The sequence below is a fragment of the Camelus bactrianus genome, chromosome 32 (assembly GCF_048773025.1).
Source record: "Camelus bactrianus isolate YW-2024 breed Bactrian camel chromosome 32, ASM4877302v1, whole genome shotgun sequence".
NCBI classification, from domain to species: Eukaryota; Metazoa; Chordata; class Mammalia; order Artiodactyla; family Camelidae; genus Camelus; species Camelus bactrianus.
In genome coordinates, this window is record NC_133570.1 from 22,165,871 (window position 1) to 22,416,275 (window position 250,405).

Here is a 250,405-nt window from a genome sequence, read left to right on the forward strand (position 1 = left end):
TTCTAGAGGAAAAGAATCTCGAGGAGTTCTCTGCATTGGTTCTAGGTTTTCTGGAATTCTTCCGTAATTTGATTGGATTTAAAGGCACAATGACGATTCCTAGTGGTAAAGAGGGGAGTGGTGGTCCATGGTATGATGTGGTAACAGATGTTCAAATATAGGCCAGCTACCAGCCTGCCCTTCCTGTGGATTTAGGGCTTAACTAACCAGCCCCAATCATCATGTGAGGCACTTCTCACTAATTCTCTTTTTTTTAATTTTTAAAAATTATTTTTATTTATTCATTTTATGGGAGGAGTGATAATTAGATTTATTCATTTATTTTAATGGAGGCTTTGGGGACTGAACCCAGGACCTCGTGCATGCTAAGCATGTGCTCTACCACTGAGCTGTACCCTCCCCCCTTCACTAATTCTCTTTATACCTCTCTCCCTCCCCCCATATACATATATACGCACATGCATACGTATACATACACGTGCATACATATGTATAGTATATACATGCATAAATTCCATATGTGTATGTCCTCTACTGATTGTGCTTTCTGGTCGGCCCTGCCTGCCTGTCTAATATAGCAGGTTACTCACCTCTCTGCACCTTGGTTTCCATATCTGTAAAATGCGACCATATCTCCTATCTCACTTTATGTCACAGAGCGGGGAGAGTGACAGACTAGCTGGGCCAGGAGCCCCTTGGCAGTTGTCAGTGAAGTGCCTGCCTGGGTTCTGTTCCTCGGACCACACAGCAAGAGTCCAACCGGTGAAGCCTCTACCCCCTGCAGGTGACCAGCATGTCCAAGGTCGGGGTGGGGGCCTCTGGTCCCACCTTTACTGTTCTGGGTCAGAGAAGGAAGCCTCTTCCCTCCCCTGACCCAGTAGCTGAATTGCATGAACGACCTCATGTCAGGGCCGGGGTGCTCCTGGACAGCCACCTGGGGTGAGGAAACCAGTTATGCCTGGCCATAACTCTGTGTTAACCCCTTTCACCTCTCTGAGCTGCAGGTTTTCACATCTCCTCATGGCCCCCTTTGTACTTTTTCATCAAATCCAGTCCCTCAGACACAGTGAGCTTTTCTTTCTACCCTCCGACTCCAGAACCTTTGTGCTTGTGGTTTCTAGAAGGAGCATGTGGATAACCTAACACAGAGGCCAGCTTGGGTGACAAGCTGGTACATTTATGAAATAGGTACTAATGTACCAGAAGAGTGAGGTTTGATTATCCACACCTCTTGCTGCCTGGAAAGAAAATCATCAGGCCTGTCTCAGAGTAGGTAGTCCCTGCACAGATGGAGTCATTTGAAGGTTTAACTCATGCCTGGAGGGTGTAGATGCTTAGCAAAAATTTGTTGGATGAACCCGGGGTGGAAGTTTCTATTTTGTGTGATCGTTGCTGGTTCCACAGGGGAGAAGTATCTATGTTGTGTATGGGGCCTGTGGCCCTTCAGTGAAGTCTTCTGACCCCTCTGAGCCTTCTCACATCTAAGGTGACAGGTGGCTGGATTCAGGGCTGTCCAGTTCTGCAGGTAGCACCACTGCTGGCTTATGGGTTTACTGCTAGCATCTGGGGGGTGTCGGGGGGGGGTTGCCAAGCCACAGTGTGCCCAATGGGAAAAAGGGCAAGGGCATTCTCCAGGATAGACCATATATTAGGCCAGAAAACCAGCCTTAATACATTTTAAAATGTTGAAATCATACAAATTATCTTTTCCAATTACAGTGGAATTAAACTAGAAATCAGTAACAGAAGGAAGACTCAAAAATAAGGTGAAGATAAATCACACATTCTTAAACAATCAACAGGTCCAAAAAATCACAAAGGAGATTAGAAAACATCTTGAGACAAAAACGAAACCAAAACTTATAGGATGCAGCAAAAGCAGTGCAAGAGGGAAATTTATAGCTGTAAACATTTACTTTAAAAAGGAAGATCTCAAATCAGCAACTGAATTTTACTAGAAGTAGAAAAGGAACTGGAAAATGAAGAGCAAACTAAATGCAAGGCTAACAGTGAGAGGGAAATAATAAAGATTAGAGCAGAGATAAAACAGAGACTAGAAAAACAGAGGGAAAAATAAACTGAAAGTTCGTTCTTCAAAAAGATCAGCAAAGTTGGCAAATCTTTAGCTAAGGTTGACTAAGAAGAAAGGAAGAGCCAAATTACTAAAATCAGAAATGAAAGTGGGGACATTACTACTGATGCTATAGAAATAAAGAGGATTATAAGATGGAAGTTGGAATGATTTGTTGGAGGAGTCATAAAAAGGATGTGACCACTTGACCTGTGAGCTGGACCCAGGCAATTGGAGGCTCTCACCCCCTCCCTGTCCTTGGACTATCCTCTGTGCCCACTTTTCCTACACTAAGAGCTACTTCACTGATGCAGCCTTGAAAGAGAAATGTGTTATTGAGACTATCTGGACTGTATCTGTGACTGAACCACATAAAGGTCTCTGTATAAACTCTTGAGATTCTGCTGGGCAGGTGCAGAGATCTACTTGTCTTGCAGCTTCATGTGTGAATTCCCCTGCCCATTAAAACTGCCACCTGCCAACCTGGTGTGTTCTGCCTGTTTCTCTGGTTCTCCTTCCCTCTGTGTGAAGTGGCTGGTTTTGAATTTCACCTGGGAAACTTCTGAGGTTGCGAACCAACATAATTATACACCAGCAAATTGGATAGCTTAGATGAAATGGGACAATTCCTAGAAATACAAAACCTACCAAGACTGAGTTACGACGAAATAGAAAATGTGAATAGTCCTGTAACTGGTAAGGAGATAGAATGAGTAATCAAGACCCTCCCAACAAAGAAAAGCCCTGGACCTAATGGCTTCACTGATGAATTCCACCAAACATTCAAGGGAGAATTAACACCATTTCTCCTCACATTCTTCCACAAAATTGAAGAGGAGGGAGCCCTTCTTAACTTATTCTATGAGGCTAACTTTACCCTGACACCCAAGCCAGACAAAGATACTATAAGAAAACAAAACTACAGACCAATATTCCTTTGAATATTGGTGTAGAAATCCTCAACAACATACTAGAAAACTGAATTCAGCAGTATAGCAAAAGGATTATACACCATGACCAAGTGGCATCTAGTCCCAGAATGCAAGGATGGTTCAAAGTACAAAAATCTGGGGGAGGGTATAGCTCAGTGGTAGAGTACATGCCTAGCATGCACAAGGTCCTAGGTTCAATCCCCACTATCTCCATTTAAATAAATAAAAACTTAATTACCTCCCCACAAAAGGAATTTTAGATATAAATAAATAAATAAATATTTATATATATATGTGTGTGTGTGTGTATATATATATATGGCTATTTGCTGCAGCATGGTTGGATCTTGAGATCATCATTCTAAGTGAAGTAAGCTAGAAAGAAAGAAAAATACCATATGATATCACTTATATGTGGAATGTAAAAGAAAGACACAAGTGAACTTATTTACAAAATAGAAACAGGCTCACAGACATAAAAAACAAACTTATGGTTACCAGCAGGGAAAGAGGGTGGGAAGGGATAAATTGTGAGTTCTAGATTTGCAGATACTAATTACTATAGGGGACTCCTACACACAAAGTGAGTTGCATTAAGCAGGGAAAGGTAAAAAGAGAGAGAATTTGAATATTTTATGCTGGACAATAAAGTCAGTCTTCCCCTTGCTCTAAAGGCAGACACTGTCTCTACCAAGGTCTCGAGAACACCTGCGCTTTGCTCCGGAGGGAGACCTATCTCTATCTTCCAAGGCCATTGGCTCTACAAACATCCTTGAAAAATTGTCCAGGACAAAGGCATTTGTGGTGTTAGCTGGCAAAGTCATGCAGAAATTTGAGAAACATGAAAGAATCATGACAATAACCTCCCAAAACATCCACCCCTCATTTCTACACCATCTTGACTTCTGGCAACTTCCCCAGGAGTATACCACTCCAACAGTTGCTCTGATTAACCTGATCGACAGAAGCAATTCAATTTGTCTCTCAGAGTTTAATTAATTTCATCCACAGCACTTCCAGGGACACAGTGAATCCTACCTGCAGTTTTAACCTCAATCCTGCCTCCCTGCCAGAGTCTGCAGTCCAACAGGTTGGACAAGTCCCATAAACCATCAAGGCCTCTCTTAGAAAAAGTCAAGCAGCTTTCTCAAATATTGACCCTTGCACTTAGCCCAGATCATTAATCCAGGAATGGCAGGATGTACTAGATACTGCTCAGTTGCCACTTTGGCCCACAAGGAGGGAGTCTGGGCCAATCTATCATTCATACCAATCCTGGCCAGTAAATCGACACTGACCTGAATGACTTTCCGGGCCGAAGTGGTCCCATCGGTCATTTCAACCAAAGTCAGGGACAAATGGTGCATCACCCTTTCTAATCAAATGGCTACCTCATGGGGTAACTGCCCACAGAGTGCACCTGAATCTCGGGTCACTGCTCGGTCTAGGAAGCTCCCCTGAGTAACTCAGGCTAGCCTCAGGTGTCTGTGGGCTACCTGATCTATTGGTGATGTTTGTTTAAACAATTACAGTTCTTTTACAACCACTGCAAAGATGCAAGACACTCTTTGGGGAGGTTGGCAAATTAATGCCTGGCTTTCACACAAACCCAATCATCAGGGCACATGTGGTAGTATTTACAATTGTTGGTCCCCGAAGAGGGACCTACATCAGTTGGAGCAGAGGTTGATAAAACCTCCAGTGTGGCCTCCTGGCCAGCCCATAGGCCTTCAGGTTCCCAGTTTAGTTTGAATCATTGAGTCTAATCCTCCTATTTGGAAGGACTTCCTGAGGGCAGTCATCCAACCTGTCCTGTTTGCCCATGCATCCAGCTAGGTGGCATTGTCACCGAGCAGAACCCTATCGGGCCTTCCTAGAACAGAACCCCCCTGACCATGTCCTCCGCCTGCTTCTTGTCTGTAGAAGAACTTTAGTCTCCCAGGCTTCCCCAAGTTCCAAAGAGTACATTTCATCAGAGAAGTGAGAAAGCAAGGGAAACAGTCAAGCAAGACAAAATAATCATAGTTCAGCCATTAAACAAAGTCAAGGACTGTTAGTTCCTCCCCAAGGGCTGTAGATGATATTCTGAGCCTTGTCCTCTGAGCTGTTTTGCAGATACTGAACCCTCACCAGGTGGAAGGAGTTAACCCTGTGCTACCCACAAGCACAGAGACCCCGGACCAGCTGGAAGCAGGTTGATGACGTCGACTCCCAATGACCCTACCACCAGCCAATCAGAAGAAAGTCGGTGAGCGTTCACACACCCCCACAGCCCCTCTCCCTCACCTTGTCTTTAAAAGCCTTTCCCTGAAAGCCTTTGGGGAGTTCAGGTCTTTCAAGCACCAGCCACCTGGACTCCTTGCTTGGCGTCCTGCAGTAAACACTGCACTTTCCTTCAGCACGACTCATGACAGTAGATTGGCTTTACTGTGCTCTGGCTAGTGGACCCAAGTTTGGTTCAGCAACAGCATTTGTCTTCCCTACAAGATGACCCGGTGAGGGCTGTGGGAATGGGGGTTGGGAAGACATCTGGTGGTACTGCAGAAATTTTTCCTGCAAGATGCGGGAGCCAAGGATATCTCTTGCATTTCCAACAGACTTCTGGTAATTAACAGGAACAGCGGTCGCACTAGTCAAAGCCACCCAGTCAGGGAGAAGGCAAATCCTGCGACCAGTTACATTTAAGGTGCTTGCAAAAGTTTGGGACAGCTGCACCAGGGCGTTTTTGTTTATAAGGAAGGCTCCAGAGGCAATTAAAAAGGCAAACATCATTCCTGAGTCATGCCCCTCTCCACCCATCTCCTGGGATCTAAGGTGTTTCCTACCTAGGGGCTGAAGTTGCTACTCCCCCTCCAAAATTGGTAAAGCTAAAATCTGGTACCTAAAATGTCCCTTTTTTCCTTTTTTTTAATGGAGGTGCTGGGGATTGAACCCAGGACCTCCTGCATGCTAAGCACACACTCTACCACTAAGCTATACCTCCCAAGTGTCCCTTTTTAATTTTTTCCCCCAGTTATCTTTTTCTCAGACCCAAACCTTTTGTTTGGAAGGGTCAGGTACAAGAGGTACCAGGGACACTTTTATAAAATGCATGGAGACCCAGTATGTTCCCCATTTTGTCCTACGGGGACCACCATAGAGGGTCTGTGAGAGCCATTGCTCACCCACATGGTTGTTTTCCTTGTGATCTAAGACCACGTCCATCCAACGAGGGAATCCAAGTGGCTACTGGAATCAAGATGGACTCCCTGGGCCCCTTCCGGCTGGGCTGTCGCCTAGATGTGCTGACCAGGCTGGCTCGGGGCTGGTCTTAGGGGAAGGAAAGAAGCAACGTGCCCGGGAATAGTCTGAATCCCCAAATTTTGAAGTAAGTTCTTATGACCTTCTCAGCACGTTCATCCAGATGTCCCCAGGAAGTGGCCTTTCTCGAGGCAGCTGCATTCAGTGATCAAACTGCTTTATAAAGGTGTGTGGACCAGGAGGCAGTGAGGGAGGTAGAGGCAGAAACCTTTTTGCGTGGATTTTTGAGGAGGCATCCCCGTCTTGAATGACTCCAGATGCCCGTGGGTGGCGGGGAGTGGGGAGGAGCCACGGGATCCCTTGACTGCCGGCCCATTGTTGAGTGGCTTTTGTGATACAGGGTACACCCTCATCAGACAGCAAATGGCTAAAAATACCACATGGGTTTGTTTCAAGGGCCACAACAGTGTGCCCAGAGTCGGCTGGTTGGACCCGAATGGCAACTCTGTGACCCTTAAATATGTCTACTGTGGTGAGGCACCACCAATAGCCCCTAGAGGGGGTCAGAGGTGTGCTGCTGGGGTCATGCACTGGGCAAGGTGACCTCTTTCCCCACGAGAGAAATGGGCCAGCCGGTGGTGGGGATCACACCTCTGGCCTGCGATGGCAGCCTCTGCCTCAGAAACCACTTTTCCCCCTGGGCCGGGTCCACGGTGGAGGTGTTCTCATGCTCAGCCCAGGGAAGGGCCCAGGTGGCAGTCTGGGAGGCGCCGGTGCTGCAGTCAGCAGCCTGATCCCAGATGGTCCCATCAGAGAACAGGCTCTCACCTTGGGTATCACCATGTGTGACCTTGACAGTTGGAGGTTTTCCAAGTGGCAGATCCGACAAATCAGCAACAGCCCGAGAGTCAGTAAAAATGTGTTGGGGTTTACCAAGTGGAGTGCTGGCCCAGTGCTATGCAAACGGCCTGGGGTCTACCTGCTGAGCAGAGGACTCACAACCATTTTCAGTTCTGGGCCGTGCTGCCCTGGCGCAGTGTACACCATCTGATTTCAGTCGACCCATCAGTGAACCAGACCTGGGCATTTGGGGAACTTGAGATCACCATTTAGCCAGCGGCTTGGCTTTGCTGGAAGGAGTGGAGGGGTGTAAGTTCCCCCCAGAGGATCAGCTGTCAGAGATAAAGCTGAGGTTTCCCTTGGGCCAGGACAAGTCCAGGACGTGTGTTCCTGGATACTGCAGCTGGGGCAGGTCAGATGGAGGCCAGGCAGCAAACGCCAGCCTTCCTGCCTGGAAGCAGGCCCCCGGGAGTTCAGAGTTCACTTCCTGCTGCTGTCAGCACTGGCTCAGCCCTGTAAGGTCACCAGGGTTGCCTCTGACCATGGCCTGGGCTGCGGGTTGGGAAAGCAACGATGGATGTTGGGAAAGCAACGATGGATTTCGGTCAAGCGCTGTTTACAGCTCATTGAGTGATGACCTCGGGCCACTTTCTGGGCTGCAGTATCCCCCGGACTGGAGCAGTGGTTACCCAAGAGTCAGTGTATCTCACAGAATACCAGTGTTACACAGAAACAAACTCTTGTTGCTAAATAGTTTGGGGAAACTCTCAATGAACAGGGTCCCCTTTGGCAGGGTTATTCAGAGCCTTTTCTGGGCATCCCAAATCTCCAGGCGGGGGCTGTAGCCTGTGGTGTTTGCCAGGCTGAACCAACCAGGGCACCCCGTCATACAGAGCTTCTCACCGCAGGCATTCTGAGGGGCATGCCTCAGGGCACGCTAGATAGGGTGGTTTCTGGGGTGCTGAGTTCTGTTCTGAGATCTAAAAAAAACAGAACCACACGACCTCCAGTGACCCCTGCCTCCTGGGGTTCATGCTGTCTCTTGCTCCCTCCCATTACCATCTGTCCTGAGTGAGGACACCTAGGCAGCCTGTGGCCAGCAGCCCTGAGTGAGCTTGGAAGCAGATGCTCCGGCCCCAGCCAAGCCTCGAGGTGACTGCAACCCCCGCCAACAGCTCCAAAGACCCTCATGTAAACCCATGGTGACCATGGGGCCTCCAGCAGTGCCAGGAGGATGCAGGTCTGAGAAGCAGAAAGCTGGACTCTAGTCCCAGCTGAACCCGCTGTGGCAGGTCAGGGACCTGGGTTCCTGTGAGCTCCTGCAGAGAACCCGGGAAGGAGACAACAATCACAAAGGTGGGCCAGGGCTGCCATCATTTTGCAGTGAGGATGTTTATTGAGAATGGCTCATTACAAACAAAATATATTTATGTATAAAATCTCTGCAATGCAAAAGATCCCTTTTATCCCCATGTGGCTGGAGTGAACAGCGTGGCCTGGGGCTGCACTCAGCCCCCTGAGTGCGGACAGGGGTCGAGGTGGCTGTAGGCAGGGTGCCTGCTGTCCAGGCTGTCTCCAGCCCCATTTTCATGATTTCTGCAGGAACATGACCCAACGAGGCTTGCATCCTGCCTCCGTGATGCTTCCCAGGCAGACAGCACCGTCGCAATGACAGGCAGCTCTCGTGAACTTCCGGGAGGGTGACCTCTAACCCGTGGCTTGCCCCGGGAAGCCCTCCTCCCAGCCCAGGGACTGAATGTCTCTAAAAGATGGGTGGAGGCTGCCCTCCATGTCAGGGCCCCCTCATGTGCAGCCAGCCCCAAAGCTTTGCTTCCTCTCATTGTTTCCCTTGACACATCCATTCTCAGCAGTTTTACCCCGACCCCTCTTAAGGACACCCAAGCCCCACAGCTTTCACACGTGGTACCCCTGGGCATGGGAACCAGAGCTCCCTGGGATCGTGGGCCACCCAGCATTAAGGCCATGGTGATAAGACCAGCCTGAAGGCATCGCTAGTCTCTGAAACCCAGGGTGGCTGCCCAGCCAACAGCCCCTCCCCAACAGCCAAGGCTGCCGGGTGTTGAGGAGCAATACAGCTGGGTGGTCTGACAGCCCTCAGCAACGGAGCCCACCCCTGCCCCTCAGAGCCGCCACAATCTGGGGGGAGGAGTACGCGGGGCAGATGCTGAGTGTGGTTTACAGTCTGGGGGAGGGGCAGCAGCTACCGCCGCCGCGTGCCTCGGGCACTGGAAGACCAAGACACGGAGGGGCCAGGGTGTTGTGGCTGTTGGGGCTCCCCGACCCCCCTAGCCTGAGGCAACCCTTGAGGGGTGGGGGGTCCCCAGCCCCTTTGGGAATAATCCATTTCCCTTGTTTTTTAGGTGCAGACCTGAGTTCAAGACCCAGCTCCACCATGGTCCTGGGCTGGGTTTCTGTCCATACGGAGAGGGGCCCCAGCACGCAGCCCGCCAGCCGTGAGTGCCCTTCTCTTAGAAGGAGAGCGTGGGCTGTGAAGAGAGGTGTCAGTGGTTCCAAAGTACCTGTGATCTCACTGTTACTGTCTTACTTGAGGATGAGTCTCACTCCCATAAAGTGAAAACTTAAATCTCAAAAAAACCACTCCCCCCAACCCCAAAAGAAGAAAGAAAAAGGACACAGCTCTGTCCATGCCACATGCTGTGCTGTGAGATCCCGGGTGGCCATCACCCTTCTCTGTCAAGACATGAGACCCAACACTGTGCAAAAGGCCCTGGTGTGAACACCAGGGTGGGTGGGAGGCCAAGGCTGCCCCCGGCCACTGCCTCAGGCCCAAAGCCCCTGAGCCCAACCCTTGCGGCTCCCCACTCTCAGAGGCAGACCCCACCACCAGGACCCAGGCTGCTGTCAGGAGGTCCCGGGGCCGGTGGATCGCTAGGCCCAGGCAGCCATTCCTGGCCCTCGGGCTCAGTTGTTCTTGAGCACTGCCTGCCAGCAGGAACCAGGGTCCCACCCACTTCCCAAGCCCCAACCCTCTCGAGCTGGAGTACCCGGAAGGCCACAGGACCCTCAGAGTCCTTTCTGCCTGAGGTCCAGCCCTCCCCAGGGGCCAGAGGCCTGGCAACCACCACAGGGCACGGGGTCTGCAGCACTTCTGTCCCAGAGGAGGCCCGGAGAGTCTGCAGCCCCTGGGGCTGAGCTCAGCTACAGTATCCAAACAAACACGCCGCCCTGACAACATCTGTCTCCAGGGCTCAACCACCAGGCCTATGGGGAGACGGGCTCAGACTCCTCCCCCTGCCCTGGGTCTGGTGGGCAGGCCACGTGGGCGCCCGCAAGGGTGGGCATCTCCTGGGCACAGCTGGAGTTGGGCTTGGGGTCCTGGGGGAGCTCCACGCAGATGCTCTGGGGTACCTCTACGCAGATGCTCTGGGGTCCCTCTAGCCACTACAGTTGTGTGAGGGAAGGGGCAGGATGAAATCAGCGCTGGTGGATTAAGCAGGCAGGCCTCAGCCTCCTGGAGCTCCTGGCAGAGGCGGCAGCTCCACACCAGAGCCCGGGAGCCCAGGCCAGGGCCAGGGCCTCCTGAGTGAGCCCGGCGGGGCGGGCACAGTGGGCTCCCGCCGTCAGCTGTCCAAGTAGACAAAGAGGATGTCCTCGTCCGTGCCGTAGCTGGTTCTGGCCTCCTCGAAGTTACTGAGGCTAGTGCTGCACATTCCTGCTGGGCCAGGAGGGGCGGAGCGGGCTCAGGGGAGCACCGGGTTCACTGGCACCCGGTGAGCCACCCCTCACCGTTCAGGAAGCCCTCCCTGCCTGTGGTGGACTTTGTGAGCCTGTCCTCTGACCCTTCCCGAGCTCAGCAGATGGAGAAAGTGAGGCCCAGAGAGGGGAAGAAACACATGAGGCTGCCCAGGGTAAGTCTGTGTGAGTCATGGGGGGTTCTTCCCTGTCCCCAGGGCTGTGGAGAGCCCTGGGTGGGTCTGGAGCAGGGATGGGGCTGGGAAGACTCTCCTTTGTCCTCAGAAGGCGGGCCTGGGGGAGACGGGTGGGGCCCTGGGCAGCGGCATGGGGCTGGCGCCTTGGTAGGGAGAGATGTCCTGGCCCGGCGATGGCGGGGGTGTGGAAGAGGCCAGCACTGCCCCAGGTTGGTGGCTGCTCTGCTGCACGGCGAGAGAGTGGCGTGGATTAGGGAGCCCAGGCAAAGCAGAGGCTTTGGGGAGAAGGTGGTGAGTGGCTCTGGGCCACACCAGGTTGAGTGGAAGGAGTTGTGGGGGCTGAGGGCCCGCCCCACCCATGTCCCTGCCCATGTCCCCGCCCACATCCCCGCCCACATCCCCACCCACGTCCCCACCCCACGTCCCCGGACTCACGGTCTGCGTAGGCTGGGTTGTTGTAGAAGATGCAGCCGGTGGCCCGGTTGTAGCCACGCAGCACGATGAAGTGGCCCTGGTAGTCGGGGGTGCGGCAGAAGCAGCGGTGGCCGCTGGGAGCGAAGCAGCAGTACTTGACGGGGCTGGAGCAGAGGTCACAGTGCAACACCCCCGAGTTCACCAGCACGATGGCCACGTGGCCCTGTGCCAGGTGCGCTTGGATGTCCTGCACGCTGACTGTGCTGTGGGCAGGAGGTAGGTCAGCCAGCGCCACTGGGCGGCCTCCCAGTCTCTCGAGTGGACCCCTGCTTGGCCCCCGCTCTGTCCCGTGTCACAAAGCCTGGGGACACAGCTCGTGTCCGCCCTGAGCTCAGTGCAGAGGGAACATCCTGCTGTGCCCCTGTGGCCCAGGCGCAGTCGGGGGCCAAGCATGAGACCAGGGTTTTGGGCTCTGGGTGTGCCCAGGACATCCTGGCCCCAGCAGACCCTTCACGGGGTGATGAGAGTTCAGCTCCAGAAGGGCCCCCCATCAGGGACCTCTTAAACAGACCCCACCTCTCGACACAGTTAGTGGATTCTTTCTACCTAGTGCCTCCCTCAGTCCTTTACCCTAAATCATCTGTGGTTCACGTTGGAAATTGTTGGTCTAATCGATTTCCCCAAATCTCAGCCAGGCATGGCTTCACCAGTTTTAAAACCAAATTCTTCTCTGAAGAGTTTGTTTTTCTTTTTTTCCTAAGGCCGCTCGTGGCAGAAGGGGCTGCCTAGGAACGGCTGGTCAGTGTTGCTTCCAGGGGACCCCCAGTGCAGCTGGCTGCTCCAGACTCTTAGGCACTGGCCCCTTCAATGCCCTCTGAGAAGACCAGACCAAACAAGAGCCAGAGGGGAGAAGGGCTAGGGGGGGTCACTACATGGGGGGCCCACCATTATCACTGGTGGGGATGCCTACCTACTCAGGGCCCTTCCTTCCTGACCATCTCCTCAGGAGTGGCACGTTAGCGCCATGTGGCCTGGCCCCATGCCAGCCACGCCAAGTCATGTGACCATCTAGTTTGCTGCCCTGGCCCAGGGAAAAATGCCAAGTTTTTCCATTTGGTCTTTGAAACAAAACAGCTGGCTGAGTTCCTCACAGTCTGTACCAGAGCAGGATTTCAGCTACAGGGAAAGGCAGGGGCTGGGCTGGAAGGAAAAATAGCAGGCTTCACGGGACAACTGGGGTCAAAGTCCCAAGTTCAGTTCACAGCATGGCCGTGGTGCTGGGCTGACCCTGGGGCCCACACTGCTTTGCTATCCTCAGTTCCTCACCTGCGGGATGGGGGCAGCCCCAGCTCTCTACCCCACTAAGCAAACACTGGCTGCCTTTCCCTCTAACACATGCTCAGATGGCTAGATGATGCATGGGGACGTCTTCCCTGTTTCCTGATGGGCTACTGTGTGCCTACATTGTGTTAATAATGGAAACAAACCTGGGAAGAATGGGAGACCTGAGAAGAGAGGTGGGGGGAGCCAGGCCGGGACCTGGGGAAGGAAGTCGCTTGCATCGGGGCAAGTCGCTCCCAGGGTCTGCCTGAGTCCTGCCCTCAGGTGTAGATGAGCAGGAGGACTATGTCAGGTCACAGCAGCCCGTGGGGTGGTCTGGCAGCCAGGCCTCCCTCGATGGTCCACACCCTGGGCTGTTTCTGCAGCCTCCATCGCCGAGCCAGCATGCGCCTCAAGCCATCACCCTTCATCAGGGTCCCTGTGCTCCATAATATGCCACCGCCCTGTGAGCCCCTGGGGGCTGGCTGGAGTCTGCCTTGCTCACTTGCCCCTCCACCCCTGCCAGGATCCACCCCAGGCGAGAGTCTGTGTACAGTCGGTCACGCAGCCTGCCTTGTCCCCATGCCAGCTGGACGGGAAGCTCCAGTTCTGCCTGACTCCCCAGCCTTCCCCATACATCACCCCCAACCTCCCCCCCCCCACCAGTCTGGTGAGCAGGCGTGCAAGGAAGGGCAGGGTGGGCGTGGACTCACCATTTCTCCACCAGCACCTTGCAGGCTTTGGCTTGTGCAAACAGCTGGTTCACCCGGGTCTCCTCGGTGTCAAAGTGCTTCCTGTAGAAGGACTGAAAGCAGAGGGGCAGTTAGAGAAGCCACCGGCCTGGCTGTCCTCACTCCTGTTGGATGGAGTAAAGAGCATGTCACGGAGTCAGAGATGGTGGGAGAGCAGAGGAGCCTGGCCCACAGGGAAGACGGCGCAGGCAGCAGGCCCGGGCAGAAAGCTGTGTCTGTCCTGGGCCAGCAGGGCAGCTGCTGGGGAGCAAGGGACCACACAGAGGGTGAGGAGGGTGCTCAGGAGGCGTGTGGGCATCCTGGGGAAGGTTAGCTACCCTGAGCTTGTGTCCCCTGGCGGGCATGAGCGCAGGAGTCTGGAGTAAATGAGCAAAGTGCCCCGGGATGTCCAGCGAGGCTCAGCCAGGCGAGGTCCACGGAATATACTGTTTGGTGCAGGGGCTTCCAGGGAGCCAGAGTCCTGGGGTGGGGGGAAGGCAGAAGAGACCCTGCTCTTGGGCCCTTTCCTTTGCCTCATGGCCACACTGATCAAGCAGGATCAGTGAGCCTTCTTTCCCGGCTTGGAAAGTTCAAAGGAGAGTTAGGGTGACCGGCACTGGCCACGGTGCAACAATCCTTTTGCCAATGAGGCTGGCAGCAAATCTGCTCTGCCAGGTTTTGGAGCCCAGGCCAAGATGTGCCTCTGCAGGAGGCAAGCAAGACCAGCTGGAGCTGTGCAGGGAGGGAAACGCACTGGTGTATCGGCAAGGCTGCCATGGCATTCTTTTTCAAAAGACAAAAAAGAGGAAAGGAAAGATGGCACATTGATTTTTTTCCAGAACACCAATACCCAGCTTGGAGCCGGCTGTCCCCATGAGGAGGAAAAAATGATGGCCAGAGGAGGGCAGGGTGTGCTGAGGCTTGGGCCCTGCTTGTGCTGGGAAGGACACAGGAAGGCTCCTCTGAGCATCATCAGCAGCTGTCGCAGGCAGGCGGGTGGTCTCTGGGCAAGGGGGAGGGGTTGCCAGGAGAGACCTCGCTTGCTGCTCAGGTCCTCTGGGCAGCTGGACCCAAGATACCTGGTCCGATTGCTCACAAGTCCTGCCTGGAGCCTGGCTGCTGCTGCTCCCTGGTCTCCACAAGCTGCGTGCACACCCCTGACCGCACCCTCTTCCAACGACTGCACCTAGTGAAGGCCAGTGGCCGGCGCTCACCTGGTTCTTGTAGCCCTTGTCGACGCCCAGGGTCTGGGTGCAGAAGCGGTGCCTCACGCCAAAGTGGCGCATCAGGTAGGCCAGGTCAATGGTCCAGATGCTCTTGGTTAGCCGCAGCTCCCGCAGGGCACTCTCAAACTCACTGTCGTCCAGCTGGCCCAGGTATCTGTGTGTGGATGGGCTGCAGAGGTCACTCACCTCAAGGGGAAGCTGGCCGGGGTCACCTCCCACCCGAGGGCTGCCACCGTCTGAGCTCCCAAGCCCCTGGACTTGGTCGTGAAATCCTACAGCCTGTCCTCACGCTGCCCAGGCACCACACTGGATCTGGAGTCCAGGGCCTGGACTCTGATCCTGACATCTCTTGCTGGCTGTGTGACTTTGGGCAAGTCACCATCCTCTCTGGCTTCACTAGCTTCATCTCGAGGATGAAGTGCTTGGACCTTAGCAGAGGCTTTCTAAGTTTTAAGCACAGAACTCTTCTGTTGAACCCTATTGTGCCTGGAATTCCAGGAGGTAAAATGGGTAAGGGAGAGGCTGCCCTGGGGTTCCATGCTGCTGTCTGAAAACTCTCCAACAAGGAGATGGAGATGGTATGGTTCCTCTGTGCCCTGATGGTGGTAGTCACACAGCCTCAGCTCAGCAGTCAGCTCCCTAGTGACCCAGTGGTCACATGATCCTGTGTCTCAGTCATGGGGTCACTCTGTGGGCCAGGCCTGGGCACCGGGGATTTCCTGGCCATCCCAGAGCCCCCGGCACTCTTGGCATGCAGATCTGGAAGGCCTGGTCCACCCTTTGCTCACTTTTGCAGATGGGATAGGGCCTGGATGGAAGCTGGGCCTCCCACAAGCCCCAACCGAGGACAGCCACAGGGACAGTGAATCCCACCAGGTCTCTCCCTGTGTGTCCCCCAGCCAGGGCAGGGGGTGGGACGGGGAGGGCCGAGGCCTGCCCACTCACCGCAGCACCATCCTGGAGCAGGCCAGGCCGCAGTCCCAGTGGTAGAGCTGCTGGATGATGGGCACAGGCAGCTGCACAAAGTCCCCTGCTGGGAAACACAGAGGTCACAGTGCCCCACCACTGCCACCCCTCCGAAGCCACCGTCCTCAACTCCTGCCCAGATGCTGCAGGGGCTGTTCAGGGGCTGGGCCAAACCTTACGGGCCACCACCCGTCCATTCTCCATACAATAGCAGTGATCCCCCTAAAATGCCAGTCAGAGCAGGTCAGTCTAGCACAAAATGCCCCAGTGAGCTGGTTCCCACACCTCTCAGGGCAGTGCCTTCATGGCTGCTGCCCAGTGCCCTCTGCTTCCTTGCCTCTCCTCCCCTCCCAGCCTGCCCTCCAGGCGGAACGTTCCCATCATGAGCCCACATGCCCCGGGGCCTTTTTACACCTGCTCCCTCTGCCAGGACTGTCCTGGCCCTCCAGGTAGCTGAGCGAACGCCTGCTTGTGGACGTGGCTTCTCCACCACACTGCCCTTCCATGCCCAGCCCCCGCTGCGTGCACTCCCAGCCCCACAGGCCTTTCTCTCTGAGCCTCTTCGTGGTGGGAGTTCCAAGGAGGCAGGGACAGGGCTGGACACAGCAGGTGCTCAGATGTTCAAGTCTGAGTTCACAAGGCCAAGGACTCCAAAGCCCCCAGGGCCACCACAGCGTGAAGACCACAGCTCCGAGGAGGGGACTGGCACGTCATCTGTACGTAAAATGCTACCCTGGGTGACCTCTCAGTCTCCTTGCCAAGCAGTGAGGCGCAGCAGAAAGGGCCCGACCCAGGCGTTCTAGCCCCGGGCCTGCCACTGGCTGGCTGCGGGCTGGGCAACTGACTTCCTCATGCTGGGCTGAGTCCGGCCGCCTCTAAATTGGGGACTTGGATCTGATTCAGGCGTTCAGTCAACAAGTATTGCCCAAGAGTCTAGTAAGTGCCTGACATGTGAACCAGAGAGATGGTGGTGAGTGACACAGACAGGTCCCTGCCTTGGTGGACAGCAGAGACAAGCAAGTGAAGAGAAAAACAGGGGGCCCAGCTAGGGGAAGTGATCAGGGTGTGCTCTAGAGAGGAGAGTCGGGGCACCAGGCAGAGGGCTGTGGCGGGGCAGGCTGGCGCACAGCCTACAGGACCCTCCTGCCCTGGATCCTGTGACTCAACAGCCAGAATGGAAGAACGGGAGGGACTTCCCTTCGGCTGTGACCGCTGTTCTCACTCACGACACCCTTTCAGCCCACGTTGGTTCCTCACCTCAGGGGTCCTGGGGACTCTCTTGAACCCACGACCAGCCTGCGCAGAGCTGCTCTGGCTCCTGTCGTGTGCAACAACCCAGAGGGCCATGCGGGAGCCCTGGAGCCCATCCTGGCCTTTTGACCTGCCGGCCTTGCCCGGGCAGTCTCTCGCCTGGTGTGGATCCCAAGCTCCCACTCTCCTGTGTCTAAGCCCTCCCCAGCTCTTAAGGCCTGGCTAAGATGCCAGCACTTCCAGGCCTTCCCTGATCCCAGGCCGGCTGGGCCCCAGATCACACTCTGGCTCACAGGCAGGACCCTCACCTTGAGCTTGTCTGTGCCCTGCTGGGCTGTTGTGTGTCCCCAGGAGGCAGGGACCTGACTGCTTCTTTGCTGCACTATACTGGCCTCTCCCGTCTACGCCTCACCCGCAGGGCTCGTGGATGGCAGGATGGCGTGGTGAGTGCAGGCCACCCACTGGCTGAGCCATCTGGCCTCTCGGTGCCCGCGTCAGCCTCTGTGAAACGAGCCCTCAGGTGTCAGCCTGCAGGATGCCATGGGCACTCGGGGTGAGAATGTGTGTGAAGCCCTTTGCAGGTACAAGCTGCGCCCTGCCCTCCATCAGCCGGGGCCCGGCGCACTGAAGCCAGTCGGGCCCAGGCTTTGCTCCCCACTTCCCCTGGCCCCAGGAGCCTCCAAAAGGAACCCAGTTTGGGGGAGGCTATAGCTCAAGTGGTAGAGCACATGCTTAGCATTAACGAAGTCCTGGGTTCAATCCCCACTACCTCCTCTAAAAATAAATAAATATATTAATTAATTAATTAACTAGTCTAACCCCCCCCAAAAATAAAAAATCTCTTAAAAAAAAAAAAAAGGAACGCAGGCCACCACTTAAGGCCCTCCAACATTCTCCCCATGCCGTGGATTCAGTCCTGAGGGCTGTCCTGCCTGACTTCTGCCTGTCCTCTGTCCCAGTTCTACCCCCAGCCCCTCTCCTGTTTCTGTACACCGTGGCCAGAGGGATCTCTCTTTTTTCTTTGACTGTTTAAATTTTCATTAACAACTTAGTTACCTTTATACCATAATTTACATGTTTTAAATTTTATTTTGGTCAGAGGTTTTTTTAACTTTTTTTTTAATTGAAATATAGTTGATTTACAATGTCTCCTACTGCTCTTAGAATAAAATTCTCACCCTTTACTAAGGCCTCCAGGGCCCATCCCACCCGCCTCACTTTGGTCTTCACCCCAGGATCTTTGCACGTGCAGCTCTGAAACTCTCTTTCCCCTCAGTACTCAAGGCTGTCTCTTTTTGTCATTCAGGTCCCAGGTCAAAGTCTCCTCCTCTGAGAGGCTTTTTCTGACTATGCCTTTGTGGGGAGGGGCCCTCCTTCACAGTACTTCCTTGTCTCCTCCAGAATACTCAGCAAAACTAATAAAAACATAAACATAAAATACAGCTATCCCGTCTCCCCACTAAACCGTAAGCTTCCTAAAGGCTGAGAATTTGCTAATTTTGTTCAGTGTTACTCCCCGTGCCTAGTGTCTGAGGCTTAGTAGTAACTTAGTAAACATTTGCTGGAAGAAATGAACTACCACTGTGTGCTAGCTCTGCGGACACTACAGGTGCCTGGGACCAGAGCTCTGCCTTCGAGGTATTCATATTCTAAAACAAGCCCCCATGGGGCTGAGGGGAGGGAGAACTCTATGCAGGCTGTTGGGTCCTCGGGGTGGGCGCCTCCCTCTTCCAGAAGCCCTCGCTGTAGCTATAAAGTGCCTTTTTGTTTTTCTTTACACAGGCTGTTTACTCCCCAGCCTTTGCTCCTGCACACCCTTCAGTCCGGAACGTTGTCTCCCATCTCTGAACATCCAGATGCTCTGGCTCCTTCCCTCCCTGAGGCCCTCAATATGGAGGGTTTGAGGTGGTGTCTGCCTCCCGCACCAGAAAGACCAGTAACTCCCCAGTGGCAGGCAGGCAAAGGGTTGCATTTGCCTCCTCCCAGCCCTCTGACCACAGGAGGTATGCAGACATGCCTAACGGTGAACGGAAGGAGTTTTTTTCCCCAAAAAGGACTTATACCTCAAGATTCCCAGTCCCACTTGTCACCGCAATGCACTCCTTTCCCCTAGGCTTCCAGACTGTAGCCCTCTGTTCACAGCTCCCTCCTTACTCTGTGGCCTGGGCTCTGGCACTGGCTAGCTGGGCCATCTCCGGCCAGACTTTGACTCTGTCCATGCCTCCCCTATGCTCCGCTGGAGATGTGGCACAGGACATGTTCTCTAGGGCCCCCGGGAATTCTGCTGCCCCTCTTCTTCTTGCCCTGATCTCTAGAACCCTTTGATCCTCCCCACACCCTACCCCCCAGGTGGCTAAACATCCCCACATGGCCATCCCATCCTGGCACAGGAAGGGCAGCCCACAGGGACCCAGAGGTATTCCTGTAGGGAGTGATAAGAGTAGGCGAGGCCTTCTGAGGCCAAACTTGCTGCCAGATATTGATGCCTGGAGCCAAGGGACTGTCCCACCTGAGAGTTAGGGACTGCCTGGCAGGCAATGGCCTGGCCTCAGTTGGCAGCTCACGGGCCCTGAATACTTAACCCCTCTCAGCCTCAGTCTGCTCAAAAGTGCAAATAACAATGGGTTATGAGGATTAATAAGGCTCTGCATGTAAACAGCTTAGCACAGTGCCTGCCCATAGAGACCTCCCTGTAAATGTGACTCACTACTCCACTGAGGTTCAGGAAAGGCAAGTGTCTGATCAAGATCACTGGGTCAGATACTTGGAGGAGTAAGGAGGCAAAACCCAGGGTAGCACCTACGACTTGCTGTAATCACAACCAGTGCCCCACTAATGCCTTAGGGCGGGGGTCCCACATGCTCTTGACCTCTCCCATGAGTTGGCACCTCACTTTAAGTTTACCAGCAAGCACTGTCTCTTTCTCTTCAACCCTGTGCTTGAAGCAGAGCAGGAATTATTGCTCCCCTCCCCCCACTTAGAAACGCAAACTTACACCCAGGGCACTGAATGTCAGTCTTGGTTTCTGCCCCAAAGGAACTCAGGCCACATGGGACTGAAGGAAGTAGAGTGAAGAACTGCAGCAAGAAAAAAAAAGCTGAGTCTGGGGGGCCCTTCCCCGACGCTCTGTGCTCACAGCCAGTTCCCTGCCCTTCTAGGCCTCAGTTCCCTGAAGTGACAGATCTCCCAAGGCGGGTCCAGCAGGACTTTCCGTTTCTAGGGAAGATGCCGCCCCTGCCTCACAACCAAGATCTTCCCATGACCGCTAACAGAGCTGACTAGGGTCCCAACTAACCGGGGCTTGGGGTGGGGGCCAAGGCGGAGTGCACACCTGGCCAGGTTTCGCTCAAAGCTTTACAGCCTGGGCCGTGGGGGCGGTCGGCCCACGGTCGCGCGACGGAACCCTGCCCCGCGCTAGGGTGAGGTTCCCCTTGTTCCCCGGAGTGAGGGCTGAGCCCTCAGGGAGGCACTGACCGGACTCCAGTGGTGGCCCCTCTGCCTCCGCCTCTGTCCTCATGACCCGGGCAGCGCGGGGCTCCCATGGCCCCGGCCCGGCGCCGGCTGCAGCTTCGACTTCGGCTGGGGCGGGAGCGGGGCCGGTGCTCGCCGGGTTCCTGCGCCGCCACTGTCACCGCCACCGCCACCGCCAGCGCCAGTACGGCGGGGAGAAGAGGAGGCGGCTGCTGGGCCACCCCAAGCCCCGCCCCGGCCTTTCCAGGCCTCGGCCCGCCCTGCCCCTCCCCCGACTCCTACGCCTCCAGGCCCGCAGGCTCTGGATCTCAGCGGGTCCCTGCCGCTCGGGGTCTGGGCTCCCGGGGACCCCGCCCCTGGCCTCCCCGGGCCTTGCGCGAACGCGCAGCCCTTCCCCGCCTCGCTCCCCGGAAGCCCCGCCCAGGCCCGGGCGTTCCGAGAACGCTGGCTCCCCAGAGGCTCTTCCCCGGGCAAGCTCCGCCTCTGCCCGACACCGCGCCTCCACCAGCATCGGGTCCGAGGCACAGCGCGGGGCTCCGCGAGGCCCAGTCCTACTCCGAATCCCGTGGGCCGGCCTCCGCTCTGCTCCGTCCCTGTTCCCCTATCCGTTCGGTGGGGTACCTCGCCTCGCTCAGGGCGCGCCTCACCTGGCGCTGCCGGGTTCCGAAGTTTAAATTGTGAGGGGAGGTCCTGGCCCTCGGTCCCACCACCTGCCGCCACCGAGCCCCGCCGGGCGGTCCAGCCCGTCTCTGGTGTCGGGTGCTTGGAAGCGCGAGCCCCACTTTGCCCTTGCCGGCCCGAGGGTCGGTGTTTCCGGCGGCACCTGGGTCCCGTCATCAGCTCTCTCTTCCGGGGCCGGAACTATTGTACCAGAGCCGAAGTTTCCCAGCCGGCGGGGTGAAGAGGAAGCGGAGGCGAGACTGCGCTCGCCACTGTGAAAAGGAAGGGGGGGCGGGCCCTGCGCAAGGCATTTTGGGAACGCGAGGTATTCTGGGAGCGCGGGCCCGCCATTCGCTCGCCTCACGCCTTCGTGGTCGCCAGTCTCCGCAGCATCAGAAAGGAAGAGACCGGAGCCGGTGAGGAGAGGCCGGGGGCGGGCGAGGGTAGGTCCAGGCACCCGCGAGGGGCCGGGGCTGGAGAAGGACGCGCTGCGTAGGAGCTCTGCGGAGTCGGGGATGGAGAAGGGCGGGAAGCCCGGCCACCCAAACAGCAGCGTCGCCTCACTGGCGCCTGGAAGCGAGTTCATTAGCTTTTCCTCAAAGTGCGTGCTCTTCACTGTCTACACCTCTCCAGGACGGTGCTTTTCGAAGCACCCAGGCAGTGGTCTTGAGATCATTTCTGACTGTCTCCTCCCCCGAAATCCTGCATAATCTTCTTCGAAATCCTTTGCATCTCGGCCTCCATCCCCTTTCCAGGCACGCTCCCCTCAGGCTTTCCACACTTACACAAGATTCTGTCAAGTTTCCCTGTTTCTAAGCTGTGTTAAGTCCATTTTGTAAGCGCTGCCGCCTTTGCATTAGATAGTTCCTGACCTGTAATCTGCCGTGATTCCCCCACTGTGTTCAGTATAAAATCCACCAGGCACCTCACCAAGGGAGCCTGTCTTTCCCAGCCTCTCCTGTTCCCTTTCCTGTCTTGACCACACCGGTGTTCCAACCTTCAGCTACTCATCTTGGAATTTAAAAGTTCACTGCTTTTTCTCTTTTAATTAGGTCAAGTCAGGCACTTGCCCCAATTGTTTTTCCTCCAAGATAACTATTTCCTGCTTATAGCACATTCTTTGTGAACGCTTTGATGTTTTCTCTTTAGCCTTAATGGTGAAGTAAGTGGAGGGTCAGAGATCACTTAATGGGTTGAATTAAATGCACAGTCTTTTCTAGATTGGCCTGGATCTTTTGGTCTATATCTGCACTGCCCGATACTGGCCACTTGTGGCCACTGGGCGCTTTAAATGTGGCTAGTGTGACTAAGGGACTGAATTTTTAACTTAATTTCATTTTAGTTGGGTTTAATTTCTGTAGCTAAATGTGGACACTGACTACCCTTTGGGACAGCTGAGGTCTGCATCATAGGTTCTTGCAGTGGTGTTACCTGCAACTTTGGGTTGACAGGTACACATGCATCCCAGCCCCTCTCTTCCTCAACACACCAATAACTGTCTGTTCCCAGTAGGGGAACACATAGTTATTTGATGAAGATAAAGGGACATGTGGTGGTGGGGAGATGGGAGGCACTTTCTTTTCATTCCCATTAGCTTTTCCTCTATCTAGTTCCCCATTCCTCCCCACCCACATCTTGCTTGTGTTTGCCAGGTAGGTTCCTCCAGCTGGGAGTCCTCCTTTTTTCCTGCTTAAAAAAAAATGCAGCTTTGTTAAGTTTCATGGAGTGTGAGGCCTTGAGGGAGACATGGTGTGTGCCACTTGCCTTCTCCAGCTCTGAAAGATGAACTCATTGTTGTCTCTCTCACCATAGGACTCTCTTCCCGCCAAGATGTCTATTGGTGTGCCGATTAAAGTCCTGCATGAAGCGGAGGGTCACATCGTGACTTGTGAGACAAACACCGGTGAGGTGTATCGAGGGAAGCTCATCGAAGCCGAGGACAACATGAACTGCCAGGTATCCTGCTTTGCACACGAAGCTGTGGGGGCAGCGTGAGCCTGTGTCTTGGAGGACAGACAGATGGTGATTGGAGGTGTTTTTGAAGTTCTGGTTCAGTAGTTACTTACTGGGTGCCTGATGTGTGCCACTGTTACGGGTCCCGGGTGTGTGGGCATAAATAAGAGCCGTTTGGGATATTTAGCTTTGTCCTTTCTTTTCCCAATCCTGTAATCATTTTCCCCCATATTTTGGGGACCTGTTTAAGAGAAGTCACAGGTGTGAGTTTAGAGGACAGTTTTAAGCTTCCTACAGGCCAGGTAGAGGGACACGATCAGTACTGAGGTGCATAGTTTCCTTTCAGTGAAACACCAGTGTGTGTTTGCCTGACCCTGGATATGAGAGATCTTCCTCCTGGGCCCAAAGGAAGGAGATACAGTGTTAGATAATCTCCTCAACAACACCCCCGTACAAAATACACCTTCTTTCTGGATTCTTTGGGTATTTTTAACATAGCCTGTTATCAGCCCTTTTCTGACATTTGAAAATGTGATGTATGCACTTGTTAAGTGCCTGTGGTGCTTCTTGGGTCAGGGAGTGTAGGCACTTCTGAGCGTCTGAAGTTTGGCTGGGAAGGCAGGGAGCTTTTCTCTCTTAGCTCCCCATAGCCCACGCCTGCAAGGCAGGCCTGATCTGGTGGCTGCAGGACGTGGCACCAGCATGCGTGCTGCTGAGGGCCCTGCATCAAGGGATGAACAGGCCTTTATTAAATGTACAGGGATTCGGGTTTACATTCCTGGGTACCAAGTGCCTGGCTTCATTTCACTGTCTACCCCAGCTTACCCACTCCTTGACCTTTGTGTCTACTTTTATCCTACCAGATAAGTTTGTGTGAGTCTCCTCTAACTCTTTGTGAAAGGAGGTAGAGTAAAAAGTAAATACTAAAAACCCAAAATATGTTCCCTGGGGAAAACGTTCATCCCAATTGTGAGCTTAGATATTTAGTAAAATATCAGAAACCATAAAAAGAGCTTTAAGGTGAGGAATAATGAGTAGAAATAAGCACATCATTTTGATTTTCTAGACTACACTATATTGATGTAGCCTTTTGGGAGAAACTTTGATGGCAGTGGATTGGATCCTGTGTTCAGTGCGCTGGGTCGTAGATTCTTAGTGAGGCTGGGGGTGGTCTCCTGGCCTAGCTGTGTCAGTATTCAGACTTTTAGGACAGCTCGTGATTTTTTTTATGATGAAAGTTTGTTTTATTTAATATATAAGTAGTTTTCACAGTAGTTAAGAATGTTAATTTCCCATTTAAAAATGGGTAGATAATTCACAAAAATACTGGACATTTGACGTCCAGAAATAATGACATTGTTAATAATCAGATGTGCAAATTAAAAACAGTAAGAATGTCTAAACTTGTAAATTAGCAGAATAAAATTAATAATGCTTCCAAGGAGTCCTTGCTACTCTGCCAGCAGAAGTGTAAATTGTTACCTCCTTTCTGGAAGCGTATTTAACATATGTCAGCATATTTGAGTTCATGATCCTTGCTGTGATCTGCTTTCAGAAATGTATCCACAGTTGTGGACAAAGGGTATCCATTGCAGTGCTGTTTTTAATAATGCAAACCCGAAAACAACCAACATTTCTAACGAGTTAAATGAATTATGATTAACCAAACTAGTGTACATTACAAAGAATATTATTCACCAAAGAAAATAGCATAGAAGAGTATTTAATGCTGCGGGGAAATGCTGTTGACCCGAATGGGGGAGGAATACAAAACTCTACGATATGTTCCCAGTTAAAAAAAAAAACAACCCAAGCTACAAATGATACATTAAGATGCTTTAAAAGTTTTTGAGGAAGACCAAAGTGAGTGGTTGTCTTTTGGTAGAAAATTGTATGTGATTACATTTTTAAAATATTTTTCTCATTTTTAAAAATGATAAGCATATGTTAAGTTTGTGATCATAAAGCACAGTAAATGTTGTCTTTTAAAAAGAGAGTAAGAGTCAAATCCAAAACTTCACTGTGCTTGAAGCAATGTAATTCCAGCTGTTTTGGTGGGGAAAAATGATAGTTGACAGTTAATAGATTACATAGAAGTGATGCTTTGGGGCCCTGGCACGATCACCTCACCACTGACAAGACCGTCTGAACTGTTCACTTGGCTGCGGCATAATGGTCTGTGGGAAATGGTCTTGTGTGGTGTCTTCATATAAAGGTGGTAACCCAAAAGAAGTTCTCACGTGACTCAGTAGAAAACCTCCCAGAATTAGTATCAGGAAAGTTTTTGAAGTTTCTGAATGCATCGTGGTTAGGAATTTCTTCAGATACCTAGCTTTCTAACTAGAAGGAAAACTAATTATTAAGTTATCTACTATATGTTCCTTCTGAGCAATTTGAGAGTGGCTTGCAGATATCATGCTCTTTTATTGCATGTACTTGTGTGTCTTTCCTCTCACTGTGTCCACAGCACAGTTACTAATTCAAGAACTCCAGCACCGAGCTGGTACTCTGACCTGCAGTGTGTCCACTGTCTACACGTGTGTGCCTTGTGTGTCCTTTATGGCCATGCTGTCCTTTCTGCCTCATTCAGTCCAGGGTCCCTTACTGTGCTTCACTGTCAGCCCACTTGATGCTTCTTTAGTCTAGGATGGTCCCTCCAAGTTTGCTTTTCACACCATTGACGATTTTGAAGACTAGAGACCAGTTATTTTGTTAGACTGTCCCTTGATTGGGGTTTCTATGATGTTTCCTCATAATTAGATTGGGGTTATGCCCTCTTTTGACTGTTACAGTATAAGTGATTTTGTCTCCTGGGGTGTCACTCAGGCCCGAAACACTTGTCTGCCCCCATTGGTGCTGTTAACCTTGATCTTTTGGTTAGGGTGCTTTGTGGTCTCTCCAGTGTGTGTTCCTTTCCTTTTGTAACTAATGAGAATTTTGCTGGGGCGGTTCTTTAAGTCAGTACTTGAGAGTGTTCTGTTCCTCTTCATTCTCCCGCCACCCCCCACCCCCGCCAAGCCCCATTTAGCATCCAGTGAGGATTCTTGCTTGAATCTTCTTACAGTTAAGTTTGCAAAAGGATAATTTGTTTTCCTCCATCATTCCCTCTGTATTTATTGGGTCTGCTGCATGGAAGTGCCTCCCCTTATCCCCCATTTATTCATTCATTCATCTGTTATCAACATGGGCTCACGTTATCAATATGTCTTGTTAAGTGGGTTATAGTCCACTGCTGGCCTTATTTATTGTGCTGTTCCAGTGATCCCAGATTTGGCCAGTAGGAACCCTCTCAAGCTGACTTCTCTGTCCTTTATGTCTTGGCTGTTTTGGGGAGCACATCCCTAACTTGTGGTACAAGATGTTTGTTACAGGCTCATCTTTAACCTAGCTCTGGAATCAGCCATTTCTTCAAGAGCTTTGCTTTCTTTCAGGTTGGGAGTAGAATGTAGAAACCAGGTTCTGGGTGCTGTTGAGATTTTAAAAGTCTTAGTTTAACTTGTCAAGCTAGGACCTGTCTCCAAAGGGCTGTGAGCTTAATAGTACCAGAAGATTCTGTTCATTGCATGCACATTCTGTGCCGGGCACTACGCTGAGGTTTTTACGTACAGTAGATCCTTCAGTCATTACAGGACCTCTCTGAGCTCAGACAAGGTTCCAGATGCCCAGGGTGACCAATCACATGTGGGAGGAGCTGATCTAAACCCAGTGTCTGACTCCAAGTCTGTGATAAGCCTGTTGGATCCTGTTGCTCATGCCATCTGTGTTTTGTTGTGGCTGCTGGGAAAGTTGAGTGAACTGGGTGTTCCTGCCTGACTTTAATTAAAACCTAGTTGCTGCCTTTGGCTTATGGTACAGACATAGCTGGGCTTGTTGACACACTGCGCAGCCGTAGCGGGGCCTGTGGGCCTTGCACACAGCATGGCCATTTCTCACTGGCGCCGTGGCGAGAGCCAGAGAGCAGTAGCGGGCTGGTTCTCAGGGTTGCAGTGGAAGTGATGATACTGGACTCTTGCTTCAACAAGGACATGTGCCGTGTGTGAAAGCACTTAGTGTAAGTCTTGTTGCTCTTATGTAACAGTCTCTGTCAAGGACCCTGGAAGCAGGTTGGGGAGAGTGTGGCAGGCAGGGGTGAGATGCTCCGGGAGGCAGTGGAGGAGAGGTGACTTGGCGGCAGCAGAGCGCCCAGAGTAGGCGGTGGTGGCGGCCTCAGAGTGTACTTGGCCTTTTCGCACGCTGGGTTCTCAGTCAGAGGCCAGGTGGCCAGTCAGCACTGGAAGGAAAAAGCAGCAAGCCAGTCAGAAATCTGGGAGGCAGCATACCTCCTGCAGTGTGGGCTTGACTGTTCTGAATACACTGTAATCCGTTCCCATCCAGAAGTCTGGGAAATAAGCTACTTTTTCTGTTAAATGTGGTCCCTGTTGAGATTGTTGGCAGGTCTGTGTCCCCTTCCCACACCGAGGCAGTGTGCTGGCTGGACTCACCTCTGGCACCCCAGTCCCATCCTACGGTTTGTCTATGCTGGTAGTCATCTGTCCAGAGTGCTCCCTGGACACTGTCCCTCCCACCTCTGTCCACAGACTTGAGGGGCCCCACGGTCTCTGAGATGGCGGTCCCGTCTCTTTCTGCAAGCTCTTGCCTCGCACCCCTCCAGTATTCCGGGCCCTCAGTGCAGGCACTGCCACCTCCACCTCTCAGTCCCTGTCCCAGGCCAGCGGGGCTCAGTCTCACCTACTGGAGTACGTCCTCTGGGAGGACGGGAACCTTCACGATGCCTTTGCAGTCTGCATGCAGGACACAGTTTGGACAAGCAGTTCTAAGCTGTCTCAGTTAGCATTATCACCGCCAAGAGCATTTTATGTGCTGGCAGGAAGGCTGAGTTAGGGCCCTGGAGCCAGGCCAGCAGAGTTCTAATCGGGAGTCCCTGCATTCTGGCTCTTTGACCTTGGACAAATGCCTTAGTTTTTTTAATCTTTAAAAATGAGAAATCTCATACCTACCCTGCAGGTTCTGTGAGGATCGATGATATGAAGTGCTGAGCACCGTCCCTGGCTCACATGGTAGACACTCTGGAATTAACCCAGCTTTGCCTGGCTCCTTGATTTTGTTATGTTAGTTCTGCCTTTCTGGCCTCCCCTCCCAGCAGCCAAGGCTTGTCTCCATGTGCCCCTGTTCCCTGCTGTCAGACCTTACTGATGAGCTGGTGATTTCCTTCCAGATGTCCAACATCACAGTCACCTACAGAGATGGCCGTGTGGCACAGCTGGAGCAGGTGTACATCCGCGGCAGCAAGATCCGCTTTTTGATTTTGCCTGACATGCTGAAAAACGCACCCATGTTGAAGAGCATGAAAAACAAAAACCAAGGCTCAGGGGCCGGTCGGGGAAAAGCTGCTATTCTGAAGGCCCAAGGTAGGTGCTCCTGGTGCACTGCTTGTGACATGCGGGTGTGTCTGGTACCTTTTAGAAAGGGGCCCTGTTATTGCTGGGGCCTGGGGGTGGACCTGACCTCTCCATACCACTGCCATCCCTTTTCCCTGCACTCTTGGGGGACCCTGGGTGGGGGCAGGTACCCTGCCTTCTGTGTGTTGCCTCACCTGGTCCAATTCAAGGGGCTTATGCAAAATCCAAAATGGCTCCTTAGAAAAAAGATGGGGATTTAAATGAAAGAGTGGTTGGTCTCCTCTGGGAGGCCCTTTGTTTTCAGAAATTCTGGGGAGTCTGCCTTGGTCTAGTTTGCTGAGTGGAGACACTGCAGTGTGGATTAGCTGACTCCTAAAGCGATGGGGTAAATAGTTCCTAGTGAGGCTGAGGGTGTGTACTGACACCCAGCATTAACGGGGGGAGACAGTCGGGGGGACCCATTTCCAGAAAAGAAAGAAGCAGGTTTGAGCCATCTTTACCCATTAAAGGGTGCTGAACTTGTATTTCCAAAGCTTCTTATATTTAAAAGTAAATCCTTCCTTTAGTACATTCCAAAAATGCACTAGTCTTTCCTGGTGACTTAGTGCGACCTTTTTTCTGGGTTAGCCCAATCAGAGTTTTATATCTGGGTCCTGAAAGTTCAGCCATGCTGATAAGTTACGAAATCAAGTGCAATCGTTAGAAACGGTCTTAAAGACCATCGTGATAAAGAGGTGGACAGTGCAGGAGGGTCACTGGAGGCTCCGTCAGTATCTTCAGCTGCGGTGCACGTTGTATGTGAGGCAGCTTTTGAGATTAAAGATTCAGTTGAGTAATCCTGTACAGTGCCCTTCAGAATAACTGATCAGAGAATCTCCTTGCCCTTCTCCAATGAGAGGTAGTACGGAGAGAGAACCAGAAGCTCTGGACCTTTTATCCTGGGGAAGGAGTGATTTTCAGAAGTGCTGGCTTTGTGTGGGCACTGGTATTCTGTCTGCTTCGTCCACGGGGGCTGCCCTTGTCAATGTGTGACTGTCCCATCTTCTCTCACCAAAGGAGAAGCCCAGAGGTGCTTGACTGAGTTGCCTGGCTCACTGACTTCTGCCTGAGCCATCTGTGCACCCCCCCACCCCCACCCCAGCCCTTGCTCGGGTCTATCAGCACGTGACCCAATTCTCCTGTGGTTTCCCTCCCTCTTCAGGCCGGTTCCAGGCTCTAAAAGGAGAGGGGGTGAGGCTCCAGTTAGTAGCTGTCACGATATTGCCACCTGTTCTTCAAAGCTACTGGTCCTGTCCCAAAACCCTCAGGTCACAGAACAGCAGTCTTGTGCCCTTTGTATGGGGAGTGGTTTAGTTTTGGGGTTTTGTGAGGGTTTTCTGGGTTTTTTCTTTGTGATTTTTTCCTCCTATTATGAAACATTTCACACATGTAGAATAGCTCAAAGAAACCTTTCACCCAGATTTAATAGATGTTAACATTTAACTGTATTTGTTTCAGAATTTTAAGTGTGAGTTAAATGCATCTGTCATGTTTTATTAGCTCGCCCTCAGCCAGCTCTGAGAATTCATCTTTTCTGCGGTTCCTACAGTGGCTCCCCAAACCACCTTAGCTTTTGGGGCCCTGCCTCCAAGTCTCCTGTAGAGAGCAGTGCTGGGCTGGAAGGCAGGAGTCTGGGGCCTCCCACTCTGAGGCCAGGCACCAGTCCCCGCCCATTTCCTGCTGTGAAATGTGATGAGGTGGGCATGGTGCTGGACCAGGTGGCCTTTCAGGCCCCTTCCTGGGCCGACGTCCAGGGCCCTGGCTGCTCTGTGGTATGAGTACTCACTGATCACACTGACCTGGCCTTGTCCTTTCTCTTTCCCATCTTTCAGTGGCCGCAAGAGGGAGAGGACGTGGAATGGGACGTGGAAACATCTTCCAGAAGCGAAGATGAATTTATCTGTTGGACAGAAATTTGCCCTTATTTTTTCTTTAAGGTTGTCTGGGTTTGGGGGGTGCGCACCTGTGTATATGTCCTAGGTTATCTTTTGACATCATTTTCTTTAGATCAGGAGATATGTTAAACTAAATAAATATGGTGATGGTGGTTGTTTTTTTTTCTTTTTGGGAACAAAAGGACTGTGTTCATTTTGGAGTTTTTGATTGTGTTTGCCTTGGCAGCAGGTTAAACTCTGATACCCAGGGCGATGTCCTGGGAACGTGCCAGTACTTTGAAGTAGCACAGGTTTTGATAAGAGCATTTGCTGCTGCTCCAGGCTTGTTGCTGGTTAAGCCCTCAGAACGACTCTGAGGACGCACAGATTGTCTCATTTGTCTTCAGACACGGGCCCTCACACAGCGCTTTGTTCAGGTAACCGTGGAGGAAATGCCATCAGCTCAACTTGAACAGCCCAACACAGATGATCCTGACACAAAAAATCCAGTGCTTTGCCCTCGTAGCCTGGAAACCCTCTTGGCTCAGCATTTGGCAAAAGTAATCTAATATAAAAAGGTGATTCAGAGAATCCTGGTGGCTCCTGTCCTGGCTTCATAAGCATTTTTGTGGTGATTTGGGGGGACAGTTCTTGTGTGTTGATCAGTGTCGACTGGCACAGCTGCAGGTTTTAACTAAACAAAGGCAACTAAAGACAGAGTGTGCACGGTGAAGAGCTGGCAGAAGCATGGAGATTGGAAATGCAGCCTGGAGAAGTCAGACGTGGGAGAGAGGCCTCGCAGGGGTTCCGTATAAGGCAAGCTACAGCAAAAACGACTGAGGAAAAGGGATCGCTTATCGGCCCTTAGAACATTGCTCACTGAACGTTGGTCAAGTAGTGGAGGGAGAGGAAGAACCCAGCACCAAACAGGTTTTCTGGCAAGTGTTGTCCTATAGTCGTGATGCTACCATGAGGGGACAGACCTTATATTCTTCCCGTAGTAAGAACTGGCAGAGAGCAGGCATCTGTGATCGGTCAGCTCACACGGGCTCGTCCCCTGGAGCAGCCCCTGTGTTGTGTCTCTTGGTCCCGCACCCCAGCTTCTCTGCCACCTTTGGATGAAGTCTGGCCAGTGGTCCCGCAGGCAGTGCTGCTGCAGCTGTGACGTGAACTTAACTGTGGAAGGAGTTAAGAATTAATTTGTTTTAGGCTTAACCAAGAGTTTATTTGTTTCTGATAAGAAAAGAAATGTGTACATTGAGTTACATATAGAGTAGATTTCGTTGAAGTCCTTCTAAGTGGAATTCTTCCAAGTAGAAGTTTCAGGTCTAGTGCCCTGCCTGGATGCCTCCCCTTCCCTGCTGGTGACCTTGATTTAGACATTGGTTTATTGGCTTTTTAATTGAGCCTTTTGGATTGTTAACATAGTGAGCAGTGGTTTCGGCATCAGCTGGGGGTCTGGTTAGAGATGAAATGCCACGGCCTCACCTCACCCTAGAGATGCTGGTTAGTTGGTCTGGAATTGAGACTCAGGAATCTGCATTTTAAACCATGCCCTTGCCGCCCCCGCTTGGTGTTTCTGATTCAGTATATCTGAGGCTACATTTTGACCGTGATTTAGAGTACGTTACTTTAGTGTGATTGCTACTTTAATTATTGTACTTTCACAGTAAACAGTACTTTAAATAATAACACATTACACTTAATAGTAATACGTTGCATCCTGAATCTGAAAAGCTGACTTTGGACATCGTTCTCCCTGGAAACCATGTGGGAGTACCAGCCGTATGCATTCTATACACAGTGAAAGCTAGCTTAACCGTCCCCAGATCCTGAAAAACAAAGGGTGTTCTCATGTTTTTGTTTCTAGTTAAATGTTCACTGTAAAAGTTTAGAAGTTTTATAAAATAATAAAATTAACCCAAAACAGAGATTTGTAAAGTTTCATATCCTGCATTTTAGAATAATGTTTGTCAGTTATTCGCATTGAAAGAGCAAATAATTCTGGTAGATTTATTGTGACCAACAGCAGCCCTCCTGCTCTGTCGGCCCTTGTCCCCATTCCCACCTCCCGGTAGCCCTCTCCAGCTCTTGGCTGGTGGTTTACATTTGCTTTCATGTCTCAATGTAAACTGCCTTGTGTGGCTCCTCCTTGAAATTTTGTTCAACTTCCTCCTCCTGCCCACCATGCAAGAACTCCCCATCACCACCTCCCTGATGTGATGCTGGTTAGATCATATTCAGTGTTTACATTATTAGGGCTGGGTATTTAATTCACAGCTGAACCAGGTAGTAAAGTAGACTACTTTCCTGCAGAACTTCCTCTTCCCTGGAATTTATAATCCTCACGTTTTGGGGGTGGGGTGGAGGGAGGTAATTAGGTTTATTTATTTATTTATTCTTAGAGGAGGTACTGGGGATTGAGCCCAGAACCTCATGCATGCAAAGCTCATGCTCTACCACTTGAGCTATACTCCATCCCATTCTTAATTGCTTAGTTTTCCATCTCCTTGTCATGAGTTCAACTCCAAAGTTCTCTGAAGCCATTAATACATCATCTGTTTTATCCATTCCTTCTTGATTGGCCCCAGTCTAGACTGGCTGTCCTTGGTGCCTAACGTGTTGCTGCTACCCTGGGCTTTCCTCTGTAGAATCTCCTGTTGTTTTGTATGTGTAACCTCTTCCTCTCATGGTTTATTACCTCATTCTGGTAGAGACCTGCTATAGAAGGGGTGCATGGCCAGTAATTTTTTGAGAGCATTGCATATTTGAAAATGGCTTGTTCTCGCAATACCCGACTGAGTATGAAATTCTGGATTGGAATTGGTTTTCCTTTAGAATTTTGAAGGCATTTTTCTTCTGGCATCTTGTGTTGCTGTGGAGGTCTGAAGCCACTTGAGTGCTGACCTGTGTGTGTGACCCCCTTTCCCATCTGTCACCAGTGTTCTGAGATTTCACACTGACGTGCCCTGGCTCAGGTCTGTTTTCATGCATCGTGCCAGGCTTTCGCTGAACCTTTTCAGAATGGACTCTAATCCTTCCTTTCTGGGAAACTTTTTTGAGTAACTTGTTAATGATTTCCTTCCTTTGGTTTTCTGATTTTTCTTTCTGGAATCCTGTTATTCAGATGTTGTATTTCCTGGACTTAACCTCTGTTTCTCTTTCTCTTTTCTCTCTGCCACCCCACACCCAATTTTCTTGTTTTTTGATCTCCGATGTGGCAGATTTCCCCAAGTTGATTATCTTAAGATTCCTTTTAATTTTTTTAATAGGACTTAATTCCATGGTTGCAATATCTTCCTCTAAGGACGTGAGTGTGCTGTGTTGAAGCTTTCATCTCCTGTGTGATGTTTTCTTACCGCTTTTTGTTTTTCTTTTAGTCTCATTTTTATACCTTTCTTTTTAGCTGCCTGGCATTCATCAGTAGTCTGCTTACATTGAAGACTGGGGTATTAAAAAGAATGTGTTTGTGAGGTGAGCTGATTTGGACTTTTTGGGTAAATCCCCAACATACTTTTAGGACTTTCCTCTTGGGCTGGTGAGATTCCTTGAAGAAACCTTCAGTCTCTTGTCAGGAGGGCTTACCTTGGCCTGCTGGCCTCCTGGGAGCTGAGTTGAGGGGAAGAGGGCTGGGGATTCTCAGCATTCATGTATGTCCAGATTCACTTCATCTTCTAGGCTTCTGGGAAGGCCTCCTAGTCCAGAAAGCTTGTCACCCCCTCTAGGGAGTAAGCTTCCAACTTTTTCCAAGGCTGGGGAGGAGCAGTCTCAAGATCATCGGGAGATCACTTTAAGCACATGCTATCATTTTTTTTAACGTATTTTCTTAGAAAATATATTTAAAATTGAAAACAACTTGGCAAGATAAAGAACAAAGGATGAAGTCATAGAAGGATAACTAGACCAAGATTTAAGAGGTGAATTTTGGCTCTGTTGCCACTACAAATTCTCTCCAGACCCCTGGTTTGTTATCTGTACAAGGGAGCGTTTAGACTCAATTGATTCATTGATACTGACTCACCTGCTGGGTATTCCATAACTTTAAAAAATAAAGGCAGAGCACACAGACATTCTTTCTGCTTCTGGCCAAGATGGGGGTAATTGCCTAGATTTATACCTTCATGCCTGCAAAAAGATAAAAACTCAAGAGACTGAAGAAGAGTAATCCCTAAGAGATGGGTAACAAATGGGGTGGTAACAAATACTGCATTGTGAGAGTTTCCAGGCTGTGGCACAAAGGGATCACGCCAGCCTTCCTGGGCTGAGGAGTCACTTAAGTGTTGAGAGGCTGAGGCAGCTCGAGCTCATAGGACAGAATAGCAGAGAGAAGAAAGCTGCACAGAGAACCCAGGTGGTCTGCAGAAGATCCCTCTTGAATATTCAGAATACCGATCAGTATAGGAGTGAGTAAACTGAGTCTGGGGAAGGAACCATCAGAAAAGTTGTAACAGTGCCTGGCATCACACAGGGCTGGGAAGGGTCCCAGCGGCCAGAGAGGAACTCAGGATAGTGAGTAGACTATTGTTCAAAATGTACCAGGGGTTTTATTTTGAATAAGTATAGAATTAGATAGTTTGAATAAATTCAGGGCTGTGAGCTACAGGGGTCGTCTCAGTACCTGGCACTGCGATGATGTATAGCAGGGGAGATAGTGGCTTGATGTGTGAGAGTTAAAGGTGGTTGGGGATAGACTCTGGATTGGTTAGTTTGTGTGTGAAAGGTATATTGTGCAAGCAAACTGTTTACTATCTCTAGGAATTAACTATAGGAGGGGCAGTCTCTGAAGGATTAACAAGGCCCCAAGGTGTCAAGGCATCATTAAAAAATTTAAACATTCAGTAAAAACATTTATAATACAAAAATATGTGTTTTAATACAAGTATCCAGGAAATTCTTGGCTCATAAATGAAGAATGACTAGCCCTAGGCTGAGTTCCTCTGGACCCAGCTGACAAATCATAAAAACAAGGCATGAAAGGATCAAACTGCTGCCAGGTCAATTAGATGTATCCTGGAACAAAGCTAGAGAAGATTTATAGAAACATAAAAATATCTAGCACCCTACAAAGTAGAATTCACAATGTCTGGCATACAGTCAAAGATTATGAGATATGCAAAGAGGCAGGAAAGCACAGCCCATATGAGAATAATTTAAAACAACCAAAACTGACACAAATGTTAGAAGTAGCAGAGGACATCACGGCAGTTATTTTAACTATTTCGTATATTCAGAAAGTTAAGTAGAGACATGAAATCTAAAAAGGAGGGTTGTAAAGGGAGGAGACATAAGAAAAAAGAGGAGAGAAGGAGAAACTTCCCACTGACCTATAGCTGGATGGGACTCACAACAGATAAGACATTGCAGAAGAAAAGATTAGTGAACTTTAAGGCATAGTTATAGAAACTATCCAAGATGAAACAGAAAAAAGGAATTTGAAAAAGAAAAGAGAGCTGTGGGACAACTCCAAGTGTCCTAGTATATGGGTAGTTGGAGTTACCAAAGGAGAGGTGATGAGGGAAACAAAAATTATTTGAAGAAATGGTCAAACTTAGAGGGGAGGATATAGCTCAAGTGATAAAGCGTGTGCTTAACATGCACAAAGTCCTGAGTTCAATCCCCAGTACCACCTCTAAAAATGAATAAACGTAATTACCTTCCTCCCATTCCCCTCCTCAAAAAAGAAAAATCTAGAAAATTTCCCAAACTTCATGAAAACTGTAAACCCACAGATCCAAGAAACTAAATGAACTCCAAGCATAAGAAATATGAAGAAAACGACACCAAGGCATATCATTACTCAAAACTGGTGGTTAAGAGAAAAATCCTAATAAGCAGCTAGAGAAAGAAAAGTTATAATCAGAAGAACAAAGATAAGGGTGGCATTTCTCATTGGGAACCATGCAAACACAAAGATAGTGAAGCAACATCTTCAAAGCACTGACAGAAAAAAACTCTAGGATTCAATACCTGGAGGGAACGTTTTTTTTTAATGAAGGCAAAGTACAAATGTTTTCAGAACACGGAGGCTGAGAAACTTCATCACCAGGAGACCTGCTATACAAAAAAATATTAAAGGACATCCTTCTAGCAAAAGGAAAATTAGACCAGCTGGAAATCTGAATCTACACAAAGGAGTGAAGATAGTATTATGGGGTTTATGACGTATGTAAAAGTAAAATGGGCATGACAATATTAGCATAAAGGTCAAGAGGGGAAAATGTATACCATTGTTAATTTCATTTACAGGAAGTGGTATATTACTGGAAGCCAGACTGTGATAATTTAAAAATACATAATAAATTCGAAAACAACGCTAAATACAAAGAAGCCAATGCTCAAGTATCCAACAACTGACGAATGGATAAACAAAAGTGGTATACCCGTACAATAGAATATTATTTAGCCATAAAAAGGAATGAATTACTGGCACATGCTACAACATGGGGAGACACAAAAGACTGCATGTTGTACACATAATGCAAGAATAGACAAGTTCATAGAGACAAAGGAGATTAGAGAGTGGCAGGGACTGGGAGAGGGCAGAATAGAGAGTGCCTGCTTAATGGGTATGGGGTTTTTTTGGGGGGAGGGTAACAAAAATGTTCTGTAATTAGTGATGATGGCTGCACAACATGGAGAATATACTAAAAACAACTAAATTGTACACTTTAAAGTGATTGACATGATGAATTTCTTATTATGTGGATTTTACCTCAATAAAAAGAGGAGAGTTAAGCCAACGCAGGTTTATAAATAAATAAAATTACTCCAAAAGAAGACAGAAAAAGAGAAACAATAGATGAGATAAATAGAAAATAAATAGCAAGATGATAGGCTTAAGCCTAACCATATCAATAATCACAGTAAATGTAAATGGTATAAACATTTCAATTAAAAAGCAGAGATTGTCATGAACATAAATACAAAACAGGAACAGACTCATAGACATAGAATACAAACTTGTGGTTGCCAAGGGGGCTGGGGGTGGGAAGGAACAGACTGCGATTTCAAAATTTGTAGATACTGACAGGCATATGCAGAATAGATAAACAAGATTATACTGTATAGCACAGGGAAATATACAAGATCTTGTGGTAGCTCACAGTGAAAAAAATATGACAATGAATATATGTATGTTCATGTATAACTGAAAAATTGTGCTCTACACTGGAATTTGACACAACATTGTAAAATGACTACAACTCAAAAAAATGTAAAAAAAAGAAAAAGCAGAGATTGTCAGACTGGATTCAGAAAAGCAAGACTACCTACAAGAAACACATTTAAAGACATAAATAGGTTAAAAGTATAAAAGGATGGAAAAAGATAATACCATTGCTAACACTAGCCAAAAGAAAGCTGGAGTATCTATATTAATATCAGACAAGTAGGTTTCAGGGATAATGAAAGTCATTTCATAATGATGATAGGGTCAGTTAATCAAGGAGCCTTAGCAATCTTAAACACTTATGCACCTAATAATAAGGCTTCAAAATACATGAAACAAAAAATGGATAGAACTGCAACAAGACATAGACAAAAGTACAGTCAGATTTCAGTTCCCCTCTCAATAATCGATAGAGCAAGTAGGCAGAAAACCATCAAGGATATAGAAAACTTGAACAACATGGTAAGTCAACTTGACTTTAACATAGGACACCCAACAATAGAAGAATATACATTCTTCTTAAGTACACATCGAACATTTATCAAGATCCAAAGGCTTCAAGCCATATTATGTTGTCCGACCACAGTTTAATTAAATTAGAAATCATTAGAAGAGAGATCCTTGGGAAATCTCTAAATACTTGGAAACAAAATAACACATTTCTAAGTAACGCATGAATCAACGAAGAACCCAAAAAAGAAGTTGGAAAGTAGTCTGAACTGACTTGAAAATGGAAAGACATCAGAATTTGTAGGATGCCACTACAGCAAAACTTAGGTAGTTTATAGCACTGCCAACTAAACAGTGTCACTAGCCATCTGGCTCTATTGAATCATTAGACACTGCAGTCGCTGACCTTCAACACACCCTGAAAGGAGTTCAGGGCAGAGATCAGGGATGAGGCACTCTGTGCTTTGGGAAAACTGGCAGAACAGACCTTCAGATAGTTAAATATTTTCAGGAGAAATATTTTATAAACCTGGATTCTCACACCATTCCATACTTACAAAAGCACTAACCATTAACTAAGATTTCTGTTCCTTGTGACCAGCAGCAAACTTCTACCAAGATGTGTGCTTGGTTGTCCACACCACCTTCAACAAAATCATGTATATACTGACTTCTCCCCCTAACTCTTTGGAACAGTTTCTCAGAGCTACCTGAGGGGCTCTTTCCTGGGCTATAGTCCTCAGTGAAGACACTGAGTAAACTTGACTCACAGCTTTCACATTGTGCGTTTTGGCTGTTTTTTTTTTTTTTTAAGTAAACAGCACTAAACACCTATATTGGAAAAAAGGATATGTCTCAGAACAATTATCTTAGCCAAACTAATCAGACAAGATTTCATTTAAGAATAGAAAAAGAAGAGCCAATGAAATCAAGTAAGTGGAAGAAAAGAAGGATCCAAGTAGGTATCAATGAAATAGAAAAGAAAACGATAGAGAATAATCAGTGAAATCAAAAGATGATTCTTTAAGAAGATCAATAAAATTGATAAACCTGTAGCCAGACCAGTCAGGCAATTAGGGAAAGAAAGAGGAAGACACAATTACCAACCTCTGAGATGGGAGAGGTGACTACTACAGATCCACAGATGTTAAAAGGGAATCTTATGAACAACTTGATGTCAACAAATTCAACGACTTAGATGAAACGGACAAATTCCTTGAAAGACCAAAACACCAGCGTTCACTCAAGAAGTACTAACCTGAAGAGCCCTACCTCTATTAAAGAAATTTAACAGAAAACTTCACTCAAAGAAATCTTCAGGCCCATGTGCCTTCACTGAGGAAGTCTACCAAATATTGAAGGAGGAAATAATATCAATTCTATGCAAACTCTTCCCAAAAAGTTGAAGAGAAGGGGATGCGTCTCAACTCATTCTATGAGACCAGCATTATCCCTCTAACAAAACCTGAAAAAGATATTACAAAAAAGAAAACCATACTGAGATATCACTACCCAAGAGAAAAGGAAATAGATGTTCATGCAGAAACTTGTACATGGATATTCATAGCAGCTTTCTTTGTAATAGCTAAACACTGGAAACAACCCAAATGTCCATCAACAGGTAAGTGAATTGTGGTATATCCATCCAGCAGAATGCTACTCAGCAATTAAAAAGGACTGTTGATACATACATCTTCGTGGGAGCCTGAAAATAATTATGCTAAGTGAGAAAAGTTATTAAAAAAAAGAGTGCACCCTGTATGATTCCATATACCTAAAACCAGAAAATGTGCACGAATCTAAAGGGACAGAAAGCAGGTCAATATTTGCTGGGGGAAGCATGGAGAGAGGTGGGAGGGAGGCATTACCAAGGGGCACGAGGAATCTGTTGGGCGTGACAAATGTGTTCACTGCTTTGATTAGGGTGGTGGTTTCAGGGATTTATCCACAAATCAGAATGTACGTACCATATTGCACACGTTAAACTTACAACACTTGTGATGTCCACTTAATTATACTTCAATTGTACTACAATGAAGAATTATTTTTTGTTGCTGTTTTGGGGGTGGTAATTAGGTTTATTTATTTATTATTTTTTAATTTTAATTTTTTTAAATGGAGGTGCTGGGGATTGAACCCGAGACCTCATGCATGCTAAGCATGCACTCTACCACTGAGCTGTACTCTCCCTCCAAGAATTATTTTTAACATAAGATATTATTTTAAAAAGTAAAATTGAAGTATATGGCTGGAAAAGGAAATTCCAGTTTCCACTGGTGATTGGCAACTCTCTAGAGGGAGAAGTCTCTTCCTTTCTCTCCAGGAGCTAGAGAAAAACCTCTGTGCTGCGTTAATATCGGCCACTGGGGTGATCAGTCAGTTGCCTGAGATTTTGGATTCTCAAGAGGAAGACTGTCAGAGCAGCTGATATTTGCTGTAGATTCGTATCTTAAAGCACTTTATCTGGGCTCACATGTCCTCCCTTCTGGGACAGAACCAAAGTCCCCAAGTTCCCAAGTCCTTGGAGAACAGGCATCATTTCTACGTCTTTCCGTGAGAACATCAATCTCAACTTCCTGACAAGGCCCGAGGACGCCAAGTCCCAGGGAGGTGAACGCACCCCCGAGCAGGGCTTAGTCCAGCAAGTACTTCCAGACTCACTCCTTGTCAGTCCCCTTCCGGAAGAGGGTACAGCCCGCATCTCCACTGCCCCCCACCCCAACCACTTCGCACATGAGGAAATGGGGGCCCAGGGAGGTCCTGAGCAGTCTTACTGGAGGTCTCTCCCTGATGCAGGACACCTGCCAGCAGATCCACCACAATGGTCTTCGGCCCCTAATGGCCTCTGGCAGGAATCTGGGTGACTCCTCGGCCCCAGGGTGGCTGTGATACAGGCAGCACCAGGCAGGGGTTAGTGTCACAGACTGAAGCCAGATGCCTGGCTCACTTCTTGGCTCCTCCAGTTCCTAGCTTGGTGACCTTGGACAGGTCACATTACCTCTCCCTGCCTCAGTTTGCTCACCTCCAAAACAGAGGCAGTAATAGCTCTGACGTCCTACAAATTCAAAGAGAATTAAAGGGGTGTAAAGCCATCAAAACAGTGCTTGGCCCAGAGAGAGGCTATGAATTGCTCCTTAAATAAATAAATGGCTTCAGGTTTGGGCTGCATAGTCCCGAGGTTTGGGCTCTTGCCATTTCCCACCCAGAGAGCCCTGGGTGGAGGCCCCAGTGAGGCTGCAGAGCATCTGCCCGGAAGTCCCATGCAGTCCCATCCAACTACTCCAGGAGGATTCAGGGAGGCTTGGTGTACCTAGTTCCCAAGAAGAGGGAACAGGCCCCAAGAGGACCACACCACCAGTGGGTCACAGAGTGGGACCAGGCCAAGTCTGTCTGCCTCCAAGCCTGGGCCTAGGAGAGGACCGGCCTGAGCGAGGTCCACCTGCAGCCTCCTCGGTCTGGAACTTGGGCTGGAGCTGGCCAGGTGGACACCATCTGCCCACCAGGCTGGGTGAGGCACAAGCCCCCACTTCCTGGCTGTAGAGTAGCCTCGCTGGTGGCCATAAGGGCCCCAAGAAGGGGCTATGGACATCTGCGTGGGAACAAGACCAGCTGGCATCTTTCAAGCTGTTTCTTGCTCCAGCTCGGTCAGTGCACTGCATGCGTCCGTCTGACAGGCAGGGAGATTGAGACCAGCTGCCACCGCCTGCATTCTCCCAGAGCTCGCCGGGCGATACCCAGCTCAGGTCCTCACACCATCCTGGTGGAAATCTCTCCGAGTGGTCACATTCAAGGTGTGTGGGCAGATTCGGGCCAGTGGTGGGCAGGGAGCGAGGGGGCAGGAGGGACACAGACAGCTTGGCGTTTCTCCAGCAAAGAGGCGCAGGATATGGGCTTATCAGCTTGCCCGACCCCAGGCCTGCTTCCTCATCCTGCCCTTCATGGCCTCTTCCACCCCGCACCCTGCTTTGCCTCCCCCCAGGAGCCTCAGCCCCCTGCCCCAGAGTGGGGGCTCAGAGGGACACTTCCATAGCTCCCAGCCACTGGGCAGACCCATGTCTAAAACACGGAGGCCAAGGAGGGGCCAGGACCCCAGGATGGAGCAGTTGAGGGCTGGAAGGCACAGCAGAGAGCGGCCCTGTTTAACAGAGGGGAAGAAGGAGAGACCTGAGGCCCAGAATCAGGAGGGTCTGGCTGGGTCAGGAGTGGAGCTGAGCTGAACCGGACGGTCTTCACACCCTTCCTACCACCTCCTGGTAAGTGTTCCACTAAAAGCAGTCAGATCAGCAGGGCCCAACCTCGGGGCGGTGATGGGGGCGGGGGTGGTGGGCAGACAGCATAGGAGGGGAGCTCTTTTCCTCCCCACCTCCTGCCAGGTCCTGGGACTGACCTCACCCTTCTTGGCCATCTCCCTTCTGGCCCAAGAGGCTTGTACATCCGGCCGCCTGGGGATGTGTGTAATCAATGCCAACTCACAGTCCCCTGTGGGCCAGAGCTGGTGGGCCTGGGGATGTGGGCCCAGGGGGACCCCGCCTTCTCCTTGCCCTCAGAGCTTTCCTCCGCAGCTGGGTCTCTCCTCATCTGGCAGGATCCTGCTGCCCGTGGACCTGCCCTCCCAGCTCTGTAGGGGAGCCTTGGGCCATGGCTTCCCCACTCCAGCCTCAGTTCCCCCTGGACATCTCCCCCTGCCCTGCCCAGCACCTAGTGGGGCTGAACCCCAGCTCCCCACCCAGGGCTGGGAGGTGACCACGGCATCTGGTCTGGAGCCTGCCCTTGTGGTGCTTGTGGAGGACAGGAGAAGGCCTCCTGCTGGGAGCCAGCAGTCTCCCAGGGCTGCCCCAGTACTGCCCCACCCCAAGGTCCCCTGATGCTGGCCACGCTCACCTCCACCCCCTGCCTGCTCTCTTGGGTTCCCCCACGGGGGAGGACTGTGCATTTGGACCCCCCAGAGCCTGGAGGGAACACATAGTTCTTTGTCTCTGGCCGATGTATCTCCTACCCCCGTGGAGCTGCACACTGGCCAAGTACAGGAGGCCTGGGGGTGGGCAGCACTGTGCCCTGTGGGACACAAGCCTCACTTCCTGCTGGCACAGCCTTGTCCTCAGCCCAACGGGCCCTGGTGGGGGGTCAGCAGCTGGGGCTCAGGCATGAGCTCTGCCTCTTTCTGGGCTCCCAAACTGCTGCCTCCTGCTCCCTCCTTAAGACACCCAAGTCCTGCCCAGACGTCAGGGCCCAGTCCCTGGAGGCCTCCTCTAACTCCCGGCCCACAGATGGACCCTCCCACCTCCTTTGGTGTCTGTGGGAATCCTGACCCGGCGGAGGTCAGCGTGAGCTTGGTCCCTCCCTTTCAGGCGGGCAGGGTCCCCGAGTCCCCAGCAACGGGGCTCACACTCAGTGGCTCTGAGGCCCACAGTGCAGAAAGGCCGAGGCAGAGGGGGCATCACCCTTTATTGTGGGGTCTGCACAGCAGGTACTGGGCCCCTCCTGCTGAGGGAAGGCTGAGGCTCCAGCCTGGACTGACCATCTGGCCTCCAACAAGCCCATCCTCCTCTGTGCCATGAATCCCAAGCTAAGCCTCTGCACTGGATCTGGGGGCCTCTATCACCCCCTCAAACGTGCTCGGGAGCATTGCCAGTCAGGAAGCAGGCACCAGGGTGGGTGGCAGTTCACCTGGTGCAGCAGGCCTGAGGCTTGGGCCCTGGTCCAACAGCTGCAGAGTCCCAGGTGGAGGCAACGGCGGTGGCCACGGCTGTGCCACCCTCAGGCTCCAGGTCTCCACCCTCGTAGATGGTGGGCAGCGAGGTGCGCTGGCTCAGCCGCCGGCGCAGGCCAACCAGCAGGGGCTGGGGCAGGGAGGCCACGTCCACGTTGTTGCCCAGGTCCACCCAGGCCAGCACCGGGAACTTGCTGGTGTCCTTGACAGCCTCGGTGAGCTCGCGGGCGGCGGCCCGGGTCAGCCGGTTACCGTTGAGCAGGAGCTGGGTGAGGCGGGGCAGCGTCCAGAGGCTGGGCATCAGCCGGCGCAGCAGCTCGTCACTCAGCCCTGTGAAGCTCAGGTCCAGCACCGCGAGCCCGGCGCCCCGGCTGCCCAGGTAGCGCGTGATGTGCTGCACGTCCTGCGCTGACAGCGTGATCCCTGACAGGTTCACGGTCTCCCCCGCCAGCAGAGTCCTCTGGAGGCTGCTCTTGAGGCTGGGGGGCAGTGGCAGGGGGGGAGGTACTGAGCAAGGGCCCAGGGCCTGCCTTGTGGGTCCCCACCAGCCATAGACAATGGCCTCTCAGGGCAGCCCTGGGTGGTGGCAAGGCCCACCAGGCCCTGCAGGCTGGCCAAGCTGGGGTCAAACCGCCACTTGCTAAATGACTGCCCACGACTAGTGCTCGGAATCGCTCTGAGCCTCAGAGTCCCCTTTGGCTAACGGGGGACCTGGCCATGAGGATTAAATGCCCATGTGTGAAGGTTCTGTGAGCTGGGACCCTAAAAACCTGCCGTGCACCTGCTCACCACACTGTCACATCTGCTGTCTCACTTATCTTCATGCCAGCCCGGCAGATGTGCAGAGGGGTGCTCCAAGAGGTGATGTGATGCTTCCATGGTCACACACCTCTAAGGGGGAGCCAGGTCTCCAAATCACGGGCACTCTGACCCCTGCCCACACTTTTTTTTTTCACTTGGCTCGTCTAAAGTCAACCCTTTGGAATAAAGATTGATGTTCCTGTGAGGGTGATGGGGTATCAAGCTGGTCCCTCCAGCCTTGGGGGCTAGAAAGGGAACAGGCCCAGTGAGAGGGGAGGTGTTGGGGCATGTGGGTGGGGACCTGCCCTGAGGGAGGATTCCCTGTGTTCTGAACTGGGAGGGAAGTTTAGAGGCGCTTTCCCTGGAACCCCTCTCTGGTTCTCTCTTGTCATGTGAGCAGGGCTCACTAGGCAGACAGGCCTGCCTAGGGACTGAAAGTGCTGAGAACACCTCCAGGGCCCCCACCTGCCAAGGCAGGGAACAACCCCATGGGCTCTGGGCTCAACAGGGGCCACCAGGTCCAAGGGGGCAAGCAGGGGAGAGAACCAGGGCTGAGGTTCTGGGCCTGGGCCCCAGTGGCTGAGTCTGGCCATGAGGCTGTGATGGAGTGACTGAGAGGGGGACCCCATGGCGGAGTAAGCCTTTGGGCTGGTTGTGGAAGCCTTAGCCTGGTAAAGAGTCCCCAGAGGGCTGCAGGAAACTCAGGGCAAGATACTCTGCCTCTCCCGGCCTCAGTTTCCTTCCCTGTAAAATGGGCATCACGACCCAGAATCTCCCTCCCTCATGGCCTGTTGTGGGGACTCAGCTGACTCCTGCTGAGGTCCTCTTGGTCCAGGGGGCCAGGCCCTGTGGCAGGCGGAGGGCTGAGGGATGGCCCGAAGGCAGCAGGCAGGTCACATGGAGAGTAAGTAACTGGGCTTGGGGAGCTTCTGCCACCACTGCCAGTGGCCAGGAGGTGCAGCTGTGCTGCAGACGAGGGTGAGGGGCCCATGGTGGGATTTCAGGCACCAGCTCTTGCTGAGAGGGGCCTGGAAAGGGACCCCCAGGGCCTGTGTGGTGGGGCTGTGGCTGGGCTCCCTTACCAGCTCTGGGTCTTCCTCCGGGGCAAGCTGGACCCTCGCTGCCGCTTGGAGTGAGGGGTGAGGTGGTAGATGAGCTGCCGACAGATCTTGTCCGAGGACTTCCAGAGCTCATAGTCCTGGGGGGAGGCAGCGTTGTCAGGGGGAGGCCGAGCCCCTCCCGCCCCCCGGGCCTTGGAGACCCAAGCCTGTGCATGCGCACAGTCATTCACTCACGGATCACTGAGCTGCCCACTGGCTCTCCCCCTCCACCCCCACCCCCTACTCCGCCGCGGCCTGGCTCTGAGCCAGGGGAGGCTGCCCACTGGGAGCTGGACAGGCAGGTCCGAGGCCCGCAGTGCCCGGCGGGAGGAAGCCCAGACAATGGGCCCTTGTTCCCTGTCCTCAGGCCCTGGGCCAAAGTCTCGGGCTATCAGCCGGCTCCCTGTCCATCCTCAGCGCCCCCCTGGTACTCGCCACAGGGGAAGGCAGGACCAGGCCCCTCCAGGGAGCCCTGCTCCACTGACGCCACCCCCAGGGAATAGGAACAAGCCAGGTCAGCATGCTCTTCTTCCTCTCACTCTCCAAGCGAGGCCGCGCCCCTGGGGCCTGGGTCTGGGCTGCCAGGGCGGGGAGGGTTAAGGTTGTGCAGCCCCACCACCTGGTTCCCTCTTGGTCCCCATGGGCCCTCGCAGAGGCCCAGCGCGGGCAGGATACGGGGTGCCCTGCTTTCCACAAAGCTGGCACTGAGCACGCTCCATAAGCTAGCACATTCTTCTACCCAGTCCCTCTGGTAACAGCGCGCACACACAGTGGCAGCAAGCCCTAGCGGTCACTGTGATGGCTCTAGGCTAGCCTCAGAGAACCCTCGGCAGCCCGCGCACGTGGACGTGGGAGTTCCGAGCTGGCGGGGCCCCTCGTGGGGCCCCAGAGACTTGCTGTGACGAAGGGCTGGGGGCTGGTGGCTGGCCACATGCTGTGTCAGGAGCACGGCACCTTCAGTGCTCCTTGGCAGGGCATCTGCAGGTGCTGACAAAGTTGGTGGGGGTGGGGGGAGTGATGTTCTGGGCAGATGTGGTGGCACAGGGGGGAGGCTGCAGGTGGCAGATGCCAACTCAATGTAGGAGGGACTTGCCTGTGGCATGAGCTGCTGTGGGAAGCAGTGGGTGCTTGTCCCCAAGGGGGACATGTGGACAGGGGTTCCAGGTAAGGGCGGCTCTCTTCTGGCTCTGGGAATCAGGGGCTGGGAGTTTGGTTTTATCAGCGGGTTTGTCAGAATGTCTAGATCCCAAAGGCTCCCCATACGATTTCCTGCCTGGGTGCCAGGGCCTGCACACAGTCCCGCTGCCACTCAGGAAACGGGTCTACCCAACACGACTTCCCAGGGCTGGGAAAGCACACTTCACATGTGTTCTGACTGCTGGCCAGTCTAATACACTGAAACTGGCATCAGGTCCCAGAGAGGGGCGGGGACCTGCCTAAGGCCAGGCAGCAGGCCAGGTGAGGACCCAGATCCTAGCTCTCAGCCCAGGGGTCTCCTGGCCCCTGTCAACCAAACAGCTCAACCTGGAGCCCAGGCCTCACCGACTTGGGGCACTGCAGGTCCCGGGCCAGGTTCACAAGCAGGTCGTGGGAAATGGGGTCCACCAGATTGAGGAAGGCCACGTTCCTGTAGAGGATGTCTGTGAGGAGGGTTCCCTCGAGGCCCAGGTCCTGCAGGAGTGAGAGTCGAGTGAGCCAGGGCTCAGGCCTCCCTTCCCCAGGGCCCACCCCAGCCAGCCGCAGCCTCTCACATCCAATCCCCTCTCTCCATTTCCCTCGCAACAGGCGGTGATGGGCCAGCTGTCCAAGGGCAGGTGGACCCTATAGATGAGCAGAGGGTCGATGCATCAGGGGCCTCAGGGAGGTGATAAGTAGGTCCAGGAACTCTTAGACTGGTTCCCTGGAGGTGAGACATTCTGCTGAGACACCTTGCCTCCTCTGGGACTGGGCTTGTCTGGGGGATTCTTTGGGGGCTCCTCTGATGAGGACCCCATTGCCCTCCAGCATCCCCTTTGGGCCCCTTGCCTCTCTGCACCTCTTCCCAAGCTCCCCTGAGCTATGACTACCATCTCTTTGCTGACAGGTCCAGACCCTTCCTATTAGGGTGGACCCCTCTCTCAGCTCAGATGTCCCAAAGGCAGCTCAGACTGGGCGTGTCTTGTCTCTTGTCCCCAGCTCAGTAAAGGGTATGACTATCCCCATCTTCCCAGGCACCTGAGCCTGAGCCCAGGAGTCACCCCACCCTCTTCCCTCACCCCATCCCTGCCCAGCTCTCACCACCCCAACTCACTGCTCAAGAAGGTTCAGCCTCAACCCCCAACAGCCTCTTCCCAGGGCTCCCGTTTTCCTGACACCCCTCTAGGCCACCTGGCCAGCACCAGCTCTATGAAACATACACCTGAGCTTGACCCTTAACCCCTTCGGTGGAGACCAAGTGCTCTCAAGGTTGTTTGATGGCAGAGACATGCGCAGCCTATGGTTTGAAAACTCACCACAGCCTGGCATTCATGACCCGCCTGCCTGCCAGCCTCTGTTCAGCTTCCAAGCCTCCCACCCCTCCGACAGACCCCACCGACCGACCCCTGGCCTGCCGCCTTCACTCCTTGGCCACCTCCTCCTGTTTCTCTCACAGGCTTGGTGTGGTGCCTTTTAGGGAATCCATTTAGAGGATATATGGACAAGCTGATGGGGCAGGCACAGCCAGGGGCCTCCAGAACCCACATGGGCCCTCCCCAAGCCAGACAGTGATGTGTTCTGTGCATAAGCCCAGGGCATGGGAAGACAGGCCGGGCCAGAAATTCGCCCAAGGGCCATAACTGCAAAGTCCCTGTAGCTTATGGGGCAGGACAGGCCCCTCAATGGTCCTCGAATCTCAACCTCTGGGACATGATGGGCCACCTAGCCAGTTTCCCAGCTAAAATGCCCAGCCAGTGCCTTGAGCTCCAGACACCATGCCAGAGACCATGTCTCTAGGTGGTCTCTGGCTGTTTCATGCTGCTCTGTTGTTTGCATTTTAAACACTGTTCAAGTTGCACCTGCTAGCTAGGGAGGATCCAGAAGAAGGGAGGGGGAGCCGTGAGCCTGGCCTGACCCAGACAGGGTCCCAGACCGTAGCCTGCCTTCTACTGGTCTGGATGGCTCCTCTTAAAGGGCCAGCCCCACCTTTCCAGCCAGCTGGGCACAGAGAAAGGAAACCTAGTGCAGCAGGAGGAGCAGAGCTGGGACACTGGCAGCTGGGCTCTGGCCTTGGCTGGCCCCCAGTTTGCTCTGTGGCCCTAGGCTCACTACTTTTCTCTGGGCCTCCGTTCCCCAACTGTAATCATCCACCTGCAAGCCAAAGACCACCAGCTGATTTCAGCTTACAGGGTGGGGCAGGTTGTGGTGGCAGCTGCCACAGGGTGTGGGGACGTGGGCAGAGGGGGACGTGGGCAGAGGGGGACGTGGTTCGCCCAGTGGTGATGCTGGGACCAAAACTCATGTCTCCTAGGGCAACTCCACTCAGGTAACTGGTGTATGTGGAACCAGAGCCCCGCCCGTCCAGATGTGCTGTTGTGATGTACAGATGCCAGGTGTGTGTATTCGCTGGGTGTGAGCTGCTGTTAGGAGGTCGGGCATAGTGTCCTGTGGCCCTTTCTGCGCCGCCATGGTACCATGGTAAGGTGGCGCCCACTGACCAGCTGGGCTGTTGCTTCCCAGGTCCTCTCTCAGGGGTCCAGTGCCGCACCTCCCTTCACCCTAGGGTGGGGCGCTGCCCTCTTCCCACTGCCCTTCAATACAAGATGACTCGCCCATCACTTGCCACTCCTTTCAGCCGTCCTCCTTTGGGGCACCCTCAAAACACACACACACCACTGGCTTCAAACCCCAGAGATGCGGACCGTCATGGGACCCCCTCCACACTCACAGTCCCCTCCCCACTAGAGCCGACTGCTCTCCCTCGCCCTCCAGCCCAGACGAGACCCCCACCCGCTGCAGCCGGTCGTAACCTCCCCTCGGAACCCGCCTGGCCCGCGCGCGTCCGGGGCCGGCCCTGCCTCCCGCGCCCGAGGCCAGCGCCGCATCGCCTCCCGGCCCCTCCCCCGGCCTCCGGCCCCGGCTCCTTCTCTCGCCTGGCGCAGGAGGCGCAGCAGCTGCCGGGCGCGCTCGGGCCGCCGCTCGCGGAGCGTGGACTGGATCTCGCGGAGCCAGCGCACCCGGCGCTCGTAGGGCGCGGGCCCGCACCCCGCCGCCTCCCCGGCCTCCGAGCCCGCGTCGGGCCCGGCCCGCCGGCCCAGCCGCGCCCCCATGGCCGCCGCGCGGCGCGCGCCGAGCGGGTGGGAGGCCGGGCCGCTTGCGCCCCGCCCCCGGCCCCGCCCCCGCCCCGATCCCGCCGGGGCTGCGCCGGGTGGGGAGCGCGGGATCCGAGTCTGCGCGCCGGGGCCGAGGACCGGGCGTTGGAACTGAGGAGGGCTCCTGCTGGGGGCCCCGGATCTCCCACACATTCAGTTCGGGGGGGTCTCGCTGGAGGAGGCCCTCGCCCGGGCTAGATCTGGCTCAGCGCTGTCGCCCGGAACCAGAGCCGCTGGGGAGAGGCGCTGAGCCGGGCCGGACGAGGTGGTGCCTGGCGCCTCTCAGCCCTCCGGCCCCAGTGCTGACTGTGGAACAGTTGCTCTGGCCGTGCATAGAGCACTGGACCTCGAGTCAGGGCGGGGGGCGGGGGAGGGGTCCGCTGCTGTTTGTCAGCTTTAGGCAGTGCCAGCACCTGCTTTCCAGACTCTCCCCCTGTAGGGAGCAATTGTGGTATCCGAGCTGTCCACCCTGCGTGGACACTCCTGCGCACTGACAAATATTTACCACCCCCTCCTGCTTGGCTCAGGGCAGACTTGGACAGGCGGGCTCCCTCTAACAGCCACCTGGGACACCTGTGGGATTGAGAAGGCTGGTTAACCATTCAAGCTGAGGCTGCCAGTAGGCGGGCTGCACCTGCCCCTGAACTTAGTCTTCCTGACAGGAGTGGGGAGGCAGAGTGAGAAATGGGGTCCCTAGCTGCTCCCGGTTACAGATTTGAGCTAGGAACCCACTAGCTGGAGGGGCCTTTGCTGGAGGCCTGCTGCACCTTAAAGCATACCTCTCCCCAGCTCTGGGCCCCTCACATTTCCGGGGTAAGGGGTATTTGGGGCACTAGACTCCAGACCCCGACTCCCACAGCAAGGAGAGTGTGTCTAGCCTGGGAGGACAGTGTAGCTGGGCCATGTGGTGAAGGGAGGCCATCTGAGGGCCCATGGTAAGTTAGGGCAGAGTTAGGCTCCTTCTTCTGGGTTAAGAATTGCTCCCAGGAGTGTGTCTGGAGACAGAATGCTGGGCTCTGTGATCCCCTGAGGCTGAGCCCCTGAGACAAGGCAGAAGGCAGGTTAGTGTCCTTGTCCCCTGACTCCCCACTGAACCCTAACCCCTGTTGTTGCTTGCTTGGGCACCCCATTGGGCTTGTTCCTGGGCCCATCCTATCCTGGGCCCCCCTCTTTCCTGCCATCTGCCAGCTGGACCCATTCCTCCCCCAGCCCCTGTGCCTGGGGCCACCTTGGCATCACAGGTTTCCTCCCTGGCAAACCTACATGCTTGCCTGGCCTGCCGCTGGAGCCAAGGCGCAGTCACTAAACTGACGTGGTGGTGAAGGGGCCAGAGACTTCAGCTGCAGCCCCCTTGCCCCAGGGCCTCTCAGACCCCTCTCCTTAGAGCTGACAGCCTGGTAAGACCCCTCCCAATCTCAGGGCTGGAGCCAGAGCCGGGATGTGTCCCAGGTCCTGACCATATTCTTCCAGAGGCTGAGCCAGGCCTGGACACTGTTCCCTCAGATGTGAGAAGGCCAAGGGGGTGGGGGCGCGGTGTCAAGGGGAGAGAGGGCCGAGCCTGGGTGTCATGAAGTGGGCAACCCAGGCAGTGGCAGAGGGGGATGCCCAGAGCTGCGAGTCCTACGGAAAGTGGAGGAACTGCTCCCCAGCCCGACCCCTCACCCCACCGCCCCACCCTCGGTGTCCTTGGCTGAGAGATTCCTGGAGAACATTTTCCAGGAAAGGAAGGGGGGTGGCATCTGGGTCCAAATCCCTGGATGGGCCTCCCTCAGCCTCCTGAGGGGGTGGGGGTGGCTAGCTTGACTCTTTCTGGCCTAACCTGATTGGGGCAGGAGGCCCCAGATACAGAGCTGTGCCCTTGGGAGTGGGAGCACTGTTCCCCCTCACTAGCTAGCCTCCCTGTGTGCTTAACTGAAGGCTGCTGGCCCCCTCCCTGGAGTTGCCCTGGGCAGCAGAGCTGTGCTAGTGGAGACCCCGTGGAGTTGGGGGGGGTTGCTGTGATGTTGCCCTCTCAGCCCTCAGGTCTGAAGTGGGGGTTTAGGAGCTGGCACCCTGTCTCTCGGGGGCAACCCTGCCACCCCTGGGCGGACAACCAGGGAGTCTCTGGGGAGCCAGAGTCAAGGGAGAGGGATACCGCCGGACCCCAGGCCCTGCTAGGGGCATCCTGGGCCCCAAGTGGGGCCCACCAGGAGACAAGTAGCACTGACAGCTGGTGGCCCAGCTGGGATGACAGGGAACCAAAGTCCAGATGACCCAGCAGGCAAGGTGGAAGGCTATGGCCAGGGCTGCACTGGACCTGTCCCACCTTTGGGTCTCTTGTCTACCCACTTAGCGGGCTAGTCCAAGCCCAGGAGGAGAAAGGCCAGCCCAGGACTGATGGTACCTCAGCAAGTAGCCAGGTGCCACTAAGGCTCTGCAAAGAAGGACACAGGATGGTTTCAGAACTCACCAGGAGGAAGGAATCAGACAGACATGCTATAGAGACAGTTTCCCCTGGAGCTGGCTCTAAGGGACAGGTTGTGAGCCTTCTGCTAGGCTGGGAAGCACCGTCGGGGTCACAGGTCCGGCTCAGGCTTCGGGTTCAAATCCCCCAGAACCTGCCCCCTTTTGGGTTTACAAACTTGGGCAAAGGAGGTAGCTGTATTAGCTTTCTCTGGTGGTCATAACAAATTACCACAAACTTGGTGGCTTAAAATGACAGAAATTCGTTCTCTCCAAGTTCTGGTGGCTGCATGTCTGACATCAAGGCGTTGGCAGGGCCGTGCTCACGGTAGTTTCTGCCAAACTGTTTCTTCATCTATAAAACGAGGAAAATAAAATGTCCATCTGGCAAAGATGCTGTGGGATTAGATGCATCAAGGGAGGCATCCAGCACACATCGGTGTTGGACGTGTGTGAGCTCTAATAAATCTTCCCTGGCTTCATACCAAATCCAGCTGACAGCCATCTAGCTTCCATTTAGTGATGATCACTGAGCCCTGAGGATACTTCAGAGATAAAGGCACAGGAGGTCAAAGTAACAGCAGAGGTAGGGAGCTGTGACGGGGGTTCTGGGGCACTGCAGGAAGACATCTGACCAGGAGGCATAGGAGGGCTTCCAAGAGGAGGCAGTGCGTTGAGGTTGGGATCTGATGGCAGAGTGCTAGCTTGAAGTCCCTGGGGCAGGGCAACGGGTGAACCGCGTGGAGGAAGAGGTGGGGCCCCAGCTGACAGGAATCTATCTGGAGGGTACACGCACCTTTGAAGGGTTTTTCAGTGGGGGAGGGACGTGCTCTAGCACTGGGGCTGCAGTAGGGAAATGGAGGGGCTGGGGACCCTGAGGAGTTGCCAGGTGAGGGGAGTGGCGGTGGGGGGCTGGGGGTCGGGGGCGCTGGGCAGGAGGGGTTGCAGAGGCGAAAGCCGCTGGACGGTGCGGGCTGTGGCTGACATGGCAGGTGGAGGTCTGGGGAGGGTAGCTGCCTCCCTCAAGCCCAGGCTTGTGAGTTGACCCGAGGCGTCTGAAACATCAGCCAACAGAATGTTTCAGCAGGACCCAGGGAGAGAGCAACAGTCCAGCGTGAAGAGCTGAAGGAGGAGGCCAAGGAGATGCTGAGAAAGAGGGAGGCGGCAGGGCCTCAAGAAGCCCAGGCTGGCCGAGCAGGGCATTCATGGAAAGTGTGGGGCAGTTTTGGCGTCCGTGAAACCACATGTCCATTAGTCCTGTGCAGGGTCGGGGGGTGGGGGCCGGGGGCTGTGGACAGGTGAGCTGGGGCATTGCAGCCCCCCTCCCCCCAAAGAGAGGGCCATTGAGGCAGTATATCGACATCCCTAGAGACGAAGCCTGGGGCGGTGGTGGGGGCTGGGGTGTGGGCAAGACTCAGCCTTCAGCCCCCACCTGCCCCTGCAGCTCCCAGACACGGCAGATAATTACTAGGTGATGTGATAAATGCTACCTGTGCAGGGAACCATGGGCAGGGAGGACAGGGCGGCCAGGAGTGGGGCACTTGTGACCGCTGAGCTGGTCACCCGAGAGGGACAGACTTGGCGCCAGGCACCCAACAGCTCTTTTAATTACCCTTACCCCTGCCTTCCTGGGGTGCTGGAGACGGGAGATCAGAGGCCAAACATCTGAGATTCTATGACCCTAAAGTTGATTAAGATGAACTTTTGTTCAGCCAGCTTTTCCAAATGTCTCCTTCATGCACGTACCAGGGGACATAAACTGCCTGGATGATCTTAGGTTTCCTGCCTCCCAGCAGAGCCCCAAGATCCTGCCTGGCGGTTGTAGAGGATGGGGGTCTGGACCCACCTGCCTGCCTCACTCACAGGGAGGCTCACCACTGCGTTTGGGGTGTTGCATGTTTACCAGCCATGGCCCAAGATCTGACAGCGGGGTGAGGCAGTGCTGGCAGGAAGTGGTTTGCAGGGTCTTCTGGGTTCCCTGGGTTGCTGTCCTGCCTCATAGCTTTGGGCATGTTCTTTTCCCTCTTAGGCTGTGGTTTCCTATGCGAGGAGCACCCTGCTTGCCCCACCAATGCCTTGTTTTTCCAGGCACAGAGATGGGGCAGACTGCAGCCTGTTAGAGCAGGAAGGGCCTTGGAGGCCACTGTGGACCCATTTCTCAGAGCAGGGGATGGGCCAGATGCCTGCCTCCCTGTCCACTAGACAAGGGCCTGAGCCTCTTGTCTGGCCAAGGCCCCCTGAGGCTTTAGGCTGCTGGTTCCAGCCCGGCACGGGTGATGAGATGAAAGGCATTGGGGTGGTGGCATGGGGCCCCCATGCTGCCTTGGCAGCTGCCCCTGGCTGGAGGCCAGCCTGGCCCAAGGAATCTCCTCCAGGAACAAGAACATAGAGAACCCAACTCAGCAGGCTGGCAACCAGCGTCCCCATCAACATTCCCTTCTTCCCATAGCCCCTGCCCTCTGCCCGGCTCCCGGAATGGCTGAGGAGCTGATGGTCACCCACCATCTTAATGAGTGAGCCAGGGTTAATGGGTTACCCAGCCCAGTGACACATTCACCAGGCTCTCAAAGTCCAGACACGTTGGCCTGGCCTTCAGGGTCTGAGCTCAACCACTTCCTTTTCCAGTTCTGATGCCTCAAGGCTCAGGAATGGTCAGGGAGGTCCAGGTCTCCCTTGTACCCTCACTGCTCTGGAGATGCCCTCAGGGCCTGGCTTGTGGGCTCAAACATTTCCCTCCGCCTGGCTGGCCTCCCCAGTCCAGCCAGCCTGGACTCCCACCCCCTGATCCCCATGGTGTCCGCCCCTCCCTCCTGGTCCTGGGCCCCTCCTCCTCCTGGGCTGGCTGGGAGCTCCTTGAGGGAAAAATCTGAGTGGGCCAGGAGCAGATGGGAGAGTGAATGAACGAATGATGGATGAGGACATGTAAGCCAGGGCCAGGCTAGTGGTGTGGTTCTGGCAGGCAGCAGGCACCATGAGGACCTCAGAGGCACCTGCAGGCCCGGGTCTGTGGGGGCACCCACCCCATCCCAATGGGCTGGGATAGGTGGGGACATGAGCAGACGGCCCCATCTTCTGCCCCAGCTGCCCCATGTCCTCTGTCAGCCTGCCTGCTCCTGATCCCAGAAAGTTAGGGGACAAGGAAAGACTCCCCCAGATCATGTGACTGCCTTCAGCCCTGGTGACCAGGGTGCTTAGAGTGGCGGCCTCTGGACATCTGAAGCTCTGAGGGTGGGGGAGGGAGCATCCCCTAACCCAGAGATGTAGGGAAATTTCAGGCCTGGTAGGACCCAGATGCTCACACTCCCGCCCCTGCTGGTGCAGGCGTCTGGTTGTGCCCCAGTGCTGTGGGACCCCTCTCTTCGTATCCTACATGGCTGGGAGCCTACCTCCTCCCAGGGAACCCTAAAACCCAGCCTCATTCAGCCCCACTGAGACCCTCAAAGCTCAGGTCTGTTATGCAGGGTTTGGGACCCCCCTGGACTCCAAGAGGCCAGCTGCTGGCCTGGGTCACACAGCCCCAGGGACAGGACAAGGAGCCAGTCCTCTTCCCACCTGGAAAGGTTCCTGTGCCTTTAAAGCCTCCCCCCACCCAGGCCAGCAGGGGGAGGGAGGGGAGGAGCTGGGCACTGGGGACTCGGCTCCGAGCAGGAGTACAACAGGACCAACCCTGCAGCCAGGTGAGATGGGGCAGTACAGGTTGCACTCCAGGGCTGTGTGACCTCAAAGCGCGGCTCACCCTCTCTGTGCTGCTGGACAGCGTAGGTGTGGGGAGGGCCTCCTGGGGGTGTCTGGAGACCTGGGTTCCAGCCCCAGCTCTCTTATGTCCTGGTGGTGCCCTGGAGGAGCCCCTCTTCCTCTCTGAGCCTTGGTTTCTGCATCTGTGTAATGGGAGTGAGCTGCCCTTCAGGGTGATGGGGGCGGGGCTCATGTGGTCTGACCCTGCAGAGCTGTCGCACAGAAAGGCAGAGCCTTAGACCGGGCCTGAGCTGGGAGCCTCTGTTTCTCATCCGGTAAGTGGGTCTGAGTCTGCCTGACCAGGCTTTGTCTGACTCTGCCACAGTTGTGCAGTGAGTGGAGGAGGGCCAGGAAGTGGACTTTTGGATTAAGAGAAACTGAGGCCCAGAAAGCTTTGACAACCTGGGGTGGGGAAGGGGTGGTCACTGGGGGGGTCCAGGTCTGCAATGGAGCCAGAGCGGTGATAGGGGAGCTGAGGTGCCGTGTCCTCAGGCCACACCTGCCCATCTTGGGCTCGGGTTTGTGGCTGTGGTAGGGGTGGGGCAGGCCAGTGGTGCAAGGTGTGATTGCACAACTCCAGGGGGCGCCCACCACCTTGTGGTCATCACGGGCATGTATAGCTATTTCCACAGGTTTCTGACTGGTTGTGGTTATTAAGTTTGGGGGCAGAAGCCTTTTTCTTATTGAGAATAAGAATTTGCATGAGGGTGGGCACAGAGAGACAGACCTCAACTCCAGGCCTGGCTCACTGTAAGCTTCCTGCCCGGAGCTGTGTTCTCGTCCCTGGAAGACATGACTCCTCACCGTGGCCGGGCAGTGGGAGGGAAGACAAAGGGGTGGGGGCGGTCGTGGGTCCGCCTGCCGGTCCATGTGCTTCCAGGGCCAGCTGACCTTGGCCGAGGATCTTCTACTGAAGCCTCACTTTGCTGCCTGCGAGTGGGCTTAGGGCTGTGCCTGGGTTCACCCCCGTGGCTCTAGGGTTGGAGGAGTAACAGAGAAACCTCGGGCTGTCTGCTCTGTCCCATTTCCTCATGCTCACCTCTCTGCTGTGTCCTGGAACCTGCTAGCTCAGCCTAGATTCAGCCCGGGGATGGGGGTGTGTGTGTTTGGAGGGGATGGTGCTGATGGCAGAGTCATCTGTGTGGGTGAGATTTGCATATTCCTGGGGATGGAGAACTCACCACTCTGTGTGCCTGGGAGGGGAGCAATGGGGTCTGGAGGAGACTGTCAGCCCAGACCCACTGCTGCCAGGTCCCCTCTCTGCCTGTGGGGGTGGGGAGCTGACTCGGACAGAATGTAACCACTTGACATGTGAGGGAGTTGCTTTCTTTGTTCGTACATCTTGCCTTTGTTGACACAGCCTCTGAAACGCCTTCCCTCTTGTCTCCCCTTCCTGGAACCTGCAGCTGCTCCTGGACTTCCCCTGAGCCCCGTGGCCAGCAGCGCTCTGTACTCCACCTCACCCCAGCCCAGAGTTGTCCTGTTAGGGTCACCTGTGGAGTCTGGGCCATCCTCTGCCCACCCAGACCTTCTTGCTACCTTCCTGCTGCTGCCGAGACTGCCCTGTCTCAGGCCACCCCAGGCAGGGGAAAAAAACTACTGGGCAGGCTCAGGCTGGGGACAGAACCCTGTGGCGCTCCACTACTGACCCCTCCCAGCTGACTGCTGTCCAGTGGAGCCACTTAGGCGGGGCTAAATCCCCTGATGTTTCTGGCTGGTGCCCAACCCTCAGGGACAGGTCCTGAGCCTTGGTCCTTGCCTCCTCCTTGTCCGTCTTCTCAGTCACCCTGGGCTGCAGGGGGGTCCAGGGAAAGAAGTGTCATGGCCCCCTCATCCTGGGGCCATCCTGGTTGGGGATTTCACGGCTGTGCATTTGGTGGGTTCTGTGCTATGCATGCTCAAGGGCAGTGGGTGAGGGGATAGGGCCGGTTCCGGCCACGTGACCAGGGCGTGCAGCAGTGTCTGGTCAGCCTCTCCGTCTCCTTCCATCTATCAGATGGTGCAGCCTTGCGTGGTCCTTGTGGACTAGATGTTACAGGTGGGGGCTTCGGGGGCTCCTGAACTCCTAGCTCCTGGACGCAGCTAGCTGGGGAGTGGGGTAGGGAGGCGTGACTCAGGAAGTGGCTGAGCCTTGTCCTTGGCAGATAAAGGCAAAGGGGCAATGGAGGGCAGTGTCCAAGTTCCCCTGGGCTGGGTCTGCAGCTACTCCTGACTCAGGACCTTGGTGGTGGGCTAATCAGGGATGTGCAGCAACTTAGGGCAGGCACGGGGTGGCTGGGTGTTCACTGGTGGGCTGTGTGACCTTGGACCTGCTCTGGCCCTCTCTGGGCCCCGCCTTTCGAGGCTTTTCAGGTGGTTTCTTGGGCCTGGATAGGTGGAATCTTCTGGACGTGAGGCCCTAGGCCTTGCTCCAGAGAGGTACCCTTGCCGTCCAGCTACCGGTCCAGGTTCTGGTCTGGTGCTGGTGGAACCTCTGCTGCACGACCTCAGGAACCATCTCTTGGACACCGTGTCTGGCTCTGGAGTTCAGATGCTCTGAACAAAGACAGGATGAGCCAGTGGGGGACCCAGCCTGGGGCTCACTGAGGGGCTTGCCCATGGACACCTGCCCTTTGGAGGGCACTGAATCTGGGGGGTGGGGACTCCAGCGTCTGTTACCACCTCTTTCCATCCCATTGGGGCCACACCCTTGGCCTGCTGCCACTGCCAAGGGGACCCTACAGGTCACTGATGACAGTACCTCCCACCTCCAGGGCCCTCCCAGGGCTGCATGAACTTAAAGTCACCTGGTGATAGACTGAGTCCCTGCACTCCTTGCTGCTGTGACATGCCGGCAGCCTCCGGCCGTCCTGCCTGCCAGGCTAGGCCGCTCTTTGAGGGCCGCCCACTCTCCACCCTGTTCTGAGGCTGTCAGCTGCCCCTCCGGGGCTGCTAGTTGCCCCTCCGGGACCAGGTGAGCCTGGGAGCTGCTCTGGCCTCTCCTTCTCCTTTCCTGTCTCTTCCGCTCCTCGGAGGGGTCCCCTTCAGATCCCAGTCCCAGTTCCGAGGCCCCCTGAGGAGCTCTGCAGGGGCCGCAGGCGTGGCTCTGGGCAGCTCCCAGGAGTGGGGGGGCCCTGGCCCGCACTGTGGCTGCGACTTTCTCAGGGAGACGAATCTGCCTCTTCCTCCCTGGCCAGTGACCCAGCCCAGAGCTGTCTTCCAAGGAACAGAAGCTCTCTTGGGCCCTCCACTCCCTCCAGGCCTCAGGTAAGCCCACCAGGGTCACGAGGAGCAGTTTAGCTGTTTCCCTTCCTGACACCGATTTGGGTGATAGCCAGGCCTCTTTGAGAAAAATGTGGGGGTGGGGGTGGGAACGGAAGCACAGTCCCCTGCAGGGTGTCTTCCGCCGGGCTGAGGGTGTCAGGCTGGGCCTGGCCTCCCTATTGCCCTGCCCAGTGAGATGGGGATGTGGTCAGTGAGGCCCACCCCTCTTCCTGCTCCCTGGCAGTCTGAGCCTTGCTGGGTACCCCCTACCCTTTCGGGAGGCCATTGGGCCCTTGGGTGGAAGGATGGACAGACAGATGGATGAACAGGGGAGGCTGGAGCTTGGACCTCAGGAGGTCTTGGCTGGCTCACCCCAGGGACCTGAGGGGAGAGAGGAGGGCCTGAGAGGGCTTCTCAGCTGATGGTCCCAAGCCCGGGGGGGAAATGAAGGCAGGCCCCCAAGGTGCCCAGTGTGGCCTGACCCAGTGGACAGGGAGGACTGGGGGGCCTCCTTGGTGGGTGGGGCTTTGCCTGTGCCAGGGAGGAGGGCACTGGCCCCTGTCCTGCCCCCCAACCCCGCTGCCTGTGATGGGGAAGCTCAGCGCCTGGACACAGGTTGCGGCCCAGCCCTCCCAGCACGGCTGCCTCCATCAGGAGCCTTAACCCTGACCCAGCCTCCCTGCCAGGGCCCAGGGTGCGCCCTGAGGACTGTTAAGCCTGGCAGAGGACAGAGGGCAGAGGGCATGGACCGTCCTGGGGCAGTGGCAGGGGCAGGGCCTGGTTGGCATTTTGGAGAGAGCTCTCTGGCTGTTTGTTGGAGGACTGAAGGGCAGGCAAAGCCAGCGGGAAGGAGGGCAGGGAGGAGCTAGAAATGGTGGTGTCGAGGTTCGGTCAAGTCGTCAAGGTGGAGAGGAAGGCTGGGCCCTGCTGGGGGTGTGGGGTGGTGGTCTGCTGTGTGACCCCTGAGCCCGGGGAGGAGAAAGCCCTACCGTGCACGTGGGGGTGGGATTCCATCCTTAGACCATCCCTGGGATACCATGTCTGGCCCTGGAGTTCACACCCTCTGAATAGGGACAGGATGAACCAGAGGGGCCCCAGCCCGGGGCTCTCAGCAGACACCAGTCCTTTGGAGGGAACTGAGTCTAGGAGAGGGGAACCCCCTGCCTGCCTCTGTCACCACACCTCTCCTTCCCGTTTGGGGTCGCACCCTTCGCCTGCTGCCATTGCCATGGGGACCCCACAGGTCACTACCATCCCTCCCTGCACAGCCTGGCAGGCAGTCAACAGGGAAATAAACGGTAAGCCAGAGGCTGGCCAGCTCCCGTCTGCCGCAACAGGCCACCAGGCACCCCCAGCATCGCTGACGCTCACCTAACACTTGATAGTTTCCAACCTACTTAACCTTCACAACACGCCCCAGTGGGCCCCTCTGTCATTCCCTGGACAGATGGTCAGTGACTTACCCAAGACCCCACACAGATGAGATGGGCAGTCTGGCCCCCGTGCCTGCGGGCTCCATCCCCTCGGCTGGCACACTGGGCTTCACCCCCTTGGTCACGTGACAGCTCCCTGCCCTGCTCTGTGCTAACAGCCTCCCCTTGACTCCAGAGCTCCTCCGGAGGCAGCGACACCTCACATAGTTCCTGGGGAGGGCTGGGCCCAGCCTGCTCCAGGAACACCCTCTCCCTTTTCAGGAAGACAAGCCTTCTGCGTGGTCCAGGAGTCTCCCTGGAGCAGATTCTGTGGCCACAGGCTCCTGCAGTGCACAAGGGAGACCCCAGTTATTCCTCCAGCCGTTTCAGCCAAACCCATCTTTTGTGACCACCTACCTCCCTGGGAGGCTCAGGGCTGCCATCCGCTGAGGAAGGTAGGCCCTGGTCCCGCAGTGGCTGATCTGATGATTTTAGGAGGAGACTGTGGGTGTCCCCTTGGAGCACAGGATGGAAGCTGAACCCTACATTCTGTGGCTGGCTACTCTGGGGACCCCAGGACGGTGCCGGGGAAGAGTCAGGCCAGGAAGGTCCCTCCTGCAGGACACCTTTGCCACTGTGAGGAAACAGACAAGGCCCTGCAGAAGCAGGGGCTCCTCCCCAGAAGTGAGATCTGGGGGCTCCCAGGAGGGATCCCTGCTGGAGGTGGGGTTCCTGAGGATAAGCAGGAGGATTTGGGGGGCAGAGATGGGGCCAGGAACTTCCAGCAGAGGGAGTAGCCTGAAAAAAGGCCTGGGGCCTGGAGAGAGACACAGGGAGGTATTTCTAAGGCCTGACTTTGGGCTGTGCCTGGTGGGATGGGGGTCGGGGTGTGCCAAGGCCAGGCCGGCAGTGGTCCCCTGACCTTCGACTCCCCTGCCCCCATGCCCACAGAGCCATGAAGAAGCGGTATGTGCTGCTGGCCCTGCTGGCCGCGGCCCTAGTGCTCCTTGTCATCGGCCTCTGCCTCTGGCTGCCCTCGGCCTCCAAGCCACACAACCACGTGTACCCCAGGGCGGCTGTGGCCGCGGATGCCCAGCGCTGCTCGGAGATCGGGAGGTGAGTGGAGCAGGGCGTGGGGACACAGGCCCTGGGGTTTAGCCACTGTAAGTGGACCTGGGAAAGACCCTCACCCTTCTGGGACTGCTTCCCCCCTGGTAAACGGGCTGCCTGGATGAAGGATGTTTAGTGTGTGTGGAGCTGCCTGTCCTGTCCTTGGGCCTTCTTAGCACCTCTGGTCAGGGGAGAAGGGGACACCAGCCCCGAGAGCAGGGTGTGGGTCTCCCAGTGTCCATTTGAACCCTCTTCTCAGTTCAAGGGTGTCTGTCTCTGCAGGTAAACTCTGTTTCTTTATGCTTTTTTTAGACCCCTATCTCATATATACACAGATCAGTTCCTATTTAAAGACTTAAACAGAAAAAAATTAATAAAAAGTAACAATTTTCCATTTTTTTCCAATTATGAAAGTCACGTACATCTGCTTGAAGAAGCAGAACGTATGAAGCCCGTTGGTTTTGGAATTACATTAAAGCACACCAGACGATGGATTGCTCTCCCTGGGGCGGGGTGGCCAGGCGGTGGGGAGGTGGGTGGCGGGGTGTGCATCTCAGGCTGAGGAGCTCACGGGCTCTCACTCCCCGGTACGTGCGGCCGGCAGGGACGCGCTGCGGGACGGCGGCTCGGCGGTGGACGCTGCCATCGCGGCCCTGCTGTGCGTGGGGCTCCTGAACGCCCACAGCATGGGCATCGGGGGTGGCCTGTTCCTCACCATCTACAACAGCACGACGCGTGAGTGCCAGGCAGGAGGCGCATGGCGGGGCTGTCTGCCTCAGGCTGGACGTGGGCTGCGGACGCACAGCTGGGTGGCCACGGGGTGCACCCGGGTGGGGTGAGGGGCTGGTGTTGGTCCCACCTGCCCACGTGCTTCTCCTTCCAGGAAAAGCTGAGGTCATCAATGCCCGTGAGGTGGCCCCTCGGCTGGCCTTTGCCAGCATGTTCAACAGCTCAGAGCAGTCAGAGGAAGGTGAGGCGGATGCAGTGGGGTGCAGGCTTGGGTGTGGGCGCGGGGCTGAGACGAGTTGCTGGGAAGGCTTGAGCATCACCCCTCAACCCCAGTCTGGGGCTGGGAATGGCTCTCACAGTTGCTGATGCTCCCCCACCCCTCCTGGCCCACACACCCTCCATAATAAATGGTCAAGCCCATAATCACAGTGGGTGGAGCTTCTGTTGTTTCTGCTCAGGTCCCTCCAGGGCACCTGGTGCCAGCATGGGCACAAGATGATGACTATTACAACAGCTTGCACACACTGGGGGCCCCAGGCCAGCACTCAGCTCAGCTCTGTTCGTCGATGAGCCCCTTGAATCCTCCCTGTGTGCTTGGCAGGGGGAGCATGGTGTCGATGTCCATTTTACAGGTGGGGATGCCAAGGCCCAGAGAGGTCATGACCAAGATCACACAGCCAGATGGTGGTAAAGCTGGGCTTGAGCCCAGGCTGTGTAAACCCTGGGTTTTTAACAGGCATCCAAGCCATTCATTCATTTGTGGGGAGAGCTCTCTGGAGTAGGGGGCAGAGTCTTTTTTTCGCCAACCTGCGTTGAAGCCAGAGGCCCCAACTGCTCACGTAGCCGAGGGAAACCAGTGGCCACCAGAGGGCGCCGCCGCAAGGACCCCAGTGGATTGCGGGATGAGGTTGGAGGGGAGGAGGGGCGGGGAGCAAGGGCCGTCCTGAGTCTGATCCCCACTGTGGACTCTGCCCCCTGGGTGGGGCCCTGAAGGCTGCCGCTTCGGAATCCTCTCCAGCATATATGGAGTCTAAATTTTTACCCATCAGGAAACTCGCAATATGTAGAAAGGAAATCCTTCAGAGTGAGAGACTGCTGGAATCTTACAGACTTAGCATCTTTGGGTGCTTGGAAATCACATCTCTAACTCGGACTTGTTGAGGCATCAGGGGCTGTTCCCCAACAGATGAAATCAGACATTCCAGGTGGAGCAGGAAAGATAACTGGACGTGGGTGTGCCCGGGAGGCAGAGGGCATGTGGTTTCAGCAGGCGCCCGGGTCAGGACATCTGAGCAGAGACCCAGAGGCTGGGCCTGGGTGGGGCAGCCGTGCATGTGTTGGGAAGGAGGGGGTGGGAGGACACAGGGTCAGGCGGGACGGTCCAGGTCCTGTCCGACCTCATGGGTCATTGTGAAGACCCAGGGGACTTGGGTGAATCTGGCCTTCATCCAACAGGACTCCTCCGGCTGCTGCAAAAAGGGGGCCAAGCTATCTGTCCATCAGGTGACCTGTCAGGAGGTCATAGTGATAACCAGGGAGAGCTGAGGGTGGGGTTGGTGGCTGGTGCTGGCACACTTGGAGGGACTTGCTGTCGGGTTGGGTGTGATGTGCTTGCCAAGAGTCCCAGATGAGCTTGGGTCTATGCCTGGAGGCATAGGGTGACCCTAACAGAGACTGCTAGGCTGCAGGGAGGTGGGACTGGGCGACAGTCAGGAGTCGGGGTCTGGCGTGTTAGGTTTGAGATGCCTTTTTCAAGTGGGCAGGTGCATCCTCAGGTCTGGCCAGGAGGGGAGCAGGCCAGAGAGTGACTTTGGGAGTTGTCAGCAGGTAATGGAACCTGAGCGTGATGTGGGGGAGGGCCCCCAGAGTTAGTGCAGACAGAGGAGAGTGTGGGGGTCGCTGGTGACCTTGGTGAGGGGTGGCATGAGAGCCTGTGTTGGGCTGCACCCCGCAGGCCTGCAAGCCCTGGACCTGGCCACCCTCCAGACCGAAGAAAGAGCCCAGAGTCAGTGACAGAGAGACACCCCTAGTTTAATGGACAGGAGGTCTTACATGCCTGAAGCGAGATCCTGGAGCCACACCCATCCTGTGCAGCAGACGGGCAGGACCTGGCAGTAGTCTTTGTAGGGTGGAGGGTGTGGGTAGGGAGGTTACCAGTTACTAATTTCAGGTTGCTTACCAGGGAACCAGCAGAGGAACACACCCCGCTGATAAGCTGTCAGAGTGGAGATATTCTAATCTAAAGATTAAAACAATCACTAGCTTGGTTTGGGGCAAGTACATCTCTGTGATTAAGAGGGAATAGGATGTGGGTGAAGCCGGGGCTGACTAAATCGGGGGATGTACAGAACAGGAGGACAGCCATCTTGGGCGGCCTGGCCACACCCCCTGACCCCCTGATTGGCTGGAGGGCAGGGCAGGGTTTATTTAAGATGGGGGGCTTTGTGAGCCACGTGTCAAACCTTCTGAGATGCAAGGCTGTTGGAGACTCGTGCCCAACTTCAGGGCGGGAGAGGCAGCTCTGGAGCTGCGGCCACCACGCCTGGGGGTGACCGAGATAGCCCCAGTCATCTCAGGGGTGAAAGCAGGAGGGCGCCTGGGAGCAGGGGCTGTGGCTGAAACTTTCTGGGTCAGTGTCCGGCTTTAGGGCCCAGTCGGGGCAGCGGGCCCAGTGGGGAGCCTGGGTCCAGGGATCTGTTTCCAGTGGAATCATGGGCTCCTCAAAAGACACTGCTAGGACAGGGGAGAAGGGGAAACAGACCCAGAGACAGGCAGGGCAAGGGTTTGGGCTCAGGTCCCAGTTGGGACAACGGAAGAGCAGGGGCCTTGCCATGGGAGCCAGCCCAGCCTTGGGGATGGCCTGGGCTTCCGCTGGGGACTTTGGTGGGCTCCGGTGGAACCCTTGAGTCACAAGAGAGGCTTCGTGGTCTGGGAGGCTCAGCTGGAGAGATGGTAGGGGTCCTGGTTAATTATACTCTTGCTGCGCAGCTGTGAGCCTGACACAGGGTTTCAGACACGGTGGCACCCGCAGAGAGAGAAGTCTAGGATGGACAGCAGAACCCAGCAGGCGAGCCGCCGCCTCTCCCTCCTGTGCCCTCATCAGGCATCCCTGGCCCATTGGCTCTCCTGCCTGCCCAGTCCAGGCACGACCTCAAAAATCCATTTCCTTCCTGAGCCTCACAAGTCTCATCTGGGGATGTGCTGGGGGTATCCCCTGTGTGGACCCACTAACCGTGTCCCTCTCCTTCCACAGGGGGGCTGTCGGTGGCGGTTCCCGGCGAGATCCGCGGCTATGAGCTGGCACACCAGCGGCACGGGCGGCTGCCCTGGGCTCGCCTGTTCCAGCCCAGTATCCAGCTGGCCCGCCAGGGCTTCCCTGTGGGGAAGGCCTTGGCAGCAGCCCTGGAGAGAAGCCGGGCAGCCATTGAGGGGCGGCCTGCCCTGTGGTACGTCTGTAGTCCCTGCAGGGGGCGTGGCAGGTGACAGTGCAGTTTCAGGAATCCGGACTGATAGAGGGGCGGGGTCTAGGAGACCAAATCCCTGCCCATTCTGAGCCTGGTGGTGGGGTCCTGGCCCAGGGATCCCAACAGGCAGGGGACTCTAGGAGGCCTGGACTGGACACTGGAGGACAAGCCCTGAGTGCTGGGGCCACCCACCTGCAGACAGGGGCTCCATGTTCTTGATTCTCCTCGGAAGATGGGTGGGGTGGCTGGCTGAGTCAGCCCTACCTGCCTGCCTCACGGGAGCCCCCTCTGCCCCAGCGAGGTGTTCTGCCGGGACGGGAAAGTGCTGCGGGAGGGGGACCGAGTGACCATGCCTCGGCTGGCCGACACGTACGAGACGCTGGCCTTGGAGGGTGCCCAGGCTTTCTACAACGGGAGCCTCACAGCCCAGATTGTCAAGGATATCCAGGAGGCCGGTGAGCGGGTGACCTCAGGAGCCTGGGGCGAGGAACTCCACAGCAGGAACCCTGAGCCAGGGCCCAGAGACCTGGGTCCTTAGGTCCTACCTGGCCTGGGCACTGGGCCCTCGGGGAGTGCCTGGCAGAGGATGGTCACAATGGGTCTGCAGTCAGTGTCAAGCCACATGGATCCACAGCTCCTGGTTAGCTCAAGGCTAAGAGACCCTGCAATCTAGGAGAGAAAGCCCCAATGGGTAAATAAATGCAGGTGTAAGCAGGAGCCAGGATTGGGGAAAGCTCTAAAGTATGAATACCGGAGAGGTTCCTGGAGGAGGTGGCACCTGGATGGCAGATGAGGTTAGAGTTTGTAGGCAGAGAAAATAGTCTAGGGCCCTGAGAGAAGGGGTTTTAATTCTCCAGGAGGGTCACGGGGGATAAGAGTGGGCTTGGTGAGAGAGGCGTGGGAGGGGCTGCATGCAGCATCCTGCAGTTGGGACCTTGTGGGCAAGTTGTGATGGATTCAGGAGCCCCACACTGCCTCTCCCTGAGCTGTGGCTTCTTCAGGTTATTTTTATCATTGTGTCATGGAGGAGGGGCATTAGACAACAACCTTTACCACTGACGCCAGAAATTGGCCTGTAAAGACTTCATCTGTCTGGAGCTATTTCCCTGGAGAATTAAGAGCTTCCTTCCACCCACACATTAGTCGTAGGAGGAGGGGCCTAAGCAGGGGGGAGATGGGAGGAGATATTTCCCACTTGAAGAAGACTATCTGGCCGTCAAGAGGAGAGTAGTGGGACCCCGGGGCCAACAGGGCAAGCAGGTGAAGGGCACTGGCCTGGGCCTGGCCGTGGGGTGGGAGCACCATCAGGGAGGACCAAGGGGTGGACAGAGCACCCAGCTCGACAGCCCCCCCGATAGTGTGCCCCATCCCTGTGTCACCCCTGAGGGCTGTCCTGTTGCAGGGGGCATCGTGACGGCCGAGGACCTGAGCAACTACCAGGCCGAGCTGATCGAGCACCCGCTCAGTGTCAGCCTCGGAGACGCTCAGCTCTATGTGCCCAGCGCCCCGCTCAGCGGGCCCGTGCTGGCCCTCATCCTCAACATCCTCAAAGGTGAGCTGCCCTCTGTGGCCTGCAGGAGCCGCAGGGTGGGGACAGCCATGCGAGGGCTTGGGGCCCCGGTCAGCTCCCAATGCCAGAGTTCACGGCTGGACAGCTTGGTCCAGAGGGCACGTCTGGTAAATCTAAGTGTTCATCTGTGACCGCGTGGACCGGGTGGCCCTGTGGCTGGATGTGTGAGGCCCAGGCCCAGGGACCCTTGCTTCCTTCTATCCCTACAAAGTGGCCATTGATCTTGGTTATTAAACACTTGCCATCTCAAGGTGGGCCAAGCGGCTCAGGGAGGTGTCAACCACCCTCCCAGCACCCCCGCCCCCACTAGCACTCAGTTGTCCTGCCTCGGCTGGGATGTCCCGGGGATCCTGGGGCTGCTGACCCTTTCCCGGTTCTGCCCAATCAGGGTATAACTTCTCCCGGGAGAGTGTGAAGACCCCTGAGCAGAAGGGCCTGACCTATCACCGCATCGTGGAGGCCTTCCGATTTGCCTATGCCAAGAGGACCCTGCTTGGGGACCCCAAGTTTGTCAACATGACTGAGGTAAGGGGCAGAGACTGGCCTGCAATGGGCCAGGAGGGCTCCCTGGGGCCACCCCAGCCTTACTCAGGCTTTACAAATCCATTTCCGACACTGACTTTGGCCTTGGGCCTACTTTGTGCTGAGATGGACTGGTGACCCTGAGTTCCGGCCTCTGACCCACGGAGCTCACAGGGTGGGGAGCACTGGGGGAAACAGACTTGTCAGTAAGTAATTACTGCCCACCTCCTTCACACTCCAACCTCAGGACCTTTGCAGGTGCTTTGCCATCAGCCTGAAAGGTTCTGGAGTGGTCAGTGGTGACTGTGAGGAACCCACAGGAGTGTCCTAACCCTCAGGGGAAGTGAGAAGGATGGATTTGACATGGAGGACCAGCGTTTCAAGTGGGCAGAGACCCTGGCCACCTGCTCCCTGGTCACACCCAGGAGCTAACTTTCTAGTTCCAGGCCCAGCACTGCCCCACTACTCACCTGCCGGGTGCTCCGGCTTCATCCCCATTATGTCATTGCCTACTTGTGGCTCCTCATTCCAAGGTAGACCTGCAGACCCCCTCACACTGACCTGTGACCTCCCACAGCTGCCCTCCTGGGTCTCTTTTCTTTCCCAGAGACGATTTTGCACCCCCACCCCCTAGTGACCTGGTGTCCCTAGGGAGGGGCAGGGGGAAGCCTGCATCGCGGCCCCCACTGCCCTCCCTCCCGGCTGAGGTCGGCCTCCTGCTCGTCCACTTGCTGACTCAGCGCACCCTTCCTGGAAGGCTGCGCTGTCTCTTGGGTTCCCAGTCTGCCCTTTCTTGTGGGTCATCCTAAGATAGACGTTCTCTTGGGATTCCACAACCCTCCAGCTGCTGCCTGTCCCTCTGCCCTCCTTGGAGCAAACTTGGCCGACTCCATCCTCTCTGGAGCCCCTCCTATCCTGCCCTCCCTCCTGACTCCACCCCTGTGAGTCCAGCCCCAGCGTCCCCTTTGGGCCACTCCCAGCAGCATCTCACCCAGTTCACCAGCTCCTCCTCCTCAACTTTCTGTTTTGTGAAGTAGTAGACATTTTGGCTCATTCCTTCCTCTCTGCCTGTCTCAGCCATCTTTCCCTTGATAAACCCGTTTCCTCCTGAGTCAGTGGACAATGTGTCACAGAGATCCCACCTTCAGTTGCGTCTCCCGAGAGCAAGGACTTGTACACAAGACATGACTTATTGGACGCCTGGGTCGGGCTTTCCCCAAGGGTCCTGTCCATGTTTGCGGGTCCAGGGCCCGTCAGGCTCCCACCGGCACCAGCGGTTCTGTCTCTCCAGGCTTTTGCCCTCCGTGGACCCCCTTGGCTGTCTTGTTGATTTTAAGACCCGGGGCAGTTGTCTTGCAGGATGTCTCACTCCCTGGATTCGACTTTCTGAATCCTTGGAAGTAGGTTCAGGCTGAAAGTTTTCCCCTTGGGTTAGTCACTTAATCCACGGGTGTTGCTGGAAGTCTCCCGAGGCATTTATTCTGCTCGGCCTCCAGGAACTTTCCTCACTGGCTCCTGCATCTTCTCCCATCTCTGTCTGTCATCTCTTCTTTGTCTGCCCGTCCGGGCCTGCGGCTTCAAGCTGATGAGCCCATGCTTATGCCTCAGTCCAGCCCTGCCCGTGAACTCACACATCAGGTGTGGCGCGTCACCCACCTGAGACAGGCTTTCCAGGGTCCAACGAGCAGGTGTCCCAAATCAAGCTCCCAGCTGTCCCCACAGCTGCCCCTCCTGTAGTGTCCCTCTTTCCAGTCAGGGCCACTCTGGACCGAAAACTTTGGGGCATTCCTCTCTACCACCTGCTGAGACATCATCTCTCACCTGTGATGTCCGTAGCCCCCCCAACTTGGGTTCCACCCCCCACGGCTGCCAGAGGGATCTGTGAAAACACCTATCAGCTGTTCACTCCTCTGCCCCAAGCCCAGGTGGCCTAGAGCAAATGCCAAAGTCCTTATGGGGCCTGTAAAGACCTAAGGGATCAGTCCCTGCCTGCATCTTCAACCTCCTCTCTCCCTAACCCCATTCACTGTCTGCCTGTCACTCACAGGCCTGCCTCAGAGCCTTTGCATTACCATTCAGGCCTCATTTGAGGTGGCTCTTCAGATGTCACCTCCTCCGAGAAGCCCTCCCTGACCACTCTACCCCCACCCCGTCCCTCTCCACCCCTCTCACCTGGCTTGTCCTTTCCATCACATCCCTGTCTGCCTTTGTCTTCCTGCTGTGAGGGTGGAGACCTGCCTGTCTGTTCCCTGCTCATCCCCCAGTTCTAGGCATGAAGTTACAAGCTCCATGAGTGAATGAATGCATGCATGAAAAATGTGGTGAGAGTAGGGGCTCAGAGGACGGACAGACACTGAGAGCTGCTGGACTGCAGCAGAGACAGAGGCTGGAGAGAGGGGGTCAGATGGTCCACGTGACGCTTAGGGTGCAGGAGGGTTGTGGTCAGAGCCAGGGTCGGGGGCTTCCTGAGAGCTGCTCGCACAAGCCTGTACCCCCTCCCCGCCTCCCCCACCTCCTCAGGCCGGCTCTGGGGTCTCGGCAGGTGGTCCGCAACATGAGCTCCGAGTTCTTTGCCGCCCAGCTCCGGGCCCGGATCTCCGACAACACCACTCACCCAACCTCCTACTACGAGCCTGAGTTCTACACACCGGACGACGGGGGCACCGCCCACCTGTCCGTGGTCTCGGAGGATGGCAGCGCCGTGTCGGCCACCAGCACCATCAACCTCTAGTAGGGCTGCTGGGTGGCCTGGGTGGGCCAGGGGCTGCCACGTGGGGACAGGAGGGACGAGGCGGGCGGGGCCAGGCACAGCGGTCTCACCTAGCCGGTCGGCAGCTTCGGTTCCAAGGTGCGGTCACGGGTCAGTGGGATCCTCTTCAACGACGAGATGGACGACTTCAGCTCCCCTAACATCATCAACCAGTTTGGAGTGCCGCCCTCACCCGCCAACTTCATCATGCCAGGTGTGGTGGGGGGGCTTGGGCGAGGAGGGGGCTGGTGTTCCAGCGGGTGGCTGACCAGCACCTCTGTCCCCTCCCTCCCTCCCTCCTGCCGGCAGGGAAACAGCCACTCTCGTCCATGTGCCCAGCCATCATTGTGGGTCAGGACGGCCGGGTCCGAATGGTGGTGGGTGCCTCTGGGGGCACGCAGATCACCACGTCCACTGCACTGGTACGTGCCACCCCTGTCCCCCGACCCCTTGCCCTTGGGCCACGCTGACACATCCCCACACCCCCAGGCCATCATCTACAGCCTGTGGTTCGGCTATGACGTGAAGCGGGCGGTGGAGGAGCCCCGGCTGCACAACCAACTTTTACCCAACACCACGACGCTGGAGAAAGACGTGGACCAGGTGGGGTGGGGGTGGGGGAACCGAGTCACAGGAGGGCCACCCGGTATCCTAGAGTGGAGGCCTGGGTCTCCTGAGTCATCATGGAGGGGACAATGGTGACCTCTGCCTGTAGCAGGTGACCTTCACACCCACTGTCTGGGCCATCTTGAGCCCCCGGGCCATGAGAACCAGGCCACCTGCTCCTATGAGACATAGGAGGCCCAGCCGCCCCCAGCTTGCTCTTCCTGGCCACGTGGCTGGAAGTGGCACCATCTGGGTCTGTGAAGCTCATGACCGCACACGTGTGGTTCGGATGGTGTCTTGGGCCTGGCTGAGGTCCTGTGTCCCTTCCTGTCCCCAGGCAGTGGCTGCAGCCCTGAAGACCCGGCGCCACCACACCCAGGTCACTTCCACCTTCATTGCCGTGGTCCAGGCCATTGTCCGCACACCAGATGGCTGGGCAGCTGCCTCAGACTCCAGGAAAGGCGGGGAGCCTGCAGGCTACTGAGCAAGTGCTCAGGCAGGCAAGGCGGGCTGGTAGATTGCCCAGGGATGAGATCCCACCAGGGCTGGGAGGGGGACTTCGGGGGACGTGCTTCCCCTGTGAGCGGCAAAGCAGTGCAATAAACGGGGCTGCAGTGCCAGGCTCTGGGCAGTCTTGCTGGCCGGCTCCCGATTCCCTGGGCCTCAGCATCCTGTGTGAAGTGGGGCACTTGGCAGGGAAGGAGGGAGAGAGGGGATTTGATTCCACCTTGGGTGCTGGAGCCAACAACCTCCGCCAGGTGGGTGTGGTGGGGGCTGGGGGCCCAGGGCGGGCCATGCCAAGCACTGTCCTTCCTCACCTTGAGCCCCAGGACCAGGGCCAGGCCACCTCTTCGCTGCGCTGGGCAGCAGCACTTCCCAGTGTTGGCCACTGGGAGGCGCGTGGCCCCAGCGTTTCTTCCATGGATGCTGGGAAGCCGGGTACCTCCTCAGCCTGGTGGGCATCTGGCCTCACCCTGCCCAGGTCACACGGAGGTGAAGCCAAGGTCTGGTGGGTGGGATTGGGCAAGAGGCTGGAGAAAAATGTGTTGGTCAGAGGCAGGCCCAGGGGGCTTTCCAAGCAGAAACCCAGAGTGAAACCCAAGCTGAGCTCAGCTCTGAAGGGAGGCCTGGTTCTCAGGGATTAGTCAGCTGGAGGAGGTCCCCAGATCCCCGAGGGTCAGGGCTTGGATCCATGCCCCGGGGAGGGGGCAGGTCTGGGGGGACATGGTGAGACTCAACCTCCCACCTCCCTCACCAGGGCCAGCCCCTCCCGCCCTCTCTCGGGCCTCCTAACTCATTCTTTACGCACAGTTTAAGGCCTGAAGTGAGGCTCTGGGAAAGCCTGGTGGAGGTGGGCTGGGGAGAGGGGGATCTTAGCCAGATAACCCCCTGCCCAGTGAGCATCCTTGGGGCCCCCTGAGGGTGGGGGCCCAGGGGCCAGGGGATGCCAGGTCTGAGCCCTCCTTCATGAGGTAAAAAATCCTGGTGCTTCCAAAATGTCCATAGGAAAACAGTGTTGGCCCGTAGAGCCCCCTTGACCCAGGTCTGAGCCCTGAGCCCTGGAGTGTGGTGTCTCTGAGGTCCCTGGGGGCAGGATGGAGGCTGGGCTGGTGGGATGGGCAGGTCTCTCCTCAGCCCTCATTTTAGCCCCAGAGAGGCCATGGCCCATTTTCATGAGAGAAGACTGCGGCCTGAGGGGCAGGCCTTGCTGATGGAGGTGGGGGCTGGCCTGGAGCTCCCTCGGCCCCAGGCACAAGTGGTGTGCAGCCTCTTCCCCCAGTAGCCTCTCCAGCTCAGGCTGGCAGTGGCTTCAGACTTGGGACCTGGCAGACTGTGTGGCTGTGTGGGCACAGTCCCTTTCTGCCTCAGTTTCTCCATTGTACCGGGGGGCTAGAGACCAGGGAGGGCAACGCTCAGCTGGAAAGGAAGCTGGGAGAATGGGGGCTATGGGGGACTGTGTGGGTGGGACTCCAGCCCACAGCCCCTGCACCCTGTGCCCTGCTAGTCTGGTGGAAGGGTCACCTCAGTGGGCCCTCACTCCCCCCAGCCACCTCCCAGCTGGGCACCCTGTGGCCCAGGCAGGGCAGGGCACAGGCCAGTGTCCCCAGGAGAGAAGGAACCGTCAGCACAGGAAGAGGGAGGCAGACACGCAGCAGGGATGGGCAGAAATGCAGGTGGAAGGGACCCCCATTTCCCCAAGGCCCCCAGTGGCCTTTCCAGGACAGCAGGCCCTAGGATTGGACAGTCTGATGGGCACTGGGTGTGAGGGGCTGGTCACAGGCTCTGTCCGTATTCCCCACACAGTGGTCTTGTCATCCTGGGTGTCTGGGGCTCCAGTTGCCTGCCCCCTGAGCACACAGGGAAGTTGAGCGCCTTCCTGGCCCCCTGCCCTGCACCAGCCACCCCCAGGCCGGGCTTTGGCTGAGCCGGGACTTGAACCCGAGTCCTGAGTGACATTGCCTTGTTTTTCCCTTCCCTCTGCCTCTGGCCCCATTCAGCCCCACTTCTGTGCCCTGGCTGCCCACAGTGTCCTCTGGCTCTGGGGATGCTGAGGTGAGCTGCTGCTGGGTGGGGCTAGGTGAAGAGAACAGAGTTGGGGGTTCCACCCTGGCCCCCTATCCCGCTAAGCCCAATTAGGGGCAGGGGGTTCTGCATAGGCCTGTACTGTGCTGTCCTGGCTTTGCTGGGATGCGGGATGCCCTGGGAGTTCTGCACCCCAGCCCCTGCCCCGGGACAGCAGGTGCCCAGGGGACAGCCCTGGGCGCTGGAAGGGCGCTGGCCATGGTGGGGTGGGGTGGGGGGCATTTGTTCCAAGGCTTACGGTGTGGGTGGTGGGAGTGGCAGCGAGGGAGTTAACAGCAGCCAGTCACCCTTCTCTGGAAGGAAAAACTCCCCATAAAAGCCCTGCTGCCTGGCCTCCTGCCAGGGCCAGACCAGAAGCTGAGAACTGGAAGCCCAGGCTTCGGCCAGCTCTGCCTCTGCGGTGGATGCTCCAGGAGGCAGCAGCCCCACCGCAAGCCCTCCAGCCACGCACCCGCCTGTCTACCTGGCTGCCTGCTGTGCGTCTGGAAACCTGTCTGTCTGTCCTGAAACCTCGACTCTGTCCAACTGTCTCTCTGACCTTCCTTCTCTTACTAGCCTCTGCCCAGCCTATCTCTGACCTCGTCTGTCCATCTGTTCAATCATCTGTGAGTCCATCTGCACACCTTCTTGGCCACTCATCCACCCATCTCTCTGAGCATCTGTCTGCCTTCTTCCTTCCCCTCTCCCCCCGGGCTGCAGAGCCATGGCAGGGGGCCATGGGGCCACGATCAGCCTGGTCCTGCTGGGGCTGGGGCTGGGGCTGGCCATCATCTTGTCCACTGTGCTCCTCTCTCGGCGTCACTGTAGCCCCCAGGCCTTTGCCCACGCTGCAGTCGCTGCCGACTCCAAGATCTGCTCGGACATTGGACGGTGAGTAAGTGGTGGGTGGGAGCTGGGTGGCCCTTGGCGCTGGCCCCTCCCGGACACTTTGTGACCAGTGGTGAAGAGTGTAGAGAAGCACATGTGCATGCCTGCTGGCATGTGGGGGCCACGTGGATTGGGCTCCAGCAAGGAAGCAGCCCCAGGACACAACCCTTGCACAAACCAGGTAGCACGTGACTGATGGAGGTTTGAGGGTATCGATAGCGTGGGCAGAGCAGAGGTGGTCTGTGAGTCAGTCCTACTCCAGGGCGCAGGAGGCCCAGAGAGGGCACTGCTATGGTGTCACTGGTTTGGCCCAGGTTGACCACTTCGGAGAGGCCATGACAGTTTTCCCAGGCTGGGGTCTTCCCCCAGGGGGCATGGGTAAGGGGCTTCAGGGGCTCAGAATGTGAGTACTGGCCGGTGCACAGTGCTGCCCGGGGCCAGTCTCTGCTCCTGGCTCGGGATCTGGGATACCTGCCCCTGATGATACCATGTCCCCAGGGGTATCGGGGTCTGGAGTCAGGCCAGAGGCGAGTGGAGTGATTTTGATGTTTGGTGGGCTGAGTGAGGGGGGCTGTGGAGAGGGCCCCCAGCTGGCATTTCCCGACCCTCTTCCAGGAAGCCCAGCCCATTGTAGGCTTCCACTGCCCACTGTGGCGGGACGTGGCAGGATGCCCCTCTTGGCCCTGCCCCAGTCTGGGCCTGTGGGCCTGGCAGGGAAGGGCTAGCATCCCTTCCCTGCCAGCCAAGTCTCCTTTCTGGAATAGCTGCCTCAAGGGCCCTTGTCAGGATCAAAAGTGCTTTGTAAACCGAAGGGGACTGTCCCAGGGCAAGGGGTGTGTGGCCGAGTCCCACCCAGGGTACACTGGGCAGATGGCATCCGTGCCCCCTTCATCCTGGGCTCACCCCTCTTCCTCATGGCCTCACTCTGCTTCATTCATTCCTTCCTACTTCGTCTGCCCTGCCTCTCCCGCTGCCCCCTCTCTGCCTGCTCCTGGTCTGATCCTCTGGGCTCTACTCAAGGCTCCCTGTCCCCTCCCCCAGGGCTCCCTCTAGGGTAACAGTGGCTAAGAGTGGCAGCTTAGGGACATGTGGGCGGGGGGGCAGGCAGCTTGGTCTCCCGAGGGGGCTCCAGGGGGACAGGAGCCCCTCCCATGCTCTGGAGAACTGCGCAGGCGCCGTGCCCACCTGAACCTACATTTGCAAAGATGCAAACAAGTCAGGGTTTCAGCCGCAGGGACACTGGGAGGGGAGGCGGCCCCCAGGGGTGGGGGGCTGCTGCCACGTATGTCTGAGGTGGGTGTGGGCCCGCTGTGTCTCGCCAGGTCTTTGCTTCGGGGGGGTCTCGGAGGCATGCCCTGCTGTGCGCGGGAGGGCGCAGAATTGAGGTGTCTGCTCCGGGGCACCCCCTGCAACTCCCGCTGGTGAGGAGGGCGGATGTGGTTTCTCCCTATGTTCTGTGTCCCGCCAAACAGCGCTCCACTTCCTGTCTGTGTTTTTAAGAAGCCAGCAGCAGGGGGTAGCCTGGAGCGTCCCCAGCTGCTGTGGAACAGGGTCACCCACCCCGGCTGGGCTGAGGGCCTCCTAGCTGAGATCACACCCGCGAGGGCCCCCGGCCATGCTGCTGCGGGGTCTGATGGGGGCCGCCCGCTCACAGCCTCCTCTCCTTCCACCCCCCAACCCCCATCTGCCCTCACCAGCAGGGCCTCCCAGACCAGCCTCCTCCCCCTCATTAGCACTGGGTGCTCTTGGTGGGGCTGGGCCTTCTGCTGCCGCAGAGCCTGGTGGGAGGGCTCCTCAGTTACCTGAGTGAGGACCCTGCACCACGCCTAGTGGACAAACAGGAGACACATGGTGACAATGAGGGTCCTTCTCCTCTGGCCCGCCACCTTCCGGCGTGATTGGCCCAGTGTATTAGGCGTGTGGGCAGACTGGGTGTTCTGAGGCTCCGAGTGAGTGCTTGTCATCTAGGTAACCTGTGTGACCTTCAGGGTTCATGGTGGCTTATAGGCTTTGTGACGTCTGTCTGCTGTGGCCGCTCAGAAATGCCACACAGGATCCTCAGGAGAGGATTCATTGTTCCTTCCCAGGAGGCACCTGCCTGGTGTCACAGTGCAAGCAGGCCCAGCTGGAGTTGTCATTCTCTGCTGTCCCTGCAGGGAGGGAGACTCACCTGGGATGCAGGAGGGTGAAGCCCTCCCAGGGTCCCCAGAACCCCAGTGCCCCTGGGGTCAAATCCTAAAGGCCAGAGCATCCTTGGTCACATGAGTAGTTGTAGAGGAGCCTGGCAAGGGCCCAGAGCGCTTGTCCTGTGGGGCACTGGGGTGTGGGCTGGCACTGGGCTGTGTTGGTGGGGAGGGGTTGGCCCCCAAGGACTGGGTCTTGTCAGCCGCTCCAGACTGTCCAGGGGTCTGTGGGTCATGCCTTCGGTGCAGAGGAGAGCAGGGACTCTGGACAAATCACTGTGCCCAGTGAGCCTCGGTTTCCCCACCTGTGAAATGGGGCTGGTGTCCGCACCTCCCTCGTGCACGTGCAGGTGATGAGGCTCAGAGCTCGCCTGGCCCAGAGGAGGTGTCCCTTGATGGCAGCCACTCTGACCACTCACTGTTACAGTGGCTTGGACTGGACGTGGTCAGACCCGCAACAGGGGACCCAGCTGTGGGGAAGGCTCCGAGAGCACAAGGGTGTGGTCCCTTCCTCCCTCCCAGCCCCTGTGACCCCAGTGGCTCTCTGGACTCTTGGCCAACTCACCAGGAAATTACTGCATTTCCTTCCTGCTGGGGCTCAGGAGGGAACAGCCTGCTTACCTGGGCACTGTGCACGCGCGCGCGCGCGCGTGTGTGTGTGTGTGTGTGTGTCTGAGTGTGCGTGTGACAGCAGTGATGGTGACAGCAGCTGCCTGGCTCCTTGGGGACAGGCATCCGCTGGCCAGAGCAACCCCCATTCACAGCTGAGGAGACCCAGGCTCAGGGAGGTCAAGTCATGTGCCTGGTGTCACCCGGCTGGTGAGGAGGAAGCCCAGCCTGGGTGGCCCTGAGCGTGTTTGTGGCGCATGGTGGTGGGCATTGTGGATGTGTGAAGGTGTGTGATGCTACTCTACCAGCCGCCCCTCCACCTGCCTGCCATTGTCCTGGGGTTCACGGCGGTGACCAGGTGGTCGAGGCTCTTGTCCTCGTGGTGGGGGAGACAGACAGTAAATCCATACCTGGTGCTGAGGGGTTGGAAGTGATTATTGGTCATTCTGCATATCCTCTTCTATAAAGTTTCTGTTAAAATCTTTTGCCCACCTTTCTATCAGGTGCATATCAAATGCATTTTCTGCATTATTAAGACAATCAAGTCATTTTTCTCCCTTTTAAAAAGTACAATGGACATTAAACCACCCTTGCATTCCTGGGACAAACCCAGCTTGCTCATGATTTAATATCATTTTTATTTATTATTAGGTTTGATTTGCTAATATTTTGCTTAGGATTTTTTTTTAGATTTTGAAAAAAAATTAAGTTTATTTAAGTTTATGTATCTATCTATTTACATATGGAGGCACTGGGGATTGAACCCAGGACCTTGTGCTTGCTAAGCACATGCTCTGCTGCTGAGCTGTACCCTCCCCACTTGCTTAGGATTTTTCCCTTTATGTTCATGATAGCTACTGGTCTGTAATTTCCCTTTCTTACCATGTCTGTGTCACAGGTTGGTATCAAGGTTATACTGGCCTCATAGAAAGAGCTTGGAATTAAACAACAACAAAAAAAGAGCTGGGCAATGTTTTCTCCTTTTCCATGGTTTGCAAGAGTTGGCTTTGTTTTGCTGTTGTTTCTTGTTCTTAAAATTTGTGTTGCTCCTAAAATGTTTGGAAGAGTTTACTGGTTAGTCTTCTGAGCCTGAGTTTTTGGGTATATGTGGAGGTTTTAAGTAACAGATTCTGTTTCTTTAATAAATATGAGACTATCAATTTTTATTTCTTGTTGGGTGAGTTTTAGTAAGTTCTTTCCAAGGAATGTGTCCAGTTTATGCACGTCGTCATGTGTACTGGCATACAGTTTTTTATCTTTTTCACGTCTGTAGGGTCTGTAATGCATCCTCGTTTCCATGCTTGATATTGATAACTAGAGTTTTACTGTTCTTGATCTTGATAAGGGTTTTTTTATCAGTTTTATTCTCTTTTTGAAGAACCACCTTTTGGCTTTGTTGATTTTGTATAATTACACAATTATTATATATTTATTTCCTCTTTCACTAGTTTCTCCTTTATCTTGATTCTACTTCCATTGAGTTTATGTTGCTTTAAAAAAAAAAAATTCCCCTTGAGATACGTCTTGGGAAACACAGATTATAAGGTGGGTACATAGATGATTGATCTTTAAACTCTCTTCTAATATATGCATTTCAAGCTATAATTTTCCCTCAAAGTGTTACTTGCCTGCATTCCACACGTTTTTGTTGTTCCCATAAATATTTATATTTTTATTTTGAAAAAGTTTTGCACCCACAGAACCATGGAAAGAGTACCCATATACTCTTCAATTAGAGTCAATAATTGTTTATATTTGGCCACATTCTCTCCCCCCACCCCCATATATCTATCGTTCTGCATTTTTGGAAAGTAAGTTGCATTTATCATGACACTTTTTCCCTAAATACTTAATACATGTATTTACTAAGAATAAGATTATTCTTCTGTACAACCTTAATACCATTATCACACACAAGAAATTTAACCTTTATACAATCGTACACCTAGTCCAATTCAGATTTTTTCCTAGTTGACCCAATCTCTCCCCCTCCCTTTCCTTCTTTCTTTTTTCTTTTCCTTCCCTTCCCTTCCCCTTCCTTCCTTCCTTTCTTTTTTTCTTTTCTTCTTTCTTTCTTTCTTTCAATTTTTATTGAAGTACAGTCAGTTACAATGTTGTGTCAATTTCTGGTGCACAGCACAATGCTTCAGTGACATAGGAACATACATACATTTGTTCTCATATTCTTCTTCACCATAGGTTACTACAAGATATTGAATATGGTTCCCTGTGCTATACAGTATAAACTTGTTTATCTGTTTTATATACATGTTAGTATCTGCAAATCTCGAACTCCCAATTTTTCCCTTCCCACCTCCTTCCCCCCGATAACCATAAATTTTCTATGTCTCTGAGTCTGCTTCTGTTTTGTAAATAAGTTCATTTGTCTTTTTTTTTTTTAGATTCTATGTATAAATACCATGTGGTATTTTTCTTTATCTTTCTGGCTTACTTCACTTAGAATGACACTCTCCAGATCCATCCATGTTGCTACAGATGGCATCATTTTATTATTTTTTATGGCTGAGTAGTATTCTATTGTGTAAATATACCACAACTTCCTTATCCAGTCATCTGTCAATGGACATTTAGGTTGTTTCCATGTCTTGGCTATTGTAAATAGCACTGCTGTGAACATTGGAGTGCATTATCTTTTCGAATTAAAGTTTCCTCCAGATATATGCCCAGGAGTAAGATTGCTGGATCATATGGTAACTATATTTTTAGATGCTAGCAGAGCAAGCCCAGATGGGGAGGCCAGGGCAAGGGAGCCAGGTTGCTCACTCTGTGCCATGTCCCCCAGAGCCATCCTCCAGCAGCGCGGCTCACCTGTGGATGCCACCATCGCGACACTGGTCTGCACTGGGGTGGTCCACCCCCAGAGCATGGGCCTGGGTGGAGGGGTCATCTTCACCATCTACAATGCGACCACAGGTGAGTCCACATGGGACCCCCATGGGGAGGGTGGGCTTGTCCACAGGTGCTCACAGTGTGGGTCTTGGAGACATCCCGAGTGTACGGCTGACCTGCCCGGTCCACCCAGGCCCTTTCCTGGGTCCTCTTGGTGTGCACCCCCCATCTCTGCAAAGCCTGTAACACAAATATTAGCACAGGGGCCAGCTCATGGTACAGAGAGAAATGGAGGCCCAGAGCAGGGCCAGGACCATCTGAAGGGGACCATGGCACACAGGGAGTGCCCCTGACCCCCCGCACACCCCGCACACCTCCAGGGCTGGTGGAGGTCATCAATGCCAGGGAGACGGTGCCTGCCAGCCATGACCCGGCTCTGCTGGACCAGTGCGAGCAGGCTCAGCCTCTGGGCACAGGTGAGAGCCTGGAGGGGCCAACTGCTCCCACCCAACCAGGCCACTGGGCTGGCCAGAACCCCCATGAAGGGCCAGTGCTCCTTGTGGACAGGCCAAGACACCCCAGCACTGGGGGGCAGCAGCTGGGGATGGGGGCGTTCTCCCGGGGGAGGGGTCTCTGAATTGGGAGGGGTAGTCCTAGCAGAGGGACCAGCCTGGCTAAAGGTCTGGAGGGTTCAGTGGAGGTGCGTTGGTGGTGTGGGGTTTGAGGGTCCTGGGGCCAGCTTTGTGCTGAGCATCACAGGCCTAGCTGTGGACTATGTACAGAGGGGCAGTGAGGGGCCACGGGAGTTTGAGTGGGGAGGGACATGGTACAATGTGGGCTCCAGGAAGCTCACTCTGGCTGCTGTTGCTGAGGGGCTAGACGAGGGAGGTTGGGGGGAGATGGGCCACGTGTGAGGGTTACAAGAGCCCTTGGGGGCCAGAGGGCAGGGTCGGGGTGGCACAGGGGCTGGGGCGTGACACCCTGCTCCGTGCAGGCTCCCAGTGGATCGGGGTGCCCGGGGAGCTTCGCGGATATGCCGAGGCCCACCGCCGCCACGGCCGCCTGCCCTGGGCACAGCTGTTCCAGCCCACCATCGCTCTGCTTCAAGGGGGCTTCCGCGTGCCCCCTGTCCTGGGCCAGTTCCTGAGCAACAGCCTCCTGCGGCCTTCCCTGTATGCATCCTCCCTGAGGTGAGCACCTCTGGGGGGCCCAGGACCCCTCCTCCAGTCAGGGGCCTTGGACGGCCAGTTCTTCACCGTCTCAGTCCTCAGACCTCTGGGCTCTGCGTGGCAGGATGGAATCGGAGGGGCTCAGGCTAGAGGGAGTTTACGCCCAGGTGATTGGTGTGGATTTGGGTTTGGCCACCGCCCTCTGGCCCTCCCTCTGACTCTCTGGACCAACCGACGGGCTTTGGCCGCCCCACTTGCCCACCCTGCCAGCCCCCGACCAGGTCCTCCAGGAGCAGGGGGCACAGGCCTGGCGGGGGGCCTGGGTGATGAACGAGGTGAGAGGCACCAGCCCCACCCACTCCTAGAATCAGCCCCCATCCACCCCTGCACCTCAGGACCCTGGACCAGGACCACCTCCCCGTAGGGTTCCTGCAGGAGTGTGGCTGCCCTCCCGGAGCTGGCCTGCCCTGAGCTGCCCCCACCCCCCAGGCAGCTCTTCTTCAACGGGACAGAACCCCTGAGGACTCAGGACCCTCTCCCGTGGCCCGCGCTGGCCGCCACCCTGGAGGCCGTGGCCGCGGAAGGCGCAGAGGCCCTCTACACAGGGAAGCTGGGCCAGCTGCTGCTGGAGGACGTTGCCAAGGAAGGTCAGGGCGCTGAGGTCCCCCTGCCCCGCCAGAGAAGGAGGGGTCTGAGCTCCGGGGTTGAGGGCAGACCCTTCCCAGGCTCCAAGGGAGGCCAACTGCTCCCCAGGCTTGGAGAGGCCATGTGTCCAGTCCTGCCTACTGCTGGCCTCAGGGTCCCTGTGGTCAAAATCCCGAAGAAGTGGGGCCCTGTGGATTAGGGCCAAGGGAGGGGAGCTCTCGGTGGCCTCCTCCACCTCCCCCATGACTTGCCCACTTCTGGTCTCTGTCCACCAACCCCCCCCACAAGCCTGACCGCTGTCCACATGCCCCCCACCAGCCCTCTGGGGACGAGGGGAGCCCTGCCATGTGACCCAGGGTCACAGGTGATAGTCCCCGCCTCAGTTTCCCATCTTACACGGAGCCGTCTCCGTCCCACCCCAGGCAGCCGGCTGACCTTGCAGGACCTGGTGTCGTTCCAGCCGGAGGTGGTGGATGCCCTGGCAGTGCCCCTCGGGGACTACACCCTGTACTCACCGCCACCACCTGCGGGGGGCGCGATTCTCAGCTTCGTCCTCAATGTGCTCAAAGGTGAGGCCCTAGGCTCTGGGCAGCCCTCACCTCCTCCAGCTCAGCTCCCTCCTCAGATGCTGAAGACGGGGCTGGGAAACGGGACAAGACGGTGTGTTCTGGAGCCACCCTCTGGTGCGGTCCGTGCAGGAGGCTCTGCTGAAGGGTCTGGAGTCCTCCACCCACTGAGACCCCCCAGGTCACCTGGCCCAGGGCAAGGAGCAGGTGGCTCTGCAGGTGGTGAGCTGCCTGTCCAGTGTGTGCTTCCGGGGCTGAGGCCTGGCCCATTGCAGCCTGCAGGGTGGTGGCGGGGGGTGGTCCTGGCAGTGTCTGGGGCTGGGGCTGCCGGTATGGACTGTATTCATTCCCTGTGGCCGCCAAAACAAATGATCACAAGCAAATAACCAAAACCTGGTGGCTTAAACAACAGAAATTTATCCTCTCATAGTTCTGGAGGCCAGAAGTTCAAGGTCAAGGTGTCCACTGGGCCCCATCCCTTCCCAGGGGCTCCAGGGGAGAATCTGTTCTTTGCCTCTTCCAGCTTCTGGCAGCAGCCGGCTTCCCTGGGCTTGTGGCTGCATCCGTCCAATCCTGGCCTCCGTGCTCTCACAGCCCTCTCTTCCCTGTTTGTCTGTGTTATGAGGATGTGTGTGATTACGTTTACCGTCCACCCTGATAAGCCAGGATAGCCTGCTCCTCTCAAGACCCCTAACTTAATCACACATTTTACTATAAAAGGTAATATTCACTCTTTTCCCATGTAAGGGAGTATTCACAGACTCTGGGGATTAGAACGTGGACAAGCCTGCCACCGCACACGATGACCACCCCCCCCCGCGCCCACCCCCTCCCCAGGGTTCAACTTTTCCGCCGAGTCGGTGGCCAAGCCCGAGGGGACCGTGAACTTATACCACCATCTTGTAGAGACGCTCAAGTTTGCTATGGGGCAGAGGTGGCGGCTGTGGGACCCTCGAAGCCACCCGAAGGTCCAGGTGAGTTGCCCTGGGCTGGTGGAGAAGCCCCTCCCCTGCCCCAGATGAGCAGGCCAGTGGGCACTCCATCAGCAGACCCTGAGAGCCTGGCTGGGTGAGGCTGGAGGGATGTGTACAAGGTTGGTTCTAGAACAGGATGGCCCAGAGCAGGGAGGGTGCACCCCCTGGGGACTGCAGGGAGCCTGGAGTGGCAGGTACGGGAAGCAGTGGTGGCACTGCATCTCAGGGACCCTCTGCTCTGTGGGTCCCACCTGGCCCCTCCCTGACCCTGTCACCTGTCTGCCTGCCCCAGAGCGCCTCCCAGGACCTGCTGGGGGAGGCCCTGGCCCAGCACATCCGCCAACAGATCGACGCCCGGGGTGACCACCAGCTCAGCCACTACAGCCTGGCTGGGTCCTGGAGCCACAGGATGGGCACGGCCCATGTGTCTGTGTTGGGAGAGGATGGCAGCGCCGTGTCCGCCACCAGCACCATCAACACACCGTGCGTGGGGCCCGGGGGCAGGCCGGCAGGCCCCGTGCCTTCTCGCCCTAGACCCGAGCCCCCGCCTCGCCTTACTGTGTCCGGGGGGCAACACTTCCTTGCTGTTCTCTCCCCTTCTTCCTTTCAAAAGAGGTCCTACCCTGACATCTCTGGCTGAAAAGGCTGCTGAGAGGGTGGCCCTGAGCCTAGATGGGGAAGGGTCTTGCCTGGGAGGATGACCTGGAGGGGGCAGGGTGGATCTCTGGGGCTGGGGCCAGGGACAGGACAGCACCTCCGGCATGCTGGAGGCGGTGCTAAAATGAGGGGCTCCTGGAGAGCTGGGGGGGCGAGAGGTGGGAGCCCACCTCACATCCCATCCGCAGCTTTGGTGCCATGGTATACTCACCACGCACGGGCGTCCTCCTCAACAACGAGCTCCTGGACCTGTGCTGGAGGCGCCCATGGGGCTCCAGAGCCACCCCGCCGCCCGGTGAGCCGGGTCCCAGGGTTGGGAGGGGAGGTGGGCGGCCCCTGTACCCACCTCACCTCGCCCAGCTGTGGCCGTGCAGTGGTGCATGGACGGAGATGGAGGGGCAGCCCAGGAGGGGACTGGCGGGTCAGAGCAAGGCTGAGGGTGACACCTGTCTGGCCTCCAGTTCCAGGCGAGCGGCCCCCATCATCCATGGCCCCGTCCATCTTGGTCAACGCAGCCCAGGGGTCGAAGCTGGTGATCGGCGGGGCTGGCGGGGAGCTCATTGTCTCCGCTGTGGCCCAGGTGAGCCCTGGGGCTCCTGGCAGGAGCGTGCCCCCGCCGGGCAGCCCTGCTGTCCCGGGGCAGGGAGGGGCTGGGGAGGGTGGCTGGTGCCCTACGCTCCCTCCCTCCTGCTCTGCGTCCTCCTCTCTCCCCCAGGCCATCATCCAGAAGCTGTGGCTGGGCCTCAACCTGCAAGCTGCCATCACAGCCCCCATCCTGCACGTGGACAGCAAGGGCCGGGTAGAGTACGAGCCCGGCTTCAGCCAGGTGAGGCCGCGTCCGAGCCCCCTAGGCCAGACGCCTCAGTGCCTGCTTCAGAGCCCAGGGGTGGGTCTCAGCTGCTGAGAGCCTTACACTGGGCCTGCTTGGCTTTGGGGGCCACCAGGAGTTGAGCATCTCAGTGGGGGAGGCACCAGACTGGTCTTGTGGCCTCCAAGGCAAGGGACAGGGTGTCATCCATGCGTCTCCCTTGAGCACCCCAGTACCTTGGTCTCTGCTCTGTATGGGCCGTTCTCTCCAGAAGCCCGTTTCCCGGGTGCAGCCTCTCAGCCTCTCCCTCCCGTTTCCTCAGGTGATCTGCAGCTTGTGTCTGCGAGTTTATCTACAAAAGAGTCTATTAACCCAGGGAGTCTGCAGAGGACTTCCCTCCAGGCACCACGGGCTGCCTGGCTGCTGGTTCTGATTCTCAGTTGCCCAGAGGAGCAGGTCCCGGAGCTGAAATCTCTCATCAGCTTCCTTGAACTTCTCTGGGCTGGCAGCTGCCCTCGTGAGGACCCAATTTAAAAGACTAGCAGCTTTTCAGGGCTCCAAGCTGCCTTTCCTTCTGAGCCTCTCTGGTCTCAAGGCTGCCTCCCAGGTCCCTTAGAATTCTGGGGACCACAGAGTGAGGGGCTTGGGTCTAAGGGGGTGTATAGTCCTGAGAACCTTGGTCTTTGGGCCTGGGGACCTCAGTCCATCAGGCTCAAACTCTCAGGGTCCAAGATCCTCCCTCCCTCCCTGTCTAGGGTCCTCCCCTCAGCAGGACGTCAAGGGCTCCCCCCAGGGCTCATCCTCCTTGGCCCTTCTCCTTGACCTTGACTGAAGGTCTTTATTCTGTGAACACCATTCTCCAAGGACCTCAACTCTGAGAATTCAGACATGACAGTCTGGAATCCAGTGACCCACTAGCTGAGACCCTCAGCTCCCTTGGAGAGTTGGAGTGTTGGCCGTGCATGTCTAAGGCCTCCCAAGGAGAAGGTCCTCGACTCTGGGTGGAGACCTCAAGTCTCCCAGGGTCTTCCCGGCCAAGGCCAAAGACTGAGGCCAGGAGGGTCATTGTTCCCCAGGGCCTTGAAGTTTGGTGGCTATGACCCTAAGGAGCAGTCTCCGAGGACCACGGGTCCTGCTGTGGCCATGGGGACCTTGGCCTTCAAATCTAAGGACACTGGGTAGTTAGCACGTCAGGCGGAGAAACAGAACCCAAGGCGGTGATGTCTGGAGACCTCACACTGCTCACACTCAGGCCTTGCCAGCTGTCAGGTCGGAGGCCCTGGTCCTTAGGGCCCTGGTGGGTGAGATCTTCAACCTTAAGTAGGAACATGCGGCCAGAACAGCACAGGTCTCCACGCGCCAGGAGGGTCACAGACTGGCAAGAGTGGGGACCACACCCGAGGCAAGGCACTCAGCGCCTTAGAAACCAGCACCTGGGCCCTGACGTCCTCCAATTCTGTACTCACCATCTCAGACCTGAGCCTTTATTTAGGGCCCGTGCTCTGAGTGCCTCACCTTGAGGACTGTGGGTGCCTTGGGCCTGGGGTCCATGTCCTTGGCCTCATGGGTGTTCAGAGCAAATGGGGTTGGACATTTCCGGCTGATTCCTCCACCAGTGGGGCCCTGAGGAGCCTGGTTCCCATGTCCCTGGCATCTGGGGTCTCCGTCTTCTCACGCTGGCAGATCCTAGGCTACCAGCAGCGCTGGCACCAGGGCGGGTCCTCCTGTTCAGGAGGGGCGGGAGCGGGATGTTGAGTTGGACTCTGCCTTCTGGAGGGCTTTTCTTTCAAGGTCCTCGAAATTGGAGGCCTCTCAGCTCCGGTCCCCAGTACCGACCTTTTTGACCGAAGCCCCTGGAGTCCTCAGGTGTCACCCTGAGGCCCGGGGTGTCTGTTTAGGACAGAAGCGAGCCTGCAGCCCCAGCTCTTCTAGCCTGGGTGCCGTCCTCCGGTCATGCTCCCCAGAGCTGGGCTTCTCCTCCGAGGCCCTTGGAGGGGAGGCTGCAGACTCCATGCCCTGCAAACACAGCTGCATCCAGCGCCCTCCAGTCTCACCCTGAACCCCTAGTCCTGCCTTCTCAGTCGGGGTCCTCAGAGCCCTGCCCGGGCCTGGCTCCTCTGTGACCTGGCCTCCTCTCCTTCCAGGAGGTGCAGAAGGGGCTCCAGGACCGAGGCCAGAACCAGACTGAGAGGCACTTTTTCCTGAATGTGGTCCAGGCTGTGTTCCGGGAAGGGGCCTGCGTGTATGCCGCCTCAGACCCCAGAAAGGGTGGAGAGGCCTCAGGCTACTGAAGAGGCTGCCACTGCCTCCCGTCCCCCGTCCATGTGTGCCCAGGCTGGCCTGGCCCATGGGACTGAGTGCTCTGGCAGGATCTGGACCCCTTGGCCGGGTGGTCAGCCTGGGGCTGCAAGAGGTGGGGACAGCCGGGCAGATGGACTGTGGGGGCCGAGCCCTCCCCCTGAGCCCCCTGTGGCCCTGCCCTGGCCCCTCCAGCCTTCCCAGGCCTCTCACCCAGGGCTGTGCCCCCCACCCCTGACCCCACTCCCTACCTGTGTATCCTCCAGCCCAATATTAAAGAATAGACTTCACTGTGGCCCAGTTCAGGGTCTTGGTGTGGGAGGGGCCCTCAGAAAGCTGGGGATGTGGCCTGGGGGCACCTGCCCCTGACTCCTGGGGGCCGCTGGCCAAGGCCCAAGACCTGGAAGACGTTAAGACCTAAGACCTCCCTGGCCCCCATCCCCAGCATGTTCTCAGCACTGTTGACATTTCAGGTGAGACCTTTTGGTGGGGGCTGTCCTTGCATTGTGGGGCACTGAGCAGCATCCCTGGCCTCCCTCACAGCCAGTCACCAAATCACCACTGATTGAGAACCGCTGCCCTGGACCCCAGAGCCCCAGCCGCTGTGAGCGGCCAGCCACTGGGTGGGCCACCCTCCCTGGGGGCGTCTCGCTGTACTGGCCTGGGGGTCCTGCCCTACATGGGCTCCTGGGAGCTCCGGGAGTTCCTTTTCCACCCCAAAGGTCCCTCGGGGCGTGCCTCTGCCTGGCAGGGCTCCACATCCCATTCTGCCCTGGAGTTGGACACATAGGCCGGGGGTGGGTGTGGGCTTCCTGGCACTGCTGAGCCAGAGCCCCACATGCCGAGGCCTTAAAACAACAGACGCCCTCCCAGCAGCATCCACAGAGCAAGATCACTGGGTCCTGCATGCTGCGGGGGGGGCTGGTGCCCCACTCCCGACACCATCTGCCATCCCCGGGGCTGTCACCGACCTAGAGGCGCAGTTACCCCTTGCAAGCTGACAGGTCCCCACCCAGGCTCTAGCCCAAGTTTCTGGAACATCAGACCCACATAGCCACTCATCCAGTCACCTCCAGTCCAGAGCATCTGGGATCCACAGGCACTTCAGACTCAACACGCCAAACCAGAAGCCGCTCTGAGGCAGCAGGAAGTTCTCGGGCGTCCAGCTCTCCCTCCATCTGCGTGGCTTGGCCTTGGCTCCATCTCCTTGTCCCTCTGTCTCCTTGCTGCTGCCACAACCTCGGTCCACATGTGTACCTGCCGTGAGGCCGGGTGTGGCCCTCCTTGGCTCCTGGGGTTCCTGAAGGAAGCCCACTCCTCTCCCTCCCTGCACATCCCAACCCAGGAGACCTGCCTGGCCCCTGCCCACATCCCTCCTGGACCACAAGCAATGCCAACCAAGGTGCCTTCCCAGCCCACGTAGTGACTCCTACAGCCTCTTAAAACATCTAGTAACACAGAGGAAATCAAAACCGAGACTGCGGTATCTTTAAAATAACACTGACGGCAATATAGCTCAGCCCTCACAGAATACAGCTAAATAAAGCAGAACAGTTACATAGTTACATTAATAGTAACTTAAATAATTACATTAATAAGAAGAATCAAAATAAAGCATCTAACATAAGAAAAGGACAATCAGAACAGTAAGGAAAGCAAGAGGAAGGGCTTAGCAACAACCGAAGCAGAAACTGATAAATTTGAAATCAGAAGAGGTTTATAAAATAAGCTATTAGGTAGCCAATCAGTAAAAATGAAGGACGTGTAAATATGCCAAAAAAAAAAAAAAAAAAGAGAGAGAGAAGGGGAAATAACCCAAGCAAAAGAACAAGTTAAAGTATTAGAAAAAATTACTCATTTTTACTAAATAAATTTGGCAACTTTGACAAAATTACTTTCTAGGGTGCTGTAAGTAGGATTGTGACAGTTAAGGTATACTTACACTAAAAACATTGCTGTTCATCTGCAATTCATATTTAATTGGGCAACCTTAAATCTAAATGACAAACAGTCCCAGAAGGGGCGGAGATCTAGACATGTCAATGATCACAGAAAAACTGAGCACGCTGCAGGAACGCCTGCCTGCCGCAAGTGCCCTTTTGGAAGGTTTCCCAGGGGAAGCGCGTCCTGCCGTCAGGACCGAAGGCCTCTCCTGCCACTTCAGCTCCCACCGCGCAGAGCAAAAGGAACATTTCCGGTCACTTTATGGAGTCAGCACAGGACTAGCCCCAAACTTGGCGAAGCAAACCAAGGACCAATTGTGTTTGTGCAACTCAACACAAAACTCAACAAAATACTAGCAAGGAGAATCCAGCAACACGTTCAAAGGGACAGCAGGTCCCAGAGGGGCTGACACAGTCCTGCAGGCCATGTCCCTGAGGACCTCTGCCTCTCATCTTCCTCCAGACGAGAAAAGTCAGTCACCTCCATAGAGAGGCATCTGACAAAATTCAACACTCTTTCTTGATTTAAAAAAGACAAAAAAAAAAAAAAAATCACTGAATAAAATGGAAATAAATGGATATTCCCTTAACATGAGTATATACATTTCCAGACAGGGACGGCGTCTGTTGGACGCTGACTAGGGCCTATTGCATTGCTTTACGTGTGAAATCTCAGTTCTTGTAATTCTCCCGGATGGTGGGAGCTGCGACCCTCCCAGTCTCGCAGTAGGTACTGAAGTGCTAACGCTCCCAGGCCGCGTGGGGTAAGCCCCAGAAATGGGAACTGGGCAGACCGATGGGAAAGATGAGTCTTGACCCCTACTTCACACCACATACAGAAATTAATTCCAGATGTCCCTCAGGCTCGCAGAGGAAAACGAAAGTAACTTCCTGGGCGAATGTTCCAGCGTCATTTATGACAAGGACCTTTGTTTTCTTCATTGAGTTGCATCAGTGCTTTTGTAAAACAAATAAAAAACTCAAGTAAGCAAACCCATCAGATTTTAAAACACACTGTAAACAGACAGTAGTTAAAATGGCATAAAGGGGAGGGTCTAGCTCGGCGGTAGACCATGTGCTCAGCACGCACGAGGTAGGTCCTGGGTTCAATCCTCAGTCCCTCCACTAAAAAAATTAAACAAATAAACCTAATTACCTCCCCCACCCCCCAAAAAAACCCCAAAACAAAAAAACAGCAGATAAATAAACCGATTAATCACAACACAAAGTCCACAAAGAGAAGCAAATAATTATGGAAATTTTGTCTCTGCTAAAGGAACGTTTCAGCAGTTATGATAAAGAAGACTGGTTAACAGTCAGGAGCAGAAGCAGCTGTCTGGGAAAGCAGTAGGGTGGGACCCCGCCTTCTCATTTCCACCCAAGTAAATTCCAGTCGGATCAAACATTTAAGGGTTAAAATATAAATATCATATAAATATAAATAGTGTATAATAAATATAAATATCATAAGAAAACATGAGAACTTTTTATTTGTGTTCTCAGAGTGGGGAAGGCCTTTTTAAGCCATGACCTAACATCAAGAAGCCATAAAAGAAAAAAAAAAAAGGATAGATTGGAACATACAAAAATTTTAAAATTTGATGCGGAAGGTATCTTAAAAGACCAGTGAAAACCTTGGGGAGAGAGTTTCAATACATAACATGATATGGGGCTGGTTTCTTTAAGTCCTTGAATATTTAATATCAAAGATACAACTCAACAGACCACAGAAAGAGAACAGCTGTTTCAACATATAAAAAGTTGCTCAACCTCACTGATAAATATGCCAGTTAACATAACAGTGAGATCCCACGGGGACAAAGTAACTATCTCCAGCCCAAAGGCTTCCTCTGTGAATGCTTCCAAACACTGAAGAAAAAAAAGCCAAAAACCAAAAAACAACACACCAGTGGTACACAGACTCCTCCAGAGAACAGAAAAGAGAAAACATTGCCCAACTTTGAATGCAGCCATCATAATCCTGAGATGCAAACCTAACACAGACATTTCATGAAAGAAAGGCAGAGGCTGATTCCATTCATCCACAGAGACGCAAAATCCCTAAACGCAACCAGAGCAAGACAAATCTGGCGAGACGTGTATAAATAAACACGTAAAATAACTCATCACCACCAATTTGGATTTACTCTGGGAATGCATGATTGGCTGAATGTCAGACAATCAAACAATGCAAGTCCCTGTATTAAGACCCTAAGGGAATAAAGAGGACAAAATCATTGACCATCTTAATAAACGCAGAAAAGCATTTGATAAAAATTTCCCAACTCTCACTCCAAATAAAAACACTCAGTTAACTAGACATAGAAAGGAGCTTCCTTAATCTGTTAAGCTGCTGTTACAGAACCCTAAAGCAATCATCATACTTCATGGTAAAACATAAAAGCCTTCCTTTTGAGACGCAGACAGGCATTGCTAGTAAAGCTCAGTTCCTTCCCATAGTGTAAGAGAAGGCCTTGCCAGGGCAAGAGGGCAGAAAAACAAATAAAAGGTATAAGGATTGGAAAGGAGAACATAAAACTGGCAATATTTGTACATACTTTACAGGTAAACTGGTAGAAATAAATGAATTTAACAAGATCACTGGAATCAAGGAAAACACAAAAATCAACGATATTTCTACTTGCTGGTCACAAATAGAACACACCTTTTGAACGGAAATAATTGACAATAGCATGAAAAAAAAAATCAAAGCCTAGAAGTAAAATTAACAGAGGTATGCAAGACCTCTACACTGAACACTACACCATATAATCAAAGAATTTGAGGAAGACCTGAATAAATGGAGGGTTGTACAATGTTTATGGCTTAACATTGTGGAGACGCCAAATCTCCTGCCACCCCCTATTCATCTATAAATCCAACGCAGTCCTAATTAAAATCCTCTCAGACTATTTTTTGTGTGTGGAAATTGGCAAGCCGATGCTAAAATTCATATGGAAACACCAAGCACCAGGACCAGCCTAGGACATCTTGAGGAAGAGCAAAACGGAGGACTCCTGCTACCAGAGACCAAGAATAAGCTATGGCAATTAAGGCAATTTGGTTTTGGTAGAAAAATGAGCTGGGCTATGGGACAGAGCAGTCCCCTGACCTCTGATGGTGGGGAACATAGCAGAGCACGGGGGAAGGAATGGTGCTTCAATAAACAGTGCTGATCAATGAGATAACCACAGGAAAAATGTGTATCTTGACCCCTACCTCACATCATGCACAAAAATCATTCCAGATGGCTTGCAGATCTAATTATGAAATACCACACAATAAGCCTTTTGTAGGAGAACAAAGTACAGCCTTGTGACTTTGGGGCAGGCAAGTGTTTCTTAAGCAGGACACAGCAGGTACTCACCATAAAAGAAGAAAACTTGACAAATTGAAGTGTATTAAAATTAGGAACCTTTGTTCAACAAGACATCATTAAAACAGTGAAAAGACACCACATGCAATGCGAGAGTATTTGCAGTGCTTCTATCTGACAACAAGCTCTTATCCAGAACAAAGATCTCCTACAAGGCAATTAGAGAACTCCAGATAACCCGACAGAAAATGGGCAAAAGACCTGTACAGGCACCTCATAAAAGTGGAGCTCCAGATGGCCAACGAACGAATGAGAAGGTGCATGGCTTCACTAGGTGCCAAAGAATGAAAAATAAGCTGGAGGGGAGGGTATAGAGTGTGTGCTCAGCATGCACGAGGTCCTGGGTTCAATCCCAGTATCTCTATTAAAAAATAAGTAAATAAACCTAATTATCCATCCCTTCCAAAACAAACAAATTGCAAAGTCCACAATATGCTACCACTATACACCCATCAGAATAGCCCAAATGCAAGAAACGGACAATGCCAAGTGTTGGCAAAGACAGGACATAATGGAACTGGCATACGCTGGCTGCCAGTGGGAGTGCCGATGCGTAAAACCACTTTGGAAAACTGGTGTTATCTGCTAAAACTACCACATTCCCGCCTCACGCCCAGCAGTGCTCCTCATCGGAACTCACCCACGTAAACGCACACGTCTGTGCATCAAGACACGTCCAAGAATGCTTCCAGGACTAGCCATTTTCCAAACCAGAAACCACCCCAGTGTGCTTCCACAGGAAGACAGATAAATAAACCCATTAGCTGGGACGATTCTCAGGACAAAAAAATGTCAATTTCGGCACACTGTCCCACGGATGAATCCCAGGGACGTAATATGCAAACGAATCTGGACACAGAGAGCGCCTACAACTCTACAAACCCCTCTGTGTCAGATGCCACCGGGCAGAACCCACCTAGGGTGCGGAAAACTGGAGAGGGCAGTGACCGACTGAGAAGATGTGGGGCTGTGTGCCTCTCCATCTCTTGACCCAAGTGGTGGTTAACTGGGCGAGTTCGCGTGGGACTGATTGACTGAGCTGTGCCCTGAGCAGTGCACCCCTGCTTACAACTTATACTTTATTTACCAGAGTCCCTTTGGAGGCGAAACACCTTTATGCTGATGAGGGACTGCTGGTGGGGGACCAGGAGATCTCTGAGGCCATTGGTGGGATGGGGGGGCAGGAGCTACAATGCTAGGAGGAAAATGCATGCGCTGCTTAACCAGCCAGTCATATCTGTGTGAATGCCCCTACGGTAAACGTGAACCCACCCACAAAGCCTGCAGCCTTTGAAGAAGCAAAAACACAGCTTAATGTCCACCAACAGGAGCCTGGTTGGTGATGTAAATTCTACTGTTGGAGCTTTTAAATTTCTAATTGTAGTAAAATACAAATATCACAGAATTGACTGTCTTAACCATTTTTAAGTGTCCAGCTGGGTGGCATTAAGCACATTCACAAGGCTGTAAAACCATCCCCACCACCCACCTCCACCTTTCCCACCTTTCCAAACGGAAACTGCCCCCATTAAGCAACAGCTCCCCACCGGCCCTCCCAGCCCCGAGCCACCTCTGTCTAGTCTACTTTCTGTCTCTGTGAATTTCCTCATGGGACCTCCTGTAAGTGGAATCCTACAGGATTTGTCTGGCTTATTCCACTGAGAATAATGTCCTCAAGTTTCATCCATGTCGTAGCCCGTGTCAGAATGTCCTTTTTATGACCCAGTAACACTCCATACTATGAATGGACCACATTTGTTTATGCATTCATCCGTTGATGGACACCTAAGATGCTTCCACCTTTTGGCTGTTGTGAATAACGCTGCTGTGAACTTTGGAGGACCCATTTGAATTTTTTTTTAACGGAGGTACTGGGGATAGAACCCAGGGCCTCGTGCACACTAAGCACGCACTCTACCACTGAGCTATACCCTCTCTCCCATTTGAATTTTTTAAAACCTTGTGTACATATTTTCAACACAAATGAGAAACATAAGGCCACGTTTTCAGAACTCTGCCTCTGGTGTGGTAGTTAGACAGACCAACTGCTGCAACAATTAGACCCCAAAATATATTACGGCTTAACCACAGGGAAGTTTATTTATTATTCCCACAGCGGCACTGGATGGGTGACAAGGTGGGGCATGGGGATCCTTCCACATGCTGGGGACCCAGGTTGGCACGGCTCCCAAAGCCATGCGGGCATTGGTGGGAGCGGAGAAGGGCATGGAGTGGTGCCTGTGGCGTGTTACGGACTGGCCCTAGAAGTGCCCCACCCCTTTCTGCTAGAAACCCGTCATGTGACTGCGCCAACGCCAAGGGGGCCTGGAAAATGTAACCCAGCACTTTCAGAAGAGGTCCTGGGGCAGCTGGGACTGCTAAATGACTGGCAGATACCAACTCAATCCCACTTCCCTAGTGGCTTTTGTCCTTTGAAATCGGCTGGAGCCAGACTCCTCCAGGAGGCACCCCCTGGGCTCCTGCTCCCACGATGACCACCCCCTCCTCCTGACCATGCACCATGGGGATGGGGATCTCCCAGCAGAGGCTTGGCCCAGGATGGGCACTCCATCACCTGGGGCTTACGGGAGGAAGCAGCCTGTTGGAGGAGGGGTTCCAGCTCCCATACTGGTCCCTCCCCCATCAGCCACTTCCCACTGTTCAGCCAACATTAGACCCAAGTGGGAGGCTGGAGGAGAAGTGGGTCTTCCCCACCTCAGGCCTGTGGAGGAGTCTGCGGCGGGGCTGCTGCCTCTGTGGCTTTGTGGCTTGGGCCCCACGCGCCTGCACGGCTCCTGCTTTGGTGGGGACCTAGCCTGGCTGTGGCATCCTGCCCCCTGCCCCTCACCCGGGGTGCGGCTAGGATCCTGGGACTGCCTCACTGGCTCAGGTTGGCTTCCTAGCTCTCGCACCATGTCCCCGGATTACTGTCCCCAAACCCCACTAGTACAAGGGATATGGGACTGGCCGCTGGGTTCTGGTGTCATCACTCCCTGGAGCTGTGGTTAGGGGAGACCACCTCTCTGGTGCCTCTAGAGAGTCTGTGTGTGGTTGGGGGATCCTGGGCCCTCACACACACCCAGCAGCACTCCAGACTCCTTAGGAGTCCCTGGGAAAATCCATCAGGTGTCGGGGCTTCCCAGCCTGGCCTGCCCCTGGCACTGGGATTGTCTGAGGTCTGGGGCCAGGGCCACAGTGGATCCCTTCTCTTGCTGGGGAGGGCTGGGCAGCGCTAGGGCCTGTCTTAGAATGAGGCCTAGCAGCTCTGTCCCCACCCCCACCCCCACCGCTCCTTGGACCTGACTGCATGTCCCTTCCTCTCAGCCTGTCCCTCTGCCTGGAAAGCCCTCTGACCAGTCACCTCTCTGAGAATTCAACCCGTCCTTTGAGGCCTGTTGGTCTGGATGCTGAGAAGCTGCCCCTGCTCTCCTGAGCCCTGGTGCACCTGCTCCCATGTGTCCAGGCTGCCGTGTGGGAGGAAACTGACCCCGTCCCTGGCCCCGTCTGGTTCACATCAGGAGGCACTGTGGACCCAGGCTGGTGGGAGGCCAGCCCTGCCTTATGTCATCCCCCAAGTGGAAAGCACCTGCCCAGGGACCAAGGGGTGGGCCCTCAGCCCCCTGTCCTGAGCTGGAGGCCCAGAGAGGTGGGGAGGCAGGGGACAGGGTCTGGAAGGACAAGAGCACTGGACCTATTCCCCTCCTCCAGTCTCCTTGGTGCCGCCCCAGGAGGCCCCCAACCTCAGGCTCTGCTCTGCTCTTTCAAACGTGCCCCAGCGTGCCTACTCCAGGACTTCCCTCCAGATGGGATCTGAGGCTGTCACCCAGCCCCTGACCTCTGCCCAGGACCCTCTGCTAAAGGTGAGGCCGAGGAGGCAGTGTGGCCTGGGCTCTTGCCCAAGTGGTCAGCACTGGCTGGGCCACCTTGGGTAACCTGTGCCACCTGAGGCTAGGGGGAAGACTCAAGGCCCTCCCAGAAGAGGGGAGACGAAGAGGTGGCCTGCACGGACCTTGCCTGAGGCTGTGACCACAAGTCTGCTGGCCCAGCTGCATGGCAGGGGCTGAGTTGAGTGCCCTTCCTGACGGCCTGGGTCCCAGCAGAGCCTGTCTCCACTGTCCTTATCCTCTGCTGCTCCCATGTGGCCACTCTTGGCACTGCAGGCCACTGTGTAGGGGCTCCTCTCAGAGCCTCCCACCCACTCCAGATCTCGTGGTCAACCCCGTCCCTCCCAGCCCTCAGTCTGAGTCACCCACCCTGCCGAGGGGGCATCAACCTCCAACTCCACCCTCCCCAGCGCTTTCTCCATCTGTGACCTGTGACGCAAATCTGACCCCATCCTACCCACCCCCAGGCCCCCATTCAGCACCCTGGCCGAAAACGGGGCAGCAGTGGCAGGAGGCCTGAGCTCTGCACCGGCTTCTGGACACGCGTGGCGAAGAGCCCAGGGACCTGGAACACGGGACCTGGTTGGAGCAGCACTACCAGACTGCCTCTGGGGCAATGCCAGGGCAGTGTTGGGGGCCCAGAGCCAGGTTGCCAGCGTGCTGCGGGGTAAGTGGCAGGCACCTACACTGGGGGACGGCAGGCCGGGCCCGTCCCTCCTCCTGGGTGCTCCATGGAGACCCTTCCCCTCCCCTGACAACAAGGTCATTGTTCTAGCTCCACTTTACAGATGGAGAGACAGAGGCTGGGAAGAGACCTGTGCCAGGTGACCTGGCAGTGAACGAAGGCCCTGGACCCAGGCGGACCGCATAGGACTCCCCAGAACCGAGGCACAGCACCAGCATCATGACACCAGAGTAGAGCACCAGGCTTGTTTTCTCCTCCTCCAGCAGGGAGGGGTGTTTCAGATGTTCCAGAAGACTCAGAATTACAAGCCTGGAGTTTAGAGTGTAACTCTCCTCACAGAAGGCTGGACCCACCTACAGTCTCAGGCCAGGCCCAGGGACTGGGAATCAAGGCAGCCTGGCCCTGGGTCTCCCGTGTTGGGGCCCTAGGTCTGGGGAGCAGGGTCGTAGGCAGGGAACTCTGAGGTATTGGCCTTTGAATAGCAGGTGCTGGAGTATTCAGGCTCGGGAGACAGGTCTCAGAATTCAAGCATACGGAGTCTCCGGCCTGGGGAATTAGAACCGTTTTTGGGGAACAGTGCTGGGTGTCAGCTTCTGGAACTCCACGGTTAGAGCTCAAGATCCGGGGCTTCGGTGACAGAGCAGGGCACCAGGCCTCGGGTGCACGGGCATTAAAGGCTCAGGTCCCAGGTGTCCAGGTCACAGGTGTATGGTGCTAGAGATTTGTGCAGTATGGGGTGCACATTCTTGGGAGTTTGGAAGGCTCGTCTCTGGCCCCAGGGAGGCCCCATGTGTCTCGTGCTGCTGGCCAAGCGTGCTCCCCTCAGGGTTGCGAACCCCAGGTGGCCCTGCAACAGAGACTCGGTCTAGAGCAGGCACAGCGATTCCACTTGTGCCCCAGGGTGAGCCTAGGAGGGGCACAAAGGTTAGGAGGAGCGGGACCACGGGTCTGGGAGGGTGCAAGGGGTCTCACGTGCTGCTCTTCCTGCGACGTAGGAACACGTAGACGAGTGCGACCAGAGCCACCACCGCCAGGCCGCCAAAGATGATGCTCAGCAGCACCGCATAGCTCCGGTGTCCTGGAGAGGCGGCGGGTGGTGAGGGCAGCCCAAGCATGGGAGCAGGTGGGTGGGGCACTGAGTGGGGTGGGGCTGGCAGGTGGGCGGGGCATCCTCACCTGGCTGGCACATAGGTGTGGGCCTGGACCATGTGCCATCAGCCTGGCAGGTACTGGCCTCTGCACCGGCCAGGCTGTAGCCGTTGTCGCAGCGGAAGTGGACAGTGGAGCCCGCCAGGTAACTCATGCCCTCCTTGCGCCCATTGAGGGGTGGGGCCAGCCTGCCGCAGGACACCACTGGTGCAGGGGTGGGGCACAGATGGCAGGCCTGAGACGCTGGACGCCGCCCTCTGGGCGGGTCGTGTCCCAGCACCAGGTGCCCGCCCCCTTGCCCGGACCCCCCGCTTCCACCCACACCCCACGCTGCTCTCACCCGGCTGCAGACTCTGTGCACGAAGCAAATGCTGCATGTGGGCCACCCGCGAGGCATTGCCTACATTCGTGCTCCCGGTGGCTGCCACGTCGAATCTGCAGAACATGTTATCCCCACACAATTCGGCCACCTCAGCTGCCTGGCTGGGGCCGGAGGTGATCTCCTCTGGGAAGAGGGGTAGGAAAGTGGAGTCGTGCTTGGGCCGGAGCAGGAAGTTGGTGACCAGGAACTCAGAGTCATAGGTGAGCAGAGAGGAGGCGTTCTCCACGGCCCCTGGGGAGACACGCAGTGCCCGGCTTGTGGGTCTGGGGGGCCCCCCAACAACCCCTCCATCCCTTCTAGCCTATGCCTGCTGGTCGCTCACAGTCAGCCCCAAACTGGAACAGCTCTCGGGAACTGGTGCTGGGAGGCAGGACCTGGCCGCTGCGCATGGTGAAGTCATCTGTAGGATCATCATTGAGGGTCCCCAGGAGGCCTCGTGTGTGGGTCAGGAACTTCTCAGGCAGCAGGACTGTCACACTCAGGAACGGACCCTGGACATTGACCTCTAGGCCAGCCCCCGATGACAGCATGACTGATACTCTGTCCCCAGCAGCTGCTGACAGGAACATGCCTGGGCACAGGTGGATTTGGGGTCAGAGTCACCCTTTAGGCAACATGCCGTGACCCCTCAGCCCAGAGGTGGATGGGCATCACCCATGGGCTTCAGGGGCAAGGGAGGGCACCCCAGGGCCCAGCCCACTGTGACACTCCACCTCCCTCGGCCCCATAGGGAGCCCCCATACAAGGGCTGTACGTGGCAGCTGTCTGTCGGCTCTCACACCCTGACACTGGCCTCCCCATCTGTGCCCTGGACTCCACCTCCACTTCATGCCAGGGCCAGTGAGGGTGTGGAGGCCCCGGGTGGGGAGGACAAGGGAGCGAGGGCCCCCACTGTCTTACTCACCCTTTAGGTCCATCCAGCTCTGCTCTGCAAAGCTGAGCACCTCCTGGTTCAGCAGCACCTGCAAGACCCCGTCCCTCCTGGCCAGCCGGACCTCCACCACGTCTGAGTTGCCCTCCTGGACAGCCACAGCGGTCAGCCCAGTGCCTCGGTCCTGAGAGCCTGGGATGGTGGGTGCAGAATGGGGTCCACTCAGCACCAGCCTCCTTTTCCCCAGGGGTGACCCTGAGCCACCTGGAGCCCGGCCTCACCCTCAGGTGTCGTCCTGGTCTGGGCCCGTGCCTGCACCCTCAGGTCAGTCAGCACAGCCTCCAGCAGCACATACTCGCCACGTCCGTTGAATGTGTAGTTGGTGCCATCAAAGGTGACGAAGTGTGGGTCCCCAAAAGCGGAAGCTGGGGAGAGCAGAGGGTCAGGCGGATCTCCCTGGCCCAACCCAGGGCCCCCTCCCTGGCTGGCACCCACCCGGCGGGCACCCACCCAGGCGCGGGGGATGGTAGCTGCGGCAGTCACTGGAGGGCCGCCGCTGCATGTAGCGGGAGCACTCGGGCGCCCAGAGGCAGCAGTGGTAGAAGCTGATGACATCATAGATCCAGTGGGAGAGGCCGGGCACGCGGGGTGGCACGCGGTATGGGGGTGCACCCCAGTCGTGGCCGCGGTCTGGAGTGCTGCCGCCGGTGGAGTCGGCCGTCAGGAGCTGCATGCCTGCCGCGGTGTAGCAGCACTGCTGGCCTGAGCCATATCGGGGGCTGGGGACAAGGACAGGTCAGGGTGCTGTGGGATTCTGCCCCCAGCCCCCAGCCCGCCTCTTCCCTCCGTCTTGGGGCTCACCTGGCTTGCACGGAGCGAACGCAGTGCACAGCCCCGGGGTGGTAGGTACAAACGCTGCCGTGCTCGATGTCACAGCCATAGTCCGTCTGAAGAGCAGCTGGTTGGTGTCACCTGCCCTGGCTTTGGGCTCTGCCATCCCCTCCCTGGGATCCAGCCCCTCAGGGGCCCTCAGACCCCAGGCTCCCCTCCCAGGCCCCTACATGCCTCCCCCTGCGCTGCCTTGGGTGGCCTAGCCATGTGCCTGGAGGAGGCAGCTCGCCCCGCGTGCCCCCTCACACACTCCTGGGCCCAGACTGGGGTAGGAGCTCACGTGGAAGCGGCCAGAGTCAGCCCGGGCCTGGGCCAGGGTGCAGGGGCAGTCAGGCAGCTCCTTTAGGAAGTCGGGCAGCTGGTCCTCCTGCTCCTCCCAGGCCAGGCACTGAGTGCGGGCCCAGGCCACAGGGTCCTCCCGGAAGTCATCACCCAGATGCCAGGCCAGCGCGTGCTCATTGCTCCAGAGCGCGTGCACGTCCCTGTGGAGACGCGTGCACGCTAGGGGCCAGCCTCCCTGCCCACGCCCCTGGCTGCCCGTCAGTCATGGGGGGCAGCAGGCAGACGGGCCCTGCCTGTCCTTGGCAGGGCGGCCTTACTTCTCCCCTGCATGGTGTTTGCTGTCGATGATGCGGAGGGCTCCCACTTCCCATCTCTGGTAGTTTCGGGGCGCAGGTTTTGGTGTGAAGGTGAAATAGCCAGAGTTGTGGATGTTTGTGGCCAGGGAGTACAGGTAGGACCACGTTGCTGTCCATTCCTCTGAGTATGGCTTCCCTGGGGACAGAAGGCCTCGTCAGCCCCGGGGCCTGTCCCAGGACCCCCAGGGAAGAGGAGGGGGCAGGCACCAGACTTTGGTGCTCAGAGCAGCCTGGTAGATGGACAGAAGTATGGACAGAGTCTCCATAGGAGGAACGGCCCTGCTGGGTGAGGGGGCCAGGCCCAGCTATCCAGGGGCTCAGAGAGGATGGGGCAGAGCAAGTTTTTTCTATTTCCAGGACAAGCCTTATATCCAAGAGCTGAGATTGTCCATAGCCCCTCCCAGAGCTGATACTCAAACATCCAGGGGTCCGGCCTCCCTGTGCTGCTCCCCTCTCCCCGCCCCACACTCCAGCCAGTGCCCCTTCCTCAGCTGCACTTTCCTCTCCCGCATCTCTGTTCACCTGTCTCCTCATAGCCCCACAGCTCAATGGTGATGAAGTTGGCAGGCAGAGCCGAGGTGTTCCAGGTCAGGGTGAGGTTGCCATGGGTGCCGGCGGTGCCGTAGTACTGCCAGCGGGTCTCGTTCACCAGCTGGCTCTTCTCTGACTCCGACACTTTGCTGGGGTGCACTGGGCAGGAGGAGGTGCGGGGTAAGCGAAGGCCTGGGGCCCTTAGAGCGGTAGGGACCTCCCACAGACAATGCACAGCAGTCCCACTGGAGCAAGGGTCTCCCCTAGACCCTGATGGCAGGAAAAGACAGGGGTCGTGGGGTCCTGCGCTCTGGTCCTGGTCCTGCGCTCTGTCCCCACTCCCTCCGTGCTGGAACTCCTGTGTGGATGCCAGCAGGTGGGGAGGGAAAGGATCTTGGGGAACCCACACCCCTGTCATCGGGCGGGCCTCCAGAGGGACTGGTACAGCCAGATTTGGCCAGGTGTGCATAGATTAGTGCCGGGGAAAGTCCCTGTGGGACCCGGGAGGTTGTGGCCAGGTGCCCCCAACACGCCGGGGCTCACCAGCCAGCCAGGTGCCTGAGCGCAGGAAGGAGCGGCCGTTGTCCATAGAGAGCGTGAAGGGGATGCGGCCAGTCTCGTAGAGCAAGGGTGACACGCAGTGCACTCGGCCCGCGGAGTCCACTAAGCCTCGGGTCTGGACGCTCTCCTTAAAACTGAGAGGGGCGGAGGAGGAAGGAGAGGCTGGGCCAGCGTGGGCTGACTCTCTGTCAGGCTCCCAGCCTCCTCCCTGGGGAACCCAGCCAGCCAGCTGTCCCTGTCCTCCTTCCCGGCAGCCCCACCCAGCCAGCCAGCCAGCCGGTCTGGGCCCAAGCAGGCGTGGAGCCCTGGTGGCCTGGCCCTTGTGCCTCCCACCTGCAGATCACGCCGTCACTGGGGCTGGACCAGTTGAGATGCTGCACCACCAAATCCTTGCCGCCCATCATGGAGCCCGAATAGGGCAAGACCTCCAGGCAGAAGTCCCGTATGTCCAAGCAGCAGCTGCCCAGCCCAAAGCAGGTCGGGTGGCAGGAGCATGGCCCGCTCCGGTCCCCACATCTGTGGGAGCAGCTCCCCAGGGCACCTGGAGGAGAGGGTCCTGAGTGCCCAGCCTGGCCACCTTGTGTGCAGGGCCCGCATCTACCTGCCTGGGGCTCGTTAGAAGCACCCCCAGGAGGATGCTGACCTGAGATGCACTGCCCACTATGTGGACAGAGTGGAAACCTTCAGGCCCCCCCGGACAGGATAATTCTTATCCAGTTGGTCTGAAAGATGGAAATGCCTCCAGACATAAAAATTTGGGGGAAGAGCCCCTGGGTCGGACTGGTAATGGCCCCAAAGGGAGCCCACTCCACCCTCTGGGGAGAAGATGAGGGGAGCCCCCCTCCTCTCGGGGGAGAGGAGGGGTAGTTCCAGCAGAGGGCCCAGCAGGGCCAGGATAGGGTTGAGGGTAGTTTGGTCGGGGGCTGCAGGGACCTGTCCCTCTGGAGCCGGTGTGGTGGGGAGGAGTGGAGTGTGGAGACGGGTGGGGTGCAGGCACACGTCCCATTTGGCCCTTCCCTGTGCCCCCGCCCCACAGGAGCCAGTCAAGGGCCAGGCCTGGGCCTGAGCCACCACTACAGCCCTACTTCACCAGCGCAGGGCCTGGCACTCAAGAGCTTCAATAAATATTTATTGACCGAGGATGTGATGGCTCAGTGGGGTTGGGGAGGAGGCCGAGTGAGCAGGTAAGTGACCTAGGTGGCAGGAGGGTGGGGGCGAGTCCCCAGGACGAGAGACAGGCCAGATAGGTGCTGCGGAGCTGGGGAAAACCAGTCCAGCCCAACCCGGGGCCAGGGTCCCAGCTCTGGAGTTCGGGCCTTCCCCTAGACTTTCTTGGGTTCAGCTCACCCTGAGGACCCACAATCTTGCTTTTGGCCAGGCTGGGGGCCCTCTGGGGCTAGGGGCTCCTCCATGTGCGAACACACCCTCCCTCCATCAGGGCCTGGGGTGCAGGCCAAGGGATCTCAGCTCCCCGTCTCCCTCCCTGGCAGCCACCGCCTCCTGGCTTCTAGCCAGTTTAGGGTAGGCTCGGCACAGACCACCCCCCCAATCCCTGCCAGCAGCCCCTGGGCTCCCCAGAATTTTTTCTTCCCACTCCCAGTACAGTCGCAGATGGTCCGACAGATGGGGCTGAGCCCAGGGAGGTTCTGCCTGGAGTCTGGCTACAGCAGGCAGATGGACAGACAGATGGGGAAACAGAAGGGTTGGGGGGAGCGTACCTGCTGTAGGCTGGGGGCCTGGGCCAGTGGCTGTCGCCAGCAGCAGCAGGGCCCAGGGCAGGAGGGATCGCTTCATGGTGCAAGCGGCCTGTGTCTGCAGCGCAGCAGTGGCTGGGAGGTGGTGGCGCTCACTTGCCAGGGCCTGGCCCCGCCCCACACTGCTGCCCTGCCCCGCCCCGCTCCGCCCCGCCCCACCCGACCCGGTCCCCTCTCAAAGTCCACAGGTGCCCAGTGGGCCAGCGGGGCCCAACCTGCGCTGTTAGCACATTCCTGGCCCGAGGCACAGGGGAGGGGGCCCGAGCGAGCACGCGTCCCAGAGCCGGATGTCCGGAGGCTGCAGCTCAGACCCTGGATCCCAGCCCCAGGCCAGACCAGGGCTCCTGCAGGGTAAGGGATGCTGCAGTGGGGGAGCAAGGCCGGGTTGTCCTTGAAATCCCAGGTTTCAGCCTCGCACCCCAGATTCCCCGTAGGGAGCAGGAGCTCCCTATTCCTCTCCCCAGCCTGGTGCAACTTCGCGCTGGGGCCCTGCCCCAGGCCGGCTGTGCGGGTGCAGGCGGAGGGCTCCCTCTCGGGAAGGATGGGAGCTGTCTGACAGACTCCTCCTTGGAAGGAGGAGGGGAAGTGGGGACGGAAGAGCCCAGTCCTGGGAAAGTTAACCCTGGCTGTAGGAGCTGAGACCAGAACCCTGGTTTCCCCATGGCCTGGCTCTGCTGGGCCCCTGCAAGGGCTCAAATAGGCAACAGGGTCCCCCTTCCATGGGCTCCAGAGCCACCTGGCTAGCAAAGAAAGGAGCTGCCCAGCCCCACCCACCCCTGCCCTTTCACACCCAAGAGTTTGCATAATCTCCTTTGTTCACCTCTCTCCTAGTGGTGCAGGTGAGGAAACTGAGGCCTAGACTGGGGGCGGGGTCTTCACCAGGAGAGATGGCTGCCGGGAGCCTCCTCGGCCTGGGTGGGTGGGGAGGACCCAGGCCTGGGACTCACTTGGGCCCCGCCACCTGGGCTAGGGGACTGGGACAGGCGGAGGTCTCTCCCCAGTGGCAGTTTCTCAGGGCGTCTGAAGGAGACACAGTCCTGGGCCCCTCAGGGAACTGAAGCTAGCAGGGGCGTGAGTTTAGGCCTGCAGGCCGGCCTTGGGGGCTGCATTCCTGTCACCACCCCTCTCCGCGGGTGGGCGAGCCTGCAGCTCCTCCTGTGAGCAGGGCTCCTACTGTGGGGAAGCCAGTCGGGGGGGGGGGGGGGTTAGGAATCACAGGTCCCAACTGGGTCTTGGTGCACTTGGAGCACCTCTATGGGCAGGTGCCCTGGGTTGGGCCCTGGGGTCCTAAGCAGGGGAGCAGCCCGGATTCCGGCCTGGGGGCTGGTGCTGGGGCTCACCCCAGCCCAAGCCCAGGCCCCCTACAGTTTAGGGAGGGAGGGTGGTAGGAAGGCTCCCAGGGCAGGCTTGAGGTGCCTTGAGCCCCAGAGCCAGCAGGGGCCCTGGGGATGGCTGGGTTGCCCCCAGAAAGGGCCCCGAGGAAGGAAGGTGGCTGCCTCCTCTTCCCAGCCTGTGCTGTGGCTGCGTGCATTAGGAGACAAGCCAGGAGAAGCAGGAGTGCAGCGTGGGGACCCAGGGAGGAGGAGTTGGCTGAGTAACTGCTGGGCCCCTCAGTCCCTGTGGCCTTGAGAAAGGCCGGAATCAGGGCCGGTTCAGTGCCTCTGGGTTCCCACGGTGGCTCTGCCAGGCCTGTGCTGGGGACCCTGGCTGGGCCTAGCCTCTTAGACCTTTCTTCCTGGGCAGGGGCGCAGAGAAGGAAGGAGGGTCTCTGTCCCCATCCTGGACAGAATGCCTTTCAGGGGAGGCACCAGGCACTAAGGTGCCTGGCTGTGGAGAAGGGCAGGTGGGCCCCGAAGCCTGTGCTTCCCCAGACAGATGGGCTTGGAGCCGGGACAGCAGGACCTGCATGGCTTTGCTGTTGCCTCAAAATTCTTTTTGAAGGGGCTCCACGTCTGTGTCCTGCACTGAGTCCCCCGAAGCAGGCGGCTGGTCCTGTGAGAGGGCACGTGGTGGGAGGTCAGCACCCACCAAAGGTCCCCATTACACTGGGGTGTGCAGGCCAGCCGTCCAGCACAGCCAGGCCCCTCCCTCACCCCTCTGCCCTGTCCAGGCCTGTCTCTGGTCTCACCTGGAAGGGTCTGCCCTGGGTCACTCCCCACCTGCTTCCCGGCCTGCCAGCCAGCTGGGCCCTAACCTGGCCGGGGGAGGAGGGCCCAGAATCCCCGGACAGCGATCTTGATCGCCCAGGGGAACAAAGAAGACAAAACAAGTGTTCCATCTTTATTAGAAAAGCAACCAAAAAAAGGACTCTCTGCCACAGGGCCACCTCTGGACGGACCCAGGCAGAGCCCGTCCCACCGAGCCTGGACACGGCCACCTGGGCTGGGGGCGGGCACGTTTACAAAGTCAACACTTCATAAAAAAGGATGGGGGCCTGCTGAGCTCACAGGACCCGCCACCTTTGCATGGCCTGTGGCCCTGTGGTGGGGACGCCCCGCCGTATGGGCAGAGGGTCCCCTGGCAGGTGGGAGCTGGGTGAGTTGCATGGGGAGTGGCCCCTCAGATGTCCATGTAGTCGTCGTCCTCATCCGTCTCGCTCTCCAGCGAGGACTCCTGGCTCGATGTCTCCAGGACCTCCAGCGCCGGCTGGCACAGGCTCTCCTTCCTCACGTTGGCAGCCGACTGGGCAGACAGGATGGCTGACTGCACAGACCGGGCAAGGCACTGGTCAGGGGCAGCCCAGGCCTGGCCCCCGCCCCCGCCCCTACCCAGGAGCCCAGTCACCTTCAGCTTCTGCTTGGTCTCCTCCGAGATGCTGCCTTTGGGTGAGAGCAGCGTCGGGGTGGGTGGTGTGACGGTGATCTCAGGGGGGAACTTGGTGGCGGCCGAGGGGATGACCAGCTTTGGCATGTTGGGCAGGAGGCGTGACTTGGCCCGGCCGGGCTCCGCCTTGCCCGGGTGGCCCTCGGGTGGCTGGGCACTCCCACCGCTGGGCACTTTGGAGCTGGCGCCTGCAGGGTGGACCAAGGGGGCTGAGCCGGGTTGCAGCCCCTCCCCTGCTGGGGCCTCAGTTCTCCCCAGACAACAGAGGCACCAAGACGCCTCCTCTCGCTGCATCAAACTGCAGTGCCCTCTCCCAGCATCTTTGGCTCTGCTGGCCGTGGGCTCCTAGGCCTCCTGCTGTCTCTCTGCCTCCACGACTGCCCGGCTCTGGCTCTGGGCTGTGGGGACGCCCCCCGGCGCCCGGTGTCCTCTGGGAGCCCAGCACACCCGTGAGCCCTGAGCTCCCAGGCCTTGTGCTAGCGTTAGTTCTTACAGCCCGAGACCACCCTAGGATGCATGTCCTGTGGTTGTCCTTCTCAACAGGGAAGATGCTGGGACCCAGAGCCAACACTCAGCCAGCATCCACCCTCCCCTCCAGCTCCAGGCTGAGCCGGAGCCAGGAAGCAGTGGTGCCGGGGATGGCGGCCTCCGGGGAGCAGCAGGAGCTGGGACCCTGGCTGGCGTCCACATTCCTCTGCAGCTCCATGGCTTTAAAAGGAGCAGGGCTTACTCAGAGCCCATGCCGGGCCCCCTGGAGCTGGCACCAGGCCCTGTTGTCCTGAGTGGGGTCTGCGAGAGGCCCTGGCCCTGAGGAGTCCCTGAGGGGCGTGGTTGGATGGGGCGGCTGGTGGGAACAGGCTGGGACTAGGACCGGACACCCATCTGGCTCAGCTCAACCCGCACCTCTGCCTGCTCCTGACTCCTCCCCCCACACCTGCCCCTCCCCCAGCCCCATTGGGGCATGGCCCCCCCTCCCCCTTGGCCACGCAGCCTTGGCCTGGGCTCAGCTCCCTAGCTGTTACCCTCTGTGAATCCGAGGGTGGAACGGGGTGGGGGGTTCTCAGAGCCATTGCCTCCCCCACGAAGCTCTCCAGCCCAGCCTCCCCTGCCTGGCCTGCCTAGCTCACCCCTGGGCCCCCCTCAAGCCCTTCTGCTGGGAAGCCCACCCTGGGGACAGTGCTGGGCTGCTCCCGCCTGGCCTTACCTTGGCTGCAGGTGGGCTCAGCGCCTGTCTGGGGGGTGGCCTCTGCTGGCCAGCAGTGCGGCTCTGCCGGGGGTGCCTCAGGGGCCGTCTTCCCCTGCTCGCTGCACCGTGGCTCCTGGGGTGGGAGGCCTGTGCCCTCTGCCCCTCCTGCCAGCTCTTCTCCTCCTGTGGGGACATGGAGGGGCTGTAGGCGACGGGCTTCCCCAGCCCTGGGACAGGGGTCCACCTCCACCTGTGCCCCTGGACCAGCATGGGCTCCTTTGGAATAATCGCCCGGGCGGGGCCGGGCTGGTACTGGTAGGAACTGCTCACCCGCTATGGACATGCTGTGAACCTGACACAGTGGGGGCCCCACCCCAGCTCACAGGTGCCATTGGAGCCAAACAAGCCAGCTAAATACAGAACAGATGGAGTGGTGGAAGCATGGCCAGGCCACAGCTTCTCGGTGTGAGGCAGGGGTCGGCGTCAGCCTCAGGGGTGCCGGGCAGGCAGCTGGCACCGGCACGCTCGCCCTGTTCCGCTCTGCCCTGGCCGTGTCTGTTCCCCAAGCAGCTGTCCTCTGCCTTCTCATTCGGCCATCACCCCAACACCCTTCCACTCCCCCTTTGCCAGAAGCAGGTGATGCCAGCCCTCGCTGGCCAGGCAGGGGACAGAGGCCTCCTGCAGGTTGGCTCCAATGCCTGCCCCACTGCCTCCCTTCCTTGGGTCTGATCTGACCCTCCAGTGCTGCCGCCTCCAGCCTTCACGCTCTGCGTGGACACCGAGAGACACACTGATGGCTGAGAGGAAGACACAGCCAGGGTCTCCATGGGGCTCCGGGGGCTCCAGCTCTCTGGCCTCAGGGGCTACTCCTGGAACAAACGTCTGCAGGACCTGACCCAAAGGGATGCGACTGTCTCACAGCGTGGCTGTGACGGGCTGGGCAGGGGTCCTGCACTTCCCCGACCCTCAGACACATGAGGGAAAAACACCAGTGCTCGAGAGGCAGGGGCAGAGCCACTTTGGGCTCGGTTCAGGGAGAGCAGCACTGGGCACTGCTCTTGGGCCACGGCCAGCTGGGCACTCCCGACAGGAGGGACTGTCCCCTTGTTCAGGTGGGTCAGGAAATGACACAGCCAGGCCCGCACGGCTGACAGCAGCAGCCCCATCAGTGGCCCTCCACGTGGATGACCACCAGAAGGACCGGCAGGCCTGGCCTTCAGGGATGGGCCAGGGTGCATGGGCAGGTGGGCACCCACCCGGGCCAGGGCGGGTCCATGGAGCAGGAGGGAGACGGAGCAGGGGTGGGAAGGGTGTCCTGAAACGGAGAGCAGGACAGCCCCTTGCCCACTCCCCTCTCACCCACTGGTCTTTAAGGCGCTGCCTCAGTGCCCCCTCCCAGGAAAGCCACAGGCATGTCTGCCCTCCCTGGGCTGCCCGCTGCCCCTGTCTGTGGGCTGCCGTTCTCAGTAGCACCTTGGTTTGGAAGGAACTGGGGCTCCCTCCTGCCAACAGAGCCCCCGGTCCTTCCTCCACAAGCCCAGGGGCCCGCCCTACCACACTCCAGCGGGCACCCAGGGACCACTCACAAGCCTGTGGGGCTGGGACCCCTCCTCTCTCCCAAATCCATGTGGGAGGAGAGACACAGCCAGGTGGGTGCTGTTGGGGGCGGGGAGATGACAGCTTATCAGGGATCGCCAGGCTGGAGGGCGCCCCTGCCTCCCCGGCCCACACTGTCCATGTGAGGAGCAAGGCTTGCTGCCGGCTAGTGGCCAAGGCCAGGGCCCTGCTCGGGGACTCACCTGGGCCCGGAGAGGCCGTGCTGGGGGTGGCCTCAGGCCTGTGTGGCCGTAGGGGCCCTGGGTCCTTGGACGGGTCTGTGGTGGAGGCTGATGTCGAGGGAGGACCAGTGATGACAGCCGAGGCAGGAGCCGGCGCAGGATGAGGCTTGGTGTGGGTGTCACTGGGCTGCTGGAGAGTGTCGGCTGGCGCAAGGTCAGAGGCTGTGGGGGTCACGGCTGCAGGGAAGAAGTTTTCTCGGCTGTCCTTGGGGTGCTTTGGGGTGGTGGGTGTGTCCCCTGCAGCCTGTGAGAATGAAGGAGTGGTAAGGAAGGCCAGCTGGGCAGTCCTGAGTCCACGCCACCCCCAGGACACCTGTGTGGGCCCCTGGTGCTACCAAGGAGGCCCACAGGCAGACCTTCAGGATTCTGGGGACACTGGGACACTGCTGGGGGCCCAGCATCCCTCCCGAGGAGGACGTCCAGGCCATGCTGGTGGGGACTTGGTAGAGGGGCTGCTTGTGGGCCAGGACCTCCAGCTGGCCTCACCCTCCCACTCCCGGTGCCAGCCTGGGAGGAATGTGTCAGCCATGACCCAGGGCACAGGGTGGTGGCACCCAACATGAGAACTGAAGAACGGGAGGTCAGTCATGGAGGGCGACTTCCCAAGGGCCACTAGTGGAGCTGGCCTGACACTGTCAGTCAGCTCCTGGGCTCAGACTGCAGCCCCAAAGCCATAGTGCCCTTCACCGCCCCCTGCATGGCCCTTTGCCTGCAGCCTGGACATGGCCGCCCTGCAACACCCCGCCACAGCTCTGTTCTCAGGAGAGCCGGGCCCTTTGGGGCCTCCCCATCTTCGTCCACACAGTTCCCTCTGCCACCAGGCCCCTTCTACTCTGCACCCAAACTTCACCCTCCCGGCCACATGTGACGGCCATGCCTCCCTGAAGGCTGCTGCACGGTGGGGCTGGAGGCCCCAGGCAGCCTCTTGCAGCAGAGCTGAGGGGCTACCCTATACACAAGCCACCCTCCCTGCTTGCAGGCCCCTGGCTCTGGGCCCACCGTACTATCTGAGCTGGCCCACACCAGGGTGGACACGTCTCTCCAGGGATTCCGGTCCTCAGTGAGGGGTCTGCCCACCTTTGTGGCACAGGGCCCACTTGGTGATGACTGAACCCCTGGGCGTCCTCAGACCCAGAGCCTGGGCGGGGAAGCGGCTTTATGCCCCGCTCCACTGAGAGAAAACCCATCTGAACACTGAGGGCAGCTGCCAGCCAGCTGCTGGGGGACAGGGCACATAGCTCCCTGCTGCAGCTGGATGCCTACTTCCCTGAGCCCCTGCCTCTGGACTCCCTTGTGACACATTCCCCCAGGGGGCCGGAGGGAGGGCAAGGGGTGGGAAGGCCAGGCCTGCTGCTGGGGAGGGGTGGTCAGGCCATGCTGGGGACAAAGAAGCCACACCTATTCAGATGGCAAGTACCCACCCTTTGACCACCCCCCCACCCCTCATCCCTCACCCCCACCCTGCAACCTGGCCAGAAATCACTCCCACCCCCTGATGGCTCTTGGACCCCTGCAGCTCACCTGACCCGGTCCTGCCCCAGCCCATCCCCTCCACCCGACAGCAGGGAGTCTTTCCAAAACACAATGAGGGATCAGTGCCCTGCTCCCTCTAGAACAAACACCAGGACCCCCGCCCATCCTGCTCCTAATCAGCCTGCATACCCAGCTCCAACACCATCTGGACACTGAGGGCAGTGTCCGTCTTTCCAAATGAGGTCAACTGGGTAGGGACCATCCTGCTTATAGAGAAGGTACTGGGGTGAGGGGACCCCTCAAGCCACATACACACTCAGAGCTGGGGTCTGGGCTCCCCACTTAGGCTGGCGGTCAGGGGCTCCTTCCAGCCCGCGGCTCAGCTGCATCCTGCCCACCTCCCCTGGGCCCTGTGACCACAGGCACAGTCCCAGCCTGCAGCCCGGGGTCTTGGGGTGGGGCAGGCTGAGTCAGGCTTACCTGTCTCTGGGCGGCGGCCCCGAGGTGGACCTGACAAAACTTCACGGCCTGCTCCAGCGCAGCCTCCTCATCCACCTAAGCAAGGAGGTGCCCAGGTCAGAAGACAGGGCTGCAGTGGCCAGCCTCTCCCCAGCCCCTGGGGTTTGAGGACAGCTCCTAGGATAAGCCCACCCACTGCTGCCCCCCAGGACCCCAGTGCTGTCTCCCAGGCCCAGCCCCAGCTGGCCATGCCAAGTTCACGTCTGTGGCTGTTATTTCATCCTCAGAGGCTGAGGGTGGCGGGATCTGAGCCAAATCGGCCCTTCAGGCAGGCAGGTATTCAGGGCTTTATTGGAATCTGGGTGGTAGGCAGGTCTGATCTGGCCCAAAGACTGAGAGCCTGAGGTACAGAGAGCTGAGAACGCCAGGGAGGCCTGGAGACCTCTGGATGAGCAGCAGGTGGGAGGAGAGGGGGGAAGGAGCTGGAGGTGCTGGGAGGGCCTGCCCTCAACCGGCTCCACTCTGCCCCACCCCGCCCTCACCAGCAGGGAAGGCAGGGCTCCACTTTTTTCTAGTTTACTACTGGTGAGGCGGTGATAAAACAGGCATTCTCAAAACTGATAGTGAAGATTGCCACACTTTGAGAAACAAGCAGTTTCATTTCCTTTAAGAGTGAATACAGACTTTTAAAGGTCACTTTTCTTGTTCTTTTGTGAAGGAAAAGCCGGGCTGGTCTAACAAGATAACTCACAAGTCTAGGAATGTGCAGGAGAGGCTGGGCTGGGCTAATAAGATAACTCACAAATCTAAGTATCGGAATACTGATCTGAGTTCTGATAGACTAATTTGTAAATCTAGGTTAATTAGTGTTGGTTTGCTGTTCATGTTTTTTTTTGCTTGCCAGCTGGATTTTCAAAGAGACATATCTGGCTTTGGAATGTTGGTTTGCTGTCGCCCTGCCTCCACTATTGTGATAAGGATGCTGCTAAAGCTGTTCCATGCCTATTGGCCGAATACCCCGAGCTTGTACTTTACCCTATAAAACCTCATGCGCACGTTTTGTATATGTTTTCCTAGCTTTCTGAGGTATAGTTGACAAAACCGTAATGTATTGAAACCTACCCCATGGAAAGGCTCAGGGCAGGGCGTGAAAGGCCCTTTCAGAGCTGGGGGGGCCGGCCCAGCAGCGACCATGCCCAGGATGAGGGCAGCCCAGGACCAGGGCAGCAGGCCACCCACCTGCCTGATGAGCATGTAGGTCTCGGCCATGATCCTCTCGATGCGGCCCAGGTCATAGGCCACACCCTTCTGGCCCTGCTGCCACACGCGGTAGGCGTCCAGCAGGAGCATCTTGCCGGACTCTGTATCCTCCAGGAGCTTCCTCTTGCGGCTGGGCCGGGGGGCTGCCTCCTCAGGCTGGCTGCTCGCCCTGGGTCCAGGGGCAGTGGTGGGGGAGGCGGCAGTGGCTGGAGGGGCCAGGGTGGGCGGGCCAGGCTGCTGGCGGGCGCTGATGCTCAGCTCCTCCAGGGACAGCTCAGTGGGCCGGCTCTCGGGGCCCCGATCCCTCGGGGTGCGGCCTGGCTGCAGGGGTGGCGCCTGCTCCAAATCCAGGCAGTGGGTGGCGGCCTCCCCCGTGTCCATGGGCTCGGCGGGCCCTGCCCGAGGACTCTCCTTGTCCCTCCGCTCCCCGCCCTGGTCGGCACCGTCTCCTACATCCACAGTTGCAGGCCGGTGGTTGAGGGGACCCTCTTTGCCCCCTGACTCGGCCCCAGGCCCTGAGCCATCAGCCAGAGGGGGCTTCTTGGGGTGGGGGAGGCCATCCTGGCCATCCTCAGGGCTGGCCTTGTGGGGGACGTCGGTGGTCATCTTGGTCCCAGGGAGGCCACAGGCCTTGGGCCCTGGGCGTTCTGACCCCTGTGAGGAAACCGATGGAAGACTCGGTGTCTCTGGGCACCAGGTGTGCCCAACCCAGGCCTCTCCCGCTAAGGTCACTCTGGCCTTTCTCATCTGCCAGCTGGCCAGGGCTGGGTCCAGAGAGCTGCCTAGGAAGGCCCTCCCTGCTCTAGGCCTTGGCCTCAAGTGGGACTGATGGGGCCCTGGAGGTGGCGCTGTGCCTGGGGAATACCTGGCCGGCACCAGGCGGCCTCCTACTTGCAGGTGCCTTGCAGGGAGGTGACCTGCCAGGGCCACCAAGTGTGCCCTCTGCAGAGCCAAGTCCTTGTGCTCCGGGCTCTCGTGTGCCTCCATGCACAGAGACCAGGGCAGGGGTCTCGGGGGTCCACCCTCAGCCCCTGCACACGTCCAGCCAGTCCTACTGGGCAGGGGAAGCTATAGCCAGACAGCCCTGGCTCAGGTCCCAGGGCCTCGCCTGCTAGGCTGGTCGCCTGACCTCCTGGGCCTCAGGGTGCCCAGCTGTGAAGAGGGACCACGTGTACACCCTGCTCAGCCACGCTGGGAGCTGGGGGTGAGGCTGTGGGGCCGCCAGCTTCGCCTCTACTCCCTAGTGGACAGGACTGCCTCAGGAGCATCACCACTGTCCTCAGTGACCACCAGCCTACACTGGCCAAGTGTCTCAGTGCTTCTCAAGGTACCTGCAAGTTCCTTCTCCAGCTGACCTTCCCACCCAGGGAGGCAGGTGAGTGATACTCCCAGATGAGGGTGCGGGGACCTGGCCAGGGCACGGGATGGAGGGGGACATACCTCTGCAAGCTCACTCAGTGTGTCCTCCAGCACCTTCACAGTGAGGATGAAGGCCCGCTGCGCCAGGACCTGGCGGTCAGCATCTCGCAGATACTTCCTGCAAGCACAAGGGATGACCAGAGAGGATGGCAGAGCGTCAGAGCCACACAGCACCACCGAGAACATCTGCTGGCCCCTCCACAGCCCACCTGCCCACCTGCCTGGGTCTGCTCCCCAGAAGCCTACCCTGAGCCTCCTCCCTCCACACCCGGCACAGTGTCCTGGGCCCTCTGGCTGAGTGAAGAACCCTGGAGGCAGGGTGGGCAGGTCAGCCTCACTGAAGTCAGGGGTTCTGAGTTCTCTCCCATCAGCCTGTCTCTAGGGTGCCCCTGCCTGGCTGAGGACCCCCCAGTTCTGGGCACAGCACCAGTGAGTGAGATGGAGAAAAGGTGGGAGGTGCAGGCAGGGTGAGGGTGCTGGCAGCACAAGGCCTTACAGCCGGGCCGAGCAGGATGAAAGGAAGGGCTGGCTCATCCAGGGTCTCAACAGGCAAACCAAACCCAGAGGGGAGAGCCTGTGTCTGCCCGGGAGTGCAGGGCAGGGGCGGTGGTGTCTGGGTTCCAGACAGTGGGACAGAGAAGGACCTGAGGAGAAGGGCTGGGCTGGGCTGGGCTGGGCTGGGCTCCTGCCAGCGTAGAAACAAACGCCCAGGAGGCCGAGGCCGAGGCCAAGGGGCTCGGCCGGTGCGTGTGCTGGCACCCTGACCCCCAGCGGCTGCACTCACTTGCCCTGGTCTGGGGTCCGCTGCAGCATGGACGACACCTTCAGCAGGGTGCTGTGGTCCCGCAGCTGGGCCAGCACCTTGAGCAACAGCACGATGGAGCGGTTCATGTGCCAGGCAAAGCTGCCCGGCCGGTCGATCTCGTCCACGGGGATCCGCCAGATGCCCTGTGGGGTGGAGAAGGGTGCAAGAGGAGGGTCACTGCAACCGGAGACTGCCATGGTGCCGAGGGAGATGGGGTGCAGCTGCTGCCCCCACAAACGGGGCAAAGGATCCCTGCATGCTCTGCACCCTTCCCTTTGGAACAGCGGCAGGGCCCATGCTGACTTGATCAGGCCCCCAAGGGAAGTGTCTGATTAAAGGCCAGGCTGGGGGAAGCCAGGGCCTACGTCTCCAACAGGCGTGGACTTAGCATAGGACTGGGTCCCAGAGGGTCTGAAGGTGCCACTGCGAATCACGGCAGCCATGGCTGGCCAGACAGGCCCAGGTGTGGGCTCCGCCTACATGCATGCCCTCCAGCAGTGCCCAGAGAAGTGCCGGCTGGAAAGGAACTGCAGCTCCTGGGAATGCCTGGTTCCCTCAACCCACCTGTGTCCAGCACTCTGCTCTGGCCAAGACCCCCTCCACATTTCCTACCCTTCTAACTCCACTGTCTGACGGCTGACCTGGGGCAGGACAGGCTCTGGGGAGCCCCACCACGATCCCCCCAAGCCGTGCTTAGCCTGTCGCGGCACCAGGCACCTGCCCATCGCCAACTCCAAGGTCTGGTTCCCTGCAGCAACCCCACCCACTCTGGTCCAGTCAAGGTGTGGTGAAGCCCAGGATGGCCAAAGGGGTGAACAGAAGCCCAAACCTCTGAGCTGGGCAGAGGCCGCAGTGCTGGACACTAGGAGCCATGTCTCCAGGGCAGGCTCCCAGATGGGCCCCTGCAGCCGACACCCAGAGAAATTTCTGCCTAGGATGAACAGGGCTGTGAGCACCACTGCCTCCTTCATGTGAGGCCTAGGCAGTGCCCCTCCCAGGGCCCTGGTCCTGCGGAGGCTCAGTGACTTCACAGCGCCCACCTTGCTCCAGCAGAACCGGGAGGGAAGCCAGGGCACCTCCAGGACTGACCCATGGCCCCAGGCTAGGAGTGGCCTGACACTGAGAGCCACCGGAAATCTTACTGACACCAGGTGATGCCTCAGTGAAGACTTTCCGGACGACACCAAGTGGGTCTGCCTGCCACCCGTGCCCCACCTCGCCCCATCACATGCCGGCACCACCCACCTTCCCATCCCACCCTCTAGGACCACCCTCCCCACCTTTCCTGCACCCCCTTTCCAATTCCCAGGACACTGCTCCCCACTGTACACTGATGGTTTGGTGGCATCAGTCACACAGTACTGGACATTCCCAAGCACGCTCATTGGTGGAAACAACTTGCTCATTGTGCGGGTAGGAAGCCAAGGCCTGGCGAGGGGCCACCTAGCCCCTCCCCACTGACAGCCCACTTTCCTGGGCCAGGCAAGGCCGCTGACCCCACGACAGGCTCAGCCCACATCACACATTTCACAGCTCAGTTTGGATCTCTTCACATGACGGCTCCTTGTTAACCTGTTTCCTGTCCACATAGGTGCACACTGGTGTAACACTACACCACCTACTGCAGAAAGGATAGAGACCCAACAAATCAGGCAGCAGGTCCACAGAAGATCAGAAGGGACCCAGATACTAAGTCCTGGGAGATGCCTGGCCTGTGGGCACAGCTGGCCTGAGAGCACGGAGTCCCGGCGGCCGGCATGCAAGCCAACAACATGGCCTCCTCCGCAGCAGGTGGGCAGGACTTGGGCAGGGCTTTGCAGCCAGAGCCCCAGGACCATGTGATATGTCCTGCCCCCAAGGAGGAGGGGAAGGAGCCAAAGCACCCCGCCACTGCCCCTCGGGATAAATCGGGCCTCCCCGTGTGCCCCTGGAGAACTGTGAAGCCCCCGAGTGAACAGGTGCTGGGCACATGGCAGGAAGGGGCTCCACCTGCAGCAGCAGAGGCCCCCGCACCCACCCCAGAGGGCATGCGTGCAGACCTCAGGGATTGTAAGGCAGCGCAAGCCTGGCCGTGGGCAGCAGTGCATGAGAGGGAGACCTGCTGGGAGCAGATGGGGTGTGGGGATTGCGGTTGGAGGGGGCCAGCACTGGGGGGACCTGAAGGACTGGCCAAAGCAGGATCACAGCGGAGCAGGAGCCAGGGCAGCAGGCCGCCCAAGGAGGGTCTCTGGGACGAGCTCTCCTCGCAGGAGGGAGGCAGCACTGGTGCCAGGCGGGGCTGCGAGCACGACTCAGGCCCTGCCCAGTTGTGAGCTCCCCCCAGACGCCCCTCTCCCAGTCGGCAGTCACCAGCTTCATCCTGGCCGGGGTGATGCCTGCTTGGATGGCTGTGGGCAGTGGGGGGCATGCAGTGGCAGCCTCAGAGCAGTTAGAGACACCAGGACTGTGTCAGAGCTTGCCCGTGGGCCAAGCGGTTCATCCGGAGCGTCTCAGCCAACCCACCAGCCCACCGCAGCAGCCCTGGGCCCCGACCCCCCGGCCCACTACAGCGGCCCCGGGCTCCTGGTTGGCAGATGAGGTCACCGAGACAGACCGTATCCACCTGAATGATTCATGGAGCCCGGACTCCGGGTTGAGTGCTTGACACAAGTTACCAAACCCTCCCTGTAGCCTGTAGAGCCGGGCGCCCTTCTGCTGCTCTGGAGAAAACCGCACCCCACAGAGGGGTGGGCCTGAGAGGCCTGGGAGCTGGGGTCGGCCACTCTTGGAGATGTCCCTGAGGATGCTGAGGCTGGGTCAGTGGAGTGGCAGGGTGCTGCTGGGCCTGCCTGCACCCTGGCCCACGAACATGCCATCCACTTACAAGGGGGCTAGGAAACAGGGCGAGGCTGGGGCCTAGGCAGGAGGGCTGCGAGGCTTTGGCCTCTGGTCACTGCAATCTCAGCAGGTGACACCCCCACTGGCTAGAACACTGCTTCTGATGGCCAGGCCGACGCCAGGCTCAGGCCCACGGCTCACACTGTCTCCAGCACGCTGTGGCCGGGGCTCCTCTCCCCCTCGATTCCATCAGCACCTCCCTGATCACCTCAGGGTGGGCCAGAAGGACTACAGCTCCCTGCACACCAGGACTGCTGGTGCAGCCTCTTCATCCAGTTAGGGGCCAAGTCCGAGGCTGGTGGACGGAGGGCACAGATCCAAACACAGTTCTGGTTCGCACAGCCACCCCAACAGCCCTGTTCAGCCACAACTCAGGCCATTCTCCAGGGCACCCAAAGCCATTCCAAGGCTCCCACCCCACCTGTCACCTTCGTGGACCCCCTACTTTCAGTCAAGGCTCCTCCCGTCCAAGGGCACAGGCAAAGGCTCCCAGAAGAACAAGTGCCTGGAGAGGCCAGAGCAGGGGAGACGGCGGCGCAGGAAGAGGCAGGGCCCAGTCAAGCCCTGCTCCGTCCCAGCCACGCTCAGACCCAGGCCAGCTTGTCTGGGAGCAGACGAGGTTCAGGCCACGGGGGCGGGTGGAGATTCAGATTTGTCCTGTGTCCACACCAGCAGGGGAAGTCAAGTGAAGCCAACCACCCCTCGTTCAGCAGAGGAGGAGACTGAGTCCAGACAACCTGCCCAAGGCTGCCCAGTGACCCTGGGGTGGGACCAGGACGCAGGGGGCAGACTCCTCGTCCCCAGGTCTCTGTGCCCTCCCTGAATGCTCACCAAAGAACAAGAAGTTGGCAACACGACCTGTGATTTACAGACAGAAAAACTGGGCACAGTGACACCCACTCTCTTCAGTCTTCAACCATGGCCTTGGAAGACCTGTGGACTCCCCCTCGCAGGGGCAGGCTGGGACTGGAAGGCCTGCGGCAAAAGGCAAAAGGATGGGAAGCCGGCGCCATCCGCTGGCACTAACAGCCTCAGAGGCTCCATGATCAAGTCCCTGGGGCCCTGCTGCAGAAGTGGCCTCCAGCCCAGTCTTCCCGGAATCCCGGCCCCCTCCCGCTGTCCCCCGCTGCCCCACCCACAGGGCTGCACATGGCCCCTTCCCCACTCCACTGTGACTGGGGCCACCAGCAGGGCTCAAACAGAAGCTAGGAGAAAGCAAGCACACCTGGGAACATCCAGAAAGGCCACGAAAGAGCTGGGCCTGGTGCCTTATGAAGGAGGTGAGGTGGGAAAGGTGGTAAGGCCCACAGCACATGGAGGAGAGAAGGGAGGAGCAGGCGGCTGGGCAGATGATCCAAAGGGGCCTTCCCAGGCCCAGCCCAGCCTGATCAGGGGCTGCCCCGGGGTGGTATCAAGGGCTGACGTGCCTCTCAGGTCAGCAGCCAGGAGGAGCCGTGGGCTCTTGCTTCCTGGCCCTTCCAGCCCCTGAACAGAGCTAGCCTCGAGGGCAGGTGGAAGGGCCGTGACCTGTGAGATGAGAAAGTCCCAGGGAGCTCCTGGAGCCCTCAGGGAGAAAGAAAGCACACCCACAAGAGTCAGGCCCAGCAGAAAGAGGCATGGGCCCACCAGGCGAGCCTGCAGGCCCTCCAGAAAAGGAATGTTCCAGGTCAAGGCCACAAACCCTGGCCTCCAAGTCCCCTTGACCTCTGTGCAGCTCTCAGGCAGCTCTGAGTGAGTTCCCAGCACTGCATCTGGGCCAAAGCCTGGACAGGTTCTGGGGTCCGTGCCGTAGACGTAGTCCCTGCAGGCCCATGGGAGGCCCAACTCAGGAGCTGCTCCAGAGTGGCCTCTAGGTCGCCCAGGGAGGTCAGCAGGGCAATTTCTCAAGATAACCAAGTACATCCTGGGGTCTAGAGAATCATGTAGATGGGCCAGGCACACTCCCAGAGGGGTTTGTGCTAGTGGAGAAGGCAGAAACAGGTGACCTCCAACCAGGGCGAGGGGCAGGGGAGAGGCTGGCAGGAGGAGGAAGGGGCTGAGAGAGTGAAGATTTGGGGCAGTGGGGTGCTCAGGGAAAGCCAGAGAGGGAGCCAAGAAGGAGCAGGAGCTGGAGGGGAGCCTCTGCCAAGGGAATGGGCAGCCCCGAGGGCCGGCCTCATCACCCAAGTGTCCTGAGTAGATAGCACAAAGCAGCATGAACTTTAATCTTACTTTTTAAATCAGTAACAGAGCACACATACTTTTTCACATCTTCAGAGACTCCCCCACCCCCATAGGAGTACCCTAACTTATCCAGTTTCCTTTGGATGAGTCTCTGGGTCTGAGTCTTTGGGAATGTTGGGAAGAATGCTGGCTGAACAGCCTTCCCCACAGAGCTTTTCTCCCTCTCCCCAGGATGGACCCCTCTACACTGAGGGAATCAGAGGGTGGGCTCGCAGCAGCAGGCACTGTCCTGGAGGCCAGGCCTGGGTGCCCAACCTCAGATGATGAAGAATGCTCCGTTTTCCCAGCTCTCCCAGCCCCTGCCGGTCCCACATCCACAGGTGACAGGTGAGCAGGGCTTCCCAACATCCTTGTTCACAGAGAACACCACGCCTTGAGCACCCGAGGGACAGCCCGCATCCCCAGCAGAGGGATTCCTGCAGCACCCCTGGCACGGGTGCAGTAGTGACTCAGCGCTCCAAGCTCGAGGGCGGGAGAGCCTGCTGGCATCCTACTCCCAGGAGCAGCGGGCTTGGGGCCGGAGAGGAGGCAAGCAGAGGGCCAGCTGTCGCGGGTGGCTGGAGCTGGGGAGTGCGAGGGAGCCCCTCAGCAGGGAGGGAGGTTGGGGCAGGAGGTTAACGGCATTTTCCCCAGAGAAGCATAAAACCTTTCAGTTTCCAGGACAGCCTCAGTGTTGCAGCCCAACCCCAGGTTGAGCAACGAATAGATCAGTATCTGGGCTTTTAAGGCCCTGAGGTCAGGAGCAGCCTTGGGAGAATACCAGCGCCCTCCACAGTCTTGGGGAGACACCTGTCACCTGTAAACCCATGCAAACCTCCTAAGCAGCAAGACCACTTGGAGACAGGCAGGGGGATGTGTGGGACTGCACTTATGGTGCCTGAGTCCCCGGGGCCAAGGATGCTCACAGGGTGCCCTCTCAGCTTCTCCAACACATGACCCCATGACACCTCTGCCAGAGACACTAGTTCCAGAGCACACAGCCAGCAGGAGCCTGAGATGACAGCAGAACTCAGCCTACCTTGCTCTTTCTGCTCCACCCCACCTGCCCCCAAGTAAGGGGAAGCATCACAGACAGAGCCAGGCCAGCAGGGAATCACCTCTCCCACTGCTGGCCCAGACGGCTAGGTCTCCTCCAGGAACTTCCCTGGTAGAGCCCTGAGTCCTTTGGGGCCAGGCCCGAGTTTCCAGGTGGCCAGCTTCCCATCTTCCTGGTGCCCTGCAGAGTTGAGGGCCTTGCCCTCCCACAGCAATAGGAACCACCATCCTGCTCCAGGTCTTAGGTTAAGGGTGCACCAAGGGCGGGATCGGATGAACACCCTGGGGGCAGGAAGTCCTGTAGCTTCCCCTGTAAACTCTGCGCCTCTCTGGTGGCAGGGTTGTACAGAGGCCACCAGGGGCGCCCTTGCCTTCCCCCCACCAGCTTAGGTCCAAGCTGGGCTGCGGAGGGCAAGGGATTCCCGCGCCATCCACAGGTAATGAGTCCCCAGTGCAGGAAGGGGCCGGGGAAGCCTGCAATTTGCCTGCCTCTGGCGCCCGCCGGCCCGTTTTCCAGCCTTTTCTGCCAAATGAGAAGTCGCACATGGGGTCCCCAGAACTGCCAGGCTGTCCGTCCCCTCCCCCTCCAGGGAAAGGCAGAAAGGACGAACAACTAAGTGTGTAGAGGCAGCCCACCCGACAACTCCACCGCGGCCCCGCCCGCGCCGAGCCCCTCTGTCCCCTATCACTCTGCGGTGGGGCAAAGTGCTGGCCCAGCTCAGGGCTCCGAGCAGGCCCCGCGCGCGCAAAGCCCCGGCACCATCTTCCCGCCCCCGCACCGCAGCTATTTATAGCTGGGGAAGCACCGCGCGGGGCGCCGCTGCCCACCCCCGGCCCGCTCACCATCACCGGGAGCGGCCGGTTCAGCTCCGGATCGGGTCCGCGCCGCCCGCCGCGAAGTTGCTGGGTCGGCGCGGTGAGCGGCTTTCGCTTTCGCGCGGCCGGCGCAGCACACACCCCCGCGCGCCCACTTGCGGCCCCGGCTGGGTCGGCTGGGCTCACCCGGGGCTCGCTGGCTGGCTTGTCCCCCGGGCCGCCGCCCACCCCCTCACGCCGCCCCGGCCCGCCCGCCGCCCACCTGGCGCTGTGCGGGGCGCCGGCCGTGGGCAGGGGGCGCCTCGGCCCCGCCGCCAGCGACTTCCTCCGCAGCGGCGCCCGGGAAACCGCGGCCCGCGGGCTTCCTGCTGCGCCAGGCGGGCCAGGAGCCGGGTGGGGGGCGTCCGCCCGAGGCGGCCCCGAGGACTGAGCCAAAGCTCCGGAGGGCGGAGAGCCGAGCGGGGAGAGGGAAGAAACGGTGGCGGCCCCGGACAAGTTCCTACCCGCCGGCCCCGCCGTGGCATCGGTGCAGCGGAGCTAGGGCGGGCGCCGGGCCATGGCGCGGAGGCTCGCTTGCTCGCGGCGGGCCGGGGCGGGGCGGCAGGGCCGGACGGGGCGCGGGCGCTCGCTCGCTGCTCGGCCTGGAAGCCGGCCCAGCAGCACAACTGACTTTGCCGGCCAATCCTCGCGGGTTCCGGGCCGGCGCGGCGGTGATACCGGGGGCACAGCCCTCTCCGCGAGACTGTGGGACCGGGCATCCCAGACACAGCAGGTTAGGGGCGGCCGGGAGTGCGGAGGGACCAGCGATAAGAGGCCAGCACCACACCAGGCTGGGCTGCCGTCCTCACCCTGCACGGGGTACCTCTGTGAACGGTCCCCTGGAGTTGTGCCCTGAGGGCCCTGTGCCAGGCAGAAGTGTGGGTGCGGGGGGCACTCAGCCAAATAGACCTGTCCTCACTGCTCCGGTGGGGCTGTGGGGGCTGGAGTGAAGAGGAGGGCAGGACACAGAGCCCAGTGTCCCCGAGTGGGCTTTCCAACTGGGAGGGGCCTTGTTTTCCATTGGGCTGTGAGGCCCAGCAAGCAGAGGGCACTGGGCAGAGGGGTGGGAGCGGCAGGGCTGGGCAGAAGCCAGGTAGGCGCAGGATCCGTCCAGCCTCTGCATCTGGCAGGGGACGATGCCCATTCTAAGACAAGGATGCCCCCCACAGTGCCTTCCTCTCTGGTTTGCTGTGGTGCAGGTGGCCCTGGAATTGTCCACCTACTCCTAGAAGCTTCTGCCCCAGCTGAGAGGCCAAGCAAAGGCAGGGGTGGATGGAGACACGCTGCCCCCAGCCCTGGCCAGGCACCATGCCCCCACAGTCACTTCTCTCTCACACCTCAGCACCACGAGCGCCTGGCTCTGTCCTCCTTCCCCACACACCCAGCAGCCTCAGAGCCACCTGGCCCCTATCCTGGTGACACCTGACCTAATGACATCTCCCCAAGCCAGGTGGTTTCCACCTTTCTACCCAGGTTCCTGCACCAGCTTTCCCAGACTTGCCACGTGCCCCTACCCCTTCAGCCAGGGAGATGTCACACTCTCTGCCTGCCCTCCTTCCTGGGGACACCAGGGCAGTGTCTCACACTCCCTGGAGGACCACGCCTGGATTCCCAGAGGTCACGCAGGGAGGCAGCCACCTCGAGGCTGTGCCCATTGAGGGCTAGGTCTTAGGCAAGGGGTTCTCAAGCCACATGTCCTTAAGTCATAATAGTCACCTACTGTCCATACTGAGTCATCATGACACCCACACGTGGAAACAGGCTCAGAGTGACATGGCAGTAAGTCCAGTGTGGCCAAGACCACCCCCAGGCCTGGCCGGCTCCAGAGAGGGTAGGGACACTCCCCCACCGGCTGTCCCCAGGGCTGGAGCAGACCCAGGACGCTTGTGCCCTGCACAGCTCACAGCCTCCCTTCATACCTCATCCTCTTCCTGTGAGGTCAAGTCAGACCCAGGGAGGCTGAGGACACATGCTCATCACACCTAGGCCAGGAAGGAACGATCTGCGTTGTGTGTGGATCCCTGGAAACCATACGGTGCGCACCAAGGCCTGGGGTGGGTGTGGGTGGCCCGGGGTGGGTGAGGGGAGCTCAGGGGTTCGGGGAGAGGTGCCCTGGGTGAACGCTGGCTCCTGGCACCACGAGATGCCCTGCACTTGAGCCGTTTGTGCTAGCCTCTCCAGAGTTGAGACAGGCACCATCTCCAGCCAACATGCCACCAAACAGGGAGGTGAAGACTCCTCCCTGAACCTCAGGGGTATGTGCTTCTTTGCACAAGAGCCGCCCCTTGGAGCTTCTAATGAGCGTGCTGTGATGCGGGGGACTGGTGGGCCTGCCTACTCCAGAGCCTGGAGAACTTCTGGGGCCTGAAAGAATCTTGTGCCCTATGCAGCACCCTATGCAGGAGAGTCTGTGGGTCCTAGAAGCCCACAAAGCACTTGGTCTTGCAGGACACAGGCCCCGGACTGCTACCTGGAAGAAACAGTCACTCAGCCACCTCAGGCTACCCCTGAGCACAGTGCCACCCTTGGGGCCACCCCACGGCCAGCAGGAGCCCCATGACCAGGGAGGTGCTGGCTGTTCTGGGTTCATCCTGGGGGTGGGGGTGTCCCTGGCCACCTGCCTGGGCACTAAAGGGTGTGCTCCTGTTCCTGGAGTCACTCTTGTCACTGGCCAAGTCACAGCAAGTGCCGGGGGACTGCCTGAGCCCGGGCATGCTCCCGGGAGGAGGACGGATATAGTGGTGGGTACTCAGCCTGGGGCCCAGCATCTAAGCAGCCCCTCACCCTCAGGGCAGGACGAATCTCCCACTATCAGGGTGCACCCTCCACCCCACTGCCTCTCCAAGGGACACACAACCTTAAACCTCCCAGAGCAAATGTCAACAATCCATCCTAAGAGGAAAACAAACTCAGGGCATCACCTAATCACCACGAGGGCTGCCCCTGTTCATCCTCTGCACCGCAGCCACTTCTGAGATGCAGAGTGCCTGCTGCTCTAAGGATGACACACGTGCACCCTCCTGGTGGCTGCAGAGATGGAGCTGAGAGCTGGCCATCTGGGGGCCCAGGGACAGTTGCCGAAGCCAGATGGAGCCAGAGAAGGTGAGGCCAGACAGCCATGGCCTTGTCTGTGTGGGCACTCCTGGCAGGGGCAGTGGGGGTGAGGAGGAGGGGGCCGGAGGCTAAGTCCAGACTATCTTGAGATATTGGTGTCAAGTGAGGGGCAACAGAAGACAAACAGTGGCCTTGAGGAAGAGGCTCATATACGTTCATGAGGGGAAGGAAGACTCCAAGGCCAAGAGGCACGTGGTGGACCTGGGAGAGGAAGCCAGCCTGATGGACGAACGTGTGCAATACTCCAAGCCCGTGCCCGGGGCGGCTAGCAGACAGCTTGGGGCAGCTCACACTGGTTGGCAGCACAGCTCCCTGAGCAGCCACAGCCCTCCTTGGAAACATGCACCTGGTCTTTGGCTCACGCGCTGGTGAGGGTGAGCCTGCCACAGGCCCGCATCCCCGGCGAAGTGGGCTCCCAGTCCTGCAAAGCCAAGGCCCTGACCCAGAGGTGGCTGCTGCCCAAGGTGCTACCCGCTGAGATGCTGGGGGGCGGGGTGGGGGAACCACGTGGCCCTCGCGGCCACCTCTTCTCAAGACCTGAGCCCACGCAGACCTGCAGGTTGCTCCTGGTTCCTCCTGCCGGCAGTTACCCCAGCACCCTCCATCCCCATTCTAACCCCAGTCTTCCCCAGGCTGGGTCCAGTGCTGCCTTTCAGGTAGCAAGGATGCTTTTTGGAGTCAACAGTCCAAATTCTTGGAGGTTGAAGTTGCCAGCTGGTCTGGAGGCACAGGCTTCCCTGCTGTGGACACTGGCTCTGTGTGCCACGTGCCCGGACAACCTCTCTGCCAAGAGCATGCCAGTCAGAGATGGCTGGGCCTCAGTCCCACGCCACCCAGCTTCCTTCTGGTGCACAGACCCAGCCACAGGCCCGCTACGTTCTCCCTGGAGCCTTGCCTGGGCTCTGAAGCTGCAAAGTGTCTCTGACGTCACTGAGTCCAGCTGCTCTGCCTATCTGACCCACGAGCGAGGACACGGGCAGGGAACAGGGAAATGACCTGCCCAGGGAAACACAGAAGGCTGAGTGCCAGGACCCCATCCCTGGGTCTGGGGCCACGTCTGCTGCAACAGCTGTGCCCATGCCACGCTCAGCTCCATGGGGACGAGCACATGAGCCCCTGGTGTGCACGCATCCCCACCAGGGCCTGAGCCAGAGGGCCTGCCTTGGCCCCAGTACCACGAGGCGGAGCCGGGGTCTTGGTCGCGGATGCCAATGGGCAGACACTGACACGGCTGTGGCCCGAATCGGCCTGGCTCACTCGCACTTCCAGCACAGCTCAGGGCTCAGAAGCAGAGCTGGCCACTGAGGGAGAGAAACGAGGGTGAGGTGGGGGAAGAAGTGGCCAGTGTCTAGGGTGCATGCTGATGGACAGCGAGCTCCCCATATCAGGGGAGCGGGGAACAGAGGGGAAACGGGTGAGGGGCCTGGGCAATCAGGGTTGGCCAGTGGGCCCATGTGGAGGGCGGGCAAGGGCTCAGTGTGTGCAGTGGGGCTGCTCTATGCAGCCTCCGTGTAAAGAGGGATTGCATGGGCCTGGGGAAGGGGCACGGTGGAGAGAAGCCAGCAGACTCTGAGGCCTCGGGCTGATCTGGGACTCAGGGTGTGGCCAGGAACAGGAGCACACCCTTTAGTGCCCAGAGAGCCTCCTTGGAGCAAGAGGATGATAACCCTGGCTCCTACGAGTCCGTCCCATGTCAGGGTGGAAGTGAGAGCCGCTGCCCAGGCTTCTAGAATAGCCCACGCTTTGGAGGGCTGCTGAGCTGCTACCGTTTCATCTCAGGAGGGGAGCCCGCATCCTAGAAAAGCCGTGTCTGACGTGCACGCTGAGAAAACTAGGACAGCCCGTCCATCGTCTGACCCCTGGTCCCCAACGAACGGCCTGTCTGGGCCTCCAAGAGGGCTGCTGAGTGCGTGGGGCAAGGCTGAGGCCACAAGTGGGGCAGTGGCCTTGGCCTGTGCCAGATGTCTTACCTGGATGACCTGCACAGGATCCTCGTGCAGGGAGGGGCCGAGCTGAAGCGGCAGCAGTGACCAGGCACTGATCACAAAAGAGAGCCGACATCCCAGAAGCCGGCACCTGCACGGGCCTTCGGGTCCCGAGGTGGCTCACACCCGCCGCGGCTCACGCCCACCGCCTCCTCCAGACCCTTCAAACCTCATGTAGATCATAAGGGGAACGAACTTGTCCAGGCTCGTCCTGCAGAGCAGGGCTGAGCGCCTAATCTGCAGAGGTGCCCCCAAACCAGAAGAACAGATTCTGGTGTGACCAGAAGCCACAACCCCAGCACAGCACCCTTCCCTCCTCTAGAGCCTTCATGCAGCATCTGCTAAGGCCCCGGGGCCTCCCACTGTACTGTGGGAACAGGACAAAGACTGCCCCTAGGAGGGGGGCCACCATTCAGAGCTCACCACACCTGTGGGACACTCCTGCTGGCCGGCAGCGGAACTTCCAAAGGCCTAAGTTTGCACGCAGCCCACACTGCACCGTGTGTCTGGTCACCCCGTGGCCAGAACTCACCCTCCCCCACATGCCCCTCTGGCTCTTCTCAGTCCACCTGTGCACTCCGGAATCTCTCCAGGCACCTTCTTCAGGTCCACCCTCCAAGCTGCACAACCCTCACCACAGCACTCTGCCCTGGAACCCTGCGGTGGTCCCACCTAGGCAGGACAGAGGCAGCCTGCTGACTGTGGATGCAGGTGGCCCTATGGATGGCATGATCTGCCCTCTCCAGGATCCAGGGCTGCCTGCATCCAGCCCAGTGCTGACCCACACACCCCACTGTTCTCCTGTGCTCCTCCCTCCTGGAACACCTTTGCCCCTGTCTATCCAATAGCCTTGCCAACCCCAAGGTCAGTCCAGGTCACTAGGAGTGTTCCTGATCACCTACCTCCTTCCTCCTGCTGCGGCTGGTCAACACTCCTCTCTTGCACCATTAGCACCCAGAGACTCACCCAGGGTGCCGGGGTGCTGCTCACACCCAGCCTGACGAGGAGGTGAAGCTGGGGAGAGGGATCCTGCAGGTTCAGGGCCCTCCCTCTAAGGGCTCACTGTGCCACTGGGAAGGGCCTGGGTCTGAGCTGAGCATGGCCTGGAGCCTGGGGCTCCCCAGCCCTCCTCTGAGGGCTACCAAGTGGGTTCCTCTCTGGAAATAAAGCCCAGTGCTGAGCCAAGGGGGCCGGGGAGGCCTCCCCCACAGCCCAGAGCTGACCCTCGCTCGTACTTTCTGAGCAAATCTGTCAATGTCCCCATGTAGGGGACAGGGTCTGGGAGTCTGTGCCACAGCTGATGATAGTCTGAGGTCGCTGGGAAAGGTCCACGTGCCCTGGCACATCCTAATTTTAGACTTCTTACACACATTTAGAGGTCAGCTTTCCCAAATTTATGTTTTTAATCAACTAAACTACTGCATGTCCTTCAAGGGCCTTCCCAGTTGGCCCTTATCCACCTCACCTCCTCCCCAGTGACCCTCATCACCCTTGTGCTCTCATCCACAAACTCCCCCGCCCCGCTCCCTCGTCCTCCTGCAAGGGTCCTGACCCTCTCATACAATGGCCCGGGGCACACAGCAGTAATGGTCTTCCCCGATCCTCGATAAAACCCCCTGAAGTAGGTCTGGTCAGTCCCACTTTGCAGAAGAAACTGAATGTTACCAACACTGACCAGCTTACCCAGAGCCATCAGCTAGGGTTTAGGAGGGACAAGCATGGCGCAGGGCCCAGGCTGGCGGGAAAGCAGAGCAAAGCTGTGGGCGGCCCACGTGTGTGAGGCCTGGGCCTGGGCCTGCGCCTGCGAGGGAGTCCTTGCTCCGCCCTCCCCTGGCGCTCAGGGGCCACAGCCTGTCACCATGGAAACCAGGCAGGGGCTCCTGGAGCCCGCAGCTCTGGTTTGGATTTCAAACCCAATGCCGCTCTCTCAGGAGCAACTTGTCAAACTTTCCAAATAGGAAATGTGGAAAGAAAAGAGAAAAATTTCCAGTTTGAAGCCACCCTAGAAAGATGGCCTGGTCTCTGAGCCTGGGAAGCCTTGTCTGGGTCAGCAGAGCGGTGGCAGTGCAGAGAACCCACAGCCTCCCTGGGCTCCTGCCCCTCCTTCCAGGGAGCTGGCGGTGGGGTATGTGGCTGGGCAGGTGGGCCCACCCTTCCTGTCTCTGCTGAGCGGCTGCCCGTTCGTGTTTGCTGGTGGGTGTGTGAGAAACGGTTCTTTGGAAAAAGGGCTGGAAAACCACTGACCTCATCCAGCTGTCCCACCCTTGGAGATGGGGAAACTGAGGTCAGAAGGGGCAAGGACCAGGAAGTCAACAGCAGGGCAGGGTCACCAGGCCCAGAGCAGGTCCCCAAAGGATCTGCAGGTCAGCCCAACGTGGACCCCAGGCTGTGGCCCCGAGTCCTGCCACGCTCCGGGCCTCCTGCTGTCCACAAGCCCCAGCCACACATACAGAGGGCCCTGGAGCAAAGCCCCACACAGGGCAACCCTGCTATTATGCACAGCAAAGGAAGGGAGCCCTCGGGCCAGAGTGTGACCTTCAACCCTGGGGCTCGAGGGCACTCAGGGCCCCAGAGAACCTCAGGTGGCCCCGGGCTCACGAGAACCACCCTCCCCCCCGACAAGCAACCCCAGGCAGCCTGGCCGTGTGAGACACTCCCGAACTGGAGCAAGCGCAGTGGTCGCGTCTGGGCCATGTCCTGAACACCAGGCTGCTTCCTGGGCCTCAGGTGTGTGGCTCGTGGCCACCTCGACACAGTTGGGATCAGAGGGCCCTCGAGTGCCAGGTGCTGGGCACTCACATCCCCACCTCACAGACAATGAGACTGCGTCTGTGTGGGGACCCGGCACCCTGGCTCAGCCAGAGGCACCAGGCCTCCAGGGCATCCTAGCAGGAAGCAGAGAGCTCTGGCTCAGCCCCCAGCCTACCACTCCCTGGCTTGGTGGCTCAGGGCTTGGTGGCTCAAGGCCTCACCTCGAAACACTGTAACGTGACGCCCTTCTCTCTCCCCTGCCAAGCTTGGATGTGGCCAGCTCATCGAGGCCAGGCAAACAGGAAGACACCAGGCACCATGGCCATGCGGGGTGGGCCCTAGCCTCCAATACTGCCAGGCTGGGCGCAGTGTGGGTGTGGGCAGGTGGTGGGCAGGGGGCTCGGAGAGGCACTCCAGCTCTGATCCTCACAGGCTGCGTAATGCTGGCCTCTGCTCGCTCATCGCTCATCATGAGGTGGGAATACAGGGCCGTGGGGAGGAGGAAATGGGAGCGTCGGGGAGGCGTCTGCCACCCCCGAGATCCTCTGCGCCCCAGGGAAGCCAGCGGGGGGACCTCCATCCACTCGGCAGAGGCCCACTCACTGACATTCTTTCCCACCTCAGCTTAGGAGCCAGGCCACGTCCACCACCCTCCCACAGGCCAGAGCCACGGGGAGGGCCTGCGTGGGGAGGGAGCCCCAGTGCTCTGAGGACAAAGCAGAGACCCGGCACAGAGGTCTCTGGAGCCCCTCTTCCTCTCGGCCCTGGGATGGGCCCCCGCAGCCCCTGCCCGGCCGGTCCTGCAGCCTCAGCTGACACAGGCCTCCTGTAGCCCTCCCCCCACGCTCCCAGCCATCCCTGGTCTGGGCCTGCCCTGCTCCACTGCCCAAAGGCTCATGAGGGCCCCACACCTCCTCCCGGAAGTGCAGCCCCTGCTGCCCTCAGCATCAGGTGCTGCCCCTCCAGGGATAGAGGTCGGAGCTCCACCCAGGCTGAGCCGCTCACATGCCTCAGAAAGATGCAGCAGGGTCGCCTACTCCAGGAACAAGCCTTTGAGCAAAGAAGGCGACACTGGAAACATCCTCCTCTCAGGAAAGTTACACAGCAAGCTCTGGACTGGGGCTGTTCTGGACACGGATGCAGACAGTGCAGTCCTCTGGGCTGGCCAGAAACTGGCGTGGAGGCGCCTGCAGGATGTGGGCCAGGGCTAGTCCTGCTATGCAGGTCACCTGGCAAGGACCGGCACAGCGGGGTGGCAAATGCTAAGGGCTGATGTACACTGCCTTCCTCTGCCCGAGCATCCCAGCACAGCCTCCATGGGGCCACCCCAGGACACAGAGCTGCCTCCGTGGGCCAGGCCAGATGCATGTGGGGAGGACGTCGAGAGGCTGCTTATGTCACGTTCTATCTGTGAATGCTAGCTCTGAACAGGGGAGCTTGGCCTGGGCAGGGGTTTAAGACTGCTGTGGTCCTGTCAGGCCAGAGGCCTGGGCATCCCATGACCTTGTCCCTGCCTGGTCCCCAAAGACAGAGGGGCCTGGCTGGGGACAGAATGGCCTTCACACCTGCTCTAGGCCCAGTAGGCCGGAAGCTGAGAAGTCCCACGAAGCTTGCAGGGCCCAGGACACAGGAAGGAAGGAGAGTCAGAGCTAAGCAAAGAAGCCACAAGTTTGCTAACCTTTTAAAGACTTAAAAACTGGGCCTTTTTCCCCCAGAGAACTTGAAGTGATTCTTTTGTTTACTCTGCTTTTGCAACCGGCCCAGAGATCATCTCAACAACGCTAAAAATAGCACCAAGGCAGCAATTCCTACTACTAAGCAGCCAAGCCCAGGAGCTCGTTTTTCCCCAATTTAAACTTTCCCCTTCTTTCTTGCTCTCTAATTCCCACCATCGCAACTGGGCTTCCTTTAACCTGACGTCAGGGCAGTAACCCGCCACAGTCTCCTCCATCGAGGGCGAGGCTGGGAAGAGAGGCCCGGATGGGGCAGCTGTAGGTGACAACAAATCCCAGACAATTTCTTCCCGGCGTCAGTCAACGTCAGCGCGTGGAGCTGAGCCTCTCTTGGGGAAATGGTGGGCTGAGGGGCCGTGGGCCTCTGGGGCATACTGGCGCCCCACTCGAGCACAGACGCAGGTCCGCACGCGGGGCAGGCGCATGGGATGGTGGGCCTGGTGTGCCAGAGCAGGGCTGAGCTGCAGGCCAGGCTCCCCGGCCCACCTCTGCCTGTGCCCACACACTCCCCGTCCTTCCAGCCCCGCCTGGGTCCCAGCTCAGGCACCCACTTGCCATGTGGCTAAGTCTCGGTTTCCTCATCTATAACGCAGCATAGATGGTATCCACAGAAGTCAAGAGCGGTGTGTGCAGCGGTGCCCGGAGGCATGGCAGGTCGGCTGGCCCCTCCCGCCCATCCTCCACCCCAGCCCCTCTGCCCTGTGAGAAAGCCTACATTCCAGGCAGGGCCCAGCGGTGTCCAGCAGCTGCCTCTGTGTGCCCGCAGCCCCCACTGGCCCCCACAGGGCTCCTGCTGCCTCCTCTGCTCAGAAGCCCAGCCCTGCTCTGTGGTGCAGGCACCTCCCATGTCACCTCCTCCACCTTCTCAGCCTCCTGCTCACGGGACCTCTGGTCACTCCTGTGGAGGGAGGTGGTTTATTCAGGCCTGGCGGTCTCAAAGAGCACGTGTGCAAAAGTGACTGCAACAGTGAGGCAGGCAGGCTGACACCTGCCAGAGGAGGCAGCCTAGGGCAGGGCTGGAGGGCCTAAAGAAGCCGGTGTGAGCTTGGGAAGGCTGGACTGTGCAGTGATGCTGTGCATGGAAGAGCCTGGGAGGGGACCCCAGAAGGGACGCCCAAGCAGCATGTTTTAAAAGGCTGAGGAAGGCACTGAGGGAGGCCGGAGCATGGAGGGACTTACCCGTGGCTTCAACAGACCTGCCTCGTTCCCACGTCCCCACACTCCTTCCCCATCTACCCAGCTCCACCAGACCCACTGCAAGCTCAAACTCAGGCCGTGGCCGCTGCCTGCCCGCACAGCCGGGGAAGCAGGCACAGTGCTGGCTGGGCCTGTACTCCCTTCACGGTGGCTGGAAACTGGGTTGAAACAAGAAAAAAGCCCTGCCTGCTAAAATCAGTGAACATTTTGGGGAGGGAGGCAGGGCCACCTCTGGCTTGGTTACTGTGGGAACAATTAGAAAATGTTTTTTTGATGGAGGTACTAGGGATTGAACCCAGGACCTCGTGCATGCTAAGCAGGCGTTCTACCACTTGAACTATTCTCCACCCCCAGGAACTGTTTCTGAATCAACTACAAAGGGGAGAGAAGCTCGCCAGACATCGGCCCTGTTCCAGCCTCCACGGGCCCCGGAGGTGCACACACCCGCACAGGAAGCCGTGAAGCTTCCAGGCATATGGAGATGAGCCCCTGGCCTCTGTGGTGACCTCAGCGCCTGCTTTGCAGGCCTCCTCTGCCCAGGGAGCCCCAACTCCGCTTCACTGCCTCCCACCCAGGCCTCGTGCCCGCCCTGGGCTCCCCGCTCCCTGCACTGTCGTCCTGAGGAGCAACCTCTGAGTCACGCGGCCACATGCCAACTGCCTGTAGCTCTCCAGGGCCCAGGCCAGGCTGGCCAGGGCAGGGAGGGCCACAAGACCTCAACCAGCGATGTCCAACAACTCCAACTTTGTTCTGGCAAAGGCCAGACTGCTCTGCCTGTTGGGAGAGGGCGGGGTGATGGGGCCTTCAGCCGGGGCTGTGTCCTGCCCTGGTCACGAGCCCGGCCCAGGATCCAGCCTGCTTGGCACACAGCCCACAGACGGGGTTTCCACAGCAGATGAAGGGGTGGGTGGGAGCCGTTCCCTTAGTCGAGTTGTGGACGGCGGGGCTGGAGATGCGCCAAGTTCATTCCTCTCCCTCAGACGCGCGTCCAGCAGCACAGCTGGGCCGCTATGTGCCACGTCTCTACTGCGGGGCCCAGGCCACCACCCCCTTCTGCATTCAACCCTCTGCCTGGCCCCTCATGCTCCCTGCAAAGGCTTGGACAGCACTGCCTCAGGCATGGAGCAGCCCTGAGGTGCCCCCAAGGCTACTCTAGCCCCTGCCTCCCTCTGCCCTACCCCATCGGCTGAGCAGCACCCACAGCCCACCAGACTCCTTGAGGGTCCTCGTCTCTCCCTCTGCCCCGCAGCATCCTACAGAGGCCTGAGGGGAGGGACGAGCACGCAGGGCTCCACCGCAAGCTGGCAAGTGTCCCGCAGCAGGACCCACAGCAGCCAGCACTGGCGGACCAGAGGACACCCCTGGAGACCACTGTCAGGGGGACGATCCCCAGACATACAGCACAGATGCGTGGGAGTGCCCGCCCGCAGACCCCAGACCGCACACCACGCAGCACCGGGCAGCTGCAAAGGGCCGCGGTCTGCACCTCTCACAGGAAATGTCTCCAAGACTTAGCATTGGAGAAAAAGCTCAAGTTGCCAAAACGTAGCCCCGCCCCGATACACGTACACCCATGTATTTTTAAACGCTGCACAGCAAAACTGTCTGACTTTGTACACATACACCTTGAAAAAGAGAGCAGCCAGCCACTCACAGAGGTACCTCTATGCAGGGCAAGGTGCCTGGGGTGGGAGACCGGGGGTGGGCTCTGCCGTGCCTCTGAACTGTCTGTAGAGATGACGTGGTCCTATGCGGATCACACAATTTTCAGAAATTGCCATTAAAAAGTAACCAGCAGGTCTCCCAGCTGAGGCCGGATGATGAAGGGGGCCACCCGGGACGGTGGTAGCTCAGAGGGACGGCAGGTCATGGTGTCGATGGCCCTCCCTCACCCTCCCTGCCCTCTTCCCAAGGGTTGCCCTGGCCTCTGTCCCCGCCCTGGCATAACCCCCAGTGCACACAGGAAGGGAGGAGAGCTAGCCTGCTCACCTGCCCTACAGCCCAGCGGCCAGACCTGGCCCGTCACCAGAGTCAGCCAAGGGCTGCCCTAAACGCTCCTCCACAGATGGGCCTGCTAAGACCTGCTAAGAGCAAGCAGGGCCAGCACTTGCGGTGCACGGGACTCGAGCCATGGCTGGAAGCCATGTCCACCCTGAGGGGCCACCTGCAGGACAGAGCGGGGGCAGCCCAGCAAGGGCCTTCATCCCTCAGGGAATGGCATAAAAGAGGGTGTGAGCCTCTGTCTGGCCTCTGCCCAGAGGTTAACTGTTCGCTGGGAAGCAGAGGAGCAAAAGCTGACCTGGAGGAGGCAAAACCACCCAGAGCATCCCGTTCAGCAGTGGGTGGTCAGCACCTTCAGGGGCTTCTGGCAGTGGGGAGCGCTGCCCATGTGTTGGCCTGTGTCTCTCCCACAGGCACAGACTGACTGCCCTTCTGCCAGACTCATTTTCTGGAAGGCTCTGGAAACTAAAGGAGGAGCTACAGGGAGCATGCCCAGTGGGGGAGTGCCCTGGAGCACGTGGATGCCAGCTGGGATGTCCTAACTCTGTCGTTAGGAGGCTGAGTGCCTCTCCATGAGGAAGAAAGGCAGGTTGGGTCCCTCCTTCCAGCATCACTGCACAGCTTGTAAGGGCCAAGCACCTCGCCCGGGAGAGGGAGAGAAACTGTCTTCTTGAGCACCTACCCTGTGCCGGCTCACGAGTTAGGGGCACCCCCTTGCATTACCTAACTGAACCCCTACAACTACCCTCCAGGCAGGTGAAGGGAGCCCACATAAAGGAGGGTGAGCAGGAGCTCAGGGAACTGAGCCACTCGCCAGGCTCTTGCTTGGGTTCTGCAATTGCAGAAGAAAAGATCTGCCAAACGCTGAAGATGTGCCTCTTTCGTTAACAAGTAAAGAGTTCTTATAAATCAGTAAGAAAAGGACCACTAACCTGATAGGAAACGAGTGAAAAGAAAATGCACAGAAAAAAAGACAACCGCTTACATGACACCACAGTCAGTCCCACTCATGATAAATAGAACACAGCAGCGTTTTCACCCACTGAGAGCAGATACGAGACGGTTCCACGACAGACAGTGCTTATGAGTCTTTGGTGGGATGGGGCTAGAACTTCAATCCACCACAGATCCTGTGACCCAGGGATTGTTCCTTGGAGCTTATTCTAGGAGTGGACTCCCACACATGTGAAAAGTTTTACCCACCAAGCACTGTCTTCAAGTAACAAGAGACTGGAAGCAATGAAAACGACCACTGACAGGGGTGGGCAGGTAACCTGGGATATCTGTGTGCTGGGAGGACTAGGCAGCAATTAAAAAGAACAGCAAGTTCAAATACACCCTCCAAGGTACACTCCCAAGTGAAAAGAACCCAGAGGCAAGAGCATGTGTACCTTGCTCTCTGTGCACTGGCTCATAAGTGGGCACACACCCCTGGACGGACACCCGCCAGATGAGGGACAGTGGCTGTGGTCTGGGCATCTGGGTGGGAGGCAGCTTTCTTCACTGAAAGCCCCTTGCTACCGAGTAAACTGATTACAGATCACACCCATCGCTTGTCTATAAAATACCCACCAGGAGAGGGCTGGCAGGTGCAGGGGCTGGGCTCCCAGACTCTGAAGCCCCAGCCCAGCCCCCAGGAGGTCAAGCCTGGGAGAGAAGAACCAAGGACTCAGACACCCCATCACCTGGCTGGCTCACAGGGGGCCTTCTTCTGCCCATATGGCTCCAGAACCAGCCTCTGCCACACCCTCCAGACCGAAGACCTGCCCTCTTGGCTCCTGTCCAGGCCAATTCCACCCTTTGGTGTCCCTCCACATAATGGGAACCAAGGAAAACTCAGAAGAAACCACAGCACAGAGGGTCTGTGTGAGAAGCTGAAGCCGCCCAGCTGAGGACAGGTGAGGACAGGCGAGGACCTAAAGGTACGTACAGCAGAGTGAAGGGCCAGCTGTTTCTGTGCAGGGCTAAGCAAAGGAGGGAGGCCTGGGCCCGGGCGGGGTGGCCAGGGGGCAGATGTGGGCCCTTGGGCACCTCATGGATGGGCCATGCCGGCCCAAGGGGTGGGTCTCTACCCCGCATGGAGCACAGAACTGGAAGAGCAATGAAAGGCCAGCCCTGGCCACACTTGTCTTCTCAGCAGTAGACCAGCTTCAGTCAGAGTCCCCAGGTGCCCGAGACCACATGGGGACACGTGGAGCTGCTGCGGGGAAGCAGGGAATGGGCCTGGAGTCCCACCCACCACTGCCTGCCGTGGCCCCAGAGAACCCCCGAGCTCGTTGGTGCCTCTCCCCAGATAGGCAAACCGGTGCCGGGAGGGGGCAGCGACTTGCCAGAAGTCGCTTGGCAAGCGGGGCCCCACTCTTGCGTCTGGCCTCGCCTGCCCTCTGAGGATGCCGCAGTCCCGCGGTCCGGGGAACACCCACCCCGGGGTCCGTTCCCACGCCTTCCGTGAGCAGCAGCGGCAGCCAGCAGCCTCAGAAATCAACAAGGCAAAGTACTCACGTTGAAGAAATTGGTCTTGTTCCTCTCGCAGAAGAGCCCCTGTGCCGGCATGTGCTGCAGCTGTTGCCACGGGATACTGCTGCCTAGCAACACGTCGCGGGCCCACTGGAGGTTCTGGGGAAGCAAGAAGTAGGTTGGAAGTGAGTGTGTGGGCAGCTCTCAGCGCCCATGGGGAAGGGAGGCAGTCCCCTCCCTCCCGGCTGCACTGGTAGAGCAGCAGCGAGCAGCAGCTCCCGCAGACATTGATCCTGCAGCGCCGGGCAGCCCTGGCAGCCGGCTTTGATCATCTGGCTGTGGGGTGTGTTTCTGGAATGGATGTCTCGCCAAGCAGAGCTGACAGAGAGTGGGGCCTCATACTGCCCAAGGAGGGCACAGACAGGGACGCCTTACCCTGATGGACTTCACAAGCTGGTACACGGACCCAGCACCCCACCTTCTGCCAAGGGACCCCCCCATCAGCCTGAACGGTCAGGCCTGACTTGGTGTCAGGCTACCGGCAGCTGAGGCTCTGCAGGACGCCTGTTGGGGAGGGTGCTTGGCCCCAGTGCTCAGGCCACTGCCCTCTGGGCAATGAATGGTGCCTCTTGGTGGAACCCAGGCCCAAGGAGCCTGGCAGGGTAGGAACAAGAGCCTACTAGCCCAGATGGGACTGGGGGCAGGGAGAGAAGACAGGTTTGGGTCGCCTTGGCCTTCTCTGGGCCTTCTCACAGACTGGAGAGCAGTCCTTCCCAGCAGCTGGCTGGCCAGCCACCCCTCTGCCTCAGGTCTTCACCATGATGGCTCCTACATTGGGGACCAGGGCTCAGCTCCCTGCACACACCATCTCACCTACTGCCGGACGGTGCTGCCCTGCAGGGGAGAGGCCACCAGGGGCAGGGCCAGGACCAAACAACGCAGCCCCTTACCTCCACTGCATCCACCCTCCTGGCTGTTAGTCCTCACACACACCCCCACCTCCCACCCCGGCCGGCCAGCTGGGTCCCTTCCTCACCTCACCCTGAGCCAGGCCTTCACCACCTCTTATCTCACTTATCAGCCGACAAGCCCGGCCCACCTGCTCCCACCCTGCTCACTCACTGATCAGACTGAACTTAAGAAATAGCTCCCCTGCCACAGCTGCAGGCAAAGCGGGAACCCCCACTCCCTGGCCTGCCTTGGAGCGTCTGCTCCCACCTCTGCACAGAGGGACAGCCCCCAGAGGCTGCTTTGGGGGCTGAGGGTCCCTCCGTGCCCAGTACTCCTACAGTGGTCGCAGAGGAACGAGGTTCCCTCTGGGATGGGGACAGGTGAGGTTTCAAGCATGTATCTCCTGGATGACACACAGCAGATGAAGCTGGCTCTTCTGTGGAAGCCCAGTGGGGAGTCATGCTCTGAGGAAGCCTGGATGACTAAGCCTAGCATTGACTCCAAGGCCAATTTCTACAGGGATGTGGCCAGGCTCTGAGAGTGGCCACAGGCTGAGGCTCCACAAACTACAGGCCACCCTTACCACGGGACTGCAGCCCCATCTGGTCTAGGAGGCTCGACAAGGGGCTGGGGACTAGAGGGCCACGGGCAGTCCTGGTTGTGCAAGCGGGCATATGCCTGCTCAGAGCCCACCTGGGGCCCAGACACGTCCAATGGGCCGAAGTCAGGAGCAGATGAGACAGACCCCAGCCAAAACAGCAAAGCGGGGCCATGTGAAACCAAGGTGTGTCTTCTGTGGGATCCAGGGGCCTGGCCAGGGCCTTGGGGAGCTGGGCTGCAGCCATTTCCAGTGAGCTCCACCAGGGAGGAGGCAGAAGCGTGCGGAGAAGAGGGGAACCTGGGCAAACAGAGCCCTTGACCCTGGAGCCAGACCCCGCTCTGCGCCACACTCACGAGGGAGGGTGAGACCCCAGTCTCGGCCTTCAGTGTGCTAGGAGGACCAGCCTGCAGGTCAGAGGCATTCAAACCCACATCCCAGACCAGTCCTGAGCCAGTTACAAGACACTGCCGTGCACTGCCCTCTCCACAGCAGGCCCAGGGAGGAGGGCCAGTCTGGCGTGGGGAAGCAGGTGGGCTGGGCCACTTTGTTACAAGGAACACAATCCAACTCAGGTTAGCTCAAGCTGGCTCCTCAGGGCTCCAGGGCTTGAGAGAGAAGGTAAAGCCTCAGTGCTCAGCCACAACCCCTTGGTCTCAGGGCCACTTGGTTCAAAATGTCTCCCTAGGGAGATCTGAAAGGCTCAGCTCCAGCACCCACTGCCTATCTAATTAGGCGTGGGCAGACCCTCACAGGAGAGAGTAGGGTATTGGAGACTTCAACCTGCACTGTGTCAGATGACAGGAGAGCCCACCTGACTGTGACCGGGGAGGTAGAATACAAAGGAGGCCCACCTCTGGGCCAGCCTGGGAGGTCAGGGAGGGTTCCCAAGGAGATGACACAAGCCTGTCGTGGGGCCAGAGACTCACTTAGACAAGAGCCCAGGCAGGCAGGGCAGCCAGGACCCAGCTGAGGAGGCATGGAGACAAAACATGGGCACCTGTGAGGCCAGTGGGGAGCCAGAAGACTCCTCCCAGGCCTTAGGTCAACCTCTCCTAGAGGCGAGTGACCCTGGGAGACCCAGGGCACCGAGCAGTAGGACTGAGAAGTTACCCTGGGGCCGTGACCCTAAAGCCTCTTCCAGGGCCCCCTGGGAACCTGCAGGAAGTGTGCCAGTGACCCCTCTGAGCAGCAGCGGCGGGGTGGGAGAGAACAGGAGAAGGCTGGAAGACGCATCTCTATCACCAAGGATATGGTCATGATTTTCATAAGAACATCAAGAAATAAACACAGCAAAGGCTTTCTTCTGGTCAGCACATGCTGGAGTGCAGCACGGAACTGGGGTGGTGCGCCTCGTTCTAGGACCCCTGTGGGACAGGAATGTACAGCCTCTCCACTGCACCTGCATCAGATCAGGACCGCCCCTCTGACCAAGGGGTTGGGCAGAGCGAGGACCACGGGGCGGGGGTGGAGGTGTGAAGCCTGAAAATCAGGCCCTAGAGAAAAGTGCAGAGAGCACTAGCCAAGCCTGCAGACTGTCAATCGGTCTCCCGCAGACCCGGTAGAGGGCAGGCTCTGGGCGCCTCCCAGACCCACCAGGGAGCCGATCGATGGCCGAGGCACAGAGCGTCCAGGCGGCTCCCAGAGACCATCGCTAATTGTGGCTGAGGCCCAGGACGGGAGCTGCCAAGGAGGTCGATCCCTCACCCCATGCAGTCGTGTTTACGGACAAGGAGAGCCAGGAAGCCACAAAGCAGGGCTCACACTTGGGGCCAGGCCAGGGCGGGCGAGTCACTTTGCACGTCTGCCTGGGCCTGTGCGCCTCCGGCAGCAGCCCCTTCTCAGGCTTCGCATAAGCTGTCCCCACATGCTGGGCTGGAGCCTCTGGGAGTAGAAGGAACCCCCCAGGGCCCTTCACTGGCTTCACCAGCACAGGGGTCCTGGTGAGGGGCAGTCTTCTGCCTGAAGGCGCACCTCCCTCCCTTGGAGCAGGGCCAGCTCCATACCCTTGCTGTCCAGCCACACAAGCCTCGTCCAGACTCACTGTCCATCAGCTCCCTGAGGTCACAGACAGTCTGACTTCTTCACTGACAGCTACTCGGGGGCTGGACCAGTACAGGGTCCACATATGGGGTGTGACAGATCTTTGGGGAAAGGATGAGAGGACAATGGGCAGCATTTGAACTTGCAGGAAGTGAGCAGCCCATCAAGCCCAGAGGACAGGTGAGGCCCAGAGGCAGGACGCTGCCTGCAACACGTGGGGGTGGAGGCTGGCCCAGGGGCTGACCCAGGTGCTGGAGGCCGAAGTGCTGGAGGCTCAGCAGCGAGGGAGCTGCAGGGAGCATGGCTGAGCACTCAGGTGCTGGGGAGACCGGAGCACGAGGCCGCTGCTGAAACACCCTCCACCAGTCCCCCGTATGGGTGCTCGGAGGCCCGGGGTCCGCACACAGACCTACATGCGGGCACGGAGCGACGCACACAGGGTTTTGGCGGTGGGCCAGGGAGCCTTAGGGAGCTTCCCCCATACTGCCTCCCTGGGCCACGGCTGACCCTTGGAGGATGGCGGGGCAGTGCTGTCCAGAGCAAGTGGCCTCTGCCCCACCAGAGCCACGCGCAAGCAGGGCTTCCAAGGCAGGCGGCTCTGTCATCAGGGCACACATCCCGCCCAGCAGGGCAGTATTAACTCAGTCCACCCTCACACCACAGCTGCTGCGAAGGGGCCACCAGCCCTGCTTTACCCCTGAGAACCTGCCCGTGGGGCTGCACTGGGAGCCGGTGTCCAGCTAGGCCCAATTGAAGTTCCAGCAGGCGCACTAGCAAGGAGGCCATGCCCTCAGCACAGGGGCTGAGGGCCAGGCCACAGTCGGTCAAGCATGAGCTGACTGAGGCCAAGCCTCGCAGGCAGCGCCGACCAGGCCTCTCCCTCAGGACGGCCCTTGTGTCAGCCTTGCTTCTGCTAAACCCCAGCCTCTCACACGAGGCCTAGCACACAATGGGCCGTCCTCGCCGAGTGGTCCAGACATGCTGCTGTCTCCTGTGGGCGGGTGCTGTGAGCAGCAGCATGGAGGCTGGGCCATCTAGACGCCCCAGCAGAGGCGGCTTCTTGTCCTCTTTCTCTTAAGACATCAAGGGACCCAGGAGGACCGGGGAGAGCAACGAATGGGAAGAACATCCCTGTGATGGGACCAGCACACGGCAGGCAGGGACCCAACGAGAGGCCCCCGAGGACAGCAGACCCGGGGCTCCACGCAGGGCACAGCCTGGGGTGGGGGGCCCACTCCTCGCCCCTCCAGGCCCAGCCGTGCACAGGCGCCCGCGAGGGGAGGCTTGACTCAGGTCTTTGATGCCCGCCCACGTCCTAGTTGGGGAGAAGTGGCATCTCGGTTGGCTTGGGTCCACGGTTGGTCCCGATGGTGCCAGGCGCCTTTTCCTGTGCTTAATGGCCGTGTGTGCGTCTCTCTGGAGAAGACGTCTAGGCAGATCCTTTGCCCATTTTCAAACTGGGCTGTCTTCTAATTAATGAGTCGTAAGAGTTCTTTATATATTCTAGATACAAGTCCCTAATAAGAGATGTGATTTGCAAGTATTTCTCACCATTCCGTGGACTGTCTTTTCACTTTGACAGTGTCCCGTGCAGCACAAAGGTTTTAAATCTTGATGGTGCATAGTTTACTTGTTTATTTTTGGTCACCTGTGCTTTTGGTATCCCATTTAAGAAATCGTTGCCTAATTCAAGGTCACGAAGATTTACATCTATTTTTTCTTCCAAGAAACTTATAGTTTTTACTCTGAAATGTAGGTCTTTGATCTATTTCAGGTTAATTTTCGTACAGTGTGAGGCAAGGGTCCAACTTCATCCTTCTGCACGTGGCTGTCCAGCTGTCCCAGCGCCAACTGTTGGAGAGACTGTCCTTTCACCATTGAAGTATCTCGGCAGTCCCATCGAAAATCAACTGACTCTAGACATATGCGCTCATTTCTGGACTCCCAACTCTACTCCACTGACCTATGTATCTCACCTTAGGCTAGTACCACATTTTTAAAAATTGTGATACAAAACACATAGCATAACCTTTACCGTATTAACCACTTTTAAACGTTCAGTTCAGCAATGTTGAGTACACTCACATTGTTATGCAACAGTATCTGGAGTATCTCCAGGATGCATTTATCTTGCAGAGCTGAAACTCTGTTCCCATTAAACAACAACTCCCCACACCCGGCACCCACTCTTCTACTCTGTTTCTGTGAGTTTGACTCCCTAGGGACCTCACATAAGTGGACTCTTATAGGATTTGTCTTTTGTGACAGGCTTGTTTCACCAAGCATAACGCCCTCGAGGCTCACCCCTGCTGCGGCAGGGGTCAGAATCCCCCTCCTCTCTAAGGCTGAACGATACTCCACACTGTTTTGATGACTGTAGATCTGCAATGAGTCCTGAAATTGGGAAGTGTGAATCCTCCAAGTTTGCCCTTTCTCAAGACTGTCTGGCTCCAGGGACCGTCTTATAACCCACTCTGTCCTAGATTCCCTGCAGCAGGAGGTGGGGGCCTTGGTTCCCACTGGGTTGGGGGCCCAGGCAGAGGCCCCCAGGCTTCAGCCTCCTTCCCGAGAAGGTCAGGACCCCAAGATAAGGTGTCTGGGTGCCCATGTGGGCTCAGGGAGCCAGGATTTTATGAGCAAGGCTGACAGCCCAGAGCTCAAAATCCTGGCCAAAACCATGCTCTCAGAGATTCCAAGTGATACTATGGCCAGACTCTGGCACGTGGGACCTTCCTGGGGTGTGGACGGTGTATGGGAACCTGCTTCCTCAGGTGCCCCCGACTCTCAGGAGCCCACCAGGCCTACCGTGGGGGATCGGGGGAGAGAGGGGTTGTATGCAGCAAAGCCAACCTTGGGCAGGAGGGCAGCCTTAGGTGTGGGGGTCAAGGGTCCGTCAGGGGCAGACCAGCCCTCAAAAGGCTCGGGCAGGGTAGGAGCCCCGGGCAATGGTAACACTGAGGAAGCGGCCCAGTGGTCCTGGCAGGAGGTCCCACTGGAGGCGAGAGGACCTGGGGTGTACCCACGCCACCCCCTGCTGTCACAGGAGCTCTGTGGGAGGGTCACGGGAGAAGAGCCCTGAGCTCTGCTGGTTCCCTCGCTGAGCCCACCCTCCTCCCCTCTCCCAAATCCTACAGCCAGTAGCCAAGCCAGCAGAGCCCACCTGGGCATGTGTGCCAAGCCTGAGGGGCTGCGGTAAACCCCACTGGGGCCTCTCTGCCCCAGCCAGCCACCAAGCCACAAGATGGCAACAGGAAAATGCCATTGCCAAGCCCACAGGCAGGCTTTAGGAAGAAATTCGCTGCTGTTGAACACCCAGCAGGAAATGCGTGTTACCAGACAGCTGTGTTTGGAAAGTGGTCGCTGCTGGTCACTGAATGGTTCTGGTTGTGCCCCAGGTCTGCAGACAAGCTGATATCTGGTGGGCAGAACTGCGTGACTCAGCTCTCAAGGGAATGAGGCGCCGCTGCATGGGGCACCAGGACCAGGGGAGCCTCTAGGGCTTGGCCAGGCCCACGGTGCCAGCTGCCTGGCAGCGCCAAGGCACGTCGGGTGCCCACACATAATTGCTGCAGGAAAGGGGTCTCTCTCAGATTCAAGACCAGCACTCCACCTCAGAGAACCAGGGACGCCAGCCTGGGAACAGAGTCAACAGGAGAGCCACAGAAACAGGGTGCCACGCCCCGGGGGTAGGCAGCCTGAGCAGCCTCTGCCTCCACCACTGGGTCTACCAACCCCCTGGGGCCATCACAGAGGACCAAAATGACCTGGGGAATTCACGGAAAGGGCAAAACAGCCGACTGTGAGCAGGGGCAGGGGCAGTGAAGTCACCTGGCCAGGCTCCCCGACGTAGATGTCAAGGAGCGAGGATGTGACCCGCCTCCTGTGCCTGAAGCAGGAGCTGGACAGCGCTTGATCTGGGAGGAAATCCTCGTGTGCACAGCCTCTGTTTAATGCTGGCAGAACCACGGATGCCCCTGCTCCAATGTTCCTTTTATTTTGACATTAACATTGTTTCCCACTTTCAAAAAGTCTGGCCAGTGAGGGGACAGGGTGCAGTAACAGCAGCCCGGGCCTGCTCTGTGTGGCGTCCTTTATATGCGCGACTCTCACGCTCGCTGGAGCAAAGCCATTTGAAGGGAGGTAGGGGCTGACCCACGGGCTCTGGGGGGCCCACCTCCCTCCACCCTATCCTGTCACTTTCTCCTCCTCCCCTAATACGCATCTCGCACAGCAGAAGGCCTGGATGAGGGTGGCTAGTGTCCCTCCTGCCCGAGGCTCAGAGCTCCTGCACAGGCTCTGCTGCTCCTGAAAGGATGGGGCAAGCTCCCAAAGCAGCCAGGGCATGGCAGGTAAGACCTGATGAGCCTGTCAGCCCTCCACCCTCACCCCAGTCAGTACCTGAGCCTGAGCAGCCCCGTGTCCACCCTCCGCAATCCCACACTGCCCCCTTGTCACCAGGAGGCTGGGCCACTCTGGCGGCCTGTCTCCTGCACCGCCCCACCCCTGGTCTCCCTCCACCCCTCCCTGGCGCGGCCCCAGCCCCTCACCCGGTGGGTCTTGCTGTGGGTGTAGAGGAAGGCCAGCCGGTAGAGGCTCTTGTAGTGCTGGGGGAAGCGGCTGAGGCACAGGCGGAAGGAGGAGATGCACTGCTCTGTCAGGAACTGGCGCTGCTCCTCGGCACCTGCCGGCAGCCCCTGGGGGAAGGGCGTCGGCTCCCCCAGGGGCTCTGCTCTCTTCCTCCCATCCCACGGGGAGGGTGCAGACACTGGGGGCTTGGCGGGGACCCCAGCGGAGGCTGGAGGGTCTGCAGTGGGCTTCTGGCTGCCCTGCTCTGTGGCCTGGAAGCCCTCCGTGCTCTCCAAGGACTCCTCAGCTTTCCCTAGAGCTGAGAACAAGGGAAAGACAGTCGTCTCAGGCTCAGGCCCTCGGCAGAGTGGGCCCCGTGCCCAGGCAGGGCCCGGCTCCACTGTCAGGGCTGTCTCTGCTTCCCTGCGGCACCAGCAACTGGCACCGACCCGGGCACCGTTACCTGCTGCTCATGGCCAGACATGGGCTTGCGCCCTGGAGCCCTGACGAGGGAGCAGTAGGCTGGTGGCAGAGCCGCCCACAAGGATGCGCCTGGCAGGTGAGGGGTGAGGAGCCCACCCGGGGCTGGGGCTGCCGCCCACCAGGAGCACAGCAATGGTGTCAGAGACCACCCCATCAGACCAGGCCCGGGGGGCACTTGCCCAGCCCCCTGCGCTGTCTGCTGGGCAAGGGCTCTGGACCCATCCCCTGCAGCACCCACATCTCAACAGGAATGTTATCACCTTCACCAACGTGGTGACCAGGAAGAGGGCTTGGAAGGGAGAAATAGGTCCACGGAAGCAAGAAGCTTCATGTCAAGGCCTCTGGAGACTGCAGGACTTGTTCCACCCTAACCTTCACCAGGGCCAGCCCTGCGTGCTCTGAACTGGAGGGAAGAGGCGGGATGGGCCGCTCTGTGTCTGGAAAGCCGTGCACACACCGGGCTCTGTGCGGCCCACAAGCAGGCTGGAGAGAGGCCCTGAGGATCCCCTATATGGCAGACTTCACTACTCGATGGCCCATGTCTACACGACAGGCCTCACCGTCTACCGGTGAGAAGGATCTCGTCTCTAAGGCTGGACATGGGCCGAACTGGGAGCACGGCTGCATGCCCCACCCCTAGCCCCTGACAGTGTGCCTGTCAGCCGCAGAGGGTCAGCGTCAGTTTGGGGCAATACAATGACCGCCCAGTGAAAAAGCGGGACCCAGGGCTGCAACACCCACAGGCCTGTTCAGCCCCTTCCCAGACCCTAACAGGAACACCTTTCCCAACCTACAGGGGATGTGGCTTCACCTCCTTCTAAGGCCAGCTGGAGAGGCCGGCAAGGAGCAGAGAGCTGGGGGAGCCCTTCCCTAGCACCATATCCACACAGGAGCCCCCAGACCCCGACTCTCCCATCCAGGGCCTGTGCAGGGACTGGCTGGGGCCAGACCTGGGCCCCAGGGGACAGATGATCCCCAACCCCACCTGTCCTTCCAGCACACCTGGAGAGGCAGACTGAGCCTCTCTGAACCTCAGGTTCTTCTCCTGGAGAAGGGACCAGTCAGTGTTTTTTCCCAGGGTGGCTGGAGGCTTGGATGTTTAGTTACTAATGTCCATCAGGCACCTGATGGGAAAGCCTTCAAAATCCTCAGCAGCCAGACCAGCCAGGCCTCAGGGCAGCGCCAGGGATGCCTAGCCCGCCTGCAACCTCCCTGCCAGCAAGCCTGGGAGAGGGCTCTGCCCACTGAATTCCACAATGGGGCCTGGGGATCCCATTGGAGCTGGGCACACCCCAGGACCAGATCAGGGCTCCCCACCAAAAAAAAAAGGGGGGGGATTCAGACCAAAAAGAAAGCACATTTGTGACACTTAGGATCCAAAGACTTGGCTCTCCCACGGGGCTGCGGTGGTCATAACCACAAGGACAGGGTCGCTGGGGCTCACCACGTTCCCGGCGCCATGCTTTACCCTCACAACCCCAGGAGCAGGCCTGGGGAATCACTCCCAGCCTACAGGGAAACAGTGGAGGCCCAGGGAGGTGAGAAACTTGGTCAGCTGAGGTCCCAAGGCAACAGGCAGGGCCATGGGGACGGAGGCTGAGTTACCCAGGCTGCCCAGGTGTTCAAGCAGTCCCTCTAACACGCGGGCCAGATCTCCACACCTCCCTCCTCTCTGGTTCCCAGAAAGTCTTTACCGAGCAGTCCTGCTTGGGAACCGGGAACGGGCAACCTCCTTTCTGCGCAGGGCTTCCGGGAACCCTCCAGGGAGCTGGTGGGCTCGCTGAAGAAGTCCTGTGTCGAGCTGGAGTCTGAGAGCGCCACGGCCGTGCTGTCCTGGCTGCGCTCTGTTGGGAGAGGGGAGGGGCAGCAGCATGAACCCCCACACCTCCAGGATGGGGGGCCTCCCAGGGTGAGTCCCCTGTCGGAGGCCTAGTGACTGCCCTGCAGAGCAGAGGGGACGGCCTGCACAAGGCCACTCTGATCCAGCCTTGCAGACCTGTCCTGTAGGCCACCAAGCCACTCACTAGAAGCACCAACCTCCGTGGTCACCTTCCTGGGGTTTCCCCAAAGAGCGGTGTTCTCGTCAATGTGTAATAATTGGCCCTCGGGAAAAAGCCGGCATTTGTAGCATTTACTGATTTCTGTGGTGTGAATACTCCCACCAAGGCCGATTTCGAGTTGCCAGTGCCGTGTGTCTGAGCGTGGAGTTGAGAGAGACGCAGAAGCGAATTACACACCAGCGGATCATGTTTCTGCTGTAACAGGCGCACACAACCAAAGCAGGCAAGTGCTCAGCACAAACGCTTAACCAGTTGCTGAAGGGCACGTGAGGACTACAGTGGGAGTACAGACCCCTGGGAGGCACAGACGCCAGGCAAGGGGCACCCATGGGCCTCCACAGGTGCTCACGAGGAAGGGCGGGGTGGGAGAGAGACTGGATGACCCTCCTGGGGTGCAGGCCTGGAGAAGAGGGGTGGCTGCACGGAGTGCATGGAGCCCTGGCTGGACCCTTCTCCCCAGGGGAACAAAAGCCTTAAGCCACCAGGGGAGGGGCAGCAGGGGACAGGTGAAGACCACTGCAGAAGGGAAAAGAAAAGGCCGACCCTGAGGGAGGGGCTGGGAACCACCCAGGGCCCAAACACTCCAGGCCGCCCACCTTGAGACATGGACAGTCTGCCGAGGTCCGAGGTCAGACTCAGATGACAGAGAAGCAGCCACACCCCAACCCCAGGCTGGCAGAAGCAGGGCAGGAACCTTCCAGCAAACCCACCCTCTCTGAGTACCGAGTACAAGGTCAGACCAGAGGACCTGGAGGCCGGGGGACACTGAGCGGAACCACAGCAACAATAGAACCCAGCCCAGCTCAGCTTCTGCCTCGTCAAACTCACTTTCCCTCCTCCGGCCTAGGGACAAAGGAAGCCCACTCCAGGCATAAGGATTAGTTCCTTCAGTCTCTTCTGTTCTACACACGATGTCAGTTTTCAACATGAACAGTGTAAGACGCACACACGTGTGCAGAAGGAAAGAGCACTGTCAGGATACAAAGTAATCACCAGAACCAGGCTCAGAGATGGCCCGGATGCTGGAACTACTGACTGCGAACTTAGCGCAACTAAGACAGCCCAACTCATAAACCTGATAAGCGTGCTACAGGCTCCAGCAGGGAAGGTGGACACACCCACGAACAAAGGGGGAATTCAGGGAGTAAAAGGAAACCAGGCAAGAATCAAACGGAGACACCAGAAATAAAAAACCATGGATAACAGAGACGAAGAATGCCCCTTGTCAAGCTTCTTAGCAGACTTGACACAGTTAAGAGGAAAAAATCAAAACCTGAAGACAGGTCAGTAGAAATAATCCAAACCAAGAGAAAAAAAGTGCAGGGGGCTGGGTGGGGGGCGGTGACGAGAACAGAGCACCCAAATGCTCACGTACTAACTGGATCCCAGAAAGAGATGAGTCAGAAACAGGACAAGAAGTATTTTAAGAGATAATGACAGAATTTTCCAAAAACAATGAAAGACATCAAATCACCAAAAATCACAGACAACACAAAGCAGGGCAAGGACTTCCCCCACACACATTAGGGGAAAAAAAGATCACACCTGGATGTATCATATTAAAACTGCTGAAATCCAAAGATACAGAGAAACTCTTGAGGGTGGAGAGAGACATGTCGCACATGGAGGAAGAGTTGAGAACAACACAGACAGAAGCCATGCAAGTTGGACAACACCTTTAACAACTTCTAAGAGGAAAAGCTGTCAACCTAGATTTCTGCAGCCAGTGAAAGTACCCCTCAAAAATGAAGGACAAACAAAGGCTTTTTCGGGCAAACAAAAACTAAGAGGATTCTTTACCACCAGCTCGGAGCCAGGAACCACCAAAGACAGCTCCTCGGGTAGAACAAACTGAAACGAGACAAACTTGGATCCACATAAACATATGAAGTTCCTCAGAAACAGATAAAGAAATAATAAAAATAAAAGACATCTTTTTCCCACTTCCTTCTCTAAAACATCACTGACTGCTGTGCGGAGCAGAAGCGCTAGCAGTGCCCTGTGGATTCATGGCACGTGGGGAAGCGAAACGGATGAAGCCAGGGGACAGGAGTGGGGTGGCCCTCACTGCACGCAGCGTGGTGCCCGGCGTCACGCAGAGATGTACTTTCTTAGCCCTAAGGCAGTCACTATATTTAAAAAAATAGAGATACAAATAAACCAGAAATAGAGATAAAATGTTACCATTAAAAAACAAACTGTGCTTTGTCCTGAACTTGGCATCTCTAAAGGTGAAGCACAGTTACACGGGGCCGCTCGTGCCATATGACCTTGAACAAATCAGTCCCAGCCCCACCTGTGAGTTGCCACCACATATCATCTCCGAGAGGCCAGTGAGGGGAGAAAGGCAGATATGCCCCCAGGCCTAAGCAAATGTTTGGTATTGACTCCCAACTTGCTGATGCCTAGAGAGGGCACCAGGTGGGCAGGGAAGGCAGCAGAAGCACCAGGGATGGTGTGGGCAGGAAGGTGGCACTCTGCCCCCAAGGATGAATGGTGGGGCTCGGCTGACCCTCCTTTAGAACAGCACTGAGGGCCACCAGAGAGCCGTCCTGCATGGCTGGCACTCATGGCTGTGTTCCCCCTACTACCTCAGCCAGCATGTGGGGCCATGGAGGGGCCCGCACTGAGGGTGTCCTGGCCCCTGTCCTGCCGCGGGGCCGCTCAGTTGCAGAGCCTGACTCCGCCCAGGACAGGCGGGCCCCTGGGGACCAGCCACTGCCCAGGCCCCTGCAGGAAAGAGGGTAGCCCCAGCAGGCAGCCCTCTTCTTCTTCCAGAAGCCCACCCACACAAGACCTGCTCCCACTAATTACTAGTGAGGCCCGGTTATAAACAGTCCACTCTCACTGTGAATCCCCGGCGCGTTCACTTCCATGCCTTGGGCTGCTCCACCCCTTCGCAGCATCCTTAGACGGACGCGCACCAGTCTGACGGCTGCTGCTCAGCCCTCTGCTCCAGGTGGGCCCACAGCCCGGTGCCAAGGAACGGAGCAGGGTGCAGAGGACACAGCTAGCCTGTCTCACCAGGTCTTTCCTTATGCAGATTTGACTCAGTTCAAATCCCTTGGACACTCAGGATTTCCAGACCAGCCTAAAAGAGCTCTCTGGTGACAAGACAGAAGTTTCCTGCTGTGTTTTCTCCACTGGCTCCAGCAGGATGACTAGAAAGGGTTCACAGCCACCTAGTTCATTAGCTCAACTCCATGACATTTTGAGGAAAAAAAGCATGTGGTCATGTGATCAAAACTGCAGCAACTCTGGCTAGTGAACCCTAAAAAGATCACAAATGTTCTGCCAACCAGAAAACCACAGGTTTCTAAGAGCAGTAAACTTGGGTGGAATCAATATTTTGAGAAATGTTTCAACCGGATAAAATCTGCTCATGTGGTCCCTGATGACCACTGGGAAAGGACTCGCCCCCTGGAGTGAGGCTGGCTGTGGGGCGGGTGCCCTGCAGGCCAAGGAGAAGGAACAGATGCACACAGGAAGAGACACCAGAAGCCCGGGCCCCGATGCCCAGCATGGGGAGATGGTCTCACTGCGTGCCCCCCGGCCGCACCCCCACCACACACCACTCTGCTCCCTGGGCCAGCTAGATGCTGACCAGAGAGGCCTGGGCAGCTGCTCTCGACGCTGATGCCAGGGAAGCAAAGCGGCAACCCACAGCTACCTGATGAGGGTCCCAGGTTCCTCTTCCAACAAAGGATGACTGGGGAAACCTGCCCTTCTTAGAGCCAGAGAGAGAGACCCCGAAACCACAGCACTCCCCTGCTGTCCACAGGGAAGACTCTGCTCGGGCCCAGCTGGCTCCCAAGCTCCCTCCCTCCCCTCCAGGTCTCTCTTCACCTAAGTGGTCAGCTCGGCATCTAAACACCACAGGACTCTCCAACCTCTGTGTTTTTGCTCCCATTGCCCCTCCCCCAAAATGACCCTGCAGGCCTCTCTGGAGGCCCACCTCCTCCAGGAAGTCCTCCCAATCCACCCAACCCCAGAGCCAGCTCACAGCACTCCCTCTTGGCACCAAACATTGCCCCAGGGACACACAGATCTCACCAGGTAGCACAATTAGGGGGAAAATGCCATGACCAGCTATAGCCTGAAGATGTTTTTTAAAAGATGAGAATGAAGGTGATAGGCTCTGCCCTCTGACAGACTCCCTCCCTGGCCCAGCACCAGTCCCACTCTATGGGAACACCCCTGACAACCTGAGCTCACATGGAGGTGGTCCCTGGGGCCCACCCCAGAGCACCCTGGACCCTACATGCAGTGAGTGCTTTCACACACCATCCTTGTAAAGACAAGGTGGCATCTCAGAGTCTCAGGTCTCTGTTACTTTTTTAAGCAAGAAAGAACAAAGCAATGGAAATATAGGGCTGAGCTACTGGCCGGACAGGAGGGCAGACCGTGTGGGGAGGCCAGCACTACACGTGTGTCTGGCCAGAACCAGGAAGATGGGCCGTGGGCAGAAGCCAAGCACATCAAACACACACCCTCCAAACCACAGGACCAGCGGGTGGCGGCGCTCCAGGTCACGGGGAAGCAGGGAGCCGGACTGAGGGTCAGCATGCGGTCAGCTCGGTCCCCGAAGCGAGCTGAGACAGTGCGAGCAGAGGCAGCCTGGAGAGCAGTGTGGGCGGGTTGGGGCAGCACGGGCAATATTGGTGGAGGAAGGTAGGCGAGCGGGCAAGGACGAGCACGGATGGGACACGACACGGACGGTGAGGGTGACAGCATGGCAGGTGAGGATGGATGGTTGCTCCCGCTCTCCTGACCGTGGCTGGCCTGTCCACCACCAGTGAGCTCCAACACACCCCTAAGACACTGGCTGAGCTTTGGCCCTCGGGAAGGCCTCCCCCAACCAAGGCCAGGTCCCCGTGGGACCCTCCGCTGTTCCATCGCTCACACGTGTCTCCTGGTTCCCACCACAGGGACCAGGGCTATGTAAGGGGTGCCCAGATTGGCACGGCCACAGGCTGGCTGGAGAACCCCGCCCGCAAGGCCCTTTCTGGCTCCAGCATCAGAGGTGACAGGCAGCACATCCTGCAGAAAGTGAGGGTCCTCCCACGCTAAGCTAATTGTTAAGATAATGATTAATTGTCAAGCTGGAGCTATTTTCCTAAATCTCTTCCAAATCTCACACCAAGTAAGCACTGGCCGGGGCTGATTTCTGGAGCGGCTGAGGCGGGACCCCTAACCTCACACACAGGAAGTGCCGACCCTAGGCTTCGCTCCCGGTCCGGCTGGCGGCAGGTCCACCTGATAGGCTGCTTGGTGCAGGGGTCTCTCCTGAGGCCACACCATGGCTGGAGAGAGTCCGGGTGACTGCCCCCGACCTGGGATCCTCCTGCTATGTGGCACCGCCTGCCCCCACGCCAGCCCCAATGACCTGGGGGGCCCTGATCTAGAAGACAAGGACCTTTGTTTACCACCCACGAGAACATTGCCCAGTCCTACAGCTGAGGAAGCTGGGGCTCAGAGACATTGCCAAGCAAGTGAGGGGAAGGACTGGGACTGGCACTCAGATCCCTGACTCCAGGGCCTGCTCTGCCGGGCCTCCCTGTCCAACCTCAAGTGGGGACCCAAACCCCACCCCCGCCTGCTCCTCTTCGCCTGCAGCAAGGCAAGGCACACCCAGCATCCTGACCGCAGAAGGGCTCCCCTCTGGTGCGCATCCTCGCACAACAGGAGAGCCGAGGCTGGTCTCAGGCTGGGGAGTTGACTGGGAACCAGGAGGCCACAAGCTCTCGTCCCGACGCCTGGTCAGCCAACCCCGGCTGGGGCACAAGAGGCAGAAAGAGAGTTGGGTAGAGTGGCCCCTTGAGGCTCCAGCATGTCCCCCAACATCCGCAACCTGCTGCTTCTGCCGGGGGCCAGGGCCCTTCCTGGGAGCTGGAAAGGCTGCCCAAAGGCCACTGTCACGTTACAAGATTATAGCTAGTTTAGGGTCCCGAACATCTCCACGTTGTGGACACTGCTTTCTCCCCAGGGTGAGGGGTGAGAGCTCCAAAGGCCTGCACAGCCAAGCTGGGTGAGGACACCGGCTGGGTGGGACCAGCAAAGGCAGGCCAAGCGATCTCGATGGCCCCACACCACCGACAAGAATCACTTTGCCAAAAAATTTTTACCACCATTCAAAAATACACAACCATGGAAATTATATTTGAGCATATTCGCATGGCTTCCTCTACAAACTTCCAGAACCGGACACACTCTGGTGGCACCCAGGATGGGTCCCACCAGCACCTGCCCCCAGCACTCTGCTCCCACAGCTATGTGCACACGCGGGTGCCCGGGCGGGATGCTGGCAGTGGTGTGGGGCGGCGGCACGGCCCTCCCCCAAGCCCAGGAGGCTCGGGGACACCCTGAGAGGAGAGCCTCTCTCCCCACACCTGCCTGCACTAAAGCCTCACAGGAAGGAAGAATCCTGCAGGAAGAACTCCCAGAGCAGAGACTTGTCTCCAGCATGCTTTTCAGTGTTCTCAGGAGTAAATGGCTGGGGAGTCCTTGAACCTGAGGTGAGTAGGAGGGAAGGATCAGGACCAGGACCACTGTGCAGGCAGCACGTGGGCCAGTGCCCCCGGCCAGGCACAACCCCTGCGGCCCACGCTCAGACTGGTCTCTGCGCACACACCATCCCGAACCCAGAGGAGACATCACCAGCGTCCTCTGCTCTCAGGTCACAAACTGCACCCCGGGAAGTGAGGCCCTGCCTCCCTGTCGCCCTACAGCAGCCCTGCCCTGGCCCTGCGCTCACAGCCTGTCTCCTGGGCGCGTGCATGCAGCCTGATGAGCTAAGTGACACAGGGCTGAGGGCCCAGATGGCCTTCAGCACTGTCACTCCCCCAGGGCTCCACGCTGCGGCCCTCCAGGCCCACCAGTTTGGTTCATCGTTTTAACAGTGAGGAGAATGTGAAGACGGAGCTGCGAGGCCAGCATGCAAGCCTCCCGGTGTTAGTCAGGGATATGGTGGATGGGCCGCCATCTGCCCATCCCGCGTGGGAAGCCAGCTGACCCCCACCACCAACCCGCCCGGATTCCCTCGACCCTCCCCGACCGTCAGAAGGACGTGCTATTCCTGCGGACACCAACAGCCATCCAAATGCCCCTAACGTCCCCATTTTGCAGGTGGGGAAATGCAGATCGGAGGGCTCCCAGGCGGCGATGGCAGGCGGCGACCCCAAGCATGTCTGGGAAGCACAGGATCACGAGGGTCCATGAGGTTAATGAGCAGCCGCAACATTGCCCGTGTCACCCCAGACCCAGCACCCCCCTCACCAAAACAAAGCGACTCATTGCCCAAAGCACCCTCCCCCGAGACTGGCGTGCTGCCATGGGCTGGCAGTAGGGAGAACAGGGACTGTACCGTCCGGCGTCGCCTGCTGGTGGGGTTTTTTACATTTGACGTAATCGTGGTCAATCGGAGTGGCTGTGTAAGGTGGGGATGTCAGACCTGGGCCAGAGGAGGAGGGGAGGGAGGCTCCGGGGCCCGGCAGTGTCCCAGCTGAAGAGTGGGAGTCCTCGTCCACCAGGCAGGCCTTCTCCCTGTGGGGCAGAGGGTGGGGTACAGGTCAGAACCTCCACATCACATTGAAACAGGACAAGTGCTGGTCTGGACGGTACCGTCACAGGCCTCCTCCACCATCCCCAGGGCCCCCTGCTCCCAGGAACTCTGGTGACACCTGTTCCCTCTGGCTAGTGTCCGGGGGCTGAAGGAGGCAGGAGCTGATCAACCTTTACGACTGGGCCTGCTGGCAGCTCGAGTCTCAGGCCAGGAGACCCCTCCTCGGAAGCAGCCACCCAGCACCCCTCCAGGCCAAGTCAGCCCCCTTCATGTGAAAGCCAGGGCTTGACAGATTTCACCCTGCCAAGTGCGCAGATGGGGAAGACGACTGGATTCAGCGCACGCTCACAGGTGCATGAGGGTATCTGCTGCAACACCACGGACAAACAGAAACACCCGACACGCCCATCAAAACCGCCACAGAAACCACAGTGCACGCGAGCTATGGAGAGCACAGCCACAGACAAGGGGTGCCGCCTCTGTGCACTGGGTCCCAGACCTGCTTCGGGGAAAAGCAAACTCTAGAACACCTCCAGTAGTTTGTTTTTATAAAAGAATCACTGTACTTGTAAGCGTACCTGTAAGTGTGTGCAGACACACAGAGAATGACCCATGAAACAACCTGAATAGTGGCTAACCCTGGGGAGGGGAACCTGACACGCTTCAGTCTACGTGTTTACGTGCCACCAGCATCTTCTGTAACTAGGATATACTTGTGTATTATTTGTGTAACTTAAAAACTGAAAAAGAATTACAACCTATTTAAAAAAGAATTATCACTGTGCCTTGGGGGCCCTTTGTGACTATAACTTCTGGGCACACTGTACCCACCCGTCCACCTGTCCCATCGCTGACAGGTCTGGAGGACAGGCCCGGGCGGGGTCTCCCTGGCCCTTGGCAGAGCCCTCACAGTGCCCGGCCAGGGGGCCCCAAGACAGGGCGAGCTGAGCCAAAACTCTGGGATGCGGACGCCAGGCCACCCACAGCAAGAGGAGGCCCGGGGGTCTGTCCCAGGCCCACAGAGGGAACCACACTGGGACCCTAGTGTCCCCGAGCTCTCTGGGGCCACAGGAGGAGCCCACACCTCCCACAGCCCTTCCAGCCTCCTGGGAGAACGGGCAGCAGACCAGGCCCTCAGGGGCTCCCTGCAGAAGAGGCCAAGGGGCAGGAGGTTGCAGTATGAAAACGCAGTCCCCAGAGGGGAAGGGGCCACCTGAGGATGTGGGCACAGCTAGGGGGAGGTGACAGGGCTGCACACGCAGGCTCTCGGGCTCAGAAGCACCTCAGCCAAGGGAGGGGGAGCCCATGCCACTCACTTCTCTGAGGCTTTGGGCGCGCTCTTCTCCTCGCCCCTGGCAAAGGGCCCTTCCGCAGCCTCCTTCATAAAGCTGACCAGCACCTCTGCGTCGACCCCGGAGTCAGGCCTCCCCAGGAGCTTCAGGATGGAAGCGTGGAGCCGGAAGTACACCTGGATGACAACGCTGGGGTGTGAGCTGCCTCCCGAACTGCAAAGGCTCATCCCTGCCAGTCGGTCACACTGACCGGCCCACCCAGCCCTCACTCAAGGCCAGCTCCACCATCAACACAGACGCGGACTAGCAGCATCCCAGCCCAAATGCTCCTCAAGGGCACGGGGACAGGGAAGGAAGCCCCAGCCCCCTCCACTGCATCTTGTCCAATAAGAAAAACAAGTCAAAAAACAGAAAGGAAACATTACCATGTCTACATGTTAGTAGGAAACAAATCTAGAAAGACGAGGACGCGGTCAAACTGTTAATACGCATTATTGGGGCTAGGGAACGAGGGCCACAGGGCACTTTAACCTCCCACTTCAAACACCTCTGAATTATCTGATTCTCATATTTCTTTTTAACCATGAATATGTGTTAATTTTATAATAAAAAAAATACCTAAGTGCAAAAAAGGCATAAGTAAGCAGATTCTGTCCCAAATTTCAAGCTTTCTGGACATGTGGGATTGGCGGGAGTGGACACAAAGCCTCAGAAAGGGCGAAGCTAACAAGCCCAGGGCTTAGGGAAGACAAACGCACCCAGATCTGCACTGTGTCCTCAATTTCCTCCCAACGAAGCATGCTGGCTGCAGCCACCAGACCCTCCCAGGAAGGCCATGGGCACCAGTGAGAGCACAGGGTGAGCACTGGGAAATCACAGGCACAAATCCCAGTCCACACTTGCTCTGCTCTGAGGGGGCAGTGGAGGGCCCCGAATCGGCCCCTGGCTCAGTCCTGCCAGGCTGGGTGCCCCGGGCACACCCTGCAGTAGCAGTCTCTCACCCACACCTGGGGATGAGGGCGCCGGCCCCTTCCCGCCAGGCCGAGGGCATGAATGCTACACTCACATCACCACTGAACCCAATTCTCAGACTAGTGTGCTAAAGAAGAGAGACCAAACGCTCCCTTCCTCAGAAAGGATGGCGAGCGCCCCTCAGAGACAAAGGAAAAAAGGCTGTGTGAACTGAACTGCACACAGAGAAGTTCCGGCTGCTGCAGGGGTGTCACTGGGACCGTGAGCCCTATCCCCAGGGAGCCGGCTGGCCCCCCACCCCCACCCTGCACAGTGTCACCTCCAGGGCCTCCATGGCCAGCTCGGGGGGGTTGTGGTAGTGGATCTTCTTGGGGTAGCGGGCCGCCTCCTCATGCAGGTAGTGGCCAGCCTGGCGGTAGTGCAGCAGGTAGACAGTGGGCGGCTGCTGCTGCTTCTCGGCCACCTTGCCCAGCATGTAGTGGATGAGCCACTCTTCCTCGTCCCCGTCACCCTCGCAGCGGGCCGCCGATGTGAAGCAGTGCCTGGCGGTCTCCAGCATGCTGTCCCGCCGGTCCTCCATCTGGAATGAGACAACAGTGCCCAGCCAGTCTCAGCCCTCCTTACCCTGTAGCAGCCTAACTGCAGACTTGGGATCCTCCCAGCAGCCCCAAAACCCAGAAGCGCGACCACCATTCCACTGTGGGAGGCTAAGCACCAGGAGGCCTGGAGACTTCGGGGTCGCACACATCAGACACAGCACAGGGCTGGACTGACACCCAGCTCACCCGCTGACTTTTGTTCTTTCTTCTACCTCCTCCTGCAGGACCTAACACCGTTACAGGCTCATGAAGTACCCACAGGCCAGCCTCTAAAGGCCCCAACCACAACCTACGTGGCAGCAAAGAGAGGCCCTGTGCCTGGGCAGGGGAGAGCACAGCAGGAACTGTGGCCGGCATTGCGGGAAGCCCGCAACAGCTCCTGCACGGCAGCAGTCTTGGGCCGTGGGCAGTTCTGAGACGAGCCTCTGTCGCAGGCAGCGCATCTGTCTCGCGCCCCTTCATGGTAAGCAGGCAGAGCTGGGGGGACAGGCCTGGGCCACAGCAGGTTTTCTCGCCCCCTCCTCTGCACACTTCCTAGGGACCGGGTGTTTGGAAGGGCGGATCCCAAGCCCTGTTCACCGCCCGCTGACTGGGGGCCTGTGCGTCTGGGGCGGAACCTCCTGCCTGCAGAGTCAGCCAGAACAGAGGGCCAGCCTCTACGAGGTTTTCCCACAGGGACCACCACCTTTTCCCGCCCCTGCGTGAGGAGCTCTGGGCCAGTGTCCTGGGTGCTATTCTCGCAGGACGTCCACTCCCCAGGCAGGTGTCCCTTCACCCCAGGACTCTGGGGCTGGGTACCACAGTGAGGACTGTGCAGGGCCCAGGGCAGCTGCTCCAGTGCCCAGGGTCTTGGACCCTCCTCTCCATGGCCCCAGCCTCCTCCCATCTCCTCTCAGGGCAGAGGAAGGAGAGGCTGTGAGCACCAGGTTCTGGCAAGGGCTGTCACAGCATGGCGACACTCACTGCTGGACGGTCCCTCTCCAGGAGCCCCCAGCAGCATCACCCTTCCATCACTGCTGTGTCCCTTTCACGTTCTTCCCTATCAGTTTAGCTTCCACACCAAGCACACCCCATGTTAGTCAGAAAGAGCAACAAAGAGCTGTGACCTCTCTGCAGGGCTGGGACTCCCCCGCTCAGAGCAATGTTGGAGGTGGGGCATCACGAGGCCAAGGGTTCTGGGAGCCCGTGACCTGTTCTGCAGGGTTGCCAGGCACAGGAGAGTCCTGGGCATGAAGACAGAGAGCCCCTCAAAGATGGAGGGGCTGTCAGAAGATGAGGGTAGCAGCCATGGCTGAGGGTCTTCCATCACTGAATCCTCCCAGCAATACCCCGATTATTAACAGAGCCACTGTCACATTCTGTGATTTGACTGCAAATGATCAGTTCAAGTACAGGCCCCCTTAGCACCCTGCGCTCCTGGGAGATCTTCCTGGAGGTGGTGTCTTACTGCCATACCCGCCCAAACCTGCCCATTGGCCCTTCACTTCCACCTCAAGGAGCCAAGGGTGCCCTGAAGAACACAGACCTTGGGCCAGACACCCAGCACCCTACACTGGGCAAACCCCACAAGAGGGCTTCAAACTTCCCAACAGTGTCAAGAATTGTGCAAGGGAACAAAGAAGAGATGGCTGCCTCTCAATGGCCCTGCTCTTCAGCCATCCGGTCCCAGGAGCCGGGCCCTGGACTCACCCACTGGGTGTCATTGGGCCAGGGATCACACTGCCACTGAGCCCCGTCCTCACCTGCTGCACGAGCTCGGGGGGCAGCTCAGGCCTCCACTGCTTCAGCTGGCGTGAGGCAAAGGAGTGCAGGGCGTAGGACATGGTGCCGAACTCAATCCACAGGGACAAGTTGGAGCTATCGATCTCTAGCGCCCGCCGGAAGCAGCTGAGGACAGGTGTGGCATGCCTCCAGATGGGCCCGTCGCTCTTCAGCTCATTGGAGTTCAGCTTGTCCTGAATGCGGCTGGCCCGGGCCAGGGCCATGCCTGCCCAGGAATCGAACCTGCAGTCACAACAGGGCACTAGCTCACCTGCCGTCCACAGGCGAAGTGCCCACCTGGACCAACTCCGCCCCTCACTAACTCTGCAACCATCACCTGTCCAGCCACAACTCTGAGCCTCGGTCCTTGACCCACAGGATATGGCCCTGCAGACCCACCTCAAAGGGAGAGCGCCCAACCAGCACAGGTGATTCAGGCCCTCACGGGCACCCAGCCACTGCTCTAAGCACCACCACCACCTGCAACCCAGACCACCCCCAGTACGGACTGGCCTGTCACTCAGCTTGCCTCTGTTCCCCTGCCTGGAGGGGGTCCCTGCAGGACAGTTCTGACAGGAAGGAAAGGGGCTGCTCTACAGGCGCAGAACAATGGCCCGGCCACAGCACAACCTTGTGACCTGTAACCCTGCCGACCCCACCCTGGCAGAGCCGGCCTTCCACTCTCAGCGACCAGCAGCAGGGGGCACCCAGGACCCCTGCCACCCAGCTTCCACCCGGTTCTCCCACGGGTACCCTGAACAGACCCTGCCCTCTCCAGCTCAGTCCCCAGCAGCAAGGTGGACAACAAGGGGACCACATGATGGCTGAGCCCCCAGCACCCTGAGACCACCCTGAAGAAACTGACATTGAGAACTCAGAAGCCTCTCTGAGACATTAAGACGATTTCGAGGCCCTCGAGAGTCTGGCACTTTCCAGCACAGAGAACAGACAAGGCAGCAGCCTCCCAGGCAGATGCTGCCCTCCACAGGCCAAGCATTCCTAACTGCCCCTCAACCTAACCTCACAACCAGCCCCCTGGCTTCCCCAGAGCATGTAAGGTCAGGGAGATGCATTGCTCACGAGGCTCACACAAACACTCACTGCAGTCCCAGCCCCAAGGACGAGAAAGCACCAGTGAGGGAGCAGGAGAGAAGCCTGGAGACTCAGTGGTGACGGAGGACAGCAACGGAGTAGGCTGCGCCCCGAGGCAGGTCCTGTTTCCACCCCTTCCTCCTGGGGGGACTGCCCCGGGGGGCGAGCACAGGGTGGGTGTCAGCCTCCCCCGCAGATGTGGGACCTGTTGGGGACTCTCCACCTGGGCCAGTGCCTTCCACACTGGGGCATCTCCTCTCTAAACTCCCGAGCGTCTGCAGCAACCCCGCCACCCTACTGTGAGAGAAGGGGCCACATCACGTGTGTGCCCACGTACCTGCCCAAGACCAAAACAGAAACTGCTGTCTCCCATCACCAACACAAGTGAACAAGAACACAGACACGTTATCACAAAAACTTAAAATGCTCCCCTGGGGGCCACCAGGAGCCTCATCCCGATATGGTTCCTGATGTGAGCACAGCAGTGCCCAGCCCATACGGGAGCACTGACCCACGGGGACCAGGGCACCAGGGACAACATAAGCTCAGGAGGGGCATGTCTGAGGCCCGCACTCCCACCTGTGCGGGGCAGGCCTGGTCCTGGCACCAGGCTCAGGGTGGTTTCTATGGTGGAGGGCTGAGCTGTACTGGGCCTGCTCCCCCGCTCCCCCCCCCCCAAATGTCACTTTACAAAGTGCCCAGCCAAGGTGGACCACTTCTAGCTCAGCAGGAGAGTGTCTGTCACACAGGTGGGGAAAGACACTGCTGCCAGCACCCTCACAGATGCTCTCCCCACAGAGCTGCCACCAAGCACTGCACCAGAGTGCTTTGCTGTCTACCAGCCACCTGCCACGGCTCCCCTGCACCCGGCGGACTCAAGAGGTATGGAGAAGAGTGGTGCCCAAACTTGCATTTTAGCGAGCACAGAAGATGAGGCTGAGCTCATGTCTGCCTGCCTGCGGGGGCAGGGCCAGGACAAAGAAGGCCCAGGGCCACCAAGTCCCACATTCCCAGGGGCCTCTCCAGGCCTGAGGGCTGGTGCCTTCTGAGCAGGCTGGGGGAAGGCCCAGTAGAGCAGTCGTGACCCTCATGTCACTGACTGAGGGGCCATGCCAGGCTCCCCGCCCCCTGGGACCAGTGGGCATTGTCACCTCCTCTCTTCAGAGGTGGAGGCAGTAGTGACTGCTGTCTCTCGCAATGAGCACTTGGCCAGCCTGGGCGCAGCTCTGACGCATGGCCCAGCCCCCAGCAACCCTGGGGAGGACAGCCAGAGCCACCACCCTCTCTGCCTAGAGGAAACCACAGGCTGAGCAGAAGGGGATCCGGGGGAGCCTCGCCTGCTGCTGGGGAAGCCAGGTGACTGGCTTCTCCACAGATCCCAGCCCTCTCCCGGCCAGCTGGGTCCTGGCAAGGTGAAACTCGCAGCCCCCGCACGCTCTCAGGAAGGCTCCCAGGGCCCACAAGGAAGAGAGCAGGAGCCTCACAAGAGGCTCTGCTGCCAACACTCCGCGCCAGACAGGGACAGAGCTCCCGGCTTGGAGGTTTCTACTACCCTCTCCCTGCCCCAAGAAAGAAATCGACCATAGTCAAAAGACACTGCACACCAGAGACTGACACACTGTAACTGACTATATACCTCAACTAAATAAGAAAGATTGTAGCAGAAAAAGCTAGAGCCTCACCAGCTGACTCCGGGGGGCCAGGGGCCAGGAGACTAGGCTGGGACAGGTGGACGTCTGCTGCCCACTCTGAGCCTAGGCTGCCCCGGGGCTGGGGAAGACAGCCCTGTGCTGCTCTTCTGAGAGTCTGCCTTTCCTTGGCGCCACCCCCTCCGCACTCTCTCCCTCCTGGGCCTCCCCACTGGTGGCAGGGAAACCCCAAGCTGAGCTGCCTTCCCCAGCCCTCCCACAGCCCCCCCACCCGCCCTCCCCTAGCCCTCACCGCAGCAGCACTGACCTATCGGGGCAGACGCAGATGTCATGCATGTAGAACTTGATGGCCTTGGACTGCTCCTTGTTCTTGAAATGGTAATCAGCCAGGAGGTAGTAGAGCTCGTTTACCACCGGAGGGGAGGGGTCAGCCCCTTCTGGGAGGCAGGGCACCTGGCAGGTGAGAGGGCAAGGATGCAGGGAGGCACAGTAGTGACTCAGGTGTGACCAGGGCCCTGACGGCAGCGGTGTGGGACACGGTCCAGGCACCGAGCTCCTACCTCAGTGGAGGTGCCTTCAATGTAGGCAGAGACTCTGTCCAGGCTCAGGGCTGGCCTCTCCGTGCGGGGCACGATGGTGGCGATTCTCTTGAGGAGGTTGGCCAAGTCAGCAGACACGGTGCTGGTCTTGTAGCTGTCAAATTCAGGAAGAGTCTTGGGCTTAAAGTACTCAAACATGAACAGGGCATCCTCCCATATCAGGTCCATCTGGAAAGAAGGCAGAGGCGGGTCACTGTGTGGTCCAGGTAAAGAACACGGGGAGTTCGTCCACGGAAATGCATGGTGTCTGATGTAGGCCAGCTCACAATACACAGAGAGCCTAAAATGACTCCTATGTACTTAAAATACCTGCTCACCCACTGTAATCTCCAAACCCAGGTGTCTGGTGAGCAGAAATGTGAACCAGTGCAAGCCCAGACTTTATGAAGACAAACACTGGAACCGAGGGCGCACTCTTGTGAGTCACGAGGCCACACAAGAGGCAGGTTCAGGGATAAGTGCAAGGGGCAGACCAGATGCCCCCAGTGCCCCAGCGCCCCGTCGGTCCTCTGGCTGACAAGTACTGACCAAGCACTTGCTCTGGACCAGGGTGGGTCTGCACACTGTAGGGGCCCTGCCCAATGGAGTGCACGTTTAGGGAATGAACTCCCTTAAGGTCAAAGAATAACTGACCGTGTTAAGAAGCCATATCATAAAATGACACACCTACTAGTGGTCTGAAAACCACACGACAAAAAGTGGAAACCTTATGCGGGGAGGGTATAGCTTGGTGGTAAAGTGCATGCCAAGCATGCAAAAAAGGTCCTGGGTTCAATTCCCAGTACCTCTGTTTAAAAACATAAACAAATAAATAAGCCTAAAATTACCTCCCTGCCATTAGAAAAATTTTTTAAAAAAAGAAAAACAAAAAACAAAACAAAACAAAAAAAGGAAACTTTCTAAGGAATGATATGCATTATCCAAACTGGGGGGAATCTACTGGAAATTGCCAGTCTGCATTTCTGAATGATTAGTCAATATTTACGAAATTAGTCTCTGAAAGGAAAGCCCTTTTCCTTGAGATTTCGATAAGACTAGTCCACCTGACACAACTCCAGCCCACCTGCCGGGCTGTGAGACAGCGAACCTGACACCCTCAGGAAGCACAGGCCCCAGCGAGCCCAGCCCCTGGGCAGGGGTGGGTGGCGCCCTCACCTGCTGGGCCGAATGCTCCTCCAGGTACCTGGCCTTGCTCTTCTTGCTGGGGTAGCTGTACAGGCAGTAGAAGCACTGCTCCAAGGCCGTCTCCAGCTCCTCCTTGTACGGGTGAGTGTCTTCAGAGGTGGATGCGGCAAGCTCCTTCTGGAGAACGCGCACCTACAGTGGTGACGGAGGAGGCACCTGGCGGGGGGGGGCCCGCAGCCCTCGGGCACAGTGGGCCGCCAGCTCTGTTACCCTGAGGGGCGTGTCTGGGCCTGTCTTGCTAGGGGGTGGTAGTCACCTTCGAGGAAGCCGAGGGGCCACTCAAGGCCCCCCATCCAGCACCCCACCAGCTTCAAGCAGTGCTACACTCATCCACCAAGCCATTCATCTGCCCCCCCAAATATCTACCTAGCACCTTCTTATGCTGGGCAGGGAGATACCAACTCTGCTCTGGGGAGCTCAGACTCCCACGAGGGACCATGAATTAAACAGAGTTGTAACGTAAGATGACTCATCCCAGGAGGGCCAAGGGAATCTCGAAGACAGACGTTAGTGAGGATCACGGAAGAGGTGGTGTCCATGGATGTTAGACCCAATGGCTACTGTTATGCCAACTATTAGCAAACCATACTTTCAAGCATCCATGGTATTTTTACTGAAACTAGACAAAAAGCAAGTCTCAACAAATACCAAAGATCAGGTATGATGTAGATCACAACCTCTGAACATAATTCAATAAAATTGGAACCAATTACATAAAGATAGCAAACACCATGCTCATGGCATGCAGCTAAAAGTATACTTGGGAAAACTTACAATATTCAACACATGTATTTGAAGAGTGATCACTAAAATAAGCATTTACTTCAGTAAGTTAGAAAAAAACACAAAGCAAATCCAAAGAAAGTAAAAAAAAAAAATAAACATTGAAGTGGCAATGAATGAACTAGAAAGCAAAGAAAAAATTGATCAATACACCAACAGCTGGTAGTTTGAAAAAACTGATTTTGATAAACTTCATTAAAGACTCATTTTTCAAGAAAGAGGAAAAGAAGCACAAATAAATGGTTTCCGTGATGAAAGAGGGGGCATAACTAAAGGTGCTAAAGAGAGTCTCATAATCATAAACAAATACGATGAGCAAGCTGATGCTTACATGGACACTATTCCAAAAACATTACTGACTTTAGAACAGAAAATCTAAATGAACCCATAATCACCAAAGAAACAGTCAACAGTTTAAATCTTACTCTGAGGGGGTTGGGGACAGGGAGAGGGACTGGCAGTGTGCACGCCAGACTGAGGGTGGGGTGCAAACTACAGCTTGTACGGCTCGTGGGGCAAACCCTGTATTGCCTGTTTCTGTACAGCCTGAGAGCTAAGAATGGCATTTACATTTTTAAATTATTTTTAAAAATTAAAAGGAGTTCTGCTCTGTAACACATGAGAATTATATGAAAGGTTCATCTCCCGCAAGCTTTCGCATTAAACCTTTATACACTGTTTACAGCTGCATTGGTGCTTCAAAGGGCACACCTTTGAAGTGGTTTCAACAGAGACCGTGTGGCCTGAAAGCCTGGAAAATTTACCCTCTGTCCCTTTACAAAAGAAGTTTTGTTGACTTCTGGCCAAGACAACAGGGGGAAAAAGACTGAAAAGGAGGGAAGACATATGTATGGACGATATGACTGTCTACATAGGAAACTCGAGAAATCCGTAACCCACCAGAACAAAGAAAAGCAGTAAGCAAAGGACCTGTGTGTAGGAGAAACTTCACGGTCTACCAAAAAAGCCACCAACTGAGAAAACCCGGGAGCAGGACCGTCTAGTCACCGGCCCTTCCCTCCAGGCGCCACTCCCCGAGCCCTGGCCTCACTTTCAGCTTGTCCCGGTCAGCACCAGGGTGCAGGCAGGCAGGGCACCGGGACAGACAGACCCTGTGCAGGTGGAAGGGGAGACGGCAGAAGGAGCTGCAGATCCCTGAGCAGCAGGATGGACAACATAGACTCTGCCTGGCATGATCCTTCGAAAACTGGTTCTGGACTCCAAGCTGACCCAGGGGAGCTCCCAGAGGCCCCTGGAGCTCACAGGATGGGCCAGACACTCCAGCATCCACAGCTGGAGCTGGAGCTTGCCCTCCTCAGACACTGACCTGCTCCGGGGCCCTGAGCCAGCCAGGGCTCCCTGCCAAGACTCCATGTCCTCAGCACCAGAGGTGTGCAAATTGTGAAGCCTCTCGACACATGAGCTCTACACACAATCTCGGTCCCATTCACTCATTCAACCCACACTTATTAAGCACCTACTATGTGCCAGGTGCTCTGCTAGGTGCTTGGATCCATCAGTGAACAAAACTAGAAAATACACCTGCATGGAAGCTGCATTTCACTGGCAAAGAGACAGACCAACAACAAATAAAATGGCACGCTGGGGCCAGAAGAGGGCCCATGGAGAGTAGGGGGCAGAGGAGGGGGATCAGGAGGACAGGAGCCATGTGTTCACCATGAAGGTACAGAGCAAAGATCAGCAAATCTTTTCTTAAAGGGCCAGATAGCAAATATCTTAGTAAACATGGCTTTAGAGCTGACATGCAGGGGAATGGGCACGGCTCCGTCCCACTGACCCATCTATGACCAGGCACCAGAGCTGGGCTGGGTGCCCCTCTGGCCCTGTAACTGGTCTGTGTGCCATCCAGCTTCTCATTCAACAGCAAAGTCTGGGAACAAGGATCGGGCTGCTTGTATCCCGAGTCAGCCGGGCAAGTGAGAGGAAGCCCACCTGCGCCCCCCGAGCATCTCCTGAGAGAATGAGAGCAATCGCTGCTGACGGAGCAGCCACTATAGCCTGAAGGGTGGTGCCTGACAAACGGACCAGCGGGCGGCAGGAGAGTGAAGTCACCACCTCTAAAATTACTAACAAGGCAACTGAGTCAGACCCTGTACCTGCACGCAACAGACTCAGTGAGGGCCAGGGGGTCTACGTCCACCAGCAGTTCAAGGCCAGGTCCAGAATCCTGGGCCTCAGGTCGCAGGGACTCCAAGCTCAGACTTTCTGGCAACTGTGAGTTATCACCAACATGCAACAGTCAGAGAAGGGCAGGGCCCAGTGGCAGGGGAAGGCCAGGTGAGCCCCAGCAGCACTTACGTAGAAGCGCAACAGAGCCCCATCAGAATTGCAGCACCAGGACCTCCGGCCCAAGTACTCGTGGGCTGTGTTGAGCAGCATGAGGGAGGAGGGGAGCACGGGAGCCTCGGCCATCACTGTGGGGAGACCAGACGGACAGATGGGTTAGCATGGGGTGCATACAGGAGCAGTGGGGTTCAGCCTCTCCTGTCCTTAACACAGGGACCAGAGATTTCCCCTTCTTTCCTTTCTCATCTTCCTGCCGTTTCAAATATGTAATGACTTGACTGACTCTACTAAAGCAATACGTGCTTATCAAAAAACAATTCAAATCACACAGCAAAGTATAAAGAAGGACTGCTTCCTCACCAAGCTCCAGCCCCCAGATAACCCACGCTGGGACATGGAGAACAGCCCTGGAAGCATCTTTCTATGAGTGGGTGAGACACTTTGAAACAGAAAGATAAGTAATTTGTAATGATGGAACCCATAGTACACACATTACTGCTTAACTTAAACACTCTTATGTTTAGGTCTATTTAAACATAATAGAAGAAAAAAGAACTATCAAATCTCAATTAAATATTCACCACTGGAACTATCATTAGTTCCCTAAAGATCCCTTGGTGCTTTTGAAACTCTAGGCCATAACCTCGTGGTCTTGTAAGTAACACTTTCTAAGAGGATCAGGATAGAGTACGTTAAGGCAGAACATGCTAGAGGAAATCACGCCCCGTAGAGCGAGGGAGGATTCTTTCACTTTTTCTTGGTTAGTCTCCGTCAAAGAGACATGAAAAGTGCTGGTAAAAAGAAGTCGGAAAATCACTCAGCTTGAGCCATTCTGGGTTTTCGTGGGTCTTCTACATTCGTTTCCATATTCAGCAGCACCGAGAACGATGACACAAGATCAGTGACAGCAGTGACACGTCCTTCCCCCAGCTCCCTGTTTTGCTGTGCATGTTGCCTGCAGTGCTTCAAGGTTCTGTCCTGCAGCCATGAGCCCAGCTGCTTTCCCTCAACCGCAACTCTACGTGGTCTCGGTGCTCATCGAAGAGTTCTCTCCCCTGGGTTTTCTGGTCCTGAGGAATTTCATTCTGACTCACGCTGGTTCACTGACTTCACCCTCCAGCCATGTTTCTAAGAAGCACCCGGAGGAGCTGGAACCCACTGTAATTACAAACTACTTGGCCAGCTGCCTTGACTCACGCTTTCCCTGGGAGCTGTGCAGACAGTGGACATCAACCCAGCTGCACTGGACACTGCTATGGAGAAATCTGAAATGAGTCTCACTCCTTGTCCCGTGAAAGTAAATCGCTTTTTCAGTTTAGAAACCTAAAAAAATCTTTATCCTTAAAATGGATCCTTAACCAGGAGGTATCTTGACATATTGTTACCGACTTTTCTTGGTATACACTGCACTTTGAATCTGCGGATTCAGCTGTTACTACAATTTAGAGACGGCTTCCTGTATTTGACGCCGGGTTGGTTGCTTCTCCCACTTCACTGCCGGAGCCTTGCGATCTGGGGCTCTGTTCACCGTTACCCTGGACCACCTATGCTTTCCACATCCATCACCTTCTTAGCCACACTCCTCACCTCAGTCTGTCACATTCACTCTGCTTCTTGCTACTTGTTAGTGTACGACGGCCAGATATGGTTTGTGGCGTTTTCCTTAGTTCTACAGTTTTCCTTTTCATTTCACTGTTTATCGTCTTAAAAACTTTACAAGTGATTTCCTCGTGCCCACCATTCACAGGACCTCTGCCTCCGCTCCGTGATACCTGCTTTCTTCCAGGCCGAGATGGCCCACTTTTCGCAGGGTATGTCCTTCCTTCCTTTCTGTCCCCACTTGGCATGGGGTAAGCACACCTGCCAGGTCACTTCTCTCTGTCTCACTCACAGTCAGCCAGGGAGGCTGCTCAGATCAGGGACGTGCCCCAATCACCAGGAATGAATTTTCTAGGGTGCTCTCCCATCAAGAAGGCCAAGCTGCCCTTTCCTTACAGCTGTACTATTAAAGTGGGCATCTGGCTTGGTCACCTTCCACAGCCAGTGTCCACAGAACAGAAGGGAGACCGCTTGACCAGGGCTGTGGGCAGTCCTTGTGGGGCCACAAGGTCTCGTTCTCTCCTGAGAGCCCCTTAAAGGAAGGGTGGCTGCATGGGGAGAGGAGTGCGGTCAGACAGTCTTGGGGGCAGCTCCTTCGGGGTCTGCTGTGGCTGCAGAGGCTCCAGTCCCCAGACTTGTGGACCCCCAGGGGAGCCACGTCCAGTCACTGAGCATGATGGGGGGGCACAGGGACCTGGATAGGCACTCGCTGCAGAGCCCCCACCAGGTGGCCAAGGCACAGTCAGGCCACAGCCCAGGTCTCAGTCTGCCCTGCATCCTCTCACGAGCACAGATCCCCAGTGAGCCATCTCAGAGTCTGCTCCAGACAATCAGTGTGTGACAACGTCCCGCACTAGCCCCTCACCACCAGCCAGAAGTGCCCTCCGTGCCATCTGCCCCAGAAGGCGCAGGACCCAACAGCAGCCCCGCCGCTGCCTCGGGGGCCATAGCACCAGCCATGCTCTACAGAGGAGAGGACTGTCAACGTACCATCCTCCCTCGGTTCTCCTCCTGGGGGTGGAGGCAGAACCCCTGATCTGTCCCTGGGCCTGGCCGTCCAGAGTCACGGCATTTGACTGTTCCCCTTATTTGCTTACTGACAGGTTTTTTTAAAAAACCGTGTTGTGTTTGCACAATTAATTGGGGAGAAAAAGAGACTCTTTATCTGGAAGTCTTTTTGTATCATTCTTATAAGAGAAAGAATACACATTTATAGCTGCAAACCTTAATTTTTCTTTTCTCACCACTAAAACCTTTTTAGAAAACACACAGGCAGCACCATTTGTCAAGAGCTCTAAAGATATCCGTTCTAAAAATTTATCAAATAAATCAATTCAGCAGAAACAAAAGGGTACAGTGAGGTGTTGGTGACAGAGTGACCCATAAGAGAGAAACAATGCAGCTGTCTTGACGGTCTGGCAGGGGGTTCATCAGACCAGGGCACCTCTCGTCAGCACCACGAAGACCACGGGATGAAGCGGACACAGCTTTACAAAAGGGTGTGAGAGCCTCTCTGTCTTGCTCCTTCTACACCCAACCCACACGGACCAGCTCCTCGAGTCCCTGCCCAGCTCCCCGGGTCTCCATCAGGCCTAAGCCCAACGCCCACTCCCCCTGCCACTCTGTCATGATGCCATGGGTGCTGTGGGTGCTGTGGGCACCCTGGGCAGTCCCGTCTGCCTCCCCCACGTCAACTTGTCAGGCCAGAGGCTCTCACTCACAGAGGCCTGACAAGCAGTGAGCAGCAGTAACTTTCAGGGGAGTAAAGGCCAAAGCGGGAGCAAGTGGGAGGAAGGAATCTCAAGTTCACTCCGTGGTCGTTGCAACACAGCTGACTTTCCTGTCCGCTTTGCTGACTTGTCAAACACTGAGGAAAAATCCCCAATAAATTCAATTTTAAGCTGGTTGAACAAATATGTAAGTCGAGTATTATAACCACAGCTATATAAAAAGTACATGTGTATTGGCCAAGTTTAGGTAGAAAATGCAAGAACACCAAAGGGGAAAGCTCCCTTCGGTAGGATTATAGACACCCTGCTTCAATGCCGTTTGGCTGCTGTTTCCATGTAGTCTCTTCCACCAAGCCGACCCGCTCCAGTGCCGTCCCCAGGCTCCCCAGGCCCCGGGCAGCACTACCCCGGCCTGGACGTGGGGAGCCGACGCTGGAGGTCACACACCCAGAAGTGGAACCTGCGCTGCTGGCCCAGCCTGCCCTCCAGCTGCCACATCCTGGCCTTGAAGGCCCACATGCAGGAGAGCTACAGGGCTGCATGGGGACCAAAGGAGGTGGCAGGCGTGGCGCTCTTCATGGGCCCTTGCCACCTGCCATTTCCTCCGCATTGCCACCCGCACCAGATGAGACAAACATCACACGCCACAGCCCCGCCCCACGCTGTACAGCGAGCTCCCTGGGGAGCCTCTGCCTCCATCCAAGTGCCACGAAAAATCCTGCCAACCAAGCCCAGGCCCACTCACAGCGCCTGGCCAGGGCCCTGCAGCCCTGGGGCAGAGATAAAAGGCCAGGATGTTCAGGCTGAAGGCCACCCCACTGAGGGCCACCCCCACTGGCCCAAGTCCCAGCACCTTCGTCAGCTGGGTTCTGGAGCTGCTGCTGGTGGCACAGGGAGCGGAAAGTATCCTCCTCCTGCCGGATGACCCGGTGCAGGATGATCCAGGGCAGCACGGAGGAGACATGGGGCTCCTTGGGCTCCTCCTGCACGGCCATGCTGCAGTCGATGACCTGGGGGGGGGGGGTGTCTCAGCAGGGCTGGTGCCCCAGCACCTAGCAGCATGCCGGCACGCCATAGACCAGAAAGCCACAGCCACAGCTGGCTCTGCCCTCCCTTATGCCGCCTGCAGTTCCTGATGCACCAGACACGAGGCTGACTGCTGAACGGGGCACGGGGGAGCTGACAACCCAAGGAAGGAGAGCTAGGATCAGCCTGGCTGCTGTGAGGGAAGCAAACAGGGGCCGCAGTGGGGCTTCAAGCAGGGGAGGGTCAGGTAGAAGTTTCCAGGTGAGCGGCTGTGCCAGGCCCAACCCCAGAGAGGCACCTGAGAAGCAGGGGGTGAGGGAGGAGGCGGAAGCAGTAGTCAGTGCGCCTCCAGTGACCGCACCCTGGAGGGAGGCTGCCAGGGGAGGTGCGCGAGGAACACATCCCTAGTTCTTGAAAAGGTGCCTCCATGGAAGGGCAATGAGGCCCGAGGGTGGCCTGGGCTCAGCAGAGCAGTGATGCCTGCGGTGCCAAGTGCAGCCCCGTCTCTAACCCCAGATGTGAGCGGCCCCGGCAGGTCTGCTATCAGTGCACAACTGGCCCGGCTGCCGCAGCCAGAGAAACCCACACTCCCTTGGGGTGCCCGCTGTGAAGGAGGGGCCGGCAGGGCAGGAAGGGGCTGGTTACCTGGATGAGGTTGTTGGTGAGCCGGGTGAGGACGGCAGTGGAGGATGCCTCCTCTAGGATGCCGCCACTGCTGTCTGCCGAGAGCGCCTGCTCGATTCCCCCCAGCAGCTGGGTTACTGTGGCCACCCACTCCTCTTTGGCGGCCGCTTCAGTGGCATTGACCATCTGCTGGACAGCCTCATTCAGAGCCACTTCGGAGCACTCGAAGCACTGCTGGTGGTCCTCCAGCCGGAGCAGGGAGTCCTGCACGCGGGAGAGGGTGGGGAAAGGCGCTATAAGGGGCGGGGAGCGGGCAGGGAGCTGGGGACAAAGGCACGAGGGGCAGCTGACCCCACCACCTAGTTGGTCCTCCCTCGAGCCGCCACCAACCGACCGCAGCTCCAGCACCACGGCTTGGGGGGGGTGGTCTCCACAGGGAGGGCTGTCTGTGGAGGGGGCCTGAGCATGGCCACAGAGGGGTGGCCTTGGCTCCATCAGTCCCTGCCTCTGGATGCCATGTCAGGGAGGCCCGCAGATAGTGCTCCGCAGAGCACCTGGCCCAGCCCTCTGGATCCCACACCTGCTCCCACTTGCCTTCAAATCTCCCCTGCGAGCGTTGCTTCTGTCACGCTCCCCTTCCTTTGTTCCAGGTCTAGTCTGAGCCTCCTTTATCACCAGGCCAGCTGGTGAGTGGGACTCAGCCTGGCCGTGAACGCACAGAGCCGCTTCTGGGAGCCCCATCAGGCTCTGATCTCACCCTAGCCGAGAGCTACCACCCTCAAGGTGACAGACAGGTGTGGGGCAGAAACTCATCTGAATGCAGATCAAAACCACCTCCAACTTTAGACACCCTAACTGCCAAGATATCGGGACCTGTTTCTTTAGGGAATCAGCACTCGAGCAGGGAGGGGCCGCTGAGGTGTGATGGAGCCATGGGCACAGATGTGGAGGCCACAGGCCTGAGCCGACCCCTCATGACTAAAACAGGCCCGGGGCTGGGCCACCAGAAAGTCAGAGACGAGACAAGGACATGACACCACCCTGGCACGTGAGGCCAGGGAGAGCTAAAAAGCAGAACGACCACCGATGAACACGGAAGCCTGGTCACCAGTGGCCTTGTGACAGCTGGCACCCACCCCTGGTTTGCTGCGCCCCAGGCCCAACGCCCACAGCCGCTAACTCAGAGAATCCCCATGCCGGCCCCCGAGTGAGGACAACGCCCATCCCCACAACAGAGGGCTGAGAGGCCACCCAGCGCCCCGCAGACGCAGGTGCCCACCAGCTCAGGACAGAGGCGTGGGGGGAGCCCAGAGAGCACTGCTGTCCTTTCTCTTCAACCACTCCATCCTATGTGGCTACGCACCCTCTCTCCAGTCTTTACACTGTGTGGGTATTTAATCCACTTTCACAGGGACTCAGTAGTTAATTTAGACAGTAGTAAGAGAACACAGGCAGACACACAAACAGGGGGATGGGATGGCTGGTACCCTGCTGGCTCTCCTTCCTCCTCTGCTGAGCAGAAGTTCAGAGCCAAGCGCGGGCTCACCCCAAGCCAGGCAGACCTCTAGGTTCCACTCTCCCCGCGCCTTCTGACCACAACTTCCTGGCTGCCGAGGGAGCAAGTTTTTACTCCCACTTCTCTCTGCTACCTTCTCAAGGAGAATTCTCCAGAGAATAAACATGTGCAGAGCAAACAGGACAGGCGGCTGAAGGCACAGGGCAGCACACACCTGCAGCAGCAGCAGCTGGGCCGGCCTCTCGGGAACAGACGTCATGAACTCTAGGTGCTTGGCCCGGTCAAGCCCGCTGGTGCACAGGGTGGGGCGGAGCAGGCGCACGACCGCCTTGTGGTCGCCAGCCTCGTACAGCCGCTGGGTCTCCTCCAGGGACTGGCACCGCTCCAGTGACCTCAGGTTCTTGTCAATCTGGAAAAGGCCCGGAATCGCTGCCTGACGACAAACCCCTCACAGGCTCCTTGAATACGGCTGGGGTTTTGCATTTATCACACCCAGACAAGGAGGACGATGAATACTTTACCAAAACCATTTCTGTTAAGGTCAAGGCATTCAAGTCTTTGAAGAATAGACATACCAAAAAAACAAAACCACCTCAGAAGCAGAGAGGTTCCAGAAAGTATCTGCCAAAACAGTAGGGCAGCCTCGTGGTCACAGCTCAGCCAACCAGACTCCCGGAACCACAGTGTATAAGGCTGCCAGAGACCTGGCGAGGCCCCGGCCAAAGGCTGGCACTCACTACTGACCACAGAACCCTCTCCTCACAGGAGGCCCACTGTAGTCCCTGGACATCAGCAGCAGGGGTGCTGCATGTGGCCTGGCCCTGAAACCACTCCGCAGGAGTCTGAAGTCCACCTTTGGCTAGTGTGGACGCGTCACAGACATGGACCTGTGGGCATGGGGCCTGAGGCTGCAGTGGGAGCAGGGTTGGAACCCCAGCCCCCTGACCCAGCCCCAGGCCTAGACCAGCACTGGCCTGCTTCTGCTGGGTGCCTCCAGCTCAGCGGGGTCACTGCCACACACAAGCCGGAGAGCTGAGCAGCCACACTCTCAATTGTGCCGGCAGACACCCCTGCTACCGGCACCTGCCCCTAGGGCGAGCCCCCGTCAGCAGCACACCTGCGAGTCCTTAAGTGTCCCGTGCGCCAGAGCTGCCTCTCCCGGCCTGCAGCCTGCCCTGCTCAGCACGGAGGGCTGCTGCCTTGTCCTCACAGACAGGGTGGGCCTCTGACCAAGAAGACAGCAATAAACAAACGCCCACTCACCTCCTCCAGGGACACGACCGAGTCGTTGTGGAGGTTGGGCAGGCGGATGACGATGTCTCTGGGCTCAGCGCCCACCTCAGCACGAACAGCCACGGAGCTCTGCAGCATCTCCGTGCAGACGTCATAGTTTTCCAGGGCCTGCTCCATGTCTCCCTGCGCAGGGGACGGGCACTGACTGCGCCGCCCCGCGGCCTCATCCCCCCAGACTGGGGGCCCCATGAGGGCACTTTCAGCCAAACACTGCTCTCCCCGCTAACAGGGCGGGCATGTAGCTGGGGCTCGGTAAGCATCTGTTGGATGAATAGCTGAGTGGATGATTCACACCACTCTGAGGGGCGTGTCTTTAACCTCATGGTGCAGGTGAAGACACAGGACCCAGAGCAAGGTCGGGAATCTGCTCGAGACCTTGAGCGAAGGTAGCAAAGCCAGGATCAGGCCCAAATCTAGACGTAGTCCCGAGTCCAGGACTAAGTGTGGCCGTGTCCTCATTCTCCTGCAGTGCCCTGGGCACCAGTGCACGGTGCTGGGTGACAGGCAGCCCGCATCAGCCTGCAGACAGGCTCCACAGGGAAGCCCTCCAAGAATTCACCCAGACAGGTGGCTACTCCCGTCCAGAGAGCACTGCACCTCCTTGTGCGTGCACTCAGGCTCCCAAGAAAACACACAAAGAGGCCATATTGTATGGTCTACAGGGGTATACAAGATCCCTTCCAGAGCTGCGGTTGTGCTGGGATTCCCAAGATGTGCCGATTCCCCACCATATCCACTTCCTTAAACTAAGCCCAGGCCCCAGCAGTGCCGCACACATGCACACACACCAACCATGCGCCCGGCTCTCTCCCCACCGACAGGGTCCTTCCTGGAGGCCAACCACACACCAACCTGCAGTGCCAGGAACCGAGCCTTCAACCAATACACGCGGACCACGAACTCCAGCCAGCCATCCTCAAACAGGTCCCGCTGGGACGAGGCAAACGACAGCTGCAGGAGGTCCCCCAAGAAGTGGGCTCCTGGAAAGTCAGGCCCGAACCTGCCACTCACCGCACCCGTGGGGCAGTTCCGAGGAGACACTGAAAACCATCAGGCCTGGAGTCAACCTCACGTACAGGGCCCACATGCCCTTCTGCTCCCAGAGGTCGCCCCAAGCCCTTGTCACACCGGCCTCAGTGCCGATGGGCGCCCCAAGCAGCAGGTGTCAGAGCCAGACAGAGACCCTGAGAGCTGGAGGACCTCGTCCCGCAGGCTGGATGTGGAGCATCTCTGTTCAGCAGGTGATGGTCTGAGTCAGAATGACCCACATCACCTAGAACAATTCCTGAGGACACATCAGGTGATAACCGGTGAAAACAAGCCCACGTCCGTCAGTCCTGAGTAACCAGAGCAGGCACGTGGCTCCCCCTGGGGCTCAGCTGCTGCCAACTGCTTCCCGAGTGTCCAAGGGACTCTCAGAGCCCCTGGATCTTTCCTGGCCTGACAAGCTGACCCAGGAAACGTGCCCCCTACACAAGTAAGTCTGAATCATGACTCAGCCTCCCCAGCCTTACTTCCTCCCAGCTGCCGAGGGTTCAGTCACCCCCACCATGGAACACAGGGCACCCCTACCTGCAGAGCTTCTACCCTTGGTCAGCAGCCACTGGTCCAGCTGCAGCTCCATGCAGGAGAGAGCCATCAGCATCATGTCCTGCCAGACAGGCAGCAGAGGGTCAGGAAGGGGTCACAAAGAGGGGTCAAGGGTCAGGAGTTGAATGAACCTAAACTAAAATCTACTCTGATGAGAGCATCAATCTTCCCTCTATCTACTTTCTGCTTCATAAGTGATCAGTGGCTACTTGCCAGGACGTAACAAAAGGCTCGTGGACGGACACTGGGACAGACTTGGGAGGAGCCAGGCAACCCACCTTCAGTCCTGAGGGGCTGCCCTATGGAAGTGGCAGCCCTGCCACCCACAATGCTCAACCCTTAAAAGTGCCAGAGGGGTCAGGTGGCTCCCGGGGCACATGAGGAAGCTGGGACTCAGCAGTAAGGAAACACTGCTCTGGCCAAGTGGGCACAGCTGGGAAATGACCAGCCTGATTCATCTAAGAATCAAACTCTCGTCTCCTCTAGCAGCTTCACAGTGCCCTAGAGGAGCAGGCCTGGTGGGCAGAAGCTGCCAGGAGGCTGCCCCTGAGGTGTCCCAGGAGAGGCCACACGGCCAGGGGCACTGACCCACATGGCCCTATGGACATGTCAACCCTGAGCTCCCCCACCTTTTGTGCCCCCAGCCAGAAATACTGCCTGGGGGCTCCGAAAGCTGCCAGGGCTGCCTCCTCGGAGTCAGCTTTCCTCCTCCGATGGGAGAAGGGCCATAGCATCCGGTTCCCTTGGGCCCCAGGAGGCACTGAGTGCAGGGGCCTGGCCAGCCGAGTGCATGTGCAGGGGGTGTCCTGTATCCACTCGGAAACCACTAACGGCCCGGCACCTGGATCACAGCGAGTCTGCACTCTTCCCAGCCTCTCGCTGCTCTCCCACATCTCACAGACCACCCCATCACTAGCCGTCGGAGCCCAAAGCACCCCCCGCCAGAGTCCCCCAACCCACCACCTTGGCTCCACCAGCAGCAGCCTCCTGAGGGCCCTGCACCCCACTCTCACCCCAACTGCATCGCATCCGCCACTCGCCCCAGGCATCTTTTTCAGCACAAACCAGCCCTACAGCCCCTGCATCACACCCACTGGGGCCCCCAGTCCGCGATGGCCCCGGCCCCAACCTTGATGTGCTGGTTGCTGCAGTCCCGGAGCAGAGGGTTGGGCAGGCTGGTGCTGTGCCTCCTCCAGCTGTGGTAAGTGCTGAGCACCACCTCCGCCAGGCCTGGCGGCCACCGCAGCAAAAAACGAGAGCCCATGCTCTTCAGGTAGCGCATCATCAGCTCCAGGGCGCCCCCGTTGGTCAGGTTCCCCAGCAGGAAGGCCTGCACGTCCTGCTTCTCTGCCCAGAGAGAAACAGCCTGACTTGACTGAAGGCCCATCCAGGCCAGGGCAGGGGCAGGAAAAGGTCAGCTCCCACCCACTCCGTCCCGCACCACCGTAAGCAAGTCTCTCTCAACCTCCGGGGCCACGGTGGGCACGGGTGCAGAGTGAGACCACGCACAACAGCACCGAGACCGGCGCCCAGCGGCCCGTCCACACACAACAGCCGTGTTGGATACGTTCAACCGGCAGAGCCCGTGCCCTTCAGGCAGCAGGGTCAGGTGCCAGCCTGGACGGCTCAGCAGACCTGCCTGCTGATCACAGAGCTCAGGCCCAAGACAAACCCAGACAGCCCGTGGACCACACTTGAAAAAAAAACCGACCCACCCCCCACCCAGAATAGCCCTTGGAGGGTTACAGGAGACCGGCAGGGAGAATTCCCACAGCTCGACTCTTACCAGCTTCCATGAACGTGGCCAAGTCAAAGGACAGCCTGTGAGGCCCAGCACTCGGGAAGCTCTCCAGTTTGGCTTCTGACTGGACTTCATAGTTATTAAAGGGATCATCTTCCTCCTCGGGGTCCAGCTTTCTTAACCTGCGCGGAACGCACCAAACTCACATTCCAACACAAGCACCTGAACTCCTCCCAGGAGTAAGGAGACCTGAGATGGGCACGAGGCTATGACACACGGGCAGCAGGTCCGGGACCCGGGCCTCTCTCGGGCCCTCGTGACCTGGCCTGGCCTGTGCCCCCTCCTCCACCCATTCCGTCAACAGGTGATTATATGCACCCGCCCAGTCAGCTCACCTCCTAGTAGGAGGGACGGAGAGTAAGCAGACACACAAAGAACCCAAACAGGGACCAACCCCACAGAGAGCCTGTGACAGAGTCCACAGGGTACTACCCGGAGAGCAGTCAGGAAGGCTGCGCTGGGGGACGTCCATGCGAGGACGCAGGACAAGAACAGGAACAAAGGCACAGCCCGAGGAGCCCCCTAGACATCCTGAGACCCAGGGGAGGGGGGCCTGGTGAGGGAAGAGAAAGCAGGGGGGCGGGTGGAGTGCAGGGCCACCCGGGGCCCTTCAGAGCGGTCCCCAGGGGTCCTCAGAGAGCCTGGGCCTGGGGCAGCCTCTCTGGGCCGGCAACCCTCTCCCCACGCTCCCCGGGACCCTGCTGGAGCAGACCCTGCAGACGGACAGTCAGGGCATATCCCACCTACCCCCTATCCCCAGGCACTGCCCTGAGCCAGCGTCGTGTGGCTCCTGCCTGACCATCCAAAGCAGCTGAGTGGAAATCACACAGGAAACCAGCAGTCGAAATAAAGACACAAAAGAAGGTGGACACCGTTCCACAGGGGCCAGGGGCAAGACCCAGGGGTGGGAGACGGGAAAGGTCCCTTACACCTCCTGGCACCTCCTGCAGCTCTTCCGAAGGGAAACGGCTCCTGGTGGGGCCTGAGGAGCTGAGCAGAGGGCCTTGTGTCCCCGGCTCTCTGAGAGCAACTCCACTTCTGAGCATCTCACTTTCACCACAGAAAAACAAAGGCAACAAATCAGGAAAATCATTAATCCAGCAGCAAAACAGACTCACAACGCACCTAAAGCCCCTGGTCCTCCTCCTCCTCCACTTGGACACATCATCACTGAAACCAGCTGTCGCTGTCACAAGCTAAAATGCCAGCCGAGGACACAGGTTAAGGATGCTCGCTGAGCACACACCTTCCAAACCCCACTCCAGTACCCGTGAAAGAGTAAAATGGTACAAACGCACAAACACAGGGATGGGAGAAGCCCAGCCAACAGGAGACATGCCATCAAATGTCAGAAGGCAGAAGCTGACCTATGGCAGAACTGAACTGCTCTCTGCACTCAGCTGGGGGCAGAAGGCAGGGCACGGAGAGGTCCAGCACTTGCCTCCCGCCCACCCCAGGAAGGCTCGGAAACCACGGGCCCGGGAGCAGCTGATGGAGCTCAAAGGTCAAGGACAAAAAGCAGGTGAAGAACCACAGACAGGGCACAGTGCACAGCCGCACAGCTCCGGGACACCTGGCCCGTCTCCTCCGGGCACCTTCCCTGAGGAACACTGAGAACCAGGGAAACCAAGGGACAAGCCCATCACCTGAGGGAAGCTCACTGAGCCTGGAGAAGCCCAGCAGCGGGGTGCCCTTCCGTGCAGGTGCCCCAGCGTCTGCACCCGAGAAGCAGCAGCCCCAGGCCCCCAGCAACAAGTCACTTCCAGCCCCACAAGGGCCAGGCAGCGCGGGGTCCTCGGAAAGATGCACAAGTTGTGGCTCCTGCCTTCAGGAGGATTCAGACAGCAGCGGCAAGAAAACCCAAGATCTCTGTCCACAGAGCCCTGTGCCCAGCCGTTTGCACCGATGTCACGGGAAGACAGAGGAGGCACACAGAACGGGGGTGGCCACGGAATGAGAGACATTATGGGTGATGGAGGCTGGAGGTTTGTGAAGTGCACAGTACCTGGACGGCAAGAACTTCACCAGGAGCTCCTGGAAGTCCACCCTCTCTTCTTTTTTGCACTTAGTGTTTCGGACGCGGGCAGACCGCCGCTTTGCTGTCTCCCCGCTCTCCTCTGAAATCTTCTTCCGCTTTACCCCTTTCTTGGATTTGTCTCCCCCAGAAACATCACCTTTGCAAAGAACGCAAGTTGAAATCTTGTAAGCAGCAAGCTCAGAAAAGGTGCCACAAGGCACGGCAGCCTGTCATGTCTCTGCCTACATCTTTAATCTTATCTTCTCTGGCCTCCAACCAACCTCCCGTCTCCTCCTCAACCACAAAGGGCCCAAGAGAAGTCCACTTCAAACCGCTCAACTCTCACACCTTTCTCAAATTCACAGGGCCCACAAGCCACATCTCAAGACACCCTTCCACAGCTACAGACCGCCAGGGTCTCAAACTCCTATTCCTCCTCCCTCCCACCAGCTGGCCTCAGGATGAACCTGGGACAGGACAGAGCAGGCAGCGGTGACCTGACATTGCCCACCACCCACCACCCAGCGATACAATGTGGGTGACTCGTGTGACTCATACACAGAGCAGGGGTGTCACGTATGATTAGGTCAAAAGTGAGAAACAACCATGTACACGTTCATTCAGAAACTTCCTCATCAGTGACACAGAAATCGAGGAAAGGTTTAGGACCTTCTGTCGGAAATTATTTCCCAACTCTGATGATAATAAAAATCTATAAAACCATTCAAAAGTATACTACCCTGTGTGGTGGTAACTTCGCTGACTGTTTCTTAAAGCCAAAGAACTCAGAATGCCAGTGCACAGCAGCGCTAGGTCTGGACACAAGACAGCAACAGAGCAGAACAGCAGAGGGACCTGCCAGCTCACAGGTCACAAGCAGGGGCGAGCTTTATACCAGGACTTACCAACTGGGCATCGAGTGGTCTGAGGAGCCGCCGCCCTGAGCCCCAGCCCCTCCCTGCAGGAGCTCCGTTGCTGAAGCAGCCCCTGATGGGGAGGTCCTGGGAGCAGACCCAGAAGCACCCCTGTGGGGCAGGGAGCACCAGCAGGACCCGACCCTCTGGAGAGGCCAGGGCCCCCCAACACTCATTCCTGCTCAGCAAACAGGGTCTCCCCAGAAACCAACCTCCGAGGCCAGCTCACCTGTGGGAATGCCTGTCTCCAGCAGGCTGGGGCTATGCAGCGGGAAGCTGGCTGTGGCCACGGGACCATAAGGGAGCACGGGCTCTGCAAGGGTCACAGCCGGGTTGGTGCTGACAGGGCTCGGTTGGATCACGCTGACAGGTGCCACCACCATGGAGGATGACACTGGCGGCTGGCTGGGGTCCTGGTAGTCGGAAAGGTCGATCCTCCTGCCGAGGCTGGGCCGTGGGGGCTCGCAGGTGGTGAGGTGGTTGTACGTGGCCAGCAAACTCTCCCCAAGGCACTTCCAGCTGCAAAGAGAGGGTCACCACACCTGGTCAGCACCCACCATGGGTGCTCCGAGCACAGGGCCAGCCGGCCTGTGAGGATGCAACAGAGGCACCCAGGGCCCTGTCTCCATGGGGGTGGGTGGGTGGTCCCAGTTCACAGACAGCTGGTGGAACAGCTGGGCTGGACCAGGAGCCCAGCACCCCCCACAACCCCAGTCCCCAAGGGGTCTTGGCCTCAGGCATGTTCCAATCCCACCAGGCAGGCAGGGAAACCACTGACTCACTCAAAAACTCCTTCCCAACAAGGCTGAGTCTCTCAGACCTCTGTGACATCGCTCTGTGGCCACTACCCTGATTATCTGGGAGGAGGGCTGCTAACAAGGATGTGGTTTAAAGGGATGAACAGCTCGTGGGCTGGGGCCTACAGGATGTGCACTGAGACCGCTGTGCGTTCTGTCGCGACAGGTTGTGTGCTGCGTGTTCTGCTGTGGTAAGGTGTGGCATGTGTTATGACACATGCTGTGTGCATGTTTTATCATCATGGTGTGTTATACTGTGTGACATTTGCTCCTCTGTGTTGTGTCGTGAATCACTGTGTGTTGCGTGTTGTGTAAGACGTGTTGTGGCATGACATACCCACTCACCCTTAAACAGCTTCCTGCGCCCTCAAACTGAAAACCAAGTACTCAGCCTGTGCCCCTGGGGCTGCCCCACCTCCTCTCACACCCACCTGCACTCTCCCCATGCCAGCTTGCTTTCACTTTTGCCGCAAACCTCAGGGCCTTTGCACAGGCTTCTCTCTGCCTGGCAACAACATCCGCCCATGCCCCTAGCCCCTATGCCTGATCAGTGCCCACTCCTCCATCAGACTCCAGGTCTGGCTCTGAGCCTTCCCTGACCCCCAGAGCAGCATGGACCCCATCACGAACTCCATCTCCTCGAGGCACCGGCCAGCTTTCCACATGTGCTCCTCCTGCTGACTGAGCACCCAGGGATTGCCTCCAGTGAGGGATGGGGCCCCATCACACCGAGCCCCCAACAAGAAGCCAGCATGCAGTGAATGTTGTGGAGGAGTGAGGATGGGCTTCAAAACCCAGAGTCTAACCAAATGGAAGCTCCTAGAAGAGATTTCTTACTTTTCCTTCCCTGCCTTGGCCCCTCACAGCCCCAAGGGACCCTCCCCAGCCCCCATCCCCTAGACGGGACGGGCATCCTGACCACCGACGAAGGGAAGGGAAAGGCACCTGCCCAGAGTCCAAGAGCAGCCCAAGGAGCAGCCCACCTTCTCAGTAGCGGCAGGGGTAGCTCAAGACTAGCAACAGCAGAGCCAGGCTACCTTCGACTGGGAGGAGCCCGGGCCTACTCCCTGCAGCCGGCGGCTGGCGTGTACCCAGCTCCTGCCCCAGCACCAGCCCGGTGGGACCTCGGCCCCTCCTGCACAGGGCCCCGCGCCCCCAGCCCCAGCCCCGGACCTACGTGAAGAAGGGGATGGGCTGCACCAGCTTCAGATCGGGCTCCTTCTCCCGCACGGTCAGCGCCTGCCTCCGCCTCCGCAGCCCCAGGGCCTCGTCCACGATGGCCTGCGTCTCGGCCGCGCTCACCGATACGTCGTGGATTGACATGTCGCTGCAGGTGTGAAGAGAGAAACTGCCGTGTTACACGCTGGAGTCAGGGTTGAAATTCTACACAGAACGGATGCAGTAAATACCCTCTAATCTGTACTACTGCTTCCTGTGCATAAAACAACCACCTGAGTGTGGGTCAGAAAGGGCAGTAATTAGCATTCTTAATACCCACATACACTAAAAATGACAAATGCCCCCTGTTCTGACTACCGTTCATCACTGAGCAGCGGGTTTTCCTCCGTATTAACAGGATCATAGAAGTCATGTCAGAGAAGCCACAGAAAATAAAACCTTGCTCTCAATTATTGTTGAAAACCTTTCAAGGATTTAATTATCCCATCCAGCCCAACCCAAAAAAGTCATCAGACCAAGTGAGTTCAGCAAAGCCTACGAAACTCTACAGAAAGGGCAGGAGTTTGAGGCCTCGGATGCCTCCCACAGACACACCTCTGCCTCCGGTGGCCAGACAGGACCTGTCCCCCTGCCGCCACCCGCCTGCACCTCGGAGCCGCACACATGTGGACTCATCATCCGTCCACACGCTCATCTCCCTCTCCAAAGGTTTGTTCCTTCCAGACACATGCGAACCAGAGGCACAGTCTCATGAAGGACAAACACCAAGACAAATAACCACTAACACCCCAGCGAGTAAGTTCCTGGGCCAAGTAAACACCAGAGGGCAGGGTAAAGGGAGGCAGCCTGAGCTTGGAAAGTGGCCCAGAGGGGACCTGGGAGCTAGAACATGGAAGGAGGCACAAAGACACAACTAGGGGAGAGGTGGGGTGTCCAGGTGAGGGCACCATGGGAGCCAGGGTGCAGGACAGCACAGAGCACAACAGGGCCAGGCCCGGAATCTGCCAGAATATGGGATGGCTTTTCTGGGGGACCAAGGAGCAGGAGAAGCAGGGGGTCAGGTGACAAAGGGCCTCCCGGGCGAGGCCACCGAGCATGAGCCTAGTCCTGGAGGCAGGCGGCCAGCCAGGGTCAGAGGCGAGCTGGGGACATGGAACGTGGGCAGTGCAGGAAGCACAGCCTGGGAGAGGGGAAGGGCAGGCGGGGCGGGGCCGAGGGGACAGCAGGCTGCCTCCAGCGCCCAGGGATGCCGTGGGGCCAGAGCAGGTGGTGGACGGGCAGGAGGCACCACCTAGATTAGGTGCACGGTAAACAGACACAGCAGATCAAAGCTGGTCCACCAGGTGAGGGGCGAAGCGGGGTGAAGTACAGAGGACAGGAGCTTAGAGGACACGATGCACACGCTGCAGACAGTCCCCTGGCCACCAGGCTGCAGACCCACCATTTAAGGAACATGCGGAGGGAATCTTTGCGGAGACATGGCTGCTCCTCGAAGATCTTCTCCTTGAGAACCAGCCCTTTGCTGTACCGGCAGTCCTTCTCCAGAGCTTTGCAGATGAAGTACAGGCACGCTGGTGGTGAAAGAAGCAGCGTGACCTTTGGGCATGCACTGAAGCTCTGGCCTTGCCAGTGACACCAGGGACCTGTCCTACTCTGGGACCCAAGAAATGCAGGGTAAACAAGGAGATGCCACTTTAACCAATTCAATCGGGAACCGCTTCTGAAAGAAATGATACCCACAGTGATATCCACGGGTCGAGGGGCAAACCTACACGTTGCGGGGGGAGGGCAGGCTGAGAATCACAGGCACCCTGCACGACCCTCAACCCAGAGATCCCACCTCTAGGAAAGTAAGCCCCACGGGCCTGCAGGGACTCGCCTGTCTGAACAAGGCCCTCAGGAAATCGGGAAGCGGCCCAGGGCCCTGCCCGGGCCTGGGTGAGGAGGTCCCCACCCCCACACATCACACACTGGGCTGGGGCTGCGCCTGCTGAGCAGCTTGGGGAGGGAGCAGGGACGTTATCAGGGAAGCCCGCTCGCATGGGGAAGAAGGCTCCTGCGCTCACCAGTATCTCCCACTCTCCTTTACTTTTCTTTTTTAGAAACTGTTCTTACAAAAAAAGCTGCTGCCTGCAGTATAAGGCATGTGCACCGTTCACACCAATATAATGAGGGGGGGCTGAGGGCTCTGGGATCACCAGCAGGAAGGCTCCTCCAGAGGTGGCAGTGGTGACAGGCAAACCAGCACCCAGGGAAAAAACAGAGGGTATGGAGGCCCCAGGGGTCACAAGACCTGCGCGCTCACCATGGAGGAGGCCCTGGCCGGTGTGACCACTCAGGCCCACAGCCTCCCCAAGGACCCCCGGGCAGCGGCACCGGCACAGGGCGCCAGCTCCACTCTGCCTGGGCACTGGGACCCCTGCACCTGGCCCAGCTCCCGAGACTGAGTGTGGGTGCCGGTCTCTTGTGTCCAGGACAAGCGGAAGACGGAGCTGGGGAGGAGGAAGGAGAGGCAGGGCGGACACAGGGGCATGGGCGCCGGGAGAGGAGAGGCAGCAGTGCTGCTCATGAGCCACCAACTCCCCGCAGGACAGGCAGCTCAGCGGTTCCTGCTCACACAAACTAGGACACGGTTTCTTCTGGGACTGTGGTGGCTGGAGGGTGGCCCCCCGAGACTCCAGAGAGAAAACCAGGGTGGCATTGAGCATCTGGACGGGGCAGAGCTGACCATGCCACTGCAGAGGGAGCCCTGGAGGTCCCAAGGGAGCAGGAGATGGTCAGCACGTGGGTCCTGAGCACCCTGCCTGTGCATCTGAGTGCATGAGCTGCCGCTAGGCCTCAATTTAACGTGCGACTTTTGCTTCTGGCCGTCAATGTGTATAAATCCGTCAGGGCTCTCACAGACACCCGCGTTAGCAGGGAGCCAACCCGATCCTCCTACAGGGATGGAAGCTCAAGTGTACCTTCCAAACCAGGGGCCCGGGAAAGAAGGCAGAACACTGAAGCCCATCCACCTCTAGGTGGCACCCAAGCTCCAGGAAGAACATCTAAGAGCCCAAGTCTCTTGCACCCCACAGGGTGGAAACCAGGGCAACCGTTAGCAGGCACACAGGAGGCACACAAGGACGTTTGTGGTGTAGACACGAGAGCCTAAGTCTGCAAACACACAAGCGTGCAAGCACAGGGTGGTCAAACTGTATAGAGGAACCGGGCAGACAAGGCGTTCAGACGGCCCCACAGCCAAGAGGGCAGAGAAGGCCCATGCCCCACATGGCCCCACCTGGAGCAGACACACAGCAGGCTGGGCGGGCTTTGCTGACAAAGGAGGCCAGAGGGCATGTGGAGGAATTGAGCCTCAGAACCCCAATTGGTGCCTGTCTTGGGATCGGCCCATGCAAGGGGCCAGCGCTCCCCCTGCAGAGCAGGGCAAGGCTGGGGACCGGGATTGAAGCACCTGAAAGGCAGACTGGAGCCCCGTCAGGCACAGATCAGACCAGGTGCCCTGCTGCCCCACCAAAGAACGAGACACTGGAAAGAGGAAGTGAGCTCCTGGCAGTAGGAGTGGGGAGCGGCCGTCTGTCAGCACATTACAGAAACGGCCCAGGATGGGATGAAACAAGAACCGGAGGGAAAACCTCTCAGAGGACACGCTTCTCACTGCAGTTACTGCCACGCATGGATAAACCTCAAACGAGGAAGAAAGACAGCAGAGCAAAGCAGGGAAGCAGACACAGCTTCACCTTCCCTAAAAGTTGGGCAGGAAGCTTCCAGCTACCCAAACCGTGCGCCCCCACATCCCAGACCAAAACTCGAGGGACTGGGGGGAAGCAGCCGCGCCTAACTCACTTGTGTAATCACTGAGGGTGTACAGGACGGTGATGAGGTTGTCCAAGCAGGGCCAGTGGTCAGGATTGCACCGCAGCCCTTCCTCGAAAGCATGGCGAGCCAAGGGCACCCGGATGAGCCTCAGAGCCACGTGTCCAATCTTATACCAGAGATTGACGTCGGTGGAGTCCAGCATGACCGCCTGGAAGCAGCACAAGCAGAGGGCCGTGCTTGCTCAGCTCCCCACTGAGCAGGAGTGGGGGTGACGGGAGGGCTCACATCGGCCCAGCCCCCCAGACAACTGGGACTAGCAAAAAGAAATCACGTGGGCCTCCTCATCTCACTCAGAACACTTTCTTAATATGTTTCATCACCCTGAACATCTGCATTCCTTACATATTTAATAGGTAAAGGGCAAGCAGAACTAAGAGAAAATACAGGCAGCATCTGAGATTCTAGAAAGATCTCTTCATGCCCTGAGGGGGACAGCCCCACCTCCTCATCCCTAACGTGAGCACAGAGACGCCCTCCTTGCAGGAGGGAGCAAGGATGGATCTGTTCAGAGGGTGCCGGTGAGGCAGAAATAATGGTAATACTATGGAGAACGGGCATGGGTGCCAGGTGTCAGACTCTGTTCTCAGCATCCTCCTTTATATCACTCCACCTATACTGCTGCAGACCTGGAGACCCAGAGAAAGTAAGCAATCACCCAGGGTTACGTGGGACCTGCACAGCAGAGGAAGGACGCACACACGGCCCCTGGACTCGCTGACGTCGCCCACTGGGCAGGGCCTGGGGCACCACAGCTCACTGGTGCACCGCTCACTACACACTCTTCAGCCACAGGACCATCACCCCACTGGCTCCCCGGAGAGCTTCAGAGACACCGCAGGCAGTGAGCACCTCCAAGTAGAATTCCATGGCCGTCTCCAGGTCCTCTCGCTGCGCTGCCAGCTGGGCCAGGTTCTTGTACGTGGAATACTTGAGCATCAGCCCCGGGTGCTTCAGGCCCTCTTTCTCATCACCAGACGAAACTGCCTGTGAACAAAACAAGAGAGGAGCAAAGTGACACAGAGGCCTAGAAGCCTCGGGCACAGGACATCTGTCTTCAGGGCTGGCCTCTGCTGCAGGCCCCCAGGCCAGCCCGGTGCCACTGGCCACTGGTAAATGAAAGCACGGCCCCAGAGGATCTTCAAGGACTCCCTCCAGACCTGAGCATACAGAAAAGAAAGGCCAGACCACCACGAGGCAGTCTGCAGGCCACAAGAGACACAGAGGGAGCCCTCCCACCATTACCTGTGCCAAGGGCCCAAGCCTGGCCGGTGACCTTTATGGCATTGGAGCCAGCCGGCAGCTCCTCCCCACCCCTGCCCCAGCAGCTCTGAACGGGGACAGGGTGTAAGGAGGCTGCTGGGGCAACAGGCAGAGCCCGGAGCTTCACCTCAGACAGGTGCCTGGCAGCCAACCTGCGCATCTGACACACCCCGCAGCAGAAGGGCAGTCAGGCAGCTGTCACTCATCACGTGACTGGACAAGCCTCTTCAACTAGAAAGTTAGTGTCCCAAAGACCCCTGCAATGTGTGGACAGTAAATCCTACCCAAAATATCAAGTGTGAAAGTGAGTCAAAAGAGGAGAGACTGTCAACATGCTTTCTATAAACTCTGATTCCACTGCAGCTTTTGTTACCACTCTTGAAAAACCTTACAACTTTTAAGAACCCCTGATTAGGAAAACCACTGCTCTAACCACAGGACAGAGGCAATTTTCTCAAAGAAACACACCCCTCAGGCTGACCAGAGGTGGCCCCCAGGAACCTCGGCCCCTCCAGGCCCAGAACTATTCAAAAAATGACACTGACAGAGAGCGCGTGCGTCTAGACCAGAGGTGGACAGTCAGTGGGGCATCAGCACAGCAGCGGGAGCTCTTGTAGCCAGCCTCCACCTCACTGACCAGCCGGACTCAGCACCATTCTGACCTCCAGACAGGCACTGCCGCCCCCCAGGGATGGGGGTCGCTCCCCGCACACGTCCCTCCAGCGGGCCCAGCATGTGCGCCGGCCGAGTTGCACACGTCTTTGAGGGGGTCAGAGTGTTCTAGGGCCTGTTTATGCCAGGTGTTTGTGGAACCGTAATTACGAAATTTACTTTAATGCCAGTTTCAAGTAAGTGTGAAAAGAAACTTTCCTATGTATTTTCCATACTTTTCAATTGTTTACAATAAGCGAAAGGGGAGGACGCTCAAACAGTCGTTTAAGGCTGAAAGTGATATAGAGATGGACACACCTCTGACCACGGGGCCGACGCTCAGCCAGCGAAGCAGTCAAAAGGCCCCACGCCCGCCCCCGTCGGGTGCCAGGCCCACCAGCATCAGCTCTGAGCTCAGACTGCCAGCTCCGCACTGAGTTTACCCACTCCCATCGACTCCATGGCCTGCAACGGAAGACGCACTCCTGAAACAGGCCCAGCATGTGGCCCATGGTGAACGTGGAATAAAGTCACCTCCCTCCCGGGGCCCTCACCTACTTCCTACTAACGGGGCACGGAGGTCACAATTCCCATGGCTCTCATTTCAAGAACTAAACCAGCACCAGAGAATCGTAACAAGCTATACTTAGGTATACGGAGAGACACAGTGAGTGCAAGAAGGGATAACATCTTACTGAGCATACTTATAGGAGGTAGAAACCACCCAGGCGGGGCTGGCAACGCAGTGTCTGCCTTCCTGGGACACAGGAGACTCTGCCCAAAGGAAAGGTTGTATTCCAGGAGACGGGGCCTGTCCTGCTTCCTCAGTGCACATCATCTGGGTTTGGTGTTTGCTTGGAAACAAGTCCTTTCCTCCTAATGAAACACTCATCTTCCTAATTCAGTTTCAGGCTAAGACCTGTTCCCAAACCTCCCAGTGACACTGCCATGACCCGCCAACCCAAGCTCGATGCACTCACCACCATACAGCCCCTCTGCTGGGCCCACATCCTGCCCTGCCCGCCCCTCTCTGTGTCTCCACGTGGCTGTGGAGCTCTCCCAGCCCTCTCCTCGACGATGCTTTTCAAAAGCCCCTGGTGCATCTACACAGGCCTGCCAAGCTCAGGGGCCAGCACCCCAACAGCATTTGCCTGAACGTGCTGCCAACCGGATCTTCAGGGTCAGGACCTGTGGCTCCAACCCCGGCTCTGACTGCTTGGGTACCTCACTAAGCCTCTGCTTCCATGACCAGGAAACGGGGACAGCACGCTGCCCCACAGGGCAGAGCAGCTGTGAAGGTCTGGGAGTAACAACAGCCAGCAGTTACGAGCTCTCACTCTGCACCAAGAACTGTCCTATGTGCTTCTCTGGACTCGCCCGATGCTCACGGCAACCCAGTGAGGGGACACCCTGCGTGCAGAGGAGCTGAGGACAGAGGGGGACATCATGTGCCCAGGCTCCCCAGCCCAGAAGTGGGCAGGGAGAGGGCAGGCCCAGGCTGCCTGGCTCAGGGCCCACCCGGCTTCCTGGAGCCTCACCTCTCGCAACAGGCGCGCCTCCAGGAGCTCATGGTAGGCCTTGGCAGACTCCTCAAACCGGTCATGTTTCTGCAGATCCAGGGCCTTGTGGTATAAAGCAAAAGCCTCTGCTTCCTGCAAACCAAGACAGGAGGCATTTTTATGTCGTACAGAGGTTTGTCTCTTTAAGCCAACAACGTGTGAGGGGGCTGCAGTCAAGGCTGTGTCTCTGGATCCTCTGTGGTGGAAACAGTTCTAACACTCCAGCCCCCCAGGAGCTCCTCACTGGGAGAAGAACCCCTCAGCAGACCCCCACGAAGACATGAGCAATGCAGGCTCAACTGAGCCTAAGCAATAGTAAAACACAGACTGAGGGCACAGGGTCAGAGCAATGCCAAGGTTCCCGGAGACCTGCAGACACTTCCTGGGTGAAGTCAGGAGAGCGGCCACACCAGCCGGAACAAGTCACGGACTAGGCAAGAACAGGGATGGTTTCCACGGTTTATGCCCACCGCGCTGCCCTGGCCTGATCACTACAGGGAGGGGCGGAGGGGGCACTGGGTGCATCAGGCCCCTCTGACGTCCCTTGAGGACCAGAGACAGCTGGCATGAGACATAAGAGGGCTCCGGCTGTCCTGGTTTCTCCCGTGAAGGGGAGGTGTGTGTTTACGCCAGGGAAAGCCAAGACAGAAGCCAATCCTGCTGTATTCAGGCAGGACGTGGGTGGAGGATGGATGGAAGGGAGGTGGGGAGCTGAAGTGGGAGTGAAGCCAGGCAGTGAGGACAGACCAGGAATCGAGAGCACAGACCGTTGGCGAGACCCAAGCAAGGCAGCTCCCCTCCAGGACCACCTCGCCTGGGAAAGCAGGGAGCGCACCAGGGAGCCTCCACGCATCACGGACTGTCAGTGCTGCCAAACCCTGGGTGCCAGCTCCTGAAGCCCGTGCAGAGAACAGGCCCCGGCTGGATGGGCCGCGCACACTCACAGAAAGAACAGGGTTCTCTGCAGCGTGACCATCTCGCACCGAAGCAGGCTGAATGTGAGGTGGAGAGCGGGCCGTCTTTCAAAATGGGATCTTCCTCTACAATCCCATTAAGAAGACATCTGAACACATTTAAAAGAGGTGCCACCTACAGAAATGAGAATCGCAGTCCACTTGCAGAGAAGGACCATGGATTACGCACCTGCGCCTCCTTCGTCTGGGTTTTGTGACTTTTAAAGCTTCCTTCGTGCTCATCCTCAATCGTGGAGCTGGCATTTAAGGCTGCAATTCGAATCTAGAAGCAGAGATTTGAGAGAAGACAAGAGCTGCTTTCAGATGAGCTGTCACTCGTCTCTCCAATAACCTACCGCGAACTTAACTCTGTGTAACACACGCTGCCTCATACAGTTACGCTCCCTCAGCACGCGGGACTGACAAGCGGTCGTCTAGGGAAAAAGAAGGATCAGAACAATCTGTTCGGCCAGCATGTCCACTACAAAAGGAACAGAGGCTGGGCACACCCCAGCAACAGCCCAACACAGCAGGAGACCCAGGTGTTGGAGAAACAGATCCCAACAAAGCGGGTTAACTTTGTGCCTTTTTAGCAATGGTAATGAGGCCCTGCAAACCGCATCAGCAAAAAGTCAGGCAACCACAACCTTGAATGTGCCAAGAGCCCTCCCGGGGAAAGGCTGCTCTAGACTGACAGCCTTCAGGGCCCACCTGAGAAAACACCCCACCACCCCCACCATGCAGTCAATCAGGGAGTGGTACGCACCATACTCGGAGGGCTTCACACTGCCGCACAGCACCGCTGCCCATCACTGGGGGGCGCAACTGCCCACAAGTGTCCTGGAGAGAAAATGGGACAGGCTGAAAGAAGGCCCAGGAAGAGCCAGGAAGCCACCGGAACCATCTCCAAACCCTCGGATCTCCAGGCTCTGGGCGTACAGGCTAATGAGACTCAGGACAGCTATGCGGCTTGTCACCTAGGGAGGCCCTCAGTCCATGGGACGGAGCATGTGCCCTTCCAGGTAGGGCACCAGGCTCCAGGTACACAGAAGAGTGAGACCAACTCATGCCCCCAGGGCTCACTGCTCCCTAGGGTAACAGATCTATAAACGATTATCTTTTTCAAAAGCTGAATGAAGTAAAGAGAAAGAAAGGCCACATCTAAAGCTGGAGAAGAACAATTCATTCCAAGGGACGGAGGGAGGCCAAGGAGGAAGCCCTGTGTTCAGTGAGGACCGGACAGCGCTGCGGGGGCGCAGGGCCAGGCCAGCAAACTGCAACACTCCTCCGCAGGCAACAGGGGCGCCACTGTGAGCTTTCAGGAGAATGAAAGTTTAGAAATATACAGGAAAAAAAAAATAGAGGTAGGCAGACCAGTGCAAAATCTGCAAAAAGTGATAGGAGGGGTGAGGACATGGGGACATCAGAACCTCATACACTGCCGACCAGGGTGACAGGGGAAGAAATCAGAACCTCATACACTGATGTCTGGGTGACAAGTGGAGAATTCAGAACCCCGTACACTGCTAAGTGGGGTGACAAGGGGAGAAATCAGAACCTCACACACTGCCAAGTAGGTGACAAGAAGAGCAATCAGAACCTCATACATGGCCAACCGAGGTGACGGGGGAGAAATGAGAACCTCATACACTGCTGAGCAGGTGACAAGGGGAGCAGCTGCTCAGAACATCTGACACAGAAATTACACTCCTAGGTTTCTACCTATAGTGAAGGAAAGCACGTCCACACCAAAACATGTTCACGAATGTTCCCAGCAGCATTACTCATGACAGAGTAAAAGTGGAAGCAAATCAAATGTCATTGCTGATGTATGTCCCTATAATCAATTATTACTCAGTCATAAAACAGAATACAGTCCTGACATGGGGGTGGTGGGAAAGGTGAGGGTGATCAGTAATAGGTATAGGGTTTCTTTCTGGGGTGATGAAAGTGTTGTAAAACTAACTGTGGTGATGGTTACACAACTGTATGAACACAGTAAATCTTGCTGACCTGTATCGCCTACAAAGATGAGCTGTATGGTGTGTGAACTATTCGCTGTTATTAAACAAAGAGATGCCAGGGACCTGACTGGGGCAGTGGCAGTGGGGATGGACACATTCCCGGAGGCAAACGCACAGAACTGGGCACCTGGAAGAAGGTGGAGACGGGGATGGGGACACCAGGGGTTCTGGCCTGAGGGGCAGCATTAGCAAAACAGCCAGGAAGGCAGAGGGAGGAAAAAGAAAGAGTCCTACCTGAGAGACTGGCAAAGGTCCTGGAAGGGCCCCACAGGCGGTGGAAAAGAGCTGTGGCAGACAGACTGAACATGTGCTACACTAGGATAAAATACAATGAACATGACCGCTGCCAACAGCAATGACTTCACGCCTGGGCTTCCGCCACAGGCTCTGAGTTCTCCACAGGTCCTCACAAGGAAGGTTCACAGACAAGGAAGACTCAAGACTCCCCTAGGCAGATAGCTATTTTATCTCCCGGGTTATCCATGTAGGGAAAGACAATGCTGCTGATTAACTCTGGGAATTGCCGCTTCACCATAAATTATGCCATGATGGACACTGTGACCACCAGACAGTAACGTAATATGTAGCTGCAAAATTAATGAGGGAATGTTCACAGCATTATTATGCAGAATAACCAAAAAGTAGAAACAACTCAAATGTCCATCAACAGATGAATGGATGAATAAAATGTGGTATATCCACACAATGGAATATTACTCAGCCATGAAAGGGAAGGACCACTGACAACACAGATGAACCATGAAAACACAACGTACGAGAAAGCAGCAGCCACAGACTATACAATGTATGATTCTGTTTCTCTGAAGTGGCCACAATAGGCAGATCGATAAGGCAGAGTTCTACCAGCGGCTGCCTAAGGCTGGGGGAGGGGTGATGGGAAGTGGCTGTTAAATCAAACAGGATCTAGGGGGATCACAAAATGGAATTTAAGTATTATCAATGAACCTGCTGAGTTACAAATAACATAACTACACTGAAGGGGATGAGGAGGAAAAGAACTAGCCTTTGGAAAACAGTGTCTTGACTGGATACCATATGACTAAAGACAGAAAAGAACTGTGATTCCAGGCCTGGGGCAGAGAAAATACACGGTAGCCTGGAACCTTCTGCGGTGCCAGAAAGTAAACGCTGAAAAAAAAAGATGAGGGTTTGTTGACAGGACACAGTAGTGAACGCAAACGAGACCCCAAATAGCCGGAGCCAAACAACAAGCAACAAAATAATGGTAATATTAGATTTCCACTCACAGAATAAAACAAATACCCTGGGATCCACACCGATACAATAAACAGCCAAATAAACAAGAAGGGATAACACTTCCCTCAACTGAATTTCAATTAATAAATATAGGAAAAAAAAAAAGAAACAGATAATTATCTTCAGGCAAACACCACAAAGACCCACAGATGGAGGGTCTAAGGTCAGTGGGTATAGATTTGCCAGAACCAGGATTTGCATCCTCTCAAAGTATCTCCCCCAAAGACACTTACTAACTGGAAAGGAAAGACAGCAAGTTTTCAGTGTAGAAAGCTGGCAGACACCAACTAAACCGAGAGATCAAAGGAAATATCACCAGCAATAAAACATCTCAACATCTTGACCACAAGATACAACACATTGAGGACACACTGTTACTCGGGCCTGAAACCCATAACCTCGCCCCAACCACGAAAGAGCAATGGACAAGTCTAAACTGAAGGATATTAGACAAAGTAACTGACTAGGACTCTTCAAAAGTAGAGAGGCCAAGAAGGTAAGAAAAGACTAAGAAATGTACAGGACTAAGGAGGAGACTAAGGAGAAATGACTAAACGCACTATGAGATCTTGGAATGAAAGTAGACCACTAGTGGAAAACCTGGTGAAAATTCCAACCAGGTATGTAGTTGAGTTAATAATAACTGTATCAATATTAGTCTCCCATCCTTGATAATTGTACCAGGATTATGCAAGATGCTACCATTAGGGAAGCAGGGTGAGAGACAGATGGACACTTACTGTGTTATTGTTGCAACTTTTCTCTAAATCTAAAAGTAGTTTAAAATGAAAACTCTAAAAAGAGATAAGGGGGAAATGACATAGAGAACAAACTTACGGTTACTGGGAGTAAGGGGAGGTGGGAAGAGATAAATTGGGAGTTCAAAATTTGCAGATACTAACTACTATACATAAAATAGATAAACAAGTTTCTTCTGTATAGCACAGGCAACTATATTCAATATCTTGTAGTAACCTATAATGAAAAAGAATATGAAAACCAACATATATATATATATGTATAACTGAAACACTATGCTGTACAGCAAAAATTGACACAATGTTGGAAACTGACTATACTTCAATGAAAAAGAATGCTAAAGAAAGAAAGAAAGGAAGGAAGGAAGAAAGAAAGAAAGGGGATAGGTGGAAGGATGGGGAGGGTATAGCTTAGCAGTAAAGCACTTGCTTGGCATATATGAGGTCCTGGGTTCAATTCCCAGTACCTCCATTAATAAGTAAATAATTAAATAAACAAACCTAGTTACCCTCGCCCCCAAAAAAGAAATAACCACTTGAGATTATGTATTTATCATCTGTAAGCAATGTGAGGATGAGGACCATGTCCATATTATTCACCACAGACCTCAGAACCCCACTTAAAGGAGCTTTAAAAAAATATAGTAAAAAAGCAAGCAGCTTTTGCATAAAGATGAGAAAAAAAGTATCCAGTACTCATTTCTCAGACTCCCAGCAGAGCAGCTGCATTTTCTCAGAATAGCACATCCAGGAGTGAAACCTAACAAGTTTCCAAACTCTTTAATAGAGGCTGGTATCCGTGGCTTTCAGGACACATAACCGCAGCACACTAAACACCTCATGCCCTGATCCAGTGATAAGTGGTAATGTTTCCTCACCTGCCCTGGCCTGGGAGTTGGGAAGCCTGGGTCTCCAGCTCAGCTGGGGCGCTACCCGGCTGTGTGACTGACTTGGCCAAAGATGCCCCTCTCTGGGTCTCAGTTTCCTCCACTGTCTGAGGCTTCGGACTAGACCAGGGGTCCACAAGCTAACTAGCCCACTGTTTCTGTACAGTCCAAGAGCAAAAAAAAAAAAAAAAAAAAAAAAAATGCTTTTTACATTTTTAAATGGTTGAAGAAATTCATACTTGTGACACGTGAGAATTACATAAAACATAAAATTCAAATAGTGTCCCTATATTGTATTGCAACACCACCACTCTCAGTACAATACCAGAGCTAAGTAGACAAAGCAACACTTCTGAAAATCGACTCTAACAACATATTAAAAAGATCACACATCATGAACAGGTGGGATTTATCCCAGGATCTTTCAATATCCGCAAATCAATCAATGTGATACATCACATTAACAAACTGAAGAATAAAAAACGGGGCGGCGGAGGGGATAAATGGCGGGAGGGTATAGCTCAAGTGGTAAAGTGCATGCTTAGTATGCACGAGGTCCTGGGTTCAATCCTCCAAATATAAGTAAACCCAATTACCTCCCCCTCATAAAAATAAAAAATTAAAAAACAAGAGAAAAAAAACCGTATGATCATCTCAATAATTGCAGAAAAGGCTTCCGATAAAGTTCAACATCCATTTATGATAAAAACTCCCCAGAAAGTGGGCACAGAGGGAACTTAATAAAGGCCGTATGTGACAAACCCACAGCTGACATTATCGTCAATGATGAAAAGCTGGAAGCGTTTCCTCTAAGATCAGAAACAAGACCAGGATGCCCACCCACTCTCCCCACTTTCATTCGGAGCTAAGCAAAGTATGGCCCCCAAATACTTACACTAAGTATAATTAGACTTATTATAGTCACAGGGCATGATAATAATATTATGAAAGCCACTGTATTTACAACAAAAGTTTGCCGACCCCTGAACCTCAACTCTGAATTTATTTCGGGTCCAACCCTGGCCCCGGGTAGCACAGAACCCGCATACACAGCACGCCCTGAAGTAAGCCGACCCCAGAGAGTGGGGCCCCTAACCCAAAGAGGCGCTGCAGACACCGGGAGACTCCACCTGGCCAGCGTCCGCCTGCGCCGGGAGGCAGCGCGGTCAGGGCTCTCGGTCGGAGTCGCCCGGCCCTCGGGAGAGCTGGGGACTTGGGACAAGCGAGTCCCCTCGGCTTCATCTCCGCCCTGTGAGGGGCGCTACCCGCGCACTCACCGCCGGCGCTGCCATGAAGGTGAAGCGGAAGGACGGGAGCGACGGGCGAGCGCCGGGCTCCGCACCCACAGCCTCAGGCTGGACAGCGGCTCCCGCGCGGTCACAGAAACCCCCTCCGCCAGGGCGGAGCCCCTCCCAGGCCCCCCGAGCGGGGCGGGAGCCGGCGGTAGGCCCGCGCGGCAGCCGGGCCCGGCCCGCCGCTCGGTTCCCCGCCTTGGAGTCCCCGCGCCCGCCGCCCCTCAGGCCCCGGCCCCTCGGGCCCCGCGGAGCCCCGCCCCGACCCGAGGGCCGCCCCGACCCCGCCGCCCGTGAACTCACCGGACGTCTCCACGGCAACGGCCCGTCGGTTCGACCCCGCGCCGGCCGGCGGCGCGCCTAACAACAAGGTGCGCTCCCATTGGCTCCGGTACCGGCTCCGCCAGCCAATCGGCGAGCGCGCACGCGGCGTCCCACCGATCCGGCGCGCGGGACCCCACGGGAGGCTTGGCACCTCCGCGCGATCGCGGCTGCGGGCCCGCCGCCCCACCGCCTGTTGCACCTGGGAAGCCGAGCCTGGGGCCTGGCCCCGAGCAGCCGCCAAGTGACGGGCCGCACTGTTTTTACAACCTGCGACAGGTGCTCTGAGGGCGGTGGGAAACTGGGGAAACCTGGAAGGAACCAGGGGAGGAAGAGCATTCTCACCCCTGTTACCCGTGCCTCACCTCTTTCCGAAAAGGATTTGAAGCCCCAAAGGCACAGATACAATCAAGTATTGAAGTAAAAGAAAACGAGCGGAGGGTGGAGAGGGATGAACGGGCCGAGGAGGGAGTAGCAATTTCAGAGGCGGAAAGAGGGTCCAGCGTTGAAGGGTTTCTGACAACTGCCTGAGACTGACAGGTTACATACGATCTTGGGAGCTAAGCGTTTTAGGGAAGGGGTCCCACTGGTTGAAGCTCATAGTGCTTGAGTCCAGCAGGATGATTTAAATAAGAACGAATGTTATGGCTTTCTCTTTACTTAAGGATTGTAAAATCTTGGTGAAGAACTTGTAGGCTCATTTCAGTACGGCAAAGCTTTAATGATATACCATAAGGTACAAAACTAATTGTCACCAACCTTGATTTTGAAGGGAGAAAACCGGGTGGGGGAGGGAGGTGAACAGCATAAACAGATGATTTTGAAGTTTCGTGATTGCAGACTTGCAGCCTTGGATGCAGCTCCCGCCCCTGAGTTGTGTCTTTAAAGGTGCTCTGGAGTGAAAGTAGAAAAAAGATGGGGAAGGAGGGCCAAGCAGCAAGGTGTTGTGCGGGAAGGATTTACAGTCGGGAAACAGTGCAAGAAACAGTGCGGGCCTTGTGGGAGCCTCCTGCAGTACCGTCTTACCAGGGGACAAAGCTCGAGGCCACAACAGGGAGACATAATGCCCGAGTGGGCAGAGGGGCCAGTCCTCACAGCAAACATGACATCACTCACTAGAGCACGGATGAGTGACTGAAGTTGGGGAGACCACATTGGAGGCTGTCACCTTATAGTCCTGAATCCCTCCTTGGGCACTTCAACTCTTCATTTATATTCAACGCATAAACATTCCCTGAGCCCCTTTGGGAAGCAGAAGGAATGAGTGCAGAAACAGTTAGGACAGGGAGCCAGGGGAAGGAACTCCAAGCTCTAGCTTTTAGTGAGTCCTCGGTCGCAGTCAAATACAAACAGAGCACGCACAGGAACATTCCTTTGAAAACTAACTTATTAACTAGGTGGACTGCACAGCCTGAAAATCTCAGTTTGGTATTTCATTGGTGAACACGGATGGGATGATCGAGGCTTTCACTGCAGGGAAGCACAGCATCTGAGAGATGTAAACTGCATCTGGAAGGAAACTGAAAAGGAGACTTCCTTTGGGTCCTCCCCACCCCACCTGTATATCCTCTGAAATGTGAAAGCATGATATGGTCTTTAGGTTGGGGGGGGGTCCCATTCATTCCACTTCCAGAGGCAGACATTGCATTTCCAAGTTTGCCATTCTGGGATATAAATTTTACAACTCGCACAGCTACAGAGAATTCTCAGCTAGACACATGGGAGGAGATGGAGTTTGGCAACGCTCAGGGAAGGTCCCTGAAGTCCAGCTTGCCCTGCTCCCCTGCTGGGCACAGCAGTCCATGGGCAGGGAGCTGCCTAGGCTGAGGTCAGGAAATCTGGTCAGCAGAGTCTGCAGGAAGGCCCGGGCTGGACCAACTGCCAGCCCCTCCCCACCAGGCTGAACTTGGACATGGAGGACAGGGTCTTCAAGCTGAGCTCTCCAACCTCAGGCTTGAGCAGCCGAAATACAAGACGTAGAAACGGCGGCCCTGAGACAGAAACATCCCACCTCCCAGGTTCCCGAAGGTCCCCACCTCCTAAAGCAGCCCTGCTGCCCAGGGTACCCCAGAATGACAGGGAAGGGTAAAAGGGAGGTAAAGAAGTTATGTTTGAAAGACAAAGCTCTCTTCATTTATTTGTCATGATGATGGGGAAGAGGACAGTGAGTTCACAGGCATGGCTGCACAGAACAGGTGGGGGTGTCCACCAGGCCCTCACTGCCAGGAGGCATCTCTGGAAGGGGCTGCCAGCTCACAGACTCTAGACATCCTCCATGCCAACCAAAAAAGTCATGACTGTCCCATTCTTGCCAATCTGCCAGGGCTCCAAAGGGAGAAAGCGGATAATTATCCTTCAGGAGACAGAGAAAAAGATGTCATCAGCTCCTTGGCTATTGCCTCATATTCCAAGACCCCTAGCCAGGCACTCCCACCATGGGCTCCCAGGCCAGCCTGCCTTAGCCCACCAGGTATTTCGCAAGCCTGCTTCATCCCATTAATGCCTGCCCCCCAGCCCCCAACAGGGAAGTGGGTATGTGGGGGCGGGATGGTGACTGCACATCCCACCCAGGACAGATTCTCAACACAGCAGCCTCTGTGGTCACTGTAGGCTCTGTCTGTGGGCTCAGCCCCCCACTTCCACACTGCAGGCTCCCTGGGGGCATGTGCAGTGCCCCCAGCCACCTAGTTTCCCAAAGCCTGGCTCAAGAAGCCCAGGCACAGAGTGACCCCCATCTCCCCAATAATGTCTGTGGAGTGAATGTGCCCCTCTCACAGAAGTGATAGGAAGTTCCTTGTGAAGAAACAGAACACTTGGGATTGCCTGGGCCAGAGAGGTATATTGACAACCTCACATAGACAGCTTTCCCATCTGTAAACAAGCATAGTGGAGGTATCCGCCTCATCATGGACAGGGGGACAAAACTTCTAAGGATCAGATGGGATCATGCATGTGAGTTACCATAGAGGATCTGACACCTGGTATGTTACATGTTACTTATCATTGTTAGAATCATCACCCAGCTTGAGCACTAGGTCTGAGCACCCTCGGAGTGACCAGTCTTCACCAGCCTTTCTGGGCCAACAAAGGCTCCATTCTGTAAGGTTCTTTGAAGCTTCTCATGCACTTAGTTCCTTGTAGGCATGGACTTGGCTCGGGAATATATTTCACCCAGTGAGAAACTTTAACCTTGCCACAGAATCCTAGGTTTGGGAGCTGTAGGGGCTTCTTGGGAATCATTTAATCCATGCCTCTCTACTCACAAAACAGAAGGCTACAAACCAGAGATGGTTCACTTCCAGGTTCGTCTGGGTCCACCAGCTGCACTGTACCAAGAACCCAGGTCTCTAGACATTCAAGCCAATGCTTTTACACTACTCCATGGCCCTCCCGGGAACCTGACCTGGGACATGGTTGGGCCATAGGCCCAAACTTCACAGCCTCAGGGCATACCCAAAATTCCTTTTGACCAGCTTGGAGAAGTTCTAGAAAATTACTCCTGTTTTCCTAACATGTGGAGAAGCCTGAAGGCAGATGATAAGTGGCTCTGGTTTTGTCAGAGTAATGACATCCTACTCTGCCAGGTGCCAAGGCAGGTACAGTGCCATCCCATACAGCGTCCCAGGGAGTGATTAAAGGAGAGCCTTCCCACTTCACAGATGGAAACACTGAGGTCTAAGAGGCCACGCCTTGGCCAGGTGGCACAGGGACCACTGCAGAGCCAGGAATTCATTCAATAATGCTACCACTATCAAGGTGGACCCACCACAGGGGCCCCGAGGTGTCGAGGGGCCCAGCGGCACAAACCCTTCTTGCGGGTGGTTGAGTAATTTATTTCTTCCCTAACCTTAGGAGGAGCCTTGAGGTGGGCTCCCTGCCCTGGCTCTCGCATCAGTCCCAAGGGGGTCCTCTCCCTGCCCCTACGCACCGGTCCTGGGCCAGGTCCAGCTGCTTGGTGAGGAACTCGAAGAGGCGGGCGCTGTGGCTGCGGTTGTGCTCGGCCGTGCCCACCACACCGATGGAGGAGACAAGTAGCTGCGCGCAGGGCTCTGCCGAGCCGTTCACCACCATGGCCAGGCCGGGCCGCACCGCCACGTTCACGCGCTTCAGGGACACAAAAGTTTCCCCTTAAGCTGGTGCAGGCCAGGATCGCACTGAGGAGCGGTGGAAACGCGTGGGCCCCGCGGGATCTGGGCTGGGAGCACGGGCCGGGATTCTTAGAGGTCACGTCGGGGTCATGGCTGGGCAAGGTGGCACGGCGCAGACGTGGAGGGTGGGGCCTTGGGGTCCTGGACAGCAGGAGGTCAGAACTTGGCGAGTCGCGGGCGGGCACGTTAGAGTCGGGGTCACGGTGGGGTAGCTGAACGCGGGGAAAGCCCGCCCCTGCCCCTCAGCCTCCTCCCGCCCCCTGGTCCGCAGCCCACGCTCACGTTCTCAGGTTTGCCCAGGATGGTCGCAATGGCCGCGCAGAGCCGCTTCTCCAGTCCCGCGGGCACGCGGCCAGCGGGCAAGTTTGTGTCCAATTCAACGAACGGCATGTCTGCGGGAAGGCAAGCAAATGGCTGTGGGGTAGAAAGGACGCCCGGAGTCCAGGCGGGTGTTCAGGAGGATCCAGCAATAAGGAGCAGCGACGGGGCGCCGCGGATGTCGGCTCCTCATTGGCTGGGCAGGCACGCATCCCCGATTGGCTGACCAGGCCACACCCTGGCCTCAGAAGACAGCCCCCGCGTGCGCTGGCGCGGATTTCCGGAAGTACTGTGGCCGCGCCCTCTCGTGTAACCCCACCCCAACCAGACGGCCCGGCCCGCCCACGCTCCAGCCATCTTGTCAGCAGTTTTTTGTCTCCGGTGGTTTTCCGACGCTGCTGCGGTAGTCTGCTTCTTAGCCAAAATTTAGATGGACGTCTGAACACTCCCCCCCAAACACACACACCCGTAGTGGCCTTTCCCAGGCTCGACCTTAATAACGTTACATTGTCACGGAGGCTCAAAAGTTTTTGAATGAATTGCCTCCATGTCAGATAGACAATTTCACGTTCAATGTGGGAATCCGCGCTCCTCTTGATCAGGAGACCTAGTGACACGTGTGGGCTCGAGTGGGCTGCACAGAGACCCTTGGGCTCACTGCATCCTTGCCTGGGCCCCGCAGGTATCTGCCTTTGTGGCCTCTTCTGCCTGTGGGACCCTTACCTCACGGTGAAGGACCGCCCACCAGGCAGGGTGAGAGCCAGGTTCCAGTGGAATTGAGGCAGGAAGCCCCATAAAAAGACCAGCAGGACCCCTAGGCAGGGCTGCTGCTCTTCTCCCAGCACCGTCCTGTTCCCTGGCCCAGAGGCTCTATCTCACTTACTGCCTCTAAAGCGGCTAATTTACACCTAAAATTCTCTTGGTTCCCTGAGCTCACTTCTGATTGGTTACTTCCTTCACTCCTGATTGGGTATTACTCTCACTTCTGATTGGTCCACTTCCCTAACTTCTGATTGGTCCATTTGTAGTACTTCATTTGCATGGAGCTCACTCCTGATTGGTTATCTCTCTCACTTCTGATTGGTCTATTTCTACAAAGTTTGTTCCTGGTTGGTCAGCTTCTGTTATACTTTATTTGCATATGATGTTGCAAAGTGTAAAACTGGCAGCCTATAAAAAAGGCCTGTGTAAACCTACAAACAGGGTCCAGAGCTTGCAGTGTTTAGTTCTGTGGGCTTGCTGGTGTAATAAATCTGAGTTCTCCAACTGTCTTTGAGTGCTGCTTGGTTTCTCCCTGGGATCCAGGTTCTTGTCACAGCTGAGCTGTAACACATTTTTTTGCAACAGAATTACCAGCGATGTTTACGGGACCCTATACTTTTATAGGCAAAACAAAAAATGTTCTTTAAAACATGGAAACCTGTTGACATGGCTAAAATTGTACTCTCAGTGTTATGCTAAAATTGTACTCTCAGTGTTACAAATTTTTTTGAATTGTAAATGAAAAATATAATTGAAATTGTGTGGGTGTATATGAAAAATTTCAATTACACATCTAAAATTCTATATAAGTGTGCATACTAAAGGAGCCTCCATGGGAGGCAGGGAGGCCGAGAGGCTCTATCTGTCCGTGACACTGTCCCCTTAGCAGTTGATTAGATGATTCAGATATCAGAGGGTCTATGACATAAGACACATAGATTGTGACTGTCCTAGGGGACAGTTGGCAAGTCTGGGACCCAGAGTGTAGAAGACAATGCTGGGGTCACAAGTAGACATGGAAGAGCAAGGCTTCTCAGCAGCACCTGGAGGGCCAGGAACTAACCTGAGACTTCCCTCCCTGCAAGGAGGTTTATGAACCAGCTCTGTACCCCACCTATGGGAGACAGTGTCACCCCAGAGGGAGGAGACAAATCCAGGAGACTGAGGTAATTCCTGGTTGAGACATCTCTTTACCAAGTCAACTGTGACATGTGCTCAGCCCAGGGGGCATGGAACTGTTAGGCAGTTTAGATAGAAATGAGCACTGGGCAGGGGGAGAGGAAGGGGAAAGGAACAATCCAGAACTCAAGGAACCTGAGCTGTCAATCAACCAGAGCACAGGGAACCTGAATTATCAATCAATCAATCAATCACAAAACTAGGATATAAAAACAGGAAAAACAAAGGAACAGTGCCATTTTTTCTTCTCTTGGATTGACCACCTCCCATTCTCGGGAGGGTACTTTTACTATTTTTTTTACTTCAGTAATAAAAATCTTGCTTATATCACTCTGTCTCTCGTCAAAAATTCTTTTTTTTTTTAGGTGGCTAAGAACCAAGGTAATTCTTGTTTTCCTTTTCCTGGTAACAGAACCAGCTCCCTGGTTCCCTGAGAGAGAGAAGCACTGAGGCTGAAGGGCCCAAGTCACCTGACTTGGCCTAGGGCTGAGGAGGTCTCCCTGGAGAAGGGCATGGTAACAAATGCCAAAAGACCAGGAAGAGCACCAGGCAAAAAGGTGAGTAGAGACCCTGTAAGCTTCGGAAATAGCCTGCACCAAGACCAGGAGAAGCTGGGAGCTGGGGCATGGCAGGAAAATGATGGGCTATTATGGGAAATCAGAGGAGGTGCCCCAGAGGAGGTGCGGGGGGGGGGGGGGTGGCAAGGCCTCGAATGCAAAATTCAATGACTTGTCTCCTAGTCTCAGAGTAGTAAGGCACCAAGGGAAAGTTTCAAACAGGAGAGGGCCAGGGTCAAATTTGTGTTTACTAAAGCTCTTTCCAGAGATCACACGAAAGTCAGCGTGCAAAGGGTAAGGGTGAAGTAAGCAGACAGACGGAAGAAGGAACGCAGGACCAATGGGTGGAGGGCACTGTGGACCCGATGCTGCGTTGCAGGGTGTCTTGCTCACAGCCAGGGAGAGGCAGCGCCATTTCTTTATTCTGAGGACAGAGCTCCACCGATGTTGCCCTGCAGGCCCGCCACTCTCACTGCAGCAAAAGCTGGATGAAGGGCTTCAGCTTCTCCTTCATGGCAGCGTCTGCTGGAGGCAGGTCCTTGGCCTTCATGATGGCTGCATGGGCCTCCTGGAAAAGACCCTCCCCCACTGCAGCCTCCACACGCTGGCGCCAGGCCTCCAGCTTAGGCCGGCTTTTGAAGATTTGGCAGCCAGCGCTGACAGGCTAAAGGGAAAGAGATCCAGCTGGAGGGGTGGGGCCCGGCCAAGCCCAGGGCAGCAAGACCTCATCCCACCCCTCCCTTGGGTGGATTTCCCCTCCTCTGCCACACATGTGATGGGCTGGGGGTTCTCATCCAGGAAATGCTGGGAAGCCCCTCAATATCCCTGCAGGATGGGGTTCTGAAACCCCTTTTTACAGATGATGACACTGAGGCTCCGAGGGGGAAGTGACCCACCCGGGGTCCCCCAGTCAGAACAGGGAACTTGAGCTGGTCCATTGCCTCCCTCCCAGGATGCCCCTCTGCCCAGTGGCCCACCTCACCCCATGACACTCACATGCATCAGCTCTGTGATGGCCACCAAGTCAGCCACTGAGATGTGGGATCCGGCAAGGAAGTCCTGGTCCTTCAGGAACTTGTCCTCAAACAGCTGCAGGCACCTGTCCAGCTCAGCCAGAGTAGACGCTAGCATTTCGGGGGGCACTCGTTGGCCCAGGAACACAGGGAACATCATCTGGCAAGTGGGCAGGTGGAGAAGGGTTCAGGGACTCATCTCTTAGACAGACACAGATAGCCTCCACCTCGCCCTGGGTCCTCACTTTGGGCAGCCACAAGGATCCTTCTGCCATGCCAGTCTGCCCATATCTTCTCCCTACATAAAAGCCTTCCGTGGCTCCCATGCCCTCACTACAAAAGCCCCAATACAAGGCAGCAGCCATCCTTTACCCGCCCTCACTTCCCACTCCATGCCAGGCTTCTCAAAACTGGAATGTGTGTGCAAATCCCTCTGGGGTGTGGTTCAAGTATACAATCCCTTCTTTTTTTTTTTTTTAATGGAAGTACTAGGGATTGAACCCAGGACCTCCCATATACTAAGCATGCACTCTACCACTGAGTTATACCCACCTCCCCAGGTGTACATTTGTAATCAGTACACATGGGTGGGGCCTGAGACTGCTTCTCCAACAAGCTTCCAGGTGGTGCTCAAGCTCCTGGTCCATGGACAACACTGAATGACAAAGATCTACACCCACTCTCCTCGACTTCTCCCCACTCTGCCCTCCAGTGCACCAGGCTCCCTCCCCCAGAACAGCTTTTAAAGCTGTGGAAACCTCTGTGCCAAGTGGACCTCCAGAATGGTGGTTGTATACCTCTGACAGGGCCTGAGCAGGCCCAGCTCACACTTCCTCACACACACAGGGCGCCTGCTGTATACCGGGCACTGTGTAAGTGCTCTTTGGGTAATAACACAGAGTTCACATTCCAAAAACATCTGCAAGTTTAGTAAGTGAAAATGGTATCTGCATGCTGTTTCAATGTGCACTGACTTGATTTAACTGGAGTTAAATGCGTTTTCATCCATTTATTGACCATTTGTCTCTGTCCTTCAATTACATCTCTGCCGCTTTCCTTTGCCCATTTTTCTCCTGTGTCATTATCTGATGGGTATCTAAGAGCGTCTTAAATATTAAGAATGTTACTTTGGCAGGGAGGTTATAGCTCAGTGGCAGAGTGCCTGTCTAGCATACACTAGGTCCTGGGTTCAATCTCCAGCACCTCCATTAAATAAACAGACAAACAAATAAATAAATAAACCTAATTAACCCCCAAAAGAAAAAAAAATCTATTTAAAAACTTAAAAAAATAATTTTACTTCTTTCTAACATAACTGCCAAGATCTTTCCCAGTTTTTTACCTGTTTTAAGTTTAATTCTTTTTTTTTCCATATACAAATTTCACTGTGTAAAGTTGATTAGTCTTTTTTTAAGTCTCCCACTGTTATTAGGGTTATAAATTCTTGCCTATCCAGAAGTCAGATTAACATTTTTTTCTTCCAGGTTTTTTTCCTGAACACCTCTCCATCTGGAAAGTATGTGTGTAGCAAAGGGGGGTTCAATTCTTTTCTCCCCCATAAGGCAGTATTCCCAGGCAGCCTGGAATGTGCAAAAGGGATTAATTTCCAGCAGCTCAGGAATCAAGGCAGATTGGGGGAGTCACTTCCCAGCTTTGTTCCTTGGTTTCCCCTCTAGGAAACAAGCCAGTTGGACTAGGGAGTCTCTGGCATTCTAGAATTTGGTGTTCTGAAGTCTCAGGTCTGAATGGAATGTTTTAGACAGAAAGCACCATCCCCCGAGCATCCTGGGAGGGCTCCCTCCCCCGCCCCCTCCCCCCGTGGTTCACCTTCTGCCACAGGGTCCTGGTGCAGCTAGTTCGCAGGGCCGTGTGCTGCCATGCCAGGTACTCGTCCACGCGGGCTCGGGCCTGCAGGTCCTGGGGGTACCAGTGGTCGGGCGTCTCATACTTGCGGCTCAGATACAGCAGGATGGCCACACTGGGGGATGTGGTGGGTGCAGGGGACATGCCCTAGTCACTTTCGAGCCATTCCACAGGGCCCAGGCCCTGGGTGAGGCAGGCCCCTGCCCCTCATGTGTCTTTCCCCAGCTCCCGTAGGTGAAGCATTTCACCATCTCCATGGTACAGAGTAGGACTGTGAGGCTCAGAGAGGTCAACTGATTGCCCAGGATCACACATCTCTACATTGGGCCATCCCATGATCTGACCTGAGGGCACCAAGTGAAAAACAAAATGCCATGGGATTTCAGAAAATAGGGGCATGCTCAGAGAAAGCTTCCACTAGGAAGGGGAGCCCACCTGGGTCCTGAAGGATGAAAGCAACTCCAGTACCACTCCCCAAAATATCCAGAGCATGGACAGCACCAGGAGTAAGATCAGCTGCCCCTCCCAGTCCTGGGCACCTCTGCCCATTTCAACCCACTCTACCCTGGGACCAGCACAGGTGCTCAGGGTGCTCAGGGCACACAAGCCATGATCCAAGCCATCAACAGTGGACACACAGATGGCTTACTGGCCCTACAAGGCCAGGCAGCAGCCCAGGGACCTATTACCTCTCAGCCAAGGTGAAGTCCCCATCCTTCAAGGCTGGCACCTTCTTCAGGGGATTCACCTGGGCAAAGTCATCGCTGTGGTGCTGGCCTGTGGGAGAGACCAGTGAGGCAGGTGGGGAGAACTCCAAGCTCTCAGATCTATTCCTACCCCACCCCCAAAGTCCAGGCACCAGCTTTCTGAGGCCTCTCTCCAGGTGGGGCATCAGGGAAGAGGAGGCCACTCTGCTGGTCACTGAATCACACACACTGAGCCCACCAGAGGTCCACCCTTCTCTGTCCACCCTCTTTGGAACCTGGGCCAATTAGCATCTCCACTTGGGCTTGAGGGGAGGGTGACTTCCTGCAGCTGTAACCCCCCCAGCCCCACCCAACTCCACCCCTACGTCAGACACTCCAGCCTCCTCCCTGGGCTCTAGGCTTGTCCCCTGAAATTCATGTTTCTACTTCAACTGGGTGAGCCGCCCACACCCCTGAGCTCCAGCCCTCCGCAATCCTCACTCTCACCAGCAATCCCTTCCCTTCTCAGCCACTCAGCATCAGGCAGGTCAGCTCTTCTCTCCTTCCTGTGCCAAACCTTCAAGGCTCCTCCCCCAGGGGGGTTCCTGGGTCTGACTCACTTCTGCATACCTCCTCAGCCAGGGCCAGTGCGGAGGATACACCAATTAATGTGTGGCATTGAGGGGCCTCAGTGGAGCCAGGCTCCAACCTGGCCATAGGACCACCTTCTGGCCTCTTTGCCCTTCTCCTGGGTGAACTGAGTCACCCCTACACATTCTCCCTGAAGAAATTGCCTCTGCCCAGCCCCCACCCCCAAAGAGGGCTGAAAAGGCAAAGCAAAGTGGCACCCAAGCAGCTGGTGGTCCAGGCTGGGGCACCAAAGGCAGAAGGTGGGCAGGCTCAGCCAAGCAGGGCTCTCCCTCCTGGCCTGCCTGAGGGTCTCTGAACCCAGAGGTTGCCCTGCTGTCCGGTTGCACCCTGCCCCCGCCATTGGATTCTGTAGAAGTGGTGGGGACCTAGGCAGGCACTGGTAGGAGTAAAGAGGAGACCAGATGCAGGTGGACAGCCTTCTCCTGTCGTCAGATGCAGAAACTCAAGAGAGGGGAACTGCTTCTACTGGGAAGGAGGAGACAGTTTCATTGCTTTCTCCCAGCCCCAGTACGGAGGTATCGGGTCCCTTCCTCCACTTCCCTACACTTTCCCACACATCCACACCCCCACTGCTCTCTGCCTGCTCTGTTCCCTCTTAACCTGTATATTAAAGAACGGTTAGTATTCATTAGGCAAAGGGCGAGACACTGAAAATACACAACCAATGGGCGATACCACGGTTTCCGACGGGAGTCTGTCTTTTCCCGTCTGTCTGCACAGGTCGCCCGACCGTGTGGCGCGGGGGTCCGTGTGGAAGCGGGGGCCCAGCCCCCGAGCCTGCCTGCCGGACCCACCTTTTAGCAGGTCCACGGTGCGCAGCTCGAAGGGGATGCCGTTCTTCTTGGCGAAGATGTAGACGGCACGGCAGGGCTGGGACAACAGGTCCAGGTAGAGCTCCAGGCCCATGGCAGAGGCGAGGGCGAGGGCGAGGGCGGCGGGCGGCGGGCGGTGGGCGGTGGACGGGCCCGGGGGCAGGAACGGGGGGGCAGGAACCGCCAGGGACCCAGCCAGCGGCCGCGCTCCGCAGGGACCCGAGCCCGGCCACGCCCTCCCCTCCTATTGGACTGCGTCATACAACTTTGGGCCAATCATCAGCGGCCCTGCTCCCCCGCCTTCCCTCTCCGGGGTTCCCCGCGTCAAGTCTCTTTCTTGGCGGAGTGGACACCGAGAGACGGACTCTGACCCGGGTCTCGCCGCCAGGTCACTCCCCTTCCCTGGACCACAGTGCCTACCTGCGTCAAATGGGGCGGGAGGATGGTACCGGGGAGACGGCGTCAAGGGCGCTTGCAGCGCAGACCCTCAGTGAATTTAGGGTTGAAAGGGCTGCGCTGCAGGCAGTTGGCCGAAGCCCCTTTCCCCCAGTGAGGGAGGGGGCTGAGGGAGGACGGACTTCAGAGACCCCGGGGAACACAACTGGAGGAGGAGGAGAAAGGAGCAGCAGCCCCTGGGCCCAGTGCCCAGGATGGAGGCTGGGGAGGGTGTCTGGGCGGTGTCCACACCCCAGGAGGATGCCCCTCCCCAATCCCCGGGGTCAAATTATTTTACGCTCCGCTCCCAACTAATCCCTCCAGAAAAGCAGAAGCCCTATGGGGCCCATCTAGAGGTCTGCAGAGGGGCCTGGAGCCCCCGCACTTCCTCTGCAGGGCCAAATCCTCCCAACCCCAAGCCCCCTCTCTTAGAGAGCCTCCTGGGTAAAAAGACCCTGGCCCCAAACCCAACATTCAGAGAAAGCCCCTTGGCAAGAGGATCCATTTTGGAAAACTTGAGAATAGCTTGGCCTCCCTGGGCCCCCTGCTCCCACTATGAGGAAGACCTGTCTCCCCAGGAGGGCACCTTCCTGGCCAAGTGCTGAAGCCCTCTGCAGGCTGGGCAGGCCATGTTCTCCACCCCCTTCAGTGGACTGCCCTCCTCCACAGTCACTTTTGGCCAGATTACTGCAATATCTAATCTCCCTGCTCCCTCTCGGGCCACCCTCCAGTCCAACCCCCACCAGCAGCCGGAATATTATTCCAAAAGGCAGTCTGAGCACTCTGTTTCTGTTTATGGTTTGCAGCTCCTAGGTGTGGCATTTAAGGCCCTGCATGATTGAGTCCTAATCCCAAGAGTTACTTGGGTTTTCCCTGTCTGACCAATTCCTCAGGACTCATGATTTACAGTCCTTGGTGCCAAAGGGCCATGTCCTAGGAGGCTGGATCAGTATGCCTGCAGCAAACACATGTGGATGGCTGCTACCCCTGCTGTCTTTCTCTAAGAACTAGAAGGCATTTGTTCATTTCACTCTTGGAAGCCATAGTTGGGGGCTAGGGGCAGCTGACCCACAGGGCCTAGGAAAGGGGGCTGTCTTTTGAATAGAAGCCAAGACCACAGCCAGGGCAAAAGGAGGTCAAATAAATCACACATTAGAGTTAGAAGCAGAGGCTCAGGCTGAGCCCAGGTTTATTTCCCAAACTGAAAAGAAAATGCAGTCGTTAAAGGAGACAAGATCAGGGCTAATCATGACTTTCAGGCAGCTGTGAAGATGGGGTGGGGAGGGGACGTGGCCCAGGGAGCAAAGGTGCTGTGGGACTCAGGCAAGTCACTCCTGCTCTCCAGGTCCCCCTCCCATGAGACATTGGAAATGAAGGTGCTTTGTGAACTGCCAAGGGTAGAACAGGAGAAAGGCTTCCAGGCTCACTGGATCATGGCCAGCACCCTGGACATCATCTTCTGCTTTATGGTGGGGTCTGCAGGCTGAGAGTGCTTGGCCTTCAGGATGACTTCATGGGCCTCCTGGAAGAGGACCTCCCCAACTGCTGCCTCCACACGCTGGCGCCACACAGCCAGCTTGGGTCGGCCTTCGAAGACTTGGCAGCCAGCACCCACAGGCTATAGGGAGAGAGTGGATAGGATAGGGGTGGATGGGTGAAGCCAAGCATGGCAGCATCTGCCTGGTTTGGGAAGGTTTCCACACATAAGCACAGTCCCACCCAGGTGGGGCAGTGTGAGCAGGACTTCAGCGGCACCCCTGCCCACAGTACTTACATGCATCAGCTCTGTGATGGCTACCAGGTCAGCCAGAGAGACGTGGGGCCCGGCAAGAAAGGCCTTGTCCTGGAGGAACTTGTCCTCAAGCACCTGCAGGGTCACATCCAACTCTGCCAGCGTGGCCGCCAGCATCTCGGGAGAGACCGGCTCACCCAGGAAAACAGGGAGCATCACCTGGTGGGCGGGCAGGCAAAAGGGGGTTAGGGGCCATCCCAGCCTCGGGGCAGGAAGGCCTCCCCCAACACCCCCCCCCCCCACTTCCTGGTTCTGTGCATCTTTCTTCCACCGCCTGGCTAGGCCTTCAGGGAAATTCCTAAAGGACTCCTTATCCTGGAACTGTTCCTGCTTCCACAGTCTCTGATTGGCTGAGCCCTGGGCATCTGAAGAAGGACACAAGCCCCTCTGAGATCTGAACAATGAGTTTAATACTTTGAGGGGCCGGGGTTGGCTTAGGAACAACCTATTTTTTAACTGCTTTCCCCACAATGTAAAATCAGTACCTCAACCAGATAACCAGGAGGCTAAGCTTTTAAGGTCTCAACTCTGTCGCTTCTAAACTACGTGAACGAGAGCAAAACACCCAAACCCTCTGAGCCTCTGTGTCCTCATCTATGAAATAGGAATAATAGTACACGGTTCATCTAAGGGGAAAAGTAAAGCCCAGAGAGGGACGATCAGTTGCCTGAGATGGCACAGCCAAGAAAAGACTAAGTCAAGCATGGAACTGATGTCTTCTGCCCCAATGAGCTACTAAGGAGGAGAGCGGGAAAGGGTGGCATCCAGGATCCCAGGGGGAGGGCATTTTAGGGCAAAGCCATCAACAATCTCAGGCCTGACAGAGCTGTCAGGGGACACAGTGGCTGGGGAGCCTGAGACTCTGGAAAGGTAAATAGGGCTAGGATTGTACACACGCCCTAGTGGCTTCAGTTTTCTCCCCCAAACAAGGTAGACAAGGTCAGTGATCGTCCAGCCGTGGCCTGGAGGCCAGTGCTGGGCTAATGACATTCCTTTGGCTGCAGAGTTTTTAAAGCTATGGGTCAGTTGGTGACATTTAAAAGTGGAGACATTTCATAACAAAAGTCCAGATTTCCAGCTTTTTTTTAACATAAAAGTGCTGGCCACACAGAGCCAGAATTCCTACCTGGCTTCCCTGCTCAGCATCTAAGCCTGCTGCTGGGGAGAAGCTGCTCCTTGGGGGTGGGAGGGGTGGGGTACAACGTCATCAGTCCGCCCAGCCCCACCTGGCCCACCTCTAATATAAATAATGTCTATATTATCTGCCTCACCCCTGCAACAGACTGTCTACATTTCCCTTCTGTTATGATGTGGTGGTTCCAAAGTTCTTATGGTTTTAAAGTGTTTCTATTCCTCTTTAAATGTAAAAGACCATCAAAGGGTAATAAATAAATTCTGATTTATTCACATAAGGAAATGCTATAGAGTAGTTGGAAAAACATAAATTAGATCCACCCACAGGAATACGAGAAAATGCAAGTTGCAGAATGGTATGACAGCGTTTATATAAAATTTCAAGCACTCAAAGCAAAACCTTATTTACGGATACACATAAATGTAACAATGTAGAAAGCCATGAACTGGAAGGACTTGAACCTGATCCCAGGGGCTTCAGGAGGGAACAAAGGCAACAAAGAGGTCTTTTGACTTTTGTTCTTTAATGTTTCTTTTTATATTAAAAAAATTTATAGGAAAGAGAACAATGAAAGTCATGACCAGAATTAGCCACATACTTTTCCAAAAAATGAGGAATTCCACTTCTTTTTTGTTTTTAATAGCTTTTTTTTTAATGGAGGTTCTGGGTATTGAACCCAGGATGTGCTCTGCCACTGAGCTATACCCTCCCCCGAGGAGTTCCACCTCTGATTAGGACACCAACGGCCACAAAAAACAATTGCTCCCACCATAACAACACTAGAAAGAAAATAATCTTATTTCTCGTTAAAATCATCAAGGAATATAAACTCCTTGTTCCCCACTACCCCTAGATGGCGAACAGATGGTGAATTTGAAGCAGAGAAATGGAAACGCTAAAAAGAACCAAATGGAATTTCTAGAACTGAAAAATACGTTTCTCAAATAAAGAACGTCTAAGATGGGTTTCACAGCAGCTTGGGCAAACAGAAGAAAGACTGAGGAAGTCAAGTTCAGGCCAATAGAAGCTATTCAAACTTAAGAATGTGATGGTGCCCTTTTGGGGGTGACGCCCTCACCCCTCCCACCTGGGTGGGGGCAACTCACCTTATGCCACAGGGCCCGGAGGCAGTTTCTCCGCAGGGCCATGTGCTGCCACGCCAGGTACTCATCCACGCGGGCTCGGGCCTGCAGGTCCTGGGGGTACCAGTGGTCAGGGACCTTATACTTGCGGGTCATATACAGCAGGATGGCCACACTGTAGGGGAGGGGAGGATGTGATGGGTAGGGGCAAGCACGGTACCAAGTCCTTTCCTTAATCTTCCTGACCACATGCCAAGGTACTTGCTCAGTTTCCAGACTAGGAAGCCAGGCTCAGAATAGGGAAGGGACTTGCCTTTGGTGGCAAAGCTGAGATCTCTCTAAGGCTAATAACCAAGCTCATCCTATCACCAGGCAAAATCCCACGACAGAGTATTCTGCCAAGTGTTCTGAGATAGATTCTGATGGGAGGACCAGAGAGAGCTTCCTGGAGAAGGTGGCACCAAAGCTGAGCCTTAAGGAAGTTCAGTTCTTTCCAGCCTGCATCCATTTCCATCGCCCGACATTCAGACCCCCTCATGGCCTGATTGTGCAAAGTGGCTTTCCTATCATCCCTTTGTTCTCCCTAAAGCATCCTGCTGGAAACACTGGGGTGCTGCAGGATCCTGGACCAACAGGACAGAAAAGGCTCTCCTCCTGTCCTGGGTTATGAGGGCTGCCACGCTGTTGGGAGGAGGATGGACCTGGAAGGACACTGAATGTGGGAATTTGGGGCCATAGGAAGGCCTTCAGGAGTTTGGGTTACCCCAAGAGCTGGACCCCTCAGCCAAAAGGACAGAAAACCTCTATCTGCCACTGGCCCGGGCGACCTGGGAGGAAAGCTGCAGGTTGCTGGGAGCAAAGGACCTCCCTCGGGGCAGAGAAGACTCAGAGCGATGCAGATTACACGCTGCCCCAGGCGGGTCCCCACAGGCAGCCAACGCTGGGCAACACTGGGCTCAGGTAAGGGGCAGCAGGAAGGAAGATGGCTCTGCTCGAATGTCAGAGGAGTCCTCTGGGGGGTGCATCCATTCCAGGGGCAAGTTCTAAAGTTCTAGGTTCCCCTCGTTGTGGGAGGGGTGACTTAGGTGATGAAGGGGATGACCTGGGTGAAGACTGGACTTTCCCCTAAAGAGACTTCTACTTCTTGGGACTGCTGTGTTGGAAAACATCCATGTGTCTGGGCGTCCAACCACTGGAAGCGGGGCCCACCCAGGGAAGCAGCAGCTCAGAGAAGAGCCACTGGGTAGCCTAGATGCCCCTGGGGCATCTCAGCACAAGTCTGCCCAGAGGGCTGCCCTGTGGAGGATGAGGCTCCCTTACCCTGCACCCCTGCCTTCCCCCTCCCGCACACCACCACAGGAATGGTACAGATGTTAAAAAGAAGCTTGCTCTGCCAACTATCCCTGTGAACTGGTACACAGGCAGGAGCCTGGGTTCCAACCCTGACTCTCTGGGATGCTGGGCAAAGGGCCCTTCACCTCTGAGGACTATGGTTTCTCTTCTATAAAACAGAGAGCTCAGATGAGGTGGTTCCAGTGAGGTCTGGTGGCAGTCCCAGAGCCCTGGTTACCTCTCAGTCAAAGTGAAGTCCCCATCCTTCAAGACAGGCACCTTCTGCAGGGGGCTGATCTGGGCAAAGGCATCGCTGAGGTGCTGGCCTGCAGAGAGCCCACCGTGGCAGACAGTAGAAGGAAACACTGAGCCTGGGGTGGCTGTGCCCATGCACCCCACCCTGCCCAGTGCAAGGCCCAGGCCCCAGTTTCCTGGCTCTTCCCAGCCCCCCGCTGCTCTCTGGTGTGGGAAAGGCTAATGGTGGGGAGGGGAGGCTGCCCTGCCAGCTGGTGCAAAATAGACATTGACATCCTTTGCCAAGTCCTGGGGGGCATCACCTCCCCCATCACAGCATCCCCACCTCATAAAACAGAGACCAAGGTGCTCCAGCCAGGGCACCCCCGCTCACTGCCTTTCCACCATCACCAGCATCAGGAGCTTACAGGCAGGTGTCCCCAGCTGCAGGGGTGGGGCGGCTGGCCACCTGAGTGGACTCTGACTCCCTCCAGTGCCCCTTTCCCTATGTACTGGAAGGTAGGGTCCCCTAATACAGACAGATGACCTTTTCCTGGTGTCTACTTACTAGCAATCAACTTCCCCTTGCCTCACTGTGTCCCTTGGCCCACCCTGCCCTGGGCAATGGGGAGAGAGATGGCCCCATCTTTAGGCTCTGCATTCTTGTCCCATCACAGCCCCTGAAAGATGCCGCCCAGTGTCCCCAGAGGACCCTGACCTCTGCTTTGAGCTCATATGAGTGTTTTCTGTTCCTTCAGATGCAACCAGAGAGAAGCTTCTGAGGGGCACTTACGTGTCATAGCTGCCCTGCTCAACAGCCTTCAGTGGCTCCCTAGTAACACAGGATCAGGGAGAAGCACCTCAAAGCCCTACACTATTGCCTGCATCTTCCACCTAAACCACACCCTCGCCTCCATCTTCAGACCGTTCTTTCACCAGGGACCCTCCCCTCCCCACCTCCCACTGCACCCTCTATCTGACAGCCCAGCTGGGACATCCCTTTGTTCCCATGCCCTCTCCCCTACCCCACATTCTGCAAGGTAACTCCTGGGCAGAACACGTGGGCAGTGCCCAGAGGAGGATGGGAAGAGATGGTGATTCAGGCGGAGGGGCAGGCTGGTCCACAGGAATGATGGCTGGCGAGGCCCACAGTAGCGGGAGCATTGGGTGGATGGCTCAGCCAAGTTGAGTTTTCCTACTTGCCCCTCTCCCAGCGACAAGGAGTTTCTGCTTTTCCCCCACCCATCAGCTGCCTTGGCATGCCAGCTGTGCCCTTGGGGCCTTGGAGACCTGCTAGAGCAACAAACACTTCTGCTCAGCATACAGGGCTCGGAGCCCCGCAGTCCCCCTCCTGCTCCCAGCACCCCTGGTGGTGTGCCCCTCTTCCCAGCAGGAATAAGAGAGGCAGAGGGCAAGGCAAGTGAAGGCAAAGCTGGAGGAGGAGGAAGGGACTGGGGTGGGACAGGGGCGGGGGACCCAGTGCAGCCGGGGCCTGAGCAGAGAGGAGGGTTTTAGCCTGCGGTTGCTGAAACTCAGCAGTTGGGGCCACAAAGGAGGCACTCACTCTGCCGCATCCCCACTCGCGGCCCCCTGGACCCCTCTCCTCCTGCCTCCATTTCTTTCCATGGGGTCCCCTATCCCTACACCCAGGTGCACCCCACTCTGTTCTCCAGGTCTTGCTTTTCCTCATGTCTCCGCACCTCTTTATTTGCTGTCAGCTGAGCCCCGTTGTCCGTTTTATGGGACCCAGCAGAGTTGAAGGGGATCCCTGAATCTCAGAGCTCCCTGGTGGCTCACATTTTCCGGGTAGGCCCAGGAAGTGGGTGGCGCAGGGAAGGGTCCCCCTAACTGGTGTTTGGCCTCCCGGATCCCTCTCCGACTTCTCTGTCCGCCAAACCCGGCCCGGGCCCACCTTTGCGCAGGTCCACGGTGCGCAGCTCGAAGGGGATGCTGTTCTTCTTGGCGAAGATGTAGACGGCGCGGCAAGGCTGGGACAGCAAGTCCAGGTACAGCTCCAGGCCCATGGTGGGGGGCAGGCCGGCCTCGCGACGCCAGGGACACCGTACACAGTAAGGCGGGCGCTGGGACTGACGACCGGCGGCGCGGCCCACCCCCCGGCCTCTCCCCATTGGCGCCCGGGCCTCGCACTTGGGTCCAATCGCCCGTGCGCGGCGGGTCTGCGGGCTGGGCGGGGGCTGGGCCCAGCGCGCGGAACCCGGAAGGTCCGCCTGGGGTGGGCGGGGGCGCGCAGAGGGGCCCCAGTCCCCGGCTCTTCTCCCAGAGGACGACGTCTTCAAGGCTCAAACCCGATGTAGCGTGCGTCAGAAGTTCCCGTTGTCCCCATTTTAGGGATGAAGAAATTGAGGCACCGAGTGATTACAAGCTCAGAAAGTCGGGCTCGGGCGTCCGTGCTCTTGGTCCCACGCTCCAGAGATCGTGTTGCTAACAAGCGGCAAATCCTCAGGGCTTGAGGTCTGCGTGGTCACTCACTTCGCCCCAATGTACGCCTAGAATTTGACCACTGGTCTTGCTGCTCCTCAGTCGAACTTCCTGAGCTTGCTACATCCCTCCTCTGGGCCTCTGCTTCTCCATCTTCAAAATGATGGGGAGAGGGGACGGTGTAGCTCAGTGGTGGAGTACCTGCTTAGCATGCACGAGGTCCTGGGTTCAATCCCCAGTACCTCCATTAAAAAAAAAAAAAAGGTGGAGCTTTTAGAAGCAGAGAGCAGAATGGGTTACAAGGAGCTGGAGAGAGGGGCACATGGGCAGATGTTGGTCAAAGGGTATAAAGTTTTGGATACCGACGACAAAAAAGTTATGAAGATCTAATGCACAGCCTGGTGACCAGAGTTAACAACACTGCATGGTGTTCTTGAAATTTGCTGAGTGTGCAGTTTTTGTTTTTTTTTAAGTATTTAACAATTTTTTTTTTTTTGGAGGGGGAGGCAATTAGATTTATTTATTTAGTTAGTTAGTTATTACCAGTACTGGGGATGGAACCCAGGACCTCTTACACGCTAAGCAAGAACTCTACCACTGAACTATACCCCCCTTTTTTTTCTTTCTAATTTTGTTCTTATTTTATTTTATTTTTTTTAATGGAGATGCTGGGGATTGAATCCAGGACCTCGTGCATGCTAAGCACATGCTCTACCACTGAGCCATTCCCCACCTCCAAGTAGTTCTTAATTATTCTCGCAACAACCAAAAAATGGTAACTGTCTACTGAAAACAAACAAAAAACACACCAGAGTGTTGTGAGTTAAGTTTTATCCAGGGTCTTGTTGAGAACTATAGTCTGACAAATAGCCTCTCAGCTCTAGGGAGCTTCTCTGAAGAGGTAACAGGAGAAAGGTAATTTATATGTGATTTTTGTTAGCAATACACGCAGTCAAGCAAACATCTTGGTAAGATTACTGCTAGTCACTTTGGTATCAAGGTAATGCTGGCTTCATGGAACAAGCTGGGAAATGTTCTTCCTCTTCTATTTCTTGGCAGAGTTTGTGAAGCCTTGGTGTTAATTCTTGAAGCATTTCGTAGAATTCACCAGTGAAGCTATCTGGTCCTAGGCTTTTTTTTGTAGGAAGTTTTATGATTACTATTTCAATTTTTTTTTTTTTTTTTACTATTTCAAATTCTTATCTGTCATAGATCTATTCAAATTTTCTATTCTTGAGTCTATTTTGGTAAAAAGGTGTTTCTAGGAATTTTCCCATTTCATCTGGGTTATCTAGTCTGTTCACATACAACTGTTCACTGTACTTCCTTAAAATCCTTTGTCTTTCAGTAAGATCAGTAGGGCTGTGCCCACTTCCATTACTGATCTGAGCAATTCAAGTCTAATTTTTCTCTTGGTCATTCTAGTTAAAAGTTTGTCAATTTCATTGACTTTTTAAAAAATCCAATTTTTTTTGTCTCATTGATCTTCTCTAATTATTTTTAATTCTCTATTTCACTGATCTTTCCACGCTTATCTTTATTATTTCTTCTCTGCTGCTGGCTGTGGGTTTAGTTTGATCTTCTTTTTCTAATTCCTTAAGGTGTAAATTAGGTTATGGACTTGAGATCTGTATGCGTTTACAGCCATAAATGTCCCTCTTAACATTACCTTTGCCCACATCCCATAAAATTTGGTGTGTTATGTTTTTGCTTTCATTTGTTTGAGGTAGTTGCTAATTTCCCTTGAGAGTTCTTCTCTGATCTATTGTTTAAAACCGTACTGTTTCACTTCTAGACATTTCTTTTTCTCATTTTCCTTCTGCTATTGACTTCTCACTTCATTCCATTGTGTACAGAGAAAACACACGTTGTATGATTTCAGTCTCTACATTTATTGGGATTTGTTTTATGGCCTAACATTGTCTATCCTAGAAAGTACTGCACACGCACCTGAGGCTGCTCTGCTGCTGTTGGCACAGTGCTCTGTGCACCCGACAGGCCCGTGAGCTCAGAGCATGGTTCAGGCCCTCTGTTTCCTTGGTGGTCTTCCATCTCACTAGTCTAGCCATCAGTGAAAGTGGAGTACTGAAGTCATCAACTATTACTGTTGGCAGTTTAATCACATCTCAGCCTTAATTTTTAAGTTCTCTTTGGAAGCTGGGGGGACCTGCACCTACCACCCAGCCCTGCATCAGATGCTATGCTCACCCTACATCCCAGGCTCAGCAATGGTGGCTGCTCCATTCTTTATTAGTCAAAGAAACAGTGGTTTTCAGTGTCTCCCCTAAGGAAGGAGGCTCAGAGGGCTGAGCCAGCCAGGCCCTACTGGGGGCGCTGCTTCTACTTGAACTTCTGCAGCACATTGCAGATCCTCTCCTTGACCCATGGATCCAACGTTGAGCAGTCCCACTCTGCCAATGTCATCAGCCGCTGGTGGGCCTCCCAGAAGAGGCCGGAGCCGAGGGCCAGCTCCACCCTCATGCGCCAGTCAGCCAGCTTGGAGTTGTTGAGAAAGATGTTATGGTTGCCCCCCATGGGCTGTGGAGAGACAAAGAGGATGGAGTGGTCAGCCAGGGGACCCGCCAGATTCCTCTCCTACAGCCTCAGCGGCTCTCCCCATCCACCCCTGAGAAGAGTGAGTCTGCTGACTCCCAGGTCCTGGGTCAGGGGTCGCAGGCTGTGTAATAGATGAGGGGTGGGGACGAAAGATCCAGGATCCCCCAGGACTCTCAGTCACTGGTCTTGCTCCAAGGCTCCTGAATCCATCTCAGAGGTGACCCTTACTCAGGGGGTTTCCACTGCTCCAGCGTGAAACCTCCCATGGGTTCCTGCCTTCTTCCAGGAAAACCCCTTGTCCCCAGATGAGGGTGGGAGGAATTCAGTTATCTGTCCCCTGTGTTGAGCCTCCCTCTGTGATCAAGCACAGGGCTGGAACAAGAGACCCAGGAGGCAGCCTAAGACACATGCACCCAGGATATCTGGGAGACCCCACATGGGGTGGGAGTGGGCAAAGCAGAAGGGGTGGGGGTTGACAATTAAGGGGTTGCACCCTCTTGGACAGAAAAACTGGACTGTTTTTCCCAGTGCAGGTCTGCACTGCGCACGGACCAGGGACCAAAGTGGCTACCTTGCATACTGACCAGGGCCCCCATCGCCCCCCGCACACCTGCATCATCTCCACCAGGGCTACCAAGTCGGCCAGGGAGATGCAGTCTCCGGTGATGAACATCTTGTCCTGCAGAAACTTCTCCTCGAAGAGCTTCAGGTTGTTCCTCACCTCTGCCAGCATCTGCTCCGTCTTCTCAGCAGGAACCTCCTCGCCCGTGATCATTGGGATCAGCAGCTGGCCAGGGGAGGGGAGAGGAGGCTGCATCTGACCCTCCGGGCCTCAGTACCCTTGTCCACTAGAGAGGTGTGGACAGTACCGAGGATAGAAAGTGGTGTCACCTCATTCAGCAGGTCTGGTTAGTGGTAGTTGCCTGGAGCCATTGTTCAGAGGGATTCTGAGGTCCCAGCAGGAAAGAATCCTGCGACTGATCAGTGATTTGTCACAGGCATAGGACAGGGAGTCACGGCACGTGGGCTGGTTATGCATCATCTTCAAATCTGGTGGTCTTTATGGGCCCTTGGACTCTGATATTTTCTAATTTGGAACAAAATGTCTTGAATCCCCTCCTGGGCACCCTTCCCCTTGTCTTTATAAGGCTCTTCCATACCCAGTGGCTCACATCAGACTCCCATCAACTCTGGAAGGTGGGCAGGAAAGGGGCCTGTGGAAATGAGGCCCAGAGAAGGAGGACACTTGCTTGAGACAAGCCATGGCCCCACTCACCTTGATCCAGAGGATCTTGTTCATAGGCAGCTGGATGGCCGTGTGCTGCCAGGCCATGAACTCGTCCACGCGGGCGCGTGTGTGCAGGTCAGGTGGGTACCAGTGCGAGGGTGTGCTGTACTTGCGGCACAGGTAGAAGAGGATGGCCACGCTGCAGTGAGGCCAGTCAGGGCTCGCCTCTGCCTCCCTAGCACCCCTCCTCCACCCACCCAGAGCAGACGGGGCCTCCAGCCACAGGGTCTAGGCAGGCCTCCAGAAGGAGGACCAGCCCCAGAAAGGCAGGCAATCCGTCCATCAATGAGGGCAGGGAGGGAGAACTTCAGGCGAGAGGGAGTTGGTGACTGGGACAGGAAGGGCAGTCCAGATGGGGACAGTGTGTGGAAATACGGGTAAGAGGGAGTTTGGTAAATTTGGAAAAACTAGAGTCTGTGGGTGTGAGTGGAAGAGGGTAGGGGAGGAGGGGGAGAGGTCAGAGACGGTCGGAGATGCCTGCGTCCCTCTGCCCATGCCCACTAACCCCGCCACCACACTCTCAGTGTCTCTTAGTCCTGCACCTTCAGGTTGGGACCTCCACAATTATTAACTGCCACCAGCCCTCCCGCCAAGTGGGGCCCACCCACGCCACCAAGTTCTCCTATACCTCCTGCCTCCAGAGCCAACCAGAGCTTGCTGTGACTGGAGGAGCCCCATCTCCTGGGGGACAGGCACCTGGCAGCATCCCAGGCCCTGGGATGACCCTGCAATGGGCATTTGGCCTTTTGTCTGCCCAGCACCATTTCCCCTACTTTGCCTGTAGGGACCTGCTGCTCCACTATCAGCGATTTTGGCCAGGGGTGACCAGCAGTCATGGGTCCCAGTGCCCCGACCAGTGAGTGGCCCACAAGCAAGCAGGTGACTCAGACTCTGCCTGTCCCCGTCCTTCCCTAGGAACTTCAGATCACCCACGAAGGAGAGGCTGCTTGTTTCCCAAGGAATAGGTGCTTCAAAGATGCAGCTTGAGAACTGCTGATGGCAGTGAGAAGCCAAATGGTGGGCTGGGCGGGGAAGGGCATCAGCCCCCCAATAGCCAGGCCCAATTCCCCTGGCTTGTCACGTCCACCAATAAATTCAAACTGGTCAAGCTGGGTCTGCCTTCTGTGGCTGGTGTCCTTAGCCCCTCACTCAGAGCCCTGATAGACACACCTGGGCAGAGGGGCTGGGAGGCTGGAGGGGGTGGGGGAGGAGCAGGTCATGGGAGAAGGCCCAAGAGGGATGGGAGTGGATTCACAGCCTTCCCAGGCCCAGGACTGGGACCTGGGAGGGAAGGACCACCTGGGTGAGACGGTGGCATATAAGGCCAAGGGCAGAGGGAAGGAGCCCTGGCACTTTGAGGTTGGGGCCCTGCTCTGGAGAGAACACGGAGGGTGCAGCTGACAATCACTTGGTAAAGAGACAGATGTGGGGGCAGGGAGGGTATAGCTCAGTTGTAGAGCATATGCTTAGCATACACAAGGTCCTGGGTTCAATCTCCTGTGCTTCCATTTAAAAAAAAATTTAAATAAACCTAATTTACCCCCAGAAGTAATAAAATAACATTTTAAGAGATAGGCATGTGACTTGTGGATCTAACAGACCATCAGAAGGAGCCAGATGGGGTGAAATGAAGGAAGACCGTGAGGCACATCTACGAAATGGGCTGATGGGGCTATTCAACTGTGCGTGTGTGTTGGCCTTCAAGAAAGGGGAAGAATGACCCAGAGGAAGTCTCAGGGCCAGAAGGGCTGTCCTGCCACCACAAGCCCAGGATAGTGGGGGTGGGGCCAGGTTTTGGCCTCCCTGGTCCCAGAGGGTGGGGCCACCACCCTGATGGGCCCAGAGAACAGAACATGGAGCCAAAAATGATAATCCTGCTAAAAAAAAAAAGAGAGAGAAACCAAAAACCCAAAATGGAGTCACTTGTGCTAAGGCCCATGTCAGCAAACCAAGACTTAATATCTAACCTAATTGAAGTTTCAGCTTTTCCCAGAAATGTGACCTTTTACCAGTCAGTCTTGAATTCCCTGGTAAGCACTAGTGAGGAATTCTGCCTGATAAACCCATGCCTGCCCCCCAAAGGAAAATGACTTTGTCCCAGACAATCCACTCTTTCCTAGAAACTTCCTTTTCCTACCTCCATCTGCCTACAAAAGGCAGCTCTTCAGAGCTCCTTTCTAGGTGGGATGCTGCCCCATTCATGAATTGTTGTATAAAGCCAATGAGATCTTTAAATTTACACAGCTGAATTTTGATTTTTAACAATTCTCAAGCCTTGAAATCCAGTGCAGCTTGTCTTGCTAGGTTTCAGATTTGCTGGGGATACTCGAGCCCTTTCCCTTCCTATTCCTCTGTTTTGGATGGGAAGGTCTAGCCTATGCCTGTCCTTTGCACTGTATTTTGGAAACAAGATGACTTGTCGTCTGGTTTTACAGGGTCATAGATGGAGGGGAATTTTGGCCCAGGATGAATCAAACTCTGAATCTCACTCAAACATGATTTGGGTGATTTAGAGGATGGCATTTTGGACTTAGAGTTGATGCTGAAATTATTAAGTCTCTTAGACACGTTGGGGAGAGGTGAATGTGTTTCACACATGGGCAGAACATGAACGGGGGGGAGACTGTTATGAGTTGAATTGTATCCCCTAAAAAGACATGTTGAAATTCTCATGTCCAGTACCTCAGAATGTAACCTTATTTGGAAAGAAGGTCTTTACAGAGATCATCAAGTTAAAATGAGGTCATAAGAATAGACACTAATGCAATATGACTGGTGTCCTTTTAAAAAGGGGAAATTTGGACATAGAGACACATGCACAGAAGGGGGTGATGTGAATACACACAGGGAGAAGATGGCCATCTACCAGGCAAGGAAGATCTGAGGCCATCAGAGTCTAGGAGAGAGGCCAGGAGCAGATCCTTCCTGGCCCCGTCAAGGGGAGCATGGCCCTGCCAACACCTTGATTTCAGACTTCTACCCACAGAACTACAAGGAAACGTATTTCTATTGTTCCAAGCCAGCCAGTGAGTGGTGCTCTGTTACAGCAGTCCTAGCAAAGTACCAGGCCTTGGGCCCCAGACTTCCATGGTCCACTTGGGAGCTAGACTTTAAGTTATGAGACCCCCTGTGAAGCCATCTGACAATCAACCCTGCACCTTACCAAACCTCAAGACCTAACTACCAATTTACAGGAAATAAAGGGACAGGAATCCACATTATGCAATACCAAGAAAACGCAGTCAGCAGAATTCAGACCGTGGCAAACTCTGCAGGACAAAGGGCCTGGTTTCTTCACTCACAGCAAACACGCAAAAGTCCAAAGTGGGGCGTGGAGGGGGCTGCAGGGAAAAAGAGACTGAAGAGGCAGATCAGTCGGCTGCAAATCTTGCCGCTTATGTGGACCCTGATTCCAATGCACGAACTACAAAGGAAATATTTATGAGATATTCTGAGACTTTTGAATATGAACAGGCTATTTGATGAATTCCAGGAATAATTATTAATTTTATGAGGTGTCATCATGGCATTCTGGTGGAGCTTTTTTTTTAAGAGCCCTTATCTCTCTTAGAAGTTCATTTCTAAACACTTTATGAGTGAAGTGATGGGGTGGCCAGGAGGCTGGGGAAAAGAGTGGGGTTCAGATGATGCAAAAGGGGCCCCTAGTGGACACCTGCTGGAGCTGCAGGTATGGGTGCGGGGGCTCGTTCTGCTCCTCATTACTTAATATTTGTTCTACTTTGGTGTATGTGTGTAATTTTCATCTAGTTTCTGGGGGGTTTTGAGGGGGTGGTAATTAGGTTTATTTACTATTTTTTTTTCTATGGAGGTACTGGGGATTAAACCCAGGACCTCCTGCATGCTAAGCACGCACTCTACCACTGAGCTCTACCCGCCCCTTGTAATTTTCCATAGTAAAAAAAAAAAATCGGTAGGCACTAGCCGGTGGGGCTGCCGCTGAGTCTCCGCAGAGGCAGACGGCAGAGAGGCCCCAGGGAAGACTATTACCTTTCAGATAAGATAAATTTTCCATCTCTGAGGCTGGGCAGCTTCCGCAGGGGGTTGATCTCGATGTACTCCTTGCTGTGATGGTGGCCTGAGAGGGGCAGGAAGGTCTGAGGCTGCTGGGACCCCAGGGAAGAGAGGCCCAGGTATTCCAGAGGGAGAAATGCCTTTCTCTCCACTTTTCTCAAATGCCTTTCTCTCCAGAGGAAGCACGTGGCTCCCCCCAGGTAAGAGGGCAAGTCAGCAGCAGAACAGGGTCTAGGTCAGGACTCCGGCCCCCATCCCAGGCTCTGTGACCAGAGCAACTCTGGCTCACAGAAGCTGAAGGCCTCCAGCTCTCACTCCCAACTCCGGGCCTGAAGCCACAGCCTATGAATAAAAGCCCTAGGGTCCCGGCTCCCCCTGCCCCCCTCCCCCAGCCCCCCGGAGGCCTCCATCAGATCCATCGGAAACATTTCCAGGGAACTCTACTCACACCCTAATTATTTCTGGGTCTTCTGTATCTCCTCCGTTCTAGAGGCTACTGCCTCTGCGAGCAGAGATTTTGAAGCCCCCTCCATGCCTGGGTGGCGTTCAAGGCTATGAACCTCACCTGGGGTTGGGGCTTGAACACTGGGAGAGGATGGGTGTGGACGGAAGCAATAGGAAATCAGCACCCACCTCTGTGACTTTTGCCAACCTAATCTGGCAGGTGCTGCAGCTGACCAGGTGCTAGACACCCACGAGGAGGAGGTGAGGGCACTGGGAGGGAAATCGGGGGCCCACCACCCCTCCTCCCTCCATTTCACCCTGTAAAACCTGTTCAGCAGAGTCAGCAGGGACTGGCGAAGGCAGGGTGGGCAGGTGCACAGCCCACAATTCTCTTGGGAAGCATTTCTTGTCCCATGGACTCCAGAGGGGAGGGGGCTCTGATCTGTCCCTGTCTCCGTTTCTTAGAAACGCCCCAACATTGTGTCCTGCCTTCCCCCAGGACCTGGCCCAGCCAGGCAGTGCTGGGGCCCACCTTTCAGGAGATCCACAAACTGGAAGTCGAAGGGGATGCCGTTCTTCTTGGCAAAGATGTAGACGGCACGGCAGGAGGCGGACAGCAGGTCCAGGTAGAGCTCCAGGCCCATGGAGACACGAGTGGGGCCCCAGCCGCGGCCGGCAGACACCCAACCTGAGCTGATATGCAGCCTGCACCCTGGTCCTGTGCCCACCAGCCCAGGCCCAGGACCCCACATTCTGGAACCTCTTGTTCACTTGGTGCTGTCATGAGGCCAGGAAGCCTGGAATTCTCACAGCACCAGGATTCTGAGGAGGCCAGGAGTGGGCTGGGGAGAAGCCTGTGGTTCGGGGCCAGGGGGTGGGGGGTGGCTGTGACCCTGTCCTTCCCCTCCCTGGGGGCACCCATATGTGTCCCTGGCCTGGGTCTGAGAACAATTTACACTTGGGAATTCCCTGGGCCAGGCCTTCACCGCAGAATGTGACTGAAGGGGCTTTGCTGGGTCCAGGGATGATGACTCACCCAGGAGGGTTCCAGAAGCAGAGACTGGGGGTATTCACAGATCACCTTGTCCTGAACTGCACCTAGAAATGGGTGAAGAGGAAGAAATGGGAGCATGGGGAGCTGTCGGGGCATCAGGGATGATGCCACCGCGGACACAGTGGACGCTAGCCAGATCATGCCACACAGAGGAGCCTGGGAACTTTCAGTCTGGGTTTGGACTGGCTGTGGCCAGGCTGTGTGTCCGGACTCAGCACCTGGCAGCTGAGAAAGGTAACTGGACACCAGGGGGAGGCCTGAGTGCTGCCCACTCCAAGCTGCGTGATCCTGTGAGAGTTCCCAGGAGAACTCCCTCCTGGAGAGACCCTACTTCCCTGCACAGTGAGGCTGGAGGTGCGCGGAGGGAAAGAGCAAGTTTACTGCAGACGGCGGAGGGCAAGGGCCCAGTATCCCCTCAGTGCAGCTGCTCCTTCACTTTCTGCACCAGCTTCTGGGCCAGCTGGGGGTCCTACTGGGCCTCTCAGGGGTCCCAAGCCTACAGCACAAGCCTGTGGGCCTCCTGGACTAGCTTCATGCCCAGGGGGGCCTCCACAAGGACCCACCAAACTGCCAGCCAGGGCCAGTCTCAGAATAGGTCACAACTGAAGGCAGTGGGCTGGGAAGACAGAGCAGTTGGAACCTGGGGCTCAGGCTACACCCTGAGTACCCCCAGAGGGCAGGCGGACAGGAGAACCTCACCTGCATCAGCTCTTTGAGTCCATCAGATCTGCCAGGGAGAACTGCTTGGTGGCCAGGAATGGTTTGGCTGCCAGGACCTCCCAATCCAGGTGCTGCAGAGACAGTGTCAGCTTCCCCAGCAGCCGCTCCAGCCACTTGGCATCCACAGGCTGCCTGGAGAAGTCGGGTAGGAGACACTGGGCCAGAAAGAGAGGGGGCACTTATATTGGGCCCCTCCAAGCCTCCTCAGCTTCCTCTCCACCCTCCCCAGCTGCCATTTATCAGTGATGCCCTCTGGGGCTCTGTGTTCAGAAGGAGTCTGAGCTTTCATTCAGGCTCAGAAGAAAGACAGCTAGGATAGATTAGCGGTGTCTGCATAGGGCAGTACACAGCAATTAGTATATGGGCCAATTGGTCCCTTCCAGCTCTGGGGGTCTTGGCTCCTGCCTACCTGCACAATAAGGCAGGAAGGCTCACCTTGCACAGGCAGACGTTGGTGGCAGGCACCTGGATGTTGGTGTGCTGCCACGCCAGGCACTCATCCACAGGTGCAGGCCTGCTGGGCTTCCCTCTGCCCTCCTTCCATGCCCTGCCTGCACTGCGACTCTCCATCCTGGTGCACACAGCACAGGACCAGAGGGCAATTCCTGCCTGCTTGCTTTTTCATGTTGGGAGCCCTGTGGGACTGCCCCTGCCCCACTCCACCCATGAGAAAACCAAGCATTCCACTGAAAATAGAAATGTGGGTAAGGGAACAGGGCTGTGCTTTCACCTGCACTGTTTCTATCCCTTACGGGCAATTCCCTAAATGCTTGTGTCTGGACTCTCTGTTGGTTGTAAGGAGCCCTTGGTTATAAAACAGGGTGTAGGCTTCCTGGTAATTAAAGACAGCGAGTTGTTTCCTCTGGATCCCGCTAGATGCTAGCCACGGAAGCAGATGGCACACGCTCAAGCTGTCACCCTCTTAGAGCCACAGACTTGAATATTTGCAATGAATGCACCAAACTGGCAAAAGATTGGTAACCACCAAAGTATTAAAAGTTCTACCTGTCAGTAGGGAACAAAGCACAATGAAATAGAAAACTGGGCAAAAGATATGAACAGGCAATTCACAGAACATGAAAACTGAGTAGCCCAAAAATACATAAAAAGAAGCTCAAACTTACTAAAAGTAGGGAAATGAAAATTAAAATTACAATGAATACCATTCCACACCCATCAGGCTAGTGTGTTTATAATATGTTCAATATGCTATTACAAGCTTGTAAGAGCAAAGAATTGGAAACATTCTAAACGGCCATTAGCAAAAGAATCTAACAACGTGCAGAGTGAGAATTAATGAATTAAGCCCAGGTACCTGTGTGAGAGCATCTCGGACAGCTGTGGGGCAGAGAGACATTAAGGAAATCCCAAATCATGAAGCCAGCTACAAGGATTGTGTTGGGAAGGTAAAATTTTACCTTTGTCCTCTTGGGGTTTTTTCCAACTGGGTCTGACTGGCATTCAACAGGAGAAGAGCTTCTAAATGTATTTAATACAAGTTTCACCTGACTTGGGACCCTTCATAAGGAATGAAGACACAAAGTAATGGCAAACTTTATGCGCCTTTCTATTAGATTGAACAAAGAGAGGCAATTGCGGGAAAATAACTAAACTATGCAAAGAGGCTAATGGAAGACTACTTTAACAAGGTTTGTTTGTACTAAATTCTCTTGATCTCAACTTTTCCCCCATGACGATAAGAATGTTACTTTCCTTCTGGTACTTGGAGGACATTTTTCACACGGCAACTTCATCTCTTGCTTTTAAGAAACAAAGAATGTCAGCGTTTTTCTTGCATTTGCTGTTTTTCAAGTGTCTGACTCAAAACAGTCAATATAACCACCATGCGGTGGCTGTCCGTGAATTCCTTCGATTATAAACACACACACGACGGCAAACACCAGATTCCCGAGCGTGGTTTCCACGGTGGAGGCTGAGGTGGAAGCGCCTGGGGGCTTCACTTAAGCCTCACCCAGGCGGAGAATACATTATTTGGACAATAGTCTTTCTAATAATAAATGAAAGCCACCATACTAACAAAAAGGTCACTGCAAAAATAAAAATTATGCCAGACGGCCCTCCTCTTGGACGCGCGCCTCACCCCGGCCCTCGGCACAGCATTTTAACAGCCGTCACTGGCCCCTCAGATGCAGCCGGTGCAGGTGCCTTGGAGCCCCGGGGACATCACCGGCCACGCCCCGCCGCGCGGAGCTTGGTGGGAGCTGCCCGCCCCGCCCCGCCCCGCCCCTCAGAGCACCATCCCGAGCGGAGCATGCTGGAGGTGGGCGGGCCCACGACGCCACCAGCCCCACCCAGCCCCGCCCACGCGCGGAGCTTGTCGGGAGGAAGGGGTGGGTGCGCGGGTTGCCCTGGCAACGGGCAGCGCCGGCAACTGACGGCCGGAGCGCGCTGGTCAGTTACAGTCAAGTGACCCGAGCGGCCACTGTGCCCAGGGCCTCCGATGGCGGCGGGTGGTTCCGTTATTGCCAAGAGGCGGCCGGGTCTGGAAGAAAGGGGCGGGAAAGCGCTGGGGCCTCCTCTAGGGCGGGAAGGGAAGGGTCGGGGCCTCGGGAGCTTGGACAGGGACCCGGGGGGCGAGGGAAGGGAGTGCAGAGTCTGCGGCCGTGTCGAGTGGAAGGAACTGAGCAGGGTCTCAGCGGCAGAGAAGGAGGAGGGGAGACAGGAAGGCGCGAAGAGTAAAGGGTGAACTCAAAAAGTGGAGGGGAAAAAGGGAGTTGGAAGAAAATGAGAGCGGGCGCCGTGCCCCACTCCCCCACCACCGCCCGGCAAAGCTGAGTCCACGGCGTCATTCCCAACCTTAGAAGCCCCATCACGGAGCAAATCCTAGTAGACCCCTACTAATTTTGGGAAGGTGAATGTTTTATGCACAGGATAGCGGAGGGAAAGACCGGTCAGGGAAAGGAGGGTGGGCAGGCAGGAGGAAAAGAAAGGAAAGCTCTTCTGACCTGAGTCAAGAGTCCAGTTCTGGAGCAGGAAGGGATCTGAGGTTGCTTTCCCGTGTAGGTGGAAGTCTGACCACAGCTCTTAACCACCCTGAGTCCTACCTCTATTTGTGGGAGACTTACCTGTGGGTTAAGGAGGGGAAAGAGGAAGGGACAGATGGACAGTGGCAACACAAGACTGTGATGCCAACTGGAGGAGGGGGAGAGCGCACACGGGGCCCACCCTGGTGAGAACTAGACACTGGTTTTAAGAGAAGTATGTGTCATAAACACCCCAGTCTCATTTCAGGCCTTCTAGGTGAAGTGGACCCAGTGTTAAAGACTACGGGGTCAGGGCAAGAACCCTTTCAGTAACCCTTGTCAGTAGGAAACTTCATGTGAGACTCCACCCCCCACATCTAGTTCATGCTTTGTTCATCCTTTGCCAGGGCACCTTGGGGTCCCAGCCCACCTCCCTCAGGGAGGACCTTGGTGGAGGTCTTCCAACAGAACCTGCTATGACCTTGGGTGTACAGTCCCTGCACCTGTAGGGCAACTTACTGCTGACCACACCAGGGAACATCCCAATAGGGAGGTAACTGAGCCCCAAAAAGTTTTCTGAGGCTGCTTTGTCATCTGTAAAATAATTGTAGCTCTGCCTGCTCTGGAGGTGCTTATAGAGACCTAATGAGACACTGAAAGTGCTTTTAAAGGGTGCGGGGCCCTCAAATGCAGGGACGTGTTACCAAGAAAGCCCAGTCCACGTAGGTTAGGGTGCCACCAGGGAAGAAAGGGCCTGGAGCCGACCTCTCCAGCCAGGCCTGCCACTGCCATTTGCTAGCAGGGCTGGGACAGCTCCACGGGCTGCCAGTCTGTTTGCCCTTATTCTCTCTGACCCTGCTCTGGGTCCAGAGACCCAAATTTGAATCCTGGATCTGTCACTTACTAGCTGAGTGATCTTGGGCAAGTCATTTCAGCTTTCCTGTTTAAGTGGAGCTAAGATGGCCTGTGAATGAAACCACACAAACCAAGGCGTTTCTGGCTCCGGAGGAGGCTACTGCCGTGGGGGAGGAACCCTGGTTGGGAATCTATTAGAGACAGTTGTTTTGTCACCAACTGAAATGGCCTTGGGACAGAGCGCTGCAGCTGTCTTGACCTCATGGTTGCCTTGACCTCATCCTTCATGTCATGTCATTTTCAACACTGCCACTTCCATCAGCCACAGCATTGACCTTGGCCCCGGTTTTCTCCTGTGTGACTTGGAGATAATGATGCTCTTAGGTCTCTGCATCAGGGGGATGTTCAGTCCTGAAGAGCAGCACGTGGTGGTGTGAGAACCGAGCCGTGGGGAACATTGGGGCCCCCTTTATAGCCGATAAGAATCTGACCCACAAACACTGGGGGAAGCATTGAGTTATGAATGAAGAGCTGGTTGGAAAAGGAGACTGATCAGAAAAGCAGAAAAGCAGGTCACTGTCAATACACTCCAAAGGATAAGTAATCCTTTTTATATAAAGTGATTATTTAGATTGAGAAATTAAGAATTTTGAAAACCAGTACCATAACCATAGCAAACACAAGCAAAATACCCTGACATATGATTGCTGGACACACCATCTTTAAAATACTCCCTCCTGCCATGTTTTTTGACTGTAGACTCTGATTTCCTTTCTTTGTGACAATGATTTTGTAATATTTCCCACAGACAATAGACGATTCCACCTTTTCTTTGGCAGTAAGCGTGTCCCCCGGAGCTGTTTATGCACCAACATAGTGATAGTAATTTAAGAAGACACAGGAGTGACTTCAACGCAAGTGAATATATCCCACTTAACCCTTACATTAGTGATCCCCCAGCCCTACCACCCTCCTTAGCCACATCCCAAATGCCCACAGCTACTCCCATGGGAGATGTGTGACAGAGGAATCTGCAATGGAAAGAGACAGTGGGCTTCCACCAACTTGTAAAAACCTCTGCTGCAAATTTTCCAAAAGCACCTGACGACACTAAGCATGGCGAGGAACCCTCTCCAGGGCAGTCAGATGCCCTGGAGCTTGAGCTCCATTGGTCTTGACTCTAAATCCAGCTCTGCCCTGGGTCACTGCAGCTGTGCCAGGCCCCATGGTCACCCAGAGAGTTCCAGGGGGGATGGCATATGACTTTGCGCACAGGGGTGACTGGTTCACTCTAATTCTGCCTAATTTTGTGTTGACCTGCAAGCATCTCTACCCACCCACCCTCACTCTTCCCCCTCCCATCCACACAGCAGGGAGGTTCCCGGCATGTGTGCCCACCCCAAAAGCCCTCCTTTGGATGGGAAGATGGTCCTAGGCCCCCCAGCAGCTTTCTCCCAGCTGAGCAACCCCTGCCTTCTCTTGCACACACAGAGCTGGTCAAGCTGATCTTTGAGCCACAGGTACATTTCTGAGCAGGCTAGCGGTGGGGGCCAGCAGAGGCAATCCCTGCTTGAATCCCTGGCAAAGCCCGGGCCAGTTCCCCTCAACCTGCCTGTCCTTTGCCAGGACTGAACTGCTGAGACGCCCACAAGTATAAAAACTCCTTATCAGTCAGGGAGAGGAAACACATAAAAGAAGAAGAACTGGGAGAAAATAGAGAAGGCTGAGCTTGAAGGGAGGGTGGGGGTGAGGACGGGTGCTGGTCCTGCCGCTGACCTGCTATGTGACTGCAGGGGAGGCTGCCTCCTTTCCATCTCTGGGCCTCAGTTTCCCCTTTCAAGTAGGGCCACCAACCCCTACCTGACAGGGTTGTTGTGAGGATAACATGAGGCAATGTCTTCTTGAGAAACTGAGAAAGGCCACTCAGCTGGAGCCCTGTCCTTGTGGCCCCAGGGGGACGGTCGGCCTGGAGGCCCTGGACTCAGGCTGGGGCCCTGCCTGTTTAGAGAAGTCGCCCTGGCCTTTAGTCAAAGCTGAGCCTGCCCTGGGTGGAGCAGGCGGTGCAGACCAGGCCCTGGGCGCCGGCCCAGCCATCAGAAACTCCCAGCGCAGTTGGTGAGCCCGCCTAGCCAGGCCGCTGGAGAAGCCTGGAAAATGGAGGGGTTGCTGTTGGCGCTGCCACTCCAGTGGCTGCAGGGAGGATGACCCGTGGAGGCCAGGGTCCAGGGAAGGAAAGTGAGCAGGGGCAGTGACCCCTGGGGGCCAGGCCATGCAGCAAGGAGCAAAGGGTCTAACTCAGCAGGCAGCTCTGCCTCTTCCCAAGCATTCAGAGTGGGCCTTTTAAGAAACAAACAAAAGCTTATCTGAAAGGCTAGTTTGGGATTCATTTCCAGCAGAGCATGGGTGTCAGGTTCTGGGGACAGGCTGGCAGCAGGTCAGGGTCAGCAGTGCAGCTTTGAGAGTGAGGAGGAGGAAGCCAGGGAGGGTCGGGTTCACAGGCGGGTGTAGGGGCGAGGAGGCTGGGTCAGCACCCTTTGGGAGTCTGGGGCGATGGAGAAAGACCTGCACAACCTGGGTGGCTCGCTCTGCTTCACCCTCAACTAGAACGAGGGCGCCCCTGGGCACCCACATGGCACTGTGGGCCCAATCCCCAGAGGAGCCTCAAAGAAGCTGAGTGGAACCTGCCCACTTTATTTTCCCAAATCCTTGGGTCAGCGATATCGCTGCCGCTTGCTGCAGAGGGGGAGAGGGGTGGGACTCTGTGGGAGTGAAAGGCGCCCCCCACCTCCAGGCCCCTCAACTGTTTCTGGGGTGGCGGGGGACGTAACCCCATTCCACCCTCCCCCTTTGGGGCCCATGGTGGTTTAGGTCCCCCACCTCGGCCTCGGGATGGGCCAGAACCCAGTGTCACTGAACTCCAAGGGCACATTGGATCTCAAACAGAATTCTCTCCCACCTCTTTCCCATCCCAAATGAGGTCCAACCCCCAGGTCCAAATTTGGCTCCAGTGTTCTGCAGAGATAATCAAAAAGTCAATGTAGAAACACCCTCTCTCACGAATTTTTCTAGGGTGGAATTCAAATCAAGCTTTAGGCTAAAGCTCAAAGAAATAAAAACTGAAAGTCTTAAGGTCAAAGGATTAAAGCCCAAAGCATTCACAGAGCCTGGCCCTCAACTCCCTCTCCAGGGACCGTGCCGCCAGCCACCCACGCTGCCGGGATGCTCTCCACACCTCGGTATTTGAACTGGCCTGTCCTGTTGTCCACTTTTAACAGGCTGAGTTACTAGGACTAACCAGATGGTGACAGCCCCATAGCCCCACTGAGTCCAGGAAAATCAATTCCTAGGGCAGCCTACAGGCTGCTGGGTATCCTTAGAACTCAGTGCTCAGCCCCGTGTAGACTCCTCTTCCTGCCGCTTCAAGATCCAGGCGAACTTGGAGGAGAGCGGACAGGGGAGAGTGAGGGCCCAGACCCCACACCCTGCGGGTTTGACCCAGGGGAGGGGTCGGGTAGCCCCATGAGACCATGTTCGGTGGGGCGGGGAGCAACTGCTGCCTCCCTTCTCCTCTCTGAGCGCATCTGTGCCACTCCTGCCTTCTCAGGAATGGTCAGCCCCTGCCCTGTGGGCAGCCCAGCCATCAGGGCCCATTTACGATAACTTCTTTCTTCCAGAATGTTCAAAACCACATAATTTCTCTTTCCCTCTGGGAATCCAGTGCTGATCCCTGCCTAGGGACAGGTGTCCAGGTGTGGGACTGCCCAGTGCAAGGCCCCCGCCCGTGTCCGTGCATCCTGCCTAGAGCAGGTTCCCGAACTGAGGGCTCTGTCTGGTTGGTGCCCAGGACACCAGCTGTCCTCCATTCAGGATGCCCCGGCCTTGAGTGGCCGCTGTTTCTGCAACCTAGTTTCTAGTGGGAGGGTCTGTGGCCACTGTGAGCATCCAGCCGGGCAGCTGCCTGCAGCCCCAGGATGGCTGGGCCACGCCCCGCAGCCGAGCCCTGCGCGATGGTGCTGGGCTGGCTCCTGACGTGGTTTCATCCCTTTTCCTCACCACACAGAGGCCTGGCTGTTTTTGTTGGATTCCAGGGCCTTCCCTGCTTTTACTTTCTCTTTGCTTTCTGGTCCAACAATTACTTTTTCTGACATATTCCTCTAGATTTTGTCTCTTGGGGTCTCCCATGGCAAGAGAAAGAAAAACCAGGCAATTCTGGCATCCGCTGTTGAAACAGTCTCCACCCAGGAGACCCAAGAGCAGCCACCTCCCCTCTGCCAGCGCCACTCTGGCTCTGGGCTCAGCTGAGCCTTCTTGAGACCAAATTAGGTCTTTAAAACCTAATTACCTTTAAAAACACATTACTTTAGGGCTGTGTCCCCCTGACCCCCACCCACAGTGGTTGTGCCATCCCAAAACACGCCCCCAGATCTTCTCAGAGTCTGGTGCTGATCTTCTGTCCTTGGATTTGCCCAGGCCCTCCAGCCTCTGAGAGCTGCCCAGCCTGTGGGATGGCTTCTGGTTCTTACGGAGTCCCTGTCTGCCTCCTTAAGCGGCCAAGCCCTCAGGAGTGTTCTGAGCCATCTGGCTCCCTGCCGCAGTTCTTGCCGCTTCCCCATGCTCTGCCCTGTCGGCCCCCGCACCCTCCAGGGCATTGCTGGTCCTGGAGTTGGTCTCTGGTTCCCTTCCGGGTCTCATGAGCCCTTCATCTGTGCCCAGCCTGTCCCTTGCCACCTCACAGTCTTTTGAAGACATTCCTCTTTCTTATTTTCCACTGCTCCTGTCCTGGGAATAAGACTGGGGCATGCGTTTCAAACCATTCCGGTTCCTTCTGCACCTCCCACAGGAGCCTGATGCCCAGGGCAGAAGACTCCCAGCCCAGGTCTTGGGTAGGGCCTGGCTAGCTTCTGGGCGTGCCGCAATTTCCTTGGGTTGTTCTATCTCCACTCTTCTTCTCTGACTCCCATGAATACTGTTGTCAGTTAGCCACCCCTCAACTCCTGCAGGTGAGCCAGGCTCTGTCTCCCAGCTCCAGCCTCGGATGGACTGCGAGGTGCAGAAGGGGTTTTGGCAGGAACTCGTGGGCCACTGCCTCCATGTGGCCCATGACTCACACCAGGAGCCTCCAGCCCTGGCTGACTTTGCAGTTGAAAGTGCCCGTCTGACCAAGGAGAAGGGCCCAGCAGCGGCTCTCTGCACAGACCTGCCCTCGCCGCCAACCCTGCTTGCTTCGCTGGGGAGCCTCCCACAAGAGCCACTAGTTAAAATCCACTTACATAACCTAGGCACCAGCACACAGCACCCAAATCCCATGGGGAACCGCCAAGCCCCCGAGCACACACGGGCATCCCCAGAGCCTCAGACTTGACGTGGGTCCCTGGTGAGGGGGTCACTGGTGGACTCAGAGCTTGACGCCAGAGTGCAGGACAGTGGGTTGGAAATGCCTGCTTTCTTCCAATGCCAGGAACTTTGCCACAGTATGGGAGTCATAGCAAGTGCAGAGGGCAGGCAGAACCCGGCAGAACCAGCCAAGGAGGGCCCAGCTGGCAGGCCAAGGGTAGCGGGGTGGGAGGGCCACTTTAGGGACAGAAACACTTCACAGTGAAATGTAAGGAGATGAGGGAAGCCCCCCTCCCCCCCACCCCTCCTCGGCAGGCACACCAGTGGCTCTGGTTCAGGGAGGCTGGGGGTGGGCTGGGGGGGCACAGTGAGGGCACCTTTGTCACAGGCCAGAGTTGGGGCAAGGTCTCAGAGGGGTGGGGGAGCTGGGTAGCCCCCTGTATGGTGGTGGTCTTCCTTCCTTCTATGAGTGTGTGTGTGTTTGTGTGTGTAGTTGTTTGTTCCAAGAGGTATAACATACACACAGAAAAATGCATAACAGTTTAACAAGTACAACGCAGTCACTTGTAAGAAGAGGCGGGGGAAAAATCACTGCAGCCCCCTCGTCAGGACCACCATCCTGACAGGAGGGGGATCATTTCCTGGCTTTCATCACAGTTTTACAGCCAAGGCCTGGACCTCTGAACAACAGTTTTGGGCTCCCTGGTAGTTGAACTTTAAAGAAATAAAATTGTATTATCTGTATCTTGCATCCTTTTTTTTTTAATCTTGCATCTTTTGTTCAACATTTTATGCCTGTGCAACTGGTGCTCGGTGGTACTAGTCCCATAGAATAGCTTGTTCATTTCACTGCTGTGTAGTGTTCCATGCTGTGAATACACCACAATTTATTTATCCATTCTGTTCTTGATGGACATTTGGGTTCTTCCCCAATGTAGGTTTCTTTAGGGTATACACCTGGGAGTGGGATAGTGGGCATATTAATTTACAGCCAGTGTGATGGACAGTACTAGCATCTTGTGTCTTTAACTGCATTTCCCTGATTTCTACTGAGGTTGAACACTTTTTCCACGTGGATGTGCTGTTTTGTGAAGTGGCTTATAAAGTCCTTTGCTGATTTTCCATTGGGTTGTCTATTACCAATTTGTAGGAGGTTTTGGTTTTGTTTTTTTTTTAATTCTCTGGATGTAAACTGGATGTGAGCTTTTTTTATGGTGTCTTACTAATATAACATCAAAGGTGTCCATCTTTTCTTCAGTTGTTTGTGTTTTTTGTACCTCATTTAAGAAATCATTAAGATGATATTCTCTCATATGATCTTTATTTCTTAAATTCTTGGAGAATTGATTTTTGAGTGGGTTTGTTCTTTTTCCCCATGGGGTGCCAGCTGCCCTGCACTGCTGACTGAATCATGCATCCTGTCATGCTGATTTCAACACTGCCCTGAGGGTACATCGGGGTCACGTGTGTGTAGGTGTCTGCTCGGTGCTGATTTCACTTTGCCGAACCACGTAGCTCGATAACAAATCTTGATATTTGAAAGCAAGTCCTCCCACCTTGTCTTCTTCAAGAAGATGTTTTGGCTCCTCTTGGCCGTTTGGATTCTCATGTAAATGTTGTAAATTTGATTGCCAAATTCCACCAAAAAATCTGTTAGAACTTGTTGGGACTGTGTTGAATCATAAAGCAGACCGGGGAGAAGTGACAACATTACAGTACTGCCTCCCATCCGTGGATGTGCGTGGTCTCCCCATTTACATGCTTCTCTGATGACCCTCAGGGTGTTAGTTTTCTCCATAGAGTCTGGGGCATCTTGGATTTGTCCCTTGGTACAGGGCAACACGTTCTCTGTTTGCTTGTTTCCTCCCCCGCCCCGCATCTTCTCTTCTCTGCATGTATGGAGTCATGCTCTGTATGGTATCTATGAAATCACATCCTATCCTGAAAAATGTCTGTTTCTGCACTGATACTTGCTGCATGTATTCTAAGTATCTTTGTCCAGCTGGTCTGGTAAATACAGTATTGGTGTGACACCATGGGGCTTAAATGTCTAACATGTACGAATTCACGCCTGAAGCCACATGCTCACTGGAGCAGTCCAGTCCCTGCCCCTGCCCCTTCCCCTCCTGACCAGATGCTGGAGTTGAAGTCTAGTTGTTCACCAGGATTTAAAGAAAAGTCAAAAGGAATGAAACCCAAAGAGTCTTTTCAGGTCTCTCTGAACAAGGAAGTGGGCTTATTTTATCATCAAGAATGTGATCCTCTGAAATATCAGAGCAAAAGGGGAGACCTGCTCCCCAAGGAGTCGGCTTTTCTTCTGGAGAAATACTGGAAGGCTCTAACAGACTTTTAAGTTAAAAAAAAAAAAAGCAAAGTGCAAACTAGTGTCGAATATGCTACCATTTGTGAAAAAAAAAACGTTGGGGGAGGGCAGAGTGTTCTACATATTTCTATGTGCATAAATCTCTGGAGGGATTTGAGGGGTTACCTCGTGGAGGGAAGCTGCAGACAGGAGGGGCTTCTCTTTGGGGACCCTCAGAATACTTTGAATTTGAGCCACGTAAATCTATTACCTATTCAAACGAGAGCAGAATTAGGCAAGGAACCAAGTCGCAGGGGGATACTGTCGCAGAGACTACTCATTTGTAGCTTTTGGATTTGTAGCCCCATCTGGATGTTTGCAGGGGCAGAGGGGGCAGTAGACCTACGAGAATATATAGAGTCCAGACCCCGCTGCTCCTGGATTTTCTGAAAACTTTATCTTTTTATGTGTGCTTCAAACACGGAAGTGAGGTGTGCTGTCTTCACCAGGAGGGGAATCTGGGCCAATGGCTGCTGGGTTTGCTTTGCGTCTCCCCTCCCGGACCCTGCCCCTCCCCCCTCATCTTCCAAGTCCATTCTGGAATTCTCGCTGGGAGGCCTAGAGGGCAGGGACCTGGCTCTGCTCATCTGGGAGGAGGGGCTGAGCAGCAGGAGAGAGCTTTACAGAACAGTTTTAGGGGTGGCCCTTAGTGCCCGCCCACTGGGGCAAGGAGTCAAGGAAGATGCCAGCAGCCCAGAAACACTGGAAACTTCCTGAGCTCCGGGGCCAGCTGACACCCCGCCAAGAAAACTGAGGGTCAGCCCTGCGCCATGTGTATTTACTGCTCTCGAGGCAGCAGGGTGGCCCATGGCCTGGCCGGCCCACTCCTGTGATTGGTGGTTCACCCTACCCTCATCCCACCCACCCACCCCTGCCAGGGCCGTGTGCCCCCTCTGGGCCCTCCTCCTTCCTCTCCTACCCCTGAGTGGAGCCGGCCACCCACCCACACCCTCTTGCTGGACTGGGTTCCTTGACTTCTCAAGATGTGAGCACAGGCCTCAGGCCACTGCCCTCCACTCCAGCTCCCCTGGTGGTGATCTGTGATGCCCGGCAGCTCCGTGGTTTAGGGAATACGCAGGAAGGACATTTGATGTATCTCTTCATTTCACAGATGGAGAACACTAAAGGCCGGGAAGGGAGCAGAGCAGCACTGGACCCCAGAGGCCCTTGGATCCGGCTCCCAGGGGCAGTCCCTGAGGCAGGGGTCTCAGGCAAGGCGGGGAGGAGGGCAGTGGGGTCTTTGCCATAAAGGCATGCCTGGAGGGGACAAGGTGGGAGGCCAGTGTAGAGGCTCCACTGCTGGGCTCTCTAGAATGGACAGCTCCGAGTGGCCCGGGGGCCACCAGCACAAAGATCACAGAGCTGGGTGATCAGAGGCTGCTGAGGGACACAGGACCCAAGAGAAGCTCACAGGGCCTTGGCTGAAGCAGAGGCGGGCCTTAGTGCCCTGCCACACCGGTGGCCACAGGGAAGGCATCCAAGAAGTTTGCAGCATGGGGCTATAGTGGGCAGGTTGGGGCAGGCATTCGATGCAGAAGGAACAGCACCGGCAAGGGAGGTGCGAGGCAGCAGGGCTTGTGCAAAGTGGGGCTGAAGACAGCGGGTCATCCTGTAGGCCAGGGGTCTTGGTTGGCAGATGACCACTGGAGTGATGGCAGAGCAGGTGGCTGTCTGGGCCCTGGCTTCCATCTGTCCCTCACCTCCGTTCATTTGAGGTGTTATTTGGAAATGTTTCTGCTGCTATTTCCAAGGCTGACCACATCCCTGTGGGCCTTGGGGGAGCCACTGGGGTTGGAGGAAGGGACAGGCAGCTTGGGGGACAGTGCAGCCCATGCTTTGGAGGAAATGGAGCTGACTAGGAGCTGGCTGAGAGTGGGGTGCAGCTGCTGCCGTCCTTGGTGTGCAGGGCACTTATCAGCTCCAGGGGACTTGGGAGCATGGTGGGCAGGACCTAAAACATGTGTCCCTAACCCACAGATGCCCCCTCTGCCTTGGATTCCAAGGAGCTACTACCTTGGCAACATCCCAGCTGGCCACAGGGCCTCAGGCACTTCCAGATTCCTGGGAGGCAGAGTGCCATGCTCTGCTCTCCTGAGCCCCTCCGTCCTCCCGGACAGAGCAGGCCCCCAGCCTGCACTTCCTGCCTCCTCAGCCCTCAGGGGCCCCTCCAGTTGGAGAGACTCTTACGTGAAGCCAAAAGGTGAGAGCCCTGGTTGGGGCCAGTGGGGGCAGATGGTGAGGCTGGATGCTGGGAGATGGATGGCCTGGTGCCAGCACAGCCAGAGGCCCAGGACAGTGTCCTCACCTGGGAAATGAGGGACCTGGACAAGACGCTCAAGGAGACTACACTTCAGCTCTCGTGACAACGGATGGTGCAGGCTCCAGAGCAGGGAGAGGCTGAGCTGGTAACCAGAGTGTGCCGGGGAGCCGAGGGGATGTGACAAAGGCCAGGGCCAACGTGCTGGTACCCAAGGAGGCCCCAGCCCACAGCAAGGCTGCAGCTAGGGTCATGCCACCCCCTCCCCCAGCAGAGATGGACATGAGGCTCCAGTCCTTTCACTGAGGACAGAACGAGACTGAGGTAAGCTGGAGGAAGGCCCACATAGACCTCTGTGGAAGAGAAGTGTCCTCCCTCAAAGGTGGGCCACTGCTTCCAGACTCCCTTGAGCTGATTCTCCATCTTTCTAAGGTCATGACCATCCCCACAGGTCTTCTGAAAGTAAATCCTCACTGCCCAGGGAGTTGACTGGGGGCTGCGTGAGGAGAGTGCCCCCCAGACCTAGACTGAAAGAGAACAGGCCTCAGGCCTCCCGCTTAGCAAGCTGGCACTGGCAGGCGGCCCCAGAGATGGAAGTAGGTGGGGTAGACCTACGTGCAAAGTGCCCACAGACTGGGCTACGCAGCCCTGGGCTGTTCTGTTGCCACAGAGGGCAAGTGTGACTTGTCCCCTGCCACAAGCCCGAGCTGGGCACCTGAAGCTTCCTGGCCTGCCCGCAGGGAGTTCACACCCATGCCACAGCGGGTGCAAGGGCCGGGCAGCTGGCAGCCGTCCCAAGGAAGGAGCTGGTGGCCACAGAAGGGAAGTGCTCAAGGCCTGGCCCAGACAGTAACCCTTTTCCCCAGAGCCCCTCAGCTTCCAAAGACAAATTCACACAAATCTGGAATTTAAAAAAATCACCTCCACCTAGGATGTTCTTGTCTATCTTAGGGGCTGTGGAAGAACAAGGGGTCTCAGTGGTGTGGGGCCAGCAGGAGTCCAGAGGTGATGCCCCCAGGAATGGGGTTCACATAGCCAGAGGAGCCCCTTGTCTGGACAAGCAGCTGAATGAACTTGACTTCTCCCACAGGGCAGGAAGGGTGGAGCTGGCCCCTCACTTTAGCCAAGACACAGGTGTTGGTTCTGGCCAAGGAGTGCTGGCTCCAGGCACATGAATTCCCAGCACTAGGGGCTGAGCATCACTTGGCGGGGGCCACTGCATGGGGACAGGGAGGCTCTCACACTGCAGGGTTGTGGGGCATTCCAGCCCAAAGGCAACTGACCCAGCCAAGCAGCACTTTGTGGCTGGAGGACTGCCCACTGTCCCATCACTGCCCGTACAAGGAAGCTAGCCCCTGCATTTGGGGAAGGGGTCCTGGGCCACGGAGCACAGTCACACTGGACCTTGACACTGATTTAGTTCTTGATGGTACCCTGGGCATCAGGACCATCACTGCCCTAGTGGGGTTAACTAGCTACCTGAGGACATTTAGAGCTCCTGTACCACACCTGAAAGACACCCAAACCACAGGGTGCTCCCTCAGGGAACTGCTGTGCCTGAAGGGGCCGGGGCCCAAACATGGAACTGGGGTGAACAGGGCAAAATAACCAAGACCTCCGCCTCCTGGGCAACTCCCCCCTCTCCCCTCAAACTGTCATAAAGTTCCAGAACAACAGGATTTTCCAAGGCAAGGCACTGATGCACCAGCCTAGCAAAGAGTGACCCTGGGGTGGAGAGGGGAGGGCTTTCTCTCCTGTCCACACACTGATCCATACCTCCCTCTTTTCCCTGCCAGCCCTAGCCCACGTGGTGGCCCTGCCTCTGGGAGAGTGGGGAGGGAGGAAACAGACAGGAGGACAGATTCCCGAGTCCTGATTCGAGTTTGATTCCTGGGTCTGCGGCCTCTGCTGCCACCCGCGCCTTGGGCCTTCTGCTAGGGGCGGGAAAGGCGAGGCGAAAGGCGCCCTCTCAGCAGATTCTGGGGTGGGGCGGACCCCTCTCGGTCTCCTAGTGACTGCCCCGACCCTGCACCGATTCCTCTGAAAGCCAAGGGAGCCCGAGGCAGCCGTAGTCTCCACACCGTTTATTTCTCCCTTCTGAGAAGTGGGATTGCTGGGGGCGGGGTGAGCAGAAAACCACGCGGAGACCGGGATCTGGGGCGCGGCCCTCAGGCGAAGGTGGAGCCGTTCCAGCCCACGTTGGCCGCGTTCATGTCGTAGTAGTTGATGTAGATTCTGCGAGGGAGGAAGGGGGCTGAACGGGCTGCGCGATGGCCACCGTGGCCGCGCGCCTCCAGCCCCCGGGCACCCACGCACCTGTCCGGGCTAATGCGCAGGCGTTCGGCCAGCAGGCCACACAGCAGCTTGCTGTAGGAGCGGTTCTGCGCGCCGCCGATCTTGCCGATGCTGTGCAGGCTGCAGAGCGCGCACGGCTCGCTGGAGCCCCCGAAGGCCATGAGCTGGTCCGGGACCACGTGCACTGCGATGTACTGCGGGGGAGGGCGCGCGGTCAGCCCGCCCGAGCGACCTCGCCGACCCGGGCGGCCCCCGTCCCTTCCCCGCCCGGAGCCTCATCCCGGAGTCGCAGTCCCCCTCCCCCAGCCCAGTACCACCTCGCCCTGCCCCCCCGTCAAACCTGCGCCGGCTTGCCCGTGGCCTGTGCCAGCTGCTGGGTGAGCTCGGAGAGGAGTCCGTCCGGCACAGAGGCGCGGGGCACGTTGGTGTTCACCACGAACATCGGCATGATGGCGAGGAACCGCGGGGTCCGGGGCACAGGAACCGACCAACTCGCGCGCGAATGCGGCGGAAGAACCTGAGCTACGTGACCACCGCCCAGTGCCCCGCCCAGTACGGCTTTGGCCCCGCCTCCCGTGACGCCGCCGCCGGCTGAGGCCCCGCCCCCGAGGCAGCGACTTCCTCCCGACTGGTGACGTCACCGCGCCAGAGGGAAAGCCCCCCACAACAAAGCGGGACTCCGAACTCCTACGTAGGGGTGCGTCCTGAAAGGGTCATTTGTCTCCTCACTTTCGCGTCTCCACAGTGTTTCTGTGTCCAGGGCTCCGTTATCACTGATGCACTGTCTCCAGCCCGGGGTGCTCCTGCGAGTGCACCCCTCAAAGCCCTCCTCCAAGCGGCGGCCAGAAATCGGCTCGTCCCTCACTTGTCAGTCCTTTCATTTAGTCACAGATATTTACTCAGCGACGTCTGTGTGCCGGGAGCAGGGATACAGCGGTTAGCGGGACAGATGGCCCCTGGCCACTGAGCCATTGTATGAGTCTCCGGGGCCACAGTCCTGAGCGCGGGCCTGTGTGTGTGTGTGTGTGTGAGTGATGGAAAGGGGTAGTCATTGCTGCAGGTGGGAGGGGCTACCACAGGCAAGTCACCATCCGGGTGCCCCTCCTGCACCCCTGCTCTTCAGGTTGGGTGAGGATGCTGGGAGGTCCCCAGGAGAGGGGCAGGGAATAGGAAGTGACCCCCAGACAGAGCTCCAGGGGCCCAAGGCAGTCGCCATCTCCGTCTCAGAGCCCACCCCAAACCTCTGGTTCCTTGGGCAACCCCTCTGCAGGCCTGGGAGACTCCAGCTCCTCAGGGAAGCCCCACCCTGGTCGGGTCCTCTGAGGGTGCCCTCTCACTGAGGCCTGGTAAATTCTCTGTTTCTTCCATCAAAGGAGAACCCAAGGTGCCGCGCATACAAGGCATGGAGTAAGTACTGGCTGAATGAATGCATGGGTGAGTGAAGTTAGCCAAGACACAGCAGGAGGAAGGCGCGGCAGCAGCTGGGTTGGGGTCCTGGCCATGCTGAGGGCCCGGAGTAAGTCTGCGGGCCCTGCCCTCCCTGGGCAGAAGGGCCACCTGATTCTGCTTTAAGGAGACCCCTGGTTAGGGGGCTGCACTGGGGATGGGATCTCTCTCGAGGGGACATGCTGGTTTGGCCAAGTCTGAGAGCTGTCCAGGAAGGGCCTGTCCTTGGTCTCTGGCAGCTGCGGTCTGGTTAATAAGGCACAGCACAGGCTGGCCTGGATGATGGCCATTTGACAGAGTAAGGTCACTGAGCCTGTGGGACCAGCCAGCCCCCAGGTAGGAGGTCCCATGGCCCGGCTGTGCAAGTACTCTGTAAGCAGAGGTCCCTCACGCTGGGCCCAGGTCACTTCCCTCCTCACTCCTACACCCCAACAGTCTTCCTGTGCCCACGGCTCCGTTCCCACTGGAACACTCCACGCATGTTTCCAGCTCAGGGCACTCCTCCAAGACCCAGCAGCCAAGTCAGCATTTCTCCCTATGTCCAAATCCAAGGGCATGACTTTTCTCCCATCCCTGATCGCCTGCCAGTGAAATGTGCCTCCCTCCGTGGTCCTTTATTCTTACTTCTCTCTGTCTCCCACCCCAACTTTAGTCTAAGTTAGCTGGCAGCACCTTTGGCCTGGCCTGGTCTGCTCTGGGGGGAAGAGTCTGTTTCCCTAGTCCTGGGGCACCAGATCTGGCCATGTGACCCACTTTACCCAGTGAAATGTGAACAGAAGTGACACGAGTGACTCCAGGAAGAAGATTCTTTGTTCACCTTTCTCTAATAGTGGAAGTGGGTGACACGGTGGAGCCTCGCCAGAAATACCTGCAATGCCTCATAGGTGGCAAGCTGCTGAGGTCTTCAGTTTGTTACTGTGGCCCAGGGGAGCCTTCCCTGGTCAGGACAACCTCTGTTTACCCTAGCCCTTCCTAGCAGCAGTCAGTGCCATTTTTCTAGAAGGGCTTCTGAGGAGGTGCTAGGTTCCCAGTGCCCTCTCTTACTAGCTTTGGATTCTTGGCTAACCTCTCCGAGCCTCAGTTTTCCCACCTGTAATTTGAGGGTGACAGCAGCATCCAATTTACAGAGGGGTATAGTGAGAACCAAGTGGCCTAATTACTAGTGAGAGTCCCATCTGATGCTAGAGGTAGTACTATCACGACGCCCGGGGTGACCTGGTCCCCACCCCACATCTTGCACCACGCTCCCTGGTTCTCTGAATCTTGTGTGCTGCCCTTTGGTGCTGGGGTCCCCCCTCCTGGCTCGGGCGTTGGCCCTGAAACGCAGTTGGCCTGCACGTTCCCTCATCTGCCTTGGGCTCAGGTTGTTAGGTGAGCCCCGGAGCCCCTGGCCTGGTCAGGCCCCGTCATGAGCCCAGCCCCTGTCCTCTCCTTCAAGGCCATCACCACACTTCTATTTGTGACCGATTACTTCCTTTTTGGGCCCCACGGAGTGGGGAGGGGACTGTGTCTTTTTGGCTACTGCTGTGTGCCTACCTTCTGACCCATTACTGGGTGGCAGGCAGAGGGCCTCCAAAGATGCCCTGGCCCTGATCCCTGGAACCTGTGAATATGCTCTGTTACGTGGCAAAAGGCACTTCACAGATGTAATTAGGGTTACAGACCTTAATGTAGGGAGATGCTCATGGATTATCCAGGTGGGTCCAGCGTAATCACATGCCCCCTTAAAAGCAGAGAATTTTCTCCAGCTCAAGTCAGAGATGCGGCTGAAGAGGCAGTCAGAGAGCCTCGGAGCAGAGGGCTCAGATATGCTGCTACTGGCTTTGGAGAGGAAAGGGCCTCCGTTGGACAGCCCGGAGGAATTGAATTCTGCCAACAATCTGAACAAACTCTGAGGTGGGTGCCCCCCAAGTTGACTTGGAGACGCCCCGACTTTGGCCGTGAGACCTGAAGCAGAAGACAGACGGTTTCGCACTCGGTTTGTGACCCACAGAAACTGAGATAATAAATGTGTGCTGTTTTAAGCTGCTAAATTTGTGGTAATTTATTCTGGGAGCAATAGAATAGCAACACACCTGGCATTACGAGGGGCTGTATAATTACCTGCGGAACCGCAGCACCAGGCGGCCCAAAGTCCTCTCCCCATCCCCCCACGGACACAATCCCAGGTCTGTTTGCTTAGAGCATTCATGGCCCCAGGGCCACTGGCAAGCAGGCGTGCCCCCCTGAGGCAGCTATGGCCCATGGCGAGGGGGCAGTTTATAGGCAAGCAGCTGTTTTGCGGATGGTGTGAAGGAAAAGCCGGGCTGGGCCTACTCGTAAATGTAAATGTAACAGGTGTCGGATTACTGATCTGAGTTCTGCTGGGCTAACTCGTAAATCTAAGTTAATAAGTGTCGGTTTGCTAATTCCCTGCTCATGTTTTGTTTTGTTTTTTTTTTTTTTGCTAGCCAGCTGGATTTTCAGAGAGACATATCTGGCCTTGGAATGTCGGTTTGCGGCCTCCCTGCCTCTGCTTTTGTGATAATGATGCTGCTAAAGCTGTTCCATGCCTATTGGCCGAACCCCAAGCTTGTAATTAACCCTATAAAACCTCATGCACACGTCTTGGAGGTGCTCAGAGCTTCAGAGCAGAAGCCCCTCTGAGCCCACCGGTGTAGTAAATCTGAGTACTCCAACCCTCTTCGTGGTGCTTGTTTCTTGGGCTGGCCTGTCATTTCTGTAACAATGGAACCCTTCCTCCTGCCCCCGACTGGAACTTGGACATGACCCCAAGATGTGCAGCAGCTGTCAGGCAACGCTGAGCTGGAAAAACACAGGCAAAGGAGGGGGAGCTGCAGGTGGGAGGAGCCTGGGGCTCTGCCGGCCCCTTCAGCTGCCTTTCCGTTACAGGGAAGAAGCCCTCAGGGTGGAGGGAAACGCCCCCGGATGAGGAGAAATCAGCCCACACGAAAGCTAGCAGTGGGCGCCCTGGTGGAGTATCTCCACAGGCAGGACCCGGGTCACCCACGCTGCTGGTGGCGGGTGGGCTGCCGGCCCCCTGATGCAGGGCTACAGCTGCCTCTTACTGCCTCTCCCAATCCAGACCT

At 56.5% G+C, this 250,405-nt stretch overlaps 12 protein-coding genes and 2 long non-coding RNA genes across 43 annotated transcripts; 5 read left to right on the forward strand and 9 right to left on the reverse strand.

Annotated features, from left to right (window-relative positions):
* Positions 1 to 8,456: 8,456 nt before the first annotated feature.
* GUCD1 (guanylyl cyclase domain containing 1) lies at positions 8,457 to 21,210 on the reverse strand. Of its 16 annotated transcripts, none has more exons than XM_045517017.2 (7): positions 20,377 to 20,854; positions 19,898 to 19,979; positions 15,631 to 15,715; positions 14,674 to 14,839; positions 13,442 to 13,533; positions 11,430 to 11,671; positions 8,457 to 11,219 (listed from the first exon to the last, which is right to left on the reverse strand). In XM_045517017.2, the coding sequence occupies exons 3-7, from the start codon at positions 15,639 to 15,641 to the stop codon at positions 10,855 to 10,857; spliced, it is 876 nt and encodes a 291-aa protein (XP_045372973.1). In that variant the 5' UTR covers positions 15,642 to 15,715; positions 19,898 to 19,979; positions 20,377 to 20,854; the 3' UTR covers positions 8,457 to 10,854. The 16 variants fall into 16 exon arrangements, with proteins under 16 accessions (XP_045372973.1, XP_045372975.1, XP_045372979.1 ...); XM_045517019.2 differs by having other exon boundaries at positions 15,631 to 15,718; XM_045517023.2 differs by lacking the exons at positions 19,898 to 19,979; positions 20,377 to 20,854 and adding an exon at positions 21,021 to 21,210 and having other exon boundaries at positions 8,457 to 10,777; positions 11,430 to 11,542.
* Positions 21,211 to 21,296: 86 nt separating this feature from the next.
* On the forward strand, positions 21,297 to 30,471 carry SNRPD3 (small nuclear ribonucleoprotein D3 polypeptide). 2 transcript variants are annotated; one of them, XM_010955438.3, is made up of 4 exons: positions 21,297 to 21,449; positions 22,846 to 22,989; positions 28,202 to 28,394; positions 30,257 to 30,471. In XM_010955438.3, the coding sequence occupies exons 2-4, from the start codon at positions 22,864 to 22,866 to the stop codon at positions 30,316 to 30,318; spliced, it is 381 nt and encodes a 126-aa protein (XP_010953740.1). In that variant the 5' UTR covers positions 21,297 to 21,449; positions 22,846 to 22,863; the 3' UTR covers positions 30,319 to 30,471. The 2 variants fall into 2 exon arrangements, with proteins under 2 accessions (XP_010953740.1, XP_010953741.1); XM_010955439.3 differs by having other exon boundaries at positions 21,313 to 21,476.
* Positions 30,472 to 43,342: 12,871 nt separating this feature from the next.
* Positions 43,343 to 49,833, reverse strand: LRRC75B (leucine rich repeat containing 75B). Its single transcript, XM_074356003.1, has 4 exons — positions 49,637 to 49,833; positions 47,070 to 47,198; positions 45,510 to 45,625; positions 43,343 to 44,105 (listed from the first exon to the last, which is right to left on the reverse strand). Exons 1-4 carry the CDS (start codon positions 49,811 to 49,813, stop codon positions 43,580 to 43,582), a joined length of 948 nt encoding a protein of 315 aa, XP_074212104.1. The 5' UTR covers positions 49,814 to 49,833; the 3' UTR covers positions 43,343 to 43,579.
* A 6,147-nt stretch (positions 49,834 to 55,980) lies between these two features.
* GGT1 (gamma-glutamyltransferase 1) lies at positions 55,981 to 72,098 on the forward strand. Of its 2 annotated transcripts, XM_010955441.3 has the most exons (16): positions 55,981 to 56,307; positions 58,786 to 58,985; positions 59,209 to 59,278; positions 60,970 to 61,142; positions 61,639 to 61,803; positions 62,402 to 62,532; positions 62,681 to 62,767; positions 65,780 to 65,972; positions 66,288 to 66,445; positions 67,393 to 67,542; positions 67,949 to 68,085; positions 70,625 to 70,812; positions 70,918 to 71,045; positions 71,141 to 71,253; positions 71,321 to 71,434; positions 71,775 to 72,098. In XM_010955441.3, exons 5-16 carry the CDS (start codon positions 61,643 to 61,645, stop codon positions 71,919 to 71,921), a joined length of 1,707 nt encoding a protein of 568 aa, XP_010953743.2. In that variant the 5' UTR covers positions 55,981 to 56,307; positions 58,786 to 58,985; positions 59,209 to 59,278; positions 60,970 to 61,142; positions 61,639 to 61,642; the 3' UTR covers positions 71,922 to 72,098. The 2 variants fall into 2 exon arrangements, with proteins under 2 accessions (XP_010953743.2, XP_045372983.2); XM_045517027.2 differs by lacking the exon at positions 71,321 to 71,434.
* Positions 72,099 to 72,245: 147 nt separating this feature from the next.
* GGT5 (gamma-glutamyltransferase 5) lies at positions 72,246 to 87,941 on the forward strand. The gene is made up of 12 exons (XM_074356001.1): positions 72,246 to 74,890; positions 80,483 to 80,613; positions 80,910 to 81,005; positions 81,524 to 81,719; positions 82,188 to 82,345; positions 82,766 to 82,912; positions 83,747 to 83,883; positions 84,176 to 84,366; positions 84,729 to 84,835; positions 85,002 to 85,120; positions 85,256 to 85,366; positions 87,493 to 87,941. Exons 1-12 carry the CDS (start codon positions 74,724 to 74,726, stop codon positions 87,637 to 87,639), a joined length of 1,707 nt encoding a protein of 568 aa, XP_074212102.1. The 5' UTR covers positions 72,246 to 74,723; the 3' UTR covers positions 87,640 to 87,941.
* A 9,824-nt stretch (positions 87,942 to 97,765) lies between these two features.
* SUSD2 (sushi domain containing 2) lies at positions 97,766 to 104,435 on the reverse strand. The gene is made up of 15 exons (XM_010955444.3): positions 104,276 to 104,435; positions 102,891 to 103,098; positions 102,540 to 102,691; positions 101,988 to 102,155; positions 101,427 to 101,601; positions 101,108 to 101,309; positions 100,798 to 100,883; positions 100,447 to 100,715; positions 100,218 to 100,361; positions 99,970 to 100,128; positions 99,388 to 99,636; positions 99,024 to 99,296; positions 98,711 to 98,887; positions 98,507 to 98,612; positions 97,766 to 98,381 (listed from the first exon to the last, which is right to left on the reverse strand). The coding sequence occupies exons 1-15, from the start codon at positions 104,349 to 104,351 to the stop codon at positions 98,357 to 98,359; spliced, it is 2,469 nt and encodes an 822-aa protein (XP_010953746.2). The 5' UTR covers positions 104,352 to 104,435; the 3' UTR covers positions 97,766 to 98,356.
* Positions 104,436 to 106,578: 2,143 nt separating this feature from the next.
* Positions 106,579 to 199,312, reverse strand: CABIN1 (calcineurin binding protein 1). Of its 4 annotated transcripts, none has more exons than XM_074355983.1 (37): positions 199,234 to 199,312; positions 193,458 to 193,531; positions 192,882 to 192,974; positions 191,718 to 191,831; positions 189,118 to 189,252; positions 188,236 to 188,416; positions 185,831 to 185,960; positions 184,388 to 184,537; positions 182,643 to 182,932; positions 181,488 to 181,656; positions 179,468 to 179,604; positions 178,811 to 179,028; positions 177,664 to 177,742; positions 176,944 to 177,131; positions 176,062 to 176,214; positions 175,013 to 175,207; positions 173,304 to 173,546; positions 172,486 to 172,642; positions 168,316 to 168,431; positions 165,184 to 165,345; positions 163,990 to 164,196; positions 163,737 to 163,882; positions 160,670 to 160,931; positions 158,648 to 158,908; positions 157,381 to 157,532; positions 155,954 to 156,045; positions 148,138 to 148,287; positions 145,942 to 146,279; positions 137,848 to 137,961; positions 115,554 to 115,717; positions 114,791 to 114,887; positions 113,330 to 114,004; positions 112,112 to 112,186; positions 110,120 to 110,402; positions 108,339 to 108,503; positions 107,096 to 107,322; positions 106,579 to 107,014 (listed from the first exon to the last, which is right to left on the reverse strand). In XM_074355983.1, exons 2-37 carry the CDS (start codon positions 193,458 to 193,460, stop codon positions 106,871 to 106,873), a joined length of 6,465 nt encoding a protein of 2,154 aa, XP_074212084.1. In that variant the 5' UTR covers positions 193,461 to 193,531; positions 199,234 to 199,312; the 3' UTR covers positions 106,579 to 106,870. The 4 variants fall into 4 exon arrangements, with proteins under 4 accessions (XP_074212084.1, XP_074212081.1, XP_010953747.2 ...); XM_074355980.1 differs by having other exon boundaries at positions 155,867 to 156,045; positions 199,234 to 199,311; XM_010955445.3 differs by lacking the exon at positions 199,234 to 199,312 and adding an exon at positions 198,916 to 199,172 and having other exon boundaries at positions 155,867 to 156,045.
* Positions 117,136 to 120,983, forward strand: LOC141575765 (uncharacterized). The gene is made up of 3 exons (XR_012503551.1): positions 117,136 to 117,365; positions 119,124 to 119,731; positions 120,846 to 120,983. It is a non-coding gene; the product is annotated as an uncharacterized LOC141575765 (long non-coding RNA).
* Positions 199,313 to 201,356: 2,044 nt separating the features above from the next.
* LOC105069336 (D-dopachrome decarboxylase) lies at positions 201,357 to 203,903 on the reverse strand. Its single transcript, XM_010955446.3, has 3 exons — positions 203,682 to 203,903; positions 203,180 to 203,355; positions 201,357 to 201,604 (listed from the first exon to the last, which is right to left on the reverse strand). Exons 1-3 carry the CDS (start codon positions 203,787 to 203,789, stop codon positions 201,514 to 201,516), a joined length of 375 nt encoding a protein of 124 aa, XP_010953748.1. The 5' UTR covers positions 203,790 to 203,903; the 3' UTR covers positions 201,357 to 201,513.
* A 2,542-nt stretch (positions 203,904 to 206,445) lies between these two features.
* LOC105069338 (glutathione S-transferase theta-3) lies at positions 206,446 to 211,399 on the reverse strand. Its single transcript, XM_074355985.1, has 5 exons — positions 211,223 to 211,399; positions 209,781 to 209,868; positions 209,056 to 209,206; positions 207,212 to 207,388; positions 206,446 to 206,879 (listed from the first exon to the last, which is right to left on the reverse strand). Exons 1-5 carry the CDS (start codon positions 211,332 to 211,334, stop codon positions 206,685 to 206,687), a joined length of 723 nt encoding a protein of 240 aa, XP_074212086.1. The 5' UTR covers positions 211,335 to 211,399; the 3' UTR covers positions 206,446 to 206,684.
* Positions 211,400 to 212,833: 1,434 nt separating this feature from the next.
* Positions 212,834 to 219,489, reverse strand: LOC105069337 (glutathione S-transferase theta-1). 4 transcript variants are annotated; one of them, XM_010955447.3, is made up of 5 exons: positions 219,163 to 219,444; positions 217,255 to 217,342; positions 215,709 to 215,859; positions 213,450 to 213,626; positions 212,834 to 213,293 (listed from the first exon to the last, which is right to left on the reverse strand). In XM_010955447.3, exons 1-5 carry the CDS (start codon positions 219,377 to 219,379, stop codon positions 213,099 to 213,101), a joined length of 828 nt encoding a protein of 275 aa, XP_010953749.2. In that variant the 5' UTR covers positions 219,380 to 219,444; the 3' UTR covers positions 212,834 to 213,098. The 4 variants fall into 4 exon arrangements, with proteins under 4 accessions (XP_010953749.2, XP_010953750.2, XP_045372986.1 ...); XM_010955448.3 differs by lacking the exon at positions 217,255 to 217,342 and having other exon boundaries at positions 219,163 to 219,445; XM_045517030.2 differs by lacking the exons at positions 213,450 to 213,626; positions 215,709 to 215,859 and having other exon boundaries at positions 219,163 to 219,475.
* A 138-nt stretch (positions 219,490 to 219,627) lies between these two features.
* LOC123616975 (uncharacterized) lies at positions 219,628 to 224,646 on the forward strand. 3 transcript variants are annotated; one of them, XR_012503550.1, is made up of 3 exons: positions 219,628 to 219,751; positions 222,774 to 223,613; positions 224,449 to 224,646. It is a non-coding gene; the product is annotated as an uncharacterized LOC123616975 (long non-coding RNA). The 3 variants fall into 3 exon arrangements; XR_006725068.2 differs by lacking the exon at positions 219,628 to 219,751 and adding an exon at positions 222,063 to 222,324; XR_006725067.2 differs by lacking the exon at positions 219,628 to 219,751 and adding an exon at positions 222,063 to 222,324 and having other exon boundaries at positions 222,779 to 223,613.
* Positions 221,558 to 231,994, reverse strand: LOC105069339 (glutathione S-transferase theta-4). 5 transcript variants are annotated; one of them, XM_045517035.2, is made up of 7 exons: positions 231,202 to 231,994; positions 229,763 to 229,854; positions 228,542 to 229,107; positions 227,542 to 227,629; positions 223,522 to 223,672; positions 222,856 to 223,032; positions 221,558 to 222,227 (listed from the first exon to the last, which is right to left on the reverse strand). In XM_045517035.2, exons 3-7 carry the CDS (start codon positions 228,759 to 228,761, stop codon positions 222,030 to 222,032), a joined length of 834 nt encoding a protein of 277 aa, XP_045372991.2. In that variant the 5' UTR covers positions 228,762 to 229,107; positions 229,763 to 229,854; positions 231,202 to 231,994; the 3' UTR covers positions 221,558 to 222,029. The 5 variants fall into 5 exon arrangements, with proteins under 5 accessions (XP_045372991.2, XP_045372989.2, XP_045372988.2 ...); XM_045517033.2 differs by having other exon boundaries at positions 229,763 to 229,938; XM_045517032.2 differs by having other exon boundaries at positions 229,763 to 229,938; positions 230,219 to 231,994.
* Positions 231,995 to 245,644: 13,650 nt separating this feature from the next.
* MIF (macrophage migration inhibitory factor) lies at positions 245,645 to 246,426 on the reverse strand. The gene is made up of 3 exons (XM_010955454.3): positions 246,211 to 246,426; positions 245,892 to 246,064; positions 245,645 to 245,810 (listed from the first exon to the last, which is right to left on the reverse strand). Exons 1-3 carry the CDS (start codon positions 246,316 to 246,318, stop codon positions 245,744 to 245,746), a joined length of 348 nt encoding a protein of 115 aa, XP_010953756.1. The 5' UTR covers positions 246,319 to 246,426; the 3' UTR covers positions 245,645 to 245,743.
* Positions 246,427 to 250,405: the final 3,979 nt, after the last annotated feature.

Excerpts from the sequence above, each read along its gene's own strand:
- GUCD1 (XM_045517009.2), bottom strand. The coding sequence starts at position 21,210 with ATGACGGGACCCAGGTGCCGCCGGAAACACCGACCCTCGGGCCGGCAA. Across the intron at positions 13,534-14,673 it reads ACAAGGGCTACAAGAACCAG|TCCTTCTACAGGAAGCACTT; the intron begins GTGAGCGCCGGC and ends CTCTGCTTTCAG. Across the intron at positions 11,672-13,441 it reads AAGGTGCTGGTGGAGAAATG|CACAGTCAGCGTGCAGGACA; the intron begins GTGAGTCCACGC and ends TCCTGCCCACAG.
- SNRPD3 (XM_010955438.3), top strand. The coding sequence starts at position 22,864 with ATGTCTATTGGTGTGCCGATTAAAGTCCTGCATGAAGCGGAGGGTCAC. Across the intron at positions 22,990-28,201 it reads AGGACAACATGAACTGCCAG|ATGTCCAACATCACAGTCAC; the intron begins GTATCCTGCTTT and ends ATTTCCTTCCAG. Across the intron at positions 28,395-30,256 it reads TGCTATTCTGAAGGCCCAAG|TGGCCGCAAGAGGGAGAGGA; the intron begins GTAGGTGCTCCT and ends CCCATCTTTCAG.
- LRRC75B (XM_074356003.1), bottom strand. The coding sequence starts at position 49,813 with ATGGGGGCGCGGCTGGGCCGGCGGGCCGGGCCCGACGCGGGCTCGGAG. Across the intron at positions 47,199-49,636 it reads TGCTGCGCCTCCTGCGCCAG|GACCTGGGCCTCGAGGGAAC; the intron begins GCGAGAGAAGGA and ends TCACTCCTGCAG. Across the intron at positions 45,626-47,069 it reads ACCTGCAGTGCCCCAAGTCG|GACTATGAGCTCTGGAAGTC; the intron begins GTGAGGCCTGGG and ends GCCTCCCCCCAG.
- GGT1 (XM_010955441.3), top strand. The coding sequence starts at position 61,643 with ATGAAGAAGCGGTATGTGCTGCTGGCCCTGCTGGCCGCGGCCCTAGTG. Across the intron at positions 67,543-67,948 it reads CATCCTCAACATCCTCAAAG|GGTATAACTTCTCCCGGGAG; the intron begins GTGAGCTGCCCT and ends CTGCCCAATCAG. Across the intron at positions 68,086-70,624 it reads AGTTTGTCAACATGACTGAG|GTGGTCCGCAACATGAGCTC; the intron begins GTAAGGGGCAGA and ends GGGTCTCGGCAG.
- GGT5 (XM_074356001.1), top strand. The coding sequence starts at position 74,724 with ATGGCAGGGGGCCATGGGGCCACGATCAGCCTGGTCCTGCTGGGGCTG. Across the intron at positions 82,913-83,746 it reads CGTCCTCAATGTGCTCAAAG|GGTTCAACTTTTCCGCCGAG; the intron begins GTGAGGCCCTAG and ends CCCCCTCCCCAG. Across the intron at positions 85,121-85,255 it reads TTGTCTCCGCTGTGGCCCAG|GCCATCATCCAGAAGCTGTG; the intron begins GTGAGCCCTGGG and ends TCTCTCCCCCAG.
- SUSD2 (XM_010955444.3), bottom strand. The coding sequence starts at position 104,351 with ATGAAGCGATCCCTCCTGCCCTGGGCCCTGCTGCTGCTGGCGACAGCC. Across the intron at positions 102,692-102,890 it reads AGTGACGGCGTGATCTGCAG|TTTTAAGGAGAGCGTCCAGA; the intron begins GTGGGAGGCACA and ends CGCCCCTCTCAG. Across the intron at positions 100,884-101,107 it reads CTGACTCTGGCCGCTTCCAC|ACGGACTATGGCTGTGACAT; the intron begins GTGAGCTCCTAC and ends GCTGCTCTTCAG.
- CABIN1 (XM_074355980.1), bottom strand. Across the intron at positions 176,215-176,943 it reads CTCGGTTCCTGGCACTGCAG|GGAGACATGGAGCAGGCCCT; the intron begins GTTGGTGTGTGG and ends TCCCCTGCGCAG. Across the intron at positions 160,932-163,736 it reads ATCTGCGTCTGCCCCGATAG|GTTCGATTCCTGGGCAGGCA; the intron begins GTCAGTGCTGCT and ends TTGTGACTGCAG.
- LOC105069336 (XM_010955446.3), bottom strand. The coding sequence starts at position 203,789 with ATGCCGTTCGTTGAATTGGACACAAACTTGCCCGCTGGCCGCGTGCCC. Across the intron at positions 203,356-203,681 it reads TCCTGGGCAAACCTGAGAAC|CGCGTGAACGTGGCGGTGCG; the intron begins GTGAGCGTGGGC and ends GTGTCCCTGAAG. Across the intron at positions 201,605-203,179 it reads CTGGACCTGGCCCAGGACCG|GATAATTATCCGCTTTCTCC; the intron begins GTGCGTAGGGGC and ends TGTCTCCTGAAG.
- LOC105069338 (XM_074355985.1), bottom strand. The coding sequence starts at position 211,334 with ATGGGCCTGGAGCTCTACCTGGACCTGTTGTCCCAGCCCTGCCGTGCC. Across the intron at positions 209,207-209,780 it reads GACTTCACCTTGGCTGAGAG|TGTGGCCATCCTGCTGTATC; the intron begins GTAATAGGTCCC and ends CACATCCCCCAG. Across the intron at positions 206,880-207,211 it reads CCATCACAGAGCTGATGCAT|CCTGTCAGCGCTGGCTGCCA; the intron begins GTGAGTGTCATG and ends CTTTCCCTTTAG.
- LOC105069337 (XM_010955447.3), bottom strand. The coding sequence starts at position 219,379 with ATGGGGAGAGGCCGGGGGGTGGGCCGCGCCGCCGGTCGTCAGTCCCAG. Across the intron at positions 215,860-217,254 it reads GACTTCACTTTGACTGAGAG|TGTGGCCATCCTGCTGTATA; the intron begins GTAACCAGGGCT and ends CCTCCCCTACAG. Across the intron at positions 213,294-213,449 it reads CCATCACAGAGCTGATGCAT|CCTGTGGGTGCTGGCTGCCA; the intron begins GTAAGTACTGTG and ends CTCTCCCTATAG.
- LOC105069339 (XM_045517035.2), bottom strand. The coding sequence starts at position 228,761 with ATGTGGGGTCCTGGGCCTGGGCTGGTGGGCACAGGACCAGGGTGCAGG. Across the intron at positions 227,630-228,541 it reads GTTTGTGGATCTCCTGAAAG|GCCACCATCACAGCAAGGAG; the intron begins GTGGGCCCCAGC and ends TGCCCCTCTCAG. Across the intron at positions 223,673-227,541 it reads AAATTTATCTTATCTGAAAG|CGTGGCCATCCTCTTCTACC; the intron begins GTAATAGTCTTC and ends GCCTCACTGCAG.
- MIF (XM_010955454.3), bottom strand. The coding sequence starts at position 246,318 with ATGCCGATGTTCGTGGTGAACACCAACGTGCCCCGCGCCTCTGTGCCG. Across the intron at positions 246,065-246,210 it reads CCACGGGCAAGCCGGCGCAG|TACATCGCAGTGCACGTGGT; the intron begins GTTTGACGGGGG and ends CCTCCCCCGCAG. Across the intron at positions 245,811-245,891 it reads CTGCGCATTAGCCCGGACAG|AATCTACATCAACTACTACG; the intron begins GTGCGTGGGTGC and ends CCTCCCTCGCAG.